A 234,035-nucleotide genomic window follows, 5' to 3' on the forward strand; every position below is an offset into this window, starting at 1 on the left:
AGGTCTCAGATGCAGCTGAGATCCTGCCTGGCTGTGGCTGTGCGGTAGGCCGGCGGCTGTAGCTCCAATTCAGTCTCTAGCCTGCCTAGCCTGGGAACTTCCACACGCCCTGGTGCAGCCCTAAAAAGTGATAAATAAATAAATAAATAAATAAATAAGAGTTGGAAATATTAAAGACTTTTTAAATGAATTTAGAGAATCCGAATCAGAATTTTTAAAAGGAAAGGATAGAATAGAATAGAGCATTGTATATTAATAAAGGTGAATGCTATTTTTTGGGGTTTTCCTTTCAGTTCTCCAGAGAGGCGAAAGTGGATGCACTGTGCTGCGCTGTCAAAAAAAGTTGGATAGCCAGTGCCCTGAAGACTAGCGTCTGAGAGAGAGACTGGGTCAGAGTTCCTCCGCCCACCAGCCCCTCCCAACCTGTAGCAGTCTCAGTCATCCTCACCGCGTGGCGTCCCGCCCCCAGCTGCCGGCAGGTGTGCGTTCAAGTTAGCACGTGGTGCTAGATACTACTTAAGGGCCCACCTTCTCTTGTTTGCAGCTGCCGCCTTCTCCTGCCCTGTCCTACCGGAGCTGCCGGAGGCTCGCGGGTCTCAGAACGCATCACGCCGCTGGGGTTGGAGCCGTGGCATGGGCTCCTCCGGCCCCCTCTGGGTTTTCTTGGCTCTCATCGTGCCAGGGGTCCTCGGTGAGCTGGGAGTGGGAGCACGGAGGTAGGGATGCGTCTGGGGCAGGGACGACCTCTGGGCTGCGATGCAAAGCGGAGTCAAACGTGAGACCGAGGGAGCCCCGCAGGACGACTGCCTGCCTCTCCCCTGCTTTGGGGAACTCCCGAAGACGTCCTGAATGTCTTCACTCGCTCATCCGGGTCTGGGGTCACCAGAATTGCAGGCTGCATCACCAGGATCTGCAGGTTTGGCTCCTGGCGTGAATGCCCGCTCAGTGCCCTCAGGGCTCCCCCGTCCCCACCTACCCCCACCCCCCCGGGGACTCCGGGGATACTCAGCGTTCTGTGACGGAGGTCTGCTAGCGCTAACACCTGCGTGTGGGCTACGAGTCCAAAAACCTACAATGATGAGCTCAGACTGGGCTGCATGCTCCGCTGGCGCAGGAGTTTCTGCATACACAGAACTCGCTCCTGTCTAGTAAAAGCTGCACAGTCTCCTGCTGCCTTCCCACAGTAAGAATAATGTCTGATTCCCAGACATGGTTCATATATATATGCAAATATATATATGTACACATATTGAACTTCGATGTGATGTTGGTAAAGAGATCTTAAATGATAAACACCTAGAGTTTAGAAAAGCTGATGCATGAATAAAAACTACAGTCCTTTGTGTTATGACCCTATGTGAGTAACACAAATGGCAAGGGCTCCAGAAGGGATCAATATTTACTATCATTTTTTTCCTCCACATTGGCTTAATTTGAAACAAGTATTGTAATTTGTTAAGATTAGAGTGTCTTGGTGATAAGATGGGTCTCACAGTCAATTTCCAGAGTGCAGTGGATTCCTAGTTTATTAAGAAGTTTACTGTATGCAGACCTCAATACCTGTGTGACTTCTGGCAAGTCCATAGCTCCCTGAGCCTCAGTTTCTTCATCTGTAAAACCAAGCTTGTGATGAGCAGCTCTACCCTTTCTGAGCTGCCCTGGATATCAGATGAAATAAGGCAAATGAAAGTTAGGTGATACTGCTAAAAGTCAGTACTAAGATGACTGTCTGGACCTGATTTTATGGAGCCAACATGTAAGCTTAACCACTTCCAGCTTATTAAGGGAGACTGCATACACTGGTTCTATTACAACCCACTTTGTCTGCTTCCTGACATTTAACTTTCTCCTGACCCTTAACTGACCATTTCCCCAAGCCATTATCTTCATCTCTCTCTCTCCTACATATGAACTCTCTTTCAACAAATGCACTTTTACAGCTTTCTCTAACATATCTGACTTGTTGCCAGTATTCCATTCCTATTTCTAAATTTCAGAGAGGATTATGAATTGAAAATCAATGTCTTCATGCGCCCTGCCCGTTTGTTATCCCTTCCTAAGGATGCCAGAGCATCCCCTTCCAGGACCAGAGCAGGACCCTCCTTGGTCACGTAACTCCAGGCATGTTGAAGATCAGGTGTACCCATCTGTCAGCTGTCACAGCTAGGGTGCTTCTGTTTTTGTCTTAGCATTCTTACACCAGTATTCTAATTCTACTCATTATGATTACCTGTGTAACAACCTCATTTCCTACAGGTCATTCTTATACCAGTCTTTAACCTTCCCAATGGTGAAAATCAAAATTAAATTTTTTTTTTCATTGTTCTACTCTGTTGTTCAAAAATCTGAAAGGGGTTCCTACTGCCTGTGGACTTCAAAAAATATCTAATGTCCTCAACTTTTCAAGCCTTTTGTAGTTGGATCTGACCTAAGCATGCCCCTCCTGATTCCCCATTGTTTCCTATCATGAATGGACTGCTCACCTTCTTGCCTGACAGTCACCCCAGGGTCCTTTGCTCATGCTATGCCCACGCCTCCTCCTGACTTTTGCTCCTACTTTGTACCCTCCCCAGACCATTCCTTAGCTTTTGGCCAATTCCTGCCCTTGAGCATGCTTAAGAAACTCTTGAGATGCCTCTTAAAAAATGTATGTATGTATTACATATTTCTCCAATTTTATTAAGAAATATTTGACATACATCACTATGTAAGGTTAAGGTATACAGCATGATGGTTTGATTTACATATATTGTGAAATGATTACCACAAGAAGTTTAGTTAACATTCATCACCTCATGTAGATAAAAAGAAAAAATGTTCTCCTTGTGATGAGAACTCTTAGAATCTACTCTATCAACAATTTTCCTATGTATCATACTGACATGTTAATTATAGTTATCATGTTGTACATTACCTCACCAGTGCTTATGTTTTCTTATAACTGAAAAATTGAACCTTTTGTCCACCTTCCTCCAATTCTCCCTCCTCCCACCCCCAGCTGCTGGTAATTACAAATCAGATCTTTTTCTATGAGTTTTGTGGTTTTGTTTTTAGATTCCACACGTGAGATCCTACATTATTTGTATGTCTCTGACTTATTTCACTGAGCATAATGCCTTCAGGGTCCATCCCTGTTGTTGTAAATGGTAGGATTTTCTTGCTTTTTCATGGCTGAATAATATTCCATTATATATATACACCACAACTTCTTGTATCCATTCATCTATTGACGGATACCTAGGTTGTTTCCATGTGCTGGCTATTGTAAACAATGCTGCTATGAACATGAGGGTGCATATTTATTTTCAAGTTAGTGTTTTCATTTCCTTTGTATATATTCCCAGAAGTGCAATTGTTGGAGCATGTGGCAGTTCTGTTTTTAACTTTTTGAGGAATTATGGTGCCTTTTGAAAATGCAGGTTTCTGGGTTCCATGTCACCTTCCAGAGATTCCTATGTTTGAGGTGTGGCTGAGGTTTAATAAGCATGCTGGAAGATTCTGAAGCAAGTGTCTTATAGAGCACAGTGCTATGAGCAAAGTCTCACGGGAAGCAAATTTCCTTCTCAGAGTGATTTCATTTTTCTCCTTCTGTCTATTTGCATAAACAAATTCAAATTGCCTGCACTCTTCAACTTCACTCCTGCCTTGACTAACAGCGTCACCTCATCCAACATTAGGAAAACAAAATCAGGAGTTCCCATCATGACTCAGCAGTTAACAAACCTGACCAGGATCCATGAGGATGAGGGTTCGATCCCTGGCCTTGCTCAGTGGGTTAAGGATCTGGCATTGCTTTGGCTGTTGCATAGGCCAGGAGCTACAGCTCTTATTTGACCCCTAGCCTGGGAACCTCCATATGCCCTAAAAAAACAAACAAACAAAAAACAAAAACAAAAAAAAAGAGGGAGAGAAAGAAAGAAAACAAAATCATTAAATAGGAATTCCCTTATTTTCTAATCATCTTCCTCCATCTGAGATCTCAGATCCTTTCTCTCCTCTGCTTGATAGCTGCTGAGGACTTCCCATCACATTAGGTTAAAAGCCATGCTTCTTAACCTCAGCTAGAGGCCTCTTCCTCTTTCTGAAATTCTCTGTACTCCTTCCTCACTATCTCTGCTCCAGCTACAATGGCCTTCTTTCTATTCTTTAGATGGTCATGCTTGTTTAGCTATTGCACTAGGTGTTCCTCTGTTAAAATGCTCTTCCTGCCACTATCCCTTACCTGTCTCCTTGACATTCAGGTCTCAGCTCCACTGTCACTCTTTGACTCTCTGACTCTTACCTGAAGCAGTCCATACCCCAGGTCACTGTGTTCCATGTAATCTCTGGGTTCTTTCTGTTTTCCAAAGAACACCTGCCATCATATAAAACTTTCTTATTTATTTATTTGTTTGTTCCCTCACTGGAATACAAGTTCTGGGAAAGCCTTTATTGCTCTTATGGGCTGATGAATCCCTAGCACCAGCCATAATGAGGAATTCAACAAGAAAGTTCTATTTCCTCATTTAACAATGGAAAAAGCATCCTATCTCCTGGCAAAAGTCAGCTCCTCAATCTGTAGTCATAATCACATTCCAGCCCCTCTTGCTTGTGCACAAGCTTTACTTCTGCAAGGACTTTGCTTCCCCTGTATTGTATCATTCATTTGCATCTCTCTCCCTTGGAGGACCCCCATCAGCAGTTAAATATGCTCCAGAGCATCCCCTCTTGGGTTGGGGGAGGAGGTTTCTCATGACCCAATGGAACTCCACTTTGGCATCCCTCTTCTCATCCTTCTCAGCAAAATTTCTTACAATTCTTGATCTCCTTAACCCACTCCAGACAGGCTTCCTTCCCCATCATTTTCCTGAAGCTACTCTCAGCTAGGTTACTACTGACCATCTGCTAACAAATCCAATGGTCATTTTTCTATCTTTATTCTTCTCAGTCTTTCAGCAAAAGCTGACTGCTCCCTTCCTCTTAAAACAGTTTTAATTCTCATCTTCCAAAACAGGAAATTCCTTTATATTTTTTCTGTACCTCCTTAGTCTCTTTTGCCCTGTCTTTAATATTTTAGAGTCTTGGGGCTCAGCCCTCAGCCTCTTCTATTTTTCTCCATACCTTCTTCCTAAGAGCTCTCATCCAGTCTCATGGCTTTAAATGCTGTTTATATGTTGATGACTCAAATGTGTATTATCTATAGCCCTGAGCTCTCTCCTCAGGGGCAAATTTGTATATCCAATTGCATTTCCATCTTGATGTCCATTGAGTGTATTAATTATACCAAGTCTAAGGTGGAATCAATTCTGCACACCCCACACCCCCCACACACACACCTGCTCCTTTCCGGTCTTAGTATATGGTATTACCATCAATCAAGTAGCTCAAGTCAAAAGACTAAAAACTACTGCTAAATCCTCTAATTCCCTTTGCCCTACATCTGGTACAACAAAGTCTTACCAATTTTGCTTTTAAAATATATTCCAAATTCATCAACTTTTCACTGTTTCCCTGTGTCCAAGTGTCATTTTTTTGGTCTGAATTCTGTAATACGCTCCAGACTTCACTCCCTACATCTAAAAGTCCATTCTCCACCCAGGTGCAAGACAATTTTTTTTAGATTTATACTTAAGTATTTTATTTTTCAGAGTGATTATACATTGCATTGTTTTTTATTATTCTTATTTTATTCATTTTTTACACACATTTTTCCAGTTTTATCAAGAAATAATTGACATACATCACTGCATGAGTTTAAGGAATATAGCATGATGGTTTAATTACATATATTGTGAAATGATTACCACAAAAGTTTCAGCTAATATCCATCTTCTCATACAGATACAATTTTTTTTTTTAAAGAAAGAAGAAAAGGAGAAAGGAAAGGAATTCTCTCCTTTTGATAATAACTCTTAAGATTTATTCTCGAAACTTTCAAATGCTGTTCTTTTTACAGGTTAAATCAGTGACTCTCTTGCTTGAACTCTGCAATGCCTTCCACTCAGGGTAATGTCCAGACATCCTACTGTGGCCTAAGAAGCCCTATGTACCCATCCTGCTGGGCTTCCTGACTCAATCCCATACCACTCTGATCACTGCCTTCCAGCCTCACTTGCCTTCTGTTTATCCCTAAAGCATAGTAAATCCATCCTTGCTGTTAGGCATCTGCCTAAAACACTTTTACCCAGCACTTGGCACCTTCTTATCCTTCAATTATAACTCAAATGTCTCCTCTTCACAAGCCTTCTTTAACCATCATAACTGAAGTCGTATGCCAGCCTGTCCCCTCCATTTTCCAGTGCATTACATCAATCTGTTCATTACCTTTCATACTATCTATTTATTTATTGGTATTTAGTTATGGTCTGCCTCCCTTTATTGGAATAGAAATTCCAGGAGGGTGGGGGCCTTGCATCCAGTGTTCACTGATCCATGTTCCATGCTTAAGACAGGACCTTGGTTAATATGCATACCTGCCATTCAAAAATGATCAAATAGCCAGCAATCCTGGTGTTATGATATTTGATTATAATAATTCTCATTCTTAATAATAATTTCTCCTCCTACTTGCTTTCCGGCCTCAATTTCAGTTTTATTTTTATTATCCTATGTATTTGTTCTTTATTCATTTCAAATGGATTTCTAAGCCTTTCCGGGTAAATCCCCTTAGATCCAAATCTGTTATCTAGAAACTCCTTTGCCTAGTTAGTTTTTAACACAGTTGGAGGAATGTATCTGTCAATGTTTTACCACTATCTTCTGTTTTAGATCCAGTCATGATCTACACTGATTTTTACTCTTGGTTTTAAAAAGATAAAGATGTGAAGAGGGTCAAATGACCCTTAAGAAAACTCATGTTACTTAGTGTTTCATAGACTAACTTTCCTTTTCTGATATGGAAGAGAACATGATTGCTGGAAAGTCTGCCCTATAACCAGGGATTTTGGCAATTTCATTACTAATAAGAGCTAGTGCCCCCAGTAGAGAGAATCCCTAAATCTCCTTATTGGAGATAAGAATTCCCCATTGTTTCTTATCCACAAAGTGTGATTCTTATCTCCTTTTACCTCTGAATGTCAAGTTATAAAGTACCCTTCTACTTTTGCTGCTTCAAGATCTTAGTTACCTCTTAGTCCATGTCATTGCTACTGATTAAATCTTGTAAATTCAAAGCAATCTTCCAGCTTGTGGAGATTGTCCTTATTCAGAGTGGATAATTGCAGGTTACATCACTTGGTTAGAATGAATTGGTACAAATAAGGACAGTCATGAGGTTGGTCCTCATTGAGGTCAAGCCCTGACTTTCCCTGTTGAGCCTTGCTGTTTTGCAAAGGTATGAACTTGGACATTTATAGGTGTTAATGGAGGAAACCAAAGGCGCTGAGGAAAGAGATAGGAGACCTACAGTGAGAATTGAGCCCTATCAGTAATGGCTATTCTTAGATCCCATCTATTTGACTTCTCCAACAGAAGTGTTGGGCTGCAGAAAGGCTGAGCCTTGGCTGTACCCTTGGGAGTTCTGTGTTTGCCTTCGTGTCAGTTAGTCTATATTTGATCTTTGACACCATATTTGTCTCAGACTTATTTGAAAAAGGAGACATAAATTTGATAGTTAAATATACCACCATTCTGGAGTGGAGAGTTTAATTCTCTTTCATACTGAAAAAAAAGTCTTTTCTAGGTACCTCCTCAGGTATGTGGGTGTTGCAGTTTCTTACCCATCTCCTAGAATAAGATTTGTTTTCTCATCATCATTGTAGCTATCATCATTATCATCATCATTATTTTAAGTCACAGGGAAGTGTCTTGAAATGACTGACTCTTTTTATCTAGTACCCATCTGGAAGTATTTATTAAACTCTTTTGGGGGCATAAAACTCTTCTAGGTTAATGGAATAAAGTAATGAAAAATAATAACTAACACCTATTTTCTTCTTGCTAGGACCTAAAGGTTTAAAGACTGAGATAGTAATGTTAATTCATTAAAGTAGTTTTAGAGGATCATAGATGTGATCAGCTTACAAGGTCTTTGACACACTCGTTTCCTGTGCTATCCCAGAAAAGTTTTTATTTGTAAGGTTCGGTTTTTATTTATAAGGTTGTAAGAAGATGGAACAACTCCGTGGTCTTTATGGAATTTTATTAAAAATTGATTTTCTCCAGCTCTTCCTTCAAAGTTGATCCTAAAAAGTCTTTGAACGCCTGAGTTCTGTGTATATATATTCATACTGTAAGATGTATATTCTTTGCTCCAACAAGTAATGAGATTTTAGGTTTACTTCCTAAAGATCAAAGTTGTCAATGTAAGTGGTGACAAAACAGAAGCAGAATAGAGATGTTAGTCACTCTTAGTTTTGATATTCCTGTGGTCTTTGTCTCTAGGTCAGTGTAAATTCCTGCCAAAGTATCCTTTTGCTAAGCCTAAAATTCAGAGTGATCAGTCTGAGTTTGCTGTTGGGACAACTTGGGACTATGAGTGCCTTCCTGGGTATACCAAGAGGTCATTCTCTATCACCTGCTTAGAGACCTCCAAGTGGTCAGATGCTCAGCAATTATGTAAACGTGAGTAATCTGTAATAGAGGAATCTTGAGTCTATACCATGTCTCTATGAGATAACCTGCTATATTCAAAATAAAACAGAAGCAAATTAGTAAGTAATTTCAAATTAAGGGGGCTCCTATGTTCTTCATATTTTCTTTTACTCTTAAGGGTTTTCAGTATTAGGGTTGCCATCACAGCTGACCAACTCTATTTATCCTATAATTTCCATATCCTTGTTCTATGGACTCTGTACTGGGTTGTGTGAGCCTAGAAGTTTGTATACAAGGAGTATTAGTTTCGCCTCATTCTTACTCCTTTCAATTCAATAAATATTTTTGAGTAACCACTAAGTATGAAGCAGTCTGGCTGATGGGGTGGGAGAAATATAAAAATTAATCTGGTAGTCTCTGTCTTTGAAGAACTCCTGTATTATTTGTAAAGCAAGTACTATACTGTGGTATAATTTATTTTATTCATGGAGATAAAATCCTATGACATCATAGAGAAAACTATCTAGGAGACAAGGGAAATCTAGGCATTATAGACAGAGGAAACAGTATAATATGCCAACACAAATGAATGGAAGAACAAGATGTCTTTGGAAAATAGAAAAATTCAGTGTGCTTGGAATATAAGGTACACAGTGAGGAATAGTAGTTGATTAAATGGATTGGAGCTTAACTGTGATGAACCATGCATTCTTTTCCGATAAACAGTGGTAAGTCCTTGTAAGTTTTTAAGTGTAGGGAGTGGCATGACCCCATTTGCACTTCTGAAAGATAACGTATTCGGTGGTATAGAAGATGTACTTGACCAATGGCGACCAGCATTAGAAAGATATGTTTTATTGCTCAGCGATCCAATAGGAAATTGTAGCAGTGGCAAAATTGCTGGTCTAGAGAAAGATTTCTGGAATCCAGTCACAAAAACCTGGTGATCAGTTGAATTAAGGGCAGGGGCAAGAGAATGAGTTACAGAAAAGAAATAACAATTGTGAGGTTTTTCTTTGAGCCACAAACTTTGTAGATGTTGTCATCAATTGACAATATAAAAAAAGTAAACAGAGACTTTAAATTATGGTTGACTACAAATAATGTTTGCATCCATGCTCAGAAAAACAGACTGTGTGCTTTTAACAGCGTTATGGACTATGCTTTGAAAGACAGAATTTCTGTAAATGTCAAAAATTTATTTGGATAAACACAAATAGGCTATTCAGCGAGTCCAGTCAGGTTGGAATTTAATATAAAACACAAAAGTCCCCCAAATCCCAGTCCCAAATTCTGTTTTGTTTTGTTCTCCCTTATAGGCAAATCATGTGTGAGTCCTAGAGAACTCCTCCATGGCTCTGTCCTCGCACCCATGGGTATCGTGTTTGGGTCAACAATTACATATTCTTGTAATAAAGGGTGAGTTGGCAGGAGACAGTTCCAGAGTACATGAATAGTAGAATAGTAGTTTCAGCCAGAAATCCCCCATCTTCCAAAAGAGATCTGAGTAAATGCCACCCACTTTAAAACAAAGATAATCAAAAACAGAATCACCTCTCTGATCGGCTCCAGAGACAATGCTTCAGCATTACCCACTAGAAAGGATCCTTAGGAATCTTTTAGAAAGAAGTTTGGGCCACTCTTATTCCAGTTTTAAATCTTCAGCATTACTGACCAGGAGGTCAAATTTCACTTGTCTTTAGATTGTTGAATCTTTTGTATGAGCCCTTAGTCTGTCTCCATTACTTGTCATACACGATGTTCTATTCTTGGCCATTCTTTCAGTGGAAAAAGAGCTTAAGGGGCTTTCCTAAAATGTCCAGTGGGAGATGATCACTCATCTCTTTGTCTTTAGATATCGACTCATTGGTGATCCATCTGCTACATGTATTATCTCAGACAATATTGTAACCTGGGATAAGGACATGCCTATCTGTGAATGTGAGTAAAGTTTTCCATTTATTCAGGCCAGGTAATTCCTCTTGTCCCCTTGTTGAGGGAAAGCAAGCATCTATACATCAAAATAAGTACCGAGGAGAGTTACACCTGGTTTAAGTAGTTCTGGACACAGAAATTTGGCTTATCTTTTTTCATGCCCGCAATCTCACTACACTTTGCTTTGAAGATAAGTTATTTCATAGTGAATAAGTTGTCGAATTTAAAATGTACTACAAAATTACACACTGCCAACTTTATTCCAAGTAAAATGTACCTCACCCTAGATGCCTTTTGTAACAGTTTTTCTGTACTCTGGGGGTGGGGACTGGAGACCAGTTTTATTAAATCAAGCCAGTTCTGTGTATCTATCTTCCTACTTTGCTGCTTCCCATTTAGAACCATCTTTGAGACTTCAACAATATAGATTAATTGTCGGCTTGGTGGAAGTTTAGTTTGCAAGAATTAAGACAAAATTCCCAGAAAGTAAAACATTTAAATGCCTTCTCTCTTTTCCTACCTCCTCCCAAAAAGCTATTCCTTGTGAGTCACCCCCAGCCATCCCCAATGGAGACTTTTACGGCAATGACGAGAACTTTTACTATGGAATGGTGGTTACTTATGAGTGCCATGTTGGGAAGAATGGGAAAAAGCTATTTGATCTTGTGGGTGAGAAGTCAATATATTGCACCAGCAAAGATAATCAAGTTGGCATCTGGAGCAGCCCTCCCCCTCAGTGTATTCCTGTAGTCAAATGCCCAATGCCAGATGTTGAAAATGGAATTATGGAATCTGGATTTAGGCGTTCGTTTTCCTTAAATGATTCTGTGATGTTTACGTGTAAGCCTGGCTTTACCATGAAAGGCAGCAACATAGTGTGGTGCCAACTAAACGGTGAATGGAATCCTCCACTGCCAAGGTGCTCCAAGGGTGAGTTGGGATAAAACTTTGGGGCTCTAGAAATAAAATGAGACTTTTAGAGGCATAGATATATGATATCTATGAGGAGAGGAGGATAAAGATAGTGGATGTGGTTGGATAGCCTGGTTAAAGAATTTGAAAGTGGTATCTAAATGTTGAAGAGGTGGGAAATTTACTATATTCTGGGAAAGTGCTAGATATATGTCAATGTAGGGGAAATCAGACTAGAGCCAATGATCAGAGATTTTTACATGATTAAAATAATATATGATTAGATTTTATTTAAATAGGGATAAAATAAACTCTCAATTCTATTCGCCAGGTCAATGGGGGAAATTGGCCAATCTACAATTTATTCAAATTATTGTATATATTAAACACTTACCTATTAAAAATGCAACCTTTATATAATAAGGCTAGAATTAAGATTGAGTCTCTTCCCTCATTCTCCCTTTCTCCTCTACTCTTATTGTGCAATGTCTGACTTACTAAAAACCTGGCAACTTTGCGATCTGCTCCCACAAGGCTCAGAGACTTCATCAGTAGTTTGGGGAACAGGAAGAAAGAGGAGAGTTTGATGGTAAAAATCCGTTATAAGGAGTTCCCATTGTGGCTAAGGGGCAACAAACTGGACTAGTATTTATGGGGATATGGGTTCAATCCCTGGTCCTGCTCCATAGGTTAAGGATCTGGCATTGCGATGAGCTGTGGTGTAGGTCACAGACACAGCTCAGATCTGGTTGCTGTGGCTGTGGTGTGGGCTGGGAGCTGCAGCTCTCATTGGACCCCTAGCATGGGAACCTCCATATGCCACAGGTACAGCCCTAAAAAAAAGGAAAAAAAAAAGCATTATCATTTTCCCTTGACTACAATATTCATGAGAGGATGTCCATTTAAATGAAATGGGAAAATGATCAGTGGGAGTAATGTGTCCTGGTGTAGGTCAAACTGCAGAAGGCACACAGCTGCAAGGTTCATCATGGCTAAAAGAGGTAACAACGTTAGCCCCGCTGCACCTCACGCAAAAGAGTCTCTGCCTTACATGTAGGAGAGTTGACATGTCCACTTCATCCCACTCCTGGCAACCCCAAATTGGCTTAGGTTGTAGAGAAGAAAGTTATTTTAGAAATAAAAGGCCTCTGGTCCTATTCTTTCCTCAGGGTGTCTACCACCTCCTCATATCCACCATGGTAATTATAACAAAATGGATGAGGAATTCTTTACAGTTGGACAGGAAGTGTCCTACAGCTGTGAGCCTGGCTACGCTCTCATTGGAACTAACTCTGTGCAGTGTACATCCTTGGGAACCTGGAGCCGTTCAGCCCCCAAATGTGAAGGTGCCTACAGGTCTATTCCATCTTAAGGAAACTCAATTGTTTCCTGATTCTTCACGTGCCAGCCTTGTCTCTTTTTCCCTAGTGAAATCGTGTGATGCCATTCCAAACCAGCTTCTCAACGGTCGTGTGGTAGCTCCTCCTAATTTCCAGCTTGGGGCAGAGGTTTCCTTTGTTTGTGATGAGGGGTGAGTGTGAGATGATGGGGGCTGAACTGGGGCCTCTGATCCATAGATAAGCATTGCAAAGTGTGATCTCTAAAGATGGTTAAATTTTTCATCTCTCTGATTTTTTCTTTCCTTTTCTCTACACTTTATGATTAAGAAGTCTGTTATTAAGCAAATCCCATTGATTTTCTCCAAGTGTGTGTATTATGCATGGCCAACCAATGCTAAGGATTGTTCTTTCATCATATGAGAAAGCAAAGTTTTCAGAAGTTTACGCTTCTATTACAGAGACTGAGTAGGTGATGGAGATTCAGTGAGAGGAGTTCTTTGAGGCAAGCTTAGGGAACGAGGTCTTTGATGTTTCCTTCACTAGGAATTGACGTTGTTTCCTTCTAAATGATGAAGAGAATCTTGACCTTTGGATGCCAAAGAGGAAAGAGAGAACTCAAGAAAAGTACGAGTTGTTAGGATTTTTTTCTCTGTGTTTTTAAACGGCCTGGTCTTCACATAGCTGAGCTCATTCTCGATCTTGGACATTTTCCTTAAGCCTGAAATGCTTACAAAAGTAGAACACATTTATACTATATTCTTGAGAGAAGTGATTAATTCCATGTGACCGAGAAATGATTTGCGCTGGTGATGATTTGCTGCCCCTTATTGTTTAAGGTACCGGTTAAATGGCTCATCTTCTAGTCAGTGTGTCTCAGAAGGAATGAGAGTACTCTGGAATAATAAGTTTCCTGTCTGTGAACGTGAGTAGAAAGCAAAAATAATCTAGCAGGGGTTGTGCCTCTTGATTTGGGGTGTGTTCTCATGCATTTATTAATTATAAAGTCTTATCAATATATGTGCTTTGAACATATATATACCACTCTTTTGTATGTTCTAGAATGCAGACCAAAACTAAATTTATTTAGTTGACTGCATATGGTATTGAGTATTCTGTGTGTATAAGGATAAAGTCTCTCGAAAGTTACCCCTACTGAAAATGAGTAGCATTGATGTGCTGAAATGGTTTGGCTGTGTCTTCTTATGCCAGTTTCTCACCTGATCACCAACTCTTGGAGCTCAATGGAAATCAACCAGAAGTTTTGGAGGCTGGCGATTTTTCCTTTATTCTGAAACTCACTCAGGAAAGATGTCATATACCAACACAGCTATGAACAATTAAAATTCTTCATGCCCATTAGGACAAGTAAACAAAGGATATGAGATCATTATTCCAAACCTCTGATCACTTCCTGTGGCTTTTCAAAGGGGACCAACAATCAAAAGATGACCAATGACTTGCAGTGAGGCTGCAGGAACTTTCATAGAGGAGAGAATGTGGTGTCATTACTTGTAGCCTCTGTTGTGTATTGAAACAGGTGTTGCATAATTAGTATGTTCCAGGTATTGTACTTGCCCCCTTTTCAGGTACATTTATCTCACTGGATTCTCATTACGACCTTGAATTATACTAGACTAGGAAACTGAGGCTTAAAGAGGGTAAGACCTGCCTAAAGTTACACAGCTATTGAATGACTGCGGGGATTTGAAACCAGGTCTACTGAACCCACATTTCATTTGTCCATGGCGCCACTCCACGTGAGATTAGTATGGCATTAACGTGTTATTTTCAAGTGCTGTTTTCTTTTGTTTCATTTTTAAAGTTGATCAAACACAGAGTTATTCAATACATTCTGTTTCATTATCACTGTTTGGTCAAGATGGCTTATAGTCCTACATTGTTTTGTTTTCTGAGAAGCAAGAAACAGGTAAGAATTTAGGAGTTCGGAGATAGGCAGGGAATATATGTAAGTAAGAAAGAAATTATACACATTTCTAAGTCTATTTCTGAAAAAGTGATGTGACCTATATTTGGGTCGTTTACCTAAATTCGAATCTTGTCATGATCAATGTGATGACATATTTTCTTTTTTTTTATTTTGCAGGGATTTTTTGTGACCCTCCTCCCGCTATCAAAAATGGACGGAATAGTTATTTTTCTGGTCCCATACCTGTTAACTCTGTGGTGAGGTACAGCTGTTCGAATTCCTTCCGCCTCATTGGAGAAAGGATTCTTTTTTGTATAAGTAAAGACAAAGTGAATGGATTCTGGGATAAAGCTGCTCCTGTCTGTGAATATTACGATAAAAATTCTATTTGCCCTGAGCCCACAGTACTAGGGGGACACAAAAGTAGAATATCTAGACCACCATACAGACATGGTGATTCGGTGACCTTTACCTGTAATGCCAACTTCACGATGAAAGGAAACAAAACAGTTTGGTGCCGAGCAAATAAAACCTGGGGACCGACACCACTACCAACCTGTGAGAGTGGTGAGTAGAAGGAAAATAAAACTGAGTAAGGTGCATTGCTGTGCAGATCAGGTGTGGTATCTTTCAAAACAAAGAGCAGTGTGGATGTGTGAATGGCAGCGGTGGTGGGGGGGAGTAGAGGGAAGAAGCCAGGGAAAGGGTGAAAATTATGTTGTCCTGTTTTTTCTTAGTCATGGAGGGATATAAATATTCATTCAATAAACATCAGTAAAGCAACGAATGGTAAAGTATGGGAAAAATCTAACTGAACACACCTAATAAGTGGATAGAATAAAGTTCACAAGAATGAGGGCTAGAGTTGGTTGGGAATGTGGGAATGGGGTGGCTTTCAACTATATACCTGGGTTATTGGTGGTTTTTTGTTTGTTTTCTTTCTCTTTCTATGGCCTCACCTGTGGCATATGGAATTTCCAGGGCTAGGGGTCAGTTTGGAGCCTCAGCTGCTGGCCTACGCTACAGCCACAGTAACACCGGATGAGACCTACGCAGCAGCTTGAGGCAATGCCAGATCCTTAACCAACTGAGGGGGGCCAGGGATCAAACCCGTATCCTCATGGACAGACACTATGTTAGATTCTTAGGAACCCGATGAGTCACAATCGGGTTATTGTTAGAATGAGAAGAAATGTGGCAAATAACAAATACACACCCAATGAATTTAAAATTTATCTATAAAAGCTGTTAATACAATTTGGCAGAAATGATGCCCTGTTCTCTTTGGCCTCTATAACTACTTTCTGAGTGATCCACTCTTTCCTCTATTTTCCCAACTCATCTCCTAAGGTAACATTCCAAATCCAGAAACCTTGAAAATAGTAACTACTGTAAAGCACTTCATTTCCCTCTTACTTTTCTGGTCCCTCTTACTTGATTTGCTTTATGTTGCTGCCAAAATCTAAATCTGGATTTCAGTTATGTGATTATGGGAACTGGCTATATTTGGCAAAAATTATACCATCAAAATTAGGTATTTATTTTCTCAATGAAGAACAATATTGATAAATTCTAAATTCATTAAAGAGTTGAAAAATTATATTTGAAAAATATAATTCTCTCTCCTTCTCTCTCTTTCTCTTTTTTTATGGGCTGCACCCATGGTCTATGGAAATTCCCAGGCTAGGGGTCGAATTGGAGCTACAGCTGTCAGCCTACACCACAGCCACAGCAACACCAGATCTGACCCACATCTCCGACCTACACCACACCTCACGGGAATGGCGGATCCTTAACCCACCGAGTGAGGCCAGGGATTGAACCTGCAACCTCGTGGATACTAGTCAGATTTGTTTTCGCTGAGCCATGATGGGACTCTGAAAAATATAATTCTATCTATAAATCGTTACATAATCTTGGAGGCAGGGATGATCTGAAGATAGTCACAAAATAGGATGGCCATGGAAAACAAGCTTTTATAAAGATTTAGACAGGCCTATATCTACTGACATGGAAAGATCCAGATTATTAAGCAAAGAAAGCAAGGCATAGAATAATATGTATTTAGTATACACAAATACCCAAAATGTGTGTATATGTGTGTGTGTGTATATATATATGTGAAACATATGGGATCCCCAAACCTATATTACTAATATCTGGCAGGATAACTCCCTAAATAATAACATACTACTTTGGGGATGGAGAATAGGCTTACGGGCAGGATAAAAGTGTGAATGGAGACAAATTTTTCTTTTGGTAATTGAAAATATTCACATGGCAAATATAACCCATAAAATGTAATGAAAAATTTAAAAATACTATTTGTGGTGTTAAATGGATACCCCTAACCCCACGCCTGTTTGATCTTTAAAAGGCTGAATTGAAAATGAATGACAACCACTTACCACAGATCATGTATCATTTATTTGGATGTATGTACTAAGTCAAAATAGAGATGGTGAAGGAGCTGTCATCTGATGAACTTTTTCTTGGTGTGTTTGTGTAAAGATTTCCCACTGGAGTGCCCATCACTCCCCACAATCACCCATGGCCGTCACACAGGGGAGGATGTTGCCTCCTTTGCCCCAGGATTTTCTGTGACTTACAGCTGTGAGCCTGGGTACTTGCTTCTTGGAGAAAAGACCATTCGCTGCTTGTCTTCAGGAAACTGGAATGCTGTCAGTCCCACGTGTAAAGGTACCTTAAATTTACAATCAATGTTAAGAATTGGTGCTATAATGTTCCTTGCCACACTTTGCTCATCATTGGCTTGTTTTCTTAGAGGCAGAGTGCCAACCTCCAGGACCATTTCTTAATGGGCAGATAAAGAAGTCCGAGAGTCTACGGGTTGGTGAGACTGTGCACTTTTCTTGTAATGAAGGGTGAGTGTCCAGAAATCCAATGAGATTTAATTCATTTGACTTATACATGCACGGTGTAAACCGTGAAGCTCTCAGAAGGCTACTCTGTGAGGGTCGATGGACAGATTGAGGTTGTGAGACGTAATGCTGATAAGAGGAGTTGGTATACACACATTAAGTGAAATTGTGCTGGATTTTAAATAGAGGCTTTTGTTCTGCCTGATAGTTCTCAATGACCTCCCTTTGTCTCCAGGTATCGATTACTAGGCTCACCTTCCAGCCAGTGTGTAATTGTTGGACAGCGTCCTTTTTGGACCAAGATGCCCATATGCGAAAGTAAGTTAGGCAACTGTGTTTTGCAACCAGTTCCTTGGCCAGAGGTTCAACAGGACACCACATTCTCAGCTTAACTGAAAGCTTTTCATTCACTTGTTATTATGCATCATCCTATAGAGCAAAGATCTCTCCTAGAGATCTTTTGATCTTTAAGGGATATGTTTTTCACTGAAGCATCCTTGAATTACCTCTTTATTTACCTCCTCTGCTTACTCAAGATAAACAGGGCTCCCAGGCCAGGCATCAAACCTACAGTGACCGGAGCCACCGCAGGGACAATGCTGGATCCTTAACCCACTGAGCCACTAGAGAACCCCCTAAGCTTCTCTTTCTCTGAGAGCTATGTATAATTGCCAGCCAGGCCATGCACATAAAGGAGATTATATACTTGGTAAAAGAAATCAAAGGATCAGCAAATTATACTTTCAGGAATGAAGTTTTAAATCATACTTTCTGAATTATATTGTGATAGCTCCTTTGACAGATTCATTACAGATTCAAATATTACTGTCCCTGGACCTAGGCTATAAGAGTGAGGTTTAGCAACACCTGAGGCATTCTTTATTTATAGTTCAGTTGCAATCTTGTCATTTCTTTCTGCAATTTCCTAGAAATTTTTTGCTCACCACCTCCTCCTATTCGCAATGGAAGACACACGGGCAGCTCTTCTGTGAACATTCCCTATGGGAGCAGTGTCACTTACACTTGTGACCCGGGCCCAGAGGAAGGAGTAAACTTCATCCTCATTGGAGAGAGCACCATGCATTGCACCACTGATAGTCAGAAGAATGGGATCTGGAGTGGACCTGCCCCACACTGTGAACTTTCTGTTTCTGAGGTTCGGTGTCCACCTCCCCAGATCCTAAGAGGCCAAATATCATCCAGGAAGAAAGATCAATATTCGTATAATGACACTGTGGTATTTGCCTGCCTTTTTGGCTTCACCATGAAGGGCAGCAAGGAAATCCGATGTAATGCCCAAGGCGCGTGGGAGCCATCGGTGCCAGTCTGTGAAAAGGGTGGGTATTCCAACAGGTGCCACTGCTTCATCCTTTTGAAGCATTAGAGAAGGGGTTACGGACTTCAGCAGGGCCTTTTCCAGGTCCCACAATTAAACTAAATATAGAGAATATAAATTATATAGAAAGCTTTTTAAAAATCCTGTTCCCCATTCATTTTGTAAGGTTGTCCACAGGAGGAGAAAACATTAGAGGTCACTAAATTAAGTGATTTCTTTAAGCAAAAAAAAAAAAAAAAAAATGAGGAAAATGATTGTTTGTCTTAACAGTGACTTCTTCCTCTTCTTCTCCTCTTTTTCTTCTCCTTCTCCTTTTTAATTGTTATGGCCACGCCCACGATACGTGGAAGTCCCTGGGCCAGGGATTGAACTTGAACCACAGCTGAGACCTACAAAGCTACAGCTGCAGCAGTGTCAGAACCTTTAACCCACTTGATGAGGCCAGGGACCCAAGCCTCCGCAGTGACCCAAGCTGCTGCAGCGGGTGTCTTAAGCCACTGCACCATGGGGGAACTCCAACAGTGACTTCTTAGAAGAGACTTCAGTGAAGACTCCATCCCACAGATAGGTCAGAATCACCCATTAAAAGTGTACAAAGTGATTCCTTAAGAAAGGAAGAGACAGAAGAGGAGTTGAAACACCCATTGAGAATGGAACAAAATCTGCAGCAGCCTAAGTGCAGGGGAAAAAAAGCAATTGAGAGCCACTGATCTAAAATCACCCAAAACTGAGCTGCAAAGTGACTTCTGTACCACTGCCACGGGAGTGGAATCGTAGCATTTAATGCCAGTTTCTTGAGCTCAGTTTCTTTCTCTATTTGTTTACATAAGAAAAATTCTCTGCCTTTCCTTTAGATTGTCAAGCACCTCCTAAAATCCTCCATGGTCAGAAAGAAGATAAACATGTGATTCGCTTTGATCCGGGAACATCCGTAAAATACAGCTGTGACCCTGGCTATGTGCTAGTGGGAGAAGAATCCATACATTGTACCATTGATGGAGTGTGGATACCCACTGTCCCCACATGCAAAGGTGCCACGCTTTGAGTGTCAGTGTTTTGCTTTTGCGACCGCCTTGAGTTGATTGCTCATTCTTCTCTCTTTTCTTAGTGGCAGAATGTAATCCTTCAGGAAAACAAGTCTTTAAAAAACCCACGAACCAAATTATTAGACCAGATGTTAACTCTTCTTGTGATGAAGGGTGAGTGAGGATGGTCTCGGCTGAACGAGGTCTGGCACATCTGAGTCCACTGCAAGCTCAGTGATAGAGTTTATATCCAAACCCCGCCCCCCAACTCCATCACGTGTTGGCAGAAGTGTTGACCCTTCCATTTTTTATCAATGGAAACTATGATATGCAATGAATGGGTTGTGCTGATGGTGACTACATTTTTGTTCCTATTGCTGCTTGTCCTGGAAGTAATGTGTCTGCTTTTAAGCCAAGAGCACTTGCTTAGGTTGGTGGTCACCAGATGACAAAATTGTCATGACTCTGTCTCTAGGTACCGGTTGAGTGAGAGTGTTTATCAGCTTTGTCAAGACACAATTCCTTGGTATATGGAAATTCGTCTTTGTAAAGGTGAGTAGAAAAATAACGAAGGGTCTAGAATAATGTGAGATCTATGCATTTCCTGGGAAATGTCTGTTTTAGGCATGTTATGGAATTAAGAATATTAGATTCTTTGTCCACAGTTATAGTTGCACAATTTTTTGTTCTCTTGTCACCTCTTTTTACTTCAAGTAAAGCAATTACTTAATTTAAGTGCATTTAGGTACCAGTTCTCTTGTGTGATATGGGAGAATAAGAATAATGAAGTCAGTGAGTATGAGCCACCTCCTTAATTTCTCTCCAGTGTAGTTTAGTGGAGAGAATGGGGAGTGATGTGGGATATAAACTCAGATTCTAGTCCTACTGTTTAATCTGGGGCAATTTATGTAACTTCTCGGAACTCTAGCCTCTTATCTGTAACATTAGCATAAGACTACAGACCTCAGTTATTATAATTATAATTAATTAATTTAAAGTAAATATGGTTAAATATCCCTACTTTGTAGATGAAAAAGTTGCTCGTCAAAAAGTAGATTTTCAGGAGTTCCTCTCGTGGCTCTGCAGTTAATGAACCCGACTAGCATCCTTGAGGACATGGGCTCAATCCCTGGCCTCGCTCAGTGGGTTAAGGATCTGGCACTGCCATGAGCTGTGGTGTAGGTCTCAAATGTGGCTCTGGTCCTGCGTTGCTATGGCTCTGGCATAGGCAGACAGCTACAGCTCTGATTGGGCCCCTAGCCTGGGAACCTATATATGCCTTGGGTGCAACCCTAAAAAAAAGACAAGAAGACAAAAAAAAAAAAAAAAGTACATTTTCAGAGTGTACTTTGAAATGTGGTGCAGTGGATTAAGAATCCAACTGTAGTAGCTCAGATCACTGTGGATGTGCGGGATCCATCCCCAGCCCAGAGCAGGGGGTTAAAGGATCCAGCATTGCCACAGCTGTGGCATAGGTTGCCACTGCAGCTTGGATTCAATCCCTGGCCCAGGAATCTCCATATGCTATGGGTGCAGCCATTTAAAAAAAAAAAAAAAAAGATGTTCAATCAACAATTAATCAAAAATATTCAAAAATCAAAAATGAAAAAAATATTCTTGGCTAACCTATTATATCCCCTCAGCACAAAGATGTACCATGTCAAAAGAGCTTAATTCTGTTCCCCTATACCTTTAATTGACCTGCTGGTTACTAAAAACAGAATTATTTTCTTTATTAATAATTTGCTATTTGACTTCACTTCCTCAATCACAATGCATTGATCTACATCTTCACCTTTTTTTTTTTTTTCTTTTTTTTTTTTTTTTTTTTTTTAATTTTATTTTCCCACTGTACAGCAAGGGGGTCAGGTTATCCTTACATGTATACATTACAATTACAGTTTTTCCCCCACCATTTCTTCTGTTGCAACATGAGTATCTAGACATAGTTCTCAATGCTATTCAGCGGGATCTCCTTGTAAATCTATTCTACGTTGTGACTGATAAGCCCAAGCTCCCAATCCCTCCCACTCCCTCCCCCTCCCATCAGGCAACCACAAGTCTCTTCTCCAAGTCCATGATTGATTTTCTTTTCTGAGGAGATGTTCATTTGTGCTGGATATTAGATTCCAGTTATAAGTGATGTCATATGGTATTTGTCTTTGTCTTTCTGGCTCATTTCACTCAGTATGAGATTCTCTAGTTCCATCCATGTTGCTGCAAATGGCATGATGTCATCCTTTTTTTATGGCTGAGTAGTATTCCATCGTGTATATATACCACATCTTCCGAATCCAATCCTCTGTCGATGGACATTTGGATTGTTTCCATGTCCTGGCTATTGTGAATAGTGCTGCAATGAACATGCGGGTGCATGTGTCTCTTTTAAGTAGAGCTTTGTCCGGATAGATGCCCAAGAGTGGGATTGCAGGGTCATATGGAAGTTCTATGTATAGATTTCTAAGGTATCTCCAAACTGTTCTCCATAGTGGCTGTACCAGTTTACATTCCCACCAGCAGTGCAGGAGGGTTCCCTTTTCTCCACAGCCCCTCCAGCACTTGTTATTTGTGGATTTATGAATGATGGCCATTCTGACTGGTGTGAGGTGGTATCTCATGGTAGTTTTGATTTGCATTTCTCTTATAATCAGCGATGTTGAGCATTTTTTCATGTGTTTGTTGGCCATCTGTATATCTTCCTTGGAGAAATGTCTATTCAGGTCTTTTGCCCATTTTTCCATTGATTGATTGGTTTTTTTGCTGTTGAGTTGTATAAGTTGCTTGTATATTCTAGAGATTAAGCCCTTGTCAGTTGCATCATTTGAAACTATTTTCTCCCATTCTGTAAGTTGTCTTTTTGTTTTCTTTTGGGTTTCCTTTGCTGTGCAAAAGCTTTTCAGTTTGATGAGGTCCCATGGGTTTATTTTTGCTCTAGTTTCTATTGCTTTGGGAGACTGACCTGAGAAAATATTCATGATGTTGATGTCAGAGAGTGTTTTGCCTATGTTTTCTTCTAGGAGTTTGATGGTGTCCTGTCGTATATTTAAGTCTTTCAGCCATTTGGAGTTTATTTTTGTGCATGGTGTGAGGGTGTGTTCTAGTTTCATTGCTTTGCATGCAGCTGTCCAGGTTTCCCAGCAATGCTTGCTGAATAGACTTTCCTTTTCCCATTTGATGTTCTTGCCTCCCTTGTCAAAGATTAATTGACCATAGGTGTCAGGGTTAATTTCCGGATTCTCTATTCTGTTCCATTGGTCTGTCTGTCTGTTTTGATACCAGTACCACACTGTTTTGATGACTGTGGCTTTGTAGTATTTCTTGAAGTCTGGGAGAGTTATGCCTCCTGCTTGGTTTTTGTTTCTCAGGATTGCTTTGGCGATTCTGGGTCTTTTGTTGTTCCATATAAATGTTTGGATTGTTTGTTCTAGTTCTGTGAAAAATGTCATGGGTAATTTGATAGGGATTGCATTGAATCTGTAGATTGCTTTGGGTAGGATGGCCATTTTCACAATATTGATTTTTCCAATCCAGGAACATGGAATATCTTTCCATTTTTTTACATCTTCTTTGATTTCTTTGATTAAGGTTTTATAGTTCTCGGCATATAGGTCCTTTACCTCTTTGGTTAGGTGTATTCCGAGGTATTTGATTTTGTGAGGTACAATTTTAAAAGGTATCGTATTTTTGTATTCCTTTTCTAATGCTTCATTGCTGGTATACAGAAATGCAACTGACTTCTGAATGTTAATCTTATATCCTGCCACTTTGCTGAATTTATTAATCAGTTCAAGGAGTTTTGGGGTTGAGTCCTTAGGGTTTTCTAGGTATAGAATCATGTCATCTGCATACAGTGACAGTTTGATCTCTTCTCTTCCTATATGGATGCCTTTGATTTCTTTTGTTTGTCTAATTGCTGTGGCTAAGACTTCCAAAACTATGTTGAAGAGCAGTGGTGAGAGTGGGCATCCCTGTCTTGTTCCAGATTTGAGTGAGAAGGCTTTCAGTTTTTCCCCATTGAGGATTATATTTGCTGTGGGTTTATCATAAATGGCTTTGATTATATTCAGGAATGTTCCCTCTATACCCACTTTGGCGAGGGTCTTGATCATGAATGGATGTTGAACTTTGTCAAATGCTTTTTCTGCATCTATTGAGATGATCATATGATTTTTGACTTTTTTCTTGTTAATGTGGTGTATGATGTTGATTGATTTGCGTATGTTGAACCATCCTTGTGAACCTGGGATGAACCCAACCTGGTCATGGTGTATAATTTTTTTGATATGTTGTTGGATTCGGTTGGCTAAGATTTTGTTGAGAAGTTTTGCATCTATATTCATCAATGATATTGGGCGATAGTTTTCTTTTTTGGTGGTATCTCTGCCTGGTTTTGGAATGAGGGTGATGGTGGCCTCATAGAATGTCTTTGGGAGTATTCCTTCTTCTTCAACCTTTTGAAAGAGTTTAAGGAGGATGGGCACCAATTCCTCTTTATATGTTTGATAGAATTCACCTGTGAAGCCATCTGGTCCTGGGCTTTTATTTGTAGGGAGTGATTTTATGACCTCTTCAATTTCATTTCTAGTGATTGGTCTGTTCAGTTGGTCTGTTTCTGCTTGATTCAGTTTTGGCAGGCTGTAAGATTCTAGAAAATTGTCCATTTCTTCCAGATTGTCAAACTTATTGCCATATAGTTGTTCATAGTATTCTCTTATGGTTTTTTGAATTTCTGCTGTATCCGTTGTGATTTCTCCTTTTTCATTTATAATTTTGGTGATTTGGGTTCTTTCTCTCCTCTTTTTAGTGAGTCTGGCCAGGGGTTTATCAATTTTGTTCACCTTTTCAAAGAACCAGCTCTTGGTTTTATTAATTTTCTCTATTGTTTTTTGAGTCTCTATTTTATTGATTTCTTCTTTGATCTTTACAATTTCCTTCCTTCTGCTGACTTTAGGACTTCTTTGTTCTTCTTTTTCTAATTCATTTAGGTGGAGGGTTAAGTTGTCAATTTGGGATCTTTCTTCTTTTTTGAGAAAGGCCTGGATTGCTATAAATTTCCCTCTGAGCACTGCTTTCGCAGCATCCCATAGATTTTGAGAGGTTGTGTCTTCATTATCATTTGTTTCAAGATAGTTTTTAATTTCCTTCTTGATTTCCTCATTGACCCATTGGTTTTTTAGTAGCATGTTGTTTAGTCTCCATGGAGTAGGTTTTTTCTCTTTCCTTTTCCCATGGTTGATTTCTAATTTCATGGCATTGTGGTCAGAGAAGATACTTGAGATAATTTCTATGCTCCTAAATTTATTGAGATTCGCTTTATGTCCCAATATGTGGTCGATTCTTGAGAATGTTCCATGAGCATTTGAGAAGAATGTGTATTCTGATTTTTTTGGATGTAGTGTCCTGAAGATATCAATTAAGTCTAACTTTTCTATTGTTTCCTTTAGGATCTCTGTTGCTTTATTGGTTTTCTGTCTAGAGGATCTGTCCATTGATGTGAGGGGGGTATTTAGGTCTCCTACTATGATTGTATTCTCATCAATATCTCCCTTTATGTCTGTTAATATTTGTTGTATGTATCTGGGTGCTCCTATGTTTGGGGCATATATGTTGATGATAGTAACATCCTCTCCTTGGATGGATCCCTTAATCATTAAATAGTGTCCTTCTTTGTCTTTCTTTATGTCTTTTGTTTTAAAGTCTATTTTGTCTGATATGAGCGTTGCAACTCCTGCTTTTCTGTCATGTCTATTGGCATGAAATACTTTTCCCCAGCCTTTCACTTTCAATCTATATGTATCTTTTGTCCTAAGGTGAGTTTCTTGTAGGCAGCATATTGAAGGTTTTTGCCGTTTTATCCACTCAGCCATTCTGTGTCTTTTGATTGGGGCATTCAGTCCATTGACATTTAAGGTGATAATTGATAGATGATTATTTATTGCCATTTGATCCTCGTGTTCCAGTTGATTCTATGGTTCTCCATTCTTCTTTTTTTTTTTTTTTTTTTTTTTGGTTGGATGGTCTCCTGTTATTATCTGCTTGAGTGTATTTTTTTTTTTTTCATTTTTTGCAAATGCAATATTTGGTTTTGGCTTGTGGTTGCCCTGTTTTTTAAGTATGCTAACCCCTTCCCATAATTGTGTGTTTTAGCCTGATGGTCCTGTAAGTTCAAACACTTCATTATTATATTAAAATTAAGAAGAGAGACATACATACAAACAAAAAGGATTATTTACCTCCTAACATCCCTTGCCCACATTTTATGGTTTTGATGACTCTTTTATTTTTTTCTTTTTAATTTTATTTTGTTTGAAGCATGTTCATGATTAAATCTGTATGCTGGCTTATTTGAGTGACTGCTCTCTGATTGTATCTTCCTCAGTCCTAGTTCTTCCTCTTCTTCTTCTTCTTCTTTTTTTTTTTTTCTTTTCTTTTTTCTTCCCTTTCCTTCCTTTCTTTTTGGTTTAGAGAAGCCCTTTCAATATTTCCTTTAACCTGGGTTTTGTGTTGCTGTATTCTTTAAGTTTTTGTTTGTTGGGAAAAATTTTTATTTCCCCTTCTATTTTAAATGATATTCTTGCTGGATAAAGTATTCTAGGTTGCATATTTTTTCCTTTGAGCACTTTAAATATCTCTTGCCATTCCCTCCTGGCCTGTAGTGTTTCTGTAGAGAAATCAGCTGATATTCTTATGGGGGTTCCCTTGTAGGTAACATTCTGTTTTTCTCTTGCTGCCTTTAGGATCCTCTCTTTATCACTAACTTTTGCCATTTTTATTATGATGTGTCTTGGTGTGGGTCTGTTTGGGTTCAGTTTGTTTGGGGCCCTCTGTGCTTCTTGTATCTTGAATCCAGTATCCTTTAGATTTGGGAAGTTTCCAGCGATAATTTCTTCAAATATATTTTCCATTCCTTTATCTTTTTCTACTCCTTCTGGAATTCCTATTATGCGTAGATTGGCCCGTTTTATATTATCCCATAGGTCTCTTATATTGCTTTCCAGTTTTTTGATTCGGTTTTCTGTCTGTTGACCCGATTGAGTGATTTCCATTATTCTATCTTCCATATCACTGATTCGTTCTTCTGCATTATTCATTCTGGTTTTTACTGCCCCTAGTTCAGTTTGCATCTCTGCAAATGAATGTTCTAGTTTTTCTTGGCTCCTCCTTATATTTTCTAGCTCCTTTCTGAGGGTATCTGCATTGCTGTTCATATCTTCTCTTAATTCCTTCAGTATTTTCACTATTTCTCTTTTGAACTCCAGGTCTGTCAGACTGCAGAGATCAGTTTCATTGTTGACTGTTTTAGGTGAGTTCTCCTGTTGGTTTGACTGGGGGTGGTTTCTCAGCTTCTTCATCTTGCTTGTTGTCTTCTTTCTCCTGAGGGAGTTGTACTCTCCGTTATCGGGTAGTGTTTGCCTTGTCACTGCCCTGGAATATTTCCTGAGGGCTGTCGTTGTTGGTCAATCTTTTTTTGAGGCAGTGTGGCTTTTCTGGAGTGTTGATGGGACTAACAGTGTTTCTTTGAAGCAAAGGAGGACTTCCTGAGGGCAGACAGGACTGGGAGGTCCACCCCACGATGGTAGCAGATTTCACTTGGTTCTCAGCACCCCCTGGGGTCTTGGGCGGGTAGCAGGGCCCTTGGAGACTCAAGAGGTTCCTCCCCAGGGCAGCCCGACTCAGAAAGACCGTCTGAGATCTTTTCCCGATTCCGCCAGGCTTGTTGTAGCTTTTCTGGGCTGCAGGGGGTCCTGCCTGGAGCTGGCAGTCCTATGCAGCTGGTCCACTAGGTCTCAGCACCCCTTGGGGTCTTGGGCGGGTAGCAGGGCCTTTGGAGACTCAAGAGGCTCCTCCCCAGAACAGCCCGACTCAGAAAGACCGTCTGAGATCTTTTCCCAAGTCGGCCAGGCTTGTTGCAGCTTTTCTGGGCTGCAGGGGGTCCTGCCTGGAGCTGGCAGTCCTATGCAGCTGGTCCACTAGGTCTCAGCACCCCCTGGGGTCTTGGGCGGGTAGCAGGGCCCTTGGAGGCTCAAGAGGCTCCTCCCCAGGACAGCCCGACTCAGAAAGACCGTCTGAGATCTTTTCCCAAGTCGGCCAGTCTTGTTGCAGCTTTTCTGGGCTGCAGGGGGTCCTGCCTGGAGCTGGCAGTCCTATGCAGCTGGTCCACTAGGTCTCAGCACCCCTTGGGGTCTTGGGCGGGTAGCAGGGCCCTTGGAGGCTCAAGAGGCTCCTCCCCAGGGCAGCCCGACTCAGAAAGACCGTCTGAGATCTTTTCCCAAGTCGGCCAGGCTTGTTGCAGCTTTTCTGGGCTGCAGGGGGTCCTGCCTGGAGCTGGCAGTCCTATGCAGCTGGTCCACTAGGTCTCAGCACCCCTTGGGGTCTTGGGCGGGTAGCAGGGCCCTTGGAGACTCAAGAGGCTCCTCCCCAGGACAGACCGACTCAGAAAGACCGTCTGAGATCTTTTCCCAAGTCGGCCAGGCTTGTTGCAGCTTTTCTGGGCTGCAGGGGGTCCTGCCTGGAGCTGGCAGTCCTATGCAGCTAGTCCACTAGGTCTTAGCACCCCCTGGGGTCTTGGGCGTGTAGCAAGGCCCTTGGAGACTCAAGAGGCTCCTCCCCGGGGGAGCCCGTCTCAGAAAAACCGTCGGAGAATTAGGTCGATCTATTCACGGCCTGGCTAGGCTTGTTCTAGCTTTTCTGGGCTGCAGGCCTTTTCTAGGGGGCTGGTGGTGTTTGGTGCTGCTCTGTGGAAGTGTAGTCCCTCCAAAGGGCAAGCAGGCCTGTGCAGGGAGAGCCCCTGCGGTGGTAGGCTTCAGGCAGTTGTTGAGGCCAGCCCTCCTGGATGGCAGGCAGCCCCAGGTTCAGCGAGAGCATAGGGGGTGGCGGGGGTGGGGGGAGGGAATGCACTGGGAAGCACAGCTTTCTGCTAGCTAGCGGGCCTGTAAGCTTGCTGTGGCGTGGGGGGTATTCTATGGGGACCCACCCCTTCTTCTCTCCCCTCCCCAGCACGGGCGCAGACCAGGCTCTTCTCCCAGGTTCCCTCTGCGGCGGCTTTCCACTTCCCCGCCCCTAGAGTATTGCTCCCTTCCTCTGCGACAGCTTTGTTTTCTAGTCTCCCAGGCAGTCTCTGCCCCGTCAAATGGTTTAGAGACCTCCCAAGCAGTTTCCGCTCTTCCCCGCCCCCCTAGCCCGGGGACTAATCTCTGGAGCCGAGGTCTCGGTGCCCAGCCCCAACCCAGGCGTCCCCCGGCCCCCTCTCGGGGACCAACCTTCAGAGCTGAGGTCTCGGTGCCCAGCCCCCACCCAGGCGTCCCCCTGCCCTTTCCCGGGGACTAACCTCTGGAGCCGAGGATTCGGTGCCCAGCCCCCACCCAGGCGTCTCAATTTTTGGTGACTGTGCCCGTAGTTCAGATGGTCCGTTGGGTTCTTGATCTTTTTTCCGTACTCCGACTTACTGCTACACTCTTCTCTGCATCTGGAGATTCCTCCGGTTCGTTTGATCTTTCCCCCGGTAGGAGACTTTCCAGGGTGCGGGATCCCTTTCTCCTCCGCAGTTCCCTTTCAGGAGCGCCCGTCCCGCTCGGATTCACCTTCTCTCACTCTCCTCTTTTCTCCCGTTCTGCCCAATAATGTCACGAACTTCTTGCCGTTATTGGAGTTTAGGTTCCTCTGCCAGCGATTGGTTGTTGTTCTGTGCGAGTCATTTCTTCTGTAGATGTGCTTTTTTTGTTGTGTTTGTGGGAGAGGGCGAGCGTGTCCCCCTACTCCTCCGCCATCTTGTCCTCTTTTTTTTTTTTTTTTTTTTTCTTTTTGCCTTTTCTAGGGCCACACCCGCCGCATATGGAGGTTCCCAGGCTAGAGATCTAATGCGAGCTGTAGCTGCCAAGCCTACGCCAGAGCCACAGCAATGCCAGATCTGAGCTGAGTCTGCAACCTACACCACAGCTCACAGCGATGCCAGATCCTTGACCCACTGAGCAAGGCCAGGGATTGAATCCAACCTCATGCTTCTTGGTTGGATTCGTTAACTACTGGCCATGATGGAAACTCCTTTTTTTTTTTTTTTTTTTTTTTACATCTTCACTTTTAACACATTACAGAGATATTTCTTATGAAATCTTCTAAATTGAATTTTGCCTTCCTAGTGAGCTTTAATATAGCTTATTATCATAACTTACCCATATCCTTTAGGAAATCTGACAGCAAAAGCTTCATAACCAGCTTCATTTCTCTTCTTTGGTGTTTTATACTGGAACCAAATTGTACAGTGACTTCTCATCCCTCCAGAAATCACCTGCCCACCGCCCCCTCTTATCTACAATGGCGCACACACAGGGAGTGCCTCAGGAGAGGTCCTGTATGGAACCACAGTCACTTACACATGTAATCCTGGGCCAGAGAGAGGAGTGACGTTCAACCTCATTGGGGAGAGCACCATCCGTTGTACAAGCAACGATCAAGAGACAGGAGTCTGGAGCGGCCCTCCTCCTCTCTGCAAACTTTCTATCCCCACTGTTCAGTGCTCACATGTCCACATTGAAAACGGATACAAGATATCTGTCAAGGAAGCTCCATATTTCTACAACGACACTGTGACATTCAAGTGTGATGATGGATTTACTTTGAAAGGCAGCAGTCGGATTCGTTGCAAAGCCGATAACACCTGGGATCCTGAAATTCCAGTTTGTGAAAAAGGTAAAAACCCAATGGACAGAAAAGTGAGGTATTTACTTGTTCATTCTTGTTTATTATCTCTCGCCCAAAGTTAGAGCCATGGCAAAAGGCAGGAGAGCTTAGATTACTGTCCCCCTTCTTCTACTCTGTAACAAAACAGTTTATGTGTGTTGTTGTGTATGTTCTTTGTGTAAATGCCCCTTTGGATCTGGGATATATTCAGGGTAGATAATTGAGGGGGTCTTTTTTAAGGTGTCAGACCCCTTCAAAAGAGTAGAAATTACTCAGTAATGGATAAGAGCTTGATGAGCTTTGGCTTAAATGTTTTATTTATTTATTTATTTATTTTTATTTTTATTTTTATTTTTTGTCTTTTTGCCATTTCTTGGGCTGCTCCCGCGGCATATGGAGGGTCCCAGGCTAGGGGTCTAATCAGAGCTGTAGCTGCCAGCCTATGCCAGAGCCACAGCAACGGGGGATCCTTAACCCACTGAGCAAGGGCAGGGATCGAACCCGCAACCTCATGGTTCCTAGTTGGATTCATTAACCACTGCGCCATGATGGGAACTCCAGCTTAAATGTTTTAGACTGTCTATTGTCAAATGTTGTATACTTAGTGTTCTTGAGTATGAATTCTGTTTTTGTTAGTATTTATGTGGGAAGTTCTCTCTTCAGGCTGTCAGCCACCTTCTGGGCTCCACCATGGTCAGCATACAGGTGGAAATAGGGTCCTCTTTGTCTCGGGGATGACTGTAGACTACACCTGTGACCCTGGCTACGTGCTTGTGGGGAACAGATCCATTCACTGTATGCCTTCAGGAAATTGGAGTCTTTCTGCCCCTCGGTGTGAAGGTACTTACAGTTCCAGAGATGTCTTTCTCCTTGGTATCAGGCATGTATAACTAATTCCAACTTTTCTCCTCTTGAAGTACAATGCCAGCCTTTGAAAGAAGATCTCCAAGAGCTTCCAGCTGATTGGCCAGTGGTATCAGTTAATATAACCTGCCAAGAAGGGTGAGTATGAGAGGATCCATTCTGAGAAAGGGTCTCCACCTTGCTTTGTGCGTGAATTCTACCCTCAGCTTGTCTTGGTAACTCCCTTTAGAGGTCCCTTGTTGTTACACTAAGAGAAAATGTGAGGTTCCAAAAGTCTAAGTAGCATATTTAACTCTTCAGTCCTTTCTTGACACAGTAGTTTTCTTACTTGGAGGTCCATGAGTGTTAATGCCTCTCTGACAAAGTTCTTATTTAGACATGCCTCTTTATTTGTGCTCTGAGGAGGCTAGGTTTCAGCGATGTGATACTGGGAAGAGAAATATGTTATAATCTCTCTAGGTACCAGCTGACTGGGCATGTTTATCAGAAATGTCAAGGTGATGAGGATGCGGTTTGGCTCCAGAAGATTCCACTTTGTAAAGGTAAGTTAGGAAAAAAAAGTGTCAGTGGGATAGTAGTGGGTTATAGAGGACAGGTCCCTGCAGAACTAATCTATTCCCCACAGGCTATATGTTTTAGCTCAGTGTACATAAGATAATAAATTTATCTTAGTGTTTTTCTGACATTAGCACTGGAGAATAAACTTGTCAAGTAGGAAACGAGTATAGTTGGCCTTCAGCATCTGTAAGTTTCATATCCATAGATTCAACTAACTGCAGATCAAAAATAGTTGTTTTAAGTCCCGAAAGTTCCCCAAAGCAAAACTTGAATTTGTTATGTGCTGGCTACTATTCACCTAGCGTTTACATTGCATGTATAGCTATTTACATATCATTTACATTATATTAGGCATTATAGGTCATCTCGAGATGATTTAAAGTATATGGTCAGTTGTGTGTAGCTTATATGTAAATATTGTACAATTTATGTAAGAGATTTGAGCATCCTTGGACTTGGATATGGATGGAGGGGAGTCCTGCAACCAATCTCCTGGAGATACCAACAAATGACTGTATTTGCCGTATAGCTTCTGATTGCTCAGAATTTTTAAAATAACAAATATAGACTATTTCCCTACTTCATGGGAACACAGCTATATTTATTCCTTTCTTAATACCTTAGTGTATTTTCTGAATTTTTTGGAATGACTATGTATTACTTATATAGTCAGAAAATTTAATAAAGCTTTCTTCAGAAAAGAATAATCCAGTGAACACATTTAAATAACTTTATAGCTACATCTAGTACTTGCGGTTGGACAGTTTCATTTGTACCTGAATGAAGTCTGTCCACCTTGGTGTACTAGCTGAAGGTCAATTTCCCCATCTCTTTTGCAGTTATCCACTGTCAACCTCTACCAGTGATTAAGAATGGGAGGCACAGAGGTGTGGTGGGAAAATACTTTGTCTATGGAAACAAAGTCTCTTATGAATGTGATGAAGGATTCGATCTTCTTGGAGAGAAAACTGTATGGTGCACAAATGATTCTAAAGGATATGGATCTTGGAGTGGACCTCTCCCACGGTGCATAAAGTCTCCTCCTGTGACTCACTGTCCTAACCCAGAAGTCGCACATGGATACAAGCTAAATAACACTAATTCTTCATTTTCCCACAATGACATAGTAGTTATTGCCTGCGAACCTGGCTTCATCATGAATGGCAGTCAGTCAATTAGGTGTCAGACCAATAACAAATGGGTGCCAGATGTACCAACTTGTATCAAAAAGGGTAAGATATTTAAAGAATAAAATATGGGAAGTTGCACAGAATAAAGAAAAAAGGGGAGTTCCCTTTGTGGCTCAGTGGTTAACAAACCCGACCAGAATCCATGAGGATGTGGGTTCGATCCCTGGCTTGCTCAGTAGGGTAGGGATCTGATATTGCCATGAGCTGTGGTGTTGTCACAGATGCATCGGATCTGGCATTGCTGTGGCTGTGTCTGTGGCTGGCAACTGTAGCTCTGATTCTACCCCTAGCCTGGGAACTTTCATATGCCACAGGTTCAGCCCTAAAAAGCAGAAAAAAAAAAAAAAAAGGGAAGAAAGAAAGAAAAAACAAAGAAGGTTTGCCTCTACACTTGCCGTTCTCCCTAAAGAAAAGAAAAGCAAGTAAAAGCTATAATTTACAAAATACCCATGGCACATGGAGATTCCCAGGCCAGGGATCAAACCCTACCACAGCAGTGACAATGCTGGATCCCTAACCCACTGAGCCACCAGAGAATTCCTCTACTTTCCTAAGTGTGTTGAACAAAAATACATGAAAGGATAATAGTTAGCTTCTGAACAGATGGAGTCTCCAAAATTTATTATCTTTATTAATTTAAAATGCGAATGCACATACTTTTGTGGGGCAAATGTTTGGTAGTAATATTGCATAATAGTTTGATATTTAAGCTTGTGACACCTTCCAAGAAGAGATCTTTCAGTATTCTGGAGAAAGGAGTTGGCTTTCAAATCCATTGAATTGTTTTTCTTGTAATTTTAGTTGTCATTGGTAGTTTTACCCCCGCAAGAGAGGCTGCAATCTACAACAGAGGTTCCCAATTGGTGACCAAGAACTAAGTTCAGAACAGTTTTCTTTGTCTAGAGCAGTAATATTTTATTTTATTTTATTTATTTTATTTTATTTTATTTTATTTTATTTTATTGTCTTTTTGCCTTTTCTAGGGCCACTCCCATGGCATATGGAGGTTCCCAGGCTAGGGGTCTAATCAGAGCTGTAGCTGCCAGCCTACACCACAGCCACAGCAATGCGGGATCCAAGCCTCGTCTGCAACGTACACCATAGCTCATGGCAACGCCAGATCCTTAACCCAATGAGCAAGGGCAGGGATCGAACCCGCAACCTCATGGTTCCTAGTCGGATTTGTTAACCACTGAGCCATGACAGGAACTCCTAGAGCAGTAATCTTATTTTAAGTGAAACCCATCTCCACCACCCAAGACAAACAGTGAACCTGTTATACAGTAAGGGCCTCCTTTACTTTCCTGCAAGGCATCCATAGCTTGAACTGGGCAGTGACTGCCATTTTTAGAAGGACAGGTGCTTCCGTATCTGATGGATTCACTTCCTGGCTCCTGTAGATATTTGAGGGTGTGACCCTTGACTAATAGCCTTTGTTTAAAGAGGAAGAAAAGAATACCATTGTCTGACAGATTACTATTGTGGGCTGCAACCATTGATGTTTCATTATCTTACACTTGACATTTGTCTTCAGAATGTGTATGATGTAGGTAGGACATGCAAATCACTGTCCGGTACTGCTTGGTTTGGGTGGAGTAAATATTTCTGGATACCACTTTGTTGGCTTGGTGCCTGCCTTCTTTCTGTATCTCGTCACCCACAGGTAGTGTTGGCTATGTGCTCCTCTGTGCTAAATTTAAAGTCCTTTTATATTGGTTTCTAAGCTTTCTTCGGATGTCATCGTCCGGTTAAGATCCCCTACGGGAATCACACTGGTGGAGACATACTTCGATTTTCTCCGGGAATGTCAGTCCTGTACAGCTGCAACCAAGGCTACTTGCTGGTGGGAGAGGCCCTCCTTCTTTGCACACATGAGGGAAACTGGAATCAACCTGCCCCTTATTGTAAAGGTGTGTTGTCTATTTGTTTGCTTTTTTTCTAAATGAAATTTATTCCAAATAAATATATTCAGTTAGATACTTTCAATTTAAAATAGCCAAATAAATGCATTATGTGCACCATTTAATTAAATGCATTTAATTGGGTTAATCTAATTGGATTTAACTAGATGAAGTGATCTAAATACTGCAAAATAAGTAAAATGACTGGGACTCTGAGCTATCACGTGTAGTTATTTAAATATGGAAAGGTGAAGTCTGTGTACATTATACTACTAAAGCACAGATTGAATTTGCACTCTGGTTACAGTTATGATAAGCATCATTGACAAAACACTAATAAAAAGCACAGTTATCTTTTGGGTATATTTCTTATAAGTAGTGATAGGATTATGGGTATATATTTTATAAACATTTCAGCATGTCATTATCATAAATAATGCATATAAATATGAGTAGTGAGTTAATATCAAATATTTATTGAGCACTTTTTTTTACCATATGTCAGATATTGTGCACAGCACTTTGCCTGCTCATTTGATCTCATTTGATTATCTCATTTAATCCTCATGAGAACCATATGCTATTGGTGCCATTATTATTCCTGCATAATAGATGAGGTCCCAGTAGAATGGAGGGATTTGTAATTTACCCAGAGTCACAGAGCTAGATCAGGTTCAAATTTTATCTCACACTCTTGGTCCCTGTACTGAAAAGATGAAAGGAGAAATGAGAAAGCATTTACATGTAAGAAGAATTAAAGAATAAGAGTAGAAGTTGATAAAACAATAATTCAGAATTCTTAATGTTACCCATTCAGCCCTCACCATTTCTCTCAGAAGCCACAAAAACTGCTCAAAATCATTAGTTTAGAAACTAAAGGATAGAGAAGGAAAGCAATCTGCTGTGGTTGTCTGGACATTATTGAGGTAGACAGCTGACACTAAAAGTCTGTGCCTAGGACATCATTCTGTGTTATTCCAGTGAAGCTTTACTCACTGAGGATAAACTAAATTGGTTTCATAAATGTTTCCATTTAGGGCAGCATCTGTATTCTTGGTAAAAGGCCAGAATAGGACCTAGTTTCACTTTCATTCCTTTCATTTCAGAGGTGAACTGTAGCTTCCCAGAGCACGTAAATGGAATCCAGAATGGGCTGGAACCTAGGAAAATGTATCAGTATGGAGCTGTTGTCACTTTAGAGTGTGAAGAAGGGTACACCCTGGAAGGCAGTCCCCAGAGCCAGTGTCAGGAAGATCACCGATGGAACCCTCCCCTGGCTGTTTGCAAATCACCAAGTGCGTACAGAGGGCTTCCCTGCAGCTCCTATTTGTTTCACTGGAGAGAAGAGAGTGAGGGGTGTCCCTTGACGCTGGGGGCTCCGCGCTTGTAAATTGACATAGGCCTAACAATAGTGCTACAGTAACAGACAAATTTGAAGTCAGTGGTCTATTCTAGAAAAGCTGAGACTTTCTGAGAAGGGAGGAAGTAAAGAAAGAAAATAGAGAGAGGAGCACTAATTTAAACGGTGCAAAACTAATAACCTTACACTCTTGAGCCTTGGAATTAGTAGGTGCATTCGTTCTAGGACCCCCTCGAATATCAAAATCTGCAGATGATCAAGTCCCTTGTAAAATGGCATAGTATTTGCCTGTCACCTATGCATATCCTCTCATGCACTTTAAATCATTTCTAGATTACTTAGAATACCTAATGCAATATACATGGCATGTAAAGAGTTGCCAGGCTCACAGCATACTCAAGCTTTGCATTTTGGAACTTTTTGGAATTTTTGGCTTTTTCAAATTTTTTTTTTTTAATCTGTGGCTGGTTGAATCCACAGATACAGAAGATCAACTGTATTTTTGAAAGGAGTTACTGCTGAGACTTCTATTATTGCTGAATTTTGATTTTGAAGTGCCTACCGATGTGACAGGGGCCTCCAAAAATATGTTAGCCAACCTGTTGTAAGAGTTAATATTTGCATTCTGACCTGAGAAATCCCTGATTATAAAGTTGAGTTTATTGGGTTTTTTTATTATTAATGAACACCCCAACTTACTTAAAGCGAAAATTTCTTAAAAGTCCAATGAAGTTATTGTATAAAAAATGAAGGAAGAATGGGTATAATCCAGGGTTCCAATACATCCTTTTAAGTAGACTTACAGAGGAGGGAGCTGAGTATTAATTCCTGGGACATTGCCATAGGATTTTTAAGCTACCTGGAACTTTTCAACCAGACTAATATTTCCATGATTTTGTATTCTCCTTAGGTTCACGTGTTCCTCTTATCTGTGGTAAGTTCTCTTAAATACTTGAAGAAAACTTCTAATGTTTTTGTTTGTTTGTTTGTTTTTTGCTTTTTAGGGCCATACCCATGGCATATGGAGGTTCCCAGGCTAGGGGTCAAATAGGAGCTACAGATGCAGGCCTACACCACAGCCACAGCAATGCGGGATCCAAGCCGCATCTGCCACATACACCACAGCCACTCCAGATCCCCAGCCCACTGAGGGAGGCCAGGGATCGAACCTGCATCCTCATGGATACTAGTCAGATTCATTTCTGCTGCCCCACAATGGGAATTCCCTCTAACGGTGTTTTATAAAAATGTGTGTAAAATCTGAGGCCTCTATCTTGCCTGTTAATTTTTTTCACCTTAACTCATGAGAAATTATCTTTTTTAAATGTTTTCTTAAAACATTAAGAATCTTTTCACGTGTACTTCACATCACAAATTGCCACTTTTAGATAAAACAGAATAAATGATTTAAACAGCTATTCTCAGTTATTAAATGGAAAGTTAGGGAGTTCCCGTCATGGCTCAGTGATTAACGAATCCGACTTGGAACCATGAGGTTTCGGGTTCGATCCCTGGCCTTGTTCAGTGGGTTAAGGATCTGGCGTTGCCATGAGCTGTGGTGTGGGTTGCAGAAGCAGCTCGGATCCCACGTTGCTGTGGCTGTGGTGTAGGCCAGTGGCTACAGCTCTGATTCGACCCCTAGCCTGGGAACCTCCATATGCTGCGGGAAGCAGCCCTAGGAAGGCTAAAAAAAAAAAAAAAAAAAAAAAAAAAAAAGAAAGAAAGTTAGTTTACATGAACTCTTGTTCTTTTGCATTATTTGACACTATCAAAACAGACTGGCTTATTCTGCAGTAGCAAAATATATTCACAATGGAGGGTTAAATGTGTTTATGCAAGGCCGTGGTATCTTGGTGTCCTGTGCTCCTGATTTCACCACAGTGAGAGGAAGATTGCTAATAAAACTGAAAAGAACAGAAAAGCTCAACAGAAATTTGATGGAACCCTGTGGTCAAATACTTGGTACTTTATATTAAGTGTTGATTGGGTTGAATCCAAAACTTGAAGCTTAAGGATGATTATTTAGGAATTTGGTATTTATACAGCTGGGGAAGGATAATCAGAAAAGTCACACAACCCCACTGCTAGGAATAGGCCCCACAATCAGTCAAAAAATGTTAAGTCACATTTTTCTAGCATTTGATACTCTCTCTTGTTTCCTAGGTTTTTCTGCAGGTGTAGTAATTCTTTGCTGCTTGGGTATTGTCACCATATGCATGATACTAAAACAAAGAGAACGGTAAGTTCAATGCTTGCTTGACCAAAATGCACAAAAGGTTTTAACTTCTTGCTTAAAACTAAACACAAAGGAGTTCCCGTCGTGGCTCAGTGGTTAACGAATCCAACTAAGAACGATGAGGTTGTGGGTTCTATCCCTGGCCTTGCTCTGTGAGTTAAGGATCCCGTGTTGCCATGAGCTGGGGTGTAGGTCGCAGACATGGCTCGGATCCCGACTTGCTGTGGCTCTGGCGTAGGCTGGTTGCTATAGCTCCGATTAGACCCCTAGCCTGGGAACCTCCATATGCTGTGGGAGTGGCCCTAGGAAGGTAAAAAAAAAAAAACCTAAACACACAAAAAAAACCTAAACACAAAAGTTATGTGAAATAAGTATGGCCATGTGATAACTGGGATAAAGTATCTTCTGCTAAATAGAAGGCCTGTTCTGCAAGAATTTAGATAACACACAGTTATTTTATTTGAATGATGTTTATTCAGATGATACATAATTTAAAAATCCAGAAAATAGAATTCCAGGCATAAAAACTGCATATATTTGGCATATTCCTATCTAATCATTTTCTTATATCCTTTCTCTTTTTCCCTTTAAAACTGAAATTTTGGCATTATGTAGTCTCCTGCCTTTTTTTTTTTTTCATTTAGCTTCATGTACAGATTTTTTTTGTGTCTGTCAGTCATGTTTTCTTTTTAATTACTTAATGGTATGTTGTTCTATTATGTGTATTTCTCTATGGTAAATTTTAGGTTGCTTCCACAATTATTATTATTATTATTATTTGCATTTTAGGGCCACACCCAGGACATATGGAGGTTCCCAGCCTAGGGGTCCAATCAGAGCTACAGCTGCCGGCCTACACCACAGCCACAGCCACAACCATGCCAAATCTGAGCCATGACTGTGACCTACACCACAGCTTATGGCAACACTGGATCCTTAACCCACTGAGCGAGGCCAAGGATCAAACCCACAACCTCACCGCTCCTAGAGGATTCATATCAGCTGTGCCATGATGGGAACTCCCTCCACAATTATGTTGATAGTGAAGATATGAGAAACACCTTCGAATAAAACTTTTCCACATCCACTTATTTCCTTAGCCCTTTATTTCCAGAATTGCCAGGGGTAAGTGTATGAACATTTGGATGCTTAATAAATATTTCCAAAAGACTTTCCAGAAAGTGAGTTCTAATTTGATCACGTATCAAGGAGTTCCTGTTGTGGCACAGCAGAAATGAATCCAACTAGGAGTCATGAGGACCACGTATCAAATAATTAATATATCTGGATATACTGTATTTCTGGACTCATTTTTTAAATGTATCTATCTCTTCTTCTCTCATAAACTACTTTGCATTTAAATAGTATAGACTTCTACTATGATAATATCTGATAAGGCAAGAATCCCCTTACTATAATTTTTCACAATTTTCTTCTCTTCTGTTTGTTCTTATAGGTGAGTTTTAGATTTGTCATTTTCTAAAAACAGATATGTTGTGATTGCATTTAAGTCTATAGATTAGTCTTGGAGACTTGGCACATTTTCTGTAATGATTTCACCTTCAGGAACATGCCAGCCCTTTCTATTTGTTCAAGTGATTTTTTTTTTTTTTTGTCTTTTTAGTGCCACACCCACAGCATATGGAGGTTCCCAGGCTAGGAGTCTAATCAGAGCTATAGCTGCCAGCCTATTCCACAGCCACAGCAATGCCAGATTTGAGCCACGTCTGCAACCTACACCACAGCTCATGGCAACACCAGATCCTTAACCCACTGAGCAAGGACAGGGATCGAACCTGCAACCTCATGGTTACTAGTCGGATTTATTTCTGCTGTGCCACAACAGGAACTCGGATATTTTTATTTTTTATGTATCAATTTTTAAAAACATTTTATCCATTAAGTAATGTTGCCAGACTGGGTTATGTGATATCTGGTGAGGATGCAATCAGTACTTGGGAATTTTGACCAGAAAAGTTTCCATAGAGGAGGAGATGTTTTAGGTGAGCCTTAAAAGGGTATAGACAAGGGGAGAAAGGTATTCCAGGTAGAAGGAGCCATTTGAGTAAAGACTCAGAGGCTTGTCATCCCACCACATGTTATGAGAACTACATAAATATTTGACTTGGTGGAAAAATTGTAAGTGTGAAGGGGATTGAAGGCGAAGGTGGCATAGGTCTCGGTGGAGGAATGGTATGAAAGACCCCTTTCACACAAAAATCTTGTGAAAATTACAGAATATTCTGAAACATGAAAAGGATACATATTTAGCAACTGATTCCATCAGGTATCTTACATTCAGAGTGAACAGGTTCTTGAGTCTCTGTACACAATAGTGAAGACTAACCAGGTGAAGTCTTACCAGGTCTCAGGTAACTTCTGGGGAGGATAACAAGCCAGATCACCCCAGGCATGTCACCCACAAACTTCAGAAAACATGCCAACTCACCTGGATCTGTCACTTAGTATGCCACCAGTGTCATCTGATTATACTGTTCATGGTTCTCTAATGACTAGTGCAGGCATCAAGCATGAAGAGGTTACATTGAAACTATATAATGATGGCATCTTTGAACCTGAATAGTTTATTCTAATCCTGGGAGGGTGTGAGCACAGTAGATCTTGCAAAGTCTAAATTGAAATGCACTTTAGGCTTTAGTATTTATCAAGAGTATGTGCCACAAAACCCTGGCTTTGTGAATGATTTCAGGAGAAACAGACCAGATGAGATTGGGAAATAGTTCATACATTTTACTCATGGAGATTCACAATGACCATGAGAATATTTAAAGTCCTACAATAAAGAAGCCTGTTTAATTTTTATGTATTTTTGAATTTTTATTTATTTATTTTTTGTCTTTTTAGGGCCACACCTACAGCATATGGAGATTCCCAGGCTAGGGGTCACATCAGAGCTGTAGCTACTGGCCTACACCACTGCCACAGCAATGCCAGATCAGAGTCAATCTGTGACCTACACCACAGCTCATGGCAACACCAGATCCTTAAACCACTGAACAAGGCCAGGTATTGAACCTGTGTCCTCGTGGATACTAGGCAGATTTGCTTCTGCTGAGCCATGACAGAAACTCCAAAAATCTGTTTCGTTTTTTTAAAAAAACTAGTCTCCCAAACTAGTTTGGACTGCAGAACTCTTTTTCTTATCTAATGCTTTTAATATCCATGGAAATAATGTTTCATTTAACAATCATTGGGAAAATCTAGAAAGAAAGCTAACAGCTAGGTCATCAAAAGACTTGTATGCCATGACAAGGAGCTGGGATTTATCCTGTAGGATCTTAAACAAGGAAACAATATGTTCACTTTTGCATTTTCAAAAGAAGGGGCCGTATTGGACCCTCAACCACAGCAGCCTTGGTGGGGATCAAGAGTATGGAAGAGGTGTAGGAAGCATCTTCATTGTAAAGAAGAAACATCAGGATTTGGTGAACTGCTGAATGTGGGGAGAAGGAGACACAAATAATGAGTCTACCAGATGTCACTGGGTGGACCCAGTGGTTCAGCAAAAGAGGAGAGGGACAGGCATGTGGGGAAAGATGAAGAGTTCAGTTCTGACCTCTTACTTTGAGGCACTCATGATGTAGGACTCAAAAGATAGGCCACTCAGGTAGGTGACATTTAAGTCACAATTCCCCCCCCCAAAAAAACCCATGAAAGATTAAAATAGGGATGACAACAGATCTCAGAAAGACAGTAATGCTTAAGAGGCAGGAGGGGAAGGAACAGCCGGAGGTAAGAGGAAAGTAAGGAGAAAATAGTTCACAGAATTTAAGAGAGAAAAAGGTCTCAAGAAAACAAAAGCAGGGATGTGATTTGCATGACTTTCCTCACAGGAAGTTAGAAGATAATTTTAGCCAAGAGTAGTTAGAAATTTAAATAAATAGAAAATGTGGTCTCTGTCTCCTTCCTTCCTGCTACTAGGTTTGCTATTAGAGCATTGCATGTGTAGGAAAATATGCAAACTTTGGGAATGCCTACAAGCTCCAATAATTCATAATGCTTCAAACTAATTATTAAGTCAATTAAACATGATTATGCCAAATACTACATGTTAAGTGCCTCAGTTGATATTAACCAAACATATTTGTTAAAGTAAATTCCTAAGCATCACTCATTTGTTTTATTTCCATTTTTCTAACTGACTTCAATTTAGTTTCCGATAGTTGATACAAACATTTGAGCTGCCTTAAATACGTTTTGTAAATGAGATGAGTAATGAATCATTTAAAGAGGGATGTCTAGTAACAAAATCAAATATTTTTAAAAGTCATCTAAACATGTGAAGAAGAGACTATGTTATTCCTTTCTTGTCATCTAAGATAACTTAATAAAACCTCAATCTCGGGCGTTCTCGTCCTGGCACAGCAGAAACAAATCTGACTAGTATCCATGAGGATGTGGGTTTGATCCTCTGGCCTTGCTCAGTGGATTAAGGATCTGGTATCGCCATGAGCTGTGGTATAGGTCACAGATATAGCTCAGATCTGGCATGGTTGTGGCTGTGGTTATGGTGTAGGCCAGCAGCTGTAGCTCTGATTGGACCCCTAGCCTGGGAACCTCCATATGCTGTGGGTGCAGCCCTAAAAAGCAAAAAACAAACAAACAAAAAAACAAGTGAAAAGAGCTCACAAAACCTAAATCTCACATGGACCTAAAAAATACCATTTTGTAACGATCTTAATGTATCTGCCCCATCAACACAATAAGCTGACCTCCTAAATGTGATAGTGACAAGCTGTAAATATTCTTTTTTTTTTTTTTTTTTTTTTTTTTTGGTCTTTTTGCCTTTTCTAGGGCCGCTTCCTGCAGCATATGGAGGTTCACAGGCTAGGGGTCTATTCAGAACTGTAGCCACTGGCCTACGCTAGAGCCACAGCAACTCAGGATCTGAGCTGTGTCTCCAACCTACACCACAGCTCACGGCAACGCCGGATCCTTAACCCACTGAGCAGCAAGGCCAGGGATCGAAGCCACAACCTCATGGTTCCTAGTCGGATTTGTTAACCACTGCGCCACAATGGGAACTCTGCTGTAAATATTCTTAACAGTAATCTTTCTTCCCAAGTTATTTTGTAGTACTTTGTTTTAGAGTTCTACAGATAGTACAATCACATTTTGTTGTCCTTTGCTAAATATGGCAAAGTGTTTTAGAAGCACAGTAAAGAATAAGTGCTTGCAAAGAATAAAAGTAAAGATGTCTTAAGAATCATTTAAAGCTTTTAGTGCTGGGTGGCTATGTAAGGATTTTAAATTAAACATCAAATACAAAAATTTTCTTTTAAATCAGATTAGACGATTGGTCCCCAAAGGGTAAATTTATGATCATATTCCAAAATGAAAGCTTCTTTATGACTTTTTTTTTTTTAATCTGGGAGTTGTAGTTATCAGTCATTAAGAATCCTGGATAAAGCTGCCTGATGTCATCTTCTGACTTGGACACTTAGCAGCCTAGCAAGTTATTTTTGTGGGTCTTTCCAAAAAAGAAGGTGTTATGGTGATTACCTCATAGGATATTTAAGACAATAAAATGAAATTATTCATAAAAAGTACTTACTATGTGTTGGGAATTATAGAAAGGAAACAAGTGTGGCCAATAAGTAAAGATTTTTTTTTCTGTTTTCTTCCATTTAGTAATTACTATACAAATACAAGCCGTAAAGAAGATCTCAACTTAGAAACATTAGAAGTATATTCTGTTGATCCATACAACCCAGAAAATTAATCAGAAGACCAACCGGTATCTAATGAAATTTGAAATATTCTTGTTCTGTGTCAAAATGTTCTTCAGTTTGTTTGTCAATAAGCATAGTACTAAATATATAAGGCTCTCTTGCACAAGTCTTTAGCAATCATGCACAGAAATTGTTAACTTCTTTATTTCACACTGCCAACTCATGTCCCTGTTTTTTTTAATGTATTCATCCATTCAACAAATATTTAAATAAATAGCAAAATAATTAAGAATAAAATACATCAGGAGATGATAAGTATTATGAAGAGAGGTACAGGAAGGAGGGTGAGGAGGGTCGATCCTATAGACTATGCCAGGTCATTGTAATAAGCTTGGTATTTTTTCTGAGGTGGGAACAATTGGAGGGTTTTAAGCAGAGAAGAAAATGATCCCTTTAACTGCTGGATTAGGAAGAGGGTGTAGAAAGTTAAGGGTGGAAAATGGGGAATCAGCGTGGGCTCTATTGCAAAAATCCAGGCAGGAAGTTGTGAGTGGCTCTCACCAGGCTGGTGAGAAGAGGTCAGATTCTGGATGCATTTTTTTGGGTAATGACAGTAGGATTTGAAAGACAGCTTGTATCAGGATATGAGAGAAAGGGAAGAGTCGATGAAGATGCCGGAGTTTTTTGGCCTGAGCAATTGGAAGGATAGAATTGCCATTAAACAAGACACTGAGAATGGGAAAAACAGGATCGGGAAGAAAAACGAGGAGGTCCATTTTGGAGATATTAAAAGTGAGATAGCAAACATCTAAGTACAAGTGTCAAAAAATTAGCGGGAGGTACAAGTTGGCATTTCAGGGAATAGGGGTCTGGGCTTGAGATACAAATGTGGGCCTTGTCAGTACATGGATGTACAGAATAGTGAAACCGAGTAAGATCAGCCAAGGGGTGACTGAGGCTAGGGAAGAGGAAATGCCCAAGGGCTGAGCCTGGATCCTCCAACATTAGGCGTCGTGGCGTGGGAAGAAACCAGTAAATATATAAGGCTCTGAATATAAGAAACCAACAAATATATAAGCAGCTCTGAAACAGGAGAGAACCCAGTGTGCAGGGCTCTAGGACTTTAGGGAAGAGAGAACTTTAAAGAAGAGGGAGTGATTGACTGTCAAATGCTGCTGATAGAGTGAGAAAGATCAGTTGTGAAAATCCCTGTTGTGTTGGGCAGCACAAGATTTGCTAGTGACCTTGATAAAACCAGTTTTGGTGTAGAGGAAGAAGGCCAATCGGAGCTGATTGGTGTGAGCTTGAGAGAGAATGAAAGGAGAGAAATTGGAGATATCAACTGCAAACAACTCTTTCAAGGAGCTTTTCTATAAAGAGGAGCAGAGGAGTAGAGTGATGGCAAGGACAAGAAGTCAAGTCAAGGGAACTATATTTTAAGAACAGAGAACTAGAAGCTGGGCTGCTATTCCTATAAGCTGATGAGAATGATCTAGTAGAAGGGGGCGGGTGACGGCAGGAAAGAAAAGGAGGAATTGCTGTAGCAATGTCTGGGTAAGCTAGAAGGAATGGAATCTAGTGCTCAGCAGGGGAGTGGACCTTACATAGGAGTGGGGTGTTAGTACCAGGAGGGAAAGTAAAACATATTGGTACAGGTGAAAGCAGCTAGGGAGATGCGATGGTGAATGCATATGCGGAAGTTCTCTTCTGATGCTTCTATTTTCTCAGCGAATGAAAAATAAAATGATCAGTGGAGAGGAAGATTGGGAAAGAAGATGTTAGGGGTTCCCTGGTGGCTTAGTGCACTAAGGATTCAACATTGTCACTGCTGTGGCACAGGTTCCATCCCTGGCCTGGGAACTTCTGCATGTTGTGGGCAGCCAAAAAAAAAATTTTTTTTAAAGAGAAAGGAGATGTTAGAGATTTAAGGAAAAGGTATTGCATAGTCACCAAAGGAGCTGAAGACTGAATGATAGGGTGTATAGAACACGTGACATGCAACATGAGTAGTCTCCCTGAGATTCGCAGGAAAAAATGGTGTTGAGCATTTCAAGGTTTACCCTCAGGCATTATGCTGAAGGTCTTTCAGGCTTTATCTCATTTAGCCCTCACTACAATTTTGAAAGGTGAGTATTATCCTAAGACAATACCTAGGTGAGTGTACATTATCCTAGATGAGAAATCCAAGGCGAAAAGGTAGCCTTGGCCAAGTACTCAGGGTCAGTAATTGGCAAAGGAGAATGCAAGCTCAAATCTGACTTCAAACTGCTTTCTCCTACATAACCTGTAAAACCTAAAATAAGGATACCACCTCTTAGAAACTATTTTGGTAAGAAAAATATGACTTATACATATCATAGTGTAAGAATAAGTGTCATGAACAAGATACAGATAAACTTCTGTGGCAGTTGGGGAAGCAAAGGTTCCTTGTTGCTGACGAGCTGTAGAGAAGGGAAAAGGAGAACAGGAGAGACTGTGCCAGAGTCATCTCTACATCCAAAGCTGTGAGGATCCACAGTAAAGCTATTACATGAATATTTGTTGAATGAATATTTGAACGAGTGAGAACAAGGCCATTGCTTTGACTTCTCCCTCCTTTATTTTTATTGATATTTATCAATATAAAATTTAATAATTATTTGCTTTCCATCATATTATCTGAAGAAGGACCACTTAATTGAATGATATCTTTTAACAGGCTTGAAGCTCTATTGTTTATAGCACTTATAATTAGTATATATACAGCAAATGTTCATACTAATATTTAAACTTTGAGTTGCATCACTGTCTTTCATGCTGCCTCCTAAATAGAAATTAATCTATTTCAGTGTGCCTCGTTGCTTGGAAGCCAACTGAACACTGGTTGGAAAGAAACCATGCTGATATCAGCAAGTCTCAACATCAGTGAGACTATTTCATAAGCTTTAACTCCTATATGCACTTATTCTCAAGCAGAACAAAGAAAGTTTGCTTGATGATATAGATGGGAGCCCAGCTTTATTGTGAAATGCTTTTCAAGGACATTTTGAAGCCTCACGCGTGACGAACCTGGAGCCAGGCTATGGCTATAAACAATTACATAGCTCTGAACAGTGTCACTTTTGGGGGAAGGCACCAAAAGAGCTGTCCTCTTATCCAGACTGCCCCTCTTTTTATAATCAGCATACTTACTGTTAGCATATACTTTTGGTTATAGTGTGGTCCTAATTATTTAAGCAAAGTATGAAGCATATTCTGTGGTTATGATGGTATACATTTGTTGAGAAGTCTGATTTTAATAGTAGCATATTTCTCTGATATGCTTAAATATTTCACTTTTATTTCCACTTGAGTTTTTTCTCATAATGTATACTTTGCCTTTCCATAATCACATAGTAATTCCAATTTGCACATTTGAAAAAAAATGACAGTCAACTTTTAATTCTGCAGTTTTGGTGTATAATCCAAGCTTTGAATGCTTCTTTGGAAGTTTTGGCAGAAGCTGTAATTGCTTGTAAAACGTTACTTTAGTAATGTGTATATTAGTCATTTAAATAAATAAAGAAAGAAAAACATTTGCCTTATACGATTTTTTTCTACAGTCAATGAACTCTTGATTAACAGACATAGTCTTATGGTTTTTAGAGTTCCTGATTTAATTAACATTTATGCATTCTGGATCCCACCACTTTTTCATGTTAGCCAAACTCTCAGCCTACAAACTCAAATCTGTCCTCAAGATTTTTTAAATATTTATTCAGCCTATGCTTTTCCCTAGCACCTTCATCTCCCTGACTACACCCTGGATCCAGCTGCCCATTTTCTCTGCTCCAGCATTTAAATTATTAAGAAAGTAAAATCTATCTCACTGGCTATGACAAATCTACCCTCCACCATAGTCTCCTAAACATGTATGATATTTGATATCTTTTTTAAAATTGTGGTAAAAAACATGTAATATGAAATTTACAACCTTAACCATTTTTTTTTTTTTGTCTTTTGTTGTTGTTGTTATTGTTGTTGTTGCTATTTCTTGGGCCGCTCCCGCGGCATATGGAGGTTCCCAGGCTAGGGGTTGAATCGGAGCTGTAGCCACCGGCCTACGCCAGAGCCACAGCAACGCAGGATCCGAGCCGCGTCTGCAACCTACACCACAGCTCACGGCAACGCCGGATCGTTAACCCACTGAGCAAGGGCAGGGACCGAACCCGCAACCTCATGGTTCCTAGTCGGATTCGTTAACCACTGCGCCACGACGGGAACTCCAACCTTAACCATTTTTTAAGTGTACAGTTCAGAAGTGCTAAGAATGTTCACATCGTTATGCAACAGACCTCCAGAACTTTTTCATCTTACAAAAGGAATTCTATATCCATTAAACAGTAACTCCATATCCCCCTCTTCCTTCAGCCCCTGCCAACCATCATTTTACTTTCCATTTCTATGAATTTGGCTACTTTAGATACCTCATATAGGTGGAACCACATAGTATCTGTTTTTCTGTGACTGATTTATTTTGCTTAGTCTAATGTCCTCGAGGTTGTAGCATGTGTCAGAATTATTTTTTCCAGAGTGGATATTTCATTGCATGTACAATATTTTGCTTATCTGTTTATGGACTTTTGGGCTATTTTCACCTTGTGGCTATGGCGAATAATGCTGCTATGATCCTGGATTAACAAATATCTCTTCAAGACCTTCCTTTCAATTCTTTTGGATATATAACCAGAAGCTGGCATGCTGTTTGATATCTTTTATTCATTTACAGTCAGTACCATTTTCATTGTTCCAACTTCTCTGTTCATGCACCTCCAGCCATTTGTTCTATTATACCATCATCTCTATTCTCCTTCCTTATCTTAGCAGATGATGAAAATATCACCAGTAACTCCACTTCCTCTCCCTTCACCTCCAAGCCCATCCTTATCCTCATTGCCACCTACCACTTTGCACAGACTCTAGGTCTCTTCTCATCCCTTTCTGTTTCTTCCAGGATGTTGCTCCTTTAGTTACACTCTCTCTCATCACTGGCTTCTTCTTTCCACCAACAAACATGTTCAAGCCAGTACCCATTCAGTTGCAAGTGACAGAAATCCATCACATACTGGCTTAGACCAAGAAGGGTTTTTATTATATCATATATCAGAAAAGGCCAAGGGTGCAGCTAGCTTCATTCAAAACAAGAATTAAATATTCAGCTCATATCCTCAGGAATCTGTTCTATTTCCTCTTTTTGTTTGTTTTTTGTTTTGTTTTCTTGCTGTCCTCATTCTCTGATAGACAGTCCCTAAAAACTGGCAAAATATTTGCTGACAATGTCAAGCACATATCTCGTCAACTTAGCATTCCAGCCTAAAGAGATTCTCCTTCAAAAGTCCCTTCCTTCCTTCTGATTTGTCCAAATAGGGCCACATGTCCTCAACTGAATCCACTTATTAGGGTCAAGGCTGTGAAATAAGCAGATGACAAGGCCTAAGCTGCTTGCCCAGGTTTGGAGCTGGGGACAGGATTGATCTACCTCAGTTGTTCTCAAGTGGGGCAATCACATCTTCCCTGACACCCAGAGGGCATCTGACAATCTTTGCAGACATCTGTGGTTGTCACAGCTGGAGGAGAGGAGTACTACTGGCATCTAGTGGGTAGAGGCCAGAAATGCCTCTAAACATTTTACAGTGCACACAGGTCAATCCCCCAAAACAAAGCATTGTCTGGTTCAATGCATCAATAGTGTTGTATTTGAGAAATCATACCCCACCCAAACCACATGGAAGTGTGGGAAAGAGGGAATTTCCCAGGGGAAAAATTAGGGGTCCAATTCTAGAAGAAAGGGCCCAGTTGAAACAAGAAATATCCACCATACCCTCCATCTGGGAAAAATAAATAAATCCACCCCTAAACATCCATGCCTTCTCTCTTAAATTATCTCCTTTCTATTTAATGCCAAATATTCTGAAAAATTGGTTGACCACAGCTGATGTGTTCATTTCATTCACATTCATTCACTGAACAAATAATTATGGAAACCATTCTTGTGTGCTAATAACTATTTCAAGTTGTGGGATATAGCAGTGATAAATAGACATGTCCTCACTTAGCCTTTGTTCTAGTGAAGAGAGAATAAGCAGACTGTCAGATGGAAATAAAAAGAAAAAATAAGTAAAAATTTAAAAATTACATGAAGCAGAGAAAGAGGAAAGGAAGTTCAGAATGGATGTGCAGTTGTAAATATTGGCCAAGGAAGACTACGTTGAGAAGGTCACATCTGAGAAAAAAACTCAAGGAGATAAGAGAGGTAGGCATTGCATATATCTAGTCAGAAAGTGTTCCGAGCAAAAGGAAGATTGGGTGAAGAAAAGACCAAAGGGGGACTGTGCCCATTGCATTTGGAGAAATTTGTTTTCCAATAGAAAGGGGGAAATGATGATACTCCAGAAAGAGGGGGATTCCTCGAGTGATGTTTTGCACAAATGAGAAATAGATTTTAGTGCACTACTGGAAAAGTTAGCCTTAGATAAAGATGGAACAATATAACCATATTAGTATAAGGAAGATAAGGAAGGAGATAAGGAAGCTCCAAAAGCCAGATTCAGGCATTTGGTTAAGTGATGAGAGAGGTTTGTGGAAGTTGTATTTGATTTTTTTCCTATTTTCTTTGGGGAAAAAAAAGCAGCAATGCTATACACAGAGATTAAGAATGATGGAGGAGATGTCAGAGGTCAATGTCAAAATAAAAAATTTGAAATAGTCATTTCAAAGAATGAGAGAGTAAGTGGACTAGGCAGCTAGAGTAAGAACACCAGGCAGCATTACAAAGGTCCACTTCAAATGAAGTCATCACAAATCTGTGTTTCTCTTCAGACACATTCTGCTTCATGATACAGGGGCAGAATTATGGATAACTGAGTCTAATCAAGATTGTTTGTCTAATAAATATGATAAAGTGAGAGAAGGGCAAGGAAGCCAATGTTGTATGCAAGCTAGTGATTATAATGATGGATCGTGGAATTCAACCTGGTAAGGATGAAGGTGAGGACACTAAGAGGAGTTGAGACTGAAAGATCAATGGGTTGTAGGTACTGAGAGCTACAAAGATTATGGGATTCAAAGTACTAGAGCTGAACAAGAAGGAGAGGATTGCTAGCTGGACAGTAGGATGGTCAAAATTAAGAAGGGATTGCAGTTACTGATGATGCTAGGGTTTAAGGTATGGCCATGGGCATAAGGGGCAGAGTAGCGTGAAGAACAAGATCATTGACAGAGAAGAGGTCAAACTAAAGTCCAATTATCTGGAAAATACCATCACTGTGATTACCAAATCACTAAGGAAATGACAGGAGTAATGCTAGAGAAATTTTTCATGAGCTAGGCGCTAAAGTCTTCAAGGGAATAGAGAAGATGCCAGGAAATTAGTGCATAAAGAAATGGTAATGAGTGACACATTCTGATAGAAGTGATGTAAGCCTACCCCCATTTCCACAGCCTACACTATCTGGCTTTTTCTTCCACTGCTCTGTTGAGAATATCTTTAATACCACTGCTTGGTAGAGTGGTATTAGGGTATTAAAAAGAAGGTGTGGCAAGTAATGTGATAGATATTTCTTGCAATAGAGCCTAATGGACACTGATGGAAAATAAAAAAAAATAATATCTGGCCTTTGGGACACTGCCCTTTCTCAACTAGTAAGGGTAAGAGCTGAGACTTGAAAAGAAGGACAAAAAAATTTTAAACATTTGGATGAATACGGTTCACATGTTTCTATTCTGATCTTCCTATTGTTTATTGTGTATGTTCTCCCTTAACAGACCCACCAATTCCTGAGATTTTTTTTCACCCTCTTCTGTTCATTTCCTTTTCTAAAGGCTTCTTGCCAGGACTTTCTAGAAGTCGAGCTTCATAATCGACAAGCTCCCTAGATTCTCAGCCTTCCCCTAGAACATTCCCACACCTCCTGGCCCTCACTAAGCTCCATTTGTCCCATGACCACAGAGCTTTCTTGGTTAAAAATCAAAAGAACCTTGGACACTTTCCCTTCACCACGCTACCTTCTCTCCTTCCTATTATTTCCCTGTTACTTCTATAATAACTTCCTTTGAATCTTAAAACAACATGCATATATTTTTAAACAATCCTGGAAGTCAGAAGTCCAAACTTAGTATTGGACTAGACCAAGGTGGGAATGACTCCTTCTGAAAGCTTCAGGGGAGAATCCGTTCCTTGCCTCTTCCAGCTCCTGTAGGTAGCTGGCATTACTTGGCTTAGGACAGCATCACTACAATCTCTGCATCAGACATTGCCTTCTGCCACTCTGGTCTACTGCCTTTCTCTTCTAAGAACCCCGTGTTTAGGTTGCCTACCTAGATAATAAAGGATGATCTCAAAATCCTTAATTTAACTACACCTGCAAAAATCCCCCTTGCACCTGTCACAGGTTCTGTGGATTAGGACAGGGACATCTTGGGGGCCATTATTCTGCCTACCACACACCTCCATTTCTCTCGCCTTTGAATTCTTAACCCCCTCTCCAAACCTGCCCCCCCTCATATTTCTTATTTCAAACAACAGCACTAATATTCATTTTGAATCCTGGGGCTAACTATTGATTCCAATTTATTTATTTATTTGGTGGCACCCAGCTTGTGGAAGTTCCCTGCCCAGGGATGGAACACTTGCCACAGTAGTGGCCCAAGCTGCTGCAGTGACAAGGCCCAATCCTTAACCCACTGAGCCGCAAGAGAACTCCTATTGATTCCCATCTTTTTCTCACCACTACCTTTCAGAAAGGAAGTAACCAAAATTCAATACTCGAGCAATTTTTTTTTCATTCCATTCCTAACATCTCTCTTAATTGTCTACTTTATCCCCAGTCGAAGTCACCACCAAATCTCACCAGGAGGATGGTAAAAGCTTCCTTGCTAGTCTCTCTATACACTACTTATTCCAATCCAGTCTCTATACTACAGATATAATTATACTTTTAAAAATGCAAATTTGATTAAGTCATTCTCTTTAAAAAAAAAATCTATCAATGGCTTGGTGTCTCAATTCAACAAAAAGAAATTGAGAGTTCCCACTGTGTCTCGTGGAAACAAATCTGACTAGTATCCATGAGGACGTAGGTTCAATCCCTGGCTTTGCTCAGTGGGTGAAGGATCCATAGTTGCCATGAGCAGTGGTGTAGGCTTCAGACACGCTGGGATCCAGCTTTACTGTGGCTGTGGTGTAGGCCAGCAGCTGCAGCTACGATTTAACCCCTAGCCTGGGAACCTCCATATGCTGCACGTGTGGCTAGAAAGAAAGAAAGAAATTGGTTCTTCATATTGATTGTACACTTTAGCTGTTTGCCTGCAGCTGTCATTAGCTCAATTTCATTAGCTGACCTATCCACACGGATTCTGAAGAAAAGAAAAAGTCCTGCAGCCGTTTATAGAAGCAAAGCCGTGAGAATCCATGCCTACCTCTGGAACTGCCCATCTTCACACTGGGAACACATCAAGGAGCTCTAAGCATTGCCAGAGGTCCCGTCCCCCCACCCCCCCACCCCCGCCCCGTACCTGGATCTCTAAGGTGGTCTCCAGGGGGGCGAAAACCTATTAAAAAATGCAAATTGGGAGTAAACGAGACCTCCCACCAAGGGGAAGTTGTGGTCAAAAGTTTTTTGGTTTTTTTTTTGTCCCGGAACCCCCGCCCCGCTGCCTACATCTGGGCACGGAGCCGGAGGTGGGGTCCTTCTCTCCGCTGCTGCGCTTTGCCCTGACTTCTGTTTTCCCGGAGGTCGCATTTGGTTACTCGAAGCGCTTAGGGAGGATGGGAAGCTCTTCTTTGAGGAGCCCGGAGTTTCGGAGGCCGCCGGCGCTCCCTGTCTCCTGCTGCCACGGAGCCCTCCTGGGGATTCTGGTGCTACTCGCGCTGCCAGCAGCCTGGGGTGAGAGTCGGGGCGGGCGTGGGAGTGGGCTCCGCGAACGAAGCAGCCAGGGCGCAGCGGGCACAGCAGCGCTGGTGCTGGTGTCTTGAGGTGTTGCTCTCCGTGGGCTAAACGCGCGAGAAAGCAGGTCGGCTCTGGGATCCTTTCTGTGTCCTGGGACCCTTGGTGGCATTGATCGAATTCCCCTCTGCGGTGGCTTAGGTTGTGCCCACAGCAGAGGAGGGTGCAGATGCTGAACAGAGGCTGCACGGAATTCCTAGCTTTTGGGTAATAACAAGACTGGCTGTAGCAGAGTGTGCCGCTAATAGGGGAAAATGGGGGTGGGGGAGTAGAAATTAGACAAACTTGGGTTCTAATCCTAGCAACACATTGATGGTGAGGAAAGTTACTACAGGTGTTTCCACATCTGGAAATACCGATACCTGTACTTCACCAGCTTGCTGCTAAAAGGCATAAAGTGTGTCAAAGGTCCTACACAGTGCCTGCCACTTAACCACTTTCTATTGCCATGACTTCATCAACCCTTTGTTCATTAGAGTGTTCAGACCAGCAGTCCAAGGGGCGCAGCTATCACCTGAAAAAATGCCTTGCAACGGGGTATACTCACCCCACTTACACCATCATTAAAGTGCATTTATTGAGCACCTACGTTAAGACAGCTCCCAGGTGCCTGGGATTAGAAGAGCTAGTCAAGCTGCAGAACTCTCAGTGTGACTCATTGCAGGTAGGATAGGGGTGCATTTTAGTCAACTGTTTAGAACAAAGCAAAGCCTATTATAACTTATGAAAATGTTGGGGCCCCATCCTCCCTTCCTTCCTTGTAACTTCAAATAGGTAAATACCTTTGATTAGAATGCTTCTCTTCTTATTTTTAGATTCCCTAGAAGTCTTAAGTGCTTACTTAATGTCTGAAGTGACAGTCTTTTTTTTTTTTCTTCCTTTTGGGTACAACCTCTTCTTAACAACTGAATTTGCTCTCTACTGTCATTAGACATTTTGCATTCATTATTTGTGCCTTCTAAGAGAGAGAAGGAAAAGGGAAAACCAAATTTCACAGAAGTTGTTATTGATATTTTATCTCCTCAGATATCATAAAGGAACCTGTCAGTTGAAGAAAGGGGATAAAATCTAAAGCTTTATTTTCAAAAGAAAAGCATGCAAACTAAATTAAGCAATCTGTGCTTAAAATTTTTGTGCACTTTGTATCTGGTCCCTTTCTTACTGCAATGTTTTTGCAGCTTGCCTGGGTTTATTAAGTTACTGTTATAGTTTAATCCCAGACACTATTAATTGCAAAAAAAATATTTACTAAGGTTATCATAATAACCTCGAAAAGTGAAACACCTTAAACTATCTAGTAATTTACTCGTCAAAGTAATTTAGACTTTAAAAAAATGCTGATGGAATGGGGAGAGTGCACAACACTGTGGCATTTGAAAGAAATGTGAGAGCTATGCCTCTAAGGTGTACGCATAGAGAAGTATGGTGGCAGGGGATAATGAAATCTCCTTAATTAGAAGGCCAGAATTCTAGTTTTTCCAGCCTCTGCTACTTACTAGCTGGGAGCCTTGGACCCAGCAAGTCAATTAACCCCCCTGACTTTGAAAGTCCACATGCAAAAAATGAACGTAATTGACAGTTGCTGAGAGGCTTATTGTAAAAATTGATGAGGTAGTGTATGTGACAGCATTTCATAACCTGAAAATCCCCACAGGGATTCCAAAACTGTGACTAGGAAGCTGCCCTGAAGGCCATGGGATAACTGAAAAGGGAGATATCTCAGAAAAGGCTGGGTGGAAGGAGTGATTGTTTTTATGGAGTGGGTTGTTTTGCCATGGTCAGGAATGGGAAATGTTGGCTTTAACAGTGCTCAATGAGTAAATCCAAAAAAAAAAAAAAAAAAAACCAAAAAGAAAGAAAGGATTCTAAAGGACATTTAATGGGGATTTTTATTTTAGATAAAAATTAGCACACTGGCATTACTAGGACCTTGTTTAACACAGACAATCTCACTGGGCAGACTTTGGCAATCTCACTGGGTCCTCGGGTCAGATCTCATTAATTTCCTGGTGTATAAAAAGCAAAATAAGGGAGTTCCCCTTGTGGCTCAGTAGTTAACAAATCTGACTAGAAACCATGAGGTTGCGGGTTCGATCCCTGGCCTTGCTTGATGGGTTAAGGATCCGGCGTTGCCGTGAGCTGTGGTGTAGGTTGCAGATGCGACTCGGATCCCGCATTGCTGTGGCTGTGGTGTAGGCCGGTGGCTACAGCTCCGATTAGACCGCTAGCCTGGGACCCTCCATATGCCGCGGGTGCGGCCCTAGAAAAGACAAAAAAAAAAAAAAAAAAAAAAAAAAAAGCAAAATAAAAAGGAGAGGCATTTCAGTTGGCCTTGTGATGTGTGATCTATTTCAGTTTACACATGCTCAGATTGGTAGATTCATAGTTTGTTAGCTAGTTGTATCTAATATAACTGTCACAATTAGACAAGTAACTTCAAAATCTTCCTACACAGAAATCCTACTGAAAGTGGCCTCTGGCTGGTTGCGGCTCTAAAGCCAATATTCAAGACGCAAGGTTTGTAGAAAGGAAGCAACTGTGTTGCAGGGAATGCAGAAGGGGGACCTCCTATCCAAAGGCTAGCTCCCCCTGACAACCAGTGGGCAAGAATTTTAAAGAGGAGTCTCAGGAGTGACCCCCATGGCAGGATCCAGCGTTGTCTCTGTGGTAGAGGGGGTTTGATCCCTGGCCAGGCACAGTGGGCTAAGGATCTGGCATTGCTGGATTTGATCCCTGGCCTGGGAACTTCCATATGCCACAGATGTGGCCATAAAAAAAAGGATGGGGGAGTTTTAGGGGTGTATAGGTGGAGGGAGGGGACAATATCCAAAAACTGCACAGTCAGTTCTGATACTCGTCTTGAAATTGGCCACGTTGTGGTCATATCAATGTCATCTTGGTTGTTTTAAGTAGTGTTAATTTTAAATTCCAGAGTCAATTTGTTCCCATTTCTTTGAGGCTAGTTCTTGGAATTGTGGCAGCTTATGCTAAGGCTACACCCTGGTCATCATGCAGTTAACTTCTTCCACCTGGCAGGGTTTCAGTATCTGCAAAACAGCTCAAAGGATGTGGCTCAGAATATTATCTATAGTCCTTGAGGAGAAACTAAATGTCCTTGACTTTGTTTAATGACTAAACTATTATTATTTTGTCCTGTTTGCTTTCCTTTGCTCCTGTATTTTCTTACTTCTCTGATTAATTTACTCTTTGACTAAAGTTTTTCCAAAGAAAAAGACAGACAGAGGATATAGAGGGGAAGGACCGTTGTGTCCTGCTCCATTTCAGAAGCATTGACTAATGATAAGACTGAGTCTTATAGGTAATTCATGATTCATCTCTTCATCATAGCAAATATGCACAGAGTGCTTGTAATCGAGTGCTATGTATTTGGACTAAGGACTCATTTAAAGGAGCAAAAATCATGGGATTTCTTGCCTTCATCTTATGCATATCTAATATGCATATTTAACGTCTATTGAGAAAATAGATACTTTTAAAAAGCATATAAATATAAAAGGCACAACTTTTATCAAAGGAAAATTAATGTGAAAGGAAATTAGGTGGCCATTCACAGTCTGAGTCCAAAGTTTGGGAAGTTGAACTGTGTTTGACATTCCATTATTAAGAATTTGGTGAGCACAAGAACTATTAAGTTGTTTGGGCCTAACTACTTAATAAATAAAATTGTCAAGTATTTCTCTGGGGGCTAATAATGATGTGAAAAAACTACTGAGACCCTAAGAACACTATGAACTGTGTAGGTTGGGAACCTCTATCATAATTAATTAAAAATAAAATCTAGGCCTTCCCATTGTGGCTCAGCAGAAACGAACCTGACTAGTATCCATGAGGATGAAGTTTCAATCCTGGCCTTGCTCAGTGGGTTAAGGATCCAGTGTTGCCGTGAGCTGTGGTGTAGGTTGCAGACTCGGCATGAATTTGTTGTTGCTGTGGCTGTGATGTAGGCTGGCAGCTACAGCTCCAATTCAACTCCTAGCCTGGGAACCTCCATATGATGTGAGTGTGGCCCTAAAAAGACAAATAAATATATAAAATTAAAATTAAAATTAAAACTATATGGTTCATACAAAATGTACAATATACATCTTCAGAGGTGGATTGGTTGAATATAGGAAGAAATTGTACTATGCAAAAAGAAACCAAAAGAAAGCTGATTTGGCGAATGTGGCATTATGACCATCTTTGTCTTTAAATTATTATTTTGTGTTTATATTTAAAATAATTATAGATATATTGAGGATTAACTCTACAAATTTATTTATTCGCCTTATAAATAAAGTAGGCAAAATAAAATTTGAGTCAAGATTCATTATTAAAGAGAGATATTTTCTAATAATGAGTCTATCTACCAGAAAATATAATAAAAATATATGTAAAAAATACATATATGTGTATATTACTGTACCTAAATAAAAATGTTGAAAAAATACATCTAAAGTAAAAAAAATGGACAGAGTTAGGAAAAGAAAAGACAAATGTGTAACAGATGGAACATTTTAACACACTCCTTTAGTATCTGGTAGAATAAACAGACCCCCCCACAAATCAGTAACTATCGAGAAGACTTAAACAAATATGATGAACAGATTGGGGTCTCACTGACATACCCAGAGCATTGTACCCATTACCGTAGACACACATTTTTTACAAATAGATACACACACAGTTATCTCAGTTGATCATATAATGAGCCATAAAACAATGTCAGTCAATCTCAAAACTTGATAATAAATATTTAGCTAAAAACATTCCTCAAATGTGTGCAAATTCTACAGAACATTTCTAAGGAAACCATGAGTCAATGAAAAAACTACAATGGTACTATCAAGTATTTTGAAAAGAAAAAGAAAAGAAAATTTGACACAATTTGTATAATATGGCTAAATCTATGCTTGGAATAAAAGTAATAGTCTGAATGCTTAATATAGAAACTATGAAAAGCTGAAAATAAGGTCTAAGTAATCATCTCAAGAAATTTATTCTCAAAAAAAGAACAGCAGGTAAACTCAAAAAAATTGCAGGAAAGATGAGATGAAGATAAGAGTAAATCAACAAAGCCAAAAGTTGGTTCTTTCAAAACTAATTAATTGATTGGTCTCAATCCATCCTCCATTATTTGAATTAATTAGTAGAGAGTGCAGGAGGCACAGGAGATTAAAAAAAAAAAAAACAAAAAAACGGAAGAAAAGAGATTTCTAAAACTTCATTAAAATTATATTTTTCCAGCAGATATATCTTCTTGATTACATATTGATTGACTCAAAATGTCATTTTTATTATTTTAACTTTAACCTATGAGATCTTAAGGGGAAGTAACTAAGTCTAATATATTTAAAATATGCATTTTTTAAAAATGTGTTTTCATAGCATAAAGCTTTAGTTGTCGAGCTTTGTACACAAAGCAAATGCTAAAATTTTCTTGTTTGGAATAATTGACTTGCCAACAGACTTCCAACAGTGGTGATTGCTACGTCTATGAAGCATATTAAAGAAAAAAAAAGAGATAGAAGTTTCTCCACTAACTTTGATGTTACTATGGTCTCCAGGTCAGTGCCAAGCTCCGAGACAGCTTCCATTTGCCATGCCTACAAAGCTGATTGACAAAGATGAGTTTCCCATTGGGACATCTCTGAAATATAAATGCCGCCCTGGTTACTACAGCAGAATATTCTCTATTACCTGCCAGAAAAACTCTTTCTGGTCAATCCCTGAAGGCAACTGTAAACGTAAGTAACTCTGGATTGAGGACTCCTCTACATTAGTCAAAAATCTATCAGATAAACTTTGGAACAAAGACAGATGTCATGGCAACTTGACCTAAGGTACAATAGATGTGAGAGTTCTTTGTGTGTGTATGTGTGTGCCCATGGCATGTAGAAGTTTCCAGGCACAGGATCTAACCAGAGCCAAATCCTTAACCACTAGGCCATTGGGAACTCCTGAGAGTTATTCTTTTTATTTTACATTAAAATTTTTTTTATTACAGGTGATCTAGGAGATCCCGTCATGGATCAGTGCTAACAAACCTGGCTAGTATCCATGAGAATGGGGTTCGCTCCCTAGACTCGCTCAGGGGGTTAAGAATCCTGCGTTGCCATGAGCTATGGTGTAGTTCACAGACGTGGCTCAGATTCTGATTGCTGTGGCTGTGGTGTAGGCCGCTGGCTACAGCTCCGATTCAGCCCCTAGCCTGGGAACTTCCATATGCCCTGGGCGTGGCCCTAAAAAGATAGAAAAAAATTATAAATAAAGTATAGTTGATTTACAATGTTCCTTTAATTTCTGCTGTACAGCAAAGTGACTAGCTCATACATACATATCTATGCATGCAGAAATGTGTACACATTCTTTTTTTTTCATACTGTCTTCCATCATGTTCTAACCCAAGAGATAGGACATAGTTCCCTGTGTTGTACAGTAGGACCCCATTACTTATCCATTCTAAATGTAGTAGTCTGCATCTACCAACCCCAAAGACCCCATCCATCCCACTCCCTCCCCACTTCCCCCTGAGAAACACAAGTCTGCTCTCCATGTCCCTGATCTGTTTCCGTTTTGCTGATAGGATCATTTGTGCCACATTTTAGATGTCACATATAAGTGATATCATATGGGATTTGTCCTTCTCTTTCTGACTTACTTCCCTTAGTATGAGAATCCTGAATTATTCTTATAGGTCATATCTTCCTACTGCTTTGAGTTCCTAGCATTGTCATTACAAGTTCATTGCATGAGAAATGACCATCACAAGGCACAATTAAGGGAAAATCTCCAATCACTAGGGGTGTCCCATTTTCACAACTGAAACTAAGTAACGAATAACTCAGCAAAGAAAAGTGTAGATATGGATAGAATCCCAGACGTCAAGACTTTTGATCTATACTGGTTAGATTACAGAGTAAGCACTTTAGTGATAAACGAAGTTCACATTTTTCTGAGAGATGCAATAGGAAGATAAGACAGATCTGGAAGGGAGGTATTTTTGAAAGTGGTGCTTCGTGATGGCTGATCTGGAGGCAGTCTTGTGAATTTCCTCAAGGTGACAAAGTCTGTGGAACTACAAATACTCTTCAGTAAGCTATTGCCAGGTTGGGACCTTATGTACTAACAGAAGTTCAGAGTATTCTACATGTGATCCCCCTATTCTGCTTCTTTCTGATAGGTAAAACATGTGGAACTCTTGCAGAACTCGTAAATGGCAAAATGGAGATAGACAAAGACATGCAGTTTGGATCAACTGTTCATTACTTTTGCAATGACGGGTGAGTTGGCAGTAACACTGTTTGAGGTGACACTTCCAGAATTGTAACACCAGTCTCTAAACAGGAGTCTCAGAAAGGAAAGTCAAACCACCTGTCCATTGAAAACATAGCAATAAGATTTCTAAGTAGAGGTGGTGACTTGAATCCAGGCTTTTAACTACCTTTGAAACAACTAAACAAACATTGGAAAAAATAGGAAAAACCTGTATCCATGCTAGAAATTGGAGAGGTGGGGGTGGTCTTTGCACACTAACTTAATGCCCCTAAAACCAAGTACTCACTCATTAGATGGGAAGGGCGAGCATTCTAAAGAAGTAAATGCAAAAAACACCAATATACATATCTTTTGAGTTAAGAATAATTTAAAGCAATAAGAGCTAGAAATGTTGGATTCAGGAAAAAGTAGGAAAGAGTCGTTTGTTTGGGGTAATGAAGCAGATGTGGATGGGAAAATCTTAATTGTTATAACGGCTCTCTGGAAGTACAGACAAAACAGGCATCTGGCTGTGGACATACCCTTGGCTTAAGACAGCCAATTTAGGAAAGAAATAGGGAGACCTAATTTTTTAACTTTTAGTCTGTTTTATTACTTATTGCTTACTTACAATACATGCAAAATAACCCAAGTGAAAAATAGAAAGTAGCAATAACAGTAAAATTAATTTCAATGATATGATGTTCACCTTAAAAACTAGTGGAATCCCCCTCATGGCTCAGTGGTTAACAAACCCGACTAGTATCCATGAAGATGCGGGTTCGATCCCTGGCCTTGCTCAGTGGGTTAAGGATCTGGCATTGCCATAAGCTGTAAAAATAGTCATTGTATATTTGAAATAAATCCCTCTTGGTCACGTATATGATTCATTTTATACACTATTGGATTTGATTTGCTAATACTTTACTGATGATTTGTTTGCATCTGTAAAATATTATCAGATCAGACCCAACAATGTCTAAAACGAACTGCATATAATGACCATAGTGGGAATTATTCCAGGTATACAAGGTGGATTCAACATTCAAAAATCAATCAATATAACCAACCGTAAAAACAGGCCAAAGAATAAAAACAATTTGCTCACATCGACTGACTCAGAAAATGCATTTGACAAAATCCAACAGGAATTCATGATAAAAACTCACAGCAAATTAAGAATAAAATCAAACAAGTATTAAATCAAGGTATAAGTGGGTTTGCTTCCTACCGAATCTGTTCCATGATTTTATCTTAGCTTTTGGTGGTCGACAACCATCCTTGGTATAACTTGGCTGTAGACACAATCACTCCATTCTCTGCCTCTGTCCTCCCATGGCTTCACCTCTGTATGTATTAATATCATCTTCCTTCTGTGTGTCTCCATGTCCAAATACCCCTCTTCTTCCTGAGGGCACCAGTCATTGTGTAGAGGGCTCACCCTAACCCAGTGTGGCCTCATCTTAACATCTTAACATCTCATAACACATTTGTGAGGTTTCAAGTGGACATAAATCAGGAACACACTATTAAACCCAGTACAGACATGAACAGACGTTTCACTAAAGAGAATATACAGACGGAAAATAAGCATATAAAAAGATATGCAACCTCATTAGCCATTAGGAAAAGAAAATTAAAACAACAGTGGGACAATATTGCACACCTATCTGAATGGCAACAATAAAAAATAGTGAAAATGCCCAATGCCTAGCACAGATGTAGAGGGAACTGAATTACTCACATATTGCTGACAGGAATGTAAAATGGTAAATCCACTGAAAATATGGGAACTATGCATGTGTCAGGGCAAGGGATTATATGGTAAATCCCTGTACCTTCTGGTCAACCTTGCTGTGAACTGCTCTTACAAAGTGTCTATTAAAATTGCATAGATAGGAAGTCCCGTTGTGGCTCGGTGGTTAATGAATCTGACTAGGAACCATGAGGTTGCGGGTTCAATCCCTGGCCTTGCTCAGTGGGTTAAGGATCTGGCATTGCCGTGAGCTGTGGTGTAGATTGCAGACATGGCTCAGATCTGGCGTTGCTGTGGCTGTGGCGAAGGCCGGCAGCTACAGCTCTGATTCGACCCCTAGCCTGGGAACCTCCATATGCCGTGGACGCGGCCCTAGAAAAGACAAAAATAAATAAATAAATAAAATAAAATTGCATAGATATAAATACACATGCATATGCATGCATACAAACACATAAATTAGTGCAAATAAAACTGTGGAAAATTGAATAAAATTGGTAGACTGTATCTATGTCAAAATTCTGGTTTTAATATTATACTCTAGTTTTGCAAGATGTTATCAATGGGACAATTTGAGTAAAGGGTACCTGGGATCTCTCTGTATTGTTTCCTACAACTGCATATTGATCTATGACTATCTTAAAAAAAAAGTTACCTAAAGGAGGGTCTTCCTACCAGTCAATTCAATGTCCTAACCCAACTAATTCACAGGGTTTTGTTTTTTCTCTTTTTTTTCCCTAACTTATCTAATGGGTTCATGTATGCTAGATTAAAAAAGAAGAAAAATGAAAATGACACAAAAATCCAAGGTCCTCACTGTCCCACTCTTGGATATCGGTAGAAGATTCTCAAATGTCTAGATATGTTTACTTATAGACTGCATTTGGTTTCTGGTAATGAAATGGTCATGGCTTTTTCTGAACCCTAACTTAGCCATATGACTCCACAGTTTTCTTTTGCCCAGAAGACCCTGAAAGATAAGGTGGATGTAAAGACTTCAGACTGAAACGGATATAAAAATTCTGGATTCCTTTTAAATCACGTAGCTTGAGTCTTACCTCTATGCTCTATTTCTAAATAGCCTGAAAGCGAAGAGATCTGGCTAATATTTGCTCAATTGTTTTATCTACTTTGGGAGACGATTTAATAAGTGAAAACATTCTCCTGCTGTCATCTTTAACCAGTGAATACAAAGTTGTGTTTTGATTCATGATGTGTTCATTTCTGCCACGCTAAACCATAGTATATGCCAACTCAAGTTAGAACTTTGCTTCACCATTTTTTATTCCAATAAAAAAATATAAAATCAAAAAGACCACCTTAAGGAATAATCTTTGTGGGTGTTCCCATTGTGGCTTATCTGGGTAAGAACCCCACATTTTCTCTGTGAGGACATGGGTCCAATCCCTGGCCTCAATCAGTGGGTGAGGATCCAGCATTGCCGCAAGATGTGGTGTAGGTCACAGATGTAGCTTGGATCTGGTGTTGCTGTGGTTGCGGTGTAGGCTGGCAATTGCAGCTCTGATTTGACTCCTAGCCCGGGAACTTCCATGTGCTGCAGGTAGGGCCATTAAAGGAAAAAAGAATGTTTATAAAATCAAAATCCAGAGGAGTCCCCATGTTTCTTTGTTCCTGTGGCAAAAAGGCAGGAGGAGGTACACATACAGTGGAAAGACTGCAGCCCTCCTTTAATGCATTGGTTGTGGGTATGTGTGTTTGCAATGCTGTCTAGAATATTTTCATGTTTGGTGGTGTCATGATGACATTAAAAAAACTGAAAATAATACTGAAGACATTAATGAATACAATACAATCACTACTTCAATGTAAGAGTGCTTCAAGTTTCTTCAAGAACATACACTGCTGTCACTCTTCATTTGATCTCTATTTAATGTGTTTAGCTGCTTGAAGTTTGTTTCTTAGATATTCACAAGGCAACGTTCTCAGTGATACCAAAGTAACACTTGATAGTTATTTGACATTATTCATCTTAACTTGTATTAGTATAAAGTTTGGCCCTTCTAGCCACCAATTTTCATGAGTTGTTCAGCCCAACATTCCCTGACTATAGAGAATCTCAGTTGACATTAAAATAAGTGTCATTGATTTTTCCAAATTTTATAGCATGCTTTGAATAGCTTGTGACATAACTAATTGAAAGTTTCTGTCTTTAGCATTTAAAATATGAAATATGAGTTTAACTGTTTTATCCTGTTTGGACTTCCTTTGGTTCTAGCTTGATGAATTTCATTTATCTGAGGTGTATCTGCACCTTAAGGTAATAAAGAAGGGAGATCTCATCCAGTTTAGAAGGCATGAAGAAGAAAATGTTTAAGCCCCAATAAAGACATAAAACTTGGGAAAACGGCAGTATTAGACAAATGGAAATTGTCCTTCTGAATAGTCCAAGATTGTAGTCTCTTATAAGTAGCAATTTAAGCAGGATTAAGTGTTTATTTGGAATATAATATCCATTATTCTTTGCCTTTAGGTATCGACTTATTGGCCAATCCTCAGCTACATGTGTCATCTCAGGCAATTCTGTCATCTGGGATAATGACCCACCTACTTGTGAGAGTGAGTTGATATATTCTTTCCTAGTACCTTTACTAATAAATTCTTAGTTTTCCCATGGAGTTATAAAAAGCTTTATTTTTGCATTCTATCCTTTAAATAGCAGAAGAGAGTTGCATATTCTCAAACATATCTGTGGGTTTCTAACAACTGTTTTCTTAAGTTCGTCCTCATCCCGGGTTGTACCTTTTCTGAATCTGAGAGCAGAAATGCATAAAAGCCTTCAAACTTTATTTTTATTTCAATTAGTTTGGAATTATGTTGGTTCAATGAACCCCAGTGTAATAATCATTCTGCTTAGCCAATTAGTAAAGATTTTTAAGTTGATGCTCTCCAAGGTGGATGCAGCTGTGGAGGAATCAACACTTTCATGCACCAAAGGTTCAATGAACACTCTTGAGAGTCATCATGTAATATAAGCCTTAAAATGGGCTTATATTTTGACCCACTTCTTAGAATTTATACTTAGAAAGTAAACAGATTTTTTACAAGTAGCTCATTGTAAATTTTTTGTTGCAGCACACTTTATAATAGTACACATATTAAACTAAGCAAAATGCACTGCATGTTTCAAAATATGGTTTGGAAATAACTTACTGTAAGGAAAGAGGTATGTTAAAAATGATTACAGAGAATTCCCTGAGGATGTAAAATAGCCATGCAGAATTAGAAGAAAATGGAGTTCCCGTCGTGGCGCAGTGGTTAACGAATCCGACTAGGAACCATGAGGTTGCGGGTTTGGTCCCTGCCCTTGCTCAGTGGGTTAATGATCCGGCGTTGCCGTGAGCTGTGGTGTAGGTTGCAGACGCGGCTCGGATCCCGCGTTGCTGTGGCTCTGGCGTAGGCTGGTGGCTACAGCTCTGATTCAACCCCTAGCCTGGGAACCTCCATATGCCGCGGGAGCGGCCCAAGAAATAGCAACAACAACAACAACAACAACAACACAACAACAAAAAAAAAAGACAAAAAAAAAAAAAAAGAATTAGAAGAAAATATATCCATACGCTGGAATTTTTTTCAGCCATAAAAAAGTTGTCATGGAGAAGGACTTAATGACATACAAGGATGATTAGTTTAAACATATAATATACATATATTTGTCTGAAGAAAGTCAGATGACCAAATAACATGTTTTACATGATATAAATATTTTATATATAAACAGAGATATAAGTAATGTTTTATATAAGATAAAATGTTTTATGTAAGATACAAGATGATGCAATATTTCATTTTATGAAAAATAATGCATTTATACCTATTTCTATATTTTCATCTTTATTTATAATTCTGAAACCTTTTTATTTCCAACCCTGAAAATGACTTTAAGCTTCCTCGGTGAAGGATGGGGGGAAAATTATAGCACACATTTTGGCTGTATGGCAGGTGCTTCCTCAGAAGAGCCAGTTTCCCATTTATTCAAGGTGCTCCGGGTCTCTAATGCTGGTTCTCAAGTCTTGGAATTGGTTAACAAATAACAGCCTTCTTTGTTTTTATTTGCATTTCTCTAATAATTAGTGATGTTGTGCATTTTTTTCATGTGCCTGCTGGCCATCCACATGTATTCTTTGGAGAAATGTCTATTTATGCCCACTTTTTGATTTTTTGTTATTGTTGTATTGCATGAGTAGTTTGTATATTTTGGAGATTAAGCCCTACAAGGTTGCATCATTTGCAAATATTTTCTCCAATTCTGTAAATTGTCTAGGAAAATCATTCTAAAATTTCTGTTTCAATTTTCTCTAGCAATTAAGTACTACCACTCAGCCTCAGCCGTCCTGAGTTCCTTTCAACGTGTCTAAATTGCTACTAATCTTATCCAAATTCTTAATTTCACTAATTGTATTTTACAAATATAGAACATTGATTTGATTCCTTTCAAAATGTATCCTGTCACCTTTAATTGCTTCTAGTCCTTTCGAATTTTAGGATTTGTGGGAGTTCCCATTGTGTCTCTGTAGGTTAAGAACCTGACACTAGTATTCATGAGGATGTGTCCAATCTCTGGCTTTGCTTGGTGGGTTAAGGATCCAGCATTGCTGCAAGTTGCAGTGTAGGTTTCAGATGTGTCTCTGATCCTTCATTTCTGTGGGTGTGGTGTAGGCTGGCAGTTGCAGCTCTGATGAGACCCCCTAGCCTAGGAACATCTATATACTGTAGGTGTGGCCCTAAAAAGAAAAAGAAAAAAAGTTTAGGTTTTGTGTATTTTATCCTTGAGTAGATAATCATAGTTATTTTAAATCTGTGAGTGAAAATTCCAATATCTGGAGTCCTAATGGCTCAGTTTCTACTGTCAGTGATTAGTTTGGTTCTTATTTGTGTTTTTTTTTTTTTTTCCTCAACTACCTGGTTATCTTTAACTACATATCAAGAATTATACTTGCAAACTTTTCTGTAGAAATAAATGAAGGTGTTAGACAACTAATCTTCTTCCAGAGTGGAATTTTATTGTTATTTCTGCCAGGTACCTGGGGACCCTAAAAATCTGAGACTTTAATTTAATTTCAAAAACAACGATTTTTCTGGGCCACCTCAAAAATTGTTAAAGAACAATTCCAGTAATCTCGAGTCCCAGAGGCTAGTTTTTGAGGTCTTAGTACATTTCAGAAAGTATTACCAAAGTTTCCATTTTGAAGGTCTTGGACTCCAATTTTTATTCTTTTACTCCATGAGACTATCAAAAGTTTAAGCCACTCAAATGCCCCCTCCTGATTCAACTAAACTTCCTAGGTATTTTGAAGTAACTTACTTCCAGTTACATAGTGTTAGAAATACAATGTTCTACTTCTACATTTTCAGCTGTATTTAGCATTTTTTTGGACTTTTACATGTTATGATATCAAACATAGGCTTGATAAAATGAGTTGATAAGTTTTTTCTTATGTCTTGTGACACATTTGAAATTATATTTAGAAGTATATATTACTTTAAACTGTAATAGAATTTATGTGTGAAATTTTCTTTTCTATACTTACAAGATTCTTGGTCCATTCTAGTTTTCTATGTCTTCCTGAATGAATATTAGTCATTTATATTTTCATTTATATCACTTAGATTTTCAAAATTTTTAACATACAGTAGCCTACAGTTTCATAAATATCTCATATTTATGCAAATGTGCTCAAATTACTTTTCCTAATTCTATATACCTGTGTTGTCTCTCTTCCTTTTAGCAAGAGTTTTTTTTTCTTAAACTGCATTCTGTTAATAACAAAAAAATGAAAATTAAGAAGGCAAATGGAAAAGAATGAGGGAAACTGTGTAAACTGTGTTATAATAATATGATCAAGGAGCTATTGAAAATTAAAAGAATTTGGATTGTATTAATAAATGCATGTGTTTACAGGGTACAAGTAGAAAAAGCAGAACACATGCTAGCATGCCCACCCTAAATTATAACTTTGGAAGAACTTATCTACATGTTAGCAAAGATTAAAACCACATAATGAAAGTAAAAACAGTTACAGTTTAGGGACTCATTTGACTTCTCCCTCTGGTTATTTTAATTCACTGCTTTCCCTTTTCCCAGGTATTCCTTGCGGGCCACCCCCGGCCATCGCCAATGGAGATTTCATTAGCAGTAATAGAGAATATTTCCCATACGGAACAGTGGTGACCTATCGCTGCAATCTTGGAGATAGAAGGATGAAGTTTGAGCTCGTGGGTTCACCGTCAATATATTGCACCAGCAAAGACAATCAAGTTGGCATCTGGAGTGGCCCTCCCCCCCAGTGCATTATACCTAATAAATGCACACCTCCAGAGGTTGAAAATGCATTCAGGATATCTGAGAAGAAAAGCCTATTTTCCTTATATGAAACTGTGCAGTTTACGTGTCAACCTGGCTTTATCATCAAAGGACCCTCCACTGTTCACTGTCACGCACAAAACAAATGGGGGCCGGAGTTGCCCAGCTGCTCCAGGAGTAAGTCTGACTGAGGCTTTGAAGGGGCCCACAAATGACATGAGCTGTAGGAGGATCAGGACATTAGTATTTTCTCTCGGGGAAGGATATGTGGTGAGCAGTATAGATGAGAAAATTTTCTTGGGAGGAAATAGGAAATAAAGAAGGAGTGTATATGCATGTGTGTGTGTTCAAATTCAGCAGCAAAGATAAATGAGCAGGGAATGTAAAGGTTTTTTGGGATTCTTATAAACAGAAGTTTTCTGCACATACCATCATCTATTGGTTACCTTTTTTTTCAGTCAAAACAATCTTTTTTTTTTTTTTTTTTTTAAATTATCAGAGTTCCCGTCGTGGTGCAGTGGTTAACGAATCCAACTAGGAACCATGAGATTGCGGGTTCGGTCCCTGCCCTTGCTCAGTGGGTTAATGATCCAGCGTTGCCGTGAGCTGTGGTGTAGGTTGCAGACGCGGCTCTGATCCCGAGTTGCTGTGGCTCTGGCGTAGGCTGGTGGCTACAGCTCCGATTGGACCCCTAGCCTGGGAACCTCCATATGCCGCGGGAGTGGCCCAAGAAATAGCAACAACAACAACAACAAAAGACAAAAAAAAAAAAAATTATCCATTGCTTTTGAGTATAGTAATTGCTATGTAATGATTTGTTCCTCTTGTCAGGCACCATTCTGTAGGCTATGGATGCACTTAGTCCTTAAGTAAAAGGTATGAGGTAATTATGATTCTTTCCAGTTTTACAGAGAAAGTTCAGTCTTAAAGAGGTTAGATAACTGTCCAAGATTAAATAGATAGTAACTCTGAGAAGACCAGAACCCGAGTCTACCTGACTCCAGAGCCAGGGAAATCACAAGCAGCTCTAGGTATTTCAAGGAATGAGGGATTTCGTGGAGGTACAAGGGTATAAAGATATTGTTAGAAGAGCAGGAAAAGGAGTGGTTAACGAATCCGACTAGGAACCATGGGGTTGCAGGTTCGATCCCTGGCCTTGCTCAGTGGGTTAGGATCCGGCATTGCCATGAGCTGTGGTGAGCTGTGGTGTAGGTTGCAGACAAGGCACAGACAAGGCTCGGATCCCGCGTTGCTGTGGCTGTGGTGTAGGCCGGCACTATAACTCCGATTGGACCCCTAGCCTGGGAACCTCCATATACCATGGGAGCAGCCCTAGAAAAGGCAAAAAGACAAAAAAAAAAAGAAAGAAAAAGAGCAGGAAGAGCAAAAGGAGGAAGGCAATATTACCAGATGTTCAGGGGCTTCCGTTTCTCCCAGACTAGAGCACAGGTGCCTGTAGTCACAGCTGAAAGGCTCACTGAGCAGGTATTTCCTCTAGCTGCTCGATGCTGCAGAAGCTGCCACAGCTGCCAGAATATAATATAGCTGAGACTGCTGGAGCCTGCAGCCATTGGCATTACTAGCACTGAAGTTTGCTGCTGTTAAGGCAGAAGCGTCAACCTTGTCAATTCTAGAATCTCCTTTACAAGAAGAATGGCTTCTCTCATCTTCCAGCCTTTTAATTTAGTATAAATGCCTCCAATTGGCAAAGCTTAACCAGGACCCAGCTGGCAAGAAAGATGAGCAGTGTAGTTTTCAGGCCTGTAGCCCCAGCAGTCAAAGGAGAACACAGAGGTGTGAGGCTGGGAGCCAACAGAAATTTAACCAGCACAAGCACTTAAACATCACATCACAGTTACTGTATCACAGGGAAACAAGAGGGTGATGGGCCCTGAAAGTGGGTATTACAGTAAGAGAGTATTTACAAATTCCCTCGGGAGGTCATTTATTCTAATCCAATATCCCATTTTATATTTGAGAATGCTAAAGTCCGAGAAAAACTGACCTGCTCTAAGCTAAAATAAAATGATTCTTCATGTTACTACAGTTTCATTTAATTTAGGAGATTCAAATGCAATTTGGTTCTCAATTCAAATCAACTGTATAAAGAGACAGAGACTCAGTTACAACATGCAGTATGAAATATGAACTCTCATTGTGAGGACTATAGGCTTTTGAGAAGATTTCATTCAATGGAATGAATGAAATGAATTTTTTTGTTGGAATGAAAGGAGTGGTTAGGCAGGACTTGGCTACAGAAAGTGGAGAGAAAAGACTTATCTTCTCCACTAACTGATGTCAGGTGGCCACTAGAGAGCAGTTGGAAAGAGATGGGAAGAGATGTAGGAATCCTGTTTGTCACCACAGAGTGTGATAGGTGATAGGGAGATTTGAATGAGACATGGGTACAAGCTTCCCTTATGGCCAAAAGAATAGACTATAATTTGGGGAGATGCCTTTCTCGAAAGGGGATATGAAGATATGAAAATCCATCAGTCTTAACAATTGTGTTACATGGAGGGGACCCATCTGCTGTGTCATCTAAGGGGTAGATTTTTTTTTTAGGCCTGCACCCAAGGCATATGCCTGAGTGAGGCCAGGGATCGAACCCACATCCTCACGGACACTAGTTGGGTTCGTTACTGCTGAGCCACAGCAGAAACTCCCAAGGGGGTGGATTTTAGATGGAAAATCATGAACTGAGGATGTCTCTGTTTTAGTCACAGTTATCAGCCTATCAGTTCTGTTGCTTTTTGCAAGACACTTTCTGTGAGCGTCTGTGTATGTTTTCGTATATTTAATTTTGCCAATGATAAAATGAGAGGGTGTTCATCTATCAGATTTTTAAAAACACATAGATTTATCATATGACTCTCTTGGCCAGTTTACCACCAAGGAAAGTTTACTTTCACACAATTAACAGCATTTAATACTCTTTCCCAGTATGTCAGCTACCTCCAGAAATCCCGCATGGTAAACACAATGCAGGCCAGAGGAACACTTTTTCCACTGGGCAGGAAGTGTCCTACAGCTGCCAGCCCGGCTATGATCTTAGAGGGGCTGCTTCTCTGCGCTGTACATCCCAGGGAGACTGGAGCCCAGAAGCCCCCAGATGTGCAGGTACCTGTACTCTTGCCTGGTTTACCGACCAATCTCTTTGTCCCTCACAGGGACCTCTCACGCCTGTGTGTGTGTGTGTTTTTTTTTCCTAGCGAAATCATGTGCTGACTTCTTGGACCAACTCCCTAATGGACGTGTGCTCTTTCCACTGAATTTCCAGCTTGGGGCAAAAGTGTCCTTCGTTTGTGATGAGGGGTAAGTGTGTTTGCCTGGCCTACTGGACACTGGAATAGAAGTGAATTCAAAAAGGGAAGATGTAGTGTGATTTAAATAAAAAAGATATTTGGGGATGTTAAACTTGGGGAATGTAGGAGCTCCCATCATGGCTCAGTGGAAATGAATCTGGTTAGCATCCAAGAGGATGCAAGTTCGATCCCTGGCCTTGATCAGTGGGTTAAGGATCCAGCGTTGCTGTGAGCTATGGTGTAGGTTGCAGATGCGTCTCGGACCTGGTGTTCCTGGGGCTGTGGGGTCGGCTGGCTGCTACAGCTCTGATTCAACCGCTAGCCTTGGAAACTCCATATGCTGTTGGTGTGGCCCTAGAAAGACAAAAAAGGGGGGGGGAGGAATGTATATGGGAAGTAACTCTAAGGAAAAGGGGGAACTAATAACATCTGAAGGAAAAATTGAGACATATATTAAGTGACAGGTTCAAACACAAATACACGTACTGCTTATGAATATATGCAGGAGACAAAGTAAGTGAAAAAAATCACGTTTTCCAAACAGAAAAGAAAGCGTAATTTGAAGAGTTACAGAAAAAAATTGATAAGCAAAAAAAGCTTATTAAAAAAAACTAAGATCATTTAAGAATTTTTTAAGAAAAAAATTTAACCATCAAAATTGAACTGTGTAATAGGAGTGAAAGTATGAGAATAAGCAGTTAAATCCAGTCGTATATCACCTGGTTAGTAATGGGCCATGGTCTCTGGAATGGATTGTGGTAGCTGATTTAATGTTGTAGGAAAGGTCATTAACTCGGCTTATGTGAATCTCAGGCACTTCCCAGAATGCACATTGCTACACGGGAAGTATCGAGCATGAGCAACAAAGCACCTGATCTCAAAATGTTCAAAGAATCCTTGTCAGGCACTAAATACCAGGACTCAGTAAAATTTCAGAGCCATCAGGGTCCAATATACATTGAGAATTTTGGTGGATTTTATACAAAAGTCATTTCAACCTTCTTTTGATTTTTGCCTAGAATATTCATGCTTACTCTTCTACAGCCTAACATGCTGTGTGAGCCTTCTGCATAACCATCACAAATGGAGAGACAAAAGGACAATCTTTATTATCTTTCCAGTTATTCTCTGTTTTTCCAGTCCAAACTGGGAGCTGGTTTACTTACTGCTTCAGTGTCAGCACTTGGACTATGTTTTAATCTGATAGGCAGTGAGTAGATTTATCAGCTTTGTCATAGAATGCTCAGTGGGAGCTGATTCCTCTGAGTCTGAGTCCAGGATCGAGGAGGTGACAGCTATGCCACTTCTGCTTTCTTCACCTGAGGCCGGAACAATATAATGTCACCAAGTGGCTGTGCTTTGCTGTTCTCCCTCACTGGAAGCTGTGACTTTGCCAGACTGATGTGGCCTCTGAACCTCTTGCACCTGCTGGTTTCAGGTCCTCAAAATGCTGAGATTTCTATAAACAGAATAACGTTTTGGCTGATTCAGCTTATATATTCACTCCCATTTTCTTCCTTAGATACCAATTAAAAGGCAGTTCTACTAGTCATTGTGTCTTGGTTGGAATGGAAATTTTTTGGAACAGCAGTGTCCCTGTGTGTGAAAGTGAGTAAAAGGGGTAATGCTTTAGGCCAATCTCTCCCTTTACTCTGTTTGGCAATTTGACCTCTGGCCTCCCCAGCTGTTGTTCTTCTATTTTCTAATCTGAATTATTGATAAATGTTTGCTTACTTTAATACTATTTTACCGTGCATCAATTTGTTGTGATGAACTTGGGTCGTGTATCTCCTGTTTGGGGAACCATCTGATCAGTCTCTGTCCTTTTGAATTCTATGTTCCATCTGATAAATCATGCTGTAGTTCGCCTCTAAGTCAGGAAAGATTAGATAATGTGACATTTTGACAAACGTTTTTCTCTTTTCCTTACTTCCTTCTTTTTCTTTTTTTTATGCCATAAAGATATAGTCACTCTACAATTTTACTATCCATTTTCTGATATACAAATAAGAGTCATTCATTCATTCAGTTATTTATTGAGCACATACTATGTGCTTGATGTTCTTCTAAGCACTGGTATTATAACAGTGGACAAGATGAACAAATTCCCTCTCCCATGTTATTTATATTCAAGTGGGGAGATGTACAAGAAAGAAAATAAACAAAGTGAATTTTACGGAGCTGGTAGATCAGAGCAGTGCAGAAATGAGGGGAAAGTGGGAGTAATATTACACAGGGTAAGCAGGTTAAGAGTCCTTAAACTCTCAAAACTTGTGTCTAAATAAAGTATGCTGAAAGATTCAGAAACAAGAAGCTGATTAAAAAATGTCTCCTCTATACAATACCACTACTGATTTCTTCTAGTCTAACCCATTTGTATTTTTCATTTGATCCTAAAGATTGGAAATATATATGTGTGTGTATATATATATTTTTTAACCAGTCCAAATGTTACAGAAATATTCATGTTTCTAGAAATCTGCTGTCATCCTCTGATGATTTTTATAGTAAAACTTTCTAAGAACATAACATATTGACCCCTGCTGTCCAAGAAGCCCAACATTCAGTGAAGTAACATGACAAAATTCCATCCTACTGGCATGCATTAGAGATCATTTATTTTATCTATTTTTATTTCTATTTGCTTTTTAGGGCCACACATGAGGCATATAGAATTTCCTAGGCTAGGGGTTGAATCAGAACTGTAGCTGACCACTTATGCCACAGTCACAGTGACACAGGATCTGAGCTACCTCTGTAAATTATGCCGCAGTTCACAGCAACGCCGGATCCTTAAACCCACTGAGCAAGACCAGGGATTGAACCTACATCCTCATGGATACTAGTCAGGTTCAATGTCCCTGAGCTACAATGGAAACTCCTAGAGCTCATTTATTGATTGTATTATTTGTCTTATTTTTCAGATTTTTTTCTGGTTTAGGTAGCATCTTCCAAATCCCCAGCCTAATTAGAAACGTTAAATAGAAGTGAGGAAGGGATAGTTTTAAAGAGATAAGCAGATACCAGAAAAAAATTAACAAATTGAAACCTCATGGAAAGTAAAGAAAAAAATATTAAATCATAAACAGTCCCCTGCATTAAAAAAAATAATAAACTAAGTGGTCTGAATCATTTAGAGAATTTCCAATGAACCATGTATGTTTCTACTCATTGTGACAGCACTACTGTCAAAATTCATTGAGGGTCAGTATCAGTAAGTCATCAAGGAAATGTTTCTTTCCTTTAAGGTAATTAGTACCTATGCAATACATTGTAGAAATATTTCCCAAGAATGTGTGCTCTCTGGAGGACAAAAACTTTATCTGTGTTCATCCCCACTTTATCCTCTGAGCCCTGTTGAGTGGATGACACAGAATAAGTGCTCAATTAATATATGTTGAGTAAATGAATGAGTTACCCTCCAACTGGTTGTTTTTTTTTCTTTAAAAGTTTCACTACTTCGGAGTTCCCATCATGGCTCAGCGGTTAACGAACCCAACTAGCATTCATGAGGATGTGGGTTCGATCCCTACCCTCACTCAGTGGGCTAAGGATCCAGTGTTGTCATGAGCTGGGGTGTAGGTCACAGATGGGGCTAGGATCCAGCATTGCTGTGGCCTAGGCCTAGGCCGGCAACCTAGCCTGGGAACCTCCATATGCTGAGGGTGTGGCCCTAAAAAGACAAAAAGACAAAAAAAAAAAAAAAAAAAAAAAAAGAAAAGAAAAGAAAAAGTTTCGGTGCTTAATTAAAAATGAGAAGTTTCTATTATCCAGAAAACTTAAAGGCCTGGAAGATTCAGGATAGGCAAATTCTTTTGTACATTTTCAAATTAAAAAAAATGAGATTGAAATCTCCTTTCACTTAGTCCATTTTGTGTTTTTTCGGTAGCACCAACTGTAGTACCCTGGGACTGTAGAACATCTCTGTTGAAAACTTTTCAATGAAACTTAGAGCTTTTGCCTTCTTTCCAGAAATTTTGTGTCCATATCCTCCTGATATCCTTAATGGGAGACACACGGGCACACCTCTGGAAGTCTTTCCTTTTGGAAAAGAAGTAACCTACACATGTGACCCACACCCAGAGAGAGGAAAGATCTTCAGCCTCATTGGGAAGAGCACCATCCACTGCACCAGCGACAGTCAAGGGAATGGAATTTGGAGCGGCCCCGCCCCTCACTGTGGAGTTCAGGGTTCGTGAGCCCCATCCCACATTCCAAATGGCTTTAGAAGGTCTAAACCCAAGTCTCCAAATTTCCAAAATGACAGCATGGTGTTTATTCATGCGCATGACACAGTTCAATGCAAGATCAATAATAAATGGTTTTAAGATTCATCAACAAGCAAGATTGTGATGATTTTTGTTTCCAGAGGACTGATGAAAAGAGATGGAGGAAGTGGGCAGAGGTTCTAGTTCTAATTATAATTAGAAGGAAAATGTTTTCAAAGCATAGTGATTGAAAGCAAATACCTATGAACCTTAACTAGCATAAAGTTCATAGGTATTTGGAGGTGTTGGAGAGAAGCACAGATTAACAGAGAATGAAACCCGGCAGGATTGTTTTAATTACCTATTTGGCCAGAGACTGCTGTGCAGTCTCTATGAAAATTGGGCTGTAAAATTGTAGACAAAACACAAAGATTCTTTGAGCCAATTTGGGCTAAGTTCTAAGTTAACACAGGGTTCACTTGACACTAATTTTCACTGTTGAAGTCTTTCTACTTTGGTGGAAAGAGAAAGCAGAGCATTGTGAGCTCAAGAGGAAATGCAAAATAGAGTATGTATGTCTAAGGTCTGGAGATGGTTTCCTAAGACACCCACACTCAGAAAGTGAATATGGGAAAGAGAAAGTAAGTTGTGGAAGTGACTCTAGTCCCAGCATAACATACTGACCACAGGGGAACTCTGAGAGAAAAGAGCAGTTCTAAAAGGAAAGGGACCAAGGATAGACACTCAGTCATTTTTTTGCCCTCACTCTCCTCCTGCAGCACCATGGCTTCAACTTGAGGTCCCCCCATGAGCCTGTTTACAGATACAGAGTCCTACTTCAGATTCACTGAATCGACAGAGAGAAACCATCTTCCCTTAAGTTCTATGATTTTTTTTTCAACATAACTGTATCTTGAGATGGCAGCGATAGTTTTATTGGCTATATATTTTTAGATTGGAGACTTGCCAGATCATCTTCATTTGCTGATTTTGGCCTTAGATAGTCATTTTTAGTCAGAAGAGAAACTCTTTGAACTAGAAGCTGGTCTATCTAATATTCAAGCTCTAAAATAAAAAGGAAACAAGCAATATATTATAGACGGATAAATTTCCAATGAAGATATCTTTAAAATAAGCCAAATTCTTATACTCAGAAAAAGTATTTAATTATGTTAAAGATATGAGAAATTGGTTTGCAGATTTTCATACATAGAATGATCAGTGTGCAAAATTTGCTCTAGCTTTACATTTATTATTTAAAAAAATAATTGAAAGGGAGATGGAGGATACCTAGAGTAAAAACTAAAGGAGAACTTATTGTCAAAACCAAGTGGAAATGATTTCTATTTTTCCAAGCATATATACCTTTTTGATTTCATACTACTTGAATGTAAGCTGAATTTTTATTCTTCAATCCTAGGGCATGGGGCTAAAACTAGAATTTGATTCAACAACATACACTTCAAACAATGTTATAATAAGAACTATAGTTCTTTGGTTTTTTGGTTTCATTTTGAGGAGATGTTATTTATTTTCACATTGTGTTCAAATGGTTGGCTTAGAAATCAGGCCTAGAAAGGCAGTGGTGCTTCCTAGTTTCAAGAAATATCTTGAGTTCTCCATTCATGCCTGTAAACCCTCTACTGCAGTTTTGATGCACTGAAGCACAAGGAAACCAGACAAGAAAGGTAAAACCTGGGCAGAAGCACTCTTTATATCTCCCTAAAAATGTAAAAAAAAAAAAAAATGAATTGGCACTATCTTTTACAGTAAATTATGTGAGTAAAATGCCCAGGTAGCGATCTTCCAAATAGTCCCTTTTCTAACGGGCATGTGCTAATGGAACCGTTCTCCCATTTCCTAACCTGTCAAAGCTTACAAGGAAGTTATCTTTCCAAAACAAAAAGTTTCTTTTGTTCTGACATCAAATCTAACAAGAAAGAGAGAAAGAAGAATGGCATTGGGTGTCTTTTTTGAACTCTGATGTTCTTTCTTCTTTTGGTTTCTAGGTCACTGTAATGCTCCAGATCAGTTTCAGTTTGCCAAGCTGAAAAGCCAAACCAATGCATCTAAGTTTCCCATTGGGACATCTTTAAAATATGAATGCCATCCCGAGTACTACAAGATGTCATTCTCTATCAAGTGCCTGGAAAACCTCACGTGGTCAAGCGCCATTGATGTCTGTAAACGTGAGCAAACCCTGCATTGGAATATTCCCATGTTTGCTTAAGTATCTATACAATCTTATTTAACTTTTCCAAATTTTAGAGATGAGAATATTTTGTTTGTCAAACATAGTCAAATAGGTGGAGGTTAGGAGGCTGTCTTGTTACCTAATTATTGGTTGAAATGTTTATCTCATGAGACAGTTTAGAGAATATTTGTGGGGAAGTAAGTAAGGAATTACTCCAGATCAGGAAAAAATTTTTGTAGGGATACATAAACTCTTTGAATAACCAAGTAGGGAAAAAAATGTTATACGGGTGGGATGTAAAACCATAAATAACCCTTATATTTTGAAAAGAGATTTGAGGTGGAGATAAGATAGATCTGGAGGGGAGGTGTTTTTGAAAGTGATGCTTAGTGAGTGGCTGAGCTTGAGGCAGTCTGCTGAGGTTCCTCAAAGTGGCAAAATCTGGGAAACAGTCAGAATTGCATATACACTTCAGACGGCTACAGTCGGGTGAGAAATAACTTGTTACGCACTAACAAAATTCAGATTACTCTTCCTGGCTCCCAAATTCTGTTTCTTTCCCAAGGTAAATCATGTGAAACTCCTTCAGATCCTGTGAATGGCATGGTGTATGTAAATACAGATACCCAGTTTGGATCCAGAATTAATTTCTCTTGTAATACAGGGTGAGTTGACAGCAGCATCTTTTGATTTAAGAGTTCTAGGACATGGACACTGTGGTATATGGAATGACTGGCCATCAGGGACCTGCTGTGTAGCACAGGGAACTCTACCCAATATTTGATGATAATCTATATGCAAAAAGAATCTGAAAAAAAAGAATATGTGTGTATATGAATAATTGAATCAGTTTGTTATGGAAATTATCACAACATTGTAAATCAACACTACTTCAGTAAAAGTTTAAAAAATGAAAGACTTAAAAAAAGCATTCCAAGACAGCAGTACTACTTTCTGGTCATATTTCAGAAAGGAGGACTAGCTTCTTACCATCTGCTCTCAAGAAAGCTTGAACATAGATGTTTAACTCCTAGTTGAAATGAATAAAGTACAGTAAGTTTCGAGAGGAAATCTGTGTCTTTGCTGGAATCCAGGGTAGTACATACAAGAAAAGCGAGGTATTCACCAGGTAGAAAGGAAGAAAATGGGTGAAGGGCAGGGTCAAACCATACCAAAGCCTTAACCCAGCGGAGGCATGGCTGGAAGAGAGGGAAGGCCATGGAGCAGCTGTGAGAAAGGAAATCTTAGAGGTGACTGCACCATTCATTTGCCGGGGCTGCCATCACAAAGTCTGACAAACTGGGTGGCTTACCACAACAACAAAAATTTAGTCTCTCACAGTTTTGGAGGGTAGAAGTCCAAAATCAGGATGTTGGCCGCATATGCTCTCTCCAGCGCCTCTGAGGAAGGATCCTTCCTTGCCTCTTCCAGCTGACTCATCCTTCCTTGACACGTGGCAGCATCACACCAGTTTTTGCTTCTATCTTCCCATGGCCATCTTAGCTCTGTGTCTGTGTGTCCCCCCAGGGCACCGTCCTCTCTGTGTGAGTCTGAGTCCAGAGTTCTCCCTTTTGATATAGAGGCCAATCACATTTGTTTAGGACTCACCTTAATGAATTCATCTTAAAGTGATTACATCTGCAAAGACTCTATTTCCAAGTAAGGTCATATTCACAGGAGGAATATGGAGGTTAGGACTTCACCATTCTTTGGGGGAAACATCATTCAACCCATAACAGAGCCCCCTATGAAAATGCCAGACATAAATTGCTGGGCGGTAGTCCCACCGTTGGTACTTATTATCCCTGCTCAACACACAGTAGAATCTCAACCTCACTGCCAATGAGCAGCTAAACCAGTAGAGAATATGGGCTAAATTCATACTGCCATGACACCCACCTAAAAGATGCTGGTGACCTTTAGCATATTTGCTAACCGAGGATTTACAGATCATAATCTGACAAAGTAAAATTAGAATAAATCTAAACACTTTTCTCTTTCTTCAAGCATTTTGAAGTGCAATCTGTAAATTCTCTGGCTGCACCCTCTTTACTTGGTATTGCCAAATAAGAGTCTACTTCTGAGCATTATAAAACAGAAAACCATTGGCTTATGATATGCTATGGGAAATTAATATAAAAAAGACTAATCTGAGAGTTCCCATCATGGAACAGTGGAAACGAATCCGACTAGGAACCATGAGGTTGCAGGTTCCCTCTCTGGGCTCGCTCACTGAGTTAAGGATCAGGTGTTGTTGTGAGCTGTGGTGTAGGTCGCAGATGTGGCTCGGATCTGCCGTTGCTGTGGCTCTGGTGTAGGCTGGCAGCAACAGCTTGGATTAGACCCCTGGCCTGGGAACCTCCATATGCCATGGGTGTGGCCATAAAAAAGATAAAAGACAAAAGACAAAAAAAAAAAAAAAAAAAAAAACCGAACAAACAAAAAAAAACAAAAACAAAAACGAACAAACAAAAAAAAAACCACATTAATCTGAAAAATCAGAAGAAATGGCCTCTTACAAAAAAGATTTATTTCCAAGAAATAGGAGAAACTTTTAGAAAAATATGTTTACATTTTGAACAAGATTCATTTGCACACTTTCTGGGAAACTAGTTAGGAAATTTGCTTCTGAATGAAAAGCAGAATAGTCAAATTAAAAAAAAAATCTGTGATAAACACACTGAATACTGTGGAAAATTTAAGCAAGGAGTATGAAGAAAAATTAATAAAATTCTCCCAGAATTAAGAGCAAAAGATAAAGAAGAAGAGGAATGAGAAGATATGTGTAAGAATACTAGGATTCAAAATACGTGTAACAAAAATTCCTGGAGGCGAAAACAATAAGCCCATACTTAGCCATCACTAGGGAATCTTCTGTATTACAGAGATAAGGAAAAAACATCCAGAATGCAGAGAGGAAATTAATAAACCATAATACCTACAAAAGAAAATTAATCTATATTGATCTTTCACATCACTAAATTGCAGAAGGTAGTGATTCTAATGAACTAAGCTAGTATTCACATTTAGAGGCTACATGTGTGCATTAAAGGATAAGCAAGGGGGAGTTCCCGTCGTGGCACAGTGGTTAACAAATCCGACTAGGAACCATGAGGTTGCGGGTTCGGTCCCTGGCCTTGCTCAGTGGGTTAAGGATCCGGCGTTGCTGTGAGCTGTGGTGTAGGTCGCAGACGTGGCTCGGATCCCGCGTTGCTGTGGCTCTGGCATAGGCTGGCAGCTACAGCTCCGATTCGACCCCTAGCCTGGGAACATCCATATGCCGCGGAAGCGGCCCAAGAAATGGCAAAAAGAAAAAAAAAAAAAAAGATAAGCAAGGGCCCCAAAATCACACTTGTGTACTTTCTAGGAAGCATACCCCCTGAAATAAGGAAAAAAGATAAACTCAGGCAATCCATAAGTATTTTTTAAGGGTAATGATAAATACTGGTGAGGTAGAAAATTGACAAAAACAAACACATTTTTTAAAAAAATCAGATATTTTCAGCAAAGTTACAAAACTAAATACAGTGACAGAACTAAGTGTTAAAAGGTGAAACGTGGCAATGTGATCACAATTTAATAAAAATTTCTAAAGTCATAAAATATATCCATAAAAATAAAAAAAATGGGAGAAAGCAAGACAACATAAGCTAGGCTTTTATTGCATGCAAGATGGGTTGAGTACATATTTTGACATCAAAATTGAGAAAATAGGTTTAAATACATGTGTTGTATGTCTATATATGCATTGCTTTCAGTAATGAGAGGATAGAAAAAAGAGAAATCAGAAAAGCCAGATAAAGTGGGTTGGAATTTAGGCTAATCCTTAGACATATCTCAGATTGTAACCTTTCAGATGTGCCATGCATGCATGCTGAGGAAGTTGATGGGATGTGTACAGCACAGTTATTTTTCATTTTTTGCTTTTAGATATCGACTCATCGGGCACTCATCTACTGAATGTGTCCTCTCAGGCAATACTGTCTTTTGGGATGCAGAGCCACCAATTTGTGAACGTGAGTTATCCACATTTCTTACAGTCGGTCCTTGAGTTGCCCTTTAGAATTTCGAAGAATGTATTTCCTTCCTCTTGGCAACGGCATTCTTCTGATATGTGAAGGAAACACTCACATCCTTAAAGGTGCTTATATTGTTCCAAGCTTCGAGTTCCTCCTGGTTTTTCCTTATCCTGGGGTAAAATTTGTTTTAAGCAACAGTCTTAAACTCATTTAGAACAGCCCCCAAATTCCTCTGCTGTTGACTGAACACCTTCTTGTTCTAAGGTCCCTTCTTTTTAGAAATGAATGAATACAAAGTTAGTGAAAGTGCCTTGCTTGGTCTCTGTCAGTTCTTAACCCCAGGTCATCTGCTCTAGCCGTGGGCCCTTCCTGCTCTCTTATGTTTTGTCTAAACCATGATGTACCATCTTTCCTGCAAGTTGTTTGGAAGATGAGCTTCCCACACTTTGAAGCATGTAGAGGAAGGAGCAGCTGGCAAATTAACAAAGAACATAAAGAGTATATAACCCTGGGTTTGGTGACCATGTGGAGGAATCAACACTCTGCAACACAACTGATAGTAGGATAAGTGCTAACAGACTTTCTAAGAGGCCAGTTCGCAGTATGTATAAAAACATTAACTGTATGAATGCCTTTAATCTTGAAATTTTACATGTTATGATTTATTCTTTTGAAAAAAATCAATGGGGCTTTTGCAAGGATTGATGTACAGGTATTATCTACATTATTATTTTATGATAGTCAAAAGAATCTAAATAGTGTGCATATTCCAAACACTTTTCTGGAAATAATCTCCTACTAGGAACTGGGCCTGTGTTCTATTTTTTATTTTAAGTTTAAAATATGACAGATTGCATTAGACAAGAGACAGGACTTTTCCAAAGGGAATCAGATAGTACATATTACTCTGAAATATTACTCAGCCAACAAAGATATGTTAGAAAAAAATGCATGTCTGTGTGTATGTGTATTAAAGATTGTACATTAAATAGTTAAGAGTGGTTCTTTCTAGAGAGAAGGCTTAAAGGCGATTTTTAGTTATAGTTTATAAATTTCCTACAATAAATATTCATCTTTTTAAATATTTTCTTAAAAGCATAAATAAATAAATGTGTCTACTTTAAGGTATACCTGCCAAAAATGTAGAAATAGTTTATATGCCCTGGAATGATTTATACTGCCTAGGAGTTATCTATTACTTGAATGTTAGATTAAATTTGTCTGTAAAATTATCTGTGCTTTGTATCTTTTTAGTAGTAGCATTTTTGATATTTTTTCCATTGCTTCTATATGTCACCTTTCCATGAGTCAATATTGGCAAAATACATCTTTATTTCTAGCATCTTAATTTTTTTTTGTCTTTTTTTTTTTTTTTTTTTTTTTTTACCTTTTCTAGGGCTGCTCCCGTGGCATATGGAGTTCCCAGGCTAGGAGTCTAATTGGAGCTGTAGCCACCGGTCTACACCAGAGGCACAGCAACGCGGGATCCGAGCTGCGTCTGCAACCTACACCATAGCTCACAGCAATGCCAGATCCTTAACCCACTGAGCAAGGCCAGGAATCGAACCCACAACCTCATGGTTCCTAGTCAGATTCATTAACCACTGCGCCACGACGGGAACTCCTAGCATCTTCATTTTTAAATGAATTTTTCCCATTATTGTTGATTAACAGTGATCTGTCCATTTCTACTGTACAGCAAAGTGACCCAGTTATACATATTAACCTCCATCATGTTCCATGACAAGTGACTAGATATAGTTCCCTGTGCTATACAGCAGTATCTCATTGCTTATCCACTCCAAATGCAATAGTTTGTATCTATTAACCCCAGACTCCCAGTCCATCCCACTCCCTCCCCCTCCCCCTTGGCAACCACAGTGTGTTCTCCAAGTCCATGAGTTTCTTTGCTGTAGAAAGGTTCGTTTGTGCCATATATTAGATTCCAGATGTAAGTGATATCATATGGTATTTGTGTTTCTCTTTCTGACTTACTTCACTCAGAATGAATCTCTAGTTCCATCCAGGTTACTGCAAATGGCATTATTTTGTTCCTTTTATGGCTGAGTAATATTCCATTGTGTATATATACACTGCATCATTCATCTGTTGATGGACATTTAGATTGTTTCCATGTCTTGGCTACTGTGAGTAGTGCTGCAATAAACATACTGGTACATGTGTCTTTTTCAATGAAAGTTCTGTCCAGATACATGCCTCAGAAGGCTATTTCTAGGTCATATGGTAGTTCTATATTTAGCTTTCTGAGGTATCTCCATACTGTTTTCCATAATGGTTGTACCAATTTACATTCCCATCAACAGTGTAAGAGGGTACCCTTTCCTCCACATCCTCTCCATCATTTGTTATGTATTGACTTGTTAATGATGGTCATTCTGACTGGTGTGAGGTGGTATCTCATGGTAGTTTTGCATTTCTCTAATAATTAGTGATGTTGAGCATTTTTTAATGTGCCTATTGACCATCTGTTTATCTTCTTTGGAGTAATGTCTATTCAGGTCTTTTGCCCATTTTTCAATTGGGTTGTTGGATTTTTTTGGTGTTGAGTTGTACAAGTTGTTTGTATATTTTATAGATCAAGCCCTCGTCAGTTGATTTTTTGAAACTATTTTCCCCCATTCCATAGGTTGTCTTTTTGTTTTTTTTTTATGATTACCTTTGCTATGCAAAATCTTGACAGTTTGATTAGATTCCATTGGTTTATTTTTGCTTTTATTTCTGTTGCCTTAGGAGACTGACCTAAGAAAGCATTTGCAAGGCTGATGTCAGAGAACGTTTTGCCTATGTTCTCTTCTAGGAGTTTGATGGTGTCTTGTCTTATGTTTAAGTCTTTAAGCCATTTTCAGTCTATTTTTGTGATGGTATGGGGGTGTGTTCTAGTTTCATTGATTTACATGCATCTGTCCAGTTTTATCAGCACCACTTGCTGAAGAGACTGTCTTTTTCCCATTTTATATTCTTGCCTGCTTTGTTGAAGAGTAATTGACTATAGGTGTCTGGGTTTATTTCTGGGTTCTCCATTCTGTTCCATTGGTCTATATGTCTGTTTTAGTACCAGTGCCACTCTGTCTCGATTACTGTAGCTTTGTAATATTGTCTGAAGTCTGAGAGAGTTATGCCCCCTGCTTGGTTTTTGTTCCTCAGGATTGTTTTGGCAAGTCTGGATCTTTTATGGTCACATATAAATTTTTGGATTGTTTGTTGTAGTTCTGTGCGAAATGTCATGGGTAATTTGATAGGGATTGCATTGAATCTGTAGATTGCTTTAGGTAGTATGGCCATTTTATAATATTAATTTTTCCAATTCAGGAGCATGGAACATCTTTCCATTTCTTTGAATCCTCTTTAATGTCCTTAATTAATGTTTTATAGTTCTTAGCATATGAGTCTTTCACCTCCTTGGTCAGGTTTATTCCAAGGTATTTAATTTTGGGGGTGTGATTTTAAAAGTATTGTATTTTTATAATCCTTTTCTAATTTTTCATTGTTAGTATACAGAAATGCAATGGATTTCTGAATGTAATTTTGTATCCTGCTACTTTGCTAAATTCGTTGATCAGTTCAAGTAGTTTTTGTGTGGAGTCCTTAAGGTTTTCAAAAATCATTAGCATAGAGTAAAATATTCAGCTGTTTTTATTACTTCTGAATCTGTGATTTTTTTCTTTGTCTTTAATATATTTATAATATATTTGTTTGTAATTTAATATATTTGTGCTTTATTTTTTATTGGTTGTGCCAGAGCTTTTGGTTTTTGTTTGATAAACTCTATTATATGCTATACCATATTAATAACAGAATAAATCTAAATGCCTTATACTGAGAGAGAATTGAATTAAAAATAGTTAAATGACATATATTTAAATAACATATTTATATAAAATAAGTATATGGACTAAAATAATATGTGGATATATTTACTGAAATAACTTTAATTGAGAAGAGCAGAAGTCCTAATATCATGGTTGTCCAATCTGCAATTGTGGAAAACATGTCTATATATTAGCAAACATTAGATGAGAGCAGAAGTGTTCTGAATATTGATTGTAACTGGTTACCAAAATTCATAACTGAATATAACTTTTTAAGAAATTGTAGTTTTATTAACTTGCTGCCCCCTTTCCCAGGTATCCCTTGTGGGCCACCCCCAGCCATCGCCAATGGAGATTTCATTAGCAGTAATAGAGAATATTTCCCATACGGAACAGTGGTGACCTATCGCTGCAATCTTGGAGATAGAAGGATGAAGTTTGAGCTCGTGGGTTCACCGTCAATATATTGCACCAGCAAAGACAATCAAGTTGGCATCTGGAGTGGCCCTCCCCCGCAATGCATTATACCTAATATATGCACAGCTCCAGAGGTTGAAAATGCATTCAGGATATCTGAGAAGAAAAGCCTGTTTTCCTTAGATGAAACTGTGCAATTTAGGTGTCAACATGGCTTTGTCATGAAAGGACCCTCCACTGTTCAATGCCAGGCACAAAACAAGTGGGGACCAGAGTTGCCCAGCTGCTCCAGGAGTAAGTCTGACTGAGGCTTTGAAGGGGCCCACAAATGACATGAGCTGTAGCAGGATTGGCACAGTAGTATTTGATCTGGGGGTAGGCTGTGTGGTGAGCTGTGTGAGTAAATTTGGGGAGAGGAGGTGTGGAATTAAGATGGGTGTGTATTCATGTGTATCTGTGTGTGTGCACTTGGGTATATGTGTCTTCATTTTGAGAAGCAAGAACTTAATTAATCAAGCAAAGAGATATTTGGGACTCTCACACTGAACAATTCTCAAGGCAAAGTACCAGCTCTAGTATCTCCCAGGTGTACTGAAGGATGATGTGGACTCTCTGGTCAGCCACGCAGTATCCTGTCTACTCTTTACAACACTTCTTTGAAACAGTGATGTTCTTATATCTGTAGGACAGTGACATTAGCTTGGTCTTTCAGAGGTTAAATAAACTGTCTGAATTATATGTTACTGAGTAGCATACCTAGGAATAGAATAAGCATGTCGGACCTTAAAATTGAATGCTCTGGTTCTTGCCATACTTTTATCAGCATCTATCGCAGAAAGAAACTAAACTGTGAAAAAAGATTATAACCTCAAAATAGTGTCAAAGATCTTAGAGTTTGTCTGTTCTGGTCTACCCCTTGCATTTTACCATTAGAATCTGAAAGTGAAAGTAACTAGCTCAAAATGAAACACATTTTTCTTTCATCTTTAATAACTATAGGGTAGTTTGAAGTTCGAATGAGTTCTAATGCCTTGAGCACACACCAAAAGGACTGTGAATGAAGGCAGTCACACCTTGAGTTGAATACTCTCTAAAAGTGTGTCCTCTCCTTATCAGGGTTGGCTTAGTTGGGAGATTTTGTTCTCGATTGCATGTCTTTCTTCTTATGCCACAAGAGCTATCATAAAAAGGATTCTAGAAGTGGACTGATAAATGTTTTACTGGCTCATGCACAGGGACAGAGAGGGAGCTTACAGTTTTTCCACCAACCCATATCAGCCTTTACAACCAGTGAGAGAGAAACTGGGAAGACAAACAGAGATAAAAGTGTGAATTCTTACTACAGTTTGATCATAGAATTGAAAAAAAAAAGAGAGAGAGAGAGAGAGATGAGGGGATTACGGCTCAGGGAACCTTCTTATTACCTGAAAGATGAACCTGTACCTTGGACACTTTCTAGCAAATATGCAAGTGCGGTAGCCCAGGAATACTAATGACCCTATACTGAATATCCAGCTGTAGAAGAAGGGACCTGGTGGACTAACAAATGCATTTTAGAACTGGGAAGAACTGGGTTCTAATTCTCACTAGCTGTGAAGTTTTGGGCAAATCTCTTCCCTAGTCTTAACTTTCACATTAGTAAAACAAGGGGACTGGAATATCTTTCAACTTCCTTTCTTATACTTGAACGCCTTGAATTATGAGTCTCTAAGTCCTTGGAATAGTTAGAATTTAGCAAAAGATATTTTCCTGTAAGTGATGGGTACTATACTGTTCTTTCCCCAGTATGTCAGCCACCTCCAAAAATCCTTCATGGTAAACACACCCCAAGCCATAGGAACTACTTTTCTCCTGGGCAGGAAGTGTCCTACATCTGTGAGCCTGGCTATGATCTTAGAGGGGCTGCTTCTCTGCGCTGTATGCCCCAGGGAGACTGGAGCCCAGCAGCCCCCAGATGTGCAGGTACCTGTACTCTTGACTGGTTTACTTATCGATCTCTTTGTCTCTCATAGGGACCTCTCACTCCTGTGTGTCTCTTTCTTTTCTCCCTAGCAAAATCATGTGCTGACTTCTTGGATCAACTCCCTAATGGACGTGTGCTCTTTCCACTGAATTTCCAGCTTGGGGCAAAAGTGTCCTTTGTTTGTGATGAGGGGTGAGTCTGACCTGGAATCGAGACCAGGAACACAGTGCTGGACGCTGATATGTTGACACCCTGGGGAATGGGATTTATCCAAAAGGGGGACTCCCTAATGGAGAAAAAGTACTAAAAGAGACTAATATCTAAAACAATGATTGGGAAGTTTGATAAGAACTAGATGGAACCTTGAACAGATGCTTAAAAAGTAAAAGCGGAAAATATATTGAACAGCAGAAACAGCACAGATCTTGAACATTTAGGTGAAATATTAAGTATATGGATAAAATACATAGTAATTTGGGGCAGTGAACAGGTGAATATTCCAAAGAGATTGTTTTGAAAGTGTATGTATATGTATGTATATATGAACATTATTTATAAGAAAAATGATTCAGGAAATTTTTAAACCAGTCAATAGTGGGATTTGTAATTAAGAATGAAAGAGTAAGCAGAAGCACTTTTAAATCTAATTATATATCATTTATTTAGTATTAGGCTAAGTTGCAAGAGCATGAAAACTGCTGTTCATATTTCAAGTAACATCATTAACTCTTTGTGTGACTCTAAATGATCTTGAGGTTATGTTCTGACACCACCAGCAGGTAGAAAGCACAAACAGAGCAGATGTTCTCCATATATTCCAAGGGCTCTTTGACAAGCATCAGTTACCAGTCACCCAATAAAGACTGGACGCAATCCAGGAGGCCATTGGTCTCACAATAAACCAGATATTTTAGGATGATTGTCCTCCAAAGAATCTTCTCTCCTGACTGTGTCTTCTTTTTCATAGATAACTTGGCTTCACTCTTCAATAATAGGCCATGAGTCTCCTTCAGGAACGTTCCAAATATATTGGCAAAAAGAACAATCCCTGATCTCTTTCCTCATGTTGTCTGATTTGTCAGCTTAAAGTGAGAGTTGTTTTCCCCCTGATCTACTAAGAGAGGAGCATGCTACACTTGGTGTTAGAGGTCAAAGTTTCTCCTAATGGCAAAAAAAAGGGGGGGGGGCTTGTCAGAGAGAGTTAGGGTAAGAGGGCCTCCATAAGGTCCAAGTCCAGACCAAAGAAATCCCTGTCAATGTTTTTGTTCCTTCTTTAGTTCAGGTCAGTCTGATAACTAAGCTTTGACAGTCATTTTGTTTTATCCTCATTGGAAGCAGCCGTCTTTTTCAATGTTTTGGTTTCTAAGCTGCTATCAGCCAAGAAACCAAACGAGCCAAGCTTTTATACCCGGGACTTAACTTAGGAATTAAATTGTATTTCAGCAGAAGGGAAAAGCTGAGATCTGTCAATAGATGGAAGAGAGAAACCGTGTGCTCACCCAGTCACTACTGCTTTGTCCCTTAGGTACCAGTTAAAGGGAAACTCAGCCAGTTACTGTATCTCAGTTGGAATGAAAAGCCTTTGGAATAACACTGTTCCTGTGTGTGAACGTAAGTGGAAAGAATATTGGTTTAGGCCTGCAACTTTATCCTTGCTTTATTTCGTTTTCTTAAGGCATTTTTTCCCTGTGAAATTATCCAATGTCTGCCTCTCTGTTTGTTTTTGTTTTTGATAGAAAAATTTATTTGTTGAAATAATTACAAAGAGTTTTTTTTGGGGGGGAGGAGGGGAGAAATAAACCTGAGCATCATGGGTTTTGGGTACCATTCTAGAAATATTTATAAGCAAACTGTTATAAATGAAGAGAAATGCTTCATAGATGGGGAGAAATTCATGGTCTGAAACTTTGTCAATTTTTCCTTTTTTCTTCTCAAAGACGATAGTCACGTCAGCTTTTTTCAATCACCCACCAATTCATATACTCATTCTTTCAACAAATTTTTTTAGTACCTACTATGTGCTAATCAATCTTTTAGACATTAGGAATATGCCTGTAAACAAGACAGAATGGGTCCCTGCTCCCATGTTGTTTATATTCTTGTGCAGAGAAAAGGATACGTAAAACAAGTGAAAAAGCAAACATAAATAGACTATTTCAAATAAAAAATAAAAAGTTTTGGTTTCTCTTAACCTGAGCTGGCTCAGGGCTGCAATGGGAGGGAAGGTAAAAAAAAAAATCCATCAATCAGCCAAACAGACAAACAAACAAAAATTTGCATATAGGAAAAAGCAACTGGGGCTTATGTGGGTGCCTGCAGCACTTCAGGGGAATCCTCCAATGAGGGTACTCCAAGAGGTCTGTGGGCATACCCCCTGCTGAAATCTCAAAGCGGACAGCTCTGAAAGTGTTCCTTCAATGCCTTTGTTATAATTATTTGCCTCTTTCCCTTTTCCCTCTCTCACCGCAGACATAGAGGTCCCTTCTCAGAAATTCATGCTGCTGGAGAGAAATGGGTCCCCCCCCACCAGCTGCAACTGGGTAGCCAGGCAGTAAATCCATATTTTTTCTTTCCACTTCCTCTGTGAGGGAGCTTTCTGTTGTCACAGAAGAGAAAGCCCAGTCCCTAGCAGGCTGCTAGGAACTAATTCCTTGAGATCCTCCTTTGCCTCTGCCTCCAAACTCATCTCTCTCTTCTGAGAGCGTGCCTGATTCTCACAGTCTAGGCTGGCTAGACTTCCACAGATTCTCTGCCTTCTTGCATGTCTACCCTATTTTGTACTCTTCAGTTTTGCTTTTCCCCCAGTTGCTGCTGCAACTTGCTAGTGAGAGTGGGGCAGATTTTGCCAACTCCTTTGGATGAGGGACAATTCCAAGGTCTTATCTACCCACTTTCTAAAGCATGTGTGGGTAAAAATCTCCTGGCGTTCTAGTGTAATGTGCAGAGGCACCCCGAATGACCAATTCATTGTAAATGAAAAGGGAGAGAAAAATCTTTAGCACATGCTGACATGATGCTGACATGACTCATCTTTCCTCTCTTGACTTGATGAGTAGTGCCAGAGGTAGTGTATTTAACCCGCAAAGATGTTAATAAATAAACGCTGGAAGAATAACCCAGCAGTAAGTAAATAACAACCTCTGATAAAATCCCATAGGTTATCCACTTAAAATCACAAGTATATAAGACACAATAATACATGGATTTTACATGGAATTACTATGCACGGAACCCACCCACACCTAAATTTCAACCTCGTAAACATGTCCGATTATTAGCTGAAGAACAGTATTGTAATTAGTTACAGTTTTAAAAATGATGTGTTTGTTTGCGTTTGTTAATTAAATTCATAGTAAAATAAGTCATAGTGAAAAAAATAATTCTGGAAAAGGCAAAATGACAGAGACAATAATGACATCAGTGGTTGCCAGAGGATGGAGCTGGGGGTAGGGTTAAGAGGTAAAACACAGAGGATGTTTGAGGCAGTGAAAATACTCTGCATGATACCATAATGATGGATGCCTACCATTATGTATTTGTCCAAACCCAAAGAATATGCAACATCAAGAGTGAACCCTCATGAAGTTTGAGTGATTATGATGTGTCAATGTAGGTTCATTGGTTGTAACACTCCATTGGAGAATGTTGATAATGGAGGAGACTGCGTTTGTAAGGGCAGGAAATACTGGAAATCTCTAAGCCTTCCCTTCAATTTTGCTCCTCAACTAAAACTGCTCTTAAAAAGTTGTATTAAAAAAAAGTTAAACTGGAGTTCCCGTCATGGCGAAGCGGAAATGAATCCGACTAGGAACCATGAGGTTGCGGGTTTGATCCCTGGCCTCATTCAGTGGGTTAAGGATCTGGCATTGCTGTGAACTGTGGTGTAGGTCACAGACGCTGCTCGGCTGGCGTTGCTGTGGCTCTGGCTCTGGCTCTGATTAGACCTCTAGCCTGCGAACCTCCATATGCTGTGGGTGTGGCCCTAGAAAGACAAGAGACAAAAAAAAAAAAAAAAAAGTTAAACTATTGTGTACTACTTTCTTTCTTATCCCAGGTATATCTTGTGAGCCACCGCCAGCGGTAGCCAATGGAGAATTCTACAGCAGCAACGGAAGTGTTTTTCAATATGCAGCAGTGGTAACTTATCAGTGTCACACTGGGCCAAATGGAGAAAAGCTTTTTGACCTTGTGGGAGAACAGTCCATATACTGTACCAGCAGAGACAATCAACGTGGAGTTTGGAGCAGCCTTCCTCCTCAGTGTATTTCTGTGAATAAATGCACAGCTCCAGAAGTTGAAAATGGAATTAGAGACTCAGGAAATAGGAGTTTACTTTCCTTAAATGAGGTTGTGAGATTTACGTGTCAGCCTGGCTTTGTCATGAGAGGGTCCAACACTGTTCAGTGCAAGGTCAACAACACATGGGTGCCTGAGCTGCCAAGATGTTCCAGGGGTGAGTTTCATCCACCTCTGCTGGGAGTATTGGGGGTGTAAATGGTAAGAGCTGTTGACACCAAGGAAGGGGTTTGTGTATGTGTGTGGGGGCATGCAAGGACCATGAAGCTGGTATAAACACTCTAAACATAATACTAGCTAAAGTAAACTATTGGTTACCTCTGATAATAATACTTGTCAAGTAATGCTTACTCTGTCTCATCTGTAATTAATGCACACATTTTACATATATTGTTTGATACTTAAGCAAACAGATGACATAGGAACTATGCTTATCTCCATTTACATTGAACAAGCTGAGTCTTAGTGATGTTAAATAACTATGCCCAGGTCACAGAGCTAGTAAATAACAGAATAAGTCCTGGAATACAAGAGCTTTTCTGATTACAGAGCCTAATGATAATGTGTAGTGAAATGTACAGTGAAACAATAATGCATGATAACATTGACATTTATCCTTGGAGTAGGTCAGAAGGCAACTGAACCATGAAGACAAAAATGATAGCATCAGATTAAAAAGCCTTAAATGGTGATCATTCTATTCCAACTCCCCCGTGTTATTGCTGAAAACCCCAAGGCTCAGAAAGAGAGGACGTGCTCAAATCCAAGCAAATTTTTTTTTCATTTTTATTCCACTGTATTTATAGTTTAGATTGAAGCTCAAAAGTGTTCTGATGCACTGAGCACACATCAATTGGTCTGTGGATGCAAGCAGCCAAAATTTGAGTCAAAATATGTGCTCACCAATATAGTCTCTCTTTTTAAAAGTCTATAGCTATTTTCTTTTAAGGGGATTTTGTTCTTGGTGATGTCTCTGGACTTCTTATGCTGAAATGGCTAGCTTAGCAGGGAAGAATCCAAGCTGGCACACAGGGATCCAGGAGAGGCTTATAGTTCAGGAGGAGGGGCTGGGGGAAAAGAGGAAGGAGGATGCATGACTGACTGTAAAATAAGCTAAGTGAGGGGTCTATTAGATGACACTTGGGTGAAGGTCTATCTTGCTGAGGTTAGAAAGGATAGCTTTCTAGAAAGTATAAGAGTGGAACAAGCCACCAGCACTCACAGCCCTGGACTGGATGGCTGGTCTAACAAAGCAAAAGGAACATTCTGTTGTAGACTTAAGAATATTTAGTTTGTTTGTTTGTTTAATAACTCAGGACTTAGTTTCTTAAATTTTATTTTAGTTTATTTTTTTTCTCTTTTTGCTCTTTCTAGGGCCGCTCCTATGGCATATGGAGGTTCCCAGGCTAGAGGTCTAATCGAAGATGTAGCCACTAGCCTACACCAGAGCCACAGCAACGCAAGATCCGAGCCTCGTCTGCGACCTACGCCACAGCTCACAGCCACGCTGGATCCTTAACCCACTGAGCAAGGCCAGGGATCAAACCTGAAACCTCATGGTTCTTAGTCGGAATTGTTAACCACTGAGCCACGAGGGGAACTCCAGGAATGTTTTAATAGCAAAAACATGGGCAAAGTATCAGAGAAATGCTCATTCTAGTCACAGCTCAACGCTGTGTCCTTAGTTTGTGCTTTGGTGAAACTGTGGGTACTGAAGTAGCAAATCTTTTCTTTCATTTGTTTTGTTTTATTTTGTTTGTACTTATTAAAGTACAGAGCATATTGTAAATATTTTTTAAAGTTTTATTGAAATACAGTTGATTTACAAGGTTGCAAAAGTTTCTGCTGAACAACAAAGTGATTCAACCATACATATATACATAGCCATTCTCTTTCAGATTCTTTTCCCACATAGATTATCACAGAATACTGGGTAGAGTTCTGTGTGCTCTACAGCAGGTCCCCATTGCCAGTCATCTTTTCTTTTAAAATATACTCTGTAAGTAGGATTGTTAAGCTTCCTGGCAGGCACATGATAGAGTAGAAGGTATTTCCCCATAACTGACAGGTATTTTTACTATTCTTTCCCCAGTATGTCAGCCACCTCCAGAAATCCTGCATGGCAAACACACTTCAAGCCACAGGGATGACTTTTTTCCTGGGCAGGAAGTATCTTTTAGCTGTGAGCCCGGCTATGATCTCAGAGGGACTGCTTCTCTGCACTGTACACCCCAGGGAGACTGGAGCCCAGCAGCCCCCAGATGTGCAGGTACCTGTACTTTCATCTGGTTTACTGACTAATCTTTTTGTCCTTCACAGGGACAGCTCACTCTTGTGTTTTTTCCTAGTGAAATCATGTGCTGACTTCCTGGACCAGCTCCCTAATGGACGGGTGCTCTTTCCACTGAATTTCCAACTTGGGGCAAAAGTGTCCTTCATTTGTGAAGAGGGGTGAGTGTGACTTGGAGTAGAGACCAGGAACACAGTGCTGGATAGTGATTCTTTTGGGTTCAGGAGTTAATTCAAAAAGAGAGGCTAACCTATGGAATAGAAGTACCTGGGGCAACTGACTTCTCTGCAGTTTTGATATGTGTTGGGCCATGGGGGCATCACTATCAGGATATAAAGAAAGTGGAACACACAGTTCAGTGTTGAATATAACATACATATAGATATTAGTCTTGAATTCATGGTTGGAAATTGAAGTAAATGGGGAAATACTTGTTTGGGGGAAGAAAATTATAGTCCTGTGGGAAATTTGCTAATGAAAATTTTGAGGTATAAGAAAAAAAATTGTTTGCAATATGGTAAATCAGGCAAGGGTTGTTTTAGGAAACTAAAAGCTAATCAGTAGTGGAAATTGTAATAGTATATGGGTTAAGTATTTTAATCCAATCATGTTTCTTTGCATCAGTGAAGTCTTTGATTTTAGAATCATAATGGCCAGTGTTATTGTTTCAGGCAATATTATCAGTTGTTTATGGATCTATTACTCAGAGAAGAATGCACTATCTGTCTGTGGGAGGTAACAAGATGGGGCAATACAGCAGTAATCTTTAATAATTTCAAGGATTTTTTTTTTGTGTGTGTGTTTTTAGGGACACACCCACAGCATACAGAGGTTCCCAGGCTAGGGGTTGAATCAGAGCTGTAGTCGCTGGCCTACGCCGCAGCCCCAGCAACATCAGATCCAAGCCTCGACTGTGGCCTATACCACCACTCACGGCAACGCCAGATCCTTAACCCACTGAGCAAGGCCAGGGATTGAACCTGTGTCCTCATGGATATTAGATTTGTTTCTGCTGAGCTACAATGGGAACTCCAATTTTCAGGAATCTTTGACTTTACAAAGTCTACCACCCAGTAATGATCAGCAGACAATGGGACACTGGGACAATGGGATCCAATTATAAACTGGGCATTTCAGGGTGGCAAAACTTCTATGAGCCTCTTTTAGGCCATTACAGCTATGGCAAGAAGAACAATGTAGGTCCTCTTTCCAGATGTTCTCTGCTTTGCTCACCAAGATCAGGGGCTGTTCTTCGTCATGCCCCACTAATGAGGATAAGAGGGATGTCAGAGGGGTATCAGCGAGAGATGGGGAGTGGGTCTAGGGCACAGACAGAGTCCAGCTCAGTGTTCAGGGACTTCTGAGATGACCCTGGACTAGGAGGTTTGTTTGATTGTTAATGTACAAGTGCTGATTGCCTTGTTTGTCACCGAACACCATGATACTTTGGAAGAATTTGGCTTCTGAATTCCTGCCAGCTACTGAATTCAGGTCCCTAGTGAAGTGAGACTTTCAGCTTGTTCTGAACCTAAGACCCAAATGGTATTTAGGCTGAGTGAGGACCTGAAGGGAGGAAGGCAGATATTGGAATTGGCCCCCCATTTGCTACCCTTTTGTCCCTTAGGTTCCGATTAAAAGGCAGCTCTGCTAGCCATTGTGTCTTGGTTGGAATGAAAACCCTTTGGAACAGCAGTGTTCCTGTGTGTGAACGTGAGTAGAAAGAGTAACCCTGCAGCTTGTATAACTGCCCTTCTGTTTTTCCAGTATGTTTCACCTCATGGAGTCACCTGTTGTCTGGATCTTTGTTTAACTAAGTCGGCGATAAAATACTTCTTTGTTAGATGAAAATACTCCTTTGTTAGAATTTCACAAAAAAAGGCCTAGCTGTTCTTATATCTCATGTGTTCATATTACTCATCTGTAAATAACTAGTTTAATGCTGGGGTTGAATTTTGTGGGGAATATGTGGGGAGAAATTAGATGACATAAGGGTACACCCAAATTTATTTATTTATTTACTTTTTCAGTTTTATCACCAAGGAGGAATCTCTCTTAAACTTTTATGTTGTTTTATCCCCTCACATATCTGAACTAGCTCTTCAGTCTCATTTAGTCTGTGATATTTACTGAGGAAGGTTTCCATGTGCCAGGACTTTCCATGTGGGGAGAGTGCTGAATAGGAAAGCCTTACCCCGGCTCTCATGGAGTTCATTTTCTACTTGTGGAGGCAGATGACAAACAAGAAAATTAATCAGTAAACAAATTAAAAATAGAAGATATAAAATAGCATGTCAAAAATTGATGTGTTGTGGAAAAAGCAGTTAGATGATATATCACTATGGTGCAGGGAGGTCAGTCAGTATTTGAAATGATTAGTGAGGAGCCCTAAATTTCAATAAAACCAACTTAAATAAAGATTCAGAAACTGATAAATATATAAAGTGTTTTGAGGACCAAAACAATACTGATTTATCCTATTCTGATTACTAAAGCAAGGTGAGACTTTTTTAAATGTCTTTTTCTTGATGATTGGAAAATGTCTTTTTCTTGATTTTATTTTGGATTTTGTTAAAATGTCATGCTAGAAATCTGTTGGAACATCTTATGGGATTATCATGGAATTTTATAAGCATATTCAATATGTGTTAAATTTAGCTATCTAGCAGACTCAGCCTTCCTGTGACATATAAAGCTAAAAATAAATATATAAGTAACCTTTGGAAAAACAAACCTATAAGTAAAATCCAGGTATGAGAAGTCCATCTTTATTTGATAGACTGAAGCCCTTAGTTTATTTATACACACATTGCTGACAAGCTCTGATATCTCTTCCTAAATTGCTATCAGATTAAAAGCATCAAAATAATTTTAGGGAGGGAACTGCTAGAAACAGATACATTGACAGAAAGAAATGACAGAAGAGGAAGAAGAAGAAAAAGAAGAAGGGGAAGAATAGGAAGAGGAAGAAGAAGAGGAGGAAGAAGAGGAAGAAGAGGAAGAGGAGGAAGAAGAAAAGGAAGAGGAAGAATAGGGAGGAAGAAGAAGAGGAAGAAGAAGAAGAAGAAGTAATGGGGGGATGGGAGGAGAAGAAGGAGGAGAAAAGGCTCCCTGGAACCCTTTAATCTGGCTGTAAAGAGCACTGTACAAATCAATATATTATAAGGATACTACTGTATATTTGATATTGGTACTGACAATAATGGTCTTGAGTCACCAAAAAAAAAAAAAAAAAAAATTTACATCTGCTGAAACTGTTAGTCCACATTTAACCAGCTTCCCCAAGATTTCCCTCAGACTTCAAGTCTTTGAGGTCTAAAGCCTTGTCTGTCTTATACCCCATTGTCAACCCAGGATTCTTATGATGCTTGACATAAATTAGGCAATAAAATGGCTGCTGAAAAAAAAATTAACTTCCAAAATTTATTACAAACTTAGCTACCTGGAGCTTATTTTGGCCTTTCACAGTAAACTGTAATTTAAGACTCACCTGAGTTAGCCTTTCCTTCTCAAAGAAAGCCTTGCGTATTTAAATTCCATATAATGTAATTATGTTCTCATAGAAAAAGAATGTATTAATACAACAATCATAGGGCATCATTATTGTATAACCTTTTCAACTGAAACTAATGGAACCTAAAGATTTTGTGTTCTTTCTAGAAATATTTTGTCCAAATCCTCCGGCTATCCTTAATGGGAAACACACAGGAACTTCTCTGAAAGATATTCCCTATGGAAAAGAAATTAGTTACATGTGTGACGCCCACCCAGCCAAAGGAATGATCTTCAGCCTCATTGGGAAGAGCACCATCCACTGCACAAGTGACAGTCAAGGGAATGGGGTTTGGAGCGGCCCCGCCCCTCGCTGTGAACTTTCTGGTCCTTCTGGTCAGTGCACATTTCCCCATGTCCTAGAAGGATCAGCATGTCTAGGCGAAACTTCCATCTTTCTATAGTGACAGTCCTTTTTGTTTGTGAATAGAGCTTTGTTATGAATGTCTGAAACAGAATTACCTACCTTCTAGACGAATAACAGATGTTCTAAACGCCCAGGCCATATCCCAGGAGGTGGTATTCTGATGACCCTTCCTCTGGGGCTAGGCATGTGTGGGATGGTGAGGAGAGGAGGGAGTGGAGAGTTCCATGAAGCCCAGATTTTATAGGCAATATTTCAAACCACTAAAAACCAATGTCAAAAAAAAAAATACTGCTATGCCAGCTCTATTAAGCTGTCTTCATATAGGTAGATGGGTGTACAGAGCAAAAAAAAATGTGCTAATATCAGTAACATATTTCAGAATTGATAATGCTGTAGAAATAATTAGGGAAACTCTGATGTGGGCATTAATCTTACTTTTGTTATTTCTGAGTTCTGCTCCAGCCTGTGACTACATTTTCTTTTCTTTTTTTTTTGTTTTTTTGTTTTTTTAGGGCTGTACCCACAGCATATGGAGGTCCCCAGGCTAGGGGTAGAATCGGAGCTGTAGCCCCTGTCCTATGCTCCAGCCACAGCAACATCAGCTCTGAGCTGAGCCTGCGACCTACACCACAGCTCACGGCAACCCTAGATGCTTAACCAGCTGAGCGAGGCCGGGGATTGAACCTGGGTCCTCATGGATACTAGTCAGATTCATTTCCCCTGAGCCACTATGGGAGCCCCATGACGGCCTTTTCTTGACCCTTCATCTTACCGTTAGCGAGGGGAACTTAGGATGCCCTGGAGAATTGGAGTGTAAGGTGGTCCTCTTGGCCTCTGTTGCTCATTAGTCTGGCTTTAAATGACTAGTATTGGGCAACGATTTGTAGCTGTGATTATCCACACAAGCTCCATCCTCCAGTGAATATAGGCTGCATTGAGTTGGTAGTGTGTGGATCCCAGTGGTACTCCCACATGATGCAGTTTACAGGTAGAGATCACAGATGGTCCTGTTTAAAGGCTGAGAGGTCTGGCATTAGAGAACTGGTCTTCCCAGTGATCAGCAAACATTTTGTGCCTTGGGACCTGCCTGCCTGGAGTTTTCATGTGGTTCTAAAAACCAGAGATATTATTAGTTGTGTTGGGGTATTCATACTTCCAAGTTTAACTGAATGTTTTTCGTGTGTGTTTTGGGGGAATTTGTTCTTAGCTTGTCCACATCCACCCAAGATCCATAATGGCCACCATATTGGAGGACACGCTTCTCCATATCTTCCTGGGATGATAGTCAAATACACTTGTAACCCAGGCTACATGTTGGTGGGAAAGGCCTTCATCTTCTGTACACACCAGGGAACCTGGAGTCCATTTGATTCTTATTGCAAAGGTATTTTGCATTCTTGCTGGGGTTTTATGGAATATTGATACATATGAGGCTAAAAAAGCTGAGAGATCATTTCTGGGGGGTTTGACTTTACAAAACTACATTAACTGATTTTGCTTTGTTTCTTTCCTGTTTTTACTTTTTAGAAACACTAGACTAAGGGCAGGGATGAGGTAGGAAGGATTTCAGACATGCTGTTATTCCTAAGGTTAAGGAGGAGTTAGTCCTATGGCTGTGTGATTACAGGATCATGGGGCTTTCTACAGCCTAAAAGTCTCAGAAATTCTGCTTGTCCTCCTATCCCTCCGATTTGAGAGACGGGGGAAATGAGGGCGACCATAGACATGGTAAGTGACCTTTCTGTATTTATTTGGAAGAATGGACTGCACAAAATCAGAGTCCCTGTGGCTCTGCAGAAACTGGAAAGCTCACCCCTCCTTGCTTTAGTTACATAAAAAAGTATAAAGATTCAGGGGGTAGTTCAGAAATTAATTTTCAAATTAAGATGCTGGAATAGTGCTTCTCCTGAAAATAAAAAGGGTAATATTCCCTTCTCTTGACAGCTGCTTTCTTTTCATTTAAGTAAAATTCATTTTGTCATAATAACTGTCCTCTTTACGCACATTTTTTAAGCAGTCATTCTCCATCTTTATCATTAGCAATATCAGCCAGGGACGTTTCTACAAAGACAGATTCTTTTCCGTAAATTGAAATATCATTAACGTACCATATTATGTTTAGGTATATTACATACCTGACATTTGTATAAATCATTAAATGATCACCATGATAAATCTAGTAACCATCTGCCCCCATGCAAAGTTATTACAATATTATTGAACATATGCCTTATGCTGTATATTACATCCTTGTGTCATATTTTATAAATGAAACTTTGTATCTCTTAATTCCCTTTAACTATCCCACTCCTCTAGAAATCATCTATTTGTTCTCTGTTTCTATGGATCTGTTTTCCTTTTGTTTTGTTTCTTTTGTTTTTTAGATATTCCATGTAAATGAAATCATATGGTATTTTTTTTCTTTTTCTGTATTTTTTTTCTTTTTTTTTTCTTTTTCTTTATTTATTTCATTTACACTAATACCCTCCAGATCCATTTATGTTGGGGAGGATTATTTTGTTTCTATCCATCTCTATCTATGATTACATATATATATTGTGTGTGTGTGTATGTGTGTGTGTGTATAAATGATTTCTTCAATGGATGATCTAAGTTTGAATGCATTCTAACAACCCTGCATTTTTACTTCTTCCCACAATGTTCATGTTTTTGATGTTATATTTTACATTTTGTTTTGTTTTGTGTATCTCTTAACTACTATTGTGTACATAGATGATTTCATTACTTTTGTCTTTTAATATCTCTCCTAGCTTTATAAATGGTTTATCTACTACTGTGCCTTTACTAGTGAGATATTTTCTTTCATAATTTTCACATTTCTAGTTGTGGCCTAAAATGAATAAGTAGCTTGTATTTATTTCTCCAAGAAAAATGGGTTTATTCAGGATCAGCAGAGAATTCCAGTTTTGGGTTTGTAACCATGGCGAGCCACATGCAAGTCCCTACACAGCAAGAGAAGCAGAACTCTTTAATAGTAGGGGAAAGGAAGTTGGGAGGACTCTGAAAAACAAAGATCTATGGCTTTTCATTGGCTGATTTTCTGCCAGCGAAAAAAGAGGAGTCTTACTTTTTCCTGTTGAGTTATGCTATTATCTCAAGGTGTAAAATCTCCTCCCCCTTCTGGTGTCCAGACTCTATTTAATTAATGTTTCTATTTATTAATTTTTTCAAGCTAAAAGCAATATATTAAGTAAAAAATAACACTTTAAATTCAGAATCATAATTTATTAACTTCTTCTATGCATAGAAATGAGGAAGAAATATGCATTTACTCAAGAGACAAAATTCCTGTATTAGTTGTATACCTAGACAGAGTTGAAACGATTTTACTATTTTCTCGTGGTGTGGCCCAAGTGGCTCCAGGGATGGAACACGGTTTTTTTCCTAATTCCTAATTTTATCACAACTTTCCTGTTGAGGAGTTGTCAATAATTTTAAGTATGATCATTAAAAATAATTATAAGCAATGTATTCATATTCCCTTACTCTACATTAAAAATGTAAGTCAGAGAATTTAAAATCATAAGATGTTGTTGGAGAGTTATCAGTTTTTGATGTGAAGACATGATTCATCTCTGCTGAAGGCAAAGTTTCAACTAACCATTAACAATAAAATATCAATTTTTTTTTTTTCCCTTTCTAGGGCCGCTCCTTTGGCATATGGAGGTTCCCAGGCTAGGGGTCGAATCGGAGCTGTAGCCACTGGCCTACGCCAGAGCCACCCCAATGCCAGATCCAAGCTGCATCTGCGACCTACACCACAGCTCACAGCAACGCCAGATCCTCAACCCACTGAGTGAGGCCAGGGAGCGAACCTGCAACCTCATGGCTCCTATTCGGATTCATCAACCACTGAGCCACGAAGGGAACTCCTCAATTTCTTTTTTAAAATTGTTCTAATTTCAGAAGTAAAATGCAGCCTCCCACAGATTATGAATGGAATCCAGAAGAAATTAGAAGTGAGAAAAGTCTATCAGTATGGAGATAATATAACTTTGGAGTGTGAAGATGGGTATACTATGGAAGGCAGTCCCTCGAGCCAGTGCCAGGAAGATAACATGTGGAACCCTCCTTTGGCCATATGTACATCTCGTAAGTGCAAATGCAAGGAATGTATAGCCTTCCCAGTCAAGGTTACTGTTCACTCATTCATCCATATGGTCACTGAATGTAATGTGAGACTATGGCATGTGCTAAGAGCTAAGGAATGCAATAAGAGCCCCTAATTCCTCCCCCCAAACCCTTAGCAGTGAGTAAGGCAAGTCTTGCTCCTCACGCTTCTCAACCCATCCATCTCTCTACAAGGCCCTCTTTAAACATTTTGGTTTCCTATATCACTCTATTGTTGCATGCATTGAACAGCAATGATTTGATTACAGCCTGTGAGCCTTAAAATCTCAGTAGCACAATAGTGGTAGAGTAGGCCTTCAAGAATGTTTTCAGCATGAGTCAGGGAGCACCTTCCAAGTTGCAGAGACTAGCTGGTCATTTTCTGTCATTGGTATAGGCTATCGGATTTTAACCTAGTGCAGTTGGATATGCGATTTAGAAACCATGTGTCATTGAGCTCTGTAGAAAAAGTAGCCCTCTGCTGGCAATGAGAGGGTGATGGAAAATGGAAAATCCTAAACCCTAAACTTGTACTCATAAAGGAGCAGATGAGCAAAACTAACAATGAATAGCATTTCTTAACCTAAACTAGTGCTAGGCTTCCCATCCCCCCATTCTTATGACTCTTATTTAAAATACATGATTGAATATCAAGATTGTTTGAGATCCAGTTTTTTTTTTCTTTTCTTTTTTTTCTTATGGTTAATCCCTTAAATGTATTAAGTAAACTCGCTCACAAATAATATTTCTAAATTCTAAACTTGACACTCCCTTAACATCAAATTATATTTATTCCTTTGGCAAATTATATTTATTCCACTGCCCAACTATATGAATGCCTTTGTTAGTATTCTAACAATGTGGCTATGATACACATAAAATTCACAAAATTTGAATGTCTGACCCTACCAGATATTAGAATAAAAGGCCACAATACATAAATCACTTTATACCAGCAAAATTAGACTTATTTTTATTAAAAATGGAACAAGATAGATATTAATAAAAATAAAGGTTATTATAAATAACAAAAATTATCTAACAGGAAAAATATAGTAACTCAGACATCTTCAATCCTAGTGGAAAAGAAAGATAAATAATATAAGTATAATTAAAAAAATTCAGAACCTTTCCTTTTATCTTACAAGAAATACCAGATGTAATAAAGAGTTAAAAATTTTAAAAATCAACATAGGAAAACTAAAGCAGAAAAAGAAAAAAGAATATAAAACAGCTAGGAAAAAAACTTTTTGAACTTTCTGATATGATGGAGAAAATTATAAAAGGTCAGCAAATTTGACTTAGAACTCGAAAATTAACAAAGAAAGCAGTAGACAGATGAGAAATAAGTAAAAAAATAATAAGTTGTGTTATCATACATGTAGTAGTGGTTGTGGTGGTAGTAAAGATTATAAAAGTTAACATATATTGAGCATGTAATTCCACTGTTCAAAGATGAGATAAATAGAAGGATTCTCTAACTAGGTTAAAAACTTAGAACACGGAAATGTACCAGAAGGGAATGAATGCATTTCAACATGTCAGGATAGTAGGATTATGGATGCTATTTTTTATTCTGTTTTATAAATTTTCTGCACTAATTACACCACTTTTTGACAAAACATTAATTTAAAAACAAAAAATCCCCATACTTTTCTGAGTATACAAGCTAAAATAAGATTGTGTAAATAAAACTATTGGTTTTTTATATTAGAAAAAAATTAAGAGTGTGTACTTAAAAAAATCAGGATGAATTTATAACTGGCTGAGAGCTCCTGTTTGATCATGTTGTGTGCCAGACTGATGTATTTGTGGCCTTTGTCTTCCTTTTAGGCACACGTGATTCTCTCATAGTTGGTAAGTTTTGTTAAGGGTTTTTTTGAGGAACCCTAGCATCCATAAGAGTAAGTATACACTTATAATAAATGAACTATAAAAAGAGATCAAATTATCTTACACTGCAATTTCAATTAGAAAGAAAATAATAATAAATTCAGGCCATGCTGTGGCAAAACTGGTATCCTTATATGCATATAAAGTGTCCTTTATCAAATGTTCTATACTATTTTTGAACCATTGCCAAAAAAGGATTAGTCCTCCTGTTTCAATGTACTTGGAGAAGGTAACTTCCTCTTTGGTTAATAACCTGGAAATAGTCTTCAGGATGGTAGTTGTGCCCATCTGCACAAGTTAAAGCCACAAAGACCAATTTTCTAAGACCATTCCTGTGATCTGACTACATGAGAGGAATGGCTGTATGACAGAGTGTCAAAGAGAATAGAATCTGCTGCATAGAATAGCTCATGCCTTGTGCCTCACATTTGAGACATGTACAGGGCCATGGAGAGCTGAGCCCAGGAACTCCAGTGCTTGTTGAAAAGCTGTCATCGGACAAAGGTTACAAACTACTCTCTCACTGCTTATTATGACCCCTAGTGGTAATAAGACTAATGTGCTAGATCAAACAGTAAGCCTGTGGGGGATGTTTTTTTATAGCAGAATTTATAGTTACAGTTAAAAAAAAAAACAAAAAACATAAAAACAAAACAAAACAAAAAACTCCTTGGCAACCTCTAATGGGACTAGATATTAAGGTAGAGTTTGAAACCTATAGGTTATATTTTCCATGCATTCAATTATCTTGTTTTGCTGCCTAGGCATGTTCTTCTCTGGTATGATCCTTCTTATCTTACCCATCATTCTTTCCTGTTGGATAATTCTAAAGCGCAAAAAAAGGTAAGGACAGCTGTATTCTCCTAGAAAATGTTTATAACTATATTTGCCTCTTCTTGGAAACCAAAGAGAAGTAAAAGATGTTGACCTAAAACCAGTTGCCAGTTATTTCTCCAGCAAAAATAAGTTTGTTTGGAATCAACAGAGAATTGCAGCTTGAGGTCTGCAACCATGGGAAGCCTCATGCAAATCCCAGGAGGCAATGGAACGGAGGCATGTGCTTTCATAGGGAGAAACAGGAAGTTGGGAGAGCTACCCTAAACAAAGAGTCTAGGGTTTTTCCTTGGCTGAATCTTTGCCAGGAAAGAAGACAGGTCTTTCTTCCTCCATGTGGACTTGGCTGTCTTTCCAAGGCAGGAGAGCTCCCACTTCTGGTCTCTCAACTATTTAATTGAGGTTTCTGAGTATTAATTTTTTACATAGAAAACTTCTTTAAAAAAAAAGAACTCCATCAACAGACATGGTAATTCTTATAAAGAAGGCTGATGATACACATTATGAATAAAGAAGTAGTTACCCTGTTAAAAACAAAATTCAGCTTGGTAAATCTGAAGATCTTTGGCTTTCTTAAAGGATTCATGAGTTGGGTAGAAAGACACTTAGACAGATGCACAGAGGAGTTGTACAAATGGAAGGCTTTTATTGGAAGAAGGGTGGGGCAAGAGAAATATTAGGGAAAATAAGATTATTTTAAAACCAGGACGTCTTCTTTGGGTAGGGGCAGGTGGACAGCAAGGATTTATGAATATGAAGCCAATTACCTCATCTTCCTCTGGGAGATGGAGAGGGCCTCACTGATGCTGACCAGAAAATTCCAGACTGATTGATTAAGATTACATTTCTGCAGAAAGTCAAAACTGCAATTAAGTCTTGGTTGGCTGTCATGGGGGTCAAATGATTCTATGGGGTCTGTTACCTTTTATAAAGAAATATACACAATACTAAAAACACTTTTTCTAAGCTTAGAATTTATAAAGGACTCAAATTTTGCAAAAGAGAAAATAGAAGGAATTTTTACAAGGGTGTTAGTGAGAGCACAGTTTTGCGTCAACATTTCAGACTCCAACCTCTATACAAGGCATTAGAAGTTAGAGAGTGTGTCCGATGGGACACATACCATGGGCTGCCAGTGTGGAAGAACTGAAGTTTTGCATGGATATTTTAAAAAATAACAATCTTTTATAAACACCATCTATTTTTTTAAAAAACTTGCCCAAACCTTGCAGATTAAGATCTAAATAAAGAAGTGTTTTTGACTGGGAAGACAATGTCACAGCTTTTGTGCTAGTTGATTTAGTTATAACAAAGTCAGTGAAGTCAGAGTTAATGAGATCATTGCACTAAGCCTGAGGAGCAAACTCTATACCTATGAGAAAGAGTTTTCAACTTCCAATGAATAGTTTTCTACTGCAAACCTTCTCAGCAAAGGCAGTTTCCTAAAGAAGCTTTACAGAAATTGAAGTTTTTTCACAGAGGATGCCAATAATATACTTTTTTTTAAAAGTGGGATGCAAAGTATTAATATTACATTTGGAGTGGATAAGCAATGAGATCCTGCTGTATTAGCACAAGGAACTATGTTTAGTCACTTGTGATGGAATAGGATGGACGATAATGTGAGAAAAAGAAGGTATATGTATATATGACTGGGTAACTTTGCTGTACAGTAGAAATTGACAGAATACTGTAAACCAACTATAAAAATTATTAATTAAAAGACAAAGAATATCATAGCAGAACTTGCGAATAATCTATTCATTGCCTGCCTCTCCCTGCACTGGGCTTTCCCACTTGGTTAAATCCTCTGTGTCTTCCTGGTCTCCACGAGACTCCTCACAATGCCTCTCCCCAGACAATGAGCTCCTTGTGGGCAGGGACCTCCTATAGGACTCAAAATAATTTTTATTTAATGATTTTTAATCTCTATTTGTATAGTAATCAAAATTGATAATAATAATAGCAATAGATAACCTGTTTACAAAATGCTTTACCATTTATGGTTTTCTTCGGCCCTCAAAGCAACTCTGTAAGGTACATAGACCCAAATAATGGTCTTTCCCCAAAGCAGAGAAGGCACCCAAGTGCAGAGAAATTCAGTGACTTGCTTCAAAGCATAGCAGTGGAAAGCTGTTAAGAGTTTAAGGCTTTCATCCCAGTTATCTGACTCAAAACCATGAACCATTTTACTTATTTACTGATAATCTTTTTTGCCCATTCTCAATCTTATTCTATATCACTGAAATTCAGTATCCAAAATGGTGTTTAATACAAGGCTGGAATGTTTCCTGGTTTTCCTTCAGATATCCTTCTTTTCCCCTCTATTTTATTAGGATTGTTTCAGCAACTCTGGTTTAATAAGCCAGTATCCTTCTAGAGAGTAGTATGCAAACTCTCCTTTTTCACTCTAAGTTATTAGTCTCTAAGAGAATTATAATATTTCTGTAAAAGCCTCTGTCTTATTAAAGTTTAGTGACAATTTTCCTACTTATTCACATAAGGTTTTTCTGTGATTTAACCTCACTGGCTTGACGTTTCACTAGTTAAAAAAAAAAAAGCTCTTATCTGCATACTTGGTACCTTATCCCATATTTATTACATCAATAACTTGTGATAAGCAAGATAAGTCATGTACTGATCACTGAGGAATAAAATTGTTAGACTGCTCTATTCAGAGCCCATTAATCCTTGCCTCTTTTTTCTGCCTTGAGTCCACTCCCATTTCTTTTCTTTCTTTTCTTTTCTTTTTTTTTTTTTTTTTTGTTGTTTGTTTGTTTGTCTTTTGTCTGTTTTAGGGCCAAGAGGCATATGGACATTCCCAGGCTAGGGGTTGAATTGGAGCTGTAGCTGCCAGCCTACACCACAGCCACAGCAAAGCAGGATCCGAGCTGTGTCTGCAACCTACACCACAGCTCATGGCAACACCAGATCTTTAACCCACTGAGCAAGGCCAGGGATAGAACCCAAATCATCATGGATACTAGTTGGGTTCATTAACCACTGAGTCACAATGGGAACTCCTCCTCTCCCACTTCTATACAAAACAACCTCCTTGTTCACAGTCAGATAAAGCCTCAGTATGAAACACGGAGTTCAAAACTTTTAAGGCCACTCTCTGTAAAGGCTCCCTGCATTACCCTATGTTCATATGAAGCTCCATCAACCACCTGCACTGCCATTCTTTGAACATACATTCACTAAGGTTGTATCCTCTGACAGCCCATGCACCACTCATCATCCAAGACGCTTTCAAGCCAATACTCACCTAATCACCGAATCACTGCTCCCTGGAAACCCACACCACGTGGCTGTCCAGCCCTCCATGCTTCCTCATGCCTGAATCTCAACTTGCCCTTCCTCATCTGGAAACTTTGCTCCTGACAATCTCCTCTTTGTCTCAAGTGATGCCCTTATTCTAACTTCCCTGAGAGGGTAAAGGGTAACTGGGGAATGAAGGAGGACCAGGAAGGGGTGGAGTGAGTGAACTCTTCTGTGCTCCCACCTTTAAATCCCTAATACCAACCTAGACTTGAAATAGAAAAGCACTGGTATTTTTGATTCATCATTTCACTCATGTAAAATGAAGGGCTTATTAAATAACCCACAAAGAGGCAAAGGCGCATACCAGGTAAGACCCTGGGCTTTGCGATTAGTAAGACTTATGTTCATATTCACTCATTAGCTGTGAGACCCTCAGCAAGAATCTTATCCTGTCTAAATGTTACTTTCCTGTAAGATGGGGAAAATAACATTCTCTCACTTAACACAATGTCACGCTTATGACAAAAGTCAGAAAAGTCAACTGTTGTTATGTGCACATGATTATTACTGATATTTACATAAAAGTGATTAAATACTTCTGTTTACTGTCAGTTTTCATATACCTTCATAAACTGCCAGTCTCCTAACTGTGGATATTAATGGTACAGGAAGCAGAACTTCTTCACTACAGGGAAGAAGGAAGCCCTGTGTAAGCCTGAAGTGCAAGTAATTCACATTGTAAAGCCTAAATGTCACAATGCTGTGGTGAACAATATTTATCAATCAAAATTACTTTTTGAATAGTGAAATGTGCTGTTTTACGCCATGGGCACTTGTCTAACAGGCAATTTAGCATCTTCTGACGCAATGTATAGGATGGTTTGATTATTATTTCCTAATGCAAATTTTTACTTAGTCTTGAAATGTGGAATTTGGTCATATTTTTCATTTTATAAATCTTCAAATATTTAAGAAGTTTGAGGCCAAGTATGCCCTAAGTTTCCAAATTAAAGCTACTAAGTTCTGTCAAAACTGAAAGTTCTGTATTTAAAATATTTTCCTATTTTTTCCATTTCCAATTAGCAATAATACAGATAAAAAATCAAAAGAAATCATTATCCACTTACATCCCCAAGAAGGCAATGATGTTCATCCTCAAACTCTGCAAATGAACGAGGAAAATATCAGGTACCTAATACACATACTGAATTTAAAATGTTTTCAACAACTCAAATGTTGAAAGTGAAAGTAGGATTTGAATATGATATTGCACAAGTTTGGAATCATTAATAGCAAAAGAAGTTGGAAAGTACTTAGGGAGCTGAAAACACCTTTGTTGTCGTGGTTTTCTTGGACTGTTGCTGTTTCCAGTGATTTGGGGTGATGGCTGTCGGTGTTCAGCTCAAGCATCTTCGTTTCAAAGCATTTCTATATATTTTTTTGCATTTGTGCTATGAACCTTTGAGAATAGTACGCTTTTCTTTTTCTTGTGCAACCCAAGCATTTGTGCACGTCGACTATTGACCACCTTTATTAAAACGGGTAGGAATTCCTTAATGAATTTGTCTCAAAATTCCCATTCATAATTGGAATTTTGGCCACAGTATTTCACAGGAGTAAGGTGAATCATTTGTGGCAGCATATGGTAGACAAGGAGTGAGTTAGACGCTGTATAAAGCTTAAGACCTGTACATTCAGCGCAGGTGCAGGGGCAGAGAGGGCAATACAGCCATCTCCAAAGACAAAGCCCTATGGTAAAGGACATGAGAATATTCAGTGAGGTAGTAACACATGATGTTGGGAAGCCTGGTGAAGTGGAAGGAGAATAATGATGAGCGATCTGGGATGAAGTGAGCTGGTGGGCCTTGTCAGGGTGTTCATTGGTTCAAGGACAGTGTTCCTGGCCTTAGGAAGGAGGAGAGACCTCAGCATGGCCAAGGGAGCATTCTTCTATCATGGACTAAACAATACCTTCCTTCAGTCTTGACTCTGAGTAGGGAAGGAGGATGTGCTACCTGAAGCTGATTCTCCTCCAAACTCCCAGCTCCTGTTTACTTTCCTCTGACAAAACCTTCCTTCCAAAAAAGAGACTCAAGGAATCATTTTGAGCATTAAAGGTGATCTGTATGTTTTCCAGAACAATGCTTTTTTTATTTAGTTGCTCAGTTCTGAGAACGCTTTCCCTTTGACAAAAGCAACGGAGAAAAATCAAGTTATTATTCATCTCTTTCTTATCAATGTATGCCATACTTTCTTATGCCCAACATGGCAACCACCACAGAAGGCAATAAACACTTCCTTTGAACTTGTGATTTATTCATAATGCCTGCATCATGATTATCAGCCACTCTAATGATCTCTAGAAAATATAGGAATCTTTTTGGATTGTTTAACAATAGATTTGTATAAGGCTACTGCTAACTTCTGTCTCATTCTGGGTTTTAAAGTATATTCTTCACATTTACTTTGATAAATATAAAGACTGAACTGGACAGCAACTTGAATTTCAATTTAAAATCACATAGGATAGAAAAAAAACAGAGTAAGCCAAGTCAACTGATAAATGAAAAAAAAAATGCAATTTATACCACAGGCAAAGGGTAAATAGCTTATCTGAGACAAAATTTCAAAGACAAACCTCCCCTTCCCTCTCAAAACACCAGGAAAGGATATACACCTAGGTCAACAAAAAAGTAAGACAGCTAGCCCACGAATATATGAAAATGGATTTCAATAAAATCAATGGATTTACTTAGTTAAAACTTTAGCTATATCTATTATTTGTTGAGTTTTGGAGGAAGTAAAATTTAAAGGAGAACTAGAAATTAATCACCAGGGAATCAACCTTTCTTCTTTCTTATTTATTTATTTATTTATTGTCTTTTTGCCGTTTCTAGGGCCACTCCCACAGCATATGGAAGTTCCCAGGCTAGGGGTCTAATCTGAGCTGTAGCCACCAGCCTACACTACAGCCACAGCAACGCGGGATCCGAGCCACGTCTGCGACCTACACCACAGCTCAGGGCAATGCCAGATCCTTAACCCACTGAGTGAGGCCAGGGATCGAACCTGCAACCCATTGAGTGAGGCCAGGGATCGAACCTGCAACCTCATGGTTCCTAGTCGGATTTGTTAACCACTGCTCCACGACAGGAACTCCCAACCTTCTTAGAATAAAATCTTCCGTCACAAGAAAAAAATCTGAATTCTTTTTTTCCCCTCCAGAATGGAGTATATCGATGGAGAATGTGAATAAAAAATATCTGCTATGTGTCACTTGTTAATTGCAAGAAATCTGTGAGTTTCTTAAACATCATTTATCTATGGGAAATACATATGTATAAATTATGTATAGACTAAGTATGTATTAAAGATGTAACAGCATATTAACTATGTAAAATGTACATGCTCTCCACTGAAAGAAAAACTCACGGAGTTCCCGTCGTGGCGCAGTGGTTAACGAATCCGACTAGGAACCATGAGGTTGCGGGTTCGGTCCCTGCCCTTGCTCAGTGGGTTAACGATCTGGCGTTCCCGTGAGCTGTGGTGTAGGTTGCAGACGCGGCTCGGATCCCGAGTTGCTGTGGCTCTGGCGTAGGCCAGTGGCTATAGCTCTGATTCGACCCCTAGCCTGGGAACCTCCATATGCCGTGGGAGCGGCCCAAAGAAATAGCAAAAAAAAAAAAAAAAAAAAAAAGAAAAGAAAAACTCACAAGGTAAAAGTTGTGAGTTAAGCTTTATCCTGGAACCTTACTGAGGACCATCACCCAGGAAATAGTGTCTCAGCTCAGAGGAACTGCTCTAAAGAGATAATGGAGGAGTCGGGATATGCATAAATTTTTTGCTGGGAAAAAACAAACAAACATATAGTTGACTGTCAGAAGATTACTGCTAATCCCAGAGAACAGACGTTTCAAGTTAATGATTGTATTGATTTTCTATGTAAGGAAGATGCAAGGATCTGGGGTCATTGATACTTTTCCTTAGATATGTGTCTTAACCAGCTAGGGGCTTGTATATCCAAAGCACAGAATATACTTCTAACTTTTCTCCATCCTGAATTTCCCTCAGGGTGTACTGTCCATGAGCAACTGCGGTGAATAATGGCTTAATCCTTACAGAACTGGAATGGCAAGCAATATTTTTTTTCTATACATTACTGACTATGGCCAAAATACTATATTGCCTTGCTTAAGTTGTATGATTGAGCAATTCTGTTCCCCACTGGCCTTACATATTTCATCTAAAGACCAGGGACTGGACCAATGGATCTGCAATGCTACTATCAGTGCTAACACTGTAATTTTGTTTTGGTTCACTTGCCTTTTTGTGCAACTGTATGAATGTAACATGTAAGTTAAGTCTATGATGTTTAAATGTAATTTTATATCTCCAGCATTATAATAAGAAAAGAATAAAAGATTTTATCTTGGCAAATCTACTTGTAATATATTTACTACTTAAAGCTTTCAAAAATCAAGAGAAAACAAATAAATATGTAATCCTTCTGAGAAATGCCCTCTTTCCTATACGTTCAGAATCCCTGTGTTGGGTGTGGTATCACAGGAATGCTCTTGAGTTAACAGTTAAGAAGGCCAATTGGCTGGCAGGTGCCCACCAGGTGCAAGTAGAAGTGGCAGAACTCCCAAGACCAAGAGCAAAAACATGGCTTAACTATCCTCTGTTTAGCCATTATCTTTCAGGTCTTCACAAATACCTAACCTGTAAAGCACCCTGACAGGGGAAAGCCTCTGCTGAGAGCACTCACAGGCCCCTGAATGCTGTTACCCCACCTCTGAAAAGCAGTGTAAATATACAATTTAGGAGGTAAAAGAGTTATCGAACACTATTTTTATTTAACACAATTAACCTCTGTTTAATGACATCCTGGTCACCTCCCTCCATCCTACTGTCGCATCTTCTCACTGGTAATTTGACAAAATCTTTAAGGGCAGTTGGAGGACACCAGTATTTAAGCCCCTCGTTTACTCAGAGGCTTGACTCTTGAGTTCTATTTCCTTTCAGGACCTTAGGAAACTCACAGTCAATACTCTTCCCTTGAACTCAGTCACTAAGATGATCCCAAGGTAAAGAGACAGACAGTAGCTCCACTTCATTGGTCAGCTTGCCATGCCTGATTTAGTAAAAATTTCTGGGAGTCCCCATGATGGTGCAGTGGTAACAAACCTGACTAGTATCCATGAGGACGCAGGTTCGATACCAGGCCTTGCTCAGTGGGTCGGGGATCCAGCATTGCCATGAGCTGTGGTGTAGGTTGCAGACACTGCTCTGATCCAGTATTGCTGTGGCTGTGGTATAGGCTGGCAGCTGCAGCTTCATTTCGACCCCTAGCCTGGGATCTTCCACGTGTCATGGGTGCGGCCCTAAAAAGACCCCCCCCCCCCAAAAAAAAAAAAAAAAGGAAAAGTTTTCTGTGAAGACAGTTGTAGTTCATTCCTTCCAGGGACAAATCATCCTGCTTTCTTCCTACTGCTTAGAGTTGTTAAAATCAAAATCTCTCAGAACTCTTCCAGCATTTGGTAAATCCATGCTGGGGGAGGATTGGTAGACATGTTAACTGCATTGACAACAACACCCATTTATTTCATTCAGTATTAACAGGTATTGATTATGCACCTGGTATAGGTCTAGAAATGTCTCAGCCCTGGAGATATAGCAAGAAAACTCTATCCCTGCCCCATGGAGCTTGTCCAGAAAAAATAAGGAACAAGGCTCAGGATCTTTCAAATAGAGCCTCAGTTGGACTCAATCAAAATAAGTTAAAGAAATCTATGTGAAAGTCTTCAATTATATTTAGAATGATTTGATGAACCCAGGTGTAGAAATTTCCCTGACTATAGGAAAGTTTCAGTAAAACCCCAATATTTGAATCTAATCTAGTGAATTCTAGCCATAATTCTCATGAAAAAAAAAAACTTACTTTTAAGCCTAAAAGTAGATGAGAAAGTTTTTTTCACCATTTTATGATAGAGTTGATACAGCATTATGTCAGGTAGTTGCAGAGAGTAAAAACTAGGTTCTCTGTTTTCACAAATAAATGCCAATATTGAGCCAAAGAACATTTTTCATTCACAATCATAAGAACAATCAGAAATGATAAGTCCCATGCATTGTAGTTCCTTTCACTGCCTCCTTAATTATAGAATTATGGATTTTATAATCCAAGATAGTAAGGTATTTACTTTATACATCATTTCTAAATTTTGTGTTTTATATGCTCTGCCAAGAATTCAAAAAATTATGTTGGTCTGGGAGGAAGAGGAAATTCCATGGCTTCTTTATCACAGAATAGCTTTAGCACAGATATTGTTTAAAAATTGTTTAAATATATATAAAATTTGGTGATTCCAGTTGATGTATTTGAGTTTTATAGGAAGAATTTCCATTTCCTCACCATCCTCTCATACCTCAACTGTATGTGATACAGGTTTTATTCCTATTCAATGAACAAAATAGCTGTTGAAATATAGGTTGAATGGAAATAAATTTTTTCTTTACCTTATTCCAAATGTAACAGTGTCCATATAGAAAGCTGAAAAGCACAACGAAAATGAAATATCCATAATCCTATCAACTATTGGCTAACTTTGGCATATTTACACCTAATATATTTTTTTTAATTGTATCAGTACACTACTTTTGTTTTAACAAAAGGAATGACAAACAGTATACAATGATTTGGAGTCTGCTTTTCCACTTAGGAATGTATCATAGTTTCTTATATTGATATTTTTTACATTGCTTGCTACACAGAATTCCATCTCATAAACTACCTACAATAAAATTTTTAATACTTTTGCTAGACATGTGGATTTAACTTTTCCCCCAAAGCTATACATCGTTGTTCACAGCTCTGATCATTTCTCTGGGATAAACTCTAAATGAAACTGGTGGTTTAAAAGTCATGTCTGGGAGTTCCCGTCGTGGTGCAGTGGTTAACGAATCCGACTAGGAACCATGAGGTTGCGGGTTCGGTCCCTGTCCTTGCTCAGTGGGTTAATGATCTGTCGTTGCCGTGAGCTGTGGTGTAGGTTGCAGACGCGGCTCGGATCCCGCGTTGCTGTGGCTCTGGCATAGGCCAGCGGCTACAGCTCCGATTCGACCCCTGGCCTGGGAACCTCCATATGCCGCGGAAGCGGCCCAAAGAAATAGCAAAAAGACAAAAAACAAAACAAACAAACAAAAAAGTCATGTCTATGCCTTTGGAATGGATAAGCAATGAGATCCTGCTGCATAGCACCGGGAACTATATTTAGTTACTTATGATGACGCATGATGGAGGATAATGTGAAAAAAAGATGTATATATATGTATGTGTGACTGGGTCACTTTGCTGCTCAGTAGAAAGTTGACAGAACACTGAAAACCAGCTGTAACGGAAAAAATAAAAATCATTAAAAAAAATTCACTGTTCACCTTTGAAGGATACTATGGAACCAGCTCTTTATTTTGAATAGCAGCAAATAAATTTAAAGAATCAAAAAAATAATAAAAGATGTCTATTTCAAAACTTTTGACATACAGAAAAATTATATGAAATACTAAAATTTGGAGTTCCCCTTGTGGGTCAGTGATTTAAGGACCCAAGGTTGTCTCTGTGAGGATGTGGTTTCCATCCCTGGTCCGGTTCAGTGGATTAAGGATCCATCTTCGCTGTAGCTGTGGCAAAGGCTGCAGCTGCAGCTCCATTTCAATCTCTAGCCCAGGAACTTCCATATGCTGCTGTTAGAAAAAAAAAAAAAAAAACCAAAAGTTCGAGGGTGCTGGTCCCGATGTGTTTACACGAATTAATTGGGCCTTTTATTCTTTGCCAACTAATAGGAAGAAAATGTCAACTCCTTTTGTTTGCTCTTTAATGCCAATCATTTTACTTTCATATTTCTTTTACTAGCCATACACGTAAACTTAAATTCTACAAATAAATCTTGCTCATTGCTAATTTTTTAACATTGTTTGCAAGATTGTTCCAACAGAAAATTCTCCCCCTTATGCACTGCACCTCACCAATTCCTACCCATTCTACCTGTAAGGACATTTATTGCTTCCACGAATTTGGCACTTAATGAACCCCTGTCCCTTACCTTTTTCATGCAGGTATACTTCATCTTCAATAAAACATTTAGTTGTTCAAGGGCAAGGGCCCCGTAGAGCTGAGACCCCATATGTTAATGGCTTGGTGGTGTTTAACGATTTACCTTTCCAGAGGTTCTCTCCTAGGAAAAGAGGGGAGATTAACTGACATCAACAGCTGGGAAAACAATGGTCAAATATTTTGTAATTTTGAAATCTACCAAGTCATGAGAAGCTTCAGTAGCAGGCACTCAACTATGGAAACCTCAACTTATTCTCACAAATTATTTCCGAATGATGCCAACGACTGAGCAAGCACCCAGGCGTCCGGACAGCCTGGAGTGCCCCAGGTCCAAACTGAAGTCCTGAGGGGTGCCTGCCCCATGATGACTCACTGTCTCCGCCCTAGGTTTCTATTTTCAGGTCGATGTACTTTATTCTTCAATCTAGCGTTCCAGAAAAGGGACGGTGATGACCTAGCCCAAACAGGTTCCTGCTAGGCACTTTTGGCAAATGGCCATGGCGATCATTAGGGCTGCAGAGGGAAGAGCCAATCAGGGCCCAAGGGGGAGACACAACGGAAGATGCCCCTGAACGCGAGAGTTAGACTCGGGCCAGGGCCACGCCCCGCTTCTTCAGGCCTAAGGGCAGCCCTAGGAGCTAAGGCTCCGCCCCCCGGCCTAAGGCTCCGCCTTGCAGCCCGCTCATTGGCTCCGCTAGGCACGCTCTCCCGCCGCCGTCTGCACTCTAGGCCACGCCCACCTGCGTGACAGAGTTTGCCACAGTGACTCTGGGGATTGTTGCGTCTGGTAAGCCTACCCTAAAAGCTGTCTCATGGGTTGGCCTCAGATTTACCGCTGATTTCCCCAAACATGACGGTGGCTTGCGCACCGCGCAAGGCACCTCCCGAGCGCCCAGAGAGGCCTCCTTTTTCCTGGTGCTGCGTGGGGATTCTTTTGCTGGCTTTAGTGTTCCCGCTACCCTTATTCGCCTTCGGTAGGAGCCTGGAGAGGGTGTGCTCCCGTCAGAGAACTGGAGTGGGTGGGAAACAGGCAGGCCAGAACCGCTGGGGGGAGCTTGCTTGGCGGCTGGGGGCAGAGGCGCGGAGTGGAATCCACCCGGGTTTGGGTGAATTTGGGGTAGAAGGTGTGACTAGCGTGTCCCAGGCCGTGCTGTTCAGGGACCCAATGGGGTGGGGACCACATAGTGACCAAGGACAAGGTATGCGTGGTGGTGGGCACTGAGCGGTGCAGGGTGGTGGTCGCGGCCAGGGTTTACCTGAGGCCAGGCTGGGTCCCTTGCAAATCTTGTAGGATGTTTCCGGGACTGAGCCAAGTCTGGACAGGAATAGGAATCCGGGGCTGGCGGGGAAGGCTTGTCTTTGAATTCCTAGGTACTGGGGATGTTGCTAGGGTGGTGCTGTGCCTGTGGGAAGCTTTGCCCTGTGTTCCTTGGGAGGGTGATGCCTTGTGTTGGGGGTATGTGTGCCCTGCTGCGCTAGGCGATCCCACGCTAACGTACCCTGGTAGTGCGTGTGGAAGTTGTCAGCCTAGTCTTGCCCCTTGGTGGCACAAGGAAGCTTACTGTTTGCTTTATAGCCAAACCTAGCGAAAAATGAGTATCCTGAAAATGAACTTAAAATGATGTTCATCTGGTTTTCCCATACAGTTCATAAACTAGAGCTGAGGCCCGTTCACTAAGGTTTTTTTCAAGTTTCATTGAATCGAACGAATACTTTAAAATAAATGTATGTCCCCAAAGACATGCTATGGCATAAAACATACACAAAGGACAATCATTTTTAATACTTTGGTAGATATCCTTCTCTATTTATATGCACATGTGTTTCCATGCTTAAGTATTTTTTGGCTCTGTTACGTGTAGTTTGTATGCCACATTTTTCCTTAGCAGCATTATTCAACAAATACTCACCTTCTGTTTGCCAGGTCCTGTGCTGGCCCTGAGGAAGGACTAGTGAGCAGTTATACACCATTCCTATTTTCATGATCCTTATTTCACTGTTTTTCTGTCTGCGTACAGACATGGACATATGTAGGGCTATGTTTTGCCCACTGTTGGGTCACCAGTGCCAGGCACACATTAGGAAATCAAGTATTTGCTAGAATTTCTTGGGAGTGGCAGGCAGTAGCCAAAACATAATAGTAATGAATATGTTATAACCCAAGAGAAGTGCCCAGGAGGAAAGGAGCATGATTCTCTGACAGCATTTGACAGACGACTGGTGGAAGGGATGACTTTTCTGTTCATCCAACAGGCCAAACTCTGCCACTTTGCCTTCTGCACTTGCTGTTCCCTCGACCTTAGAACATTCTCCTCCTGCCTCTTGTATAACTAGCTCCTTTTTATTCTTCACACTCAGCTGGGATGTTAATCCGTCAGAGGCACCTTCTCTGGTCCACTATTTCCAGTAGACACACAAACTCCAACTCAAATCCCCCCCTAACTGGTAGTCACCCTCCCAAACTCTGTTTTCTGTTCTCTCCTCACTAGAATGCAGAGATCTTGGCTTCCAAATGCCCAAGTTTTTTGCCTCAGTGTCAACATGCCTATATAACTTTCAAGTACCAGAAAATTAAAGGTAACATCCAGCCAGGGCTTGAAGCCCAGGACAAACTTATCTTGCTTCCAGGAGGAAAGTTCTCTTAAAAGCCATGCTTAGGATGGCCTTTGTGTGGTGCCTGAAAAGCTAAGGCAGGGGCAGCTGGGGTCAGAAAGGATGTCTCTTCCCCTTGATTGTAGACTTCTCAGGGCTCACCATACTCCAGTCTTACTTGTGACTGATCATTTTAAAAGTTTATTTCTATGTAGCAGGGGTGTGGGTGCCAGTACAGCAATGCTAAGAATAAATTTAAAGGATTTTTTTTTTAGAGAATAATCATGTTTAGAAGAGGCTTAAAGAGACGTTGAAGGAAAGCATGAACTCTAATATAGAGGGAAAAAATAGATAAACTGAACCGGAGGTATCATGGAAGGTAATAACTAGGAATGAAGAAGAGGAAAAACAAGATTAAGTTTAAGGTCGAAAAGTAAAATCAGGATAGGTGGGGGAACTTTGATAAGGTATAAATGAGAACTCACTATGCTGGGCAGGGAAAGCACGTGGATAAGATAACCATTTCACTGAAGCAGGGAGGAGGATTTATAAGCAGATAGTGTTGTGCCTGGGCGGCTTGCCATCTCAGTAGTAGTCTGAGAAGGGACTCTCATTCCTTCAGAATGGGTCTGTATTTTGGGTCAAAACCTACAATCTCTCTTTTGCTGATTTTTTTTTTTTCTTGCCAGTGAAAGGAGCCAAGATTGATAAGCGCTTCCACAGTAGTTTCTTAGGTGCTTTACTCTGCATATTCCAGTGCAAGAACAGTCCTCAGCTGGTCAGTTGCTTTGTTACCATAATACCGGGAGATAGACCACAAAAGAAATTAGGTGGTCAAATCTTCCAATGCATAAAGCTTTACGATTTTTTTTCAATATTAGATTCATTCTACTATATTCTTTACCATTGTTTTTCATTTTACAGCAGTGGAACTGAGAACCAAAGTTTCTTCAGTAACTGCTTTGAGGGACAGACTTTACTAGGTATTGTGGCCATATGGATGAATGGAGTCAGCTATATTACCTGTTAAAAATGAAAACATGTGAATGATGAGCTGAGAGATCCATACAGAGGAGAGGCCATGAGCTATTGAACTCAGGTCTGGCTTCTGGTTGTTCACAAAGTCAGCACTGGAGAGACAAGTGCTGGTAGGAAAGACAAGGTTGTTTTATTCAGAAGGCAGACCATCTGGGGAGAAGGCAGACACCTATTCCAGAGCCAACTCTGAAGATTCTGCTTGGCCGAGAAAAAATTTTTAAAGGGAAAAGGGGGACGTACTCTCAGCTAATCATTGAAACAGGGGATCATATTCATTGATATATCCCATTGCATGCAGACTTATCAGCTCCTTGTGGTCTTTCTTTAGACACTCTTTCACACAGTTTGCCAGTGAGATTACTGAAGGGGAAGCTGGAGGAAAGATCTGGTCCTATCTTAATTACTCACTCATCATTTCTATTTCTTTGATCTAAGGAAAGAACCAACACATTAGGCAAAGTATTATACGATCGAAAGATTTGAAAGATATGCTTGGGCTAGAGGTTAGTTAAAATATAGTTTTGCTAAAGTGACAAGACAAAAAGGGGGTCTCTGGCAGAAGGCTCTTCCCTGCACAGGGTTCTTTCCTGCAGAAATCTGCTTACACAACAGAAGACAACTGGTCACTACCTCTCCCTGGGAAGTAGGCAGTATTTCCTAGAGATATTGAGTGGATTAAGTCAAAGAAGATAATAGTTGAACAGAAGTTTTTCCTGAGCAGCAGGAAGGGTGTTCAGAGCAGAGGGAACAGTGTGAGCAAAAGCTCAGAGATGTGATACCAGCTTGGGGCAGTCATGGACTGCCGAGGTGTGTGTGGCAGCAGTAGGGCAAAGGAAACAAGAGGAAGATAGAGTAGATCACAGAGTGAATAATTTTGGAAGAACAGGGGAATCAGGAAAGAATAATTACCATCATAAAAATCTAGACTATGATATTTTTACCTGTTCTTTGGGGGTACATCAAGACCTTTTTTTTGATTAGCGCAAAGCAGATGTAAACTCGGTCTCTAGTAATTTCCCCAAGCTCAGTAGGAGACCATTTCTTGAGGACTAAGCTGCAGACACACATAGGAGGGTTCTCAGTGACAGACAGTGATGGAAAATAGTGTTAGTAGAACTAGTTATCTGGCTTGACCCTGTGTCTCCTACCTACTGGGAATGTGTTCTTGGGCAAGTTACTTCACTTTACCGTGGCTGAGGTGATTCATCTTAAAGAAAGAGAAATTGTACCCAACTCATCGGAAGATTGTGAAGAAAAAGATAGTTTAAAAACACCAAAATGATGATTGGAACAAGTAGGGCTTAAGTTGCTCTTTCTAAAATGATTAGTATCACCACTGTTGTAAGAAACAAGCTCTGCAATTGTTCATTGCCCATCTTTAGGGACAAAATGTACCCCACAGTCTTAGGAGTTCTCTTTAAATAATGTTAAGATACTGTTTCTGGTCATAGAAGTAATGTAGGATGGCTTTAAAATAAAATAATAGAGCATAAGTATTTATTTATTTACTGTCCCTTTAGGGCTGCGCCCATGGCATATGGAAGTTCCCAGGCTAGGGGTGGAATCAGAGCTGTAGCCTCACCAGATCCAAGCCGTGTCTGCAGTCTACACCACTGCTCACGGCGATGCCAGATCCTTAACCCACAGAGCAAGGCCAGGGAGCAAACCTGCGTCCTCATGGATATTAGTCAGGTTCATTACCACTGTACCACCGTGGGAACTCCAAGCATAATTATTTTAATATGAAAGAAATGATAAACTGCTAAAGGGAAATGTCTGTAACTAAACCAGTGGTGGGGGAGTGGGTGGAATATGAAAACAGGCACAAAAACAGCAAAGATAAAGTGACAGTGTGCAGTTATCTCTGGACTAGAGGGCTGAACAGTATAGAGAAGTTAAATTCCGATCCAAGCATGTATAGAACTGACAGCTGTGCTCCCTCAGCTCTGGCCCGAGGAGCTAGAAATGCAGTGATGAATGAGGCATGGTCCTCAAGAAGGTTCCAGTATCATAAGGAGTATAAACAATGGACATTTACAGTATGAAAAATGCCTTGCGAGATATAAGTTGAGGCATCATGAGGACATATAACCCCATTTTTTTGAGTGAGAGATGTCAAGGGCCTCAAGGAAGAAGTGGCATCTGAGAAGAAACCACAGGATGAGTAGGTGGGAGGAACAGCCAAGTCTCTGGGCAAAGCTGAAGTAAAATGATGCATGGGGATGAGAGTGCTATACAGTAAGTTCAGTGATTTAATAGGCACTGCTAGTGATGTTGAATACAGCTTAGAAGAGTGTGCAGACCTCAAGGCTCTGTTAGCCATGTCTGTTAGCCTTAGACATTATCACAAGGGCCTCAGGGAGCCCTTGGAACGTATCTGACTTGGAGGAGCCTTGGCATGGTATCATATCAGTGTTTCTCCAGTGGCAGTGTGAAAATGAACTGAATGAAAGATGGCAAGACCAGTAGAGAGACCTATCCTATGCAGAAACTCTTGTAGCAATCGAGAGAAGAAATGGTAGTGGCTTGATTAGAAGTAAGGCTAGAAATAGGGGGAACAAGCACTTCAGCTGTGAAAAACGTGTATCTTGTTTGCTGGGCATGATAAGTCAGAGTCCATTCTCTGGCTTCCTGATGAGACCGTGTAAGAGAGTCCAAGCGGAGCTCAGTGGGGACTCAATTTAACGCGTAAACTCGGCACCCCAGCTGGAGGTTGGGGATGGAGAGAGGGCTTTGGGGGGCAGCTCTTATCAGTGGTAATGGTGTCATGGGGGTGGGTATTTGCAGAACGAAATAAGGAGAGTTCCTAGAACACCCCACAAGGGACATCACATTATCCAGTCGGGCAGAGAAAGAAGAGCAGCCAGAGGACAGGCTGAAAACCAGGGTGGTTTACTACCTGGAAAACAAGGAGAGAGAGCTTCCCAGGCAGGAGGGAGTGAGGAGAGAGTGATCAATGGCTCCAGATGTTGTAGACTGGGTAACAACAATTACTGAGGGAGAGAGGGTTAGGAGAAGGCTTCTAGGCTTACCTAGAAGGAGGCTACTTAATGACTTTGAAAGTACTTTTCAGTGGCCTATAAATGACTGGGAATTGAGACATAATATTGCTTGGTTAGATGTGAAAGACTGTGTTTTGAAGAAGTAAAGAAAGTTTAAAAATAGGTTGTGTCAATAGCACAAATGAACCTTTCTACAGAAAAGAAAATCTTGGACTGGAAAACAGACTTGTGGTTGCCAGATTGGAGGGGAAGGGTATGGGAAGGCCTGGGATTTGGGGGGTAATAGATGCAAACTCTTGTACTTAGAGTGGGTAAGCAATGAGATCCTGATGTATAGCACAGAGAACTATACCTAGTCACTTTTTCTGGAACAAGATGGAGGATAATGTGAGAAAAAGAATATGTATATACATGTACAATGGGGCCACTTTGTTGTTAAAGAGAAATAGAGCACTGTAAATCAGCTATAATGGAAATTAAAAAAAAAGGTTGTGTCATCCATGAGAGAAAGGGCAGGATGATCAGGTTTCACTGAGGTTTCCATTTTGATCAGAGACTATGATTTTCTGGAAGTACCACCTGGGCAGGATTGTGGGTGCATGCTTGTGCCAGAGGGTTATTTATAATGTTTTCAAGCAGGTAGAGAAGGCTTGCACAATTCTTGCAAGTGTATAGAAAATGAACAGTTCTCTTGATTCATAGCAGAGCACCCTTTCACTTTCCTGAAACTCATCCGGGACATTGGGAAATTTTCTGAATTCAGCCTGTCATATTATGTAATGGCATTTATTATTTAAGCATAGCATTGCAGCCTAATAATAATTATATGAATAATTTGGGAATATCTAGCAAAAATTAGTCAGGAATTTATTTTTCTGAAGCTGGGGAAGTTTAGTTTGAAAATCCTCATAGGAAAAAAATGTGATGTTCTGAGCAAAAGAAGAAATTTGACCATAAAAATGTGTGACCTGAGACTCAATTGTTGGTGTATGAGGCTTGTAACCAACAGGTTGCCAAAGCAAATGGGCTCAATTGCACATGGTTGAAAGCATGTGTTTCATGATGCATGCTAATGAGAAGAAATACTTCAAATTAGTTAAACAGATTAAACTATCCAATTGACATTTCTTTCTCCATACACAGCACCACTGTATATGAGAGTCATATTAGGAATTCTCTCTCTTTTTTTATGTTTTCAAGATAGCTACTGAAATTGAATGCATAAACAAACCACATGTGTAATTTAATTATAGGCATGCTATTATCTTGATTTCTTTCTTAGTGCTCCCAGGGTATTCTAGAAAGATCTTATACATTTATATCTAGAATGGAATTATATAGCATTTCTAGCCCAATTTTTCCTATTGTAAAATAATACTGTATGGCTCAGAGTATTTAGTACATTTAATGTTATTAATAAAATTTAACTATGCAAATCTTTTTAAACTCTCTCTCTCTCTCTCTATATATATATATATATATATATATGTTTTGTTTGTTTGTTTGTTTGTTTTACTTTTTACAGCCTCATCTGCAGCATATGAAAGTTCCTAGGCTAGGGGTCCAATTGGAGGTGCAGCTGCGGGCCTATACCACAGCCACAGCAACATCTGAGACCTATATTGCAGCTTGCAACAGCACTGGATCCTTAACCACTGAGCGAAGTCAGGGATCAAACCCGCATCCTCACGGACACTATGTCAGGTTCTTAACCTGCTAAGCCATGATGGGCTTTATAACTCGGGCTTTTTGTTTGTGTTTTTGCTTTTTTGTTTGTTTTAGGGCATTTGATTGAGGAGCATTCATGTATCAAGATCAGCGTGGTGGAAATGTTGACCTTTGCCAAATGTTGAAACAATTTTAGGACATGATGTAAATGAAATATTATACAGTGTATTGAGAAGAGTTTAGAATTTAGAATATGATGTGAAAAGAGGGTAGCATCTCACTTGTTTAGAGTTCTTTCTTGACTACTGTCTCTGTCTGAAGACCCACATCTAGGTAGTAAGAAAGAGAAGTTTCCTTGGTGATCAAAATATGTCTCTTTCTTTCTCCCTAAATCCTTAACCTTATAGAAGAGGCCTCTGCATTTCTTTAGCCCCTTAGGACTTGACTTGATGTGTCTCCATCATATTATTTTACATAATTTTTCTAGCAGATTTGTTAGGTTGTCAAGCCCACAGATAATTAAAAAGAAGAGGAATTGCTGATGTAGGAATTATACTCTTGTAGGGAGGAACTCCCCTAGCCCCTCCAAAAGAAAAAAAAAAAAGAATAAAAATTCTAAAAACATAGCAATATAGTAGCTTTTCTGTCGGGATATATTAGATAAATAGACCAAATAGCTCCTTCAGGGAGCTTCTATGGAAGTGTATGCTCTATTGATCAGTGAAGGAAAATTAAATTATATTTAAAGTAATATTGGAGTTCCCGTCGTGGCGTAGTGGTTAACGAATCCGACTAGGAACCATGAGGTTGTGGGTTCGATCCCTGCCCTTGCTCAGTGGGTCAAGGTTCCGGCGTTGCCGTGAGCTGTGGTGTAGGTCGCAGACGCGGCTCGGATCCTGCGTTGCTGTGGCTCTGGTGTAGGCTGGCAGCTACAGCTCCGATTAGACCCCTAGCCCGGGAACCTCCATATGCCACAGGAGCGGCCCAAGAAATGGCAAAAAGACAAAATAAATAAATAAATAATAAAATTGTAAAAAAAAAAAAAAGTAATATCAAGAAAGCAATTTTTTTCAGTGTAAGTGTGTTCAAAATAATAACTTTTTATTGTTTTATTTATTTATTTATTTTTTTGTCTTTTTAGGGCCACACCCTTGGCATATGGAAGTTCCCAGTCTAGGGGTCAAATCAGATCTGCAGCTGCCAGCCTATGCCACAGCCCCAGCAATGCCAGATCTGAGCCACATCTGCAGCCTACACCACAGCTCACTCTGTATCCTTAATCCACTGAGCAAGGCCAGGGGTCGAACCCACATCCTCATGGGTACTAGTCAGGTCCATTACCACGAGCCACAAGAGAATTCCAACTTTTGATATTTAAATTCATCTATTCACTATAAAATTCTTGAGTTCACAAATATGAAATATATCATATAGAGTCATATTTTGAAATACTTAGTCCACATCTAGTTTTGATCTTTTTTTTTTTTTTTTTTGGCCTTTATTTTTTTTTTTTTTAAGGGCCGCATCTGCAGCATATGGAGGTTCCCAGGCTAGGGGTCCAATTGGAACTACAGCTTCCAGCCTACACCACAGCCACAGCAACATCAGATCCGAGCTGTATCTGGGACCTATAACATAGCTCATGGCAACGCCAGATCCTTAACCCTCTGAGGGAGGCCAGGGATCGAACACTCAACCTCATGGTTCCTAGTCAGATTCATTTCTGCTGCACCATGATGGAAACTCCCTGTTTTGATCTTTGCAATCAAAATGCTTATTTAGTAATCACCTCTTACCATAGCATTTGTTGAAAACCCAGTGCATACAGAGTGTGGTAGAAAAAGAAAGCATATGACCCCCGACCTCCAGGACCTTGCCTTCTGAGAGGAAACCGAGCCTGAAGTGACAAATGTGACACATGCTTGTGTTTGGAACTGTAGAAGAGTAATCTGAGCAGAGTGCCATGTAACATAGAAGGCTTCTTAGAGGAGAGTTGAGTTTTGAAATAAATTTAGAAAAAAGTGGGGAAGGACACCTACCCATATATATATAAAAAATACCAAAACATAGATTTTATCTCCTTTAATTTACTGTCGAATGACAAACCAAAAGCTAATAGAGTGGTATTTAAAGTAAGCAAGGCAGATACTCCACAGTTACTACCATGTGGGTAAAAGCATGGGACAGTTATAATCTTGCTAAGAATCTTTCTGTTTATTCTGTCCTACCTCCTTATGGCTAAGCCACATGTGGCTGATGAAAGAGATTAAATACTTAATTTTCTGTTTTTATTCTCTTATTCCCAGTTGTCTGTCCTGATCCACCGAAACTGAAGAGTGCGGTGCTCACGAGTGTCCTTCAACAACGTTATTATCCTGGGGACAAAATAGAGTATCGGTGTCGCCCAGGATACCTTCCAGATCCATTTGAAACCCGGAAATCTTCCTGTGAGGCAAATGGCTCATGGACCCCTATTGACGAGGCTTGTTTTCGTAAGGAAACAAAATCATTTTTGTTTGTTGTCTTTTGCTTTCTCTAGAGAGTTTTACACATTTTAGAGTCCATTTTCCATTACAAACTGATGGTAATTTTTTAATGCAAAACGAGTTTTAGATAACAATGCATTTTTTTTTTTTAAGGTTTTGTGAAATCTCTAGGGAGTCTTTCTGTGTTAAGATTAGTCTCTGGGTAAATGTGAATTTTAAGTTTCCCCTTATGATAATTAAAGAAAATAATATTTCTCCAATAGTAAAAGGTACTCTAAAATTTTGATCTTGATTTAAATGTTTTGAAATTAGTATTAAAAATGAATTTGAAAATTTTCTTTTAGGAAAATCATGTCCGAAACCAACAATAGAACATGGTGAAATATATGCCCCTCAAAGAAACTTTGAGTTTGAATCAGAAGTTCACATTTCGTGTATTGAAGGGTAAGTAAGTTGCTCCTAAGAGGAAATAAGGTAAATGTTACAAATTCCATTTTTGCTTTGCTTCTCAACTTAACCATTCCCTTAAGGTTGATTTCATTTTTCTTTCTAGGTGACAAGTTGTGCTTGTAGCCAAAACAGCTCTTGGGCTTTTTATGGAGACTAAAAACAATGTGTAACTAATAGAAAGAATTTTAAGCTGAAGAAACGCAAAATTGTGTACTTACTACATATGATAATTAGCCTATTGGAAGCATCAAAATGTAGTAATTATGGGGAATTTATCCTTAACTGCAAAGTACACCCTGCTTAAAATGGCCAACTCTCAGAGTTTGAAAGAGGGCTCACAGAAATACCACCAATATTGTAGAGGATTCCTTTTACTCCACACCCTCTCCAGCATTTATTATTTGTATACTTTTTAATGATGGCCATTCTGACTGATGTGAAGTGATGCCTCATTGTAGTTTTGATTTGTATTTCTCTAATAATTAGTGATCTTGAGCATCTTTTCATATCCCTGTTGGTCACCTGTATCTGTTTTGAAGAAATGTCTGTTTAGGTCTTCTGCCTATTTTTTTGATTGTATTGGGATTTTGTTTTGTTATTTATTTATTTTGCTTTTATTACTCAAATGAATTTATCACATCTGTAGTTGTATAATGATCATAACAATCTAATTTCACAGGATTTCCATCCCACAGCCTAGGCACATCCCCCCACCCCTAAACTGTCTCCTCTGGAGACCGTAAGTTTTTCAGTGTCTGTGAGTCAGCATCTGTTCTGCAAAGAAGTTCAGTCTGTCCTTTTTACAGATTCCACATGCCAGTGAAAGCATTTGATGTTGGTGTCTCATTGTATGGCTGACTTCACTTAGCATGATAGTTTCTAGGTCCATCCATGTTGCTAAAAATGCCAGTATTTCGTTCCTTTTAATGGCTGAGTAATATTCCATTGTGTATATGTACCACTTCTTCTTGATCCACTCTTCTGTCGATGGATATTTAGGTTGTTTCCATGTCTTGGCTATTGCAAACAGTGCTACAATGAACATCGGAGTACATGTGTCTTTGAGAGACATGGTTTTCTCTTGGATAGACGCCCAGGAGTGGGATTGCTGGATCAAATGGTGGTTCTATGTTTAGTTTTCTAAGGAGACTCCATACTGCTTTCCACAGTGGTTGCACCAGTTTACAATCCCACCAACAGTGTACTAGGGTTCCTTTTGCTCACCCTCTCCAACACTTATTGTTTGTAGACTTTTGGATGATGATCATTCTGGCTGGTGTAAGGTGGTACCTCAGAGTGGTTTTGCTTTGCATTTCTCTAATAATGAGTGATGTTGAACATCTTTTCATGTGTTTTTTGGCCATCTGTATGTCTTCTTTGGACAACTGTCTGCCCATTTTTTGATGGGGTTGTTTGGTTTTTTTGGTATGGAGCTGCAGAAGGTGTTTATAAATTTTGGAGATTAATCCCTTGTCAGCTGATTCACTTGCAAAGATTTTCTCCCACTCTGTGGGTTGTCTTTTCATTTTGTTTAGGATTTCCTTTGCTGTGCAGAGACTTTTACATTTGATTAGGTCCCATTTGTTTATTTTTGTTTTTGTTGTCAATACTCTGAGAGGTGGATCTGAGAAGATGTTGCTGTTGTTAATGTCAGAGAGTGTTTGGCCTATGTTTTCCCCTAAGAGTTTTATAGTGTCTGGTCTTCTATCTAGGTCTTGAATCCATTTGGAGTTTATTTTTGTGTATGGTGTTAGGGAGTGTTCTAATTTCATTCTTTTCCATGTGGCTGTCCAGTTTTCCCAGCACCACTTATTGAACAAGCTGTCCTTTCTCCATTGTATATTCTTGCCTCCTTTGTCAAGGATTAGTTGGCTGTAGGTGCATGGGTTTCTATTTTGCTTTTTAAAGCCATACCCACGACACATGGAGGTTCCCAGGCTAGGGGTTGAATCAGAGCTACAGCTGCCAGCCTACACCACAGCCACAGCCACACCAGGTACGAGCCTTGTCTGTGACCTATACCTCAGCTCACAGCAATGCTGGATCCATAACCCACTGAGCGAAGCCAGGGATTAAAACCCACAATCTTATGGTTCTTAGTCAGATTCGTTTCCACTAAGCCATGATGGGAACTCCTGTTTTTTAATATTAAGATATATAAATTGTATATTTTGGAAATTATTCCCTTCTCCGTAGCATCATTTACAAATATTTTATCCCAGTCTGTATGTTGTCTTTTCATTTTGTTTATGGTTTCCTTTGCTGTGCAAAAACTTTTAAATTTAATTAGGGCCCAGTTTTTAATTTTCGTTTTTATTTCCACTACTCTAGGAGATGGAGCCAAAAAAATAATGCTACAATTTATGCAAAGAGTGTTCTGCCTATATTTTCCTCTATGAGTTTTATAGTTTCTGGTCTTACATTTAGGCCTTTAATACATTTTGAATTTATTTTTGTATATGGTGTTAGAGAATGTTCTAATTTCATTCTTTTACATGTAGCTGTCCAGTTTTCCAAGGACCACTTGTTGAAGAGGCTATCTTTTCTCCAGTATCTATTCTCACCTCCTTTGTCGTAGGTTAATTGACCCTAAGTGCCTGGGTTTATTTCTGGGCTGTTCCATTGATCTATATTTCTGTTTTTGTGTGACTACCATACTGTTTTCATTACTGTAGCTTTATAGTATAGGATGAACCCAGGGAACATGATTTCTCCAGCTCCATTTTTCTTTCTCAAGATGGTTATGGCTATTCAGGGTTTTTTCTATTTCCATACGAATTTAATTTTTTTTTTTTTTGGTTTTAGTTCTGCAAAAAATGCCACTGGTAATTTGATAGAGATTGCATTGATTCTAGATTACAGTAGTATAGTCATTTTGACAATACTGACTCTTCCAATCCAAGAACACAATATATTTTTCCATCTGTTTGTCTCAGCTTCAATTTCTTTCATTAGCATCGTACACTTTTCAGAGTACAAGTCTATTGCCTCCTTAGGTAGGTTTACTTCTAGGTGTTTTATTATTTTCGATGTGATGGTAAATGGGAGTTTCTCTTTTTGCTCTTTTGTTTTTAGTGTATAGGAATGCAGCAGATTTCTGTGTATTGGTTTTGTATCCTGCAACTGTACCAACATACCATTGATGAGCTCAAGTGGTTTTGTCACACTGTCTTTAGGATTTTCTTTGTATACTATCATGTCATGTGCAAAACAGTGATAATTTTACTTCTTTTCCAATTTGGATGTCTTTTCTTTTCCTTCTCTGATTGCTGTAGCTAGGACTTTCAAAATAATGTTGAATAAAAGCGGTGTGAGTGGACATCCTTGCCCTCTTCCTGATCTTAAAGGAAATGCTTTCAGATTTTCTCTGTTGAGTGTGATATTAGCTATGGGTTTGTAATATATGGTCTTTATTATGTTGAAGTGGGTTCCCTTATACTCACTTTTTGAATAGCTTTTATCATAAATGAATGTTGCATTTTATCAAAAGCTTTTTCTGCATTTATTAAGAAGATCATATTGTTTTAGTCTTCAATTTATTTATGTGGTATATCACATTGATTTGCAAATTTGGAAAACCCTTGCATCCCTGGGATATATCTCATGGGAGCATGATGTATAATCCTTTTAATCTATTTTTGGAATCAGTTTGTTAGTATTTTGTTGAGGATTATGAATGATTATTATTACATAATCAGGTAGATCACCTATCTCAATGTCACTTAGTTCTTTTTCTGAGGTTTTGTCTTGTTCTTTTTTTGAAACACAGTTGCATCATTTTCTCTAAATTGCTATTTGTATTTTTATGTACATGGTAGGTTAGTTATGTTTCTCAACCTTGGAGAAGTGACCCTCTTTAAGAAACAACCTATGTGTCCCAGCAGTGCATTTCCTTCTTGTCACTCAAGGGCCAGGACCATCTGGCCCAGGGTAGATTCTGGCCTGCATTTGCAGGCTTGGTCTGAAGGCTGTAGGATTTTAGTTATCTTGCTTCTGATGTTTGCCCCTAGTAAGTGAGACTGGTCTAGAGGCTTGAGCGGGCTTCCTGGAGGGAGGAGCTGGAGCCGGCCCCCTGAGGAATAGAGCTGGCTCTTGGCCCTCAGGTGGGCAGGATCATTTCTTGGAGTGTGTTTAGAGGCAACTGTAGGCTCAGAAAGTCTTTGGGCACCTGTCTGCTATTTATTGTTTGGCCTGAGATGTCCCAGCCCTAGCGCCTATAGGCTTTGGGTAAGGCCAGGTCTTGGTGCCAAACTGTCAGCCTCCAGGAGAGCTCACACAGATGAATGCTCCCTGGTATATCTCCACCAGTGACTATGTCCCCAGGGTCAGCCACAGCCACCTCTCACCTCCTCAGGTGACCCTCTAAAACCAACAACTAGGTTTAGCCCAGGATCCCATCAAATTACTGCTTTTGCCTTTGGTTCTGATGTACATGAGATTTTTCTGTGTGCCCTTTAAGAGTGAATTCTCTATTTTACCCAATCCTGTGGAGCTCCTGCAGTCAAAGCTCACTGGACTTCAAATACAAATGCTTTTGGGACTCCTCTTCCCGGTGTTGGAACCCCAGCCTGAGGGCCAACATAGGGCTCAGAACCCTCACTCCTGTGGGAGAATTTCTGTAGTATAATTATTCTCCAGTTTTTGGGGCACCTACCTGGGAGAATTTGATTATATCATATCATGCATTAACTCCTCCTACAAATATCCTCCTGGTCCCATCTTTATGTCTTTAGCTATGGAAGATATTTTCTGGTAGGTTTCAGTCTTTTTAAATGATTGTTGTTCTCCAGATTGTTGTAAGTTTGGTTGTGCTCATGAGAGGAGGCAAGCCTAAGGTCCTTCTACTCCACCATTGTGGCCACTCTGTCTTTGTATTTTGAAAGTTTAATTATGTGTCTTCATGTGAGTCTCTTTGAGTTCATTTTACCTGGAGTTTATTGAGTTTCTTAGATGTTAATTTTTATGTCTCTCATCAAATTTAGGGAGTTGCCCACCATTATTTTTTTTCACATATTCTTATTGATCCTTTTTATGTCTCTTCTCCCTCTGAGATTCCCACAATGTGTACATTGGACTACTTGATGATGTCCCACAGGTCATTTAGGCTCTGTTCACTTTCTTTTCTTTCTGTTCCTCAAACACAATAATTTCCATCATTCTATATTCTTGTCCACTGATTTCTTCCTTCTGCCTGCTCAAATTTGCCTTTAATCCCTCTAGTGAACTTTTCACACCAGGTGTTGTACTTTTGAGTTCTAGAATTTCTTTTTGGCTTCTGTCTATTTATGATACTTCCACTTTGTTCACATAACATTATCTTGACTTTATCCACTTCTTTCAGTTCTTTTAGCACCTTTAAGATAGTTATTTTGAAGAGTTTGTCTAACCTATTTGTCATCAGATATTTCTCAGGGGTAGTTTTTGCTGATTTATTTTTTTTCTTTTTTCTTTTGAATGGGCCATACTTTCCTGTTTCTTTGTATGCTTGGTGATTTTTTTTGGAATACTAGACATTGAAATCTAACAATCTGATAACTCTGGAAATAAGATTCTCTCCCTTCTTAGGTATTGCAGTTTTGTTATTGTTTTTGTTTTTTGATTGTTGTAGGATGCTTTTATTCCAAGGATCAGTCTGAGATGTAAACTGAAAGTTTTCTAGGCTGTCTCTGAGTTTTTCCACTGAATGTGCACACTCACTTTCTAAATTTCCCCACATATGCAGTTGTTTTTAAATGCCTTAGTCTTTAATGCCTGGCTTCTGAGAGGACAAAAATGAAAAAATGAAGTTGTACTTAAATAGTGCTAGATCTTAAATCCCATGTAAGTCACTTCAGCAAACAAGGAAAAGTCTTACAAGAGTACAGGAAGTGTGACAATAGCTGCTCATCACTTTCTGTGATCAGAAACAGCAGTCAGAAACCAGAGCATAGATCCTTGGTATTTGGAGGACAGTTCTTTTTGACCATCCTAGCTCTGCAACCTGTGTGTGACCTTCTCTGAGAACACATGCACAGCTGCCTGCCACATGCTAAGTTTGGAGATAGGTAGCTGCTATTTTCCTAAGAGCTGAAATTGACTGAAATTAATGCAGATTACCTGTCTGAGTTTTCTCCTAGAAGTTAAAAGCCTTCCACCGACTCCAGAATTCAAAAATAGTGACATCAGGCAGATTCTGCCATTGCAGATTTTGCTTTGTTAGAGAGACAGAATCTTAGTGCTTCCAAGTCTGCCACCTTCCTCACATCTTCTCCTAAAACACTATAATATACATAAAATGAATGATCCTTGATGAAAAGTCATCTGGAACCATGTAGAAGCAGTGTCATTGACTATTTTTAAATTGATGAAGTAAAAATATATCATCCTGTCAACACATATAGAGTCTCTTAGGCACTTTGAAGGTTACCAAAAATTCAAGGCATAGACTCCTTTCAAAAAAGTTGTAGCCTAATTAGAAACACAGCATGTACTAATATAATATATATTAAAGCAAAATCATAATTAAGAAGTACATAGTTACGCATAGAATTATTTATGATCAGTACAATGAGAGTCTAGAAGGAAGAGAGAGTACTGTGAATTTAAATCATCAGGCATTTCATTGAGTAGTATTCCTGAGCTATTCCTAGAAAGATACTCTGATCTAAAGAATATTAATAAGAGTTAAAATTTACCTAGCACTCAACTATGTATCTGATGCTAACTTATCTAATTCTCGAAGAAGCCCATGAGGTATATACTATTATCTCCTTTACATAGATGAGGAAACTGAGCAAGAGAAACATTAAGGGACTTGCCTAAGCTCAAATAAGAAGTTAATCTTAGAGGCAGAAATTGAATCCAAGCAGGCAAGCTGTAGGGCCTGATTTCTATGAGTAAAGGACTATGTATGTAAAAGTATTATGTGTGAGCAAAAACATAGAAGCGAATTGTGATATTTTGCCATAGATAGCAAAGAATTACATGGGCCTGACAGTGTAATTTAGACGTTTTGCCCTAAGTCAGTGTGTGTTCACTCGAAACTCTTTATTTGATTAAAAATCACAGATTTGGTTAGCGCTTTCATTATATCATGTCAGTTAAGAAACTGCTCCCTGAAACGACTGTAGCAGAGAAAAACAACCACATAAAATTTTCATTATTATGTGCATTGTGTTATGTGTTAAAGAAATAGTAACTTTTTCTTTTTTCATTTAGTTACCATTTAAAAGGGAAAGGTATTCTAACTTGTCAACTTATTGGACAGGACGTGTTTTGGAGTGATAGAATGCCACAATGTGAAAGTAAGTAAATTCTCACTTTGGAATTTAGACTAGGAAATTTCAAGCTTTTTGGCCTTGGCACCTTGTTTATGCTTTTAAACCAAGATTGATCCCAGAGGACTTTTTTTTTAATATGGGTTATATATATTGATACTAATTATATTAGAACTAAAACAAAAGTTTTTAAATAGTTAATTCATTTGTAAGAACAGCAAAGTCAATATATATTAGCATATGTAACATATCTTTATATAAAAAAATCAAAAATTTCTAAAACAAACAGAATAGTGGCATTATCTTACATTTTTGTAAACCTCTTCAATATCTGGCTTAAATAAATACATCCGGTTTCAGTCTGTGGCAAAATCAGACAATTTGTAGACTCTGGAAAATTTCACCATATACTTATAAGGATGACCGTGAAAAAAGACAATATTTTGGTATTATTATGAACAACTGATGTAGTGAATGATTATATTTATAAATCATAAAACATTTCTAAGCTATCAGTGTATTTTATTTTTAATCACAAGTATATTTTCTCATTAAATTTCTACCTCTTAGGATGACCAGAACAAAACTTAAACATGCCCTTATAGATAAATAAAGGTATTTCATAGATATTTTAGAGGTATTTAAGAAAATTAATTTTGTTCTTGGAAGTTTATTTCTACATGGTTCGAATGTGGGATAATACATTTCCTCATGGCAACTTTCTTCTGAATGGATACTGAATTAATAACTAACTTCTAGAAAGCATATATTAAATAATATATTGCAGGTAGTTCGTGGAACTTTGCTATTGCTGCCTTACTCTTTTACCTTCTTTTTGCCTTTATTTTCTCTTTTCTTCCCTTTTAGGGGTTTACTGTGGACGACCTCCACAAATAAAAAATGGAAAACATACCAATAGCTACAGGAATATATTTGAATATAATGAATTAGTAACTTATACTTGTAATCCTTCAAATGGACCAGATGAATATTCACTTGTTGGAGAAAGCAAACTTTTTTGTTCTGCACCTGGCAAATGGAGTAGTGCCCCTCCTCAGTGTAAAGGTAATAGTATTTCCATTTGTTTCAACATTTTGAAAATAGTTTTACCTGTAAGTAAACAAAACAGTCATATGTGGTTCCTCCTTTTGTGTGAAAATTTACTTTTTTTTTTTTTTTTTTTTTTTTTTTTTTTTTGCCACACCTGTGGCATATGAAAGTTCCCAGGCTATGTGTTCAATACGAGCTTCAGCTGCTGGCCTGTGCTGTGGCCATAGCAATGACAAACTGTGTATGTAAACTATACCACAGCTCATGGCAAGGCTGGATCCCTAACCCAATGAGTGGGGCCAGGGATTGAACCCACATCCTCATGGATACTAGTTGGGTATGTTTCTCCTGAATCACAGTGGGAACTCCCAACTTCTAATTTAATTTGGGCCAAACTGAATAGAAAATAATTCTAGTTGTGGTGTTTCCCACCCCTCACCCTAGATGTCCTTGGCCTTCCAGTTTATACATTGTGAATGATTCATATACATATATGAATTAGGAAATTTTTTTTTGCTTGAAAGAACAACAGCAACAAAACAACACACACTGCCATGAAAATAAGTTCTTTTCTTATATTGTAAGATGTCTGAAAGCTCTGGCTACAAATAATGGTAGGGTAAATTTTAAAAGACTAACCCTCATATTGAGAAGAATAATAAACTGTGAACAAAATATATATTTAAAAGACTGCTTAATGCACAAGACACTGATGTAAAGCAAGAAGATGCTAGAGGGGATTTGATTTTTGGAAGAAAACAACCACTGAATAACAGGATACTATTTACTCTTTTCAAGTGTATATGGAACATTCTCTTTTCAGATGCATATGGATCATATTCTAGGCCATAAGATTATCTTTAACAAATTCCAAGGAATTCAGATCATTCTAAATATATTATCTGGTTCCAATGGAATGAATGTAGAAATTAAAACATAATCTAGAAAATTCCCAAATATTTGAAAATTATGCAAGACACTTCTAACTAACCCATGAGTCAAAGGTGAAGTAACAAGGGAAATTATAAAGTGTTTTGAATTGAATAAAAGTGAAAGCACAACATACCAAAATATCCAACTTTGTGTGATACAGCAAAGCATTGCTTGAGGGAAATTTATAACATTAAATACTTATGTTAGAAAAAAATAAGTCTCTAATCAATCATGTAAGCTTCCACCTTAAAACACTACAAAAAGAAGAGCAAATAAACTAAAAGTAAGGAGAAATAAGATGATTATAAAGATAGAAATCAATGAAATTGTAAAGATAAAACAGTAGAGAAAGCCAATGAAACCAACCCCTGGTTATTGGAGAAGATCAATAAAACAGAGAAAGCTGTAGCTAGGCTGACAAGGAAGGAAAATATATTTAATAAGTCAGACAGAGAAAGATAAATACTGTATGAATGACTTCTATGTGAAAACTAAAATAATATAATGAACTAGTAAATATAACAAAAAAACAGATTCATAGATATAGATAACAAACTAATGGTTACCAGTGGGGAGGCAGAGGAGGGGAAAGATAGGGGTGGAGGTGTGGAAGGTACAAACTGTTGGATATAAGATAGGGAATAAAGATTTATTGTACAATGGGGGAATAAAGTCAATATACTATAATAACTTTAAATGGACTATAACCTTTACAAATTGCATAAAATAAAAAATAAATATTTTTTAAAAAATAATGAAAAAGAGGACAACACTAAACATTCTGCAGACATTTAAATAGATAGTAAGGAAAAGGATCAAGATGGCAGAGGAGTAAGATGTCGTACTCACCTTCTCCTACAAACACATCAAAAAAAAAAAAATCTACATGTAGCACGATTCACACAGAACATCTACTGAATGCTGGCAGAAGAGGACCAGAACTCTGAGAGGGAGCTGTGAAAGAGAAAAGGAACCCACACCCTGCAAAGCCACCTTGGGTGATGAGCCAAGATGGAGGGACCTCAAAGTTGCCAAGAAAAGCACAATAGCTGGATTGAGAAGGGCAAAGCACAGTGAGAGCCTCACAGATCATCTGCACCACCACCTCAGACACCACAGCCTGAGATGCTTGGCGGGGGCTGGGCGCTGAGACTCAGGCTCCAGAGGTCAGTTCCTAGGAGGGGACTAGGGTTGGCTGTATCAGGACAGTCTGAGGGGCTAGGGAGCTGTGTGCCATGGGCTGGGGAGCAGAACACCACAGCCCGAGGAAGTCTGGGCCCACAGGAGAAGCAAGGTGCCATTGTTGGTGGGGGGACAAGAGGAGGAAGGGTGGACCACCACAGGAATGTATTTCCCTGTGCATACATTGGATCTCAGAGGGCAGGGCACCTCTGGCTTAGGCTACGAGTGGTAAGAGGCCACTTGCTTGGGCTATGGGAGAGCAGGTGCCTCTTAGGCGGTCTCAGTGGCTGGGCACCTGTGTGTGGGCTAAGGGCAGAAAGGGGCTAAGCATGATGCGGAGCCTCTTGTGTGATCTACAGGAGACAAAAACAAACCACAGCAGTCATCTCAGAAACCAGAGTGGGGCATGGCCCACCACCACTAGGTGTCTGTGAACAGGACCCACCTTGCCCCAGTCACCTCAGAGGTCAGCACAAAAAAAGGGCACTGCAATCAAGCACTACCCGTTTATGCTCTCACCCCCCTGGAACACACCTGCCATGCTGCTGCCACTGCCAAATGCTTCAGGCAGCATCCACATATGCTTGATCTCTGTCACTTCCCAGTACTCTGGAACTGGGAGCAGCCTGTGCAATAACTCCTGTGTGGGCTAAGTGGGACAGGGTGCTTCTTGCATGGTATATAGGTGGCAGGGGCAAACCACTTTACTTATCCCTGACTCCAGAGGTGGGAATGGCCTGCCACCACTAGGGGTCCATGAACAGGTACCACTTGTGGTCCTAATCACCTCAGAGGGTACCACAGAGGAGGACATTGTGACCGAACACCACCTGCTGTTGCTCTCACTCCCCTGGGAACTCACATACCCTGCCACTGCCACTGCCAAATGCTCCAGGCACTGCCTAAATCTGCCTGAGGCTCATTTTGACTTCCCAGGGCCCTGGAACTAGGAGTAGCTTGCACCACCTTCCTGCAGGCCCCTGCTACTGTCAAGAGCTCAGAAAATAAGTACTGACTGCTAGCCCTGCCAATTGCCTCCTTTTCCCTGGAAACACACTCAGGGAGATAACAGCCTGCTCACACTGAAGAAAGAGACAGGAAATATCCAAACTCCCATACTAAAAACAAATAGTAACCTCTCCCACAGAATACAAAGGTGCACTCTTGCTTAGAAGTAGCCCTCCAAAACTACAGTAGTTTGTTTCCCTAAATTCACAGAAAAAGAAAAATATAACTGAAATGAAGAAGCTCAGGAACCATTCCCAGTTAAAAGAACAGGAGAATTCACATGAAGCAGCAAACAATGAAACAGAACTCTGCAATCTGATAGACATTGAGTTCAAAAGGGAGATAGTGGAAATACTGAAGGAATTAAGGGTGAATATGAAGGAAATAAGAGTGGCTCTAAACAGTAGTGTAGATTACTTTAGAAAGGAACTAGAAAATATAAAGAGGAACCAAGAAAAATTTAAAAATTCATTCGCAGAGACACAAACTGAGTTAAAGGCACTAAGGAGCAGCATGCATAACGCAGAGGAATGAATTAGTGACTTGGAAGATAGAATAATGGAAACTACCCAGTCATGAGAGCAGACAGAAAACCAAAAGAAAAAACATGAAATCAATATAAGATATCTAAGGGATAATATAAGGTGGGGTGATCTACACATAATAGGGATTCCGGAAGGAGAAGAAAAAGAAAAGAGGATTGAAAATATATTTGAAGAAATTATGGTCAAAACTTTCTAAATGTAAAGGAAACAGATATCAAGATACAGGAAGCACAGAGGGACCCAAACAAGCTGGAATCAAACAGGCCCACACCAAGACATATTATAATAAAAATGGAAAAAGTTAAAGAGAGGATTCTAAAGGCAGAAAGAGAAAAACAAAATTTAATTATAAGGGAAACGCCATAAGGCTACCAGCTGATTTCTCACTGAAACACTACAGGCCAGAAGAGAGTGGCAAGATACATTCAAAGCTCTAAAAGGGAAACATTTGCAGCCTAGAATACTCTACCCAGCAAGAATATCATTAAAATAGAAGAAGAAATAAAGAATTTCTCCAAAAAACAAAAACTGAAAGAGTACAGAAATACTAAACCCATTCTAAAAGAAATACTGAAAAGGTTTCTCTAAATAAAGAAGTAAGAATAAATGGAGGAAATCACAACTGGAAAGCAATCACTTAAATAAGCCAGTATACAGATCTAGAAGAAAAAAAAAAAACTATTGTAAAAATGACGATAAACACAAGGAACAGCAAAAAGACAAACATGAAGATGTTAAAAAGGACTTCAGAATCATAGAATGTGGGAAAGGAAAGTAAGAACTTCAAAATCATAGAAAGTGGGAACGGAAAGTAAGAAAATCTCTCTCTCTCTCTCTCTTTTTTTTTTTTAATGTTTTGAGCCTATACCTATCAGGCTAAAACAAACAGACATAGGAGGGGGTTAATATACTTGAAAATCAGGGAACTACAAATCAAAACCAAACATTCACAAAAACTAAAAAGAAAAGGACACAAGCATAAAATAAAAGGAAATCATCCAACCAAAAAAATAAAGGAACAAAGGAGAAACATGGAATCAAATGGAAAACAAGGTTTAAAATGGCAATAAATACATACTTATCAATAATCACCTTAAATGTCAATGAACTGAATGTGCCAATCAAAAGACATAGAGGGCCAGATTGGACAAAAAAAGCAAGAGCCTACAATATTCTGTTTACAAGAGACTCACCTTTAGGGCAAAGGACACATAGAAACTGAAAATGAGGGGATGGGAAAAGCTATTTCATGCCAATGGACAAGATAGGAAAACAGGAGTTGCAATGCCTGTATCACTAAAATAGACTTTAAAATGAAGGCCGTAAAGAAAGACAAAGAAGGACACTATTTGATGATAAAAGGATCCATTCAAGAAAAGGATATTACAATTGTCAATATATATGCCCCTAAGATAGGAGCACCCAGATACCTAAAACAAATACTAACAGACATAAAAAGAGACATTGTTGGGAATACAATAAAAGTAGGATAATTTAATGCTCCACTCACATCAATGGATAGATCCTCTAGACAGAAAATCAATAAGGCAACAGAGATCCCAAATGATACAATAGAAAAGTTAGATTTCATTGACATTTAGGACATTACATCCAAAAAAATCAGAATATGCATTCTTTTCAAGTGCACACGGAACATTCTCAAGTATTGACCACATACTGGGGCACAAAACTAACCTCAACAAATTAAAGAGTATAGAAATTATTTCAGGCATCTTTGACAAGAACGACATGAGATTAGAAATCAGCCACAGGAAAAGAAATGAGAAAAAACTGACTGCATGGAGACTAAACAACATGCTCCTAAAAAAACCAATGGGTCAATAAGGAAATCCAAAAGGAAATTTAAAAATAACTTGAGACAGGATTTCCCATTGTGGTGCAGTGGAAACGAATCCATCTAGGAACCATGAGATTGCAAGTTGTTCAGTCCCTGGCCTCGCTCAGTGGGTTAAGGATGCAGCATTGCCATGAGCTGTGGTATAGGTCGCAGACACGGCTTAGATCCCACGTTGCTGTGGCTGTGGCATAGGTCAGTGGCTACAGCTCTGATTCAACCTCTAGCCTGAGAAACTCCATATGCCGTGGGTGCGGCCCTAAAACAAACAAACAAACAAAAAAATACCTTGAGACAAATGATAATGAAGACACAACCATTCTAAATATATGGGATGCCATGAAAGCAGTGCTTAGAGGGAAGTTCATAATGATACAGGCCTTCCTCAGAAAAGAAGAAAAATCTCAATAACTTAACCCACCATCTAAATAAATTAGAAAAAGAAGAACAATCAAAACTTAAAGTCAGGAGAAAGAAGGAAATTATGTAGATTAGAGAAATCAATAAAACAGAGATTCCAAAAACAGCAGGAAAAAATCAGTAAAACCAAGAGTTGGTTCTTTGAAAGGGTACACAAAATTGAGAAACCTCTGGTCAGATTCACTAAGAAGAAGGAAAAAACTCAATATAAAAAATGAAAAAGAAATTTCAACAGATACTGCAGGAATACCAAAAAAAAAAAAAAAAAAAAACCATAAGAGAATGCTAAGAACAATTATATGCCAAAAATCTTTCCAACCCAGAAGAAATAGACAACTTTCTAGAGACTTAGAGCCTGCCAAAACTGAATCAAGAAGAAATAGATAACTGAACAGACTGACCACTAGAAATGAAAATGAATATGTAATAAAAACACTCCCTACAAACAAAAGTCCAGGACCAAATGGCTTCACAGGCTAATTCTGTAAAACATACAAAGAAGAACTTATACTCATTCTTCTTAAACTTTTCCAAAAGGTAGGAGAAGAAGTAACACAAAGAAATTCTATGAAACCGCTATCACCATAATACCAAAACCAGACAAAGATACTACTAAAAAAAGTAAATTATAGGCCAATATCTTTGATGGATATAGACCACGATTTCTTAACAAAATTTTAGCCAATCGAATCCAAAAAGATATAAAAAAGATTATACACCAGGACCAAGTGGTATTCATCCCAGGTTCACAAGAATGGTTCAACGTATGCAAATCAATTAACGATCACATAAACAAAAGTCAAAAACCGCATGATCATCTCAACAGATGCAGAAAAAGCATTTGACAAAGTCCAACATTCATTCATGATAAAAAAAAATCTTACCAAAGTGGGTATAAAAGGAACATACCTTAAAATAATAAAAGCCATTTATGACAAACCCAGAGCCAATACAGTACTCAGTGGAAAAAAGCTGTAAGCCTTGTGTCTCCACAAGACAAGGGTGCCCACTCTCACCACTTTTATTCAACATAGTATGTGAAGTCCTAGCCACAGCAATCAGACAAACAAAAGAAATAAAATGTATCCAAACTGGAAGAGAAGAGGTAAAGTTGTAACTGTATGCAGAGGACATGATACAATATACAGGAAACCCTAAGGACTCCACACAAAAACAACTGGAACTGATCAAAAAATTCAGCAAAGTAACAGGACACAAGATTAACTTCAGAAATTGGTTTCATTTCTGTTTACTAACAATGAAACACTGGGAAAAGAATATAAAAATACAATAACTTTAAAAATTGCACCCAAAAAACTTAAATACCTAGGAATAAATCTGACCAAGGAGGTGAAAGACTTACATGCTGAGAATTAATCAAGGAAATTAAAGAGGATTAAAAAAATTCAAAGATATTCCATGCTCCTGGGTTGGAAAAATTAATTTTGTAAAAATGGCCATACTACCCAAAAAAACCTACAGATTTAATGGAACCCCTATCAAATTACCCATGACATTTCTCACAGAACTGGAACAATCTAAAAATTTCTGTGGAACCATAAAAGACCCAGAAATTCCAAAGCATCCCAAGGAACAAAATCCAAGCAGAAGGCATCACTCTCCCAGACATCAGGCAATATTACAAAGCTGCAGTAATCAGAACAGTGTGGTACTGGTACCAAAACAGACATACAGACCAATGAAACAGAATAGAGAACCCAGAAATAAACCCAGACACCTGTGGTCAATTAATCTTCAAGAAAGGAGCCAAGAATATAAAATGGGGAAAAGACAGTCTCTTCAGCAAATGGTGCTGGGAAAACTGGACAACTACATGTAAATCAATGAAACTGGAACACGCCTTCACACCATGCACAAAAATAAACTCAAAATGGCTTAAAGACTTAATCGTAAGACAAGACACCATCAAACTCCTAGAAGAGAACATAGGCAAGACATTCTCCGACATCAACCTCACAAATGCCTTCTTAGGTCAGTCTCCCAAGGCAACAGAAATATAAGCAAAAACAAACCAATGGAATCTAATCAAACTGACAAGGTTTTGCATGGCAAAGCAACCATAAATAAAAAAGAAGACAACCTATTGAATGGGGGAAATAGTTTCAAACAATGCAGATGACAAGGGCATGATCTCTAAAATATACAAATAACTTATACATTTCAACAGCAAAAAACCAACAACCCAATTGAAAGATGGGCAAAAGACCTGAATAGACATTACTCCAAAGAAGATAAACAGATGGCCAACAAACACATGAAAAAATGTTCAACATCGCTGACTGTTAGAGAAATGAAAATCAAAACTACTATGAGGTACCACCTCACACCAGTCAGAATGGCCATATTAATTAGTCAACACATAACAAATGCTGGAGAGGGTGTGGAGAAAAGGGAACCCTCCTGCTCTGTTGGTGGGAATGTAAACTGGTACAAACATTACGGAAACCAGTATGGAGGTACCTCAGAAAACTAAATATAGAACTACCACATGACCCAGCCCTCCCACTCTTGTGCATATATCCAGACAAATCTTTCATTGAAAAAGACACATGCACCTGTGTGTTCATTGTAGCACTATTCACAATAGCCAAGACATGTCCATCGACAGATGAACGGATTAAGAAGATGTGGACATATACACAATGGAATACTACTCAGCCATAAAAAACCCAAAATAATGCCATTTGCAGTAACATGGATAGAACTAGAGACTCTCATTCTAAGTGAAGTAAGTCAGAGAAACACATATCACATATCACATATCTGGAATCTAATATATGGCACAAATGAACGTTTCCACAGAGAAGACACTCGTGGATTGGGAGTCTGGGGTTAATAGATGCAAACTGTTGCATTTGGAATGGATAAGCACTGAGATCCTGCCATATAGCAAAGGGAACTATGTCCAGTCACTTGTGATGGAACATGATGGAGGATAATGTAAGAAAAAGAATATATATGACTGTGTCACTTTGCTGTACAGTAGAAATTGACAGAACACTGTAAACCAACTATAACAGAACAAAGTAAAAAATCATAAAATATTAAAAAAGGAGGAGTTCCCGTCGTGGCGCAGTGGTTAACGAATCCGACTAGGAACCATGAGGTTGCCGGTTCGGTCCCTGCCTTTGCTCAGTGGGTTAACGATCCGGCGTTGCCGTGAGCTGTGGTGTAGGTCACAGATGCGGCTCGGATCCCGCGTTGCTGTGGCTCTCGCATAGGCCGGTGGCTACAGCTCTGATTCAGCCCCTAGCCTGGGAACCTCCATATGCCGCAGGAGCGGCCCAAGAAATAGCAAAAAGACAAAAAAAAAAAAAAAATTAAAAAAGGAAAAATAAAAAAATAAAAGATTTTAAGGGAATATTACAAAAACAAATTTATGCCTATTAATTTGACAACTTAAATGAAATTGAAAAATTCCTTGAATGACAAAAAAATACCAAAATATCATCACATAAAGATACAGATATACTGAATATACAGGTATACTGTAAATTCTTTGTAATTGATCTATAAACTCCTCACAATCCCAGTAGAAATCCTAGTAAATTTTTTTGTATAAATTAACAAACTGACTCTGAAATTTTTTTATTATTATTTTTTAATAGTTATTTCCCTAATACAATTTTTTTCTACTATACAGCATGGTGACCCAGTTACACATACATGTACATGTCCTATTTTCACACATTATCATGCTCCATCATAAGTAACTAGGCATTGACTCTGAAATTTACATGGATTGACAAAAGGCCTAGAATAGTTAAAGCAATTTTGAAAAGGAACTGGAGGATATACTCCAACTCATGTTAAGACCTGGCATAAAGCATAATATAAGGAAAATAAGCAAGACATTGGTGAAAGGATAGCCATATAGAACAATGAAACAGAATAGTGAGTCTAGAATTAGACCCTGGCAAATATGTCCAGTTGATTTACCTCACCCGTATACAAACAATTTGTTGGAAAAACAATTTTTTTAACAAATGGTACAGAGACAGTTAGATATCCATATGCTTAAAACGACAGGAAAAAAACCTCAGCCTATGTTAGCAGTATATGCAAACATTTATTCAAAATAGTGCATATACATAAAACATACAACTGTAATACTTTTAAAAGAAAGCATGGAAAATATGTGTGGCCTAGCCACAGATTTCTTTAATACAACCCATAAAGCATAATGCTTTAAAGAAATATTTAATAAATTGGATATTTCAAACTAAAACTTCTGGGCCACAAAGGACATTGTTAAGAGAACAACAAAAAAGCAATAGACTGGGAGAAAATGTTAGCTAAGCATATACATCTAATAATTGACTTTTATCTGTGATATATCAAGGACTCTCAAAACACAATAATAAGAAAATTAATTTTTAAATGAGCAAAAATTTTAATAGACATATTTCACCAAAATGATATATAAATGGCAAAAAACAATATGAAAAGCTGCCTGATATAGTTAGTAATTACAGGAATGTAATTTAAAACCATAATTAGATACTACTCACCACCTATCAGAATGGCTAGAATTAGAATTCCCATTATGGCTTAGCAGTAATGAACCTGACTAGTGTCCATGAAGATTCAGGTTTGATCCCTGGCCTTGCTCAGTGGGTTAAGGATCTGGCACTGCCGTGAGCTGTGGTGTAGGTCACATACATGGTTCAGATCTCATGTTTCTGTGGCTGTGGCTGGCAACTGCAGCTCTGATTCAAGCCCTAGCATGGGAACTTCCATATGCCTCAGGTGTGGCCCTAAAAAGGGCAAAAAAAAAAAAAAAAAAAAAGAAAGAAAGAAAGGAAAGAATGCCTGAAATTAAAAACAAAACTTGACAGTCTAAGCAGTCAATATGCATGTAATTGAAGGTTTGGAAAGAGAGCAATATAGAAAATTATTTGAATAAATACAGGCCAAAATATTTCAAATTTGATCCAAAACAACAACCCTACAAGTCCAAGAAATTCAGTGGGAATTGAATTTATTCGTTAGAAGGACAAATAACAAAGTTTAAATTTACCAAGTAACCCTCAACAAATTAAATACATCATGGTAAAACTGCTGGAAACAAAAAAATAAAAGGGAGCCAATGAGAGGGAAAAAAGATATTTTTATTGAGGACATACCCACCTATCTCCCACCTTACCCAAGTAAGAATGACTTCTCTTAAGGAACTATAGAGAATAAAAGACAGTAATTTCTGCTAATTTGCTAAAAGGAACATAAAACACTTAACCTAGAATTTCCTGTCAAGGAGAAGTATTTCAAAGTGAAGGTAAAATAGATAAAAACAATTTCAGATAAACAAAAGCTAGGGGAATTTGTCACTAGCCATTAGCTAACCTGAACACAAGAATTGATAAGGAAGTTCTCCAGTCTGAAAAGAAATGATGCCTGGTGGAAACTGAGACCCACAGGAAAGGAGGAAGAACACGCTTCTGTTTTATTATTTATTTATTTATTTATTTATTGTCTTTTTGCCTTTTCTAGGGCCGTTCCCAAGGCATATGGAGGTTCCCAGGCTAGGGAGTCTAATCGGAGCCATAGCCACTGGCCTACGCCAGAGCCACAGCAACGTGGGATCTGAGCCGCATCTGCATCCTACACCACAGCTCAAGGCAATGCCAGATCCTTAACCCATTGAGCAACACCAGGGATTGAACCCGCAACCTCAGGGTTCCTAGTCAGATTCATTAACCATTGAGCCATGACGGGAACTCCAACATGCTTCTGTTTTAAAAAGCTATGTATTATCTGGTGCTCATGTATTGCTCAGATTTAATTTCATAAGATGTTCTCTTAAACTCACTGCTCAGCCCAGTGTTTTGGGTTTTGTTTTGTTTTTTGTTTTGTTTTGTTTTTTCCAAATTCTGCAAAATGCATTCATAGATCTTGAAGTCAATCTAGAAGGTCATGACCTATATTTTACTTATGAAGGAGTAGAATGGGAAATACCAGAGCACCTTGGTGTTGAAGGCTAAGCATTTTGCATAGAGAGCTTCTTTTCAACTTCTAAAATTGAGTTCAAGTATAACCTCAAAAAATTCTTTGCTACCTTTCTAAAAGAACATGGTACTGTAATTAGTGTTGGTGTGACCTTAAAGAAGTCATAGAAGTAGGTCAGACAGAGAAAGACAAATACTAATACATGGAAACTAATTTTAAAATGACACAAAAAAATTATTTACAAAACATAAAAAGACTTGATCATCTTTTTTTTTTTTTCTGCCTTTTCTAGGGCCACTTCCCTTGGCATATGGAGGTTTCCAGGCTAGGGGTCTAATCAGAGCTGTAGCCGCCAGCCTACGCCACAGCCACAGCAATGCTGGATCTGAGCAGCGACTGCAACCCACACCACAGCTCACAGCAACACTGGATCCTTAACCCACTGAGCAAGGCCAGGGATCGAACCCGCAACCCCATGATTCCTAGTCGGATTCGTTAACCACTGAGCCACGTTGGGAGCTCCAAGACTCGATGATCTTGACATCAAACTTATGGTGACCAAAGGAGAAATGTTGGCGGGGAGGGATAAATTAGGAGGTTGGAATTAATATATGCATACTACTATATGTAAAATAGATAAGTAACAAGGAACTACTGTGTAGCACAGGGAAATCTAATCAATGTGTAGTGACCTATATGGGAAAAGAATCTGAAAAGGAATGGATATATGTATATGTATGGCTGATTCATAAACCTGAAACTAGCACAGTGTTGTAAGTCAGCTATACACCAGTAATTTTTTTAAAAAAAGAAATATCAATAAATATTGCTTATCAGGTAGAAAAAAAAATCTTAGAGCTAAAGACTATCAAAAGTATCAAAACTTTTGAACTTATCCTGAATTTTTATCTGGTAGTCAGATTTTCTCAACACTTGTCAGTAATGGGAAAAATGTAGTAATGTCGATAAATTATAATGACAATCTCTTCTAGGTGGAAAAACATTATTAAGTTTCTCTAAATCTGTTTGCCTGAAATTCAAATGTATAAATACTTTTTTTTTCCAATTAACATCTTGCCTTATATTCCTCGCTTCTTTCTTCCCACTGGAAATTACTACTTTGCACTAGTTTTTCTGGTCCTGTATGAAAGCAGCTTTCTATTAATTCTGGAATTTCTCCACTTTTCAGTGGTCAAATGTGAACGTCCAGAACTCAAACATGGAGTCATAGTATCGGGAAGTAGAGAAAAATTTTCCTACCAAGCAGTGGTGATATTTGGATGCCTGCAAGGTTTTTACCTTAATGGCAGCAACGTGGTGTTCTGTAGTGGTAATAATACATGGGAGCCTGAGATACCAAAGTGTATTAAAGGTACAGATACTGCCTTTTTCCTTCTTTTGTAATTTTGTTTTTTAGTTTTTATTTCTTTAACATTGATAAGAATACACTGCCTAGTATTCATTCCCATGACAGATGTTTGACAAAATTTACATAGATTTCTACTGTTGTGATCCTGCATGTTTTTATAGAGTCTTATCAAGTTATGTGTTAACACATAGCACAAGTATATTCATTTCTCTTATTCAGTATTTCTTTGTATAAAAGTAGATGGGAACAGATGCTGACATTGAAAAACTTATGGTCTCCGGAGGAGACAGTTTGGGGGGTGGGGGGATGTGCTTGGGCTGTGGGATGGAAATCCTGTGAAATGAGATTGTTATGATCATTATACAACTACAGATGTGATAAATTCATTTGAGTAATAAAAAAATGGAAAAAATGTGAAAAAAAGACACTATAAAAAAAAAGTAGATGGGAATTTTTCAGAGTAAATTATAGCATGGGAACTTTTACCTATGTAAGTCAAGAATGAGAGGCATGGTTCATATAAATGAGATGAAAGCAGTAATCCTATGTGGTTGATCCTACATTACTTTGTTTTCCAGTGTTGTTTCCTCTGAATACAAGACTTCCAATTTTGAGCTATTCGGATTTAGTAACTTCCTGCTTATTTTTTTTTAAATCCTTTAAATTTTCATGTGATTTACACTTATTCCTCATTTTTAGTAACGAAAAGAGGAAGAACATATTTGCAGCCATTTTAGTTGCATACTTAGTGATACTAAAAGTATTTGCCATAGTCCACAGAAATTAACAAGTGTGTAAATTTGGGCAAGTTACATAAACTTTAAACATGTTTATTTACATGCCTTCCTCACCGAGTGATAGCAAAGTTAAATGCAATGCACTTAAAGCACTTAGCATAGTGTCTGGCATCTAGAAAGCTTTAAAGGTAGCTCCTGTGATTTACAGCTTTGCTTTTACAGGATTTCTTCCAGGTGCAGGGCAATGTTTCATTTGGGGACTTTTTTTTTTTCCTCAATGATTTTTATTACATTTATAATTGTACAATGATTATCACAACCCGATTTTAGAGCATTTCCATCCCAAACTCCCAGCTGTGTTTCATTTTTGGACTGCAGAGAGTTTGCTTATTTTTATACGTAGAAATTTCTATTGTCATCAGAATAAGACCAATATTACTACCATCCCTGCCACTTCCCACCTCACAATTATTATTTTTCTCCTTATTGTGCCTTTTTATTTGGCAACAGAAAGTAAACTTCATAGCACCTGAAAAGCAAGAAAAGTCCTCACTTATTGACATGAAATGGGTCATTTCTGGCAGGGACTACTGATCAGCTGCTCTGCTAAAGACTTGAGAGACTATTTTGATGTGTGGAAGGAGTTATCCTCCTGATTTCAGAGCTGCTCTCTCTAGCTTCTCTTTGGCTGAGGAAGAAGCAAGAGACAAGAGGAAGAGTGGGAAGAGCTTTATCCTGGGCAGATGGCGCTCGAGGTCCTGGTGTAGCTCTTCTCACACAAGTGACATCATTTCTGTGTGTTCTGGTTTCCCATTGTTTAAGGATACCAACAAATGTCAATCATTGGCTTCTAATTTATTCCCTACTGTCCTAATATTTTAAAGGATTAAGGGGACTTATTCATGTTAACATGGTATTTAGAATATCTTTTTATAATTACACCTGGTGCCCATTAGCCTCCTTGAGTACCTTGATGAAGTGCTGTGAAGTTTTGTGGGGAAAGAGATGGTTTTTTGGTAGATGATCTATAAAGATTGCGTATGAACAATACTCTCATTGACTTAACGCATGTTTACTCACACGATCCAGGTGGGAATGTGCACTATGTTTATTGATATGCTCTTTTGAAAGGATTAACCATAAGTATTTCATAAGGATTTAAAAATACTGATACAGTTTTGTATTTGAAAGAATAGATGAATTGCTTGTGAGAAAAAAATTTATTAAGAGTAGGAACTACAGAGATCTTTTTTTAAAGATATTGAAAATCAATTCTCCTTATGGATTGTCAGTCATTTTTATCATCACTTAGAGAAATACTATACCAAAAGGATCAGTAGCAACATATAATCATGTTAGGTCATATATAAATGTGCTAATGTGAAAAAAATGTCAAACAAATACTAAGTGAGAAAGAAAAAGATCCAAATTATGGAATACAATACTGCTTGGTGTATCTTTTAAACACCTAAGTTTTATGATGCATAATTAGTCAACTACAAGGATTTCCATTATAAAATGCGAAGTTGTAGTGAATATTTTATACATACATCTTTATGTACTTGTGCCAATATATGTTTGGGTTAAATTCCCAGAAGTGGAATTGCAAAGTTCTAAGTGTATGTGTATTATTGATTTAGAGAAATAATCATTAAAAAAACTAAAATTAAGCTCATGAATTTTTTTGATAAGGCTGGTGAATTGAATCAAATTTATTTTTCCAGGTTACAGGCCAACTTATCCAACCAAGAATCCAGTTGACAAATATCCAGGTTCAGTAACTCTTTATTTTACTTATCAAGAAATTTATGAGGTGATGGGTTAAAAATCATGTCTTATTTTAATTTGCATTTCTTTAATTATCATTGAGGCTAAACTTTTTCTCATCTACATTTATTTGTTCTTTGTTCATTTTTCTATTACGATTTATAATACATTATAATATTTTTCTTGTTGATTCAGACATTATGAATTAAAGCCTTTTTAATATGGGGGGCTTACATTCACTAATCAGTTTTCTTTTAAGATTGTTTTCAACTTTTTAGTTTTATTGAATTAGAGTTGATTTACAAGGTTGTGATAGTTTCTGCTGTACAACAAAATGATTGTTATGTATATATACATATACATACCTCCATTCTTTTTCAGATTCTTTTCTCATATAGATTATCACAGAATATTGGGTAGAGTTCCCTGTACTCTATAGCAGGTCTCTTTGGCCAGTCATTCCATATACCACAGGGTGCATATACCTATTAAACCAAAGTCTATCTCTCTTCTCAACCTGTCCTCTTTGGTAACTGTAAGTTTGTCTTCAAAATCTGTGAGTCTGTCTCTATTCTGCAAATAAATTCATTTATATCCTTTTAGATTCCACATATAAGTCATATCATATGATGTTTGTCTTTCACTGTCTGACTAACTTCACTTAGTATGATAATGGCTAGGTCCATCTGTATTGCTGCACATTGCATTATTTCATTGTTTTTTTATGGCTGAGTAATATTCCATTGTACCATGTCTTCTTTATATACTATCAGCTATAGACTGATTTTCATAACTTTTTGTTACATGAGTGGTATATGAGTATGTTTTTGTAAATTTTCAAACATTACAAAAGTATACCAAATAAAAGATTAATTCTTATCTTTCTCTAACCTATTACCTGAGTTAATCAATGTTAATAGTTTAGGGTATTTGAATCTATTTCTGTACATCAAAATCCATAATGTGAAGTTATACATTTACTTTGATTTTTTTTTCTTAAACAAAAATAGCATCACACTGCTCATATTTTGCTGAAACTTGTACTTTTTCTGGATTGTATTTTAACTTATTCTCATCCTTTTTAATAGTGACTTTAATATATGTTATCATATTTTATTTAACACTATTCTGTTACCAGTGGTCATTATATGTACAAAAGTTTTACATTAATAGGTATTTGGATGTACCAGTCTTTTCCCTAATGGCTATGAGTGTTGTGTCTTTCTTATAAAAGTTTAGGACTTCTCCATGCTGAAATTATATAAATATTTCAATTGTGCATCTGGTTTTATTCTTTGCATTTTGTCTTTGGTCATCTGAAATTCACTTTGGTATATGGAATGAGATTGGAACCCTCTTTACTCCACCTATCCCCATCCAATGGCAAAGTAGCACCATTTGTTAAACTAAGTTGTCTTCTCGCCATTTGTTTTGAAGTGTCAGTTTTTATCTTACATTAAATCCGTAGGTCTTCTAGTCTCCCTTCTGTTCCCTTGAATCTGCCCATATCTGTGCCAATAACAAATCATTTTTAATTCTAGTGCTATGTTTTAATGTCTGACAGAATATTTCCTATCCCAAAGTGCACAGGTTACATTCATGTTAGTTTTTCCAGATCAAATTTTATTTAATTTTTCTTACCATTTTAGCCAATTAAGTACATTCACATTGTTGTGCCATCATCACTGCTATCTATCTCTAAAGCTTTTACACTTTTTTTTCTCTTTTTTTTGGCCACCCTACAACAAATGGGGTTTTCCAGGCCAGTTGCAACACTGGATCCTTAACCCACTGTGCCAGGGATTGAACCTGCATCCCAGTACTCCAGAGACACCACCAATCCTGTTGCTCCATAGCGGGAACTCCTCTCTAAAGCTTTTTCATCATCTCAACTAAAATTTTACACCTATTAAGCAGTAATTCTCCTTTCCTAACTCTTTTTTCCAACCTCAAATAACTTCTATTCAACTTTCTGTCTCTATGACTTGCACTTATCTAAGTTATCTGGGTACCACATATACATAGAATTTTATGTATGTCCTTTTGTTGTCTGGCTTGTTTCACTTAGTATAATGTCATCAAAATTCATACTTCTACCATATATCAAAATTTTATTCCTTTTCATGACTGAAAAGATTCCAGTGTTTGTTTATATCTTCGTCTATTCATTCATCTGTGGATAGATACTGGGTGTTTTTTTTTTTTCCCCCCTTTTGACAATTTTAAATAGTGCTTCTTGGATGTTGGCATCCAAATATCTGTTTATGTCCCTGTTTTCAATTTGGGGTGGAATTGTTGCTATATATATATATATATATATATATATATATATATATATATATATGCACACACACACACACATATTGCTTTTTAGGGCTGCACCTGCAACATATGGAAGTTCCTAGGCTAGAGGTTGAATCAGAGATACAGCTGCTGGCCTATGCCACAGCCACAGCAATGCAGGATCTGAGTTGTGTGTGCAACCTACATGATAGCTCACAGCAATGCCAGACAGTTAACCCACTGAGCAAGGCCAGGAATTGAATCCACATCCTCATGGATGCTAGTTGAGTTCATTACCACTGGGCCATGGTAAGAACTCCAATCTTTGTTTAATTTTCAGAAGAACATCCATACTGTCTTCCATTAAAGAATGTTTCTAGATAGCCAACAGGCACATGAAAAAATGCACATCACTAACTATTAAAGAAATGCAAACTACAATAAGGTGACCTTACACTGGTCAGGAAAAAAGTTTGCAAATAACAAATGCTGGAGAGAGTGTGGAGAAAAGGGAACCCTCCTACACTGTTGGTGGGAATGTAAGTTGGTGCAGCCATTATGGAAAGGAGTATGGAGCTTCCTCAAAAATCTATAAATAGAGTTGCTCTATGATACAGCAGTCTCACTACTGGCATATATCCAGACAAAACTATAATTCAAAAAGGTACATGCACCTGTGTTCACAGAAGCAGTATTCACAATAGCCAAGACATGGAAACAACCTAAATGTCCATCCACAGATGACTGGATTAAGAAGTTTTGGTACATACATGCAATAGACTACTACTCAGCCATAAAAATGAATGAAATAAAGCCATTTGCAGCAACATGGATAAACCTAGAGGTTATCATACTAAGTGAAGTAAATCAGAAAGAGATAAATACCTTTTAATATCACTTATATGTGGAATCGATTAACCATCCTTGAGTTCGCAGTAGCTCTAATCCAAGCCTACGTATTCACACTACTGGTAAAATATGGCACAAATGAGCTCACCTGCAGAATAGAAACAGACTCACAACCAAAGATAACAGACTTGTGATTGCCAAGGGGAAGGGAGGGTGGAATGGGGCAAGAATAGAGTGAGAGTTTGGAGTTAGCAGATGCAAACTATTATATACAGAGAGTGCATAACAACAAGGTCCTACTGTATAGCACAGGAATCTCTATTCAATATCCTGTGATAAACCATAATAGAAAAGAATAAAGGAATGTATGTGTGTCCACACATACGTATATATATCTGAATTTATTTGATGTATAGCAGAAATGAATACAACATTGTAAATCAGGTATACTTCATTATTTTAAAAAATGTTTTTAGGTGGCTGCACCATTTTTATTCCCGCCAGTGATGCACAAGCTTTCTGAGTTCTGGACATGTTTGCCAACACATGTTAATTTCTGTTTTGTTTTTATTTCTTTTTAAATAACAGCCATCATAATATATGTTGGTTAATAAATGTGAGCTAGTATCTCATTGTGGCTTTTATTTCCTTTTCGTGTGTTTCTTGGCCATTCATATATCTTCTTTGGAGAGATGTCTATTCAAGTCCCATGGCTGTTTGTAAACATTTCTTTGTTGCTGTTATTGAGTTTTAAGAGTTCACTGCATATTTTGCATGTATGATTTGCAGATGTTTCCTCCCACTCAGTGACTTTCTTTTTCATGCTATTGATAGTGCCTCTTTGATGCACAAAAGTTTTTAGTTTTTATGTAGTCCAATAAATTTACTTTTTCTTTTGTCACCTGTGCGTTTGGTGTCATATATAAGAAATTATTTCCTATGGGTTTTTTTTCCTAAGAGTTACATAATTTTAGGTCTTTTGTGTTTTTTTGATCCATTTTGAATTACTTTCTGTACATGGTGTAAGGTAGGTGTCAAACTTCATTCTTTTGCCTGTGAATAACCAATTTTCCAAAAATTGGTTGTTGAAAAGACTGCCATTTTCCGATTTCTTAGCACCCTTGTGAATAATCATTTGACCATATAAGCAAGGGGTTATTTCTAGGTTCAGTATTCTATACCATTGGCCTGCATGTCTGTCTTTATGCCAGTAGCTTTTTAGTAAGTTTTAAAATCAGGATGTGTGAGTCCTCTCAGCTTAGATCTTCTTCAAGACTGTCTTGGCTATTGCTAGTCCCTTGATATTCCATATTGAATATAAGTTGTGTTTTTCTCCAAAATGCATTTTTAAGATGGTGATAGAGAGTGCATTTGATCTGTAAATTGCTTTGTGAAGTATTAAAATCTTAATATTAAAGCTTCTACTCCCTGAGCACAGGGTGTCTTTCCATTTCTTTATATCGTCTTCACTTTCAGTAATATTTTATAGTTTTCAGTGTACAAGTCTTTCACATCCCTGGATAAGTTCTGAGTATTTGATTCCTTTTGATGCTATGGTACATGAAATCGTTTGCTAATTTCCTTTTTGTATTGTTTATTGTAACATATAGAAACAACTGATTTTTACATGTTGATTTTGTAACCTTCAATTTTGCTGAATTTATGTATTAGTTCTAACAGTTGTGTGTGTGTATTTGTGTGCATGTGTGTGATCTTTATAAAGCTTTCTATGTAAAAAGGTCATGTCATCTATAAACAGGAATCATTTAACTTCTTCCTTCCCATTTGGATAATTTAAATTTCTTTTTTACTTAATTACTCTGACCCAAGTTTCCAATATTATGTTGAGTTGAAGTAGCTGCAGGCATCCTGTCTGGTTCTTGATCTTAAGGGAAAATGTTTTAGTATTTCAGCATTGGGTATGATGTTAGCTGTGAATTTTTTATGAATGGCCTGTATTATATTGAAGAGTCTTTCTATTCTAGAGCAACTTCTAAATTACTTTTAGGCCCTCATCTACCTTTTAATTTTAAGTAGAATCTCAATGAATTCAAGGCCAATTTTGAGAGTACACTAATAATAAATTTCCTTGCTCTACCACAGAATAGTCACAAGGAATATTAGTGGAAAGGAAGAAGAATGTTGATGGGATGGCATTGAACATAAAGTTATAATATTTATGATGCAACTTCTAATGAGAAATATTAATATAACAAAGAAAATTATGGATTATAATTACGATTTATAAGTATGAATTTTAAGCAAAAATAAAAACCAATAAATTTACAGATCTTGAGATTTATTTAGCCTTTATTTTTACCTATTTCCCTGTTTTTTTTTTTCAGGCTATCCTAATCCCGATTTTGAAATACCATCACTTGACGACTTTGAGGATTTAGGTATTATTTTGGTTATTAATAACCCTGCATTGTGAGACCTTAGAGTTCTACATGGAAATATCATGTTCCAATCATTTTAAGATGGGGAAGAAACACTGTGTCACAAATAATTAATAGTAATTAAAATTTATAGTTATTTTAGTAGTGTGGCTATCACGACAAGTGTAAGTGGTAGTATGCGTAGAGACAGGTAGGTAACTTTCTCTAATTTAGTGAGTTCTAACTGTCTTGCTAACCATTACTAAATAATCTTGTGTGGTAACTACAGTACAAACAATAAGAAATCAGGTTCCTCTTAGGAGTTTCACAAGGTAGATCCTATACCTGAAATTTGTTTATAATGGTTCTGTGATCAAAATGACTTAGATGCTCTAGCAGTTATGCTAAAACTAGAATGATATATATTTTTGCTATAGTTTTTAGATGATATGATCAAAATTAAAATACAGCTACTATCTAGGACCCATACATGCTCAATATCTTCAAAACTGTTTTTCATTTTTCTCAGATGCCGGAATCATTGCTCTTATGGCTCTTACTGCAAGTAAGTATCTCAAACTTCTATATCATTTAAATCACAGTGTAATATGAAGAAATGCACTATTTTTTCAATGATTTTTAAGTTACTATTGTTTTTATAGCTTGAAATTAAGTAGAACAGTAGAAAAAAACTTAGCTTTTCTCTGATACACTATGTTGGGATGGCGATTTATATTCTTTTATATTTTATGTGTCCACTTAGTAACAATTTTCAAGATGTTATTCATGTGAGTTTGCTCTCCAAATATGCTTTTGGTAATTTTCTAAATTAAGAAAGGTCTCTGACTTACTATAGACAGTTTAAGTGTTTCCATGGGACTGGATTTAGATAGTGAAGAATCAACATGGAATATAAATGTATATAGGAGCTTAGGGTTAATAGATGCAAATTATTGCTTTTGGAATGGATTAGCAATGAGATCCTGCTGTGTAACACTGAGAACTATGTCTAGTTACTTATGATAGAACATGATAATGGGAGGAAAAAGAATGTATACATGTACATGTAACTGGGCCACCATGCTGTAGAGTAGAAAAAAAATTGTACTGGGGAAATAACAATAAAAATACTTTAAAAAATAAATAAATGTATATGAGCTTAAATAATAACATTTTCTGACCATAGAACTGTACCAACATTTTTTTTTTCTGCTTGGCTTGGAATCTTTGTAATTAGTTTAAACAGTCATTTGTTTCCTGTTTTCTTGTAGTTGTTGCTGTTGCAGTAGTTTTCACCTGCCTATACAGATGTCTTCGCAGTGAGAAGGAGGTGGTGAAGGATAAGAAAGGGGAGGAGGAAGAGGAGCAGAAGGAGGAGAAGAAGGAGAAAGAGGAGGAAACAGAGAAAAAGGAGGAGAAGGAGAAGAAGAAAGAGAAGGAGAAGGAGAAGAAAGAGAAGAAGAAAAAAGGGTAAATGGAAATATGTTTCCTCAAACTTATTCTAACCTTTTTACTCTTGACACACTTTTATGCATTTTTTTGTTTGTCCTCTATTTGCATGCCATATTTTTTTAATGTGCCTGCATGAGTGTGCTATCTGATTTGCATTTCATTGCTAAAAATGCTTTTAGCTGCTTTTAATATCATGGCAACAGGAGAAATTTGTGCAGTTTCTTCAGCTCTTACAACTGTAAGAAAAAGTTCTATGAGATTTGAGGTTTAAATGTTGCAGCAAATCATGGACCATTATGAAGACTTCCCTGCCCTAGATGTACAGTGCTTCCTCAGTTCAACTAATGGGAAAGAGGAAATTTTAAATGGCTCACTGTGGAGACTTTGACATTTGTATTAACTGGAATTTTTATGATGAAAATCTCCATCGGTCTATATAATTAGATCATTGTAAGAAGCTCTGAATGGCCTGGGAATTTCCACATGCCACAGGTGCATAAAAAAAATAATTCATTTAATTTAATTAAACACAAGTTTGGAGTTCCCTCATGGCTCAGTGTGTTAAGGATTTAGTGTTGTCACTGCTGTGGCATGGGTTCCATCACTGGCCCAGGAACTTCTGCATGCCGCAGGCATGGCCAAAAAACAAAAACAAACAAACAAAAACACCCAAAACAAGAAGAGGCTATGTAGCTACAATTTGATTTCTTTCCAGTTAGAGTTGTTATTTATATAAGTTAAATTGGAGAATTAAAAGCAGCATTATTTGATTTTCCTTTTATGTTTTCTTAATTTACTAAGTGGCAAAAAAAACTGATGAGTTAAAATTCCTGAATGTGGTAGGATTTATAAGCCACCTCATTAATCTTGTTTTTATCTATAAAAATGAAAAGAGTTGGGGAGGGCTTAGAATAGAAAAAAGGAAACAAATTGGTATTTTTCTAAGGAAAAGAGAGGTTTTAAACATAAAACTTAACTTTTTATGAAATAATTTGCATTTTTTTAATGAAAGACTTAGAATAAGTCATGGCCAATTAACCTGATTAACATAGACACAAAAATCCTCAACAAAATGCTAGCAAACTGAATTCAACAATACATTAAATGGATCATACACCATGATCAAGTAGAATTTTTCACAGTGATACAAGGATGGTTCAACATCTGCAAAATAATCAATGTGATACAACACATTAAAAAATGTAGGTTGAAATTATATGATCATTTTAATATATGTTGAAAAATCATTTGATAAAATTCATCATCCATTTATGGATAACAAAAAAATCTCAGCAAAGTGGGTATAGAGGGAACATACTTCAACATAATAAAAGCCATATATGACAAGTTCATAGCTAATATCGTCATCAACAGTAAAAAGCTGAAAGCTTTTCCTCTAAAATCAGGAGCAAGACAAGGATTCCCACTCTTGCCACTTTTATTCAACATAGTATTAGAAGTCCTAGCCATAGAAATCAGAGAAGAAAACAAAATAAAAATCATTCAAATTCAAAAGGAAAAAGTAAAGTTGTCATATTTACAGGTGACATGATATTATATATAAGAAAAACCCTAAAGACTTTACCAGAGAACTTTTAGAACTAATAAGAAAATTCAGTAAAGTTACAGGAAACAAAATCAATATACAAATATCTGTTGCATTTCTTATACCAACAACAAACTATCAGAAAGGGAAATTAAGAAAACAGTCTCATTTACAATAACATCAAAAAAGAAAAATACCTGTATCTAACCAAAGAGGTGGAAAATCTGTACACTGAAAATTATGTCACTAATTAAAGAAACTGAAGAAGACACAATAAATGGAAAGATAGTTCATGTTCATGGATTGGAAGAATTAACATTGTTAAGATGGTCATACTATCCAAAGCAATCTACACATTTAATGTGAGTCCCATCAAAATTCCAAGGACATTTTTCACAGAAATGGAACAAACAATCCTAAAAATTTTGTATGTAACCATAAAAGACCACAAATGGCCAAAGTAATCTTAAGAAAGAACAAAGCTGGAGACAGCATGCTCCCTGATTTCAAACTATATTACAGTATCTAGAAATCTTTTTGTCTCTTAGTTCATTATATTCAATTTAATCACCTCAATTATGTAGAATCATTTTTCATCTTTATTCTAGGTTAAGTTTCTAAGAAACAAAGTGAAGAGATATTTTATTGGAGGACAAGGACTAAGTATAGGCTTGACGAGTGGACAGAGCCTCACCCTGTTTATTCAAGAGTTCAGAAATCATTCTCTGCACACACCCATGCAGTTTTGGCATAGAAACAGACATGTAAGTCAGTGGAACAGAATAGAGAGTCCATAAATAAACCTACATATATAAAGTCAATTAATTTACAACAAAAGAGGCAAGAATATTCAATGGAGAAAGGAAAGTTTCTTCAATAAATGGTGTTGGGAAAACTGGACAGATACATGCAAAAGAATGAAACTGGACATATGACATTCACAAAATTAACTCAAAATAGATACGACTGGAATTTAAGCCCTGAAATCATAAAACTTCGAAGAAGACATAAGAAGAAGCTCATTAATATCCATCTTGGCAATGATATTTTTTGGATTTGACAGCATCGGCAACTAAATCATAGAAGTGGGACTATATAAAGCTAAAAAACTTCTACACAGCAAAGGAAATGATCAGCAAAATGACAAGGCAACGTACTGAATGGAAGAAAATAATTGCAAATCATATATGTGATAATGGATTAATAGTCAAAATATGTGAACTCATGTAACCCAATAGTAAAATATCAAGCATTTCGATTTTAAATGGGGTAGAGTGGATAAGCAATGAGATCCTGCTGTATAACACAGGGAACTATGTCTAGTCACTTGTGATGGAACATGATGGAGGATAATGAGATAAAAAGAATGTATGTATATTCATATATATATGAATGACTGGGTCACTTTGCTGTACAGCAGAAATTGACAGAACAATGTAAATAAACTATAATAGAAAAACTAAAAACCTGAAATTTTGTTTTAAAAATAGAATGGGCACAGATGGATTAAAAATCTAAATATAAGACCAGATACTATAAAACTCTTATAGGGAAATAGAGGCAGAAGACTCTATGACATAAGCCACAGTGATATATTTTTGAATTCACCTCCTATGGTATTTAAAATAAAAACAAAAAATAAACAAATTGGACCTGATTAAACTTAAAAGCTTTTGTACAGTAAAAGAAACTGTAAACAAAGTAAAATTCAGTCCACAGAATGGGAGAAAATATTTGCAAATGAAGTGACTGACAAGGAATTAATTGTCAAAATATACAAACAACCCATGAAGCTCAATATCAAAAAAACAAACAACCCATTTGAAAAATGGAGAGAAGATACAAATATACATTTCTCCAAAGAAGACATAAGATGGCAAAAAAACACATGAAAAGATGCTCAACATCACTAATTATTAGAGAAATGCAAATTGAAACTACAATGAGGTACCACCTCATACCAGAGAGAATGGCCATCATCAAAAAGTCTACAAACAATAAATACTGGAGAGGGTGCTGAAAAAAGGGAACCCTCCTATACTGTTGGTGAGAATATACATTGATACAACCACTATGGAAAACAGTATGGAGGTTCCTCAAAAAACTAAAAATAGAACTACCATATGATCCAGCAATCCCATTCCTGGACACCTATCCAGAGAAATTCATAATTCGAAAAGACACATGCTCCCCAATGTTAATTGCAATACTATTTAAAATAGCCAAGTCCTAGAAGGAACCTAAATGTCCATTAGCAGAGGAATGGATAAAAAAAGATGTGGTAATAAAATAAAAAAAAAAGATGTGGTACATATATATGATAAAATATTATTGTTCTTTTCTAGGAGCCTTATGGTGTCATATATTTAAGTCTTTAAGCCATTTTGAGTTTATTTCTGTGTATGGTGTGAGGGAGTATTCACAACAACTGTCCAACTTTCCCAACATAACTTACTGAAGAGACTGTCTTTTCTCCATTGTATATTCTTACCTCCTCTTTGTTGAAGATTAGTGTGTGGGTTTGTTTCTGGACTCTCTAATCTGTTCCATTGATCCATATGTCTGTTTTGTGCCAATACTGTGCTGTTTTGATTCCTATAGCTGTGTGGTATTTTCCAAAGTCTGTGAGGGTTATACCCCCTATTTTTTTCTTTTTCCTCTGAATTGCTTTGGCAATTCTAGATCTTTTATCTTTCTATTTATAAAGTTTAGGATTATTTGTTGTAGTTATGTGAAAATTATCATGGGTAATTTGGTAGGAATCATATTAAATCTATAGATTGTTTGGGGTGGTATGGCCATTTTAACAGTATTAATTCTTCCAATCCAAGAGCAAGGGATATCTTTCCATTTCTGTGAACCATCTTTAATTTCCTTTATCAGTGTTTCATAGTTCTCAGTCTATATGTCTTTCACCTCCTTGGCCAGGTTTATTCCTAAGTATTTTATTCTTGTCGATGTAAATTTAAAAGGGATTTTTTGTTTATATTCCTTTTCTTATATTGCTTTTTGTTTGGGTTTCTTTTTCACTTTGGGGTACTTCACTGTTAATGTAAAGAAGTGCAACCACTTTCCATGTGTTAATCTTATATCCTGGTACCTTACTAAATTTATCAGTTCTGCTAGTTTTTGTGTGGAGTCTTTAGGGTTTTCTAAATATATTATCGTGTCACCTGCATATAGTAACAGTTGTACATCTTCCCTTCCAATTTGGATACATCTTACTTTTTTTCTTTCCTTATTGCTATGGCTTGGACTTCCAATACTATGCTGAATAGAAGTGGTGACAGTGGGCATCCCTGTGTTGTTCCAAATTTCATTGAGAAAGCTTTTCATCTTTTCACCATTGTGATGAATTACGTTGATTGTACATTTGTCCTAAATAGCTCTTATTATATTGAGATATGTACCCTCTATACTCACTTTGACAAGAGTTTTTGTCATGAATGGATGTTGAATTTTATCAAATTCTTTTTCTGCATCTATTGAGATTATTATGTGGTTTTTGTCATATTGATGTGGTGTATCACATTGATTTGTGTATGTTGAACCATTCATATGACCCTGGGATAAATCCAACTTGATCATGGCATATGATCTTTTTAATGTTATTGGATTATATTTGCTAATATTTTGTTGACAACTTTTGTGTCATATTCATCAAAGAGATTGGCCTGTAATTTTCTTATTTAGTGTTATCTTTGTTTGGTTTTAGTATCAGGGTGATCATGGCTTCATAGAATGACTTTGGGAGAGTTCCCTTCTCTTCAATTTTTTTGAAAGAGTTTGAGAAGTATAGGTATAAATTTTTCTTTGTAGGTTTTGGTAAAATTTGCCTGTGAAAGCATCAGGTCCTGACAGTTGTTTGTATGGAGGTTTTTTTTTATTATTACATATTTTATTTCCCTTCTAATAATCAGTCTCTGAATTATCTATTTCTTCTTGACTCAGATTTGGTAGACTGTATGTCTCTAGAAATTGTCCATTTCTTCTGGGTTGTCCAATTTGCTGGGATATAATTGTTCAGAGTATTCTCTTATGGTTTCTTGTGTCAGAATGTGTACCTGTATTAGCTGGGAAGAGAGAAGATATTTTCCCATGATTCATAATGTGATGTGCTATCCTGGGTTATAGTTATGAGTGAATCTGGCAGCAGGTTCTACAAAGGCCAACAGGAAGGGAAATTTCTAGGTAAAAGCAAAGTGGTGTCCAATCACAGGGGCAAAGGAAAGACAAAACATAATCACTTGAATAGCAGTGTGACGTACCCAGCCCTATATATCTGCTCGTTTGTCTAAGGATACCTTTGTGGCTAAAGCCACCCAGGAAAGTGGTATAGCCATGAGCTTTACTACTCATGGCTATAAACACCTGAAGTTAACAATGAATGCTGTAGGTAATATGACATAACCTGAAGTTAACTTAATGAATGTTGTAGGTAATATGACGTAACCGTAATTAGTAACTCACTTTCAAATTTTAATCTTGAAATAGCTTTGTTGTTTTATCAAATGAATGTTTCTTTAAATTCATATTAATGATTATTTATCTTTCTCATAGATTAAATTTTTATTTAAAATTCTATTGAACAAAAAAGTGATTTCACTACTACTAGGAAAAAAAGTGTATTGACTTCAAAAAGTAGAAAAATATAGTGTCTTGGAGGGTTCAGTGACAGGCCTAATCATTGGCTCACTCTCCACAATAGTCCTTAGAAAACTGCTTTATTATATATCTGCTCGTTTCTCTAAGGATACCTTTGTGGCTAAAGCCACCCAGGAAAGTAGTATAGCCATGAGCTTCAAGTTGTCTGTAAACACCTGAAGGGCTGTGATAATCATGGTTCAAAGGAAATAAGAAAGTCTCTGCTATGAACACAGTTAGCTGTTACATGGGGTAGGCATTCTGAAGTATTTTCTGGTGTGGGAATATTGTAAATAACTGACTGATGCACATTTGGTTGTAGTCTGTCGTTTAGAGTCAGTTTCCTATTTCAGAAATGGTTCATCCTGTGTAAGGTGACCTTGAGTGCAAAGTACACATCAGATTCAAAGACTTAGACTAAAGAATTGTAGAAGCATGGATATTGGGTTAAGTAAAATATATTAAAACTAATTTTCCTGCTTCTTTTCCAATTTTAAATCCAGAATTGCCTGTGTGACTTGCATTATATCTTGGAGGCTATCACTGGACTTAATAGATATTAGAAAGATGTCTGTTGTTATAATAGAAGTGTGATATGAATTTTAATTAGGATACTCTCTTATTAGAGCACATAATTGCCTTGAAAGTGAGGGATAAATTAGATATTACTGAACTTGAACACTGCTGGAGTTGTAACCTTTTTAAACTTTTTGGAGCCGGAATTAAAAGTACATTATTAGGGAGAATGCATGTTTCTCTGTAGTCTCTCCCACTGGACCTAAACTAAAATAAGTGAATAATTTTAACTATATGAAAATGCTCTATTTCTTGTTTTGGAGGAAACTAGAAGTAGAGAATGGGGATAGAAAAGGGGTGCTCTAATGAACTATTTAAACATTTGAAATTACTTCAAAAGAATCATTGATTTCCTAGTTCAAAGACTCTTACTATTTACTATAAATACATTTTTATTGCCCATTTTCTAAAGAGACTTCTGGAATTGAATTTTTGTATTTAAGTATGTTCACCCCTGATGTTATCTTTTTTTTCTTGACATGTAGGAAAAAAGAAGCTGGTGCTGTATCCGCTACTCAAATGGAAAAACCAACCAGTCCATCAGTGCAGAAGCACTAATTTTTCTTCCACAAACCCATATATCAGTTTATCTTTTGATTCTGTTAATATGTTAAGATCTACAGTAAATTCATACAGAAACTATGGAAAACCATATGTAGGTTCCTCAAAAAATTAAAAATAGAGCTACTATATGATCCAGCAATTCCACTGTAGGTATATATCCAAAGAAAACAAAATCACCAGTGGAAGAGATAACAGCACCCACTGTGTAATGCAGCATTGTTTACAGTAACCACAATATGGAAACAGCCTAAGTGTCCAGTGTCAAATGAATGGGTGAAGAGAATGTGAGGTAGATATATAGATACACACACACACACACACACACACACACACACCTACACCTATATATACATTCATAAATAGATACAGACAGTGGAATACCATTCAACCATTAAAAAGAAAGCCCTGCCATATGTGACAATACTTATGAAACTTGAGCACATTATGGTAAGTAAATAAGTCATACAGAAAGACACAAATACTCTATGATCTCACTTATAGGTAGAATCCAAAAATCCACACACAGAAAAAGAAATCAGATTTCTGGTTGCCAGAGGCAGGGGATGAGGGTGGTGTAAGAAATGGGTGAAAGGTGTCAAAAGGTACAAAGTAGCAGGTATAAGATAAGTACTAGGATATCATGTACAGCATGGTGACTATAATTAGTAATGCTGTGTTGTATACAGCTGGCTCTGTATTTGATGGTCCCCCATCCATATCTGTGGCTATGGAGAGCTGGTTGTGCTTTGCCACAATATATAAGAGACTTGAGCATTCAGGATTTTATTTGTAGGGGAAGAGGATGGGAATCTGGAACCAATCCCCCTCATATATCAAGGGATGACAGCTTTACAAGTTGTTAGAGGGTAGGTCTTTGATGTTCTGATCACAAGGAAGAATAAAAAAAAATTTTGTAACTATGAGAGGTGATGCATATTAAGAATTTATTGTAATCATTTCATAATATTTACATTATCAAGTCATGCTGTATACCCTCAACTTAAACAGTTTTACACAGGTTACCTCCTTTTCTTCTTCACTTTGTCACACGTTGCAGAGATGGCAATTTTCACAGTTTATGGCAACCCTACACCAGCAAGTTTATTGGTGCCATTTTCGCAACAACATTTACTCATTTTGTGTCTCTGTGTCACATTTTGGTAATTCATGCAGTATTTAAATTTTTTATTATCATCATTCTGTTTGTTATGGTGATCTCTGTTCAATTATATTTCATGTCACTGCTGTTATTCACTGAAGATGCAAATGATTATTAGTACTTTTAGCAATAAATTATTTTTTAATTAAGTCATGCACATTGTTTTTTTAAAGACATTATGCTATTAGACACACTATAGGCCACAGAACAGTGCAAATATAAAACTGGGGACTCATACAGATCATAGGACTCATTTCACTGTGAAGCTGGCTTTAATGTAGTGATCCAGAAGCAAACCTGCAATATTTCGAGATATGCCTATGTGTCACTATGTCTCAGTGAAACCAAATGGGAAAAAAAAAATCTACAAAATCTATACTCTAATTTCTTCCACTCTAATGAATGCAATTGTTAAGTCACAATGCTAACGTTTTAATGTAACTTGAATGGAGTTGCCATCTTTTCTGCTTCACTGAAATGTGTAGGGATTTGGGATTGAATATCTTGCCTATTTTCCTGAAAAGAGCAGTTGAATTGATAGGGTAATTCAAGACAGTGTCCCTGGTAGTATTAAGGCAAAAAAATGTGATTTTTTAAAATAAAATCTCCAAAGTCAGAGAATATAATTCAAAATGAAATCACATTTCATTTGTAAAGAAAGTGATTTTGGAATCTTTTCTGTTCAAGTAAATGCCAACTGAGATGGGATTAAGATGGCGGAATGGAAGGACTGGAGCTCAACTTCTCGCCTAAAAACAACAAAATTCACAACTAAAGGCTGAGCAATCTTTACCCAAATGGACCAGAAACCTTAAAAAAGATAACCTATTCCGGAAGACAAAGAGGAGGCCACATCAAGAGGTAGGAGGGGTGATTATGTGATATAAACAACCCTATACCTCCTGGGTGGGAAGCCCCACAGACTGGGAACTAACTGGTTCACAGAGACTCACCTACAGGAGTGAGAATTCTGAGCCCAACATCAAACTCCCACGTGTGGGGATCTGCCACTGGGAGAACAAGCCCCTGGAACATCTAGCACTGAAGGCCAAAGGGGCTTGTGCGCAGGAGCTCCATGGGTCTGGGGGAAACAGACCCCATTCTTAAAAGGCGCACACAGACTTTCACGTGCACTGGGTCCCAGGGCAAAGCAAAGTCTCCAAGGGAATCTGGGTCAAACCTGACTGCAGTTCTTAGAGGACATCGTGGGAAAACAGGGGTGAATGTGGCTTGTTGTGAGGGAAGAACATTGGAAGCAAAGCTCTTGGGAATATTCAGCAGGTGCCTTTCTCTGGAGATGGCCATTTTGGGAAAATCTGGCCCCACCCATCAGTCAGCTGAGAAGCCCCAGGGCAAACAACAATCCAGGTGGGATCACAGCCCCTCAGTAAACAGGCTGCCTAAAGACCCCCTCAGGCACAACACCACCTCTAATCCCATCCAGAGACAAGGCCCCACCCACCAGTGGGATTAGAATAAGCTCCACCTACCAGAGGGCAAGCATCAGTCCCTCCCATCAGGAAGCCTACATCAAGCCCCCGTACCAACTTCAGCCACAAGGGGGGCAGACACCGGAAGTAAGAGAGGCTACAACTCTATTATCTGTAAAAAGGTCACCACACCAAAAACCTATAAAAATGAAAAGACAAAGAACTATGACTCAGATGAGGGAGAAAGGAAAAACCCTAGAAAAACAGCTAAGTGATGAGATTCTCAACCTCCAGGAAAAAGACTTGAGACTGTTGATGCTGAAGATGATGCAAGACATTGGAAATAAACTGGAGGCAAAGATGGATAACTTACAGGAAACACTGAGGAAAGAGATAGAAGATATAAAACTTAAATAAGAAGAGATGCAAAATACAATAACTGAAAGAAAAAATTCACTAGAAGCAGCTAACAGCAGAATACAGGAGGCAGAAGAACCAATAAGCGAGGTGGAGGACAGATTAGTGGAAATTACAGATGCAGAACAGAAAAAAAAGATTGAAAACAAATGAAGAGAGTCTCAGAGAACTCTGGGACAACATTAAACGCCCCAACATCCATATTATAGGGGTGCCAGAAGGAGAAGAGAGAGAGAAGGGGCAGAAAAAATATTCCAAGAGATAATAGCTGAAAACTTCCCTAACATGGGAAAGGAACCACTCACTCAAATCCAGGAAGCACAATGAGTACCATATAAAATAAACCCAAGGAGGAATACACCAAGACACATATTAATCAATCTGACCAAAATTAAAGACAAAGAGAAAATCTTGAAAGCAGCTAGGGAAAAGAAACAAGTAACATACAAGGGAACCCCAATAAGGTTATCGGCAGATTTTTCAGCAGAAATTCTGTAGGCCAGAAGGGAGTGGCATGATGTATTTAACATGATGAAAGGAAAAAACCTCCAACTAAGATTACTTTACCCAGCAAGGCTCTCATTCAGATTTGAAGGAGAAATCAAAACCTTCACAGACAAGCAAAAGCTGAGAGAATTCAGCAACACTAAATCAGCCTTACAACAAATACAAAAGGAACTTCTCTAAGCAGAAAAGACAGCACAGGAAACAAAAATGCCAAAAATGATAGGGCTCACCAGTAAAGGCATATATACAGTAAAGATATGTAATCATCCATGTACAATTATACCACCAAAATCAGATCATGAGAAGCGAAGGGTACAAATGCAGGACACTGGAGATGAACTTGCAATTAAGAGAACAACTTTTTTTTAAATATCTACACACCCAACATAGGTTCACCACAATATATAAGGCAACTGCTAACAACCTTAAAAGGACAAATAGACAATAACACAATCATAGTGGGGGACTTTAACACCCCACTTACAGCAATGGACGGATCATCCAGACAGAAAATCAGTAAGGAAACACAGGCCCTGAATGATACATTAAACCAAATGGACTTAGATATTTATAGGACAGTCCATCCAAAAGCAACAGAAGAAACATACTTCTCAAGTGCACATGGAACATTCTCTAAGATTGATCACATCCTGGGCTACAAATCCAACCTCAGTAACTTTAAGAAAATTGAATTCACATCAAGCATCTTTTCCAACCACAACACCATACAACTGGAAATCGACAACAAGAAAAAATATCCAAAAAACACAAACACGTGGAGACTAAACAACATGCTACTAAACAACCAATGGATCACTGAAGAAATCAAAGAGGAAATTAAAAAATACCTAGAAGCAAATGACAACAAAGATTGACACTCCAAAACCTATGGGATGCAGTAAAAGCCATTCTAAGGGGAAAGTTTATAGCAATACAAGCCCACCTCAGGAAACAAGAAAAAGCTCAAATAAACCAGCTAACTTTACATCTAAAACAGCTCAAGAGAGAAGAACAGATAAGACCTAAAGTTAGTAGAAGGAAAGAAATCATAAAAATCAGAGCAGAAATCAATGAAATATAAACAAAGAAAACCAGAGAAAAGATCAATGAAATGAAAAGCAGGTTCTTTGAAAAGATCAACAAAATTGATAAACCCTTGGCCAGACTTATCAAGAAAAAGAGAGGACTCAAATCAATAAAATTAGAAATGAAAAAGGAGAAGTAACAATGGTCATCACAGAAATACAAAGGATCATAAGAGACTACTATATGCAACTACATGCCAATAAAATGCAAAACCTAGAAGAAATGGAAAAATTCTTAGAAAAGTACAATCTTTCAAGACTAAACCAAGGTGAAATAGAAAAGATGAATGGACTAATCACAAGAACTGAAATTGAAACTGTGATTAAAAAACTTCCAACAAATAAAAGTCCAGGATCAGATGGCTTCACAGGCGAATTCTATCAAACATTTAGAGAAGAGCTAACACCTATCCTTCTGAAACTATTTCAAAAAATTGCAGAGGAAGGGATAATCCCAAACGCATCACCCTGATACCAAAACCAGACAAAGATACCACAAAAAAGAAAACTACAGGCCCATTTCACTGATGAACATTGATGCAAAAATCCTCAACAAGGTACTAGCAAACCGCATCCAACAATACATTAAAAGGATTATACAGCATGATCAAGTGGGATTTATCCCAGGGATGCAAGGGTTCTTCAATATCTGCAAATCCATCAGTGCGATACACCACATTAACAAACTGAAAAATAAAAACCACATGATCCTCTCAATAGTCACGGAAAAAGCCTTTGACAAAATCCAACACCTATTTCTGATAAAAACCCTACAGAAAGTGGGCATAGAGGCAAACTACCTCAACATAATAAAGGCCGTATATGACAACCCCTCAGCGAACATAATTCTCAATGGTGAAAAGCTGAAAGAATTCCCGCTGAGATCAGGAACAAGACAAGGATGTCTGCTCTCACCACAACTCTTCAACATAGTTTTGGAAGTCCTAGCCATAGCAATCAGAGAAGTAAAAGAAATAAAAGGAATCCAAATTGGAAAGGGAGAAGTAAAACTATCACTCTTTGCAGATGACATGATACTATACCTAGAGAATCCTAAAGACTCTACCAGAAAACTACCAGAGCTCATCCATGAATTTGGCAGTCACAGGATACAAAATTAATACACAGAAATGGACGGCATTTCTATACACTAACAATGAAAGATCAGAAAGATAAATTAGGGAAGCAATCCCGTTTACCATGACATCCAAAAGAATAAAATACCTAGGAGTAACCTACCTAAAGAGACAAAAGACCTGTACTCTGAAAACTATAAGCCACTGAGGAAGAAATCAAAGTTGACACAAATAGATGGAAAATATACCATGCTCTTGGATTGTAAGAGTCAATATTATCACAATGATTATACTACCTGAGGCAATCTACAGATTCAATGCAATCCCTATCAAATTACCAAGGACATTTTTCACAGAACTTGAACAAAATATTTTAAAGTTTGTTTGAACTCACAAAAGACCCAGAATAGCCAAAGACATCCTGAAAAAGAAAAATTGAGCTGGAGGAATCAGGCTCCCGGACTTCAGACTATACTACAAAGCAACAGTCATCAAAACTGTATGGTACTGGCACAAAGACAGAAATATAGATCAGTGGAACAAGATAGAAAGCCCAGAATTCAACCCACACACCTACAGCCAACTCATCTATGACAAAGGAGGCAAGAATATACAATGGAGAAAAGACAGCTTGTTCAATAAGTGGTGCTGGGAAAACTGGACAGCCACATGGAAAAGAATGAAATTAGAACACTCCCTAACACCATACACAAAAATAAACTCCAAATGGATTCAAGACCTAGATAGAAGACCAGACACTATAAAACTCTTAGAGGAAAACATAGGCCAAACACTCTCTGACATTAACAACAGCAACATCTTCTCAGATCCACCTCTCAGAGTATTGACAACAAAAACAAAAATAAACAAATGGGACCTAATCAAATGTAAAAGTCTCTGCACAGCAAAGGAAACCCTAAACAAAATGAAAAGACAACCCACAGAGTGGGAGAAAATCTTTGCAAGTGAATCAGCTGACAAGGGATTAATCTCCAAAATTTATAAACACCTTCTGCAGCTCCATACCAAAAAAACCAAACAACCCCATCAAAAAATGGGCAGAAGATGTAAACAGACAGTTGTCCAAAGAAGACATCAGATGGCCAAAAAACACATGAAAAGATGTTCAGCATCACTCATTATTAGAGAAATGCAAATCAAAACCACTCTGAGGTACCACCTTACACCAGCCAGAATGGCCATCATCCAAAAGTCTACAAACAATAAGTGTTAGAGAAGGTGTGGAGCAAAAGGAACACTAGTACACTGTTGGTGGGATTGTAAATTGGTGCAACCACTGTGGAAAGCAGTATGGAGTTTCCTCAGAAAACTAAACATAGAACCACCATTTGATCCAGCAATCCCACTCCTGGGCGTCTATCCAAGAGAAAACCATGTCTCTCAAAGACACATGTACTCCGATGTTCATTGTAGCACTGTTTGCAATAGCCAAGACATGGAAACAACCTAAATATCCATCGACAGAAGAGTGGATCAAGAAGAAGTGGTACATATACACAATGGAATATTACTCAGCCATTAAAAGGAACGAAATACTGGCATTTTTAGCAACATGGATGGACCTAGAAATTATCATGCTAAGTGAAGTCAGCCATACAATGAGACACCAACATCAAATGCTTTCACTGGCATGTGGAATCTGTAAAAAGGACAGACTGAACTTCTTTGCAGAACAGATGCTGACTCACAGACACTGAAAAACTTACGGTCTCCAGAGGAGACAGTTTAGGGGTGGGGGGATGTGCTTGGGTTATGGGATGGAAATTCTGTGAAATTGGATTGTTATGATCATTATACAACTACAGATGTGATAAATTGAGTAAATAAAAATAAATAAATAAATAAAGGACACAGCCTTGAGAGATTAAAAAAGAAAAACAAAGTTAATACCACCTATTTATATTTATTCATCTACAATCCAAAAATATGCTATATATATTACTATAAAAAGCTTTTAGAAATGTGTGTACACTACTTCAGCCCTTAGACAGTAAAAATAAGAACACTGAATACTGAGAATTTAAACACATTTGTCTTAAGATGATTATTGAAAACTCTTAAAGGGGTAAAATTGTATTTTAAAAAATTACATGTAACTTCTTTGTGATTGAGAAAAGCTATAAAGTTTATATATGGCATTCACCATTTTCAATAACAATAAGCCAGTCTAGGAAATTAAGAAGAATTCAGCATCAGTTTCGGGCTTCTGGAAACAGGAGGAGGGCTCTAACACCCATAATAAGAATGTTAGCTCAGTATAAAGTGACCTTCTAGTTTGCCTAAAAAGAATTCTACTCTTTAGACAATTAGAATCCACTCTAAATTCTGGCCATAGGTGGCCTTCCCCCCCAACTTGAATAAAGACATCTCTTTCTGCAAACGTGTCATCTGCAGGTAGGCAGCTAATATAGAGAATAAATTCATCAGAGAACCTCAAGCTGCATCAGGATCTCAGTCTTCGTGGGCACCTCACCTTGTCCGTAAAGGGCTGAGTAAAAATGAAGCCACATATTTCAGAAAGGCAAACTTTGTGGATCCGCTGTTGTTCATGCAAAGGGAGGAAAAGAGGAAACAGCTGAGGTAACTCTTGATGCTCAGGTGACACAGATCCCAGCCCTCTCCTCTGTCCTCAAACCTGGAAGGGCCTCTTTCCAATGGGCCATAGGCCAAAGAGGATGGACTGCCATTCTAATTCGAATAACACTCTTACAGGTTTTGTTTTACACTGTTATAGTTAGTAGCATATGTCAGGGCAAATAAATGTTGCCTCGATAAAGGTAGGAATGATGAATCAGACGTCAATGGGAGGAAAAAATTTTATGTATACATGTATGTGTAACTGGGTTCCCATGCTGTACAGTGAGGGGGGGGGAATGTGTTGGGGAAATAACAATAAAAAATAAATTAAAAATAAAAAAAGTGGGCCAGCGTAAAAATTATTTTATTCCCTGAGGACTTGTTTTTAGGACACTAAGTGTTCCTTCCCTTTGGAATCTCCAGTGAGACACTTTAGAAGATAAGTTTGAGCAGAAATAAAGAGGAGTTCTGGGATAAATATAGAGTTGAAGTTTTATTGTGTCTATTTTCAAGACTGTAACACATTCTTAGAAACAAGGGATGGCTGTAGTTTTTATTTTTAAAAAATCTTCAAAGAGTGTTTGCAACCAAAGACTATCATGCTTACCAAAATAGACTTTCATAGTTTCCACTTCAGTATTTCCCCCTTAATATATTTGTGAGATTGAAATACATGTGCAAATACACATTATGTTCTGTTTGTGAAATAATTTGTCAATTACTTAAAAACATAGGGAAACCATTTTTCTTTAGAAATGTTTAAATGAGAGAGAAAAAAGTGTATTTGAACTTAAAGGTTTCTTTCTTTTTTTTTTTTTTTTTTTTTTTTTTGTCTTTTTGCCTTTTCTAAGGGCCGCACCTGCGGCATGTAGAGGTTGCCAGGCTAGGGGTCTAATCAGAGCTGCTGCCAGCCTACGCCAGAGCCACAGCAACACGGGATCTGAGCCGCGTCTTCAACCTACACCACAGCTCACAGCAATGCTGGATCCTTAACCCACTGAGCAAGGCCAGGGATTGAACCTGCAACCTCATGGTTCCTAGTCGGATTTGTTAATCACTGCACCACGATGGGAACTCCACTTAAAGGTTTCTTAAAACTGCAAGAATATATTCATCGTAGAGTGGCAGGCCCATTTATTATTCATTTTCTGAAAATTGCATCTTTTGATCTGCTAAAAGGTAAAATGTAGCTTTAGAGACGTTTTATTCATGATGATGCATTGATTTCCAGTGTGTTTCATCTCATCAGAATATGCTGCTCATTGGGGCCCACCTTCTGAAAATATTCCCCTCCCCCAGTCCCCACTCCTGTCCCTCACTTCTCAGAGCCTTAAGTGTGTCCAGGCTTCTCCCCTCCCAGCCCATCATGTGCCTCCCCTGCTCAATATGTGTTCAGTCCCACCACATTACCTACAGCATGAAGTCCAAGTTTCTTTCATGATACTTGAAGGCTTTCTATAGTTAATTCACAACTCTTCTTCCCAAGCCTTCTCTTTCTGTCACACTTCAGATGACCTGCTCTCAGCCAAGCCAGACCACCTGCCCTGTGTTCTCTACTGTATTCTTTGTTCACTGTTGCCTGAAGCACGTCTGGTCCTGTCCCATCCTGGGCATCTTCCAAGGGCCAGCTCACAGTGTCCATTCCGTGCAGCATTTCCTGATTTCTGCCGAGCTCCCAGAGTCCTCCTTATTTCCTGGCCTTGAGTGAACTACTTTCAAATATTTCTGCACATGTGTAGGGTAGAAGACATATATTCCACATCACTTTAATGCATGGATGTGGCCGAGTAATTAAAAGTCCAAGTCCCAACCATGAACCATAACACTTAGGTGTCTGTACTAATAATGGAGTTTGTTTTAATTAATGCAAATAAATACTTATCTCTTTGCAAATTTGAATTAAATCTGATTGTGAAACCGTAACTTCAGGCCTCTGGGTTTCTAAACCATGGCTGCACACTGGAATACCCTGGGGAGTTTTACTGATGCCTGGGTCCACCTCCCTCCCTCCCAGAGAACTGTCATGGCATTGACCTGGGCTGTGGCCTGGCATTGGGATTCTTTAGAGCTTCCCAAGTGATTCTAACATGCAGCTCAGGTTGAGACCATCTGCATTAGTGTTTCAAACCTCAGAGTCCACTTCCACATATGAACTTATACAGACAGAAGGTGAGCGCTTATACTTACAGAATAAATTTGTGGGTTTTTTTCATCCTATTAAATCAGAAAATGTCTGAAACTTGAATTAAGATATTCTGCTTAACCAAAAAAGGCTCTCTGTGGCAAAAAAAGTAATCTTTCTAATATCAGCACTGGATAAAAATTACTTTGAATGTAATTAAAGAATGCATTTTATCTGTTTTTCATGTGAGATTATAGTATATTTTTATATTGGAATAAAATATATATGTCAAGCTTTCAAAGTAACCAACAGTAGAAGTCCTCTATAAGAATTCCGAAGACTGCTAGGGTAGACAGGAATTTAAATAGTTAAAGACTATATCTAGGGAGTTCCCTTGTTGTCTAGTGCACTTATACCACTGCAGCCTGGGTTCAGTCCCTGGTCTGAGAACTGAAGTCCCACATCAAGCAGTTGCATCCTGCAGAAAAAAAAAATCTAGGTTTAAGGAAAACAGGCAACTCTGGTATTCTAAATCTTAATAATTGCTGGCAATACCATAACCAAGAATAAATATTTTTGCATGTTAAAAAATTCATATATTTTTACTCAAGAGCAGATTTTAACATAGTCTATTGACTTCCAGAAACAATGCAACATTGAATGAACTTACACTGTTTTGTTTTTTTTGGGGGGGGGGGTCTTTGGTTGATTTGTTTGTTTCCTTTTTCCTAGACTGCATTGTTTTCATCATTTCCAGGCTCATCCAGAAAAGGTTACCCTGGAATGGTGGTCAGCCTTTATACTCATAGTACTGCTGCCCTCCTGTGGACTTTTAAGGCATTTGACAAGTCACTTCCTTAGTTCAAACTGTCATCTTTCAGAGGTTTTAGTCATTGCTGAGTCCCAGAAGCCATTTTTATTTTCTTTTAATTAATCAGCTATTTTCTGCTTACCTTCTAGGAAATTAACTTTTGAAAAAGGGCTAACCTCTGACCCATTCAGTATTGATAGGCACTTATTGTGCACCTAGTGTAGGTCTAGAAATGCCTCAAAACTAGAGATACAGCAAGAAAATATCCCTGCCCTATGCAGCTTGCCAAAAAAATTGGGAACTAATCTCAGAATCTTTCAAATGGAGTCTGAGTTGGGCCAAATTAAAATAAGTTAAAGAAACCTATGTGAAAATCTTCAATTATTTTTAGAACAACTTGATGAGCCCCAGGTGTAGAAATTTCACTGATTTTAGTAAAGTTTCCGTAAAAACCCAACTTCTGAATCGAATCTGGCACCTATAACTAGGAATATAATAACTAGCCATATTTCTTTCCCTGCCTTTTAAATATTCTCAGGGTATAAAAAAAATCTTACTTTTAAGCCTAAAAATAGCAGAAATTTTTTCATTTTCTTGCTATATAATATGCATATAATATTGTGTGCAGATGGTTGCAGAGAACAACAAATGGATTTTGTCATTTCACAAATTATTGACCACCTTGAGCCACAGAACATTGTGGTTACATAATTCTTTCACAACTGTAAGAGTGGAAAGAAATGACAATTTCCCTCTCATTGTGTCTCCTTTCACTGCCTAAAATCTCCTTTGCTTGTGTTATCATGAAGCGTCTGGATTTTATAGCCCAAGATACAAGGTGTTTATCACACCCATACCTGGTGTTTTATATGTTCTGCCAAGTATTCCAAAAATTGTGTTGCTTTGAGAGGAAGAGGAAATTCCACAATTTGCTTATCCCAGATGATCTTTAGCATTTCTCAGATATAAAATTGTTTATATGTATATAGAATTTTTAATTCCAACTGACGTATTTGAGGTTTATAGTGAAATTTTCCATTTCCTCACCATCCTCTTGTAACCTAGCAGGACAGACACTTTGGAGCCTTCTGGTGGCAGGCCCTTCCCCCACAGCCTCTGCTTTAGCTCCTCTCTGAAGTACAATCTGTATCCTTTTGGAGGTTTACAGAAACATCCTGACCTGATCTCTGTGAACAGCTACAAGAACAAAGGATTACTCCTCTAATAAGTTTCCAATAACCAACCACACCCCTCCCTCACTTTGCCTTTAAAAACATTTTGTAGGTTTGGCTGGGGGATTTTGGGATATTCATGGGCGGGAGCCATCCATCTCTTTGCATGGCTATGAAATAAAACTTTCTCTGCTCCAAACTCAGACATTTTTGGTTTGTTTAGCCTCTCTGTGGATCGGGCACCAAGACTAACACTCTCATATCTTAACTCTGTTGATACAGGCTCTAGCCTGCCATTCTATGAACAAAATGGCACTGGAAATAAAGGTTTGAGGTAAGTAATTTTTTTTTAACTTGATTAAAAATGTAACATTAGGGTCAGTGTAGAAAGCTGAAAAGCACAAAGAAAATGAAATATCCATAATCCTATCAACTATTGGTTAATTTAGATATATTTCCAATTAATTTCTTTTTATGTGTATTAGTATACAATTTTTGTAAAAGGAATGACAAAAGATACACGATGATTTGGAGTCTGCTTCTTCCACTTAGGTTTATGTCATAGTTTCTCATGATATTCTCTTTACACTGCTTGCTATACAAAATTCTATCCCATAAACTACTTCCCATAAAATCCTTAAAATTTCTGCTAGATAATTGGGTTTAATTTTTTTCCGACAATACATCTTTGTTCACAGCTCTGACTATTTCTTTGGGATAAACTCTAAACGTGACTGGTGGTTTAAAAGTTACGTCCATTTTTCAGATTTCCCATCGTGGCTCAGTGGTTAACAAATCTGATTAGCATCTGTGAGGACACAGACAGGTTCTATCCCTGGCCTTTCTCATTGGGTTAAGGATCTGGCTTTGCTGTGAGCTGTGCTGTAGGTTGCAGATGCAGCTCGGATCCTGCATTGCTGTGGCTGTGGCTGTGGTGCAGGCCAGCGGCTACAGCTCTGATTTGACCCCTAGCCTGGGAACCTCCATATGCTGCAGGTGTGGCCCTAAAAAGCAAAAAAAAAAAAAAAAGTCAGGTCCATTTTAAAACTTTTAACATACAAAAAAGTTATGTTAAAACCTAAAAGTTTGAGGGTGCTGATCCCCTGATATGTTTACCCACATTGATTGATCCTTGTATTCTTTGCCAACTAATATAGAGATGATGTCAGTTCCTTTTGTTTGCTTTTTCATGTTGGTCATGTTCCTTTTTGTTACCTTTCCTAGTCATAAGGGTTGACTTACATTTCTACAAATCTTGTTCATTGTTAATTTTTCAACATTGTTTACAAGATGGTTTCAACAGAAAAGCTGTCCCCCTTATCCCCTTCACCTAACCAACTTTTACCCATCCCAGCTCTAATGACATTGATTATTGATATGAATTTTCCACTTAATGCACCCTGTCCCTTACCTTTTTCATGCACATATATTTCATCTTCAATAAAATATCTAGTTGCTCAAGGGCAAGGGCCCCACAGAGTTGAGACCGTATATGCTAATGCTCAGTTATTTAAAAATTTACCTTCCCAGGAGCCCTCTCCTGGGAGTACAATGGAGACTCACTGACATTAGCAGTTGGGAGGACAATGGCCAAAACTTTTTTTTTTTTTGGTCATTTCTTGGGCCGCTCTCATCGCATATGGAGGTTCCCAGGCTAGGGGTTGAATCGGAGCTGTAGCCGCTGGCCTACACCAGAGCCACAGCCACGCGGGATCCGAGCCACGTCTGCGACCTACACCACAGCTCACTGCAACGCCGGATCCTTAACCCTCTGAGCGAGGCCAGGGATCGAACCTGCAACCTCAAGGTTCCTAGTCGGATTCGTTAACCACTGCGCCACGACGGGAACTCACCAAACCTGTCTTGATTTTGAAATCTATCAGGTCAAGACAGGCTTAAGTAGCAGACGCTCGAGAATGGAAACCTCACCTATTTTCTCAAATTATGCCTCACCAATGCCAAAGATTGAGCAAAGTCCAGGTGTCTGGACAGCCTGGTGTGCTCCAGGTCCAAACTGACGCCCTGAGAGGTGCCTCTGCCGCATGGTGGTCCACTGTCTGAGCTCGAGGTTTCTATTTTCCAGTCGATGCCCTTATTCTTCAATCCAGCATTCCAGAAAAAGGACAATGATGACCTCGCCAACCCTTGATTCCTTCCCATCCTTCCTCTGCAAGGTGATAACAATCTGTTTACAAAGAGGCTCTAAACCAGCTGTTTCCATATCGCACCAGGGTGCTTGGTTAGGTCTCCAGAATAGAGACCCCCAGCTAAGCGCTGCGCCCCACCTCTCCAGGCCTTAAGGCCGCCCCTAGGCTCGAGTCCACGCCTTTCAGCCCGCTCATTGGCCCGGCCAGACCTTCACTCCTTCTAGGGCTTGGCCTAGGCCACGCCCATCTGTGTGACAACACCTGACATTTTGTGAATCTTGGGATTGTTGCGTCTGGTAATTGAATTCAGAAAGGTCTCTGCTGAGCTCAACTCGGGTTACTGGCTAAGTGCCTCAAAAATAGTATCTTGCGTAAGGTGCATGGAGCTCCTGGCCGCCCTGAGGGTCCTGTTTTTACTTGGTAGTTCGTTAGGATGCTTTTGGAGGTCTTAGTGTTCCTGCTACCCATATTCTCTGGTAGGAGCCTGAATAGGGTATGCTCATCAGGGGCGAAATAGATCAGGTCAGGAGGCAAGTGGACGTGGGCCGAGGGCGGGGGGAGTTTTACTTATTGCTTGGGTTGGATTGAGGGGCTGGGTCCAACTGGTTCAATGGAGTTTGGGTAGACGGTTTGGCCAGAGATTACCCCAGCCGTGCTTTGCAGGGATCAAAGGGAACAGGGACTCACGTAGTGCCCAAGGAGAAGCCTTAAGTGGTGATGGGCACTGAGTGCTGTCAGGTGGCGGGACCAAGGATCAAGCTGGGTCACCACATGCAGGATGTTTCTGGGACTGAGCCGTGTCGGGGCTGGAGCACTTATCTGGTGCTAGAGGTGATGGCTTGCTGTTGAGTGCCCAGGTACCTTGGAACATTGCTGGTCTGATGCCCTATGGGTGGGGAGGGTTTGCATGTGTTGCGGAGTGATACCTTGCCAGTGAGGTATTTATGTCTCCCTGGGCTGTGCTGGGCTGGGGGAGCCTCTTCACAAGGTGTTCCCTCGTGTGTACTTTATAGGAGTACTCTGTCCAGTGGTGCTGAGGGTATGGCAAGGAAGCTACTACTTGCTTCCTGTGGGGCTGGGAAGCTTATGCTGTGCATGTAGCTAGTCAAATGAGAGAGGGCTGTGGGTGGGACCCCAGCTACAAAACCCCACCCTCCCAGTCCCCCGTGACAATCAAGGCTGTGACTCAGGATTCAGGATGGGGCAGAAGAACCCAACCTCCCTGTATCTCATGCAGTGATGCCAGTGATATTGACAACAGCAAGGCACCAGTGACCACAAAGGGATAAGAAGCAATAATGTGGCCACCGAGCAATACCTCTGACAGAGGCAGTGAAGGATGAAAAGTGTCCACTTGCTGATATCATCAGAGAGCTCAGATAAGAAAAACTGGAGACTTGCCCTATAGCATAAACTATTGGAAAACAAAAGAAAGGCCTCTTGTGTCTAAAATGTTGAATCTTTAGAATTAAATAGGTATTCACTACTTCAGAGGCATTGGCAGAGGAACCATGAAGTGCCATCAAGCACCGTGAAGAACCACAGAAAGAAAATGACAACTCCTACAAATCAAACCTAAAGTCACAGAATATTGTGATCTCTACTCCATATTGGGCTCCCCAGTTCAGGGTCCTGCCCAGGGAAGATGAGCCCGTAGAGCATTTGGTTTGAAGGCCAGTGGGGCTTATTCTGGGAGAACCAGGAGGCTCTAGGAAATAGATTCCAGTCTTTAAGGGCACACACAAAACCTGACATGCTCTAGGACCCAGGGCAGAAGCAGTAATTTGAAAGGAGCTGGGGTCAGACCCACTGGCTGATCCTGGAGAGATTTATGAAGAGGGAGGAAGCAGTGAGGATACAGATGCTGGCAGCCACCAATTTGGGGAGCTTATCCCACCACAAGGACACTGGTGCTGTCAGGTACCATTTTGGAATCATACCCCTTTCTTATTAGTGCTGGGACCTGCCCACCAGCAAGCTGACACAGCCTCCCAGACACATTGGGCCTCTCAGCCAGCTATGTCAGGAATTGAACCCACCCATCAACCAACCAACACCAGCTGTGAGATTCATCTGGACCATGGCCCCACCACCAGCAGGCTAACGCTAGCTCTAGGGCCCCTGGTCCCATGGCCTGCCACCCTGAGAGTGGGTTCCATGGTCCTACCCCTCCAGGGCTGCACATCTGGGCACACTGTGGCCTGGACCCACCTACCAGTGGGCTGGAACCAAGACTGGGATTCCCCTGGTCATGTAGCCAGTCATACCAGGACCCAGACTCACACACTAGCGGCCGGCAGCCTCAACACAAAGCAGAACCTGGCAAACAACTGGACAAGGGGCTAGACAGTCCTACAAGCATGAATGCAGTAGTTAGCCCACCACAAAACTGGTACCTACACAGCCCATATAAAAAACATACCTAGAGAATATAGGGCTAGTGACCAAGGGGTGGCATGCTGCTTTACCCCATAGGATATCTTCTGCTTAAAACCAAGATCAGAAAACATGTCAACCAAATATATAGAAATAAAAGACACAAATTGGGCAAAGTGAGGCAATAGAAGAATACATGCCCCCCCCCAAAAAAAGGATAAATTCCCAGAAGAAGAATTAAGTGGAAACAATAAATCTACTTGATAACATGTTTGAGTTAATTATCAAAAAGGTGCTCAAAAATTTAGGAGAAGGTATAGCACAGGGAACTACATCTAGTCACTTGTGAAGGAACATGATGGAGGATAATATGAGATAAAGAATGTATATATATTTCTGTACATACATATGTGTATGTTTATGTATAACTGGGTCACTTTGCTGTACAGCAGAAATAAACAACATTAGAAATCAACTATAATAATAAATAGGAATCTTAAAAAATTGGGGAAAAGATGGATAAACAGAGCAAGAACGTTTTAACAAAGAAAATATGAAGACTCAAATAGAGACGAAGAATACAGTAACTGGGATAAAGATTGCAGTAGAAGGAAACAATAGTTGATTCTATGGTGCAGTGGAATTGCTCAGCAAACTGGAAGACGGAAATCATGCATGCTGATCAGAAAAAAAAAAAAAAAGAATAGGAAAAAATTAGGACAGTGTAAGAGACCTGGGGGACAACATAAATGGTACTAACATTTGCGTCATAGTAGCCTCAGAAGGACAGCCAGAGAGAGACGGAAGTGAGCAGATTTGAAAATTTGCATAACCTTGGAAAGGAAACAGACATCAAGATCCAGGAAGCAGAGTCCTAAACAAGATCAATCCAAGAAGACCACAACAAGACATATTGTTCTTAAAGTGGCAAAAATTAAAAAATACAGAGAAGAGTAAATGCAGAAAAGGAAAAGCAAGGAAACTACCATAAGGATATCAGCTGACGTTTTAGCAGAAACTCTGCAGGCCAGAAGGGATTAGCAAGATATAGCTAAAGTGATGGCAGAAAAAACCCTACAGCCAAGGAGAGTCTCTCTGGCAAAGCTATTATTCATATTTGAAGGAGCGATCCAAAGTTTTACAGACAAGCAAAAGCAAAGTTCGGCATCATAAAATCAGCTTTACAGTAAATGTGAAAGGGAGGACTGTAAGCAGAAAACACAGTCATAGAGAATAGTTTGGTTTTCAGAGAGGTGGGGGGTAGGAGAGGAAAGAAATAGGTGAGGGAGTTTAAGAGGTATAAAGTTTCAATTACAAAATAAATGAGTCACAAGTATGAAATACACCCTGTTAGGAATAGAGTCAATTTATGTAATATCTGTACAGTGACAAATCGTAACTACACTTTTCAGGGCGATCATTTGAAATGTTAATTTCTGTTACACTCCATGTTTTTTTGTTTGTTTGTTTGCTTTTTTGTTTGTTTTTTGGGGTTTTTTTTGTCTTTTTGCCTTTTCTAGGGCCGCTCCCAGGCTAGCCCATGACAGAGCCACAGCAACTCGGGATCCGAGCCGAGTCTGTAACCTACACCACAGCTCACGGCAACGCCAGATCCTTAACCCACTGAGCAAGGCCAGGGATGGAACCCGCAACTTCATGGTTCCCAGTCGGATTTGTTAACTACTGCGCCACGATGGGAACTCCTGTTACACTCCATGTTGAGTAACAGAAGTTAACATAGGGTTATGGGTCAATTATACTTTAAAAATCTCATAGTAAAAGAGATCAGAGTTGTTGTTATCAGAGATGGAGGGGATGGGGAGGGGAGATTGGATGAAGGCAGACAAAAGGTATAAGCTTCCAGTTATAAGATAAATGAATACTAGGAATGTAATGCCCAACATGATTAATTAACAATCCGTTAATTCCAAGTGAAGCTCGGTGTGGAGTCAAATGAACACATAGATTCGACCTCCCAGCTAGATATCCATGATGGCAAGAAGGATTTGGGAGGCAGCTCTTATCAGTGGTATTGACATCATGAGAATATATATTCTCACTCATGGGGATTTGCAGAATGAAATAAGGAGAGTTCCTAAAACATGAGGGACCTCACCTTATCCAATCAGGCAGAGAAAAAAGAGCAGCCAGAGGACAGGCTGAAAACCATGGAGGTTTGCTACCTGGAAGGCAAGAAGTGAGCTTCTCAGGGAGCAGGGAGTAAAGAGAGAATGATCAATAGCTCTATGTTATAGACAGGGTAACTACAATTACTGTTGGAGAGACTGTTAGGATGAATTTAGCTAGGAGAAGGCTACTTAATGACTCTGAAAGTCATTTAAGAGGCCTATAAATGAGTGGGGTTTGAGAAATAATATTGATAGGGTATATGTTAAAGCCTGCATTTTGAAAAAGTAAAGTTTAAAATAGTTTGTGTCAACAGTGAGAAAAGTGGCTGGATGGTAAGGTTTCACTGAGCTTCCATTCTGGGTCAGAGACCATGATTTTCTGAAAGTGCCACCTGGACAAGATGAGGGTGTGTACTTGTGGCAGAGACATTTTTTATTTATTAATTTTTAAATTTAATAAATGTTTTTATATTTATAGCTGTACAACCATCATTACAACCTAATTTTACATTTCCATCCCAAACACAGCCCATCCCTCCCCCTCAACCTGTCTCCTTTGATAACCATAAGTTTTTCAAAGTCTGTGAGTCAGTTTCTCTTCTGCAAATAACTTGATTGGATCCTTTACTTAGATTCCACAAGTGATAGCATACGATGTTTGTGTCTCACTGTCTAACTTCACCTTGCAGGTAATTTCTAGGTCCACCTATGTTGCTGCAAAGTCCATTATTTCATTCTTTTTTATGGCTCAGTAAAATTCCGTTGTATATATGGACAACATCTTCTTTATCCACTCCTCTGTCAATGGACATTTAGGTTGCTTTCATGTCTTGGCTATTGCACATTTTCGAGTCATGGTTTCTCTGTCTGGATAGATACCTGGAAGTGAGATTGCTGGGTCAAATGGTAATTCTATTTTTAGTTTTTTGCGGAATCTCCATATTGTTTTCCACAGTGATTCCACCAATTTACATTCCTACCAACAGTGTAAGAAGGTTCCCTTTTCTCCACACCCACTGTAGCACTTATTGTTTGTAGACTTTTTGATAATGGCCATTCTGGCTGGTGTAAAGTGTTTCCTCATGGTAGTTTTGATTTGCATTTCTCTAATAATTAGTGATGTTGAACATCTTTTCATGTGTTTTTTTGCCATCTGTATTTCTTCTTTGGAGAATCGTTTGTTTAGATCTTCTGCCCATTTTTTTTTTTTATGGGGTTCTTTGTTTTTTTTGGTTTTGAACTGCAGGAGGTTTTTATATATTTTAGAGATGAATCCCTTTTCAGTCATTTCATTTGCAAATATTTTCTCCCATTCTGTGGCCTGTCTTTTCACTTTTTTAGTGTTTCATTTGCTGTGCAAAAAGTTTTAAGTTTAATTAGGTTCTATTTGTTTATTTTTGTTTTTATTGTCATTGCACTAGGAGGTGGATCAGAGAAGATATTGCTGTGGTTTATATCAGAGAGTGTTCAGAGTGTTCTGTCTTTTCATTTTGTATAGATTTTTAGTGTGTTCTCCTTTTTGCAGACAATAGCTTTGTAGCATCTCTCGCTCCTGATGTCTGCCCTGCCTTGAGGCTGAAGCTGGTATAGGGGCTTCCTGCAGGCTCCATGATGGGATGGACTTGTGCCTGTACGTAGAGCTGATTCTTATCCCTCTGGTGGATGAGGCTTTGTCTAGGGGTGTGATTAGAAGTGGCTGTGTCCCTAAGGCTTGCCCCTACCCATCACCTGTTTGCTGATGGGTAGGGCTGTGTTCCCAACCAGTTTGTTGTTTACCCTGGGGCTTCTTATCCCTGATGGGTGGGGCCAAATTTTTCCAAAATGGCCACCTCTACAGGAGTTCACACTGCTGTTTATTCCTGAGACTTTTACGTCCAATGTCCTTCTTCCACAACAAGCCACGGTCACGCCCCGTTTTCTCAGAATATCCTCCAAGAACCGCAGGCAGGTCAGACCCAGATTCCTATGAAGTCTCTTCTTTGCCCTGGGACCCAGTGCACAAGAAAGACTACATGTGCCTTTCAAGAGTAGAGTCTCCTTTTCCCCCAGTCCTATGGAGCTCCTTCATACAAGCCCCACTGGTTCTAAATGCCAAATGCTCCAGGAGCTCCTCTTCCCAATGCCAGATCCCCAGGTGTGGGAACCTGACTTGTGGCTCAAAACTCTCCCATGGGTGAGCCTTTGTGATATAATTACCTTCCAGTCTCTGGGATCCCTACCTGGTGGGTATGGGATTGCTTATATCACATAACCACCCTTCTTGATGTGGCTGCCTCTTTGTCTTTGCAGTAGGATATATTTTTTGACAGTTTCCAGTCTATTTTGTTGAAGGTTGTTTAGCAGTTGGTTTTAATTTTGTTGTTTGTATGAGAGAAGGTGAGCTCCAGCCCTTCTACTCTGCCATCTTAATCCCGTCTCTCTAGAGAGTTATTTTTAATGTTTGCAAGCAGGTAGAGCGGGCCTGTGCAATTTTTGCAAGTGTATAGAGAGTGAAAAATTCTCTTTATTCATAGTAGAGCACTATATCACATTGTTGAAACTCATGTGGAACGTAGGGGACTTTTCTGAATTCAGCCCGTCATATTATGTAACGGTATCTATTGTTAAAGTCTAACATGGCAGCCTAATAATAATTGTGTTGTAAACTATCTAGAAAAAAAGTTTTAGTCAAGATACCATTTTTCAGAAGCCAGGGATATTTAATATGAAAATCCTCACAGAAAAAAATTCTATATTCTGAGCAAAAGAAGAAATGTCATTATAAAACTGTACAGTATTGGTACATTTATACATTACCGTGTATAAAGGTTCTAATCAACTTGTTGCCAAAGCAAACATTCTAAACTGCACATTGCTGTAAATATGTATTTTATGATGCATGCTAGTAGAAAGAAGTACTTCAAGTTAGGTGAATGGATTAAACCACCCAACTGACTTTTTCCATACACAGCCCCATGGTATATAAGAGTCATGTTAGGAATTCTCTCTTCCGTTTATGCTTTCAAGATAGTTACAGAAATTGAATGCATAAACAAAGCACAGTTGTGTAATTTAATTACTGGCATGCTGTTACTTGATATCTTTCTTGATGCTTCCAGAATAATTTAGAATGATATGTGTTTTTATATTTCTAAAATGGAATTATATAACATTTCTAGCCGAATTTTGTTTGTACTGTAAAATGTCTGCCTCATATTTCATGTTATTTATAAAATTCAACTCTATGATAATCTTTTGTTAACAATGCTTTTAATAACTTTTGTTTGTTTTTTGCTTTTGTTTTGCTTGGGACAGCTGATTGAGGAGCATTCATGTATCAAGATCAGCACAGTGGAAATGTTGACATTTGTTAATGTTGAAACAATTTCAGGGCGTGATATGAAATGTTAGACAGTGTATGAGAGTGGAGTTTAGGAAATTTAGAATATGGATAACAGCTCACTTGTTTTAGAGTTCTCTGTTGCTCTCTGTTGGTCTCAATCTAAAAAACCAAGATCCAGGGAGTAAGAAAGAAAAGGTTCCTCAGGGATTAAAATTGGTCTCTTTTCTCCTTAGGTCGTTAACCTTATAAGAGAGGCCTCTGCTGTCTCTTAGCCCAGTAGGACTTTACTTGATGTGTGTCCATCAATAATGTTCTAACAGATTTATAAGGTTTTCAAGTACACAGATAATTAAAAGGAAGAAGACTTACTGAAGGAAAAATGACACTCTGCCTCCCCTCCCCCCAAAACACCAGAAGTAAAAAAATTCTAGAAGCATAGCAATATAGCAACTTTACTGTCAGATACACTGGATAAACAACCCAAACTGGGGAGTTCCCATCGTGGCGCAGTGGTTAATGAATCCGACTAGAAACCATGAGGTTGCGGGTTCGGTCCCTGCCCTTGCTCAGTGGGTTGGGGATCCGGCGTTGCTGTGAGCTGTGGTGTAGGTTGCAGACGTGGCTCGGATCCCGTGTTGCTGTGGCTCTGGCGTAGGCCCGTGGCTATAGCTCCAATTGGACCCCTAGCTTGGGAACCTCCATATGCCTCGGGAGCAGCCATAGAAAAGGCAAAAAGACAAAACAAACAAACAAACAAAACAAAACAAACAAACAAACAAACAACCCAAACTGGCACTTCAGGAAACTTCTAAGGAAATTCATGATCCATTAATCAGTGAAGGAAAGATATCTTATCTTCACAGAAATGTCCCAGAAACCAACTTTTTATATAATGCTATTCAAACTAGTAAAGTTTGATATTTAAAGGATGTTGATGTACTTATAATAAGCTCAATTCATTACTTGGAAACAGATGAAAAGGAGTCTAATTTTAAAACACTTTAGTCCATATTTATTTTGATCTCTGAAATCCACAATGCTTATTTGATATTTACCTCTTACCATAGCATTTCTTGAGCACCCAGTGTGTACAGAGTGCAGCAGAAAAAGAAAATATGGAATCCCTGACCTCTGGGACCTTGCCTTCTGAAAGGAAGCTGACGTGGCAAGTGTTTGAAACTATAGGAGAGTAATCTAAGCAGAGTGCTATATGCTATAGAAGATTTCTTAGAAGATAGGTGTGTTTTGAAATCAGTTTAGACAGGAGTAGGAAAGGATACACACTTATAAATATATTTTGAAACCAAAAGCATTGATGTTATCACTTTAAGTTACTATTGAATGCAAGTTCACCTTATCCCCCAACAAACCAAAAGCTAATAGGTTGTTATTTAAAGTAAGAAAGGCACATTTTCCCCATTACTACCATTTGGTAAAAATATCAGACAGCCATTTAAAATCTTGCCAAGAACCTTCTTATCTGTTCTGTACTACTACCTGATGCCAGGCCACAGTCCCAGGCTGATGACAGAGATGAAGTGTTTTATTTTCATGTTTTTATTCTCTTATACCTAGAAGCCTGTGATGATCCACCAAGATTTGAAAGTATGAGGTTCCAGGGTGCCCTACAACTCACTTATAGACCTGGGGACCGTGCACAATATGAATGTCGCCTAGGTTTCCATCCCATGGTTCCTGCCCTTCCCACCACTTCTGTTTGTCAGGATAATAACACATGGTCACCTCTCCAGGAGGCTTGTAGAAGTAAGTAAACCAAAAAAAAAGTTTTATTGCTCTGAAGATTTTCATATTTTAGTATGCATATTCCACTACTGCAATGATGAGTTTCCTCAAGTAACTATAGGTTTTAGATGACAATGCATTTTTTCACGCCTTGAAAAATCCCCAAAGAATCTTTTTCTGGGCAATTGGATGTCTGGGTAAACATGAATCATGTTTGGCCAAATAATAAAGAAAGAAAATTATAACTAAATAATAAAGGTCTCATGAATGCAAATAAGCCATGTAGAATTTTGCATTTGATTTAAATCTATTTTGAAATTGTCATGAAACAGCAAATTTAAATATTTTCCTTTAGGAAAATCGTGTCCTAATCTAGGAGATCCTGTAAATGGCCTTGTTAACTACATCAACGGAAGTAGACTGTTTGGTTCACATGCTCAGTATGAGTGTAATGAGGGGTAAGTAAGATGCTCCTTAGATGAACTATGGTTAGATGTTATACATTCCATTTTTGCTTTGGTATTTTTCTTCCTATAAAATTGATTTTATTTTTTTTCTATGTGTTCAAGTTGTACCCAAACAACTTTTGTGCTTCTTATGAAGACTGACAAGATGTGTAATTGAAAAGAAATTTAAATTGAAGGAAAGCAGAACTATATAATACTTACTCTATGTGATAATAAGTGTATTATAAGCATTAAAAATGTAGTCATGGTGCAGTGGTTAACGAATCCGACTAGGAACCATGAGGTTGCGGGTTCGGTCCCTGCCCTTGCTCAGTGGGTTGGGGATCCGGCGTTGCTGTGAGCTGTGGTGTAGGTTGCAGACGCGGCTCGGATCCCGTGTTGCTGTGGCTCTGGCGTAGGCCGGCGGCTGCAGCTCCGATTAGACCCCTAGCCTGGGAACCTCCATATGCCATGGGAGCGGCCCAAGAAATAGCAAAAAGACCAAAAAAAAAAAAAATGTAGTCATCATGGTAATTTTATTCTTGACAATAAATCACAGCCTATTTAAATAAAATCTCCAATTCTCATAATTGAAGTAGGGGCTTATGGAAATAGAAGATAGAAGTGCCAACCAAAGATATTCTTACATTGAGAAAATCTGTCATTTTACCAACCTAAATTGATCTGCTTAGCCCAGACCATAATGTTGATCATAATTTCTTAGCTGGAAAGCCTTATATTTGAGACTGTAATAGAGGAGCAAAGCATCTCAAAAAGAGGTACTGAGCATTTAGTAAAAACTTTTGTTCTACATCTACACTTCTTTAATTGTGTCTGTTGGAGATACTGCACATTTATTTTAAAATATAAATTTAGGAGTTCCCGTCGTGGCTCAGTGGTTAATGAATACGACTAGGAACCATGAGGTTGAGGGTTCGATCCCTGGCCTTGCTCAGTGGATTAAGGATCCAGCGTTGCCGTGAGCTGTGGTGTAGGTCGCAGAGATCTCGGATCTGGCGTGGCTGTGGCTGTGGCGTACGCTGGCAGCTGTAGCTCCGATTTGACCCCTAGCCTGGGAACCTCCATATGTTGCGGGCATGGCCCTAAAAAGCAAAAATAAATTGGAGTGTGGCTTGGTGTGGCTCTTTTTGGGTTCACTGTGTCTTGGACTCTCTATGCTTCCTGGACCTGGATGTCTATTTCCTTTCCCAAATTAGGGAAATTTTCAGCCATTTGTTCTTAAAGTAAGTTTTCTCCTCCCTTTTCTTTCCCTTCTCCTTCTGGGGGCTATAACATGCAAATTATTTAGTATGCTTGATATTGTCCCTGAAGTTTCTTATGTGGTCTTTGCTTTTTCAAATCAGCTTGATTAATTTTACTACTCTGTCTTCCAGTTGCTGATCTGTATCATCTACAATACCTTGTAGTGTAATTTTTATTTCAGTTTATTTTATTCTTCATCTCTTTTTAGGTCTTTTTATGTTTTCTAACTCTTCATTAAACTTCTTACTGTGTTCCTTCATTCTCTTCTGATTTTGTTGAACTTTCCTATCATCATTACCGGAACATTTTATAAGGTAGATAGATTGCTTATCTCCACTTCACTTAGTTCTTCTTCTGGGTTTCTTCCTTCATTTGGAAAATATTCCACAGTTACTTCATTTTACCTATTTCTTTGCATTTATTTCTATATACTAGGTAGTTTAGTTATGTTTCTCAATTTTGGAGATGTGCCCTTATATAGGAAACATCCTACATGGCCATCAGCATACTCCACCGTGCTCACTATATCTATATGCTCTAGTGTTATTCCCTAGGTGGGCTGCATGGGCTCTTTTGTTGTGGCAGAGTCACCTACTGGGGAATACTGATAGGCAATGCTGGCTCCAGGCTGGTTGGCTGCCAGGCCATGACTCATGGAAACTGCTGGCCCACTAGTGAGTGGGGCTTGGTCTTAGTGCAGGGAGTCCTAGGGCTTATTTCTGTACCGGGTCCTAAGCTGTCTGGCTACTCAACCCAGTACTCAACCCAAAATGCCTGCCACCAGCCTTTGTTTCCCCAAGAGGAGTACCAGTTGCCTCCTTCTTCTTCAGGAAGCTCTCCAAGCTCAGAAATTGTATCTGACCCAGGCACTTTCAAACTACTGCCTCTTGCCTGGATTTCAGAGTGTATAATGTTTTTCATTTATCAATGTAAGTATTTTTAGTTTGAAATTTCCCAATCGGACCCACTTTTGCTGCATTCCATAAGTTTTAGTATATTTTCGTTTTCATTCATGTCAATGTATTTCTAAGTGCCCCTGTGATTTCTTCTCTGATAAATTGGTTGTTTAAAAGCATATTTTTAAATGTTCACAATATTAAGAATTTAACAATTTTTCTTTTGATTTTGATTTTTAAGTTTGTCCTTTTGTGGTCAAAGAAAATACTTTGTATATCTATCTTTTAAAATATCTTGATTAATTAGTATTGCTTTTTGGCCTAACATAATAAATTGCTATCAATTATGTTTTTGTTATGTAATTATGTTATGAATAACAAGAATTTGTATTCTTCATCTGTGACATAACATATGGTCTAATTTAGAAAATGTCTTATGTGCACTTGAAAAGATTGTATATTTTTGTTGGGTAGAATGTTCTCTATATTTCTATAAGATCTAGCTCATATTGTCTTGTTGACTTCCTCTGCTTCTTTACTTATCTTCCATCTAGTTACTCAATCAAGTATTATGAGTGGGTTTTAGAGTCTCCAAATATTATCATAGAAATGTCTATTATGTAGAAATGTTTATTATTCCTTCAGTTCTGTAATTTTTGCTTCATATATTCTGATGCCCTTTCATTAGATGCATCAGTGTTTATAATTGTTATGTCTTCTCCCAATACTTAACTGTTTTTAATAGATAATGTCCTTCATTGTCTCTTATAAACTTTTAGTTTAGGCTATTTTGTCTGAAATAATGTATCCATTCCTACACTCTCTTTTTTTCTTTTTTGTTTTTTAGGGTTGCATGGAAGTTCCCAGGCTATGGGAAGAATCAGAACTGCAGCTTCTGGCCTACACCACAACCAAAGCAATGCAGGATCTGAGTTGCATCTGTGACCTACACCAGAGCTCACGTTAATGCCAGTTTCTCAACCCACTGAGTGAGGCCAGGGATCAAACCTGCATCCTCTTGGATACTAGTTGGATTCTTGTCCACTGAGCCACAGTGGGAACTTCTGCAGTCTTTTGGTTACTATTAGGAGGAAATATTTTTTCTATCCTTTCACTTTCAACCCACTTGTGTTTGTGGATGTCATATGAGTCTCTTATAGATAGCATATAGCTGGATCATGTGTTTATATGCCAATCTCTGTCTTTCAATCAGCTTGTTAATTCCATTTATATTTAATAAAATTCTGACATTTCTGTCATTGTTCTATGTCTTTTGTATGCCTTATAGTTTTTTTTCCTCATTTCCTTAATTACTCTTTTCTTTTGTGTTCAGTTGATTTTTATAGTGAAATGTATAAATTCATATGTAATTTTCTTTTCTGTATATTTGATAGCTTTTTTTTTTTTGGCCACGCCTGCAGTATGCAGAGGTTCCCTGGCCAGGGATTGAACCCATGGCAAAACAGTGACAACACTGTATTCTTAACCCTAGGCTACCAGGGAACTCCTATAGCTATTTTTTGTGGTTATCATGGGGATTACATTTAATATCCAATAGTTATAAAACTCCAAATTGGTTATATACCAACTTAACTAAAAAAAGTAGTTAAAAAAATTTTTTTACAGCAATGCTAGCTTTTATAATTGCCCATACATTTACCTTTAGTAAAAACTATTTTTCCACACAGATTAGCGTTACTATCCTTTTATTTTACCCTCCCAGAATCCCTTGAGTATTTCTTGCAGTTGTGGCCCAGGGGTTACAAACTCCCTTGGTTTTTATTTCTGGGAAAGTGCTAATTTCTCCCTTACTTTTGCAGCAGCATTTTGTTAGGTAGAGGATTTTTGTTTGGGAGGGTTTTTTTTCTTTTAGCACATTGAGTATATATGCCCACCATTTTGGGGGCTCTGCATTTCTAATGAGAAATCTCATAATCTTATTTAGGATCCCCTATGTGTGATGATTCTTTCTCTCTTGGAGCTTTCATTAGTCTTTGTTATTGTCTTTTGAGGTTTGTGTTTTAGTGTGGGTCTCTTTGAGTTCATCTTACTTAGAGTTTGTTGAGCTTTTGATATATTTACATTCATGTCTTTCATCAAATCTGGGACATTTTCAGTCATTATTTTTTTTTCAATAATGGCTCTGCTCATTTCTATTTTCTCCTTCTGTAAGCCCCATAGTATATATGTTGGCCTACTTGTTGGTGTCCCATAGGTCCCTTGGGCTCCATTCATTTTTATTCAATATTTTTTCTTTCTGTTCCTCAGAGTCAATTATCTCCAGTGATCTATATTCAATTTCTCTGATTCTTTCTTCTTTATGCTCAAATGTGCCTTTAATTCTTCCAGTGAATTTTTATCTATTATTGTTCTTTCCAACTCCAGAGTTTCCTTTATGTTCTTTTCTAGGTTTTCTGTTTCCTATTTGATATTTCCATGTTTTGCACACATTGTCTCCTTTACTTTCTAGATTTTGTCCTGTAGTTAGGCCTCTTTAATGCATGACTTTTCTTTTATTTCAATTTTTTTTGAGGCCCTAGGTCCATGGGGATTAGGCAGGAGGCCTCCCTGCCAAAAAAGGAGGACTAAGTAGAGAGATATTATTTGACCTTCTTTTGGAGGCATGGGTTGCTGGCCACATTTCTTCTTGGGGCAGTTGGCAGCCTGGAGGTGCAAGTGAGCTTAACATTTGTGGAAGATCATTCTTTATCAATGTATTTTGGGGCAAGTTTGTAGAGGGCAGGCTCGAGGATACCACCCTAGAGGCAAAGCACTAAGTTCAGGATGGATTCTTTCTTGCTTGATACTGTAGTCTTGGAGGGTATGACCATCCTCCACCTATTTACCTGCAAAAATTCATGCTGTTGATGAAGCAACTGTCTTCCTTCTCATGGATTTTGGCTTTGATGTTCTCAGTGGTGATACTGGGCTTTACCCTGAGAGTGATGCTCTTGGTTGCAGGGTCTTTGTAAAGATCTACATCTCCATGCTTGCCACATTCCCCCTCACTGAAGTAAAATCCAGCAGCAGAACCAGCATTCATCAATTTACCACTGAGACCCTTTACAAGACAGTTATTTTAAAGTCTTCATTTACTAGATCTATCATCAGTTCTCTTTCAAGGAAAATTTCTGTTGATTTATTTTTTCCTTTGAATGGCCCATTCTTCCCTATTTCTTTGCATGCCTTATGACTTTTTAATTTAATTTAACCTTTGAATTTAAACTAAAAATTGGATTTTCCCCTTTCCCTAGAACTGGCTCTTTTCAGTTATATATATATTTTAATTGCATGGTGTCTCTGTGCTAAAGGTAAGCCTGATGTATAAACTGAAATTTGTCTAAGGTCTTTCCTGAGCCTTTTTCTTGGCATGTACAGGCCCAATTTGTGATTTGTCCTGCATATATAGTTGGTTTTTAATGTCCTAGCATTTTATGTATGGCTCCTGAAAGGGGAAAAAAATGAAGATAAAGGCAAATGTCACTGGATATTTAAGTCCCCTGAAAGTTATTTCAGACAGTGTGGAAGGGACTTTTACAAATTGGAGTGTGTATGTGACAGCAATGGCTGCTCACATCTTTGTCTGATTCTTTGTAACCAGAAGCATCAGTCAGTGATAAGAACACAGATCCTCATATTTGGAGGACAGGGTCCTTTTTGCCCATCCTGACTCCCACAGGCTAAATATAAGCTGCTCCAGGAACACATGCACAGTCCCTGCTACACTGCTATCGTTGGAGTTAGGTAGCTGCCACTGTGCTAAGAACTGAAATTGATCAAACTAAGTCAATTTACCTGTTCAATTCTTCATCTGGAAATCACAAATCATCCACAGAAGCCAGAGTTCCAAAATAGCAACATCAGGCAGATTCTACCAGTGCAACTGTTGTCAAGGTGGGGAGAAAGATTCCTGATGACTCTTAAATTGCCATCATCCCAGAAACACACATTATAATCGAATCAATGAGTGGGCCTTGGGGGAAAAGTGAGCTGGAAGCAGGTACAGTATTTTTTATATATTATCAATTACAAATAATGGAACAGTCAAGGAATATTTATATCAAGAGAGCCTGGTGGGCATTTTGAGGGATACCAAAAATTTAAGACATACACTCTCCTGAAAGAAGTTATACACTTCTTGAGAAATAAAATGTATAAAGAGAAGCATCAAAGCAAGTTAGTAAATGAGAAGGTGAAGTATCGAATAGATAGAATGCCTAGCAATCATGACAGTAAGAGTCCAGAAGGAGGAGTTTTACTGTGAATTTAAATCATCAGGGAGGATTTCATCATGTAGGAGTGTTACTGAGCTGCTGCTAGGAAGATACAGGCACACCTTGGAAACAGTGCAGGTGTGGTTCCAGACCACTGCAATAAACCACGGAAATGAATTTTTTACATATGTTTAAACTCTGTTTACACTATACTGTAGTCTGATAAGTGTGGAGTAGAAGTATCTAAAAAATGTACATAACTTAATTTTAAAATACTATATTGTCAAAAAACACTGACATAATCTGAGCCATCATCTTATAACATTAAATTAACATTAACATTCATCTTATAACATTAAATTAACATTAACATTCATCTTATAACATTAAATATCACTGGTCACAGATCACCATAACAAATATAATAATAGTAATAAAGTTTTAAATATGTGAGATTTACCAAAATGTGACAAGAGACATGAAGTGAGTGAACACAATTGGAAAAATGACTTGCTCCTGACAGGGTTGTTACACACCTTTACTACTTTAAAAACTCAATAAGGTAAGAGCAATAAAAAAAAGGTAAAACTGTATTCTAATCTAAAGGATATTAATAAGAGCTCAGAATTACCTCGTACTCACTGTGTGCCAGAAGCTAACTCATCCAATCCTCAAAACATGACAGAATAATTTCGACCTTTTGCTTGTAGGTCAGTGTGTGTTCACATGCAGAAACTCTTTTTTGATGAAGTTTCAGATTTAGTTATCACTTTCATTATATTTTCCTTAAGAAACTTCTCCCTCAATTTACTGTAGTGCAGAAAAACAACCATATAAAATTGTTTTCATGACTATGTCCATCTTGTAGCTGCTAAAAAACATAGTACTTTTCTTTTCTCATTTAGTTTTTCCCTAATTGGAGCAAATATTCTACATTGTGAAATTTCTGGAAATGGTGTGGCCTGGAGTGATCTTCCCCCAATATGTGAAAGTAAGTTTGTTCTCTGTTTAGAAGTTAGAGCAATAGTTCTCAAACTTTTGGCTTCAGGGCTCTGTTGTGCTTTTAAATTAACATAGACACCCAAGAGCTTTTCTTTATCTGGGTTATTTCTATTGATATTTATTATATTGGAATTAAAACTCAAAAAAATTTTTAAATAATTATTACTTCATTATTAAGAAGAAAAAGCCTAATACATGTTAATATATGCAACATATTTTTAATCAAAAATCAAAAATTTCCAAAATAAGTAGTGAGAATAGTGGCAGTTTTCCAGTTTCAAAAATTTCTTTAGGAGTTCCCATTATGGCTTAGTGGTTAACGAATCTGACTAGGAACCATGAGGTTGAGGGTTCAATCCCTGGCCTTGCTCAGTGGGTTAAGGATCTGGCATTGCCATGAGCTGTGGTGTAGGTCTCAGAGGAGGCTCGGATCCCACGTTGCTATGCCTCTGGCGTAGGCTGGCATATACAACTCAGATTAGATCCCTAGCCTGGGAACCTCCATATGTCGCGGGTGCGGCCCTAGAAAAGACTAAAAAAAAAAAATTCTTTAGTATCTGGAAGACATCTGTATTTAGCCTGTTGCAAAAGTCACAAAATTTGTAGTCTCTGCAATATTTCACAGGACGCTTGTAGACGTAAAATTGAAAAATGTCAGTAATATTCAGCATTAATGTGAATAAGCAATTTAGTACATAGATATAGTTATGAATCATAAAGCATTTCTCAACTACACTGAGCTCTCTTTTTACTCACAAGACTATTTTAGCATTTAATTGTCAGCATCTTTTATGATGATAGGAATGAAATTTATCTTGGCTGGGCAAGATATGTATTTCATATCTTATGGAAGTATTTATGAAAACAAGTTTTATTCTAAAAGTTATTTTCTATATCAATGGCTTGAATTTTGGATGATACATTTTCACATACAGACTTTTCTAAATGGCTAGTGGATTCACAACTAGTTTATAGAAATCATATATTAATGGATTTTTGAAGACAGTCCATAGGACTTTGCTATCTGAATCTATTTCCTTAACCTCATATCCTTTATCTCCCTTTTTAAGGGATTTTTTGTGGAACACCTGCAAATATAACAAATGGACATTTCACTGTTTACAAGGAACAGTATGAATATAATGAATTAGTAACTTATAGATGTGATCCTTCAGATGAATCAGATGAATATTCACTTATTGGAGATCCCCTTCTTCTTTGTGTGGGACATGACAGATGGAGCAGTGACCCTCCTGAGTGCAAAGGTAATAATACTTTCATTTATTTCCTTCTTCATTTTCAAATACTCTGGAAACACTTCATAAATTGTTTTACCTTCAAATAAACAAGAGCCGTATATGCTTGCTCCTTCTGCTACACTGACTTCTAATTTAACATCAGTTAAATCAAATTAAAAATAGTTCTAGTTGTAGTGTTCCCACTCATCACTCCACATGCCCTTGGAATTCCAATTTATACATTTTGAAGTACTGTGTATAAGCATGGGTTAGGATTTTTTGCTTGAAAGCATCAGAAAACTCAATACTCACTGGCTTAAAAATAAAGAAAGGTTTATCTTGTATTATAAGAACTCTGAGAGTTCTGGCTATAGGAAATGGTAAACTGTGAAAGATTAACTCCTCTCATTGATAATTGCTTAACTCTGGACAAAACTTATTTAAACAACAATGTTTAATGACTACAGAGTAACCAAAGCAGCAAAGAACCAGCTCTTAGTTTCATAGTTCTTTTCTACTGTTTTTTAGTCTCAATTTCATTTACTTCCACTCTGTTCGTTATTATTTTCTTCCTGCTACAAACTTTGGGTTTTGTTTGTTCTTTTTTTTTTCCAGTTTCTATAGGTGTAAGTTTAGATAATTTACTTGAGATTTTGCTTATTCTCGAGGTAGGCATGAATTGCTATAAGCTTCCCTCTTAGAACTGCTTTTTTGTGTACTTCATATGTTTTAGAGAGCAGTGTTTCCATTTTCATTTTTCTTAAGATGCTTTTTATTTTCTTTTTTATTCCTTCATTGACCCATTGATAGTTAAGTAGTATGTTGTTTAGTCCCATGTGTTGGATTTTTTCCCAGTTTTCTTCTTATAGTTGATTTGTAGTTTCATACCATTGTAATCTGAAGAGATACTTCATCATAGATTCAAATGTAAAACCTAAATAAGATTTTAATAGAAGACATAGAAAATACTTGTGAGTTAGCAAAGATCTCTTCAAAAACATTAAAAACATTACCCTTAAAATAAAAAAATAATAATAAGCTACACTTCTTAAAAACTCAAACATATTGTTTTAAGAAAGAAAAAAAAGAACCATAGAGTGGGAGAAAATATTTGCAAAGAATATTCCTGCATGGACTTAAAGCTACAATATATAAATAATTCAAAACACAATAAGAAAACAACCCAGTTTATTTAAAAAATGGGCAACATATTTGAATAGAATTATTTCACCAAAGAAGATATGTGGATGCCAAAAAAGTACATGAAAAGTTGCTCACTACCTAATACCAATGGTACACAATGCAGTACCATTAAACACCTATTAAAATTAAAAAGAAAAACTGACAATACCATCTTTTGGTGAGGATATGGAATATTTTGAACTCTGATATGTTGCTGGTAAGAGTATAAAATGGTGTGACCATTTTAGATCACAGTTGGGCAATTTCTTATAAAGTTAAGCATACACTTAAGGTATAGTTCAGCAATCCAAGTAAAATAAAAATATTTACACATAGAAACCTGCATGAGAATATTCATAGCATTTTTAGTCATAATCAGCCCACTGGAAACAACTCACATGTCCTCTAAATGATGACTGGTGAAAAACCTTGGTACACCTGTGCAATATAATAATACTGCAGAATAAAAAGAAATGAATTTTTAATCCATGCAACACTATAGGGATAGGAAACAGATCAGTGGCTGACTGGTAGGGGAAGGTAGTTGAGAGGTAGATAGGGTGGATTACAAAATGGCATGAGGAAATATTGAGGGGAGGATTATGGAAATATTCAATGTCTTTATTGTAGTGGTTATACATGATTATTTGTATGTGTTAAGCATCACACAGCTGTACACTTAAAAATGCTTTACTGTATATAAATTTTATCTAGCAAATCTAACAAAGAAAATTGTTAATGCAATTAACAGCAGTTTAGCACAACAGAGAAAGGATCAGTGAACCAGAAGTCAGGACAATACAAACCCAGCCTGAGTTGAAAAGAAATATTAAGAAGAGAGAGAGACACTTTTACACCTGTAGAAGAGTAACAGCCAGCAAACATGCAAGTAAAAGGAGTTTTAGAAAGAAAAGAGAGTATAGACAATTATTTGAATTTGATCCAAAACACAACTCCACAAGTCCAGGAAATACAATAACCCTAGCAGATGAACAAATTTTTTAAAATTAAGCAAGAAATGCCCACTAAACTAAAAGCATCATAGTGAATTTACTAAAAATAAGATAAAAAGGAAAAAGCAGCCAGTGGGAGGGAAAAATAACATATTGCATTCTCTCTTCCTCACCCCAAAGTAGGAATGACAGCTGACTTCTCTTAAGGAACTGTGGAGACTAGAAGACAATAATTTCTGCTAATGCGCTGAAAGAAAAATAAAGCACTTACCTAGAATTCCCAGTCAGGGAGAAATCTTTCGAAACTTAAAGTCATAAATAAGAACTGTTTCAGATTAAAAAAAAAAAAAGCCAAAGAATGTCATTAGCTGACCTGAACTACAGGAACTGATAAATTCTGTCTGAAGAGAAATGATACCTGATGGAAATTCCAATCCACAGGAAGGGAGGAAGAATACTCTTCTGGTTTAAAAGGCTGTATGTTTAATCTGGCCCTCATTGAAGTTCATATTTAATCTCATAAAATGTTCTCTTGAACTCACTGTTCAGCCCGGTATTTTTTGTTTTGTTGTGTTTTGCTTTTCCAAATTCTGAAAAGCCCATTAATGGATGCTGAAGCCAATCTAGAGGTAATGACCTATATTTTGCTCCTGAGGAAGTAGAGTGGAAGAGGAAATACCAGAGCACACTGGTTAAGTATTAACTCTTAACATTATTTCAGGTCTGTGTGTTTATATGCTGGTTTACAACATAAAATGTGTTTCTTGCTCTCTGGGATGCAGTCTAAAAGGTTTATAAACACTGCCCAAACTGCACTGGCCTTTGTTTTTCTTGAACAAACCAGTTCCTGTGTGTTCTTTCCACCTGAGAACTTTCTTTTCCATATGTTTTCATGCTAGCTACTTTTCAACTTTTAATTTTCAGCTCAATATTACCTTCTCAGAAAAAGTCTTTTCTACCTTTTTAAAAGAGCAGGGGACTGTAAGTGGTGTCAGCATGACCTAAAAAAAGTCCTCGAGCTAAAGAGCACCAAAAGTTGCTTTTGAACTAACCCTGACGGAGAGGAGGTAGGATGGAATGGGCGTTTGGGGTTACTACATGCAAACTATTACATTTAGAATGGGTAAGCAATGAGATCCTGCTACATAGCACAGGGAACTCTATCCAATCTCTTGTGAGAGAAGATAATGGAAAATAACATGAGAAAAAGAATGTGTGTGTGTATATTCAGTTGTACAACAAATTGACACAACATTGTAAGTCAACTATAATTTATAAAAGAAAAGAGCTTACCCTGAATTTGTATCTGGATGTCGGCTATGGTAGTCAGATCTCTCTCAAAATGGGAAAAAAAATATAAGAAAGCAAACTATAATGAGTTTATTCGAGGTGGCAAAACATTTTTAGATTTCTCTAAATCTGTTTGCCAGGATTCAAATGCACCAAAAAAGCATTTTTTTCCAAATGTCTTGCCTTTCATTCTTTGCCTTTTTTTTTTTTTTCTCACTGAAAATTACTACTTTGCACTAGATTTTTGATCCTGTGTGAAAGCAGCCTTCCATTAATTCTGGAATTTTTCCCTCTTCAGTGGTCAAATGTAACTATCCAGTTATCCGAAATGGAGCAATGATATCAGGATATAGAATTAAATATTACTACAAAGCAGAAGTTGTGTTCGAATGTAACGAGGGTTTTATCCTTCTTGGCAACAACACAATTGTCTGTGGTGCAAACAGTACTTGGGAGCCTGAAATACCATCGTGTATTGAAGGTATGAAGGGTGTCCTTTTCTTTTCTTTTCTTTTTTTTTAAATTTGTTCCTTTGACATAAGATATCAATAACACAAAATAATTGAAAAGAAGCAATTTTAGTAGTTATATGTCTTCTATTCATTTCCATATCAGATGAATGACTTCTAATTCACAAAATCTGCTATTTTGATTTTTCTTTTTATAGGATATAGATCACAAAGTTGTATAAATTTCTCTTGTTTAGCATTTTTAATATAAAATGGACGGCAAACATTTCTCAGAGTAAATTAAAGGATGCAAATTTTTACCTAAATAAGTAAGAAAAGCATAATTCATATAATTAAATGGAAAGCAACAAACCTCAAGTATTTGAACAAGTTTCTATTTTTTTGTTGTTTTCCAGGGTCTTCTGCCACTACGACGCTTTCAACGTCCAGTGTCTCAGGTTTCACAAAGTCCTGCTTAAATTTTGCAATACCCTTTAAATTCCTTGAAATTTTTTCAAAATTCTCCAAGTGTCTCATGATTTACATTTTTTTACTAATGACAGGAGGAAGAACACATTTACAGCCATTTCAGTTACTATACTTAGTGATTCTAAAATTATTTAACATAGTCCGCATATAAAAAACGAGTGTGTAAACTTGGGCAAGTTATCTAAACTTAGAACATTTTTACTTACTCGTATAAGGATTTAATGCCTTCATCGCTGGGTGATATTAAAGTTACAATGGGATGTATTCAAAGCACTGAACACAGTACCTGGCATCTAGAAAGCCTTAAAGGGAGCTCATCTAATTAATAGCTTCACTTGAATCAATATTAGTGTAAAGGAAGGTCCATGGCTTCTGTTTTTTACCATGTATGTTTTCTGTGTCATCAGCATTGCTATTTTATTCATTTTAAAAGTGATCTGTTGACACCTTTACAGGGTATCTTCCGGGTCCAGGACTATGTTTCATTTTCCTGACAAGAGCCAGTTTGGTTCTTTTTATACAGTACAGTTTTAACTGGGAAATTTCTGCTGTCTCCAGAACAAGACCGATATTTTACTTCCCCCACCACCCCCATCCCCACCACCTCATGCAATTGCTACTTTTCTCCTTACTGGGCATTTTTATTTGGCAACAGAAAGTAAACTTCATAGCACCTGAAAGGCAGGAAAAGTCTTCACTTACTGACAAGTAATGGGTCATTTCTGGCAGGGACTACTGATCAGCTGCTCTGTTAAAGACTATTTTGATGTGTGGAAGGAGTTATCCTCCTGATTTCAGAGCTGCTCTCTCTAGCTTCTGAGGAAGAAGCAAGAGACAAGAGGAAGAGTGGGAAGAGCTTTATCCTGGGCAGATGGCACTTGAGGTCCTGGTGTAGCTCTTTTCACACAAGTGACATCATTTCTGTGGGTTCTGGTTTCCCATTGTTTAAGGATACCAACAAATGTCAATTACTGGCTTCTAATTTATTCCCTACTCTCTTAATATTTTAAAGGATTGAGGGGATTTATTCATGTTAACAAGGTATTTAGAACACCTTTTTATAATTAAACCTGGTGCCCAGTAGCCTCTTCGAGTACCTTGAGTGCTGTGAAGTTTTGTGGGGAAAGAAATGGTTTTTTAGTGGATGATCTGTAAAGATGGCATATGAAAGTTACACTCATTGACCCACCTGTGCTTATCCACGTGGTCCTAGTGGAAATATGTACTGTGTGTTTATGTGTTTATTGACATGCTCTTCTGAAAGGGTTGACCATTAGCATTTCATAAGGATTTAAAAACTGTGATACATGTGATTTCATGTTTGAGAGAAGTGATGAATTGACTGTGAGGACAAGTTTATAAAGATAAACTACATGGATCTTGTAAAAATATCAAAAACCAAAATTCCTCATGAATCTGTCAATCGTTTTTTATCATCAATTTGAGAAAGACTATGAAAAGGATCATTAGAGACATATAATGATGATAAGGTCGATCTGATTATACGAATATGAAAAAATGTGAGCAAAAAAGTAAGTGGAAAAAAAAGGATACCAATTATGATAGTATGTGCATAGTATTTCTTCAAAGATTCATGCAATTATTCTGAACACATTATTTTTATTATTTATTATTTGTTATCTTCTAGGATTTCCATTATGAACATTCATATGCATACATTCTTATACTTGTGTGAATATATATTTAGGGTAACTTTCAAGAAGTAGAACAGCAAAGTTTGGAAATATATGTATTTTTCATTTTGAGAAATAAACATTTTTTAAATAAAAAATCATAGCTAGTTCTATAATTTTGTATTGATGATACTAGTGAATTGAATTAAATTTATTTTTCCAGGTCCTCCGTCTATTCTTGGAACTACAACTTCAGTGGCAAATTATCCAGGTTCATACCTCTTTATGCTGTGTACATTGCTTAGAACTTAATAAGATGATGGATGAGAAATGATATCATATGCTATGCTACTTCACATTTCTTTAATTATCAATGAAGTGGAGATTTTTTTGGTCTACATCAATTATATTTACTTTTGTCCTTTGTTCATTTTTTCTGTGTGGTTTCTAAAATATTTTCTTGTTGACTTTTCAAAATTTATTGTATATTAAAGCACTTTTAACATGAAGTGGAATTTCCCTCACCTTATTTTTACTAGTCAGTTTTCTTTTAAGTTATTATACTACTGGATATAGACTGCTTTTTATAACTTGTAATTATATAAGTGGTATACTTAGATAAATTTGTAAAATTTCAAACGTTACAAAAGCATACACCATAAAAGGTTGATTCTCCATCTCTTTCTCTGGTCTATTACTGAACTTAACCTTTTAATAGTTTAGAGTGTCTTTCTTTTTCTAAACATCAACATCCTTCCATGTGTAGGTATAGATATTTTGGCATTTTCTTTTTCTTTTTTTTTCTTAACCAAAAATAGCATCTTGCTGTTCATTTTTTTCTCAAGTTTGCATATTTCCACTGAATGTCTTGAATTGGAAGTGAGGTTAGATTTAGTCCCCCCCCCCCATTTTTTTTGCGTTTTAGGGCTGCACTCTCGGTGTATGGAGAGTCCTAGGCTAGGGGTTGAATCAGAGCTGTAGCTGCCGGCCTACGCCACAGCAACTCTGGATCCAAGCCGCCATCTGCGACCTACACCACAGCTCACGGCAACACTGGATCCTTAACCCACTGAGCAAGGCCAGGGATCAAACCCGCAACCTCATGGTTCCTAGTCTGATTCGTTTCCGCTGCGCCACAGCAGGAACTCCTAGTCCCATCTTTTTTTAATGATGACTTTAATATATACCATATTTCATTGAAATATTCTCCTATCATTGGTCACTTACATGAGCAGGAGGTTTACATTCATAGGTAGTTGGATGTGTTGATCTTTTCCCTAATAGCTGTTAGTGGTATCTTTCTTTTAAAAGTTTCAGGTTTTCCCTATGCTGAAGTTATATAAAATTTCAACCATGTGATTGCTTGGTTGCATTAAATCATGGATTCATCTCATATGTGGAATGAGATTGGGTCCCTCTCCATTCCACCTCCATTCTTTCCATGGCAAAGTAGCACCCTTTTTTGAATACGTTTTCTTCTCTCCAGCTGTTTTGAAGGTTCAATTTTTATTGCACATTAAATTCACAGGTGTTCTAGTCCTCTTTCTGTTCCCTTGACTACTGTCCATTCGTGTGCCAGTACAAATTTCATTTTTTACTGCAATACTATATATGTTTTACTATCTGGTAGAACACTTGCTTTTCATAAATCCTGGGACGAGGGGGTAGGATCAGATCATGGCACTAATAAACTAGAGGGAATATTCCAAAATTGCACTTGCCAGCACCAGAGTCCTGTGGTATGACTCCTAAAAAATGGCTACTGCCAGCATCTGTGTCCTCAGAATGAGTCCCACTTGTCTCTAGCCTCTCCAAGAGGCTCTCCAAGATCAGCAGGACGGTCTGACCCAGGTGCTTTTGAAATTACTGCTTCTGCCCTGCGTCTCAAGAGCATGTGGTCTTTTGTGTGTGCCCTTTAAGAGAGGAGGCTTTATTTCCTACAGCCCCCTGGATCTCCCCCAAATAAGCCCCACTAGCCTCAAAGCCAAAGTTCTGGGAGGACAAGTTTATAAAGATAAATTACAGGGACATTATACACATATCAAAAGTAAAAATTCCTAGGGAGTCTGTCAACCACTTTTTATCATCAGTTTGAGTAAGACTGTGCAGAGGATCATTAGTGACATATAATGGTGAGAAAGTAGATCTGATTATGTGAATATGAAAAACTGTGGGCAAAACAGCAAGTGGGAAAAAAGGATATTAATTATGTAATATGATACTATGTGGGTAGTATTTTTTTTTAAAGATTCATGTGTTTATTCCGAACACATGTTTTTATGAGTTATTATTTGCTAACTTCTGGGATTTCCATTATATAGTACAAAACTACTATGAACATTCTTATGTATACATTCTTATGCATTTGTGTAAATAAGTATTTAGATTAATTTTCTTTTTTCTTTTGCTTTTTAGGGCCACACCTACAGCATATGGAGGTTCCCAGGCTAGGGGTTGAATTGGAGCCACAGCCACTGGCCTATGCCACAGTCACAGCCATGCAGGATCCGAGCTGCCTCTGCAAACTATACCACAGCTCACGACAATGCCAGATCCTTAGTCCACTGAGTGAGGCCAGAGATCAAACCTTCAACCTTATGGTTACTAGTCGGATTCATTTCCACTGAGTCACAACAGGAACTCCAAAAGTAGAATAGCAAAGTTTGGAAAGCATGTGCATTTTCATTTTGAGAAATAAATCATTTTGTAAAAAAAACAAAAAAAAAACAAAATTAATTCTATAATTTTGTATTGATGAGGCTAATGAATTGAATCAAATTTATTTTTCCAGGTTCTCACTCTACTCATCGAACTACAACCCCAATGCCAAATCATCCAGGTTCATTGCTTCTTTATCCTACTTAATTTTTTAGAACTTAATAAGATGATGGGTAAGAAATGATATAATGTACTAATTTGCACTTCTTTAATTATCAATGAAGCTGAATATTTTTGATCTACATTGATTATATTATTTTTGTCCTTTGTTCACTTTTCGATGAACAAATATTTTCTTGACGACTTATCAGAATTTATTGTCTTTAGCACTTCTAACACGAAGTAGAATTTTCTTCTGGGTTATAATTTGCCTTATTTTCCTAGTCAGTTTTCTTTTAAGATTATTATACTATTGGATATAGACTGCTTTTCATAACTTTTAACCACATAAGTGGTATACTAATATAAATTTGTAAAATTTTGAACATTACAAAAGCATACACAGTAAAAGTTGGCACTCCATTTCTTTCTTTGGTCTGTTACCAGAGTTAACCTTTTAATAGTTTAGAGTGTGTTTTTATCTTTTTCTAAACATCAGCATCCTTCTATGTGTAGATATACATGTTTTGTCATTTGCTTTTTTTTTTCTTAACTGAAAATAGCATCTTGCTGTTCATATTTTTCTCAGACTTGCACTATTTTCCACTGAATGTTCTGAATTGGAACCAAGCTTAGATTTAATCCCTTCTTTTTTTAAATGATGACTTTAATACATACTGTATTTCATTGAACAATTATCCCAGCATTGGTCACTTATATGTGCAGAAGTTTTACATTCATAGGTAGTTGAATGTGTGATCTTTTCCCTAATGGCTATTAGTGTTGTCTTATAAAGTCTTCAGGTTTTCCCCATGTGGAAATTATACAAACATTTCAACCTTGTGATTGCATGGTTGCATTAAATCATGGATTCATCTCATATGGGGAATGAGATTGGGTCCCTCTCCATTCCACCTACCTTTGTTCTATGGCAAAGTAGCACCCTTTTTTGAATACGTTGTCTTCTCCCCAGCTGTTTTGAAGATCCAATTTTTGGTTTTTTGGGTTGTTTTGTTTTGATTTTTTTTTGATCTTTGTAGGGCCACACCTGCGGTATATGGAAGAAGCCGCAGCAAAGCAGGATCTGAGCCACATCTGCGACCTACACCACTGCTCATGGCAACGCTAGATCTTTAACCCACCGAGTGGGGCCAGTGACCGAACCCACGTCCTCAGGGATATGAGTCGTGTTTGTTAACCACTGAGCCACGAGGGGAACTCCCTGAAGGTCCAATTTTTATCACACATTAAAATCACAGGTGTTCTAGTCTTCTTTGTGTTGCCTTGGATACTGTCCATTCCTATGCCAGTACACAATCGATTTTTTTACTGCAATGCGATGTTATGTTTTCATGTCTGCCAGAACACTTCCTTTTCATAAATGCTCACATTACTCTCTATGTTAATTTATGTAGATCAACTTTTATTTTACTTTATTGATAATTTTAACTGACATTGGCTTTAATTACATTCCCATTTTTGTGCAAACATTGCTGCTATGTATCTACAAAATGTTTTCATCACCTCAAAATGAAACCTTTTACCTATTAAGCAGTAACCCTCCAGGCACCCTCCACCCAGCCCTATTGACCACTATCTATTTTTTTCTCTTTGAATTTGACCGTACTAGGTATCTCCTAGATTTGGAAATACTTCTGACTTATTTCCCATATCGTAATGTGTTCTGATTTATTTCATTTTTTCATCCAGTTTGTAGCATGCATTAGAGTTTTATTCCTTTTGATGGCTTAATAACATTTTGTTTTGTATACCACATTTTCCTTATAGATTTATTTGTCGATAGACTCTTGCTTTGTTTCCCCATCTTTGGCTACTCTGAATAATACTGCTCTGAACAACTGAATTCAAGTATCTGTGTCCTTATTTTTTAATTTGGGGGGTTATGTGCCTATGATCAGAATTGCTGAGTTATATAGTGGTTCTATTTTTTTTTTTTTTGAAGAATAACCCTAGCGTATTCCACAGTGGCTCCACATTTTACATTCCCTCCAGCGATGCTCAAAAGTTCCAGTTCCTCCAACTTCTTGCCAACAGTTGTTGTTTTCTGTTTTTTAACAATAGCCATCCCAATGTATGTGAAGTAGTATTTTATTGTGTTTTGTTTGCATTTCTACAATTATTGGTGATTGATCTTTTCACGTGATTATTGATGTTTTGTCTATCTTCTTTGGAGAAATATCTATTCAAGTCCTTTGCCCAACCTTTTTTGAATTAGGTTATTATTTTTCTTTTTTAATTTTTAGAAGTTCATAATATATTTTGGATATTAATCCCTTATCATATAATTTGCATACGTTTCCTCCCATTCTGTGCATCGTCTTTTCATTCTTGATACTTTCCACTATTAAACAAAAGTTTTTAATATCGATGAAATCCAGTTTATCTCTTCTTTTGTTGCCTTGCTTTTGCGGTCACATTCAAGAAATCATTGCAGATCCAACATCATGAGGCTTGTCCTCCATGTTTCCTTCTAAGAGTTTTATAGATATAGCTCTTACATATATAATTCATTTTTTTCCTTTCCTCTTTGCTCTTCTCCCTTTTGATTTGATGACTATCTTTAGCGTTTGGATTCCTTTCTCTTTCTTGTGCATGTATCTATTGCAGAGTTTTGTTTTGTGCTTCTCATGCAGTTTATCATATGTAATATATCAAACCCATAGGGTTTTAGGGCTAGTCCTGGCCCACTGATGAGCAGAACCATGTGCTGGAGTCTCCCTGCAGTGTATGAATCCATGTCCTTGCTCCTCTGCTGGGCAGGGTTGGGTCCCAGAACAGCTGAGAGATCAGGTGTCTCAAGGAAGCCATCCTGCTTGTGTGATGCACAGTTTCTTGCTCCACTAACTGTTTGGCCTGGGGTGTCTCAGAACTGGTGCCCACTTACTGGGGTGTGGGGGTGGGGTCATATCATGGCAGTAACAAGCTAGAGGAAATATTCCAAAATTGCACTTGCCAAAATGAGTGGCCTTTTGGTATGAACTGCTAGCAATGGCTACTGTCATCTGTGTCCCCTGGGTGAGTCCAGTTGCCTCTAGCCTCTCCAGCAGGCTCTCCAAGATCAGCAGGTCAGTGTGACTCAGGTGCTTTTCAAATTACTGCTTCTGCCCTGTGTCTCAAGATCATGTGATATTTTGCGTGTTCCCTTTAAGAGAGGAGTCTGTATTTCCTACAGCCTCTTTGATCTATTCAAAGCCCTGCTAGCTTTCAATGCCACATGTTCTAGAAGCTCGACTGCCTGCTGCAGGACCCCTAGGCTGGGAATTCTTGATGTGAAAATATTGCCTTTTCCCCATTAAACGTTCTTGGTATTGTTTTGGACAATCATTTGACCATGTAAGTAAAAGTTTATTTCTGGGCTCTCCATTTTTTTTAATTAATTGAAGGACAGTTGATTTACAATATTTTATTAGTTTCAGAAGTAAAATATAGTGATTCAATATTTTAAAGATTATATTCCATTTAAAATTATTATAGAAGTTCTCCCAAGGCAAAGTGGGTTAAACATCCAGCATTTGCTTGGGTTACTTCTATGGCACAGGTTGGATCCCTGGCCTGTAAACTTCCAAATTCCATGTGCATGGCTGAAAAACAAACAAACACCTACAAAGACTTAATACAAAATAATATCTTGACTTCCCTGTGCTGTGCAATATAATTCTTATTGCTTCTAAGCTCTCTATTTTTTTTTCATTAGCTTGTGTGTCCATTTCTATGTTAATATCACTGTGTTTTTTTAGTGAAGCTTTTTAGAAAATCTTAGAATTGGGAAATGTGAGTCCTCTCAACTTTGTATTATTTCTTTACCAAGATTTTCTTTTTTCTTTTTCATATTTTTAGGGCAGCACCCACGGCATATGGAGATTCCCAGGCTAGGGGTCAAATCAGAGCTGTACATGCTGGCCTACGTCACAGCCACAGCAATGCCAGTGAGCTGCATCTGAGACCTGCACCACAGCTCAAGGCAACACCAGATCCTTAACCCACTGAGCAAGGCCTGGGATCAAACCTGAAGATTTTTTTGTCTACTTCTATTCCCTTGAGATTCCACATGAATTGTAGTTTTAATTTGTCTACTTATAAAAATGCATTTTCAATACTGTCTTGGGGTTGCATTTAATCTGGATATTGCTTTAAGTGGTATTAACATCTTAACAATGGTAAGTTTTATAATCCATGAACATAAGATACGCTTTCATTTTTTAATTCCTTCAGTTTCTTTAAGAAGTGCTTTATAGTTTTTAATGTAGAAGGCTTCCACTTCCTTGGTTATGTTTATTCCTAAATAATTTTGTTTATGCTGCTGTAAAATGGAGTCTTTTTTCCTAATTTTCTTTTTAAATTGTTGATTGGTCATGTATAGAAATGCAACTGATTTTTGTTTATTGATTTTTAGCCTCCAACTTTGTTAATTAATTAGTTTTAACAGGTGTGTGTGTGTGTGTGTGTGTGTGTGTGTGTAATCATTAGAGTTTTCCACTTAAAAGATTATGTAATCTGGAATAGATTTTTTTTCTTCTTTTCTAATTTAGATGCTCTCAATTTCTTTTTCTTGCCTAATTGCTCTGATTAGGGAAGAAAAAGAAACAAAACTATCATTTTTTTTTATGTTGATAGAAGCAGTAAACATGGGCATCCTGAATTGTTCCTGACTTAAGGGAAAAAAATAAATCCAGTCTTTCAAAAATGAGTATGATATTAACTATGGGTTTTTCATAAAGGGCTTTTATTTTGTTGAATTTCATTTTATTACAGATCAACTATTAAATTCTTTTTAAGCCATGTTACATCTTTTAATTTTAATTAGAATCTTTTTGACTCCATCGGCTAATTTTGACAGTATACTAGTGATAAATTTGTTTGCTGTACCATAGAATGTTGTCCCAGGAAATGTTAATGGACAGGAAGAAGAATGCTTTGGCATCGATATAAATGTCTAATATTTTATATTACTTGTAAGAGAAGCATTAAAGTAATTCATGATGGGAAAATGAAATTATCAGGGGTTTTGTACAAAGGCAAAACAAATCTATAAATATATGGATCTTTAAGCTCTATTATTTCCTTCTGCTTTTTTTCCCCTTATTTCCATTTTTTTTCTTTTTTCAGACCATCCCAGTCCAGTTGATGAATTAGAACCTGAACATTTTGAGGCTATAGGTATTATTTTGGTTATAAATAACCCTGCATTATGAAACCCTAGAGTTTTACATGGAACTATTTCAATTATCTATGATTAGGGAAGAAATAACATGCCACAAATTGGTGATCCATTCGTAGGCTTTTTAATCATGCAGGTCCCATGACAAATGTTAGTGGTAGTATGTGTAGGTTGGTAGATAACACAGCTTTAAAGATATGCCCCAACTTAGTATTCCGAGCAGAGTGAGATAACTTTCTCAAATGCTATGGTCATATGTAGGTTAAAATATATGAAATATAACTTGCTACCCATATGACAAGTCTTGTTTTATGATGATAATGTGTAGCTAAATTTTTTTCTATTTTTTACCTTGTACACACAAGCTTTATTTTATTTATTTATTTTTTAAGACATTTTATTTTATTTATTTATTTGTTTATTTTTTTTCTTTTTGCCATTTCTTGGGCTGCTCCTGCGGCATATGGGAAGTTCCCAGGCTAGGGGTCTAATCGGAGCTGTAGCTGCCAGCCTAGGCCAGAGCCACAGCAACGCGGGATCCGAGCCACATCTGCCACCTACACCACAGCTCACGGCAACGCCAGATCCTTAACCCACTAAGCAAGGGCAGGGACCGAACCTGCAACCTCATGGTTCCTAGTCGGATTCCTTAACTACTGCACCATGACGGGAACTCCCACAAGCTTTAAAGTACTATTAATTGGGTTAGTTTTTTTCTGTAAAAGACTAGGGAGACTCCTGTAGTTCACACAATACGTGTTAAAGAACTTGATGAAGAGGGTTGTCACAATTACATGAAAGATAAAGCTTTCTTGATTGAAAAAATGAAGAAAATAGCTATTAATTTTCTTTACATTAGACTAGTTGAGTAAAGTTAATCTTTATATAAAATTCACTTTAGGCTATTTATGTTTTCCCTCTGCACACTGTGGTCAAACTGTGAATTGCCTAGAAAAGCCAATGCTATCTTAAAATGCTTATATTTCATAATATTTATGAAATAAAAAAGCAGAGCTAACCATAACGTTTTATACTCTGGAATATAGATAATAAAAATAATGGCAGTTTGGAAGCAGAGGTACTGCTGACAATCATGTCTAAGAATTAATATTTGGTAGTGTTATTGCTCTCTGGATAGTCAAAAATTCATGTTTACATTTGTGTGCATAATTTTTACCCTTGCTCTGGTGTTTTGCTTATATTGTTAGAGAGAATCTCCTTGTAATTAGGACTGTCTTAATTCAGGGGAAAGGGAAATAAAGAGGGGTGGTGATAAGATAAAGTGTTGTTTGAGAAGACAGCAAATAGCATTTGTGAGATAGATTAATAGAATTTTATTATGACTTATTCCACAGTCACAATCACACTTTAAGGGGAATGGCTAAGTTCAATTCCTAGTAAAATCATAAGAAATAGACTAACCACTGAACTAAACCAACTATATTGGGATAATATGTTGGTTTTGGGGTGTTTTTTTTCTGTTGTTGTTCTTTTTAGGGCCGCACCCGCGGCCTATGGAGATTCCCAGGCTAGGGGTCTAATCGAAGCTGTTGCTGCCAGCCTACACCACAGCCACAGCAATGTGGGATCCAAGCCACATCTGCGACCTACACCCCAGCTCACGGCAACACCAGATCCTTAACCCACTGAGCGAGGTCAGGGATTGAACCCACAACTTCATGGTTCCTAATCGGATTGTTTCCACCACGCTAGGATGGGAACTCCAAGATAATATGTTTTAAAACAATTTTCTTCTAATCTAGTAATTTTAATTGTCCTAGTAACCTTTACTAAATAACTTAATGTGGTAGCTTCAGTACACAATGATGAAAAGTAAGGTCCCTGTTAAGAATTTCACAAGGGGAATCCTAACCCTGAAATCTGTTTTGAAGGGTTTGTTGGTCAAAATGACCTGGATCTCCTAACAGTCCTGCTAAAACTAAGCTGAAATGTTTTTTCTTTGCTATAGTTATGGTTGATTTGATCAATTCAAAATGCAAAAGCTATTTGGAGACACCCATGTGCTTAATTATCTTCAAACTGTTTTCATTTTTTTCGCAGATGAAGAATTCATTGCTGTGATTGTTCTCACTGTACGTAAGTACCCAAACTTTGATACCATTTAAATCAAGATATTACTCTGAAGAAGTAAATTGATTTTTTAGTGGTGTTTTCAGTTTCTTTGGGGTTTATGGTGTGAAATGAATCTACCAGTTTAGGAAAACATGAGCTTTTATATAATATACTCCCTTGTTTGGTGATTGTATAATCTTTTATATTCTATATGTTCACTTACTAACAACCCTAAATAACACATGTTGTTGTAAGATGATTAGTCATTTGAGTTGCATCACAAATTTTCTATGTTACTCAAGAACTCTTCTCTGACTTACTATTTAATTGACTCCAGAGAATTGAATTTAGATAGTGAAGAGACCAGATGGAATCTAAATGTGTATGTAATAAAATAAAATAACACTTTCTGACCATGAAATCTAACCAACATTTATTTCTTCTGCTAGATTTTGAATCTTGGCAATGAGTTTTCACAGTTACATGTCATTTGTTTCCTGTTTGCTTGTAGTTGTTGCTGTTGCAGTAGTTGGTGCCTGCATATACAAATTTTCTTCACGGCGGGAGAGAGAGTAAATTAAAGCATGTTTCTTTAATTTGTTGGTCCTTCTCACTCTTAACATACTTCTGTGCAGTTTTATTTGTACTGCGCATTACACGGCTTATTGTTTAATGTACCTGCATGTATATGTCATTCACACTGCCTTCCTTTACGCAAAATATTTTCAGCTACCTTTCATATCAACTCAACAAGGGTAATCGGTGCAGGTCTCATCAGACTTTTTGACGTAAAAAATTTTTCTGAGTGCTACAGCAGCTCATGGACTGTTATGGGCCCTTCCCTACACTAAATGTAGCCTACCTCATAGATTGGACTAATGGCCAAGATTAAATTTAAAATGGTTTGCTGTGGAGACTTTGAGAGCTGAAATCACTGCAGTTTTCATGGTGAAAGTTTCATTTGTTTGTATAACTTGGATAGTTGTAAGAAGATGCATAGTTGTCTTTATTTATGTATTTACTTATTTATTTATTTTGCTTTTTAGGGCTGTACCTGTGGCATGTGGAAATTCCCAGGCTAGAGGTCAAATTCCGAGTTGCAGCTGTCAGCCTACACCACATCCACAGCAACACAGGATCTAAGCCAAGTCAGCAACCTACACCACAGCTCACAGTGACTCTGGATCCTTAACCCATTGAGCAAGGCCAGGGATCAAACCCACATCCTCATGGCTACTAGTCAAGTTCGTTGCCACTGAGCCACAGTGGGAACTCCTGAGTTGTTATTTATACAAGTTAAAGTGGAGAATTAAAAGCAACACTGTTTGATTTTCTTGTGTTCTCTTAATTTACTAAATGGCAGTAAAACTGATGGGGTTAAACTTAAAAATTGCTGAGGCTGAGCATGGAAAGATTTACAAGGCACCTAATTAATTTTGTCTGTCTTTTTATCTATATAAATGAAAAAGGGAGGAGGCTTAGTTTTTTGTTTTTTTTTTTTAAAGCACAAACACATTTTCTAAAGAGAATAGGGGTTTTTTAATCAAACTTAAATTTTAATGGAATCATTTACAACTTAATGAAAACTTAGAATAAATCATGGAACAAAGATTAATATTAGGTGCTTTGAAATTTATGATGTTTAGTGATTTTTCCCCAGGAAGGCTTTAAAAATTGCATTGAAATTAATTATTTTAAGACTTTAGGAATTCATATTTTATTTGTGGTTTTAATATTTTATTAATGATTGGGCTTGGACTGTAATAAAAATACTTTCTTCACTCAAATGTTGTTAATGTTACTTGGTGATCTTTCTAAAATACTCACAGTGCCTTCCTTTGAACCTTAAATCTTTTACCCATAGAACACATATTATGCATATGTAATTTCTCTATCAGTGGTATACTTCTAAAAATTACATATGCACAGAAGTCTGAATAAAAAATACTATCAGTGAAATATTTTTAAAGGTCTAAAAGGCTTGTGTAGAAATAACATCCGAAGAATAAATATATAATATCTTTCTGATCCTCACTCATTTTTCTTTGTTTAAAACATAACAATGCCAAAATATTTGTAAAGGTTCCCTAACAGGTATTAACCCAACTCTTCTAGCTCCCAGTTAATGAGTCTTTTAATGCCAAACAATTATCTGAGCATTGTACCTCCAGATTAAAATTTCAGGGGTGTTAGAGATCTGAGATCCCATTTCTAGCGAGGTCGCAGGAAATGATGCTGCTGGGCCCAGACTACACTTTGAGAAATGAGGGTGTAGATGACTATATGCTCTTTAAACTTGAAGACACACCTTCAAGCTTATTGGGAAATGTTTCACCTGCTTATGATATTTTGATTTTTTTTTAAAAGACTCATCTATGTATGCTTTTATAAGAATATGGGGTAATACTTACCTTTAATTTGCTTTTCTTTTAAAAGATAATTATTTTGTTATATTCTTTGCAGTGTTTAATGTCTGTATTTTGTCCCCCAATTTGCTTTTGTTGTTCACTTAAATGATGATGAAAAATGGACACAAGATTAAAGTCTTCGGCTGCAGTTTCATGTTTCAACTAAGAATAAAAGAGGATCCTAGTTGGTCTAATAGGCTACATCTCCACCTTCCTTTATTTTCCTTTCCAGTCTCTCTCTCTCTCTCTTTTTTTTTTTTTCTTTCTTTTTTGGCTTTTTAGGGCCACACCCTGGGCATATGGAGGTTCCCAGGCTAGGGGTCAAATTGGAGCTACAGCTGTGGGCCTACACCACAGCCACAGCAACGCAGGATCCTAGCTGCATCTGTGACCTACACCACAGCTCATAGCAATGCTGGGCATGGATTGAACTGAGTGAGGCCAGGGATCAAACCTGCATCGTCATGGATACTAGTCATGTTCGTTAACCACTGAGCCACGATGGGAACTCCCAGTATCTTTTCTTAACTAACTCTTCTGCCATACTTTCCAGGCTTGGAATCCACAGCTCTTGCCCGCTCTTTTGCTACTGCTTCAGTCTGTTTTTCATGTCCTGACTGTGTAGTTCCAAAAACCAGAAGCTCTTTGTTTACATTAATGACTTTTTCTATTGTTTTTTAATCTCAATTTATGTGCTCTCTGATATTATTATTTTCTTCCTTCTTCCTTCTGCTGACTTTAGGTTTTGTTCTTTTTTTTTTTTTTCTAATTCTTGTAAGTGGTAACATATTGTTTGAGATTTTTTTTTTTTTCTTTTGACGAAGGCCTGTTTCACTATGAACGTCCCTCTAAGAACTGCTTTGGCCACATTCCATAGATTTTGTATGGTTGTGTTTTCATTGAAATTTGTCTTAAGGTAATTTTTTTTTGTCCATGACTGCTGCACGTGAAATTTCCCAGGCCAGGGATCGAACTCATACTGCAGTTGCAATGTCTCAAGGTATTTTTAATTTTCCTCTTTGATTTCATCATTGATGCATGGTTTTTTTAGTAGCATGTCATTTAGTGTTCATGTAAACATTTTTTATTGTTTCTTTTTCTGTGGTGGATTTCTAGTTTCCTGCTTTCATATTCATAAAATACATTTGAAATAATCTCTATACTTTTAAATGTATTGAGGCTTGTTTTATGTCCTAATATATGGCCATTCCTAGAGAATGTTCCATGTATACTTGAAAAGAATGTGCATTTTGGGGAGTTCCCATCTTGGCTGAGCATAAACGAATCTGACTAGCATCCATGAGGATGCAGTTTTGATTCCTGGCCTCACTCAGTGGGTTAAGGATCCCATGTTGCTGTGAACTGTGTTGTAGGTCACAGACTCAGCTTGGATCTCGCATTGCTGTGGCTGTGGCATAGGCCAGCAGCTATAGCTCCAGTTTGACCCCTAGCCTGGGAACCTCCATATGCCGTGGGTGCAGCCCTAAAAAGACAAAAAAAAAAAAAAAAAAGGAATGCGTATTCTGGGTCTTTTGGATGTAATGTCCTGCAATTATCCATTAGGTCTTAACTGTTCTATTGTGTTGCCTTATTGATTTTCTTTGTAGAAAATCTGTCTATTGACATGAGTGGGATGTTAAAGTCTCTGCTATTATTATATACCCATCAATTTCTTCCTTTATGTCTCTTAGTGTCTGTTTTATGTATTCAGATGTTCCTATGCTGAGTGCATATATGTTGATGAGTTTAAAATCTTCTTATACTAATCCTTTCATCATTACATGGTGTCTTTCATTATCTTCCTTTACGGCCTTTGTTTTAAAGTATATTTATCTGATATGAGTATTGCAAACCCATTAGCTTGTCATTTCCATTTGCATGAAATATCTTTTTTCATTCCCTCACTTTTAATCTATTTGTGTCCTTTGCCCTAAAATGGATCTCTTGTAGTGGGCATATGGTAGGCAGTGTGAACTTACCCAGCCCTGTACATCTGCTGGGTTCTCTAAAGATTCCTTTCAGGCTAAAGCCAACCAGGATAGTAGTTTTCAGATGGCCATGAGCTTCAAGTTGTCTGTAAATGCTGGAATTTAACTTAATGAATGCTGAAGGTAATATAACATAACTGCAATTAGTAATCCACTTTCACACTTTAATCAAATTCAAATAGCTTCATTGTTATATCAAATGAAGGTTTAAGTATCAAACATTGGATTTCTAATTAAAATTCTATTTAAAAAATGATTCCATTGTTCCTGTTGAGTCTCAGCTGTTTAAGAACCTAATATCCATGAGGATGTGGGTTTGATCCTTGGCCCTGCTCAGTGGGTTAAATATCCCAGCAATTTGCAGCATAGGTCACAGATGTGGCTAGGGTCTGGTGTTGCTGTGGCTGTGGCCAGCAGCTGCAGCTCTGATTCAACCCCTAAACACGGAACTTCTATATGCAGCCCACCACCACACACACACACACACACACACACACACACACACAAGATCCCACCCTATTGGGGAAAAAAAATGTATTGACTTTTAAAAAGTAGAAAAATCTAGTGCCTTGGAGGATTCAGGGACAGGCCTAATTATTGACTCTCCATAATAGTTCTTAGGAAACTGCTCTATACAAGTCCAGGGCTGTGACAGTCATGATTCATAGTGATGTCTCCCCTACCGAGGCAAATAGGAAAGTCTCTGAAATGAACATGGTTAGCCATTACATGGAGTAGGCTTCCTGAAGCATCTGCTGGGGCAGGCATGCTGTAAATAACCGACTGATCCACATTTGGTTGCCATTTGTCTGTTAGAGTCAGTTTCCTAAGGAGGGACTGGAATTGTGTTTTCCAGCTCCATAGTCAATACTCTAAATGGCTTCTGACGAAACCAAAAGTGTCTCATCCTGGAGTTCCCTTGTGGTTCAGTGGGTTAAGGATCTGGCCCTGTCACTGCTGCAGCTCGGGTTGCTTCTGCAGCATGGATTCAATCCCTGACCCGGGAACGTCCACATTCCCCAGGAGTGGTCCAAAAAAAAAAGTGGCTCCTCCTGCATAAGGTGAGCTTGAGTGCAAATTATACACCAGATTCAGAGACTTAGTGCAAAGAGTTGTACAATGCATGAATATTGCGTTAAGAAAAATGCATTAAAACAGATTTTCCTGCTTCTTTTCCTTTTTTTAACATGGGTTCTAGAAAATTCAAAATTACCTGTATGTCTCACATTATATTTCTCTGGACAATGCTGGACTTGAATAACAGATTTTATGAAATTGTCTGTTGTTACAAAAAAAAAAAGAAGGAAAAAAGTGTGATGTGGGTTTTAGTTATTTAAGACCCTCTCCAATTAGAACCCATGGTTTCCCCGGTAGTGAGGGGTAAATGAGACATAACTGAACTTAAACACTGTTGGAGTCTTTAGCTTTTTAAAGGTTTCACCTCAGAGCCAGATTTTAAATTGCAATATTGGGAAAATATGTGTTGCTCTCTAGTCTTTCCCTTTGGCCCTAAATTAAAGTGAGGGAATATCTGTTAAGTTTATGTGACTGTTTTATTTCTTGTCTTGGAGTGAATCAAAATACAAAACGGGGATAGAAAAAGGGGTTTTGAAGTGAGACTAGGTGAGCATTTGAAATTACTTTAAAAGAATTCTTTGTTTCCTAGTTCAGTGACTCTTACTACTATAAATACAGTTTTTTAAAAATGTCCGTGTTCTAACTGGGCTTCTGGAATTTAATTTCTGAACTTAATTATGTTCACCTCTGATGCTGTCTTTTTACCTTACCTTGTAGGGAAAAGAAGTTAGCGCTGCATCCACTACTTACCAGAATAAACCAACCACTCCAGCAGAGCAGACATACCAAATGTTTTTCATAAATCCATGTATTTGTCTTATCTTTTAATTTTGTTAATATGTTAAGATCTACAGTAGATTTGTACAGCTACAATGAACAAAACAGCATGGAAGTTACTCCAAAAATTAAAAGTAGAACCACCATGTGATTGAGCTATTCCACTCTGGGTATATATTCGAAGGAAATGAAATCACCATGTGGAAGAGATAACCACATGGATGAGGTTAACAGTGCCATTTTTCCAACAGCATTTGCTTATTTCACGTCCCTGTGTCTTTTTTGGTTATTCTTGCAATAATTCAAACTTAAAAATTATTCTTCTATTTGTTATGATTATCTGTGTTATCTTCGATGTCACTATGATATAACCCATGAAGGCTCAGATGATGGTTAGCATTTTTACAATAAAGTATTTTTAAATTCAGGCATAAACCTTTTTTTTTTTTTTTTTTTTGTCTTTTGGTTGTTGTTGTTGTTGCTATCTCTTGGGCCGCTTCCGCGGCATATGGAGGTTCCCAGGCTAGGGGTTGAATCGGAGCTGTAGCCACCGGCCTACGCCAGAGCCACAGCAACGCGGGATCCGAGCCGCGTCTGCAACCTACACCACAGCTCACGGCAACGCCGGATCGTTAACCCACTGAGCAAGGGCAGGGACCGAACCCGCAACCTCATGGTTCCTAGTCGGATTCGTTAACCACTGCGCCACGACGGGAACTCCTAAACCTTGTTTTTTAAGACCTAATGCTATTGCACACTTCACAGTAATATTCAGTTTACTGCAGTGGTCTAGAACCAAATTTGTACTAATCCAAGATGTGCTTGTATGTTAATTATGTCTCAATGAAACCAGATGGAAAAAAAATCTATAAAAGTTATCCTTCCACTCTTATGAATGTAACTAAGGCACAATGCTCATATTTAATGTGACTTGAATGGAGTCACCATTCTTTATGCTTCACTGAAATGTGTAGGAATTTGGGACTGAACATCTTGCCTGTTTTCCTGGAAAGAACATTTGAATTTAGAGGGCAAATCAAGACAGTAACCCTGGGAGTATTAAGGTAAGAAAATGTGATTTTTTTTTTTAAATAAAATTTCCAAACTCAGAGAAAATAATTCAAAATGAAATGAATTACATATCACTTGTAAGGAAAGTGATTTTGAAATCTTTTCAGTTCAAGGATTAAAGTCAACACTTAAGATTCATTCTTCAACAACCCCAAAATATGTTTTATATCTTTAGTGTCCATCATAAAAAGCCTTTACAAGTGTGTGCACACTACTTCAGCCCTTAAACATTAAAAACAAAAACACTGGGAGCTCCCGCTGTGGCACAAGGGGATGGGCAGCATCTTGGGAGAGCTGAGACACAGGTTAAATCCCCAGCCCAGCACAGTGGGTTTAGGATCCTTAGGATCCAGCATTGCCACAGCGGCTTAGTGCACGGCTGCCACTCAGATCTGAAACCTGGCCTGGTAGCTCCATATGACACAGGGTGGCCAAAAAAAAAAGAACAAAAAAACAAAAAACAAGAACACTGAATATTGGGAACTGGAATAAGTTGGACTTCTTTAACTAAGAATATTGCCAGAATACACTCTCAGAATTAATACGTAAAAATAAGACTTTTCAAATTGTAACTTCTTGGTGTTTGAGAGAAGTTATAAAGATTATATATGGCATTCACCCTTTACAATAGCAATAAACCAGCCTAAGCAATCAAGAAGAATTCAGCATCAGTTTCAGGCTTCTGGAAACAGGAGGAGGGCTCTAACACCCATAATAAGAATGTTAGCTCAGTACAAAAGGACCTTCTAGTTTGCCTAAAAAGTATTCTACTCTTTAGACAATTAGAATCCACTCTAAATTCCGGCCATAGGTGGCCTTCCCTCCCAACTTGAATAAAGAGATCTCTTTCTGTAAATGTGTCATCTGCAGGTAGGCAGCTAATGTAGAGAATAAATTCATCAGAGAACCTCAAGCTGCGTTAGGACCTCAGTCTTCATGGGCACCTCACCTTGTCTGTAAAGGACTGGGTAAAAATGAAGCCACATACTTCAGAAAAGCAAACTTTGTGGATCCGCTGTTGTTCACGCAAAGGAAGGAAAAGAGGAAACAGCTCAGGTAGCTCTTTTTTTTTTGGTCTTTTTGCTAATTCTTTGGGCCGCTCCCTCGGCATATGGAGGTTCCCAGGCTAGGGGTTGAATCAGAGCTGTAGCCACCGGCCTACGCCAGAGCCACAGCAACGCTGGATCCAAGCCACGTCTGCAACCTACACCACAGCTCACGGCAACGCCGGATTGTCAACCCACTGAGCAAGGGCAGGGACCGAACCCGCAACCTCATGGTTCCTAGTCGGATTCGTTAACCACTGCGCCACGACAGGAACTCCTCAGGTAGCTCTTGATGCTCAGGTGACACAGATCCCAGCCCTCTCCTCTGTCCTCACACCTGGCAGAGGCCAAAGAGGATGGACTGCCATTCTAATTCAAATAACACTTTTACAGGTTTTGTTTTCTACTTTTATAATTAGTAGCTCAAGTCGGGCCAAAGAAACATTGACTTGGGCAAGATAGGAATGAGGAATCAAGAGTGGACCAGAGTAAAAATTATTTTACTCCCTAAGGACTTGTTTTTAGGACACTAAATGTTCCTTCCCTTTGTAATCTCAAGTGAGACACTTTAGGAAGATAAATTTGAGCAGCAATAAACAGGAATTCTGGGATAAATATAGAGTTGACATTTCACCGTAGCCATTTTCACATACTTTTCAAGAATGTCACAATTGCTTGGAATCAAAGGGTTGCTGTAGTATTTAGTTTTTAAAAAGCATCAAGGAAGTATTTTTCAACCAAAGATTATTATGCCTACCCAAATAAATTGATTTCCATAGTAGTTTCCACTTCAAATTCACTTTTCCACTTTATTTATATGTGGGATTGAAATATAAATGCAAATGTAAACTATGTCCTGGTTTGTCAAATAATTTATCATTCACCTCAATATATGGGAAAACCATTTTCTCTAGAAATGTTTCATTTAAATGAGCAGGAAAAATATATATTTGAATCTGAAGGTTTTTTGTTTTTTTGTTTTTGTCTTTTTGCCATTTCTTGGGCCGCTCCCTCGGCATATGGAGGTTCCCAGGCTAGGGGTCGAATTGGAGCTGTAGCTGCCGGCCTATGCGAGAGCCACAGCAACGCGGGATCTGAGCCGCGTCTGTGACCTACACCACAGCTCACGGCAACACCAGATCGTTAACCCACTGACCAAGGGCAGGGATTGAACCCGCAACCTCATGGTTCCTAGTTGGATTCGTTAACCACTGCGCCACGACGGAAACTCCTGAAGGTTTCTTGAGACATCAAGAATATACTCTCAATAGAATAAGACCCATGTCTTTATTGTTCATTTTCTGAAAACTGGATCTTCCAATCTGCTAAAAAATAAAGTGTATTCTTTCAGAGAACTTTTGTTCGTGATGACACATCAATTTCTAGTGTGTTTATCTCAAATCAGAATATGCTTCCAGAAATGATATAACATTCATCTGTACTCAAAGATGTGGTTTTCGGTTTTTGGTTTTTGTTTTGCTTTGTTTGCTTGTTTGTTTCCTAAACTGCATTGCTTTCATTTCCAGGTTCATCCAGAAAAGTTTACCCTGGAATGAATCCTTTATAATCATAGCACTGCTGCCCTCCTGTGGATTCTTAGGGCATTGGACAAGTACCTTAGTTGTTCAAACTCATCATTCAGAAGTTTCAGTCATTGCTGAGTCCCAGAAGACATTTTAATTTTATTTTAATTAGTTATCTCCTTTCTGCTTGACTTCTAAGAAAGAAGAGACAAAGGTCTAACCTTTTCTTTCTTTCTTTCTTTATGTTTTTCTTTTTCTTTTTTTTCTTTTTGCTTTTTTTTTTTTTTTTTTTTGCTTTGTAGGGCCAAACCTGAAGCCTATGGAAGTTCCCAGGCTAGGGGCCTAATTGGAGTTACAGCTGCTGGCCTATGCCACAGCTATAGCAACACCAGATTCAAGCCGTGTCTTCAACCTGTACCTCAGCTCATGGCAACACCAGATCCTTAACCCACTGAGGGAAGTCAGGGATCGAACCCACATCCTCATGGATACTAGTTAGATTCATTTCTGCTGCACCATGACAGAAACTCCCTAACCTCTGTTTCTTATGGCTTACATATGGGGGAAGCATGATATTGGGGTCTGTGGTCAGTACATTATCTTTCCCTCTCTCTGGTTTAAATACCAGCAGAATATGATACAATTGTCTTCAGTACGGATCGCATTGAAAAACTTACCTATTCTGATTCCTGACTTGCTAGTTTTCTTGGGCATATGTATGAGGTGGTAAATATGTTGTAAAATTTGCGTAAGTAGGCTTGCCAGACAAAGAGTTTTCTATTTCAGTGGAAAGCATGCCCTCAAAAACCAGGCTCAGGATGTCTCCAGAAGAAATATTCTGCCTAGCAATTTATTAGAAAAAACCCACTTTGGAATGGCAATGTTAGGTGAAGGGCTGTCAGCCTCCAGATGAGTAAAAACAAAAACAATCCTGCATGAATGGCAGGCACCTCAGTTACTTGGAGCATACATGTTGCTTCTCATGACCTAGCCATGTGCACTGTTTAAAATTAAGCATGTGTGGGAGCTCCAGAAACTACTTTAATGGAAAAGGCATCCCAAGTCATGTTTCTGTGCTCTGATACTAAACTCAGTCTTCTAGCACTTTCTCATTTAGGGACTGGAATCAGAGCCACCTGCTGGTAGAATGCACGCCTATCTTGGTTTATTTGCAATACCTAGGCTGGAGTTAGGGACACAGCAGATGAATCAAACATTGTTTGATTTGTTACTACGGACCCAAAGCTGTTATGCCCATAGTTCTACATTCTACCTCAGTAGAAAAAAGGAAAATGAATAAAACAATTCAAGGTCTTAACTATTTCCCACCCCCCACATCTTGGGAATCAAAACAGGAATTCCTCATTCTGCAACCTGAGAGAGCACTGCAAGGAGGGGGCCCATCCCATTCATAGGGAAACTGTCCCAGTAGATGTTCACCCACCCCACCCCTATCCCACTGGGCAGGGCAGCATCTGGGGGAAGACTGGTAGGATGTGGATCCAGAAAGTCTTCCCAGGTCTTTGAGAAGAAATGAGAGAAATAGTAATGAGGCATTGAACTGATTAAATAATGTCACCAAAAATTTGTTTTTTAAATATGGATCTGCAATTAAATATAATGACAGGACTAATTCTTGAAAGAGAACTCATGGGCTATGAAAAGAAAAATAATAAGTGATATAAAATAATCGATTTTATCACAACTAGGAAGTTGGGTATGAAGTAAAGAAAAAAAACATGCTTGACTTATAATACAAAGGGGATAAGTAGCAAATACACATTCTTAACATGATAAAGAGAAAATAGTATTCCATACAAGTATAAAATCTAAACAATCAACTTCAAAATCACAAGGACCATCAAAAGAGCAAAACCACTTGGTCCATATTACAAAAGAGGGGTGAGGGAAGGAGAAGGGAGGAAGCTTTCTCTCTCTCTTGCTAAACACAGCATCAGAAGAGCAAGAATGGAGATGGTCTTGTACTGAGCTGAGTTGCAGCCCTTGGAATTATTAAATAATTAAAAAGGAAAGAACACTGCATCAAGATGAAACTCGTCAGTTATGTCAGTACATGTGAAGAGCTTAAACTCCCCCTTTGAATAGAGTCAAGAAGAACTTCAAACTACATGATATTTGAAGACACATTCCTAAAATAAAATGATACAGAAAATTTTCCCTTATAATAACCTCAAAAAGAATAAATTTGTTAGACAAACATTTGACCAAGGAGACACAGACATATGATGGAGGCATGATTATGTGATGTGACAAAGAATGGAAAGAAAAAACTGGCGCCATAGAGTGGCTGTAGAGGTCAGTCTATACTTTACAAAGTCTTGTGACTCTCTCATGACCCTTGAGGCAAAACGAATGAGAACAACATCAAAAATGGCATCTTGAAAACAAGATTGCTGAAGCACTGATGTTGCTGATGGAAAACCATCAGCTCTGACATTCTCAGGACTGGAGCCTTGGGGGATTTATGGGAGAGGCCATAGATGGCTTGAAACAAACAACAAATTATGGCCTGGGAGGGCTAAAACAGAAGGTTTGCAGAACAAGCGTCCAGTGTCTAGCTGACCAGGGAGGCACCCTGTGCCAGCAGGGTGCATGGCCATGGTGGGCAGGATGACCCAGGGCTCCGAGGCTCCCACCCTGTCCCTCTTCCTCCCTTCCCCAGCCCCCCTTCCCCTCTTCACACCCAGGCCTCCTTTTGGAGGATGATCTGAAAGAACTTGGAAGAGCACCAAAAAGTACAAAGATCAAAACATTAAATCAGCCCCCCACCCCTCCAGTAACGCTGTGTAGCCAGTTGCTACCCAACTCAAGTTCATTCAACATATGAACTTGACTTTATGTTAAAAATAATCCCAGGAAATATGGATAAGAACAGAAGAAAAACAGTTGCCTCTAATTCTCCCACCCAGAGGTAACCTTTCCATTTTTGCAAGCCTTTCATTTTCTTGTGTCCTTGTCTTATTTCACCAGCCAGCACTTCTCTGGTCCCATGTCCAGAGGGAGTGATGAGACATCTTTTCATTCTGGTTTTTCTTTCAGTGTGGTTACTAGACGCTTTGTGTGGCTCACATTATATTTCTCTTGGACAACACACTGCTGGCCCAGAATAGGGGTCAGCAAACATTTCCCATAAAAGACCAGACAGTGAACATTTTTGGCCTTGCAGTCCCTAGGGGCTCAGACAACCTGCAAATGAGTGTGGGTGTGTTCCAATAAAACTTTAGTTACAAATGCAAAGCCCACGTCTGCATTTCATCTCCAATCTTATTGTTATTAATTTTTTAATCTTCTTAGGGCCACACCCAAGGCCTATGGAAGTTCCCAGGCTAGGGGTCAAATCGGAGCTGTAGCTGCTGGCCTATGCCACAGCCACAGCAGCAAGGCTCCTAGCCACCTCTGTGACCTACACTGCAGCTCACACAAATGCCAGATCCTAACCCACTGAGCAAGGCCAGGGATCAAACCAACATCCTCATGGATCCTAGTTGGGCAGGAACTCCGCATCTCCAGCCTTAGACATGCCTGCCTCCTTTCACACCTGTTCCTTCCTGACCCCACAGTCAGGTGTGCTCCCCCAAACCCAGACCTGCCAGGTGTCAGGGCACGGCATAGATAGCAGCTCGCAACAGTCAGGACCTTCTTTTTCTTCCTTCTGAGTCAGACTTTCTGCTCAGTAACCACTGATCACATTGTGAATGTAACTGTGAGAAAAAAACGATACAAGAGAAGAAGGTCTCAGGGGCATGTGACTTGTAAATACTTTGACAAGACTTCTAAAGCTCCCTGCAGTCTGATTCTTCTTCTTTTGTTCACAGCCTTACCTGCAGCATATGGAAGTTCCTGGACTAAGGGTAAAATTAGAGATGCAGCTGCAGCCTGGGCTCATTTTTCCTATAGTTGTTTCCCCAAATTCTGAGTTTCACTGATTGTTTTCCTAGGATTATGCTTTATCTGTTCCTCCATACTCTAAAGCCTTGATCAGATTGAGGTTCAAGATTTTTTTTTTAATAGCCGCACCTGCAGCATATGGATAATCTTGGGCTAGGGGTGGAATCGGGGCTGTATCTGCAGGCCTATATCACAGCCACAGCAACCTGGGATCCAAGTCACATCTGTGACCCATGCCACAGCTTGTGGCAATGTGGGATCTTTAACCCACTGAGCGAGGCCAGGGATCAAACCCAAATCCTCATGGATACTAGTCGGGTTTTTAACCTGCTGAGCCACAAGGGGAACTCCAGAGGTTCAAGTTTTTACAGGAATATCTCATAGGCGGTGGTGTATACTTCCACCTGGAATACACCTTTGAGGTTTAGCTGTCTCTGAAATGTTAAGGTTGATCACGGCATTCAGGTGCTGTCAGTCTGACCCACGATATTGCCACGCCACCTTTCACCTAATTACTTCCTTCACTTTTTGCCTTTTACATTTTGAACCCTAACTTGGTATGAGGCAAGTATTAGGCAATACAAATTTACAGTTGTTAAAGTTGTGACATTTGGTGCATTAAACTCCATATCATTGTGAAGTAAATCCATTTCTAGTGTGTGCTTTTTTTGGTGTAATGTCTATTTTGCTTTATATTTAAAAAATTATACCAACTTTATTTTGATTGTATATCCTTTTCCATCCTTATATTTTCAACAGCAAGAGGCAGCCAGCACCCATCAATAGTCTGAGATTTTCCAGACATTTCTCCTCAAACTATAGCTTCGTTATTGTGATGTTTTTTCTTGGTCCCCAAACAGAGCAAAGGATAATTTAATCATTTTTTTTTTTCTAGTGCACACGGGCCCAGGAAAGTTGGAGGTCATCGCTGCCTGCTTTCTCGAACCTCTCCTGAGCCAATTCCATATTTTAGGGTCGCTTACTTTTAGTACCCCATTGTGGTACCATATTCTCTAGAGTTAGGAATGCATGTTACTAAAAATAATAGGAGCACTGTAAACCAGCTGTAATGGAAAAAAATAAAAATTATTATATACATTTAAAAAAGTGATAGCAATAAACATCTTCCTGAAACAACTGGGGAAAACCTAAAAAAAAAAAACCAAAAAGTTCGGAGTTCCCATCGTGGTGCAGCGGAAACGAATCCGACTAGGAACCACCAAGTTAGGGGTTTGATTCCTGGCCTCGCTCAGTGTGTTAAGGATCTGGTGTTGCTGTGAGCTGTGGTGTAGGTCGGCAGCTGTGGCTCTGATTAGACCCCTAGCCTGGGAACCTCCATATGCCGCAGGTGTGGCCCTTAAAAAAAAGACAAAAAAAAAAGTGCAACTTAAGTAGCTGAAACAAATGCAGCTGCCCCAGCAGCTAAACTATGTCATTGCTGAACATCTCTGCGGCGTCTTTGGCCTTTTCCTTCACCAACACATAACAGCTAATGCAGCATCAGCCCTTCCCCCAACCCTTCTACCTATCAAAGTCCAGTTCTCAGGACTCAGCTCAAATTTCCCCTTCTAGGCGAAGGACGTGACTCTTTTTTCCAGCACTGCAGTATTAGGCCCTTTAAAAACATTAAGATAGCAAACAGTATCAGAAGTTTTTACTAATACTTAGATATTTCAGATTTCTATGGCTCACTACTTGTGCCAGCAATATTTCCAGCACACCCACCCTTCTCCTCCCTTGTGTAGCATACAAACTTCTCCTTACCATTAAAATTCAGGGTGAGTGTGCAGTCTTCTATGAGGTCATCCTTGATTTATTTTTAATCATTTAAAAAAATTGAGGTATAGTTAATTTATAATGTTGTATTAGTTTTAGGTATACAGTGAAGCGATTCAGTTATATATATACTTTTTCATATTCTTTTTCACTGTAGGTTATTACAAGATATGAAGACTGTTCCCTGTGGTATACAGCAGGTCCTTGTTGTTTATTTTCTGTCCAGTGGTATATATATGTTAATCCCAAACTGCTAATTTATCACTCCACCTCCTCCCCCTGCTATCCTCTTTGGTAATCAGAGTTTGTTTTCTATCTCTGTAAGTGTATTTCTATTTTGTAAATGCTTTAATTTATATAATTTCTTAGATGCCACAGATAAGTGATATCCTGATATGGACACAGACTGGAGAGCCCAGAAATAGACCCAATGAATATGTAGCTGATTAATTTACAACAAAGGAGCCAAGAATACACAACAGAGAAAGGATGGTGTCTTCAATAATTGGTATTGGGAAGACCCATTAGCCATATGCAAAAGAATAAAAATGGACCCCTATTTTATACCGAACAAAAAAAAATCAATTCAAAATGGATTAAAGACGTGCATGTAAGACCTGGAATTCATGAAACTTAAACCTAAGACCTGAAGCTAGGAAACACAGGGGATAATCTCCTTAATATTGGTCTAAGTGATAAGGATCCCCTTATCCTTAACATAGGGGATAATCTCCTGCATATAACCTGTAAAATTAATTCTCCCAACTCAGAGAACTGTGGTGAGACTGTGGATCCATGATGTAGGGAATGTAGGTAAAGGGCTTTTCCAGGGCCTTGGATTCCAATTTTATTTTATGGTAACTATTACAGAATTTTCTGCATCAAAGTTTAAAGTGTCTATTGAAATCCTTAGCCCTTATTCAGGATTCGTTTGCAAGTTATATGTAGAATTCTTGTGCCTCAGTTGAAGATTTGGGGGAAATTTTTTGAAGTGACAGTAAGTTCAGTGAGATGTGATTACCAAAATATGACAGAGTGTTCTCTTAGGCAACAATTTAGGACAACAGAGAAAAAAAAAATCCCTCTCTACTGTTTGTTTGCAAAACCATGCCTAAGCTGTATTTAATTCTCGGTATCATAGGTGCTGAGATACAGAAACACTACAGTGTGTTTTCAAATCAAGATGGTGAGGGGACCGGAAACCACGTCATGAGAGGCAGGCAGTAGAAAAAATTTTGCTGGGAAAGGAGAAAAACATCTCCATATAGCATCACATGGAAGATTCTTCATGTTTTACAGACCAGAAT

General features: G+C 38.6%; 4 protein-coding genes and 1 long non-coding RNA gene across 27 annotated transcripts; 4 read left to right on the forward strand and 1 right to left on the reverse strand.

The window, feature by feature from the left end:
- The first annotated feature begins 299 nt into the window (after nucleotides 1-299).
- Nucleotides 300-47,899, forward strand: CR2 (complement C3d receptor 2). 12 transcript variants are annotated; one of them, XM_084976919.1, is made up of 27 exons: nucleotides 432-691; nucleotides 8,362-8,541; nucleotides 9,831-9,930; nucleotides 10,367-10,452; nucleotides 10,981-11,376; nucleotides 12,528-12,704; nucleotides 12,787-12,889; nucleotides 13,535-13,620; nucleotides 14,803-15,192; nucleotides 17,137-17,325; nucleotides 17,411-17,510; nucleotides 17,743-17,825; nucleotides 18,437-18,844; nucleotides 19,698-19,874; nucleotides 19,952-20,042; nucleotides 20,344-20,420; nucleotides 30,147-30,554; nucleotides 31,209-31,385; nucleotides 31,463-31,547; nucleotides 31,869-31,951; nucleotides 32,807-33,199; nucleotides 34,882-35,067; nucleotides 36,165-36,353; nucleotides 37,329-37,352; nucleotides 38,582-38,657; nucleotides 44,307-44,412; nucleotides 47,176-47,899. In XM_084976919.1, the coding sequence occupies exons 1-26, from the start codon at nucleotides 634-636 to the stop codon at nucleotides 44,395-44,397; spliced, it is 4,413 nt and encodes a 1,470-aa protein (XP_084833045.1). In that variant the 5' UTR covers nucleotides 432-633; the 3' UTR covers nucleotides 44,398-44,412; nucleotides 47,176-47,899. The 12 variants fall into 12 exon arrangements, 8 of the variants coding, with proteins under 8 accessions (XP_084833050.1, XP_084833052.1, XP_084833045.1 ...); XM_084976922.1 differs by having other exon boundaries at nucleotides 543-1,183; XM_084976920.1 differs by lacking the exon at nucleotides 31,209-31,385 and having other exon boundaries at nucleotides 463-691.
- Nucleotides 47,900-53,832: 5,933 nt separating this feature from the next.
- On the forward strand, nucleotides 53,833-114,641 carry CR1 (complement C3b/C4b receptor 1 (Knops blood group)). 6 transcript variants are annotated; one of them, XM_084976927.1, is made up of 28 exons: nucleotides 53,833-54,249; nucleotides 59,877-60,056; nucleotides 61,493-61,592; nucleotides 65,814-65,899; nucleotides 69,426-69,821; nucleotides 72,588-72,764; nucleotides 72,857-72,959; nucleotides 74,472-74,557; nucleotides 76,922-77,140; nucleotides 79,167-79,346; nucleotides 79,917-80,016; nucleotides 83,282-83,367; nucleotides 87,516-87,911; nucleotides 89,403-89,579; nucleotides 89,670-89,772; nucleotides 91,106-91,191; nucleotides 93,635-94,033; nucleotides 95,969-96,145; nucleotides 96,225-96,327; nucleotides 97,791-97,876; nucleotides 99,824-100,051; nucleotides 101,290-101,466; nucleotides 104,010-104,195; nucleotides 106,047-106,070; nucleotides 106,871-106,949; nucleotides 111,288-111,392; nucleotides 113,430-113,501; nucleotides 114,276-114,641. In XM_084976927.1, the coding sequence occupies exons 1-27, from the start codon at nucleotides 53,925-53,927 to the stop codon at nucleotides 113,458-113,460; spliced, it is 4,395 nt and encodes a 1,464-aa protein (XP_084833053.1). In that variant the 5' UTR covers nucleotides 53,833-53,924; the 3' UTR covers nucleotides 113,461-113,501; nucleotides 114,276-114,641. The 6 variants fall into 6 exon arrangements, with proteins under 6 accessions (XP_084833053.1, XP_084833054.1, XP_084833055.1 ...); XM_084976928.1 differs by lacking the exon at nucleotides 113,430-113,501; XM_084976929.1 differs by lacking the exon at nucleotides 101,290-101,466 and having other exon boundaries at nucleotides 54,108-54,249.
- A 3,010-nt stretch (nucleotides 114,642-117,651) lies between these two features.
- On the reverse strand, nucleotides 117,652-118,864 carry LOC146399979 (uncharacterized). Its single transcript, XR_014815727.1, has 3 exons — nucleotides 118,691-118,864; nucleotides 118,307-118,438; nucleotides 117,652-117,947 (listed from the first exon to the last, which is right to left on the reverse strand). It is a non-coding gene; the product is annotated as an uncharacterized LOC146399979 (long non-coding RNA).
- A 199-nt stretch (nucleotides 118,865-119,063) lies between these two features.
- On the forward strand, nucleotides 119,064-180,645 carry LOC100736569 (membrane cofactor protein). Of its 4 annotated transcripts, none has more exons than XM_084976933.1 (11): nucleotides 119,064-119,291; nucleotides 128,924-129,109; nucleotides 129,448-129,547; nucleotides 136,751-136,836; nucleotides 137,677-137,874; nucleotides 150,959-151,141; nucleotides 153,600-153,647; nucleotides 159,120-159,173; nucleotides 159,682-159,717; nucleotides 160,424-160,622; nucleotides 180,594-180,645. In XM_084976933.1, the coding sequence occupies exons 1-11, from the start codon at nucleotides 119,168-119,170 to the stop codon at nucleotides 180,598-180,600; spliced, it is 1,221 nt and encodes a 406-aa protein (XP_084833059.1). In that variant the 5' UTR covers nucleotides 119,064-119,167; the 3' UTR covers nucleotides 180,601-180,645. The 4 variants fall into 4 exon arrangements, with proteins under 4 accessions (XP_084833059.1, XP_003482715.2, XP_084833061.1 ...); XM_003482667.4 differs by lacking the exon at nucleotides 180,594-180,645 and adding an exon at nucleotides 167,856-169,242; XM_084976935.1 differs by lacking the exon at nucleotides 180,594-180,645 and adding an exon at nucleotides 167,856-169,242 and having other exon boundaries at nucleotides 136,800-136,836.
- Nucleotides 180,646-182,792: 2,147 nt separating this feature from the next.
- On the forward strand, nucleotides 182,793-223,838 carry LOC100515090 (membrane cofactor protein). 4 transcript variants are annotated; one of them, XM_084976939.1, is made up of 13 exons: nucleotides 182,793-182,934; nucleotides 183,122-183,315; nucleotides 191,861-192,049; nucleotides 192,384-192,486; nucleotides 199,753-199,838; nucleotides 200,920-201,114; nucleotides 204,811-204,993; nucleotides 205,378-205,419; nucleotides 207,308-207,355; nucleotides 209,876-209,923; nucleotides 215,029-215,079; nucleotides 217,142-217,177; nucleotides 223,344-223,838. In XM_084976939.1, the coding sequence occupies exons 3-13, from the start codon at nucleotides 191,893-191,895 to the stop codon at nucleotides 223,355-223,357; spliced, it is 963 nt and encodes a 320-aa protein (XP_084833065.1). In that variant the 5' UTR covers nucleotides 182,793-182,934; nucleotides 183,122-183,315; nucleotides 191,861-191,892; the 3' UTR covers nucleotides 223,358-223,838. The 4 variants fall into 4 exon arrangements, with proteins under 4 accessions (XP_084833065.1, XP_084833064.1, XP_084833062.1 ...); XM_084976937.1 differs by having other exon boundaries at nucleotides 182,798-182,934; nucleotides 217,142-217,173; XM_084976938.1 differs by lacking the exon at nucleotides 183,122-183,315.
- The last annotated feature ends 10,197 nt before the right edge of the window (nucleotides 223,839-234,035 follow it).

The sequence above is a fragment of the Sus scrofa genome, chromosome 9 (genome assembly GCF_054392235.1).
Source record: "Sus scrofa isolate SSC_HxYL_T2T_F1_AM1 chromosome 9, Sscrofa_HxYL_maternal_Yorkshire_Landrace_v2.0, whole genome shotgun sequence".
NCBI classification, from domain to species: Eukaryota; Metazoa; Chordata; class Mammalia; order Artiodactyla; family Suidae; genus Sus; species Sus scrofa.

Coding starts and splice junctions, on each gene's coding strand:
- LOC100736569 (XM_003482667.4), top strand. CDS start 119,168: ATGACGGTGGCTTGCGCACCGCGCAAGGCACCTCCCGAGCGCCCAGAG. Junction 159,174..159,681: donor TGACGACTTTGAGGATTTAG/GTATTATTTTGG, acceptor CATTTTTCTCAG/ATGCCGGAATCATTGCTCTT. Junction 159,718..160,423: donor TCTTATGGCTCTTACTGCAA/GTAAGTATCTCA, acceptor GTTTTCTTGTAG/TTGTTGCTGTTGCAGTAGTT.
- CR1 (XM_084976927.1), top strand. CDS start 53,925: ATGCAAATTGGGAGTAAACGAGACCTCCCACCAAGGGGAAGTTGTGGT. Junction 72,765..72,856: donor AGAAGCCCCCAGATGTGCAG/GTACCTGTACTC, acceptor TTTTTTTCCTAG/CGAAATCATGTGCTGACTTC. Junction 83,368..87,515: donor AGAGCCACCAATTTGTGAAC/GTGAGTTATCCA, acceptor CCCCTTTCCCAG/GTATCCCTTGTGGGCCACCC.
- LOC100515090 (XM_084976936.1), top strand. CDS start 182,892: ATGCTTTTGGAGGTCTTAGTGTTCCTGCTACCCATATTCTCTG. Junction 207,356..209,875: donor TTCAGTGGCAAATTATCCAG/GTTCATACCTCT, acceptor TTATTTTTCCAG/GTTCTCACTCTACTCATCGA. Junction 209,924..215,028: donor CCCAATGCCAAATCATCCAG/GTTCATTGCTTC, acceptor TTCTTTTTTCAG/ACCATCCCAGTCCAGTTGAT.
- CR2 (XM_084976919.1), top strand. CDS start 634: ATGGGCTCCTCCGGCCCCCTCTGGGTTTTCTTGGCTCTCATCGTGCCA. Junction 15,193..17,136: donor ACTACCAACCTGTGAGAGTG/GTGAGTAGAAGG, acceptor GTTTGTGTAAAG/ATTTCCCACTGGAGTGCCCA. Junction 17,326..17,410: donor TGTCAGTCCCACGTGTAAAG/GTACCTTAAATT, acceptor TTGTTTTCTTAG/AGGCAGAGTGCCAACCTCCA.